The sequence below is a fragment of the Balearica regulorum genome, chromosome 5, assembly GCF_011004875.1.
Source record: "Balearica regulorum gibbericeps isolate bBalReg1 chromosome 5, bBalReg1.pri, whole genome shotgun sequence".
Classification (NCBI taxonomy): Eukaryota; Metazoa; Chordata; class Aves; order Gruiformes; family Gruidae; genus Balearica; species Balearica regulorum.
Genome location: NC_046188.1, coordinates 19,773,961 through 20,017,753, shown reverse-complemented (window position 1 = coordinate 20,017,753; position 243,793 = coordinate 19,773,961). Strand labels below are relative to the sequence as shown.

The 243,793-nt window shown below is 38.1% G+C and overlaps 2 protein-coding genes and 1 long non-coding RNA gene across 9 annotated transcripts; 2 read left to right on the top strand and 1 right to left on the bottom strand.

The window, feature by feature from the left end:
- Positions 1 to 1,940: 1,940 nt before the first annotated feature.
- Positions 1,941 to 110,418, bottom strand: EML5 (EMAP like 5). 3 transcript variants are annotated; one of them, XM_075753732.1, is made up of 43 exons: positions 109,945 to 110,418; positions 88,669 to 88,828; positions 84,954 to 85,052; positions 84,315 to 84,383; positions 81,505 to 81,690; positions 73,798 to 73,933; positions 72,497 to 72,698; positions 71,279 to 71,416; positions 70,284 to 70,540; positions 67,392 to 67,604; positions 65,969 to 66,136; positions 64,070 to 64,176; positions 63,563 to 63,681; positions 56,728 to 56,914; positions 55,229 to 55,334; positions 53,917 to 54,010; positions 51,903 to 52,003; positions 49,835 to 50,037; positions 48,482 to 48,593; positions 47,321 to 47,448; positions 44,854 to 44,995; positions 42,884 to 43,036; positions 41,857 to 41,988; positions 40,758 to 40,846; positions 39,793 to 39,969; positions 38,649 to 38,850; positions 36,588 to 36,714; positions 34,908 to 34,922; positions 23,138 to 23,216; positions 21,946 to 22,075; positions 21,156 to 21,254; positions 19,001 to 19,021; positions 15,973 to 16,146; positions 14,335 to 14,543; positions 13,037 to 13,194; positions 11,934 to 12,048; positions 11,214 to 11,402; positions 10,819 to 10,991; positions 9,376 to 9,538; positions 8,340 to 8,443; positions 6,606 to 6,759; positions 5,716 to 5,816; positions 1,941 to 5,388 (listed from the first exon to the last, which is right to left on the bottom strand). In XM_075753732.1, the coding sequence occupies exons 1-43, from the start codon at positions 110,139 to 110,141 to the stop codon at positions 5,352 to 5,354; spliced, it is 5,925 nt and encodes a 1,974-aa protein (XP_075609847.1). In that variant the 5' UTR covers positions 110,142 to 110,418; the 3' UTR covers positions 1,941 to 5,351. The 3 variants fall into 3 exon arrangements, with proteins under 3 accessions (XP_075609847.1, XP_075609848.1, XP_075609849.1); XM_075753733.1 differs by lacking the exon at positions 34,908 to 34,922; XM_075753734.1 differs by lacking the exons at positions 19,001 to 19,021; positions 34,908 to 34,922.
- Positions 110,419 to 111,663: 1,245 nt separating this feature from the next.
- On the top strand, positions 111,664 to 118,025 carry LOC142602000 (uncharacterized). Its single transcript, XR_012835601.1, has 3 exons — positions 111,664 to 111,775; positions 113,543 to 113,753; positions 117,919 to 118,025. It is a non-coding gene; the product is annotated as an uncharacterized LOC142602000 (long non-coding RNA).
- Positions 118,026 to 122,131: 4,106 nt separating this feature from the next.
- On the top strand, positions 122,132 to 171,341 carry TTC8 (tetratricopeptide repeat domain 8). Of its 5 annotated transcripts, XM_075753721.1 has the most exons (15): positions 122,134 to 122,390; positions 130,710 to 130,742; positions 134,937 to 135,057; positions 139,507 to 139,570; positions 139,717 to 139,876; positions 145,697 to 145,786; positions 149,515 to 149,559; positions 155,488 to 155,573; positions 158,616 to 158,703; positions 162,498 to 162,608; positions 164,639 to 164,778; positions 166,054 to 166,228; positions 167,558 to 167,680; positions 169,434 to 169,517; positions 171,207 to 171,341. In XM_075753721.1, the coding sequence occupies exons 1-15, from the start codon at positions 122,277 to 122,279 to the stop codon at positions 171,321 to 171,323; spliced, it is 1,551 nt and encodes a 516-aa protein (XP_075609836.1). In that variant the 5' UTR covers positions 122,134 to 122,276; the 3' UTR covers positions 171,324 to 171,341. The 5 variants fall into 5 exon arrangements, with proteins under 5 accessions (XP_075609838.1, XP_075609837.1, XP_075609836.1 ...); XM_075753723.1 differs by lacking the exon at positions 167,558 to 167,680 and having other exon boundaries at positions 122,132 to 122,390; XM_075753722.1 differs by lacking the exon at positions 149,515 to 149,559 and having other exon boundaries at positions 122,133 to 122,390.
- The last annotated feature ends 72,452 nt before the right edge of the window (positions 171,342 to 243,793 follow it).

Below are 243,793 nucleotides of genomic sequence, written 5' to 3'. Positions count from 1 at the left end.
TTCCTGAAGCACCCTGTGGCTCCCCCCAACACTTCCCCTCTGAAACAAGAGGTTTGCCAGAAAGCGGCAGGATGCCCCAGCCACCACCACCAGGTCGGATCTTTGGTCCTGCCTTCACCTATTTATAAGCATTCCTTCCTCTCTTCTCTTTGTTTTCCTTCTTTTCTCCTTTTCTCCGGGTTTAACTGGTTTCCTGTTACTGTTTCTTCCATCCTACATTCCATAATTTCAAAAAGCAGTGGAAATTATGAGAATTGCCTATTGTCACCATGCTCAGACCTTATGCTTTTTGTTGTTGTTTTGTTTTACACTGGGGGGGGGAAGAGAAGACATGTTCCATGCCTTTTTTTTTTAAATTATTTTTCTTTTTTTTTTTTTCTCCAAAGAAACAGTGAATTGCTTGGATTGCTAGAATAACAGTTGACAAAAACCAGATCAAGTTTTTGACTGGTATGCTGTTGGTAATCTGAGCAGGGGATGGCAAGTGGTTACCTGTTCTAGCATCAAGTAGACTGGAGAACACCCCTCAAAGCCACCTACTTGCTTTTAGTTATGAATGATTTTGGCAAGGAAACCTATTGTAGCTTGTATGCATATTATACACCTAAAACTAATTTTTTTTAATTTTCTGAAATGAGATATGCAGAGTTTAAGTCTGAAGTCAAAGTTTGAAGAGCAGAAGCTGGAGATCAAGCAAAGAAACAGGCTTGGTCTAACCACACCACACTGATTGGTATCAAGAACGCACAGCAGGCTTTGGCAAGCTCATGTATCAATACACATGAGCAAAAATCGAGGAGTGCTACAAACTTTAGGAAAGCAGAGCAGATTGCAAGGAAGCATAAGAAAAGCATGAGAACACAAGAGTATGCAAATGCAATACAGCTTGTGATGTTAAAATCACTGATGTGGCAATTTATTTTGTGACTTGCAATCTTACTTCCTTTTCTGTAGAGTCCACAGGATGATTCACTTTGTCCAAAGACATTTGTCTATAGCTTATGGTAATAGAACTAAAAAAAAAAAAATCTTTAAAGATTAAGGCTTGTCACATCTGTGATGCTGACAACAAAACAGGGAAACATGTCACCTTGTCCATGTAAGAACTGTATTTGAAGCCAAAATCCTTCGCTTGTCACACTACTACCAAGTCCCCCCAACTAGGGACTCCAGTGCGTAGATCTTGAGTGAAATCCACGTGCAAGCGGAGACTTGAGCAGTGCTGGGCGCAATCCAGAAAGTGCAGGCAGACGCTCAGGGCTGGCTGAAGAAGGGCACTGTTTGCCCTGTCAAACTCGCAGGTGACAGAGCGGGGTTTAGGCAGCTGCTGAGAGAAGTGGATCACAGTTTTAAACTATGCCACTCCTGACTGCTCTCAGTCTGCTCTTGGTACTGAAGTCCTTTATTTTGATCTGGTCTCCAGATTGTCTGCAACACCTCTGCTTTTTGATGGTACAATTCCAGGTCAGCATTAACCCAACTTGTATGAAGTTCAGAGTTATTCTGAAATGAATCTTGCTAATATTGAAACCTTGACATTGAGCGAAGTCAGTTCTCTGTGTGCTCTCCTTCAGCAGTCAACAAGAAGTGATAAAGCAGCCTTAATTTTCTGAAATTCTTCCTTTATCTTTAGTTTTATACCATCTCTTGCCTTCCCTATCAAAATCAGAAAGTCATATACCATGACTGCCTCCTTAGGAATAAAAAAATTAAAGATTTCAAGTCTAAATGATTCAATACATTTGGCTAATTTGTTCTCCCTGACCTAATCTCAACTGTGTTCCTCAGTTCCTTCTCTATGGCAATTCTCAGTTCTAAATGTGTTTACTTTTAATTTTTGTTTGCTCCTAGGAGCTGGATTTTCCTTCTCTCATTCTCTTTTTTCTAAGCACCCTTCAATAGCTTTCAAGGGCACATTTATTTTTTTAAGTGAAATGTCATTTTGCTTTTATTGAATCAGTTCTCTAGTTTATTTATTTTATTACAAAAAATATTGCTGACTTTAAAGATCCTAAGGATGTATGTTTGCTGCTAGCCAGAAAAAGAGTTAGAAAGACAATCAAGCTAGAGAATGAAATCACCCACTATGAACAAGCAAATTATACAAAGATCTTTTGCCTCCCCTTCCTTGGTGCTGTATAATCATGCAAAAGGCTTTCTCCAACTTCAGACAGAGCCCTCCTGCACACATTTCTTCTCTCTGATGCTTCCAAACAAAGGGCTGTCACTAGTCCCTCCACATTATTCCCTGACCTAGCCCATCCTCTGACTTCTGCCAAGCAACCAGTCATGAGCTCCCACTGCCCACTGACATGGGCAGCCTGTTCCCATATACATGTGCTTCAAGCACGGGTGGCAACAATTAGCAAGTTACTACAGTAGCATTTAACGTAAACAGCAAATGAGGCACAGTAACAAGCACCATCACAGACAAAAAGACCAAAAAACCCACAAAGCTGCCACCTTTAACCATGCTTACAGCCAGCTCTTCCCTTCAGCAGAGAATCGCAGCTTGTCCTACAAAACAGACTCCAGAGTGTCCTCAGGAAGAAAGCTGCAACTGAGCCTCTACTTGCTCCTCTCCTCAACATTCATGACCGTTCCCAGCTGGCTGACCCCATCTTACCTGGCAAACCACTGAGCGGTCTGCCAGGGAAAACACTAGCTACCAGTCCTGGCTGCCACAGGAGAAACAAGGCTGGTAGTTTTGAAGAGCTCCTCAGCTTCCAGCTCCCATCCCAGCCCTTGACAGTACTGGCGAGGTTTGGAAGAGAGCAAAGCTGCAGGGAGATGTGGAGGCTCAGACCTTCACACTGCAGCTATCAGCCCAGCACGGCCGAGGGCAGCCCTGCTGCAACTCGCCTGTCAGCTTCTCACTGGTACCTCACTGCTGGCGTGGCGCTTGAAATTCCTCAGGGCAAAAGCACCAATGGACAAATTATCAGTGGAGAGGCACAGCATTAATGAAGGGGGTAGGAGAGGGAGGAGAAGAGGACATGACCAGTGACGGGGATCCAAGGAACAAACCTCTTGACAGTCCACATACCTCCTTCACTGGCTGAAGGCCAACAGAAGATCATGAGGCTGGAGGACACTGAGCCTAGGATTTGGAAGGGAAAACTCAGAGAGGCAGAAAAATTTGGACTTTGATATGGCAGTCTGAGCAGGACAGACTATGAAGGAGCTCTTAGCAGCCATCTAACTTCAACTGATGAAAGGCAACTGTAAAATAATCACAGGACAAATCTTACTTCAAGTCAAGAAGTCCTGCACAGATGTGTTTAATAAGGGACAGAATCACAGCTATAGAATAACATACTGCAACTGATTTCCATGGCATAGATAAGATTTAAATGCCAGATAACTGATTTTCATATATAACAGGCAGGCAGGCAACAAGGTTATGACACAGATCAGGTCTAATCTCAATTCTCATGTGCAATTCCCCTAAAGTCAAAAACGTTACTGGCAAGATCTCCCTGTATGCTCAAGACCAAATCCGCAGTTTTTGCTCCTGTAGAACAGCAGTTGCCTGACTGGCAAGACTCTGCTAAGAACCATCATGCTGAGAAACCTGATAATTGTTTAGTTCATCAATTTCTTTGACATAAATATTTGTTATAGCTTGATATATAAAATATATCTATCTAAGTAGCTTTGTGTAGCACCTAACAAGCATTTTTGGACCTAGGAGAGCATGAAGTCTGGCTCATTAACTCTTCTCCCCCTTCTCCTCTATGTGCAAGCCCTCCCATTCCCTCTATGACCACCATGCTCACAAGATGCTTACAAGAAGAGATGAGGTTTATTTCTTTTTTACTTTTATCTGGCATAAGAGAATACAAGAGGTGAATAATTTCAAAGCCTACTGACTGACCTACAAAAATCCCATTGTTAAAGCAATGCCAGCTTACACAGGGAAAAAGAGTTTTACGTTCACAGCGGAATGTCATTGTGAGAATAGTGCTGATAATTAGTGACTTCCCTTCCATGTTGAATGAAAATTAACTGTGCTAATTAAAAAAACAGGTTCAGTCTGTAATGCATCTCTATGACATGATTTAGACAAACAGCAGATGAAATCTTCCTCACTTGTACCCAAAACACAGCTTTGTTCATGTTTTCATTATGACTGAAACGTTTTCTCAGCTTAGAGTCTCAGTTATGTTGCAGGATAGAATAAATGCACTTATGCTAGAGGTGGCAGCAGGTCTGTTTAAAGAAGCATATGATTGGACATTTTTTACAATCAGGAGAGACATCTGAGTAGAGAGCTCTCCCAGCTAGTCCTAACTCTGTTAAAAAGTTCAAATGTACAAAATATAATGATTGGAAAGTTTATACTCTCTCTGAATCCCCCCCATGATGCTGAGAAAATAAAATCAATTCATATTGCTATGAAATTCTATTTTTGCAACTGGTGACATACCAAGCTTTATCAGTTACGAAGACTAAAAAATCCTCACGCTAGTCCACATTTCCAGCATAGAGGCTAACAGCCCAGTCAAGTAACACAGCAATAATCTCTCTTCCACTGAGAATACTTTTATTCACAAGGCAAAAATTGGAGTTAGACTTTTAGGTTGTGGGCAAGGCACTCGCAAAGTGAGCAAATCTATTTTTGCTCACAGAACTAATTTAATGTTTAAGTGCAACAAAAACACTAAATTAGCCATGAAGATCATGCATATCCAACGGCTTTCACCAGACATGACTGTGACCCAGGCCTCTAAATACAGAAATATTTAAGTCCAAAGGAATCAAATCTCTTATTTTCTGCTTCACCAGATGATGTTTCCTTTTGACCAGTCATAGAAATATAATTTCCACTATAATAATTAAACATCTATTAAAATACTATATATTTAAGAGTTAATATATGGTTTCTTTCAGTAATAAAATATGGTATACTCTTTTTTTTCTTTTCGATGATATTCAGACCTCAAAACTTACAGGAAAAACATTCATGCTGAAAATAGATCAATGTACAGCACTAGGTCAGAAATAACATCTCTTGATTAAAACCCCAGGATCTTACTGTGAAACTGTACATTGATTAACAATTCACTTTTTCCTTTTATCCACGTATTTCATTTTCAACATCTGGCAGTGAGTGAAATACAAACCCGGATTAACCAATACTGAAGAAAATCTAACAGCCTCAGCGTATTTGTTACAGTCCATCCCTCTGACAGACTAGATACTGGTCTTTCAGAGCCAGAGTGCTCTGGGTCTTGGATCAGCACCATTTCTTACGCATGCAGGGCACAGTAGAATGTCACATTTCAATCCTGGGTACTTCATGCCTGGTACTTCATGCAGTGTCCTCTGTGCAAGTCTCCATGTTTCGCTCAATGAGGCATATGCACACATTTCCAAACAAACAAGCTGCGTTTTCAAAAAGATATTAAATATGAGACATAAAAGACTACAATATTGTTAAAAGAAATGGCTAATATAGTCAAAAGAAAAGCTTCAGTTAAAAGTATGATGCTCTGAATACAGATGTAAACATATTTTAATTTATTAAATCCTAACTGTTCATATTAACATCTGGGCTATTCATTTTACTGCAAATATCTATTTCTTCATATACAAACAGAAAAGCAAGCACACAGATAAAAAGATGAAGACTCTGAAGCTGAGCTTTATACTCTTATGGACTGTCCATGTCCATGGCTGTGTACTTTTTGACAATAACGGAAGGACACATACCTGCAGTCATCCCCTCCAGCACTGACCACGTATCTATCTCCACTTGTAAATCGAATATTAGTTAAGTGGGCAGAGTGACCTAAAAATCGTTTGTGTTTTGCCTGAAAAAAAAAAACCCCAACAAACCAATAAAATGAGAGAGTCTAAATACTCTGTCTCCTCCTAAATCAAATAAGGCATGCATGTTTTTATCTACCTTTTTATTGCATCACATATTTATATCATTCAGAATGTTACATAGGTTTTCTAATGTGAAAGATCTCCTGAAGGACAACTACTGTTGAGCTGCAATGCAGATTAAATTGTTACCAAATGAGACGGCACCTGCAAATTGGGAACACTGCTCAAGCTAACATAATAATATGAAATGTATCTTGTCACATGATTAACTTCTAAATTTCGTGTAAAATTCATAACATGGAAAAAATTATTTTCATTGTAAGTGCGTAAGTGGTTTACACTGTGCAGCCTCAAATCCTGAAAGTTAACAGTGCTAGTGTTAGGGAAAAATCTGTAAACTTTTCGTCCACGGAAATACACAGATGGAACTAAAATTACCAGCTGTCCTCCTCATCTGTCAAACGGAGATTGGAGATGTGGATAAATAAAACTAAGGGCTTTGAGATTTTCAGTAGGAAGGCACGATGCTAATGCCGACTGGCAGACAATATTAACACCTACAAGAGCTTATAGCAAGAGCCATTGCAGCAAATGGTAGGGAAACTTTGAGGTGAAGCATGCTTATGAGACTACAGAGCTAAAGTTACATATGCATTAAAAAGCTACAAATTCAGAGAAAGAAATATTTCCATCATATGTCTTCTAGAGAAACAATACAAGACCACAAATCAACAGTACTTGCTGTAACAATGAAAAAACCAAGTTCTTACAAATTTTTCAGGACATGGAAAGTCAAACAGTTTGACCATGCCAAAATCATCGCCTGTTACAAGATTGATTCCCGAGTGAGAGACACAGGCACAGTTTACATCAGCTTTTTCAGCGTGTCTAGACCAGATTCCAATTACTTCATCCCCTAGAACACTGAAACAGAAGAGTAAGAGATTCTTTTGAGAACTACAGCAAAACCAATAGAGTAAGGAAATAGTAAGCAGCTCTCATATTGTAACTGGGTTTCTAAAAATATAATTTTTACATTTTATTCCTACACATGCACATCTCACATAGGTTTTACTCTGTAATTAATTTTTCTATCATTCCAAAATTGCTTCTGAAACTGGTTCAGTGATTAAGTCCCAAAATAACGTGATACATGACGATGCTAAGAAGCCGAGGTTAAATCAATAGTACTAATATTGTCCAGTGAGGCATTTGCCAAAGAAAAAAAAAAGAAAAAAAAAAAAAAAAGAACAATGACAATTAAAAATACAATGTTATAGCATAAGCATTAGATAACAAGTTTCAGCTTCTGGAAAATAATAAAAGAGAGAGAGAAATATTGTCCTAAACAGAAAACATATTTATCTTAAGATTCCAAAACAGACATTTATAGAAAATTTCTTTTGCAAGTTGCTTTTTATTCAGCTCTGCTTACAATGCATATGCCTACTTCCAAGAACACACAGAAACAAGCACTATCATTTGTTAACAGGTAAATGATTTGGGAATTTTTCTGTGATTCTTTCCCCCCAGATCAGAGCACAGTACACTACATTCAGAAAGTAATTATTTGCTTCAGACATACTGAATTGGGTCAGAAAACACAAGTTTCTTGTTTTCATATCAAAAGGGTGACAAAAATGGATTACCCAAACAGAAACCAGCAAACTAGCCAAATGAATTTTTCAGAGCCCTCTGAAAAGCTTGCAGTTTTAGTCATGTCTTACAGCAAATATTCAGGATTATTACTGTTCAAAGTGGTTCATATGTAGAAAATTTTCAACTATTTATTCTCATTTTTTGTCTGAGGGTGCTAATCAGAAAGCAAAGGAGCTTGAAATAAGGCACAGGAACTCAGATTTGCATAGAATATAAATTATTTAAATGTGAAATGAAAATAAAATATGGTATCATTCTTCATGTAATTTCTAAGTCTATTTTGAATGAAATATAATAACTTTCAGGTATTTAAGAATACTTTCTTATACCTTTTAATTTGCAAATGTTAATAGCAACTTTAATATACAGATACCGTTAGTTTAATACTGTAAGTAAAACTTGAATTATCACAGTCTTGTATTGTCTTTTTGTTTTGATATGTTTTAATTTTCCCTGTACTCTTATCCCCAAATTGCTATTTTGAAGCAAATAATGCAGTATTCCGGGTAATTTGCACAGCGCAATGAAAAACTACTGAGGCTGCTGGAGATGTATCTCCAAAGGAAGCTAGAGATCCACAGTGAATAGAAAGGCACACATTAGAGAGATTAGTTTTTATCGGATGTCCTCAGTGGTCAAACAGCTCATGTTTTACTGAGGGAATCTGCTATCTACTGTCTTTTCCTGCACTGTACTTACCTTATCTGTTGCCAGAGCAGATGGGTGTGTTAAAAGAAAATATCTGACTGAGTGAAGGGATGAAATGAAATATGCTTTTAAACAGCAGGTACTTTTCCTGGAAGTTACAAGTGTTTTAAACAGGTGTAAATGCGTGAATCATTTACCTTGTCCAAGTAGCCCATGTTATTCTGTCAATCACAGCCTGGTCCACAAGCTGTTTTCCTGAAGGCACTTCATAGACTTGCCTTTTGTAAGACCCAGTAGAGACCTTTGAGATGACCACAGAAAATTTAGAATACATGAACTTGTTTGAAAAGATGAAAACATAGTTCTAAAGGACTTTGAAAAGCATTTTCTTGATAGTTATCTTTTAGTCTTTAAGTCACTTAACTATGAATAAAACTTGCTCGATGAGTTGAAAATTCTCAAAAATCTATGCAAGCATAAAACAACAGCGAGAAAGCATAAGAAAGCTTAAATTTTAAAATGTCTAATTAATAAAAAATAATTGAAACATCTCACATTCTGGACATATTCATTCTCTCTATATATTGTGTTTTAGTATGTATGTGTGTGTATATAAAAAAACAAGGCAAAATAAACTCCTGTCTTTAAAACTGACACAAAGGTATTCCTCGCAGGTTGTAGATGTTGATTTGATAGCGAGAGAAGCTTATTCCTTCAAATAGGCAAATATAGCAAAGAAAATATAAAAAGCAAAGTATGCCTACTTTATTTTGATTTTAAGAAATGTCTTGATCCCTGTGGCTGGCTGGAAGTTGTAACACCATGATTTTGGTGTTGCTCCATGAAGGCTAGCACTGAAACGCTGTGTAATGCTACCGTTCTGGCCAGGGATATGAAGAACTGACAGGTCCCTGGGGCTTACAGAATGATAGACTCTACCGCTTCCCCTTTTAAGATAGCCCAACAGCATCACAGAGGTAAAAAGGCAGGGAGGCACATTACGGCGATTTTGAAATCTTTTTCTCCTTTCTATGCTTATTTCTTGTATTTAATATCCAGGATAACTATTTTCGTCATCCACCTACCACTACAACAAAGTAACACTCTAGTGACAGTAACCTACAACTCCAACATTTCATTACAAAACTTAACAGTTGTCAAAGGAGAATATCGCAGAGTATCTGTCATGAGTATGTTTTCCATTCAGTATCTTGAACAATTAATGACTGATACCTGGAGATAAGAGCTATCTGCAGAGAAGTCCATCTGGATCACAAAACTTGGGATATCTTTGCAATAGCTGACTCGATTTAGTGTGGGACCCAAAGTCAGATCATAAAAATCCACTGCATTCTCACTGGAACCGACTGCTAAGTAACGAGAATCTGGGCTAAACCTGAACAGATAAAAGGGTTTTATGAACACAGGTTGGCTCTTACAATAGATTCTAATATTTGAGAAGCACAGGTAAATTTGCATTTCAAGTATCTGCTATCCAGAACTAAAGAGGGAGGCAGAGTATTTCGTCTGCTAAGCAAATAACTTTTGAAACAAAATTTTCAGGGAACATATATGCAGTAGAAGGTGTCAATAATTTTGGTACGGCTGTCACATATAAGTGAACTAGGAACACCATCTCTGGAATAACTCTTCATTATCTTATCTCAATACCATCTCAACAGTCTAACACCTCTGTGACATGCCCCTGATGGACTGACTCTCTCATGCTATACTTACATGGCTACAAACTAGAAAAAGGAAATGCTGTAAATGAAGAAAAGCCACATTTCTAGATGAAGCGTACTGAATAAAAAGATGTGAAATCAAACCTTTCATCTGCCTGATGCATCTTTGCACAGGGGTTTCTTTCCTCCAGTTTTCCTTTCTAGTCTTGAAACTCAGTATCTTCCTGAGCTGAACAAATTCCTTGCAGCCCCTTTTGTGTTACTAGGGAAGTTTCTTTATTTCTGTTATCTCTGAGACATACCTTGGGACAGCTTGTTGATTCCAGCAACCCCTTAACTCTAGCAAGGCTCTCCTGCCTTCCTGCAGCAAGGTCCCTGTTTGCTCGTATTTCTCCCACTCATCCCACTTTGCTCTCCAGAAGCTTCCCTTAGCTGATCACCATCAATTTATCTCACAGAAAGAAAAGTCTTATCCTCCACTCAGGAAAAAGAAGCAAAACTTTGTTTCTGCTAACTCCTTTCTAACAAAACACAACAAAGAGCAAACCAACAGACAGGCATTTCAATTGTCTCTCACAATCCAGTCTTCATCTGTAAACTTCTGAGCCCATTTTACCTCTTAGACATCATCTCACCCTGCTCCTTTTTACACCTCATCTGCCACCTGATTAGGACGGTCTCTTCCCAGTGTCTATTTGCTTTCCCATTCATCCTTCATTTTAACTAATCCTTGGCACTCTCATCTGACACTCCCCCTTTACAGTACTGCCTGCTTTTTGAATGATTGCTATCTCTTATCTTCATGTACCTCCTCCTTCCTTTTTATTCCTGGTATCAGAGTAATCACACAAACTCCACAATTCACTCACTGATTCCAGCTCTCTGAAATATCACTGCAATGCTCCTTAGAACATAAAATTGTATTTTTAAAAATCAAAATAATACAGATTTCTAGAATACTACAATAGACAAAGGCATTATATTTTCTGACCTGATATCTTGAATTGCTGATCTTCTATCCCTTTTTTTCCCCCAAATTTTTAGAGACGTCACAAGCAAGATAATAAATTCTCCATTTTTCATGCCAATAGCTACCATATCACCTTCTGGGCTGTAACAAACAGTACGAGCTGCGTGTCCCAAGCTGACTTTGTTCAGCATCTTCTGTAAAGAAATAAAAACCCAGAAGAGTAAATGTTTCTGTTTGCTCATATTTCAGAAGTACTTCATATTTCAAAAGTACCTTATGCTAACAGTTTGCCACTATCAGGTGGATTATTCTCAGAATACATTAAGCAACAAGTTTCAAGTCCTCAACACCACTGCAAGTCTAGGATTTTTACTTTTTTTTTCCCCCCTAAACAACAACTATTCTCCAACACCTACCTTTTCAGCAATGTCCCAGAGTCTTACTGTGCCATCTTCTGCAGCAGAAAGGAAAAAATCTCTGGAAGGATGTGTCGCTAGGCCCCAGATTGGTCCATCCATATGACCATTAATGAGAATGTTACATGCAGCATTTTTCTCTCCAACTTCAATTATTTCGGCATTTCGTGTCCCAACAAGAATTTTCCCCTTGAACAACAGTGAAAGAATTATCTCTGATATAATACTTTAACTATTCGTGATGAATAGCAATAAAGATATAATCCAAAACTATAGTTCTCTGAAGAAGGTTTCCTGAAACCAAGTAATCAATAAACAAAGATAATTTATTTTTTAAACTCCTCTGATTTCTTAAGTACAAAGCTGTATATAAACCATGACACTAGTTGAGTTATTGCTTCTAAGTCAGACATTTGAAGTGTGAAAAGAAAAGAAAATCAGAGAAAAAAGGGAGCGGGGGAAGAAAAGGAGGGGGAAAGAAAAAAAAAATTAAAAAAATTCCTTAGTCTTTAATAAAAATATATATAGAATAGTAACTTAAGTAAGACTAAGATCTCTCGAAGTAGATTTTTTTTCTGCTGTAAAATCAGTTCTAGACACCATCTAGCTTAACCTTTATTTTCAAATACTAATTAGAAAGAGGAAGCAATTTTATATTTAATGCTAAAGATCAATCCACAATTTACAAGCTTTATTTTAAAGACATGATGGTTTCTTTACCTTGCCTCTACAAACAGAGCGAACACAGTCCGTCATTTGCCCTGTCTCTAGTCTGAAGGCACGACATCGTTTCAGCTCTTGATCCCATAGCTTAACTGCTCCTCCTTCCTTTGAGCTACAGAGAAATCAGGAACAACCATGAGTATAATGGCTGGCACAAAAAAAGACAACTAATGTATGAAAGAACTATATTATTTAATGTAATGTATTGTAAATAAGGCATTTTAATATGTTTTAAATCATTAAAGATCCCATTTGTTTTTATTGAACAGGTGATGGTGATATGCTAAGCCTCCTAGCTAAGCAAGAAATACTGATTCAAAGTCCTCATACTACTTTACAGAACAAATTGAAAGATGATTGCTGCTCTGCTTAGTCCAAATTAGTAGCTCTTGGCGAATTTGCCCAGTCAAAGGAACAGTTAAGTGTGTGAGCAAACTGCCATCTTAATAATAAGACAGTCAGAGATTATCAAAATATAGTTGAGAGAAAAAGGAAAAATATGTATTTTACTAGTGTGAAATAAATGACAAAAGATTTTCAGCTTAAGGAGGGAGAACTGTATCATCTCTTTTATAATTGTGTATTTGTACTTGGAGAAACATTACCTGACTGATGTAATGCAGTATAATTGATAATGCAATACAATTGATAATCCATTCCATGATTTATTTTACACTTGCCTATTACTTTTAACCAAAATAATGTAAAGTCATCATAAAATGCCTGAGCTTGCACGTGTGCTTTAGGGACATGACTGTTATCTAGAAGTTAAAATTAAGAAGATCTACTTGTACAGCATTTAAATTCTGATTCATTTCCCTTTGACTTCAGGTACTCAAGCAAGGTACCCAGGTCAGGATCCCAGCGACTCTTGGCTTTCTCTTGTAATCAATGGAAAAAAATAGGTACTTGAAGCTCATGTAGGCTTACCTGCACTTTGGAGGTGGTGGCTACTTTTTTTTCCTACCACCTATTCAGGGATCCAAAAGCGACTGCTCTTCTAGCTTTGATGTCTCAACTGCCTAGTGTTAGATGGGATGAATCCAAACCATTTTTAAAGAATACATGTGCATGCAGAAACAAGAAAATAGAAGACTCACGGCCTTTCTTTGCCTCCTGTAACGATCAAACCATCTCTTAATGTGGTATACATTGTGAAAACAGGTCCATTGTGAGCTTTGGCCACAATTCGTATCAACACATGATCTTTCCAAACACAAACATCTCCACTGATCGTACCTGTAAATGTCAAGTTATTCTGAAAAGGGGAAAAATATACTCATCATCTGATTCTGAGTAAGGCACGAAGAAAAAAAATCCAGAAATAAAGATCATCACCATTTGCTTTTAGGCTAGATTACTTTTATTTGCTGCTGTAAAAGAGCAAATTGTAGAAGGGGTAACAACCCATAGGGACAAAACAATGAGCTACTATATTCTTTTTGAAGTCTGAAACATGCTTTCTTGTAGCTAACAGGGTCTGCACTGCAAGAATAAATGCAATGACTTAAGCTTCAGCCATAGGGTTATCTATGTTTTCAGCCTATCAGGTGTGCAAATGTGGTAAAAAAGTAGAAAACCAAGAACAGTTTTGACATTTCACATGAACAGGCAGTTTTTAAATCAGACATATCAGAGTGAGAGACACCACTCTGGAAAAGAGATAGTCTCATGAAAAATGAAACCACAGGCCAGTTATAGTTTCAAAAATCAAAATCAATAGTATAAATTCAGTCTGGACTCAACAGGCAGATCAGCAAGCAGGACAGTAACACATGCCATAAAAGAGAAGCACCACTTCACAAAAAAAAAAAAATCTATGGCTATCTGCCCAGCTGAAGAGATGAGTGCTGCTCACACAGAGCAACTCCTGAAATGGCAAAGCTGTGGAACTTAGCAACAAGGCCTACATCTGTCAAAAATAACCCCAAAGCAAAACAAAACCCTACTGCGGTTATCTAACAGTCATAGATGTTAATGAATGCCCCAGGACAAGGCTGCTCTCAGATCACCCATGAGTAGTAATGCATACAAATTATAAGTCAATCACCCCCAGGTGGGCATAAAATTAGCCTCATTTCTACTGTTTGGTTCCTGCAGTCCAGAGTCAGCTTTGTTTTACCTGGATGAAATACCAAGCAGCATATTATCAGACCAAAGCACCTATGTTTGTTTCTTTTCAAAACATACAAATCCATAATCTTTTTTCTTCTTTGTTCTAAAGAAAGCTGGCATTAGTTCTAACTAGATGGCAAGTATTAGAAACACTCAATGGAGTTTAATAAAACAACTGACATACTCATTAGCAGGTTAGAGAAGTCTCATTGAACTGAATAAAGGCAGAAGAGTTAAAAAAAATGTTTGTATGCATTTTAGAAGAGTTTGTTAAGGTACGTACCGCTCCAAAAGCTACAGATAGCATCGTTTGCATTCGGGCATCTTCTATAGAGCTCAGCAGCCCTTTTTTACTGAGAAGAGCTCTTCCAGCCAGTGTCCAGAACCTCACATGTTTTACTCCAACAGAAACAAACTGAGTATCCGAATCTGGTCTGAACTCTGCTACAAATATACGCTGGTTATGGCCAGCTCGGCTGGCAATTTTGGCACCTGACAGAAGGAAAATGGACATTTTGAATTCTCTAAGAAAAATATAAGAAAAAGATGCATTTATGGTTAAAGAAATATAAAAAGTGTGGAGAATGATGAGTCATCCAGGACCACAGAGGCGATGAAGAAAAGCACAAACTGCTCTCAAATTAAAACTAAATTAAGATGCAAATAAAAATAAAATAATTTCATAAGACCCAGTAGCAAAGTGTAGCACCTAATGAAGGTGTCATCTACTCATAATTTTCCATTTCCTCAGGGGTATAAAAAAGAGCTCAGATCCAAGTAAGTTTCCATCTTCTCTTAAATTCCTATGACTTCTCTGAAAATCCCAAACTCTGGACAAATTACAAAAGACTAATGAATGACCTCTCTACAAATTTTGTCCAAACTTTCTTCTTGCTGCAGAAAATGCAGAAACTGACTTTGTTACATATGGTCTTAGATTCAAAGATAATGCTTTTCCAGTCTCTTCGGAGGTGTTAAAATCAAACATTTTGACCCATATGAAGATTACTCCATCCAGATCCTTAGCTGCCATGTTGAATCTGTATCAACTCTTAAGAATGAGCACAGGCACGTTCTGACTGAAACGGCACTGAATTGCTGCATGGGCTTTTACCACACATCCTTCAGACTATCTGAGATTGTATAAATACACGTTTGACATTGCGTCCAGCTCCACAGGATCTAGCAGACAAGCTATGAAGAATCACTTTTCATTAACTTGATAGCTGATCTTTAAATTTCTGAGAGATACTAGTTGATCAACAGAAATCTCCAAAGAGAGAGGAAATAAACCCCTAAGACTAGAGAATCAGTTTCATAATCTGGGCATGGCTTTGCCAGACAGAAAGGAGATGAGGAAAGGAGCTGACCAAATCGCTTTAGCCTAAATCCTGAACTCAGATCAAAGCCAATCTGAAGACACGTAGTACAGTTTAAGACACTAATTACATAGCTGCATACAGGAGCTGTACTGGCATCACATTTCTGCAATTTGCAATTTTGAGAGGATAATTTTAGGAGTACAACCACCTAGTCAGTAATCAGACTTTAGAGAAGAATAAGAACAGAGAAGAATTAAAAATTTCTTCTGGGAGCAAAAAAGATTTTATAAAGAGTTTTTACTGAGCAGCAAATAAGTGACTGAAAAAAAAAAATGAAGACCACAATTTTCTTTAATTATTCTAACTGGAAATCAGTGAACTATCTTGATCTTTACACAAGAGTTCCAAAGGAGATATATTTAGCAATTACTAAAAGGAGTAGTACATTTATTTTACCTCTTCTTGTACAGTCCATAGTGCACAGCATTTATTGTAATAATTTTTGATCTGCTGATAGTTTTATGCTCCAATTGCTCTTGTCTCAAGCCAACATACCTCTACCAATATAAACACATTCTACAAAAGCAATCACTTCCTACCTTCCTGCCACTTCCAAATGGTAATGGTATGTTCAGGATCCAGCCCTACAGAGAGCAGCAGTTTGCCAGTGGCACTGAAACTGACTGAGCAAACGCCCTTTGAATGGTAGCACCGCAGTACCGACAGCGTCTGTTTGTTCATTGCATCCCACACATGAATAGAAGGAGCTGTAGCTACACAAATATAAAAAGAGGTAATTAGTATACATTTTGAAAATGTCTAATGATTTGCTTATTGAAGCAGTTAATATTTTTTAATAAGACAAATAAAATTGTTCTGGTCAGATGGGGGGGGAAGAAAGAAGAGAAAGGAGATTTTGGCCTCCCTTTGGAAATGAATTTACGGCAAATAGGATCATTAAGTAGGACTAAGAAGATGGCCTCATTACACTACTGGAGATGAAAACGTTGCTTCACCTGTTACTAGACTTCTGAAGCACAGCAGAAGCTCTGAAAGCAAGCTGTCTTCTACTTTTTTCTTCCCTAGTAAAACGTAGCTCAGCACGCTAACTCAAAAACCTTCATAAATACTGAGTAGATCATCAAGAATGTAATTTCTACATGGGGCTTTTGGACAACTGATAGCTACAGAGAAATTAGTTTACAGTGCAAGGCCAAAATCTCCTTTTCTACAAAATGGCCATCTGTCTGAAATGCATGCTCTCTTAGGAGAATGTCAGCTGAATAATCAGCTTGCTTACTGATGTAGAAGAACTAGGGTATTTAATTTAGTTTGCATTGTTTAGACTGCAAGCTCTTTGCAGTAAGAACCGTCTTTCCATGCTACTAATGTATGTGATTATTTCTATTATGATAACTAGTTTTTTTTCCAAATGCAATGCCTTCTCCAAAGATCGTGCAATTCATCTGTAGTTTGCAATCTCCAAATAGCATCTAGGACATTTCCAGGTCAGTAAGATTCTCTCTTAAACTTCTTTACTTCTGATCTCTAGTAAATCTGACTGCAGAGTCTGGAGGTCACTGATTATTGTCGTAGACCCAGATTCACATAAACTAAATTCTATTTCAGCTCCATGCTTTGTGTTTCTAATCAGCCAGTTCCTCAAAGGCACACATATGATGGGCAACAGTGGGCACAGGGAGCTAGGTAAAATTTTAGCCACATGAAACCAAGTTTTTGAGCACAATTCCACAGCTGTTCCAAAACAGTCTTTAGACCAATCTTTCTAATTTCTTCTGTTTTCCATTGGAACATCCTCTCATGGCACCAACATGCTGAGAAGTACTAAAGCATAATGCTATTAAACAGAAAGGGCAAGGGTTGGCAACAACTGGTTCATTCCAACATTTTCATCAAACTCTTTGCTGTCCTCATGGGAAGTTGAGGGAAGGGAAAGCTTTTTTATGGCTCTAAACTGTTTTTCCCTCTTCAGCACTCCCCTTGGTAAACTCTGTATTGCCCTTGACCTGTGCACCTCTTCTAGAATCTTGGCCAGAATTTTTTTTTGGGTGGCAGACAGAAAATTTCACTTTGATTTCATGAATAAGAACTGACAAAATCTTTGAGAGTGAGATTTGCAGGGCAGGGAACATGGACTCTTGAGTCCTCCTACTTGATGGTGTTCTGAATGTCTCTGTCCTGATATTGTGTCGTGGAGTGCTTGTGGAGTACTCCACCTGCTCTGCTCTCACAGGAGAGATTTTTCTAAGGTGTCAGCTCCTTCTGAGAGAAGTTAGATAAAGCTACCATGGGCTGGTAGGACAAAAAATATCTTCAGTAAGATGAAACAAGTCTATACCAAGCCATTATGAAACTTAATTTGCCGTTCCAGCCTACTACAAACATTACTGCTTCAAGAACCCCTTCATCATTGTAGACAACAGAAAATTGGAACTAGAAAAGCAAAAGTTGCCAGTAAGAAAGTTGCCAAATAGCCATCGATAAATTTTAAGTGAAACTATGCAACTTTCTAATGAAGGCAGGCAGCAGCTTGGATTCCAGACTAATGGTTCCATACAGAAGAAAAAAAAAGTAAGAGTGCTGGTTTCAGGCAGTGACAACAGAATTTAGTAATATACACAAGCTCAAACTAAAGTTGCAGTAGGAAGAAGGCAAGTGAGAGAGGGAAAGTCTCCAGGCATTATACGCAGGACTAGAGATGTTCTTTCATATAAACAACCATATCATCACTGCTTCTTTAAATAGTTTAAAAGTGTGGGAAAAGGTACCTATATTCTTCCTCCCATCCTTAGAGCAAGCACAATTTGGCATATTTAAAAGAAGTCAACACACATTAAAAATGCCATTGTATATTTGTTCTTCACAGAACAAGCTTTAGATCCACACAAGGACTATTACACTTTCTAGGTACACATGAACACACATTTATGCATCTCTGAAGATGTGTCACAAGACAATTATGGCTGCTTAACAATGAACTCACTCACACATGATGGTGATTATTTTTTAAGATTACAATTGAAAAAACAACTTATTAATAAAAAATAGCTCAGTCAAGACTGTCAAACTGTCAAAGACCCAAAATGATAAAGAAAAAAATAAATTGACATCAGAACAAGCATTTTGGATCAGTGGTAATAACTGCATGACAATCATACATAAATGTGAAAGGTGATTTGTTTTTTCACTCAGTCACCTAGGCCTCCTCAATGGAATTTACTTTAGAAATGCATATTTAAAATTATACTCAAGTAAGTGTCTAAAACAAACATTAATTGTCAGCCCCAACATGTCCATAAAACCTGGAAGCATACATAGGAATGCTACAGTAGCACTATGTATTAGAACTCACTAGTCACTGGGCCACAAGAAGGGAATATGTTACAACAAAAGTAGTTTTTAAGTATGTTCTAACATTTTAATTGTTTCTATATTTACCATTTGCTGAGCTGTTGTGGTTTATATTCAGTGCTGACAGTAATATGACTGATACAGGGTTTTAATAAACTAAAAATGAAGTCACGTCACTTACTGCTCTATAAAGCTGTAGACAGCTACTAGATAGGCTAACTACACCTGAAGATGTTAAAATTTTATTTCCCTTACCTGACATATCTGCTGAGTCTCCTGTAATGGAAAAGCAGCAGAAAAATAATTAGACCAGAAATAAGATAAGTGCTAAAGAAAATATATGCCACATTTAGTGTAATTTCTTAACACACACCTTGATGTCATCTCTTTGCATTGCAGCAGCACCAATACTGCTTTCAGTGTTAAAGATGAACAATTACTGATAAAAGGCGGTCACATCAGAAACAAAAATTCGTAGAATGAATATATTTTGATTTCCATTTTGAGTTACAACACAAAAATCTAGTTTTGGTGTATGTTAGGTTTCTCTCTGCCAAACTAAATGAAAAACATATTTTACATATTACTGATATTTTAACAAAGTAAGTAATTGGGGGAAAAAATGCGGATTGCTGTTCTGCTAAGAAGTAATGTTTGAGTCTATTCTTGACAGGTGGCAAATACATCCAAATGTCTTCTATAGGAGCATTAAGAAATCGGGACTATAAAGGTTCAGGTACTGGGAAGTATCACCAAGACTCTGCATGACAGCACTACAGTTTAAAAATACTTGAAATAATGTTTCTGTAAATCTTTTGAAGATTTAAATCATGATGGTGAAGCTATGTTTGCGCCAGTTGCATCAGCAGGAAAAGTAGCAGTTAAGTATGTTCTTTATGGAGTATGTAGTCCTTAACATCTGTTCATAATCTAAAAATGTGTTGTTTGAAGATATTTTGCTTCCAGCTCATTTTTCAGATTTAATTCTCTCCTTAAAAATGTGTTTTGTAGTTTAATTTTTAAGTGTCATCTGCTCCCGATTTGTATGCCTTAATCCACATTACAAAACGGTTAAAGTTGTTCTACTGCTAGTTGATGTAGAAATGATTATGAAGTAAAAAAAAAAAAAAAAAGCATTAAAGGGTCCTGTGTTTCTTCTTGGGTACGACAAACACTGAAGAAAATCCAAGAACAGATTTTCCATTATGCCCACATTCTTCCCATATATTCTATCATATGGAAACACAAACAGGGCTAGATTAGGAAATATGCTCAAAAAGCAAACTCTTAAAGACAAGAAAAGGTCTGTAATTCCTGTAAATGTTCTTTGCAATCAAACCATAGGCAAAAGTCTGCTGATAATTTTTTCAATTTAAATAATTTTCATTAATGATTTCTTTAAATTGATGTGAGGCAATAAACTCACCACGAAATGAAGCTATTTTAGCTAAGCAGTCACTAGTATAAATGAGTCAATTTTAATGAGACATGCTCCTAAAAATCCAAAAGACAGAGGGAAGCAGGTAATAAACTCTGACAAACCAACCATATTTAGATGAAACATCTAAATGAAACCTATGGGGGAGGATGGGGGTAGGGATTCTATTCTGGCTAAAATAATGTTTGGTGGTGTTTTTTTTTATTCTATGCACTAAGGAAAACAATGTGGGTTTGAATCTGCTGAGAAACGACTGAAAGTATGAAAACTGCAGTTGGGTTGTAGAACTAAAAAATTACAGTATTTGCAAAATTTAGAAACAGCAGTATTCAGCTATGCAGATGAACAGTGGTTTGGGGTTGGTTTTTTTTTTTTTAATTATTTTAAATCTGGTTAGTACATAGATCAATTTTAATGTTACTATGAAACATATATATTTTCTCTCTAAATCTAAATTTATCTGTAGGGAAACACCACTAGGGTTTTGGTTCTGCCTAGAATATTACAGCTATGTATTATCAAAACACCAAGTGGATATTATTAATCTGCCTGATGAGATAAAACCTACATAAAGTGACATCTATTTTAAGAATTCTGGGTTTAGTCCATATAGAAATGAAGGATAGTTCAATTAAGCTTCTTTGGAAGGGCTATGACTCTTTGGAAGGCCTAACAGAAGCTGATAGTTAAATAAAACCAGACTAATTTCATGGGGCTTAAGATTTCTAGAAAAATATTTTTGATAACACTCCAAAGATAAGATAAGCTTAATCTTCTTTCATGCCTCAAGTGTTTTTTTGTTCAATTTTATTCAATTACACTCAAAGGAACATATAAAGAGGACAGGTAACTGAGTAACACTCATACAAACGGAGATAGCATAATCAAGTATTTTTGTGATTTATTGTGAACTCACAAGGCCCTAATTGCATGCTCTTATGTTAATTTCTTTTTACAAAAATAGAAACATACCTACTTGGCCAGTTGCCACTATGTTGGTAAACTTGGGGTGCTGATTTACAGTGAGGCACAAAATATCATCGTTGTGTTCTTGGTAAAAAGACTGAGAGCCTAAAAAAAATAATAATAAAGCCTAACTTTAATTAAAACATTTATACACACATAGACATTGTTAATGTTTGAAAATTTTATACTATTTGTTACAAAATAGCATTATGAGGATGTTGCATTTTGGTGCTTAAAACCAGGAAACAGAAACTCCTAATTTTTTAATCTTAATTTTAACACATAGCACTCAGTAACTATGAATTATTCCCTAAAGTTTTCTACATCAAGTTGCTTAAATATCACAGAAACAAATGGCATTGTGTTACTCTTTAAAAGGTGTAAGTTATCTAAACTAAACTGGTTATTGGGAATGAACGCATGTGATATGGAGGACTGAAAAGTAAAGCAAATAAAAAATTATTAACTTAGTCTTAGAAAAAACATTAAACAACTATGATGAGCCCATTGTTCTTCTGTTTTAGTTCCTGTGATCATTTTAACAAGCAAATTTCAGAAAGCTAATACCAAAATAATAAAATCTTTACGTCCTTCGAAATTCAGTCACCAGAAACATTTCAATATATTTAGTTTGCTTAGGCAGCTAATATGAATCATCTCTACAGACTGAATTTTCAACAACAAATAATAGTTTTCCCACATATTTTTATAAGATGTAAAGCACGGCAGTTATTTCATAAACTGTAACTCCATGTGTGTGAAGAAACATTTTTTCCTCAAGTGGATTTTCTCCTACCTGTTGCCACGTTATACAAGATCCCAATAGATGCAGTATGATATATTACATCAGCACCATCATTCAAATAGTGCACATTGTTTCTGCAGTCCTTGCCTCGATACCCAAATACTAGCTCCAAAATTAGGTCCTAAAAAAAAAAAAGATATTTACATGTATTAGATACTCAAAACCTTAAAGGAATTATGAACTTTACAATGTTTTCCAGGATTTGGTTTTTCAAATATGTCCTTATGCAGTAAAGGAAACGAAGTTGAACAATGTCTCAAACCAACAGAAACTGAGATCCCGTTTTCTCTGTCAGCTTACATTGCTGCTCATTCTTGTCATACACAGTCATGTCATCCTATCATCTCTGCTGCATGTTGTAGAATATTTATGTGTGTGTATACACAGACACGCAGAAAGAGATAAACATACATACAAATAAATTAGCCAAGAAGAACACAACTCTTTTGATGCAGAAGATACTAAGAAACAAATAATGATAAACATTGGTCCACAATTTAATTCCAGATGGCAATTAAGAAAGTTGAATTACAGCCTAAAACTTCTAGAACACCGATGGCAAAGGGCTGTTTATTATGCTACACCAAAGACGGTGTTTCACATCACAGAAAATATTTCAGTTGATATGAAGAACTACATTTTGCAAGGTTAGATGAAATTTCCACTTCAGATTAATCAAGACTATATTTATTTACATGGCCATGTAATGAAAAAAAAAAAAAAAAAAAGAAAAAAAGGTGCCCAAGCTAAAGGCATCATTAATAGATTTTTAAAAAATACTTTATTTTTAAAATTGTTAATGATGAATTTTGAACAGTTTTAAAATAAATTTAAAAAAATCTTGCAGTAAGAGAAGTTTAGTTTTATTAGTGATAATACACCCATTAACAATCCAGTTATTGAAATGGAACATACTGCTTTCTACACAGTGCATTTAAAAGGTTTTATTGTTACCAAGAATTAACTTGTGTGCCATTTCATTTGCAAGAAAAAGTGATATCAGGCTTTTTTGGATTTACAAAATAAATTCTCTCCCACTTTTTCTGCTATTTACTCAGTATTCAGTATTTCCATCTTTGATACATTTAAAATGAAGCAATCATTTAGTGTGTTCACAAATTTGTCAATTTCTGGAAAACAAAATCCTAAAAGGAAAGGAAGAGGAGAACAATGTTTTTCTTACCTCTATAGGTCTCTTTTTTTTCCCAACATTATTTGTCTGAAGTTTCTCCGGCTGTGGCAATGCCCTACTAACTGGTGGTCTGAAATAAAGAACTGTGAATAAGAGAAGGCTGTCCGTCACCCATTCCATACTAACACAGTACCTTCCAACCTGCTACTGCATATGGAAAACTTAGAGCCCTATCCTGCTTAACTGATATTTGTATTCATCTTTACAAGAAACAGCTCTGTCAAAGGGAAAAACCAACAAACCACCTTTGTTTAACATGCTAGGTTTTCCAACAATTCTTCAACAATCCCTAAGGTCAATGCAAAAGCTTGTTTTACAATGAACAACGAGTGATACAATATTCTTAGCTTTTTCATGCTATATTCTTAAGGTACTTCTGTCTTCTCTGCAGCAATTTTTATTGGATAAACTTTAAAGGCTTACCTGATTAATCTAAATACTTGTGATAATCATTCCTGTTCCCACATGCCTTCAGCAGGCCCTAACTTTTCCTACGCTTGTAGTAGTTTGTAAAGAACTCCAGGTACACCTGCCCATTCACTCTTACATCAACAGAAACAAGTTATCGATCAATGCTTAGTTGGAAGTAAACCATCCTCATGCAAAGGCACGAGTATCAGTCATAACTTATGTTCCACTGTTCTGAATAGCCCAGATTTAATTAAGAAATCTCAACTAGGTATGTTTGATAAGTATCTGAAAGATATGTTACAGATTATATTCAACTGTTCATATACAAAGAAACATACAAACAAGTTTTATTTATCAAAATTATGCAATTATTTCTAGCCAATTGCAGGAGCATTGGTTATTGATTCTACATATACAGCATATGTGGCCATGAAAAGAAACCTCGAAGTTTGACCCTTAAGAGGAACAAGGTCTCCTTGCTCAGAGACAAATATTAAAAGACAGTAGCATTTAAATACACTCTTTCAGCCCTGCTTGAAATATGTCTTGTAGGAATACACCACCAGGTCCTCAGTTACAGATTTTTTTTTTCCCCTCTGAGGTCTCCAGTTAGAAGGAATTCACATACACCTCAAGAAAGAAAAGGAAGGCATTTGAATTTCATTTACAGCTATAGCATGGACCTAGGTCACAGCCATAGCATCCTGTTCCTTAGTTAGTGAAGCTGAAAAAGTATTCTCCTAACTTTTGGAAAAGAGGAGGAAAAGCAAACCAAGCACGGGCTGGGCTGCCCTCATCATCTACGCAAGCATGGTGGCCAGTAGAGGAAGCAAGGAATACATCTGATTTCTGTCAGCAATCCCAATATCCACTTTCATGACCACTCTTGAACCGCTGCTGTCTCTCAAACAGCTCTTTCCAGGTCTTGATGTGAAATTCCTAGCCTCCCCAGCTATTTTCCAGGTCCTTTCTTCTCTTCTGTCTTCTTGCCACTGACTCCTACTATCCTCTTATCTAGCCTGTCATTTACAACAATAGTATCACTAAGAACGATTAAAATTTTCATTTTTTAATTTTAAAACATAAAGAAATTACACTCTTATTTAGACGTTTCTACATTATCAACAGAAAACACTCCCAATAGCTCACAAATTTTATCATATTAAATATATATGGAGAGATGTCATCTAAAGTTTTGCAGAGGAAAATATCTTTGACCATATTTGTTCCCCACTTTCACAGTAGATGAGTAGTTTCAGTTACAAATACACTAACCAAGAGCTAACAGGTATCTCTCAGTGCCATAGAAGCCTCCTTATCACTGTGTGCTACTCAAATTGAATCAAATCCAATCAAGTAAAACTACTGAAATGCATGAACAAAAATTGAAAGGCACAGATTCTGTGTGGGGAATGGGCTTTCTGAAAGCACTTCAGTGATACAGAGAATAAAAACCTGCCCTTATTCATTCAAGTAAATAAAGAGATGGAGAGAAACTAATACAGCCCAAGTGCAATTAAAATTTGCTGGGAGGGAGAGGGATATCAGACAGCCTCATCAAACATCTGAGGTAAGTTTACATTAAGATTCCCTCTTCTCTTGTAAAGAACAACTTTTTTTCCCTGTATCTTTTTTGAAATGGTCACACTGACCTCCCAATATATTAACAAATAAAGCTTTGTTCGGGTTTTGGAGTGTTGGGTTTTTTTTCCATATGAATATAAGTACTGCTTAAACCTGAACAAATTCTAATGCTTACAATCTCTGAAGCTAAATGGCAAAATAATAACCAGTTCTCTGCCTGTGCAATCAAGTCTTTGAAAAAAGAACAGGCTTAACAAATTAAATGAATTGCACAAACCCATGATTATACATATCCTGTCGTTATTTTATGGCTAAGAATTACAGTTATTGAAATATACCTAATACCTGATTTGTGTAACAGGCTAATGATATTAAGAGCAGCTAACTGATTTTTGTCCTACAATTTATTACTTGGAATTACAATAAAAATTCCTTAATTCCTTTGATACCTCTATAATTGCTGCTCATTTATTAGGTAACTAGGAACACACTTATAAATGCAAGAAGTTCCTTAAAAAACACTTATATAAAAGTGGTTCTTTAAAAACCACTTACATAATGTTGACTTTAAATCCTTTTCTAATTAAACAAACAACATGTACCTTTCTCTTTTTAAACAGGGAAATCAGGAACAACACTGAAGTCCTGAAAATTGGAAGACTGTATACCGGTGATTCTGTTGGTGCTAACCAACAGAAGATTAGCACCTGGGGAGGAAGAGGAACCTATAAACAAACAGTATCAATGTTCACTAGTTTTCCACTGTCATATTACCTCTTCTCTCATCCCATGCAGCAGCTATAAAATCAAATAGCAAGTACAGAAGGGAGTATTGCAGAAATGTAAGACTGGCATGCTGTTTGTTGTGCATGCTGCTTCTGCTGGCATGTTGTAGAACTCAAAAAGGCTTCTGGAGAAAAAGAAATTGAGTTGTCAATGACATATTTGGGACTCAAAAGAATATCACAATGCCACCTTACTCAGCTGTGAAGCACCAACACCTAAGATATAACTGCCAGCCTACACATACACCAGCAGAAAAAAAAAATCCAAACCTTCTTGATGAAAGTAGAAGATACTCTTACAGTTCCCGAGAGCCTTCCTAGCTGAGAGACAAGAACAATTTCTGATGCTTTTCAGACAGCAAGGAAATCTTTAAATGTAGCTTCCTTCAGATTACATTGCAGCCAGCACATGGAACAGGAACATCAGATTCTAGATCTACGAATCTTGCATAGATTTTTCTATTACTTTGAACAACAGACTAAAAAGTGTATCAGTAACTAATGCCACTTTTTAAAAAAATAAAATCTATGAAAAGTAGCACAAGAACAAATGAAGATTTGAGATCAAAGACAGGAGACTACTGTGCATTACCATCAAAAAACTCCACCTGATCTGAAACAAGAAGTCCAAACTGTAGGGAAATGAGTCCAATTCTCTTAGGACAATTCCTGTCAATCTATCCATAAAAATACTTTTATGCCCATCTCAATTTAGAAGAAAAAAAGGCATTCCTAGAAACGCTATTATTTAGGAGGAACAGTGTACATTTATCAGTTGTCAGAGACTAGCGTTGTTTGCTGTGGCAAAGAAAAATACAGAGACTGAGGGAGCACTGCATAGGTCAGGGGAGATTCAAGGAAATAAAAAGGATACATCTCAAAACAGCAGAGAAAATCCCTGTAATTACATATTTGAGGTAAAGAAAATGAAAAGTAGGCTCAACAAGCTTTTCCCTGAAAAAAACACAAAACCTAAACCCAAGGAAAACCAAACCACCAAACCCAAGCTTAATAGCATTAGGAAACTTGATGACTATAGGTCATCCAGACAGCTCTGGAGTAGAAGTGTCAATGCCAGCTGAGCAGGCAGGCAGCATGCAAGGACCATAGGGTCCATCACTGGAGGTCAGTCCTGCTTTACAGATGAGGGTAGGGGAAGATTGAGCAAAACTGCCCAATCCACCTCCTGCTCACTCCAGAATGTTTACAAATATTTTATATTTTTAATTTCTGATTTGTCACGGACAATCCAGCAGCAGTCTTATTACTGTTGCTCTAGAAATTGATAAAACACAGCATAAGGAGCCCTTCTTCCACTTGTCACCCTCACATTTGACACAGAGCACTCAAGCTTTGTTTCTTTCCCTCCCCTCCTGCCTCTATTCTGATTTATGTCCCTGAAAGAGAGGAAAAAAAACCAGAAAAACTAAACAGAGCAGGAAAGCATATCTGAAGTTTCATGAAAGCAGTAAAAACTGAAAGGACATGGTTTTGGCACAGGTTTGTGTTACTGGAATTTAACTGACTGGAGCTGAAGATTTCTCTGCTGCTTGGGTCTAGAATGTGGCATTTTTATAACATCTGCTACCTGCTAATCCCTTGTGATAGAATGGGAGAAGAGGTAAAACAATCTCACATTATACAACTGCTTGAAAAGACCATCTATACTTAAAGGTGTACAGATAAACAAATACAAATACAGGTTGATATCCATTCTTAGCCATTCATTAGAGTACATTTACATTTGTACATTATTTTACAAAAGAATAGTGACTGGACGTTGGTCAATAAAACTTGATTTGACAATTTATACTCAGCTATATTATCTCACAGGTCACCTAACAATGTATAAAGCACTCATCTATGAAAAACTCTATACTGATTCAGAGCAGTGGAACTGGAACACAAATTACAAGCACGTAAGTATTTTTTTTCTCCATTAAGTTTCAAGATGACAACTTGTGCATTTAAAAGCAGGAATGTTGAAGGACACGGGAATACATTTTCCAAGTGCTTTTTTTAAAGGTGCAAAAGCTGCAGATATTTTTCATTTCCTATTTAATGTGCAGGGAAGTGACTCATGGCATATACAACACACAGTGGTCATACACCTGCACATATAACTGGCTGCATGCTCAAAAACTGTGTATAAAAGATGGGAAGGAGAGCATGAATGACATTCTGGGGTGAATGCATATACGGATGGGGTCAGTTTGAACATGTGGAAGGAGAGTTCCAGCCATCTATCATAGGGGAAATAAATACCTTAATATTGGCACTTTGTTTTCAACATGAAATTAGAATATATATTTTAATATTTCTTGTTATGAGACCACAAAATTGAACACAAGCATTTTGAAGTAGTTTGTGATACAAAGAAATCCCTTTTTCATGGTTTTAGACATAGTTTCAATATTAATGATATTGCTACCCATGTTGTCTTGCATGATGATATTGTATTTCACTCTATTTTTATTACTGATAGTGAGTAATAATACTGAATTATTCATAGGAATAATTATTTCTGGCTCTCTGGTTTGTTTACTTCTAAAGTTATTCACAGAAGAAGGGGTGGTCTTCTGTGGTTAATATAAACTGCCATCAATTCTTTGAGTTCCATGGTAACTTATGACAATGCCAATTACAACATTTATTTCTGTTTTAAAACTCCAAGCATTACTTTGGGCATGATTTCATAAAGCAAATTACAGCTGTTGGTACAAAAGAAAATGTCCCTTCCTGTGAGGGTCACCATAGCTGCACCTCATGCTTTGCAGGTCTTGCAGAGACCTCATCAATTGATTTTGCACTAGCCTTCAGCATGAAGTGACTTTTATTGCCCTCCCCAAAAAGTGTTGGTAAGTATGAAGTACAGAATTAATTTTAAAAGTAAGGAGTTCTTTCAATTTACTCTTGGTAAGGTTTTCAAAGTCACTTGTGAAACTGTAGAGGTCTGATTTCCACTAGAAGATAATGAAACCTGGTAGTTTTTAAATACTGCTTCTTGACCACAATTAGTCATAATTATTACTCACACGACATACGTAAGTAAGTGCCATTTTGTATGCACTAATGCAGATATAGGTAATCTAATACTTAAAGAATCTAGCAACTTATACACCTTGACTTGTCAGGTGCTGCTGTCCCATTAAATGTAAAACAATCCACTTTTGAGGTGGATAGCTGTCCACTAGGGACTGGAGAGAATGCTGATCTCTATATTTTAATAAATATTATTGAAAAATACTATTTGTAAAACATAGGTAAGTGTAATGGTCCATGTCATCAATAAATATCTAGCTTATTGTATGGAACAGAACTACAATGAATAGATAAACATTTAAAATTTATAATACAGCAATATTCTGAAGAGTGATAGGTGCGTGGTATAGCACCCAACATGACAGATGGCTTTTTAAGGAAAATGGGAGATGACAGTAAAATACGGACTAGATAGCAAAATAAAAGCATTACCTGGAACCTCTTTTCAGCAGCAGGTGGGAAAGAGAAAAGGATTACTTATACAAGTTTGGCTGAAAGCTAGGTGTCAGTGAATTATTCATAGGAATAATTATTGCTGACTCTCTGGTTTGTTTACTTCTTTTTACAACAAGGGGATTATTCACAACTTCATGGGTTATGTAAGTTATTATTTGTACAGAAAACCCCCATTCACTTAAATAGGAATTATGAACATATGTTGGCATAAGAATGTAATTCTGAGGAATGATTCCTATTGTTAACAGGGATAGAAAGCAGAAGCAGACCCACAAACCTCTGAAGTATATCAAGTGTTTAAAGAGTTGGCAAAGAACACCTGAACTACTCAAAGAAAGGTTATGCAGATTTAACTTTCCAAAATGAGCTGATGGATAGAACAGTCAACTCACTATTAAAGACAGATGTTCAAAGTTCACTCATAAAAATACATTCAGTTATACTAAAATACAATTATCTCAGCTAGTCAAAAGGTGTGGGGTACTGAGCACTGATGATATATACTGGTTTTTCATGATTATTTAATTCAGTTTACATTGACAGAAGATATCTTGGCATCCATTTCACAAATTTGTTGCACTGGATGGGTTTTCTCAGTCACGTATGACGCATATTCCTATGCTTTGATTAGCAAAAAATCATTATGAACCATCAGAATATATGGGCATGTACAGATTATTTCCTAATATTTGTACTATGCATGGACACTTTTCATTAGTCTGATTAGCAGGTACACTTCCTTTGTTTTGATTTGCTTTTCTTTTAAGAACTACTAAGCAATTCAAGTGCAGCGAGGATGACACTAGTTCTCTTTTTCACTTACAGGTGAGGCAAAAATAATTTCTCTCTCATCTGTTAGGGAAAACTTCCCAGAAAAGTAAGAAAACAGTGTTAACAACTTACAAATAGATTCCCCACCCCCCCACCCCCAATGAAAATAATCCATTTTACTGAATCTCTTCTAATTAGTTGCAACTTTATTCTGCATGCAAGACTGATGCACTGTTTCTTCATAGAGGAAACAGCTACAACTTTTCTTTGAATAAAATTCAAATGTATCTTGAACAGGTTTTATAGTCAATAACATGCAATTCTTCAAAGACTACAGAATTCAAATACCTACAGTTATTTTTCAGAATAAGCACTACACAGGGGAAACGAGTTTCTCCAAGAATGGAGCACAGTTTTCTCTTACAATTTTCCTGAGTCCACTGAACCAAGCGTTCATATAGTCAGAGGAACATTTTTAGCTTTCATTTGACAGTTTCAATTTTTTAATCTCCAATTCCAAGTGTTTCAATTATCCTTTTCTAAAGGTCTTCAATAAACACATATTGTTCACACAACTTCTTAGGTTCTGTTGATAAAGTCAGTCTACATAGGTCATAAACCAAATACAAATCTTCCAACCCTCATCACTGGGTCATGTAATTGTTCCTCTAGACATTTCTTTTCTGGTCACATCTGATTATTTTAATTGCAAATGAGTAGGGTTTTTTCCTTGCATTATCTGGTAAACCTTGATACTTTGGTAACTGGCTTTTTGATTTCCTCAAAGACATCAGTTTTAGCTCAGCTTTGGGTGGAAAAAATAATTACCTCAAACTGGTAAAGGGAGATCATTCCTTTCCACAATGTTGTTCTAGTCTATCACTAGTGCTCAGAGACACAGTAATACAAGTAATTAATCATAATGAAACTCTTGCTTGTGAGGAATGAAATCTCCAGACATTTCAGGGTTTTCAATCTCAAGGTTAATGCCCTGCAGTAATGTACATTCCAATGTGCAGAAACTGATTCACAGAAAGGTGAGCTTCAAAAAGCCCTGCTTTCTATAAGTCAACTTTAAATTTAAACTTTCCTGTAATCAAATTTATTCTGCAAAAAGAGTGAACAGAGAGAGGGAAGAAGCTGCTAATAGAAAGTCCCTTGCTATAATTTTTCATTTTGATTCCTGGCTTCTCCCCTCTCCCAAATCACACTAGTTGACAGAGCAAAAGGAGACTGTAAAGGTGACTTTTTACAAAAAGAACTCTAGAATTTGTGTTATTTACATTCATATCACAAGCCAGTAGACTGGCAAGCAGAAAAATCTAATAGCATTCTGTTAATTTATCCAAAACAAATTAAGATGTTTGTATAAAGTCTCTGAATTTCTCTTTCAGTGGCAATTACAAGGTAATAACTGTGAGGTTCAGATAAAGGAAGCTTCATTTCAGTAGCTTCCTTTCACTCTCACCCCCTTGGAAGTACAATTTAGGTTTATTTGCTGTCTGTATCAGTTAAAAAACCATCTTCACTTCTGGATCAGTAAAGGCCTAGTTTGTAAATAGTTTATTAGTTTCCTTCCCATTATGAATACACAAGCATCTAAAATAGGTTATGTATTTTTGCATATGTTCTTACACACACACAAAAAAAATCCTCAAGCCAAACTAAATAAATAAATAAATATTTTTTCCCACAATGCCTGGTTTTGAGTTGCATCTGGGAGTGGATGTAGAGCATCTAAAGAATTTTCAAATGATATAAAACACTGAGATCTTCCCATACAAGAGATCTAGCGTGTGGACTGAGTAACAGTATGTATTAAGACAACACAACAGTGATGACTATGAGACACAAACTCTTTCAGAGGTTTTAGCTGCTTGTAGATTTTTAGTATGGTAAATTTATGGTGAAAAATTAAACCAGAATTCCTGGTTGTTTAGTTTTGAGATCTCTTGGTACAGCCATTCTTATCTAAGGTACATTAATCACAGCATCGTCCCTTTGACAGTGACAAATAGTGAACTCTTCAGGGAGTATAAGAACAGAATAAGAATGGAGTGATATTCTACAGATTCTTCTCCCAACCTCCAGTGATTTGGAGTTCAGGGAGTAGCTGAGCCAGAATTGTTTTTAAAATTAACCATCTATGATGGATCTTTTTTCTGTGCAATTTACCTAGCACAAAAACATACTGGGAAAGAACTTTTAGTAAAGGATAGAAACAGTTTTCCAATTTATTTTGTGCTGCTGAATATCCATAAAGCTATTACACAATGACATTGGACACACAGTAGACATCTTTTCACATAAAAATATTATCTTTTAATATTATTATTATTCAGAAATTATAATTCAAATTATAGACATAAATGCTGCCTTACAGCCAATGCTCTTTTGTGTCTTCAATACAAGTTAAAATAAGTTTTCCAATGTCAATGACACATCACGTTAATTTTACTAGAAGCGAATGGTATATCATCAGTAGGGATGGCCTTAAACTACACTGCAAGCAGACCTTAAACCTATTGAATCTGAATGAAATCTCGAGTTCTAGCATCCATGAGTTTTTCAAAAAACGTGCCTGAAATTTAAGGTTTCAAAATATTTCTATTCAGCATATAAACATTTAGACCACTAACATCTCTTATTTTCAAAAAAATATCTGTCTCATTTTCTTTCAAATACTGAACTGCTTAGACAAGATGTTACAAAAAAAAAAAAAAAAAAAAGGTCCCAGAAAATGTGAGGAAAATCACGTTTGTCCTGAAGGAAAAAATAAAGGCAGTGCTGCCTTGAAGTATGAGTTGATGCAACTCACACCTCAAGTTAATGTATTAGCCATAAAAATGATTAAGAGATAGAAATTTCCACTGCTTCTGTGCTGTTGTGAAGGGGAAAATTTTATTTTTTTTTTAACTGCTGTCATTGCAGGGGAAAAAATGATAATTTATGAGCAAAACCAGAAAATTGAGAACAGGACACTAACTCTGTTGGAGAGCAAAAATAATCCTTTGTTCAGATTCATGTTCTGGGAATTGCATTTACATTTTGAATTAAGGGTCACTGGAAGAAAATTATTACGCTACACCAAAAGCAGAATCCCATGATCCATACACTTCACAGAGAAGTTACCTACCCACCGGACCATAGTGTTTTGCAGCCTCTTTTGCTTATTCTCCCTTTCTGACCCTAGGGATTCTTTCATTCCTTTCTGCAGAGCTTTAGCAAAAAGGAGTGACACTGTTTTGACCCACCTAGTGATGCATGAAATTTTAATACATTAAGTGGCCTCTGATTACCTATGTCATCCTACTACTTATAACATAAAAGGTGAGATCAAAATTTTAGTGAATCAAAGTCAAAATTACTTGAAAGACATTCTCAGAAGCACATTCTACACTGGTATGTACCTGTCATCCTGAGACTACAAGGATTCCAGTAAAGTGTTACTACAAGAAACAGATCTCTTCTAATGTTTGCCAGTCAATATAACAAACCTACGCATAACATGGAATGGCACAGATGTACTACCCACACTCTGAGTAGTATACCCAAATACCCTGTAAATGAATGAACACAGAAGGTAAATCTGTGTAAGTTATACACGCTCTGTGTAACTTATACAGAAACACTGATTTTACAGATACACATTTTTTTTAAAGGCTTAAAACGGGAATTAATTTGATAAAGGTTGCTAGTGGTATGACCTAAAATTTAGATGAAGACAGTCATTTTCTTGATTATGACAAGTTGTCTGCAGAAGGATACACAGAGATTAACACAATTCTATCATCTTTCTCTGGAGATATTAAAAACCCGCCTGGACGCCATCCCGTGCAACGTACTCTAGGTGATCCTGCGCTAGCGGGGGGGTGGGACTAGGTGATCTCCATACATTCCTTCCAACCTCTATTGGTCTGTGAATCTGTCACCACAGGGATGTGATCTCCTTGGGGAAACAGGGTCCAGGTAGGTATGAGTGGTGTTCTCCTTTCTTAACGGGTGTAGGTCAAGTGTCCTGGCAGCTCAGACTACAGGTCTGAAGGGTGGCCTAAGGATTTGTCGTGCTCAAATGTAAAAGCATGGTTTTGAGTATGTGTATATTCTAAATAAAGTATGTGCAAAACCTCATTACCTAATGCAGGCACCTAAGCTAGTGATTTTGTATGTCATATGAATCTTATGTGGACCTAGAAGCTCAAAGTATAGGTACATTGGTAAAATGCTGCAGCCAAGTCAGTAAGGCTCCTCTCATCCCTGAAGCTTTATTAGCTTCACAGTGGTGCAAACATGGTGATACTGCTTTGTACAGCTACTTCAGGCATCTCTGCAATGTGCTTCCTGCACTTTTTATTCCATGTTGGACCTCTACACCAACACTGTGATATGGTCTTAGAGAAGTCCACAAGAAGTTAAGCTCTGACGATAAGGTACTTAAGTCAAGCTGTTCCTTAGCCGCTCTAAAGTATTGAGGAAAAGAGGATGAGTTTTGATGACCTCCTCCCAAATACTGTATTTAGCACCCACTCAAGTCTACTCAGACTGAGAACTGGGCTTATTCTTTGTCCCTGATCCCTTTTCTACCCATTAACAGGCTACTATTTAACAGTAAAGAGTTAGTCTTCACTTCTATTTCAAAGTATAACTACTTTCTCAAGCAGCTTAAGTTATTAAAATGCATTTGATCCTGGACTTTGTGTAAATGAACTTACCTCACTACCCCCTGCCTTCATAGGAAGCAAAAGGAAAGGGAAATAAAAAGAAAATAAAAATTAGTATCTGTGAAAGCAGACTTACTAAAACACTTACCAATCTTACACAGTATTAACTTCAACAGAACAGAAGTTAAAATGCATACAGTAACCATATTCTGGTTTTATTCTTCATAAAAACTTTTTTTTTGAAGTTTTAGGGTGCCAAATGTTTCAACAATGCAGGAAATTTAATTCTTCCATGATCTTTTATGCATTCTGAATCAGAACCTAGTTACCTTACTACAGAATTAATTTTCTTTAATATTTTATTTGAAACTGAAAAACACAACTCAGCTTCCAGAAACAATTATTGAAAGAAATGAGAGGTTTACAATTTAAAGAAAAATAATCTTAATCACAGCTTTCATTAACAAGAGTAAATATAAATCCAAAATGTTGATACCATGCACATCATTATTTCTTTTTTGATTTCCACATCAAAGACATCTAATTAGTAAATAGACCATTTCTCATTTTAAATGACCATTTCTCATTTTAAATGCAAGACAGGGAGCCACATTCTCATAAAATGACCATTTCTCATTTTAAATGCAAGACAGGGAGCCACAGCTTTATACACTGGCATACTTTCTCTCCTTCAGCAACATGACTTAAAACCAAAAGATGACACCAAAACTCCCACTACCGTCAGGCTGCATTTCTCAACAAGTGCATCACAGATCTGTCAGCTTCACTGTGGAAAGAGGCATGTGCATCATAACAGGAGTCCTCACATTACCGCAGGAAGTTTCTGATCTCCTATTCCCCCATATCCTTACACCTAATTATACTGTGTTGTGTTTTCCTACTTCCCTCTCTTTAATACTAGCATTCCTCAACTGCCACCAGATTGTGTTAGGAATCCCTCTTTCCTTTTCCCTCACATACACTGTCCACATCTATTTTGCTGACAACAAACAACAACTTTCAGGGTCCTGTGCTCGGTTGCAGATTCTATAACAGTTTATGTTCTAGTGGTTACAACTTCTTTTTCTTATTTCACATCTACCTTACCTGCTGCTCTTAGTTTGCTCTGCTGCCCACCCCTTTCTCTTCTAAAGCATACAGTAGTGAACCAAGCAGTACAACTAACACTGCAAAGCAATCAGCTTCATTTTCCAAGACTCATTAATACAAACTGCAGAACCACTGTGTACAGAATTTTTCAAAGAAAGGTAGAAGTTTTCTGGAGAAGAAACAATGCAAGAAGCAATTACAGCTGAATTAATCAGTCTGTTGGCAAAAACAAAAAATTGAGAGCTGTCAATAAAACAATTGTATGGGTACATGCCTATAATGCCATCACTAGATAGCACTTTGTATTTAAGTTTTAAAAAGGACATATTATTAAACACCAGCAAATAACATAATTATCTCAAGTAGCTCCCCAAACATAATAATATACATTTATCATTTGCAGTCTTTTGTGCTAACTGAAAAAGAAATACAACCTAGTCCTTAGGCATGACTTTTCTTAAGTTGTATTGTTTTTTTTTTTTGTTCCAGAGAAATATTTCCACTCTTTTTATACATATCCTCTTAAGTTGTATATATGTACACCAATATAATTACGTTTTACTATTAATTAACCATCTTTTCAGATTGCCTTCTTGGCTAGAATTGTAATTTAGCAATTACCTTTCATCTAAGGTTGGCTCCTTTTGTTGCAGATGAGGCTTAATTCCAAACATTGGTCTAATGTTTGTTGATAAGGCTTTGATGGTGTAATTAATTTCATTTTCCCTTGTCACATCACTGTCATAACCTACCGAAATCAGAGTGAACAGTATCAAAACAAAATAAGATACCAGGAAAAAAAATTAAACCATAATTCGCGCAGGTTTCAACAATGTACTGGACTACAAGAACAATTACACCATGTATTATTAGTAACATAAACACACAACAGAAAGCAAGTAGCTGGGAATCACGAACATTGTTAATAAAAGACATTCTACGAAAAAAATTCTGTACAATATCTTTGTGGAAAAAATGGTTAACAAAGATTCAAGGGACATTCAGAGCTACCCCATTTCTGCTTGGTTGGCCTTAACTCAGGGTCACTAAGAAATGACCTCACTACATGACACCTGCTGTTAAATTCTGGAAGATTTAGTGTCAGGTTGTTCTCAATTTCAGGATCCATCCATTAGGATGGAATCTATAGGTCTGCACACAGTTCTTACACAATGCTTAGAGACAGTCAGGTACACCAAGATGATGTTTACTATAGTAAATGTGGCAAAAAAGCTAAATAGTGACAAGGTTGTTACTTACCCTCCCCCTTTTCTATTTTTTTCCTCCATAGATTGAGACTACTAATGCCAACTTTATGAACAGACCTTAACTGAAATTAATAGGACTTGATGAAGAGAAACTTTTGTGGAAAAAGATGTCAGTGTCTTTTCTGGTAAAGCTTAACAGACCTCTCTTTCTTTTAGAGTATTTTTGAACACATAGCTTAAGAGGATTCTGTGTAAATCACCAGAGGTTAGGGAAGGTTATTCGGCAAAGATGTGCTAACAGGTCACAGGCAGGAGCTGAACAAAAACTGTGAAGATTGCAATTTTTGATTCAGAAAGCTAAAGTTGACCAAGTCCCTCTTTAGGCAACTAAATTATTTTGCGGATGTAGTCTTCAATAATTTTAAGCACAAAGACAGTGCATAAAAATTCTCCTCCAATGAACGTTTAATATGCCTTGAATATTTAAAGTGTCTCTTTGGTCATTTAGAGGATTTTAGTGAAAAGTGAAGTTAATTTGTTACACAGAACTATTTAAAGAGCAGCAGCAATAGTTTAAAAATGCTGGAAGACGGAGGAATTTATAAGGAGGAAAAATTGCACTTGGGAGCAGAGAGGACAAGTTTGGAGGCTCATGAACCCTTGAAATTGCACCATGAAAAGGAAAACATCAAGTATGGCAAAACCAACAGAATCTACGAAATGTAATTAACACTTTATAACTATTAATATTATGATCTTGCAATAGATTGTTCTAAATATGAACATCAGTCTACCTCAGTCTACTAGCTTTCATATTATGGAAACAGATGCTATAACGTCAAGATAACTATGACCTGATGTACAGATTTCAACACAATTCCATTAGAATTAGTGCCCAAATCTAAACTGTGATGAATCTATTTTTCTATATAGATTTTTGGAAGTTATCTATAATTGGCACTTAGTATTTTTTTATACTCTTACTCAAAGCAGTAAGTCAAACACTTCATTATTGTTTTCTTCACAACAGTTTATCAATCTCTTCCCCCAAAAGAAATTTTACTTAACATTTCTGAAGCATCTTCACTAGTTAAGATTGTTTTAATCCTATATAAAACTTGATTATTTCTAAATTATCATAGAATCACAGAATGGTTTGAGTTGGAAGAGACCTCAAAGATCATCTAGTTCCATGGGCAGGAACACCCACCACTAGACCAGGTTGCCAAAAGCCCCATCCAACCTGGCCTTGAACACTTCTGGGGAGGGGGCATCCACAACTTCTCTGGGCAACCTGTTCCAGTGCCTTACCACCCTCATAGTGAAGAATTTCTTCCTAACATCTAATCTAAATCTACTTTCCTTCAGCTTAAGGTCATTACCCCTTGTCCTGTAACTAGGAGTGAGCAGTTCTCCATTAGTGAAGTCTTCTTGAGATAAAATAATCCAGCTAGTTTTATAAATTATTACTGACCTCCATCTTCTTCAGAATCTAGATCAGACTCTTCACTGTCGCATTGCCTGCTATCCCGATGTCCTTCCATCTCGTAAGTCCACAGCATTAAAGAGGTGTCTGCTCCTCCAACAGTGACCAACAAACTGTCGTCACAGGTCCAACGGACATTTGTTACATGGGTACTGTGAGCAACATACCTCTTAAATTTTCCAAACTTTCCCTGTGAAGGGAGAGGAAGAGGCACAGATCAAATTTAACCAGTCTGCTAGATAAAACTGAAATGAGTTGCCAGTGTACAACACCACATTCATAACTTCTTTATAGTTCATGCTTTAGCCGTTTTGCATTTGTATGTGTTACATGATTTGCAAAGTTCCTCTGCTATAGCAGCTTCATGAAATGTTAACCATATTTCCATAGCAAGCATGCAAGAACTTATTTATAAACAGATTGCAGCAATAAACACTGGATCATTTTTCCTAAGAGAGAAAATATTCTAACAGATTAAGAATAAAATGCACACAGAATATTTTGAGTCAATACTTGTGCATTGTTACCATCCCTAGCATGGCAAAATATTCAAAATTGAAGACATATTTACTGATAAATATACAGGAAAACTAGAAAGGTTCTAGAAGAGCAGTAAAAGTATAATGTGCTTCTGGAATGGCTTTTCTATGATGCATGATTAAATAATATTAAAGCTTTTCATCTTAGAGAAAAATGAGTGAGGTTGGACAGAATGAAGGTCTATAAAATCATGAGTGGAATGAAGGTCAGGAAGAAATGCTCATTGTTTTCCACAACAAGAGCTTAAGGGGCTAAACCTGACACAATTAAAAACCACACTGAGGATATTAATGCCTAAGATATTATTAGACAGTGCCTGGCCCATTCCCATTCTTAAAGCTTTTCCTATGCAATTGCCACTGTCAGTGATAGGACACTACATGAGATGGCTCTTTAGTCTGACCTGGAATGGTCATTCTTACTAACTGAAAGTTTAATGCATTGGAAATTGCAGTCTAATATCGAATGCCTTCTTTGATCATAAGGACAAAAGTATAAAGGCACTATTTTCTTCTGAGTGATAAATTATTACAGTTTCGAAACTGCAGTTTTCTTAAGCAATCTTCTCCATTAACAGCTGAAAATTACTTACTTTAGCAGGGTATCGAAACAGTTTCACAAATCCAAAATCATCTCCTGTGGCTAATACTTTACTATCACTAGTGAGGCATGAAGCAGTTACGTCTGTGACTTCACCAATTATTGGCCAGATGCCTTCACAGCAAGAGCCCAAAACACTTGTCCATGATGCCCAGCCAATCTTTTCTACCTACAAAAACAACCTGTTTGAGACAGAGCATGCTTCTTCCCAGGCAGTTTTCTTCCATATCTGATTTCAAGAAAAAGTTCTTGCACTGAAAGATAAGTCACATCTAAAAGATAATATTTTAACATATCAACCACTTTCTGACTATTCAGAATTTCATTCGAGACCCTTAATTTTACCTCTGTTAAGTTCCAGTTTCAAAACCTCTAGCAGTATTTTACAAAATTTGACGTCACCTGCCCTTCCAGGCTGGAGAAAACAAATTACATTTTTCAACACTGCCTTTCAATCTCATAGAAAATATGATTTGAAAATTATCCACTTTCACTCTCTGCCCTATGACAATGCTGTGTAAGAGAAAACAAATCCATATTATAGCTACAATATACTACACTTGCCTATGTATATTATGTATACTATATTGCATTGTTATGTAAAAATGGACATGAGTCTTCCACAGCAAGGGTAGGGCTAAGTAATCTGCAATAGGTTTCCAAAGGTGTTTAGGTACCAAAAGAGGCATACACAAGTCCAGAGAGATTTTCATGAGCGGGCAAATAAGCCAAATATCCGTTTCTTAACAGAAGAGATAAATGTGATATCCCCTATGTATTTTATCATTCTTATTAAATATCTAATTGAACAGGCTGCAAAAAAGGAGACAGCAAAGGCCTAAACAGAAGCTTTTTCAATAGACCAGTTAAAATTATAGTTTTATACATCATTCCCTCTTAAGTGATTGTATTGTAACTAATTCGCAAACAAGTTAAGAAGGCAGTCTATTTCCTTACCTCCAAACTAGGAATTGTCTGTTTTTTCCCACGAGGAGCTTCAAAAAACAACTGCTCTTTAGCACCAGTGTTGACTTGCAAGAGCTTCCCTATAAAACATATTGTATATTAACATTAAATAAAAGATTCCATTTTACAAGAAAAGGAAAAAAAAAAAAGGTTATTTTGAAATTTTTGTTCCTAACAGCACTGCACAAATTATTTGATTCCATTGGAAAAAGTTGCATACATAAACAGTGGATCTGGAAGTATGGGCTTCTGAAGATCCAAGTCCTCTGACTCCTTAAATTCACAGTCCTCCCCCTCCTCTCTTTGAAAACTGTAATAACGCATCACTTTTCTCTCCCATTTATGGTCATTTCATCAGATGGTAGACAAAATGTACTCTAATTCAGAGCTTGTTTGTGACAACTGGCTGCCCAGTATGCATGTGCTCTTGGGATTGAGAAGCACGTATGCTGCCTGGCCAATGGCCGCTTCCAAGCAGCTGACTTCTGCTTGCCTTTATACTACCTTTTTTCTGAGGGAAATTCTCATTAGTGCTTCTGTCCTCTTCTCGTTTTCAAAATCCTCAGAAGAAGCTAACTTATAACACTTTTTCAAATTAAATTGGACTGTTTCAAAAGTGATTATGTAGAGGAATAAGAGCAGGAACTAACAGATTGCACAGTTGCACTGTCTTGGTTTTGTATGAAACAGGACTGTAGTTAATGTTTAAATTAATCACGTACTAAGACCCAGGAAGACAGGAAATCCAGTCTTTCTGCTATTTTTGACAACAAGGATATATATTCCTGAACTACAGATGCAACTGAATTATGCAGTATATAATTCAAGAAGTCACACAATAAACACAGGAGATGTAAAAAACCAAACCCCAAACCAATCCATAGAGATAATCTATTTTACTTCGAATTACACAACTTCTAAATATATAAACAGTAGCAAAAATTATGGGTTTATATTTATTCAGATGCTGTGAGCATATTCATAAACTGAAGAAACAAATCTGTCAGTGATACCATAAATTCATACTGTAGATGTACTGTATTTAGTCTATCAATCTTCCAGTAGGTTTTTTGAAATGAATGCTACTTACCTCTTATGTCCCAGTCCATATGTGTGATATAGCTGGAGGCTCCCTTGCAGATTCCTACTCGTTTACTGCTCATTACATTGTAAATATCTACGAAGTTGTCACAGGATGCCACAGCTAAGTACTTTCCAGCCCCTAAAACACATCAGTAGAAACACAAGACATTTTCAAAAATTGTAGAGCTCTGTATATTAAACACAAGTACATTCTGGATCTTACTTATATGCAACCCAGATTTCTTTGTAATGACCTTGCTAATGTATACAGTCCCTGACAGGGTAATGTTCATATCACATAATCAAAATCAGTATAAAATACACAATCATTACATCTTCAAACAATAAAAACTACTTTATGACATTTTAAAAATTTATTGCACTCAGAGTGGTAAGGCTTAGGTAACCAGAAAGTAATGTTGCGTGAGAACTGGTACCACTAATTTGCATCAAATTTCTCCTACAGAAGATTATTTTCACTGAAGTAGTATTATTACTTTAGGCCATATATTTGAGTTCCTAAACAAGAGCTGTACTGTTTGAAGAAAAAAAAAAAAAAAAAACAAACCAAAAAAAAACCCCAGAACAACAACAACAACAAACCCCACTAGCCTCACTGGGAGTGCTAAGCACTGTAGAGAGAAACAGAAGAAAAAAAAGAAGACACCAGAACTTTCTGACACATCAGTTTCAAGCATTTTCATTAGCTAACAGTAACCTCAGTGAAGAGCCAAACTTATGCAGCTCAAAAAGTGGAACCCTAGGGACCTAGGGAGGCTACTGGATGCTTATGATTTAAAATTGACTGTTGCACTTGGGTGGTTACTATGAGAAAACCTATTCCAATAATCTCATCCTTAAATGAGCAACATAGGACAACACATCCAATATTTTTCAAAATGTTAGTATTAGTCTTGCTGACTTATTTGTTACATGTAAAAGAGTACTACAAATCTCTGCTTCATTTATCTTTAAAGGTTATAAAGCTTGCTTGAACAACCTTGATATAAAAATCTTCATTTTAAATCACTTACCAGGAGAAAATCGGATCTCTGAAATAACATCTTTCCTGTGCTGGAAAGAGACTAGATCCTCCAGGGTATCTGCATTAACTATCAAAAAACTTCCATCATTGAGACCAACGGCTAATGCTTTTCCATCAGGAGAAAAGCAGCAACATCTACCTCCTATAAGGAATACAGAAACGGCCTTCAGGTACATTTACAGTGCATAGTCTCTCTTTTAGATTTATTTTTTCAGTAGTAAAGGAAAGCTATTCTTATAGTTTATAGTCTAATGAAATTTGTTAGATGCTGCCAAGATCATTTCCAAGCTCTACATCTGTGATAGCACACAGAACCTACTGGCAAATCAGCAAGTACACAACCCCAGAATCTTAGATTATGTTTATTTGCATATTAATTGACATACATTCTACATTAGTAATACAAATTAATCACTATTGTCTATATATTTTTAATTTGGTCTCCTTAGTATCTGGTGCCAGTTGTTTGTTACCATTTACTCTGGTAAGGAAAACACAGCTGAAAAGACCTTCTGGACTCCCAGAATCCAGTCATTTGCTATCATGGTCACTATGTCATAATCCTTTTAATAAACATGTCAAGTTTCATTTGAAAAACAGTTTAAATTCCAATCTAAATTTATTTGTGGTCAGCTTATATAGTTCTGTTTCCATGCCAGAATTTTCCATTAGCTTAAATATTTTTCCCTATTACTTGTTCCTCTGATTAACTTGTAGACAGTAATCCTTTATTTAGCTGACTCCACCACAAAGCTTCTCATTCATTATTCTGTAGCACTCTTTCTCCATACTCAACTTTCAGTTTAATTTTGTTCATCTGAACACAGATGAGAATTGCACACCAAAAATATTCTGATTAGTCTCTTCTAAATTACAGGAATATTTCAGTATGTCCTGGCAAAAATACCTCACTATCACATGTAATTGTCATCCTGTGATAAGCCAGAAGATCCTGAGCCTTCTGCTCCTCAGTTACTCCTTGGCTACACAGACATTTTTCTTACAGTCATCGAGTCTTGCCTTTTTCAATTACAAAGTATCTCCTTGCCACTACTGCCATCTGCAGAAGTACCCAGCTCTTTCTGTACAGTACAAAGGTGCTTTTTAAGATCATCAAAGCACCTCAAAATGGGTCTCATCAGCAAATTAAATCATCACAGTCCTTATTTTTCTGCCAAAACTACTCTTAAAAATATTAAGAAACATCAGCTTTAAGACTTAAATATCAGGCTTCACTGACTTGAAACTTTCTTGTTCAATCCTTGCTTGTGCAAGCTCGTAACTCTTCTTACATTTACTTTAGCAATCCAAATCATCTTCAACTAAGCTTCCTGTAAGGTTGGGATCAAAATGCTTTACTGAATGGCAAACAGATAAAGCCTATTATATATATGCTTTACTAGACAAAGGAATACCATTAAAAGCTTGTTAAGGCCAGTCTAGTCTAAGTCTAAAAAAAGTCTTCTTATATGATATCACTTACAACAGATTTTCCATCTGTCAAAATAGAATTTACTTATATAGTGTAAAATGATTAAGAATTTTACAACGGTTCTCTTTCTTTGATATTCCAGATTCTTCTAACATTCACAAATAAGAGAAATCCAACATTACTTCTAAGATTTCTTCCAAAAATTTCTGGATTCCAAGTTTTCCATTGTTTAAAAAAACCTTACAATACTATAAGCAAAATGGCAGATTTATGTAATTGGCTCAGCTTTTATTGTAAATTCACTGACTTAAATATGTTACTATTGCAAATAATCTTAAAAATAGTATTAAATAGAAATCTTTCTTACAGATTCATTAGCTTAAGGCCTACATTACTCATGAACGTAGCATCAATAAAATAATTTGAGCAAAGAAAGGAATTTATCCAGTCTTGTTTCTGAAAGATTCATAATGCTAGTAAATGTCAACTGAATTCAGTTAAATATTTTTTCATACTAAGCATCTTACCCTTCTTCAGTTTGCGAACAGCTAACATACAATGGCTAGGAGATAAATCCCATATTCTTAAGGTTTTGTCATCACTTACAGTGGCACAAATAGGTAAATGAGGATGAGTAGCTAGACCCCAAACTTCACCCTCCATGTGACCCTGAAAAAACACAATGAATCAGATGACTTCATATTTTAACCTCAAATATGAAATAACACATTTAAGGAAGTTAAAAAAAAACCCAACAGAAAGAACAAGCATATCTTTAGAGGACAATAAAGAAATATCTGAATAGAAACACTGAACACCTGAAAAAACCCTCAGCCTGCTAATTACGGTAAAAGTGCAAATTATAGTAATTAGTACTAGGGAAAACTTTTCCCTGCGAAAGAATCCTCACATATATCTGTCAATGACATAGACAGTGGGATGGAGTGCACCCTCAGCAAATTTGCCAATGACACCAAGCTGTGTGGTGTGGTCGACATGCCTGAGGGATGGGATGCCAAGACAAGCTTGAGAAGTGGGTCTATGTGAACCTCATGAGGTTCAACAAGGCAAAGTGCAAGGTCCTGCACATGGGTCAGGGCAACCCCCGGTACCAATACAGGCTGGGGTATGAAGGGATCGAAAGCAGCCCCAGGGAGAAGGACTTGGGGGTGTTGGTGGATGAAAAGCTCATTAAGAGCCAACCGTGTGTGCTCACAGCCCAGAAAGCCAATCATATCCTGGGCTGCATCAAAAGAAGTGTGACCAGCAGGTCAAGGGAGGTGATTCTTGCCCTCTACTCTGATGTGCTCTCATGAGACACCACCTGGGCTACTGCATCCAGCTCTGAGGCCCCAACATAAGAATGGACCTGTTGGAACGAGTCCAGAGGGCCACGAAGATGATGAGAGGGCTAGAACATCTTGCCTATGAGGACAGGCTGAGAGAGTTGGCGTTGTCCAGCCTGGAGAAGAGAAGGTTCCAGGAAGACCTTATTGCAGCCTTCCAGTACTGAAGGGAGCCTACAAGAAAGCTGGAGAGGGACTGTTTACAAGGGCGTGGAGAGATAGGATGAGGGGTTATGGCGTTAAGATGAAGGAGGGTAGATTCAGACTAATAAGGAAAAAAATTTTTACTATGAGGGTGGTGAGACACTGGCACAGGTTGCCCAGAGAGGTGGTAGATGCTCCATTCAAGGTCAGGTTTGACAAGACTCCGAGCAACTTGATCTAGTTGAAGATGTCCCTGCTCATTACAGGGGAGTTGGACTAAATGATCTTTGGAGGTCCTTTCCAACCCAAACTATTCTATGGTTCTATGATCTAGATTTTTTATTTATTTACCTTAGATTCTAATATATTCTTTTTAAAAAAATCTAGCTCTTTACATATTGCATTGGCCACTCAGGAGCGTGAATTAAAGATCCACAGATTTGTATTTAATTATGAAAGAAAATCACATGACGATACAATGTAAAAACAATCTGTTTTGTAGTCAGGCTTAGGAAATGCAGTCTGTTTGGTATGGCGAAGAAAACTAAAATGTTTTTTACATAACTACCAATAAAAACTAAAAATAAACATCAAGGAGAACTTTTGAAAATAGTAAGAGTAATTAGTACTCAGAAAAAGTTAATAGGAATTTGGTGGAGGATCCACTGTTTCACACACTTTTTTTTTTTTTTTTTTAAACAGAAATATGATCTTGGTCTGTTTGAAAGGATGAACTTGTTGAACAAATTAGTACATTAAATTCTGTGATCTGTTTTGCTCAAAGAGTCATAATGGTCTAGCCTAGCATTAAAAAAATCTATGAAGTGATAGTAACTCGCTGTCCTGGTTTTGGCTGAGATGGAGTTAATCTTCTTCCTAGTGGCTGGTATAGTGCTGTGTTTTGGATTTAGTATGAGAACAATGTTGATAACACACCAGTGTTTTCAGTTGTTGCTAGGTAGTTGTAGTGTTTGCACCAAGTCAAGGAATTTTCAGCTTCCCACGCCCTGCCAGGTGCACAAGAAGCTGGGAGAGCACAGCCTGGCCCAGACTGGCCAAAGGGATATTCCATTCCATACCATATAATGCCATGCTCCGGATATAACTGGGGAAGCTAGCAGGGAGGCAGGATCATTGTTTGGAAACAGACTAGACATTGGATGGTTATTTTTTTCCTTCTGCATGTGGTAAGCAACTGCATTGGTCTATCACTTGTGGTTTTTTATTATTATTACTATTATTATTGCTACTCTCTTCCTTTGTTATCCTATTAAACTGTCTTTATCTCAACCCACAAGTTTGTTTTTTCCATCCTTCTCCCCATCCCACTGGGGGGAGAGGGGGTGTGAGCAAGCGGCTGTGTGGTGCTTAGTTATCCGCTGGGGTTAAACCACAACACTCACTAACTTCACTAGTAATTAAAATGCTTGTTATTTCACAACAGTCTTTGAAAAATAAAATAGTGTTTGTGGTATGGAACATTTGACTGATATTTAACATGTACCTGAACCAGCAGAGTTATTGGTCCACTTTTATCCACCTCCAATATTTCACCATTCTTTGTACCCACTAAAATATGACCATGTCCTAAAGATATGGCACGTATAGAAGGATTATCTTCTAAGAGGAGACCTAGAACATGAAAATGTTAGAAGACAGAAGATTCTCAAGTATGCCTTAAAGAGGATTTTTCACACATATGCACATTACACTCTCACTGTAGAAAAAGATACTCAGCAGTAAATGAGTAAAAACATATTCCTGCATGGAGGAATTTACATATTTGGATTCATTTGAGAGTATTTAGCAATTACCCAACTGGCACCAAGCTTTTTTCTCAACTGAGTATCTCTGAAGTTTAATCAGCCTGACTCGTTGGCAATCTTATTGAAGAAATGTGCATGTGAAGTATCAATTACACTACTACATTGAAGGTACCAAAACTAAACTAGCTTTGTATTAAACAGATACAGAATGAGATACTCTGTAGTAGAATGTTTTAGTTAATGGGTGTTTCCATTCATGATTTTTGAAAATCAAACCATAGACATTAGAACACAGCAAATGTAATTTTAAGGGGCAGAGGTGGGGAGAAAAGGCTATCCAGAATGTCAAATAGGAAAAACCAAAAAACAGCACTAAGATCAAGAATAAACAGTAGAAATAGGAATAATAGGAATGAAAATGTTCTTAAATCATTTCAAAAGACATATGCATTTACAGAAAATTAAGTAATAAAATGTACTAATGCCTTTCAAAACTAACCACAATTCTGAATTCCATTTCTCCTCCAAACAAAAAAGATCAGACAAGTTACTTCATGATTAGAAATACAATAGGCTTTTTGGCTGCCACTTTGGGGAAAAAAAAAAAAAAAAAATCACCTGGGTGGTAACAGACTCAAGGTTAAATCAATAAATTCAGGGAGATCTTATGGTAAATATTACGATCTGCACTCACCAAATGTGCAGACACTACAACATACCATTCTCCTCCCAACAGAAAGATTATTTATTTAGAATCAATAAACCCTTAAAAAAGTAATTTTTAATATTCATTATGTCAAATGTGGATTTTCTCCTATTGGGGAAAGCTATTCCACATAAAGAGTTTTCTAAAGAAAGTATTTTAAATAGAATAAAAAATAGGATAAAGTCTGTGTTACCTTTAGACCCAGGGGCCAAAGCAGCCCTTTTGATGGCATAGGTTTTGAGACAACGTTCAAAGGTATCATCCCAGAGAGCTACTACTCCATCCTTTCCTCCAGTGACAAATCCCTGGGGAAGAAAAACAAAAAACAAACATGCATAGGTTTTGAGACAACGTTCAAAGGTATCATCCCAGAGAGCTACTACTCCATCCTTTCCTCCAGTGACAAATCCCTGGGGAAGAAAAACAAAAAACAAACAAACAAACAAGACAAAGACAAAAATCACAAGTTATAATCAATTATTATCTTTTCTTAACTTTTCGGTGATTTCTGTCAATACTGACAATACACAACACTGTAATGCACAAAACTACAGATGTCAGAGATGAAAGGATCAGGAGCAACAAAATGATTGAATTCTCCTCCTGACAAAGGCAGCACAGTTGTGTACAGCCCATATACACAGGCTGGATTTAAAAGTTCTAAGCAATAAGCTACTACCACACTAGAAAAATAATTCAACTGGCATACTAAGATGCTTTTCTTCATATTTAGCCTCAATATCCTTTTGACATTTTACCTCATTACTCCAAGCCAAACTTAGTACCACTCAAAAAAATTTATTAGTGCTTAATATTTTCAAATATATGCATATTTGTGCTATTTGGTCTTCAAAAATTATTTATAGCTATTTAATGAAGCAACAGGTACACTTAATACTGAAATCATTAGTACTTTCCTTTGGAGAACTTAGTTCTTGCAATACGAGTAACACATGCTTTGTCCAAAGCTACTATACTGAAACTCAAATATGAGAAGGTGGAGTAATTTGGTCTAACCTAGCAAAACACATATACATAACCTCAAACATTCAAGTAATCTAACTGGAACACCCATTCACATTTAAGCACATGCTTAAAGGCTTTCCTGAGTCAAAAAGAAGTGAAGAATCAGGAGAGAGTACTTAGTGATCTACAGATTGAATGCTTCTTACTTGTAGACGGTAATTACAGCACAAAATAGTAAGAGTACTATCTTCCTCTCTCACAATATTCCATATTCTCACATATTCCATTAAAGCTATGGATGCTTAAATTAAAAAGAACTTTTACTTATCATAAGTTACTATTATTTCTTTTGTAAGAGGTCATGAAAATTACTGAATAAAATGTCACGGGACCACAAAGGTTTGAAAAACAGCATGCTACATAACAAGAATTAGAGACATGCATAAAACTATTTTGAATCTCGACCTCGTAAGGCTTTTCTGTAATGGAAATAAAGTCATGGATTCCTGAGTTTGGGAAAGGCCTAATTTCATAGACTTTTTTTGTCCAGACATCAAAAAACAATGAGCAGTTTATTTACTTTTTCCAATGCGTGCATGCTGAACACAGGACCATCATGTGCTTTGACAGTTTTTATGAGAAACACATCTCTCCAAATACACACATCCCCCGTGGAAGTTCCAGAGAACGCCATCTCTTCAGTCCAGCCATACACTGCACACATCATTGTATCAGTTCTTCCCAAAGCACCTATGCAGCCCTTTCGGCCAATTAGGCCTCCGCCTGTTCAAACAAAAAAAAAGTCGGATGTTTGCTTAGAATTATTTTCCAAAAACTATACAGCCTTACCCAGAGCCACAAGTGCTTTTCTTCTGGTTCACCAACGCTCCCCAAAAACTTGAGGCCAAGAAGAGTTCTCACAAAGTAGATTTCTGTACTATTTTGCATCTTTCAAGAAAAAAACCTTACTTTTAACTTACTACTTGAATCTGGATTTAATTATGTACATATATCCACACAGACATACAAAGCACATTTGTAAACTTGCATCTAAACAAAAAACTTAACATCTACCACACATTTCACAGAAACTCCTAATGAAATTAACTTGAAAGAAAAAAAAAGTTAAAAACTTGACATCTCATCCTTTTGACGACATGTTTTCTGTGAGAGGATTTCTAATTGTATTTTAGAAATTTATTTTAGAGGCTTGCTATATCAGCCTCTGGATAACAGAAATATCACAGCTATATAAATTTTAAAATTATTTAAAATACCATATCTAAAATCATTTGACAGGTAAAACACATAGTAACTTCTGTCTAGGACATCACAGAAACTTCATGTGGAATAACACAGAAGCCCCTCAGGATCTGACACTTCATACTGTTCTCGTACTTACAGAGGCAAGGTCTCTCAACCTCTCTGCCATCACGTGGCACTGACGAAAATTTAGTCCAAAGCATATACTGAGGTGCCACTTCTTCTATCAAGTGCACCTGCTCTAGTACAGATTTCAGAGACTTGGCTTTTGTTAAGGTGTACCAATACTTCACTCCTCGCATGAACACTGCTAAGTGTGTTTCACGGTGACTGCCCTGCTAGCATGCCACTGCAGTTTTGCACAGATGGGCTGTAGCGTTAGAGAAATTTGATTCCTGCTGACTGAGCAATGCCAGAGGGAAGAGAGGCATTTTTAAACTATATCATTTCTTTATTCAAAATCACCATCTCCAGGCTTTTATCATAATTAAGATTTCTTTCTAAAGAGTTTATAGTGATTTATTCAGTAAATATTTCGATACACTTTGTTCTTTCTATAGATAGCAAGCACAATTGTTAAAATTAATAATTTATATAGATTTCATCAGCTTGCTCTCAGGCAATCTTGATTAATTTCTGTTGGAGCCAGAACTGAGAAAACTAGTGTCCTTTTTTTCATCACAGACTTTTGTCTCCATAATTAATCTTTACCAGGGACTCACGTGAGTTGATGTGCATAAATTCTGCATGAATAATTAGAACATTCTTAGCAGATCAGCTAGTCTTCTCTAGCACATATGTCTTTATATACATTTTGAGGTTTGAAACAATGAAGTTCACACTAATATCAGGGAATGGATTTTTCACCCTTCAAAATTTTTCAAGCAGACAAAGTAAGCTGATTTATCTTGGGTTTTAATTGCTAAGTTCAGAGGTGCCTAAACAAACAGGTCTCAACTGGCACATGTATCCTCTTCAGGTACTTTGAATTTTTCTATGTGGATTTTTATAAACTTAAATTTATTTATATTTGTGCCTGTTTATAACATACACGTTCTAAAGGTCCTTCTTCCAAAAACTGTTCTATGATTTTAAAGTAGCTCTGTAACATTTTCAGATGTGCTATATTATTATTAGGTAGAAAAACAGGTAGGAGGAAATCCAGAGTCCTTTCTACTTGTGTAGCTCTAGCTCACAAGTAAATTGATCTTAAAAAGAAATTCCACTACTACCATAATGCCAATTAACATTATTTCCACTGAGGCAAAGCTAACTTACATATACAGAGAAAACATTTGCCTTTAATGCATGAAACATACTATAACAGATGTAATATTTATACTTTAAGTAACAGGAAATGCTGTAATTCTGAGAAGTTTCCTTACCTGCTCTACGCCAGAATTTCATGTGTTTAATTCCAACTGTAATCAATTTATCAGGCATATAAGGATTAATCTTAACAACAAAAATCTTATCTTTGCTTCCCCTGAAACACAAAGCAAAATATTTGAAATAAAAATATAACTATTCATATATTTAAATAGGTTTTGATTTGTAATTTTTTTTGCTAATGTACACCTTTTCTATCTTGCTAACAATTACTTCCAAATCATTAACATAATTTCTAATGAGGAGGAAGAAAGCCTAGGAACTAACATGCTGAGTCCTGGTCTATTTTCATTACCCTTCAGTTTAAGTAATAATGTTACTTCAGAAATCCAGCAGGTGGCATTTTCTTTGCAAAAGAATATATATTTGCATTAAGTTTACAACTTTAAAGTGTAATTTAAAGTGTAATTTTTCTATTGTTCTTGTTAGAATAAAATACATGCTGCTATATCAATTTTAAATGGAAATTGCAGTTGTTTCTAAAACCATTAAAACTTTTTGTTGATTTCTTACTATGCTTCTATAAAACCAAGGCCTTGCTTCAGTCTTATAGTTTGAAAAACAGCTTTCAACTTTGTTTGCTACCTATGCAAGGAAAGAAATGCTTACTAGACGGATTTTCTTCTTTTAAATGTAGAAAAGCCTCTAATCCCTAATTTTTGCCCCCTGTTCAAGAATGGCAATAATATTTTACCTCTGTCATTTTAAGACCACTAAATGAACTAGTAGCAAGAAGCATGAACTAATTTCTTTCCAAACTCACACTGTTATCTTCAAAGTATAGATGCTGCTCTCAAAAATTCTATTCAATTCCTCTGAGTAGGTAGGAGGAAAAACACTCCATTATAATCTGGTTAAATTGGGATTAAAAAAAGAATTAAGTGAGGTTGGTGGGTTCAGAGAGAAGGGGGTTAAAAAAAAAAAAAAAAAAGAAAAACCCACCCAAAAAAAGGCTAAAAAAAAAAAAAATCACGTGAAAAGCAGATAAATGAAAGGCCCAAACCAGTATCTTCAAAGAAATCAAGCTAACTACTAACTGGGCTTCTAACAAATAACTGGGAAGGGAGTACTCTTTATCTACATCATCTATTTGGGATTTTCATTCCTCAGTAGATAAGAAACTCAAAGCGTGTTTAAAAAGAAAATGAGATTAAATGTCATTGAAGAGCAATAATGAACTTAATGGATAGAAAGGAAGTTGATACTTTTTAAATTGTATCCTTAGAGAATAATAAATCCCTTTCAAACCTACCTAGATCAATATTTAGAGTATACATACTGAATCCCAACAGAGTGGGGAAAAACCCACTCTCATTACTGCTCTATTTAAAGCAATAGATCCTTAGAAACAACAAAATCAAAGGTCTCAAAAACATTCCTCAGCGTTAGAAATAAGATTCTATCATCTTGTAGATTAAAAATCTATTTAATAAACATATATGAAAATCTGCACAGATTTTCAAAGAAACTTCCAAAATATTTAACCTTTGGAGGTTATTTAGTCCAACTTCCTGTTCAAAGCAGAGCTAACTTCAAAGTTAGATCAGGCTGCTCAGGACTCAGAAAGGAAAAGGAAAGAACCCTGAAGAAAAGGGAACTGAGGAAAACAACTGCAAACCACTATCCCCAGACAGATATGACCTGGGATGAAAAAGATCTGAAAAGCAGAGCATACATCACTATCTCTGGGAGGGCCAACAGAAGTGCATGGAGTAAGTTTTAAAGAAATTACTTCAGTACACATCAAATAAATGTAAATAAACTTTGTCTTCTATGTCTTCTTTCTTCACCAGTTGAGCTGTCACTGTAATAATTCTTGCTGACTCTATCACAGCTTCAGTTTTTTCTTCCAAAGAAAGTTTTAAGGCTGTGCTAAATGTTATTGCCTGTATCACTTAAGTGATAGAAACTGCTAATTTATTAGAGAACTGTTATTCTTTAATAAATACATTGTGCTTACTGTCAGTTCAGAGTAAATCTAGGTACAAATTTTAAAATAAAAATTCCTACCTTACTGCTGAAAGCTTTTCTCCTTTCTTCCAATCCCAGAGTACAATAGTGTGATTGTCATCTATTCCAACAGAAGCCAATCGTTTTCCATCCGCTAGAAAAGAAATTTATGATTAAGAGAGTAGACAGATAACATTATGTTGCAATAATAACAAACCACATTAAAGAATACTATAACTTCACAAATATGGTAAGAAGAATGTACAAACAGGTAAATAATCATATGACGTGTGCTTAGAGGCACGTCTGTCGATGTTTGCTTTTAAACTTGATGGCCAGTTGGATGGAGTTTAGGACTTTAAATTACCCTCTGTGTTTGTACCAAATCCTTTGTTCAGCTAGTTGATGACACAATTGCACAAAAAACTTCATCACAGGTTGTACTGTGAGAATTTTCTGTTCACTTTGAAAATCCCTGTTCATTTCTAAACAGGAAAGCATTGAAGCAATACCATGAAGCTAATGAAATATCCTTAAACTTAGTAATAGTGTGAAGTCTTTGAGAAGCTCTGACATGTATCCCATATTAACCTCCAAGAAAGAAGTTATTTGTGCTTGTGATCAATGACTTTCTGACATGCATCCATCTTTGAAATTGCTATGCATCCATGCCAGAATTTGGGAAATGAGATTCTCGTCTTGAAAAAGGAGAACCAAAAAAAGGTAAGAAACATCAAAGACCCCACATCTTTGTGATTGCACATCTTCACTATGAGGTCAGAGATTCTATCTAGTACAACCAAAATATTAAAGAATCAAAAGAAGCCAGTGGAGAAGAGGAAATTTAACATTATTACAGGAATTCAACGTATGGGGTGGAAAAACCTCAACAGATTTAACTGACAGTCTCTTATGTCAGTATAAGGTGGAGAGAGAGGCTGGGTTTCTGCCCAGAACAACTCCATAACAGGACTTTTTGAATTTATCACTATGCTACCCAACTGGCTTGCAGGATTTAATTTTTTTTAAAAAGTGCACACCTAATAAATTTGCTTACACAGTTGTAATGGAGACACAACACTCAAGATCTGTGCGTCTGCCTCATACAACCCAAAGAAATTCCAAAGTGATCAGCTCAGCTACTGAACAGCACAGAACCTTTTCTTGCACTTCCTGATGTGCAAGGCTACACAGGAGCTCTTTTTAACAAATGATCACTTTCAGACAGCCTCTCTCATATGACATTGATCACTGGAGAATATTTTAAATACAAAATCCTCAGTGTAAAGGAATTCCCAATCGCTCATTAGAACTGAAAAGCTGTATTTTCATACAGAAAAGAATTGTAAATAAATAAATAAATACTTATTACCTGAAAAATCAACAGCACAAACACCGTACTGGTGATAGCCCTTTAATACTGAGAGTGGTTTTATTGTTTCTGTATCCCAAATGTGTATTGAGGAATCTCGGCCAACCTGAAAGTATACATATTTATAACTTTTTTTTTCCCCTCAGTTACTTCACACAGTTGTTTAAAAGTATAATATTGACAAATACTTTAAAAAGTATTTGAAAAATTTTACAACGATAAAATTTTCCTCATATTAGTTCTGTCTGGCCAGCAGTATATTCCTCCTTCTCCTGCTTCACCAATACCACTCCCCAGCTGTCTCTTTCTTCTCTCCAAAGAATTAGTCACAGTAATCACAATTACTAGAGTTCTTGCGGGGGGGGGAGCAGGGCAAAGCCCTTAATTGATTGCACTGTGGCATCAATTCTCTATCAATCATTCCCCGTCTAAAAATAAAAGGGTATTTTTATTGCTAGTATATGTAAGCTATTCTGTGTTTACGAAATCAAGGTGACTTCTGTTGGTTTCTGGTGTCACTACAAGTGCCTGCAAGTCAGATTATAATGCACTAATACCTGTGGAGTAATCTCCACTAGAATAACACTGATGTAGGTAACTAGAACTTGGTAAGAAATGGAAAATAGCTTATTCTTTTCAACTATGTACAAGCATTATTAGTCAATATTTACAAGTTTATTTGCTATTCCAAAGATTTTGCACCTCAGCACCCAAAAAAGGGCTGCAAAACCAGAAGAACACTCTCCTGCGTTTAAGACCGGGGGTAGGACTCAAGAAAACTAGAATCTATTTCTGGTTTATTTCTATTAAAAAAAAAAAAAAATCTCTGTTCGTATGTTCTCCAATTTATTATATAGTAATAATAATAAAAACACCACCACCACCCTGAAACATCAAATCAAACCTTCAGGACCTGGTGTACGAACATTTATGGGACGATACGTTTGTCAGAAAACACAAGTGAAAAAAAATTACCTAAAATTACTGTCTGGCAAAAGATAATATGGACTATTATAAATACTTTAGCAATATACATATCTGTGTTGCATGTACAAACTGTAAATACTTTGGCTGTAGGTGATAACGAAAAACACAATGCATGAAACTGAAATGCCAGACTAATAACTGCTAACTTCATGTTATGTAATAATACATGAATGTAATAAGAACATAGCTAACTTTACAACTAAGATACTAAAAAAAATAAATAAATATAATTTAATTGCACATTTCCTCCACTTATTATCATGAAGAAGCAACATAATGCTGCATATAAAATATGAATCTCTTCTTAAATAAAAAAAGACTTATCAGAATTAATATAAAGAACTGGAAAAAACCACTTGTGTTGCAGTTTTTTTAACATGATTCCATCTGCAACAGAAATACAGTCCTTCACCAGAATAAATGTAGACTGCACTTCTTTCCTCCAAAATAGTCTTTTCTAAATTCAGGAGTAACAACTTCAGATTCTTATTGCAGATAAACATACATCCTACCTGGCCTGTTGCCACATAGTCCTTTAAGGGATGAATAGCAAGGCAAAGAATGTCATCATCATGACCTAGATAAAAGCGCTGGGTGTTCTGCTGTCGATTGTACACCACTCCCACTGCTGCAACATGGTATACAATTTCACCCGTCTGAGTGTAAAATAAATTGCTTCGACAGTCGTAACCTCTGTAACTAATTAAAGAAAAAAAAAGTTTGTTCATCAAGGTCATAACCAGATATACTGAAACTTTGAGATAAAATTATGCAAGATGCATTTTGCACATGTGACAACTCAGATTACTTACCAATTACTGTCTTGGTGTTTTAAGATTCTTAACATATCTTCTCAAAGGAACACCAATTTATCAATTGCATTTACTATTCAGGCATTATTGCATTATTACATTATTACATTATTCAGCATTACATTACTACATTATTACATTATTTAGCACTAGTTTGAAAGTGGCTACTATTTAATAGTTACTCTCCACAATTAGTTTAGAAGAGGAAGTAATAGTAATTTTTCCAGACTACATGGAGAATTTGGGCATGCGACATGCAATTAAATAAAATAGCCAAAACTAATACTTTGGACATTTTCTTTTACTGTTCAAAAATCAGGCAGCAAATGTTTCCACAAGAATGTGGACAACACAGGTATCATAAAACTGAAAATTTCTGGAAAATTGCTAACAGAAAATAAATGCCCAAATGTTCTCCCAGATCAATTTCTTTTCTGAAGGAAAACCTGTCTCCTTGCTGTACTGATAGAGCAACTGGCATGAGTAGGCCAATTCCCAACTGAGGTCTGTATGCACTATCACAGTATACACATTTCTTCCTAGATGCGATTAAGATTCAGCACCCCATAAAAAACAAAGGTGGCATTTTAAAAAAGGCTAGGGTTCTACTTTCAGAAGTAATTTAAGGGCTCAGAAACCTAAAAAACATTGAACAAGCAAGCAAGTTTTATATTAGTGTTTTTAATAATGCCATCCTTGGCAGTCAAGGGAGGTAACATTTAAAAATGCATAACTTAAATTCATTCCTTCCTTTCTTCTGATATAAGCAATACTCCATATACTCCTGACACATCCTGTTTCTATGGTATTAATTCCCTAGCTAACCTCTTTCTGTTCCTTCTTCTGTTCTCACAGATCTTCACTAAATCAACTTTTTAATTATTTTACAAAGATGCAGGCAAAACCTGTTTACATTCCTAAAGATATAGTTAAATTTACAGGAAGCGAATGACACTTGAATGTGTATGAATTGGCCATGACTTCTCTTTATTTATGGATCATAAGGTTCTACCTAAGTGGTTTTGCACCCAACTTCTAATTGAACTAGCTGAAAAAAAGCCCTGAAGATGATCAGCAAGTCACTCTTGGCAAACAAAACAACTAAACTTTCCCCATCAGAAACTGCAAACTAACATAAATCTCTAATGTCTATGTTACACTTCTCATTATATTAATTCCTTTGCTTAAATAAAAGCCTGTATCATCAGAACAAATTACATTATTTTTAAGAAGAAAACAAATGCAGGATCTTTTTGCAACAGTGCAGGTCTTTCAATTATCAAGTAAGACAAAGATGCATCTGTACACATACCACTAAGTGTCATACACAAAATGAATGGAATAGCATTAAGACAATTACTGCATATGAGACACTTAAAAGGTTTAAGTAACACAGAAATTATGCAGTCCAGGTAGGAAAAAAAAATTCATAAAATTATATATAGCTTTCCTTGCATACACAGTGCAACCATATGCACTGGTCAAGTAAAGAAACTTTAAGGCAGTTGACCAACTTTAGTTTAATGAATACTATTCTGAAAACTCCAGCCATGGGTCCACGTTCACAAATACTAGAACTATGCATTACTGGAAACCACCATAGCACGTACCTGAAGCAGGTTTGAACACGCTGTATTTCCTTGGGCTCATCTACACTACACGCAATGGTACTTATGTCAGATCATATGTGATTAGAGAAAAATTGCTAAAATCATCTCACAAAGTTTTTAAACAGACCAGCAGATGGTCCAGGTCCATTCCTCCCCAGATGCAGAACGCTGCATTTCCCCTTTCTGAAGTTCACGAGATTCCTCCTGGCCCAGTTCTCTAGCCTGTCCAGGTCCCTCTTGATGGCAGCACAGCCATCAGGTGTACCAGCCACTCCTCCCAGTTTTGTACTGTCTGCGATACTGTACTGTGATACTGATACCCAAAGCTGGGTCTCATTAGATTATGACAAGCAAAGTGAACTTCTTAAACCAGCAAAAATTGTGACAGCATAGAAATAAAAGCTTTTCAATAAGTCTCCCTCCAATCCACTGTTTAGATTGGTACTCACAGGCAGGTTCTTAACTTCAGGTTTGGTCCCAACCCAGCAACTTTTCTGTGTCTCCTGAGTTACTGTCCCTTCAAGGTCTCTAGAAAAATCTCTCTTTACGTTAGGTCTGAGGCTCAGCTACACATCTGCTCCCTGCTCTTTTCAAAGTGACCAACAATTTAGATTCACAGTACAGGTGCAGACTCTTCAGTCATGCTTCACTCCCTATACCCTTATCCTTCACTAACAACTTCCCCCAGCAGCAACATCAGCAGATGTTTTGAAGCGGATTTCTGCCTGACTCAAAGTGCTGCCTGCTTGCCCTGCCTGGCCGCACCCTTCTTTGATGTCCAGCCACTACTGTTACCTACAGTAAAGAAAAGAAAAATAACCTATCACGGTATGCAACATCGACAGTTTAACGACAACATTCAGCGAGAGGCAGGGATTATAAAGGCAGGCGCAGTGCCAAAGGAGGTATCTGGACCTATCGTTGCTCAGACATCATTTTCCTGTGCTTCACTCTGCACTGTGCTCTGTTAAAAATACTGAATTTCCTTTGCAAGCACAGAATAATAAAAGAAATATTGACTATGCACCCTAAATGACAATATTTTTAAAAGCAGCTATGAAAATACCTATGCTGAAAGAAATAATGATTTAGAAATACTGGACATTGAGCAATTTCTTACAAGCTTAGTAGTCACCTATAAAAGTGAAAAGCATTAATACAGCAAAAGGGACCCAGATCTTTCCACCTGCAACCCAGAAATTCAGAATTTTCCCAGCTCTTGACAATTGCCTATATAGCCTAAGCATAGTGAAACTGAGTACATTAATGCCATATATCACAGGACTACCCAAAACATCCAAAACGTATCTAGGATTCAGGAAAATAGTTCTTATTACTCATATCTATAACTTTTTATGATCAGAAGATTGGATTTTAGTTCACTTCCTCCAGTTATTTAAAAAAGTGTACAACCAGTTGTTTACTATTAAAATAAAACATATTTTCCCAAAGCATTAAGGAGTGCAATGAAAGACATTTTGTAACCCAGATAAACACAAGTGGTCTTTCCCATTTGCCAGTTTATTAACTCCCTGACTATATAGGAAATTTTCACCAGAAGGATCAAGCTTAGACAGTCTAAGCAGAGATGAAAAGAAGCATGTTTCAGTGTAGAAGATCATTCCCTGAGAATATGCTACACAGTTCCAAAATACTTATATCTCTGTAGTGTTAAACCAATTTAGAACTGAGATTATTAGCTAATCTCAGAAAAAGCATGAAGAGAAACAATTTCTTCACATGCAGAAAACAAACCACACAAATAATTTATAAGGCATCTTGATTAGCAACCAGAAACTAAATAATAACGAAAGCAAGCTCTGCATCACAGTTTCTGGGTAATATATAAAAAGGCACAATAAATATAACACTGCATTCTGCAGTAGCCGATGTTTTCAAGTGGTCTTCAGCAACAGCTAATCAAACCATCAATGCAAGACTGATTCAAATTAACATGACAGTAACTTTCAGAAGAAAAGATAGCTACACCTCAACACTATGTAAGCAAAAAAATTTGCCATTACCAAGGTCACGAAGAGCAGGAACTGGATTCAGTTTGAGATTAAGACATGTAAACGTAGGTGTTCACATGTGTGTTAGATACATTAATACCTATATTTTAATCAACAGTGTTTTACTCAATACAGTCAATGGAACCTGCAGGGCTACTCAGCTGACTCACCAGTCAGCATTTAATTTTACTCGAGCCAAATCATTCCTTATGGTCCACTGACTGGATCTCCATTGACTGTGACGGAAGTTTAAATATACACATAAACCCACCTACTTTTAGGCACACAATTGTAAATTCTTTAACCTGAACCTGGATCCCACCCACAGTTGCAAGTTACACATCTATAGCCAACAAAGTGGCAAAATTACAAGTAGTGTCCGCTCTGGGAAAGGAGTCAATGGCCATAGTTTGTCCGAATCTGTGAGTGTTTCAAAATTTGTATGTTACTCTTCAAAGTACGTATAGGAAATTTCCAAATGTAGTGCAACCCTCCCCCAAAAATCTCCAGAAGAACCAAATATCAAAATAAACATGGTTGAGGTCAGAGTCTTTAGCAGAAAGGTAGAGTTTGGGGGTTGGGGTTTTTTTTAATAGTTTCACATAGCAATAGTGTTTTCTCAACAGGACTCACTCATAGTCTACTCCCTTCAGATGCTATTTGTAGGTATTTGTAGCCCTCTGGTAGGAATCCATGCAAGGTGTCATAAGAGTCTCATTTAAGAGCATGAGAAATCCCATGTCATCTTGAAACTGTAACTAAATTTCATCTTTTGATAAGCTCAGTTCAATGAATATCCTGGAACTCAAACTAGATTTTGCTTAAATCCTTTGAATATTAAAAAAAAGAAACCCAAAAATAAAATAAAATAAATTAAAAAAATCATTCTTGTGAGACTAGCAGTATAGCTTTGTGAGAATACAGGACATAAGTATATTTGCATCCTTATTCCCTGCCAGCAAAAAGAACGTATTATAAGCATTGAGTCTGAGAAATATCTTAAAAGATGTATCCTTTTTATGTTTCTGAACCACCACCACTGTCAAAGACATGGCAGAAAGAAAATGCAGAAATAGTCAAAAAGAGGCCAAACTAGTACATCACTTCAATAACATGTTTCTGATAATGACTGTATCAGATCTCTTAGAGAAAGATATACTTGAAGATTAACCTGTTAATAGAAGTTGCTTTTTCATTCGTAATAGTCAGTGGCTGGTTCATATACTCAGCATTATGGTTGTTATCTCCTTCCAAAACAGGAAGTAAACAGAGATTAAAAGATTTCTTACAGGATATGAAGAGATTTTTAAAAGTTCATCTTTCAAGGCAGTTGACAAATTCAAAACACAAAACCAACGTGCTCAAAAACAAAGAAAGGAAAAAGAGCTTCCTATTCCCCTAGTTCAAAAAAGCACCACTTTTTACACTTTCAAGGAACATCCAAGACATTTCCATTGCAGCTAAAGAAAGATGAAGCAAAGCAGACTTCCTGAATCAGAGAATATGCCTATTACTCACTTGGATGTGGGTCACTTTAAAGTTAACAGCCTGGACATTGAGAAAAATCTGTTGTTCAGCATGGATTCTTCATTAGTTTCCTTGATGCCCACTGGGTAACCAGACAGAACTCAACTGGACATTCTACTTCTGGTCATTCCTGGATATTCTGGTCAAGCTTCACTTCTGTTGTGAAGGAAATAACAATAATCCCAAAGATCCAGGGCCCTTGCTTGTGCTACATCTTCTTCAGGATCATTTGGTTTGATTCTTAGACCAAGTTTTAAAGACTATATACAGCTACCCATCTTAATGCATTTTCTACACAGATATAAAAATCTTCAACTGAGAATGCTGGAGTGTCAAAATTAGAAATAAAAAACCAACTCTGTACCAAGCTTCCCAGTTGTCATTATTTCCAAAGCTATTCCTCAGACTCCATGTCTTCTAGAGACAAAATTGCCAAGTTGAATGATTAACTATTCTTAGCCAGTTAATTTATTAAGCATTCCACGTGGAGCCCTTCTAAAATTATTTGTGTCATTATAAAGATAGACAGTATCAGTAACTTAGCTCTGTATTTAGTTATCTCTAAAAAGAAGTTGTATTCCTGCAAAGAGGTAGCTTTTGAAAGGAAAAGACAATATTACCTGATTTCCAATTAATTTAATAAAGGCTTTGCTTTTTCTTTGTATCAAGAGAATTTATATTTTGGATTATTTTTCTAATGTAGTAACATCTACTGCCAGTTTGCTTTAAAACATCACATCTTTGTCCTGATGAAAAAGTCTTCACTTATGAAGAGTTATGTGAGACTACCAATCCTAAAGATGAAACCATAAGATTTCAGATGCATCTGAGTTTTGTTACTCAAATTAAGACCAAAAAGAGAATGAAACTGAATTTTAACACACTTACAGGACCTATTAAGAATTAAATTTGATTCCTAAACTAACAGAGGATCATGTAAATTGTTTCAGATTAGGTACAAACAGTTTATTTATTTTTTTTTTATAAAACACTGATAGAAACACCACTTAGAACAGAACCCACTCATCTTCAACTATACCAAGTTTCTGTTGTAGCTTCCAAAATACTAAAAAGAGAACTATTACTTTCCAGATACTGAAAAATATGGGTGATAGCCAAATATTATATTTAGTCACCTCTATTCAAATAATGAGTATCAGCTAAAGTTTCAGTGCAAATTCACTTCACAATTCATGTTCAGAATTAGTCTAGCTTGGCATTAAAGCTTTCTATTAATTTAGGGTAAATTTATTTTTACAGAAATAAATAAAAACAGTAAATTACAAATTACTGACCTAAAATTCTTTTATCAGATTATTAAATTGTAAGCAACAATCTACAAAACACACTCTGCTTGTATATTTTAAAGAATCCTAGTTTTCATACCCATGAACAAAATGTAATCTTATACTGTTCCCTGGAGCTCGCTCTCGTCTCTTAGAAGCTGCACTTTTTCTTTTTTCTTTGCATTGCTCTTTAAGTTGAGGTAGATCTTCTTTGTAAACCTTTAAGAAAGAGCACACTTCTAAGTTAAGAGATTCATAAGAAAAGCATGTTTCTGAGAATTCAGCCACATTTATCACCCACAAAAATGTTATACTGACATAATTGAAAAAAATCTCCAATAACTGTAGCTGGTTATTGTATAGTGTAACCTGTTTTTTAATTACAATCAAAACTCCAATAGAACATGCTGGGAATACCTGTAATCACTTTTTTTTTCCCTATTGTATCTTAATATTTTGCATGCATCAGATAATAACAATTCTAAAGGTTTTGGTCAGTTTCTGCTCAGCTCTGTCTCCCCAGTTTTCAGATTCCAACAGGTCTTCATAAAAGACCAACTTAAACCCTGGGAAGCATTCCAACTGCCATTAAAACTAAAATTTTTACCTGTCGACGATAGGTGATTTGTGTCTCCTGTTCAATTTCAGAGTCCAGCTCTGGAACATCAGACTGATCTGAATCTGATTCATCACTATTAGAATCAACTAGACTCTCTGCCATCAAGAAAACAGAAAAAGAAAATGAAGCAACCCAAATTACAAACCAGTAAGTATTTTAAGTAACTACTTAATGTTTCTGATTTGATAATCAATGCTGATATTAACTACAATATAAACTGCTAATAATTGACAGGCTCACAGGCTCAATTCTGCTGATACAGTAGAAATAAGCCAACTTGTAAGTATGATCATTTTTTTGGTTTTGGGAACAAGTTAGTTTTCATTCATTAAAATAATTTCATGAACATTAATGTTAGGAGAAAAGGAAGAAAGAAGAGAATGAAGTAATGAGTATAAAGCAGAAAGTAAGACTTGCAGAAAACTAACAAGAGAAGTGAAGAGCTCCAAAGAGAAACTTATGGTTAAGTGAGCCATTGAGGTAAGTAGCAATTCTTCAGGTAGATTAGGGAAAGAAAAAAAAAAATCATATATGGGAAGGAAGTGGTAAAATTTTTGGTGACTGTGGAGAAAAGAGTAGTCGTTTAATTTTTCTGGTTTACACCTGGGGAAAGCCAGACAATGTTGTAGCACAGTTTCATTCCAACAGAAACTGAAAAGAATGTCCTGGCTGATCTTTCTGCAACCTTTGATTGAATGTTGCACATTTTTTGATTAAGAAACCAGACACAAAATCAGTCTAGAAAATAAGTGGATTTTAAAAGATCTCAAAATGTAACTGCAAAGAGAATCACCACTCAGTAAGAAATGTTTCTAGAAACATCAACAAAGTGCAATCTTTGGAGCTATACTCCTTAACATTTTTCTCAATGATCTAGAGAAAAACAATACTGATATTGATAAAGGTAGCAGATTATGGAGTTAGAAAATCCATTGACAGGACAATTACTAATAGTGTGACAAAACAGATGAATGTCGCACATGCTGTCAGATAGCTAGAAGTAAGGTTATACATCCAGGAACAAGGAATCTAAACAACACTTAATATATAGAAATTTTATCTTAGGAAGCAGTAGCTAATGATAAATTTGGGTCATAGGAAATAAGTTGTTGAAAATTAATTCATATTATGAAGGATCAAACCAGTTAAAGGCTTTTTGGAGGCTTCATCAAGGAGATGAACTGTTGCTTCTTTCCGTATTTGGCACTGACAAGGCCAGCACTGAATCAGCATTCATTTACCTATTAGCTGGGTCTGCACTGATACATCTTAATTTGATCTGAACAATTAAAGGGTGAAACAGCCTATTTCATTGTAACTCTATGTATTTATTTCCCCAAAGGACTCTCTAAATTCCTTTAGGAATTTCCAAGTGAGGCATTCAGTTAATTGTTTGATTTTGGGAAACTCAGTCATGAGAATAATTGCTGTATTAGTCACTGGTGGAAAAAAATATTAAACACCTATAGTCTGCTTTAAAAAAATAATTTAAAAAATCAATTACAATGCTTAAATTATCATCTAAATATACATCTTTTTTTTCCAGTGACATGTGGGCATCCAGTTGTTGAGAATTTAGTAAAAGAGGATACGTACAGAATTCATAAATTCCTATCTATGATCCAAATTTTTAAATTTTCCTTTTAACACAGTGGTGATTTTTTTCCCCACAATCTTGCTAGACTGAGCATACAGGGTATGAACAAGCATTAGGCAATGCTATCAGGTACTTCAGGCAGCTGCAAAGTGAAGAACAACAATTTTGTACAGACTGACAATTTTGAATATTTATTTCTATACTTGCATAGAATTTTACTTCACTTTTAGCCTCCCCTCCTCGCACCCCCTTTTTTTTTTTTTTTTTTTTTTTTTTTAAAAGTTACTTACCTTGGGGTGCTATATGAAGAGAATCCTTCAACTTCCGGTCAGGGACAAATTTCCACTGAAAAACAGAATGATCAGCTCCCCCAATGGAAACAACCCACTGGTGATCATGTGACCATCTGACATTTGTCACATGAGCAGAATGACCAAGATATTTTTTAAACTTTGCTCCTAGAACAAGAATAAAAATCTCTTTGAATATATGTGGAATAAATGTTTCAGAAGCACCTTAGGAAAACCTATTGAGCAACCCTTATAAAAGTAATAGTTTAATTAAGATATTACTGATAAAAGCCTTATCACTTTAAAAACAAAAATTGAAAGATTGAAATGAAATGTTTTTTTAATATCACCTTTTACAAAAAGAGTTGAAAAAGGTATGGAGGAATATCGTCCATTTTAAAAACAAAAAAATTCTTTAAGCACACATTGCTTGAAGACATATCCTAAGATCCATCATGAAGATCATGCAGTTGAAGCCAGCATCAAACATGCAATGCTGCAAACTGCAATGATGCCACAGTGCAACTTCTTGTTTCCTCTTTCAAAACTTACAGATTTTATCTAGTCCCCAGGCAAACCTTCTAGTTAAGAGGATTCTTCTTAAAAACTAGGGAACATTTCACAGATTTCCCTGATTACCATCATGTTACCAGCTTGAAGACAGAGATCTCTGCTATTGACAATTTGTTACAGTTTATTAACTTGAATGGTGTCTAGAACGGAGGTCTTCAAACAGCTCTGAAAAAATGAAGCCTTTCTCATCTAAAAAGATAAACATCTCTTCTCTGTTCACTCCGTCCTGAACAGTAAACTTGAAAATTATATACCTTGCTTTAGGCTTCAGTTTTAAAAATTTCACATAACATTTGTCCTTATTGCTAGTAAAATTTTGAGGAAAAATGTGTTCAAAGTTTTTAAACTTGAAGTGCCATTCAGTGGCATACTCTGATTACAGGACCAATTTGCTCTTCACTTATTTATTGCCTCTAATCATTTAGTAGAGTTATTTTTTCTACTTCCTAGCCCAAATCTCCATCACAGGTCCAGAGGAAGGAAGGAAAACTACTTGAAGACCAAGGTGAAATACTTGAAGATACATATCTTATAAAAGGGTAGATATTGTATCATCTCAGAAAATTCTGGAAATTCTCTTTAAAATTTTTTTTAAAAAAGAACTATTTTACAAATTAAATAAATATAAAACTTTGGGCTATTGTACTCCAAAGGCAAATAAAATACTGTTACTATTACAGTTGTCAATACACCAGCCTATTATTGTTTTCCACCTTTGAGCTCAAACTAAACTTCTAAGAATAAATATTGAAAATCATATAAGTGTCCAAAAATGCACTTTTCTAAAACCTTTTTCTTGAATAAGCAAAATTCAAAAAGAAATGTTTATAATTGAACTTAAAGGTACTACCTTTTCTTAGACATGGGTATCGAAAGAGCTTTACTATTCCATAATCATCAGCTGTAACCATAACTTGCCCAATAAAATTTGCATCCACAGAATTTATATCATTTATATCTGAATATTTGGGCCAGATGCCATTAACTTCAAGGCCAGAAACACAGGTCCACGATGCCCACTGAACACCTTTTAATTCCTCCTTGTTTGTTACTTCTTTTCCACCTAAGAACAAAAATAAAGAGCTATTTTTCAATATTCACTTATGCAATTTTAAATAATGTATTTTTTTTTAATATTCTCCAGAAATCAAACCCAAGTGTGACAGAATTAAGAACTGACTTCTGAAACTGTCCTGATCTAGTATTTTCTATTATGCCCAACAGTATCAGTAGGAAGGCTTCTCAAGACTACTTAATTCAAGACCACCCAAGATCATGGGTTCAGTACATTACAGTTTTTATTATTTCTTGATATCCGATTGAGACTGCGTTATTTTTAAATGTTTATAAAAAAATACATGTAGCCATTCTAAGAAAAAGTTTGGAAAAATTCTGTTGCCGAACTATTCTAGAAACCTGGATTATGTAAAGCAAAAACTGAAAAACTCACTTAGATCTGGCCACTGTAAATTACTAAAAATACAAGTTTTATGCTTAGATCCTTGTCACATTAGTTCACACGAGCTCTGTCTGTAATAAGATTGTTCCAATCCCACAAAGTTTCATGTAAGAGCTTAAGTACTGAGTCTAACTGAAGGCCCATTTAATAAATACTGCGTCTTCAGGAATGGCCAGAAGCAGAATGCAGGAGTAACACAAGCAAACATAAAAGTTGTGAGTCAGATTGAGAACACAGCTGCAGAACCTGAGCAGGACATCATCAACAATTCACCTCTCAGTCTTCAGTGGTAACAAAACTGAAGGCAAACAGGCTGGGTTTTTTCCTGATTTCTTATTGTTAATAGGATTCTGATCAGCAGGAGAGGATGGGATGGAATCTAGTGGGGAGCAGTCTCAGGTACTGTAAGGAGGTAAGTTTTCAACAGAGGGTTAAGGCAAGGGAGAACTCAAGCGGACTGGAATAAAGGGAGTAAAGAACAGCCATATCAAAGAGATAAAGCAAAATGGCAAATAAATCAGAAAAGAAGACTAAGGAAAAAAAAAAAAACACCGAAAACCCACACTCAAGGAAAAGTTTCACTACTATATACCCCTCCAAAAACTGGAAAGGAACTCAAGTGCTCTGTTTGAAGATCCTTCAGCTCTGATGAAATAACTGCACCCTTTGACAAGTTTTACCTCGTAATCTCTTTCAATCACCAATCAATGTGAACGATGACTACTAATACTGGGTATATCCACAACTAAGTCCTACAGATCTTGTATTAGGCAACTATAAGTTCCTTACTCATTTATAGTGGAATTTCAAGTGTGATAGGATTCTGATAATTATTTTAAATTATTTAGAAGATTTCTCTAACTTCACTGACTTTGCAAAACTTTTTTCATAAACAAGCTTTCACAATCCCACATTCTAATATATCAAGAAACTCCAGGCTGAAAGCTGCCTATATAACTTCAAATTGTTCCTCCTGTGTACGTATTTGTTATAGTCTAATTAAATTCTCACTATCTTTTCTTGTGTATCTTCTGTCTCATTCAGTGCACAAAATCAAACTTGTGCATGAAAGGAATTAGATGCTTCAGCAAAGAGTCACAAAAAGCTCAATGGAACTATGAATAATGTACAGTGCAAGGCATAAATACTGTATAACAAATGAAGAGACAATATAGTAAGTGGTAATGATAAGAAGTACTTTCTACAAATACAGTGAGTGGGAAAAAATATGGAATGGTATTATGTAGAGGGTATACACACAGAAGAACCAAGTCAAACCTTGCAACAAACACTGCCCTTGACATATTATAATCAGGACTAAAATCTGAAGCTGTAAGATGTATATACTATGTGCACATGTCCTCTGCAGAGGGAATTGTCTTAATGAAAACTGTTTCAAGAGTATGGGACAGTTCAGTCAAGTTTTCAAGACAGTGCTGTCTTAAAAATATTTACAATAATGGGGCTGTAACAAACTTTGAATCTGAAAACTGTATTTTAATATTATGTAATATACTCATTTTCTTTAACAGTCCCATCACAAAAAAAGACACATTTGAACTTACGTTATCTGCCCAGCTAAATTTCATTTTTAAATTTTTATTCATTTGGAAGGTTGCATGATTGAATCATATATGTATCACACCTTCAATATTTCGTCTGTTTCTAGTGGCATCCTTATACTCTTATCTTCTCTACAGTTACCTAATCCCATTATACTTCCAAATTTATTTGCATTCCAATTGTTTCTATCTATTACAAATTTCTCACTGTAAAAGCTCTTGTAACTTAAAATTTCTCAGTTCTGCTGCAAGCATAGTTCCAGAAAACCAGATGACTATTTTGAGACACAATAAATTGATTTTTCCCCACACAGTTTAAAAAACATACAGTGCAAGCAAATGATAATCCATTTAATATCCAACCTCAATAAGTACAAAGCTATTGCAAAATTGAATTTGAATACAATTTTTTTCTTTTTCTAAAGAAGTGGGAGCAAAGATCTAGTTTTGAGAAATAAAACAAATTATAAGCCATCATCTCTACCATGACAAGATGCATTATAAAGAAGAGTAAACATATAAGGATAAAAATATTTGAGTAACTTCACCAGAAAATGCTGTACTTATTCAAATATAGCAAATATTTATACGAACTTAGAAAAAAATTTCTCTGTAACTCAGTGCTTTGAACCAGGATCTATATTTGGCTGTTTTTAGAAAACTACAATACATTCTTTCTGTAATAAGTAACAAGTATCATAAAGGCAACTCAGAGTCTTACTTGGCATCCTGTAAAAAAGTCTCTTTCCATTGCCATCATTGGTCTGTAAGTATTTACTGTCCGAAGACCAATCCATATGGGTGATGAAACTTAAAGATCCAATACATTCCCCAACTTTCTTGTATCGCTGAACAACACCATATATATCCACAGAGCTGTCATTGGAACCAACAGCTAGGAAATTCCCATCTGGTGAATATTTCAGTTCATGAATAGCTTCTTTCCTGTCTTTGATATGAACAACCTCAGTCATATCTCTGTAGTATGAAAGAAAGCATGTCATAAGTATAGAAGAGCATTATCATATTGTCAAGTTCCCAGTTTTAAAAAATAGATGAAATTGTGAAACGATGAAGTGAACTTTACTATCATATTTGCAAACACAACACTGCTATTTCTAGAGTTGGGCAGGGCTTCATGGTCAAAAAAAGAGAAGGGAACAGTGGTACAAGAAGGTGCTGCATTGGACTGAAGGACAGCGAACAAAAGGAACTGTTCAAGCTGGGTCCACAAAAAAAAATTATTCAGATAGATTACCAGATCTTTATTCACTCAGGGAAGAAAAATTCACTGACATGAGACACAGATCTCATTTTCCCTTTAAAACTGTGGGATCACAGCAACAAGGCAGCACTGGTTTTGTGTGCGTGCTATGCTGGCAGAAGCATTCCAACACATGTAAACAATTTAGGAAGTAAGGAAAATTTATTTCTTAATAATTCAAGAATAATTAATAAAGCTAAAACCTATAGTAAAATACTTCCTAGAATACTGCCATTCTTTGCAAATAGATGTACATACTTTTTCAAATGTGTTGTTATGGAACAACATGAACGCACATTTAAAAAATATGAGCACCCTAAAAATCAGCAATTTAAACCAGAAATGTAAATGATCTCATGTACGGTCACTACAGTGTCAACATACATACAATTTCTAAAAGCAATAAGATAACATATCTAATAACACATCTATTTTCAATTTTTGTAACATACCTGACTCGAAGCACAGTGAAAGAGCCATCCTTCATTCCAAGAGCGAGATGGATTCCATCAGTACTAACCGCAGCACAGCGAATGGGTTCCTCCATATTGCACCGGGCAATCAGAGCATGGTCTATTAAACTCCAAATTCTAAAATAAAGTAATAATTACAAATGTAAGGAATGGTTTGTAGCTGTATCATGGATAGTATGAAGCCTGCAATCTCTGCAGAACACTGGACATAGTAGTGTCCTATTTTAAAATAATTTTCCACAAGGAAATCTAAGACAAAAGTGTGAATTTTGCATACAGCAAAGAATATTCTTACATTTAAAATAATGAGAAAGTATCTAATGAGAAAGGGGCAGATTAACTTTGACTTTCTGAATATAAAAAGAATCACAACATATGACAACATATACTTTTAGACCACTCTGTGAAAATTCCACTATTTTGATAATCATTTTAGCCAAGAAGAACATTAAACAACAATTAAAGACTTCACTCAGTAAACATATCCTTTTTTATTAACAAGTCATTATTCATAATTCCTTATATATAATTAGATAATATTATAAGTTTTTACTACAAGATACATTGCATCATCTATCATTTATAAGATATATCTGGAATTCTAGAGCATTATTTCAATATTCATAATTCAACTAGTATTTTGCTTAACCACATTATGCTTAAGACATTTAACAAAAAAGCCAACACATTTAATTTCTAAGAAAGAAGAGAAAAGGTGTTTTTGACAAAAAAAAAAGATGAACTTGTAAAAGAGAGTAATTTATTGGGTTTTCTCAGAGTATAGATTCTATTTACTACATATGCGTTAAGGTTGATGAAGCTCCCAAGCTAAAAGTTAATTTGCAGTATGTGAAAAAAGTGAGTAAGAGTAAAAATTTAAAATTTTTCATTGTAACCTGTGAACGCCTAGTATAACTCCTGAAAAGGAAACACTTTCAGGATACTTGTGTATGAGTGCTTAATGTTAGCCTAAATGAAACTTGTTTCAATTTTGTACATTTAATTTTTCTGCAATACACATTTCCACTATATTTTATTACTGGAGAACACTAATTTCATGTGTAACTTAACTGTTTCAGAAGCACTTCAATGCCACATTTTAGTATGTTTTAAATGTATACATTTCAGTTAGATTATCTACAAAATGAGCTGTTTGTGTAAGACTGTATGCAGTTAAACAAACAAACAAGATTTAACCTGACTGATCGATCATCACTTCCAGTCATTGCTAGCGGTTTTGTAGGATGAACAGCCAAAGCCCACAGCTCTCCTTCACAGTGCCCCTGCATTATCAGGAAAGGCTTATTACGCTCATGCACCACAATTTCAAAAATTTCACTATCTTGTGTCCCGACGAGTATATGGTCTCCTCTCCAGCAAACACTTCTTACAGACAGACCTGTAGAAGAGATTGTTGCTGAGAGATACATCCCCTGAATTTGTGAAACAAAGGTAGCAAGGCACATGATAAAACATAAAAAGCAAGAAAATGTCAAGAAGCATTCATAGACTTCCCCATGTTACTCCATTTACTCCTTTTATCTATTCCATATAACACATACTGCCCTTGCAGCATTAACTTTTCAAGCTTAGTATTACAAAAATTCTAAAATAAAATGTGAGCCTTATTTTGATAAAGGACACATAGCCAATTCTTGTATTACAAGATCTCTGACAGAGAAAGATATACTGGCATTTGCATCTGAAATTATGCATTCAATGTCTTTAAATTTCAACAAAGGTAGCAGAGAATACAAATTACAATTTCTGATCAAACCATGGACCTTAGCACTAGCTACATGAACCTAAATCGTGTAAGCGACAGAAGCATCAGTGGAACATGCATTATACGTAAGACAGTCAAAAAGCCCAATTCTCCCCAGCTTGTTTCTGAGACGCTTCCCGGAAAGTAAAACTTTGTAACATCTTAATAATATCTGGAATTATTTTTCCCACTAAAAAGAATATAAAAATAAATCAAACTGAAACAACATATAAAGAGATGAAAAGGGTTTATGATGGAATTTAACAAGCATTTCTAACAAATGAATTAGTTTCCAGGCTTACTGTAGAGGTGAGCGCTCACAGGCTGCACTTGTTTGTAGATAAAGTTAGGAAAATAAAATGGAAGCTAGGACAGTTGTACGCTAAGAACCCAGTCTTAGATGCCCAATTATAGGAATATGCACCTTTTAAAACACATTGTATTTATTACATTCTGATAGTGCAACTCAATTTTGCCAATTTCAGGTGTTGAGAACCAGATGGAAGCAATGCCTAATTTAATTCACTTTGCCTAAACACTGACTTTTGTGGAGAGTAGCTCAAGAATGATCTTTGAAAAACTACTCTGGATTAATCTGAGAGACAAAATTATATCTATCAGATGACAGAAAGGAATATTGTAATGGTATGAGCTTATGTTTTTCTGAAAAATATTTTTAACTAGTAAATCTCCTACCTTATTGGTATATCAAAAGTGACAAAATTCTTTTTACCTTTATATCCTTGATCTGTTTCCCTGAGATCAATCACAGTAATTGGTTTGAAATTTAAGTCCCACAAGCGAACACAGCCATCCCTGCCACCAGTGGCGAACCCCTCTTCACATGCATTCATGCTGAAAATTCCTGCCTAAAGAGAGAAAAAAGTTATTTTTAACAATATACACCAATTAGAGATATCAATACGGAAAGCAGAATTCTTGTCCATGCTGGTATTGATTGTCTTCCTGTCTTCCTACCTGTTACGCTGTTGAAAATAGCATAAACATATGCAACTAATACAAGCTTTAAATATGAAATGAGTCAGAAATGCAGACAAACTCAAAACGTGCAGAATTCACATTCAGTGACAAACAGTAAGATAAGAGAATTGTTGCAATACTGCTTTCATCCTGACAATGACGATCATAGTGATGCTGCTTCTTATCCCTAGAGTTTAGTTTCATACCCTCTTGCCTTAGGGCCTGCTCTAACTCTCACAAATGTCAGCAGGAAGATTTCCACTGATCTCTGTTAGGGCCTTTGTTGCTATTACTCAACTTCTATGTGACCAGGCAAAAAACATCTGGGATTTTTTTACATTTTAAGCCAAGGAAGATTGATTTAAAATTTAAGTTCAGAAGCAAAATATAAGAAAAACAGTGATCACTTTATACCATTTAAAAATACATAATATAAGCTCTCATTTATAAGGTGGACATCAGGAAATAAAACCTAATACATTTTCTTTAACTCACTTGACACATGTTTTCTTCAGGATAACAAAGAGGAAAAGATGATATATCTATTATTAAAATAAAGATACTGTATCCACATAGCCACTACATTTGATATAAACATGATACATTATCTAAATAGCATACACACTTTTTTTTTAGAGTACCTACATAATTTATTAGTCTAATTTTCAGAAGTAGCTCACACATTTCAGTAAGCAAAGCTACTGAAAGGGTAACTTTGGCTAATAAGCCTATGAGATGTTAAAAAAATTTTCTGTATTTATTGAAAATATTTAATATTCCACTATGACAAAAGAAAACAGGACAGGATTAAAAACGATGGGAGGGAAAATCTGTCTCTCTAAATCCTGTCCAAAAGAAGGTAGAACAGTCAGTAACAGACATATCTTCTATAATACTGTTCTGAAATTTCAATTTTGTAAAGGAGTAAATGTAAAGTTCCTATAGTTTCTTTGATTGGGGGTCTGGATTTTACAGCAATGAAGCACATTAATCCCAAAAGTGAAAACTATTTGCAAAGGAGAGATTGGCTTTGGGGGAAAATGAAGCTGTACACTTACAGAACAAATTAGCATCCGGTGTTGTGGCTTGTGAGAATTCCCAGGTGACTAGTCTCTCTTATCAAATTGGGTTTTCTTCTTAAATTATAACTAAGGAAAATATCATAATGGACTAATGACAATGAAATATGGACTGTGTTTGCTTCAGGTAACAAGGATATAATTTTTCAAGGTGAGAAAAAAGAAATCTCTCAGCTTTGACAAAAAAAAAAAAAGGGCGGATTATTACTAGAATGACACATGGCAATCAAAACTGAAAGACTAGGGTGACAGAACTTAAAATTTTTGACGTGTCATGTCCATCCGCAGGATACAGACTTTTAAGAGAAGCCATATTTTCAGGAGTAGTACGTGCTTAAATGGAAATATAGTGGAATTTGTAAGTCATAAGCAGATTAGATAGCTAACTCCCATTATCTCTACTGTCCTGAAAATCCTCCTTCTGCTTCTTTAGGGGCCTAGAGATCTTTGAAAATACAACCCAAACTGTGTTTGTTTCTGTATGTGTGTGTGTCTGTTTGACTACATTAACCTTTTAGCATCATTGAGCAAATAAAAGGCTAGAGGAATTTTGGCTCATTTTGTACCATATACTGAATTCTGCCCAAGTTCTGGCATATTGAAATCTTTTAAAGCTCTTTTTGGAATGCAACCTTGATAACAGAATTACTCTCTTTTCTCTAATTAACTCCTTCCGAAATCCATGATTTAATTAGTCAGTATTAAAAAAAGAATCAGACATTTGGCAATGTGGGAAGCTGGCTGAATGTTCTGAAGATAAGATCAAGTGGATCCAGGATTAATCTGTTTTCCATTTCACAGAATATCCTTATCTTGAAAAGGACATACTGGTTGCCAAGGAGATTTGGCAGATGTTGTGCTTGCTCAATCTCTTCAAATGCAATAAGACATTCTTGTTTCAGTCTATGTGCCACTGGAATAGAAGAATTAGATGAAAACTTGAAAAAATGTCCCTTATTAATGAGGACTGTAAGTAGCTAATGGAAGAAGCTGAGCTTAGCTACTCTTCATTTAATTGTTAGGCCCACACTAAATAGGGAAAAGAGATTATTTACTCAGGTAGCTTGGCCAGTCATAATACTTCCACTAAATCTTTTCTTTTAGACACTGTCAAGATTGTTAATGCAAATCAACTTCATGCTTCTCTTAATCCTTCAGCCTGACATTGTCATTAACATAATTTGATTCTTGTTGGTCAATAACCCTCTAGCAGTAATAAGAAGCAAACTATTGCATTGACTTTGATCCAACTGAATAATGGGAGCAACAAAGATTGACTGTGTTCCTGAATCAAAATAAAACATGTAGATCAAAGTCTTCCATCTTAAAAGTTACAGAGTTTGACATACGGACTCTGTATTCTTCTGTTACAAATTTTTCATTACATTCCCTAATGAACAGGAAAATTCTGGAAATAACATCTCAAATTGATCAGCAGTTTTCTCAGAATACAGAGTATTTCCTATTTTCCAATATAACCAGCTGGTATCACATCTCTGTTCCCTCAAATTTGAAAAAAAGAGTTGAATGAGAGCAAACAAAGAAATACATGCCCAGATCTACCAGAAATCACAGTTGAAAGCTGGAGAAGTACAAGAACAACTTGACAAAAGATGGTCTCTACTGCATGAATACTTTGCTACTGCTTGTATCCAAGAAGCTTCCAATAGTGAGGTAGTCTCAGGTTTTCTATTACTGCTGGACCTATCCTGCCTCCCATGGACAAAAATCAAATATTAATTTATCCAAATGCAGGCATTTAGATAAAATCCACCACACTAACCCTGACCATGCAATTTCTAAAACACATGACTGCAGTTAGCTATAACTAGAACCAAGCTTGAAAGATCATATGAAAACTTCAGAAGCAACTGACTACTACTGAGCAATATGGAAAATAGAGACATTATATCAGTTCAGTAAAAAGTCCAGTGCCTCCTTTTTGCTCCTAGATATAATTCAGAACATAGATGCTAACATGGAGAAGAGTGGAGAAGAGAAGGCTCCAGGGAGATCTAATTGTGGCCTTCTGGTACCTAAAGGGGGCCTACAGGAAAGATGGAGAGGGACTGTTTGTCAGGGAGTGTAGTGACAGGACAAGGGGTAATGGATTTAAGCTGAAGAAGGGTCGATTTAGATTAGATATTGGGAAGAAATTCTTCACTATGAGGATGGTGAGGCACTGGAACAGGTTGCCCAGAGAAGCTGTGGATGCCCCCTCCTTGGAAGTGTTCAAGGCCAGGTTGGATGGGGCTTTGGGCAACATGGTCTACTGGAAGGTGTCCCTGCCCATGGCAGGGGGGTTGGAACTAGATGATCTTTAAGGTCCCTTCCAACCCAAACCAGTCTATGATTCTATGTAAAGCAACACATATGTTGGGCACTTACTCTAAGATATTGTCTCTCCCAATATATACTGCACAGCAAGGAAATGGATTGCAAACATTTAAGGCTGGTGTCAGTAAGTTTATGGTGGAGAGCCACTATTGTGAAATTTAATCTTCTGATCTAACAAATCACCCATAAAACAGTTAAAAAATGGGCATATTACTATAAAAACCAAGTTTAAATAGTTGCCTGTATACCTCCTAATGGCTGAAATAAGCAGGCAGTTATCTTTCAAATCCATGACTAATCTAAGTAGTTGGAGGAAAATACTGCATGACTTAATGTGTTGGTACACCATACCAGCTTAAAAACACTTAAAGTTCATTATATTGTTTCCATCTATATTTAATTAGCATTCAGCCAACTGACATAGGTGTGCAATAGTTTTAACAGAGTGCTTGTTATTTAACCTCGAGCGTGTTATTTAACCTCAGTTTCTGACATCAATCCACACAACTTTAATGTGTACCTCTGAAAGACTACCTCAAAATAAATTATTCAGCTGCTGAGAAAGCATCTTATGTACATTTACTATGCAAGGCAAAGGCATAGCACACAAGAATCTTTAAAACGTACAGTTTTTAAATAAGCATACTATTTTATCTTAATACCCAAGTAACATCTTGCATATATATGTTAATAGTCATGGACTACCTGGAATTTAGAACATGTAAGATAATAAAATAAATATAAGAATCTACAGTATGTTCTTTGCACTGTTACAAAAACGAGACATCTAATAAAAGATTTTATTTTTTTTTTTAGTCAAGGTCTATATGAACTATAAGATGAGGCTTTGGGCAACGTGGTCTAGTGGAGGGTGTCCCTGCCCACCTCAGGGGGGTTGGAACTAAATGATCTTTAAGGTCCCTTCCAACCCAAACCATTCTATTATGCTGATTCTATAACCTTCTAGAATCAGATGCACTGCCTACAAATAACCTCCTGAAGTACTTCCAGTGCCAATGAACTTACCTATGCTTTCATGATGCTCTGTTTTCTTTCCCCCTTTTAAAAACTGTCATTATTAGTATTATTATTTAGGAGAGATTAGCAAAACTAGAATTTGAGTTTCGCATTGCCATCCAGTGTTCCCTGTACATGAACTCCGTGCCTTTACTCTTAACCCCTGCTCTTTTCCAACTTTTCATTCCTACTTCTACATTAAGTGAACTCTCCAGTCCTCTTCCAACTAATTTTCCAGTCATCCCAACCTATTTGCTTTCAACTTTTTGTTACTACTCAACCTCAGATAGGAATCTGCCAGAAACCCCTCTTTCTTTAGTGTACAGTTCTTAGTATTGCTGTGACAGAAGACAGATAATCTGGCTTAGCTACAAATTCTTATTTTGCGTGCTAGTCTTAAAGGTGCTGTTTCCTTGGTTGCTTATACTGGGACAGCATGGTTTATTTTTCACATCGAATTACTCTTAAAATAAAAAATGTCTTTTCAGCTAGGGTAACTGTAACAAAGATAGCCAACCTTTGAAAAGAACCCATTTTCTATATTAATGCAGACCACTGCCAATTGGATGAACTACATCTCCACACCACTAATGTGCTTTAGAAAATGTTTTCCCGCATCTCAGATGCCTACTGCTTATGCTGCAAGAAAGGAATACATGGTACTTCATGCAAATAATGAGTTGTTTTCCTTGAATAAATTTTCAGTTTAATTCAAGCCTGTTGAGGAGTAATGATGCAGGATGATAAACAGGATGACAATTCCAATGCTAGAATACTGAACAGAAATTTACACGAATTCCCTACTATGCACATACTGTGCTTTTAACAACATACGCAGAAACATCCGTTACACTTGCATTTTCTTTTCAAAGGATGGACAAGAAGGACATGATTTATAAAATTAAGTACAAAATAACTGTAAAATATGATGGCAATAGTTTAGTTTGGCTCAAGAGGCACTCTTATTCCAAGCTGCTATATTTAGTGCTTACAATAGTCTGACAATACTATCCTTTAAGGTAATATTTTATTGAAAAACAAGGTTTCATTTTGTTGGAAAGTAAGCTTCCCGGAGAGATTTTATTGTGGGGTTTTTTTCCCCCTGAAATTGGTGAGATTTGTAGTGACTAATCTCTTGTGAAAATGAATTCTAAAGCCACAGACTAGTGCCCCTACTTAATTTTCAGTACTGCAAAGTACAATTCCATCGAGCCTAGAGGACAGAGCCAAAAATAGAAGGCTAGATGAGTACTACTCCAAGGTCACCTGAGCTCCGTCCACTGATGCTACTGAAGATAAGGAGCAAAGCACTTCAAATTTGATCTTGTGGTCAACAAAGAACTGACTGACACAGCACATAAGGTATAGAGCAACAAGCTCTCATCATCCTAATTTATCTGTTAGGTCATTTCACACTGACACAGCTGAAAAGCACTGCGTTATTCTGAGAAATAAACTGCTGCAATTCCAAATACTCCAAGTAACAAATATATGAATATACAGGGCAGGTGTCTTCTATATCTGATCCAGTCCAGTACTGCCAGTTAAAACAAATGCATTCTTATAAGAAAGAATAATAAATTGTTACTGTTTTTTACCTAGAATTTCGAAGCTGCAATATAGGAACTCATATGCTTGTATTTTCACAGTATTTTAAATTGTTAATAAGGGAACTTTAAATATTATCTAGAAAGTACAATGCTTTCCGAAACAAGAGTTAACCTTCAACCAGCAAATAATATAGCTTCATACAGTTACCGTTGCTCCTCCTTTAACAGTTACCATAGCAGTTTCATGTATCATGGGTTAAAACAACCAGAAATTGATTAGCTTTGTTTTTAAAGTGATACTTGGACAAATTAGTTGAATCTTGCATTATATTACTGTATATGACTTACTACCATGGGAGGAAATGAGGACTCATAGTTTGGCATGCACAAATTAGATTGCAAACCACTGTTTATTTACTGCCTACTTTAATCACAAAACCATATGCTTTGAAAGAATATGGAAAATATAATGAAAACCTAGGTAGCAAAAATATAATCGCTTCATAGTCGCATTAAAAATTTTGATTAAAAGAAAATCTTACAAAGCACTTTTGAAAAATTTTATTAAGCTTTCACTGATATGTCTTCAATTTTCAAAGCTGTATACTGTTCTAAAAAGCTGAATGAATACAGTAAAATGCAGCAACACAGGACAAGGAAGACTGATTGAGTCAAGCTAAAAGGACTAAACATATGTGTCTACAAACGAGCTATGTGTTTGGGCTTACATTACAGTTCATAAAATCAATGAGATTTTAGCTATTAGACCACCTCCCAATAGGACTCAATTCATGGAATGACAGAATAGCTGATGTTGGGGAAAAATTCTGGAGAGCTTCTACTCCAAATCCCTGCTCAAAGCAGGGTCAGATAACAGCAGGTTGCTCAGGGCTGTGTCCAGCCCTGTTGTAAGTATCTCCAAACGGACAGATATGTGGATGGAGACTCCACAGCCTCTCTGGGGACCTGTTTCTTTGTTTCAACACCAATTGCCTAAATACAGGAGGTCCAGGACTTCTGAGATGCTTTAGGATTAATCAGACATCCACAAAAGAAAGTCAGATAAAGTAAATCTATATTCTTTGGGGAAGGCAGCTGTATATGCAACTCTGGTATGTAAAATGTCACTATATATGCCCACACATGGGTAATTGAACAGAGTAATACATGTCTACTTAAGGGTAAACTTAAATGCATGCCAGGTTCTATTGATTACTAAGTCCCTCATCAATGATAATGGGAAACAGTACATAAATAGACACCTAAATTTATTTCTCAATCTAGCAGTCACTTTCTACCACAACAGCGATCTCAAGCAACAGAAAGGAGAGAAAAAAATAAATATTCAAATTAGATATACTGAGTCTCTATCATCAAAACTGTTTAGCAACACAGACCAGGTGATCTTGCACTGCCCTTTCCAGCTCTCCAGAAATCTGTTTAATATTTTATATTAATTTAAAGAGATATACTTACAGCATGTGCTCCCTGTATTGTCCGTACAAGGTTGATTCCTTTCCATACATATATATCTCCATTCAGTGCACCAGAATACGTCACTTCATCCCTCGCACAGGCTAGGCACAATATAGTTTGGAGATCACCAGTTTTGCCAAAAACACCACGTTTTGGTGTCAATGAATTGCCACACAAGCTCCAGAACTGCAACATAAAGTGATTTAGAAAGATGGATATTTTGCTAATATCCTGTAATTTAATATCTACATCTGAAAGAGAAGTACCTTACCGCCAAGAAACATCATCATTCATATCCTTTTCCCTGCTTTATTTCTCCACTTGGTTAACAACTTTTGATGTTATTAACCAACTTTATCTTTCCACAAAATCAGCATAGCAGACTAGTTGGGAAGGAGTTTGAGGGTATCAGTGTTAAATCAAACTGAAATTCTTTCAAATTATAGTTTGAGAGTTGTATTTTCAGTCATTTTTGAAAAACGTTTCATAATAGAACTACCTGATCTTTCTTTGATGCGAGACTTCCACTTTGCAAATGCTGGATCTGTAGTTTATATTATGTTAGGCATTTCAAGATGTAATCTAAGCATGTAAATTTCTGACAAGGATGCCATTTGCTCTGTTTGAAAGCAGCTGGTTTTATTATAGACTTGCCACTTCTCATCAAAACCAGTGATCATACAAAGCAGCCATCTAAGGCAGACATTTTTGAGAACTTTCTAATAAACCATTAGCATGTGATTACGGCAATCACATGTGAGTGAATTTTCTCCTAGGTGATCCAACATGTACTAATGACTCCTAAAGACAAAGTCTCTTGTCAGAGCACAATGCTTGCCAGCCAAGTCTCCAGCTACACTCTAGTTTCTGAGATCTCTGCAGACAAGCAGCACTTGCATGTTCCCCCTCAAACCTTCCTGTCCAAACACGTAAATGTACACTTGAAAGTCAACAAGCTGCTGGAGTAATCCAGTGCAAAATGTGAAAGCATTTATTTCATCACTGCTGACAGGTTACTCGCGTTGTCTCAGCATGTTCCCTGTATACCTGTTTATGAAACTGTATTTCACAGGAAATCTGTTACCAATAATCTATTCAAAATTCTGAGCAGAGACTTCAATTAGTACAGGATAATATAAGCAGTTACAATGAACAGATTTTTGTACCAGCAATACTGTAATTAAGAAATAATTGTATACTGATAAGATACAGAGTTTTGTCTAAACTAGTATTTCTTTAACCGAAGTACACAGGTCATAGACTATGTTGTTGCTTGAGAAGTAACTGCACAATCACTGCATAAATCAAACACCTAGCTCCAATATAGAAGTAGGTAGCATATCTAAGAAAAGTAATTCCTCAATATCAGTTCACTTGGAATTATATACATGACTTGATTACGTAGTATTACAATTTGCATAAAACATCATGTGAGGAAAAAATGATAGTATTGCAAACATGACAGTAATTATTTATATCTGAAAGAACAAGAAGAAAGGATGGTTTAAGAAAAATACACATCAACAAAAATCTCTTGTCTGATCCAAATGCCTATAAATCTCTAGGATTCAGATTTTTAAAGTTTTCTCAAAGGAAACACCAATTATTTTTGAAATGCTATTGTTATTTTAAAAGGCTTCATAGAGCTTTTAAAAGTTGCTCAAATAAACTTTTGCTTATCTAAATAGATATGTTTTGACTTCATAAAGCCACCTGAAATATACTAAATCACTGCTGACAAATATTAGCTCACTATTGGCATAACAGTCCTTTTAGATCTTCAAGTAGGAAAAAAAGATCATTTTTAATCAAGATCATGGAAATCTGTAAATTACATGCTAAACACTATGCTAATTCAAAAATGTATGCAATCTAGCCAACACATTGAACACTTTTTCCAATAAACCATTAATACATATTAATCTAAACATTCATTGTATAAAAAGCAACACATTTTCCCACCTCAGGAACCTACGCATAAGAGCAATACAGAACTTTCAAGCTGCCATCTACTGCTGTTATGTGGTAACACAGAAGACAGCGCATGGGAGAAGGCAGTGACTTTAGGATATATATTTGATGACCGTCAAGCACTGATAATCCTGCTGACAGAGTTAAACCTGAAAAAGAAGCTGCTTCTGCACAGCAGTTGGTACGCGGATCAAAGCAGAGCATTTCATAGAAATGTTCTGCTTGAAAAAGACAAACTGTCCAAATTATGAATCCTGTAACAGGTACAGAGTGTTCAAAATGACAAAGGTAGGAATAACAGCAGGGAAAAGAATTAAAAGAAACATCAAGCATTTTCCTTTCTCTTTCTACTGTATCCCCATACTCTCTCAAACTGTAAGAAAAGTTTTTTCAACTCATTTCACCTCTGCAGTGTAACAATTCATTAATTGTTCAAGAATCAGAAACTTGAGTACCTGCACTCACCTTAAACCTGTGCATCCTGTCTTATGCTACTTGAGATTTCAAACAGCATGCTTTAGACAACCTAAATTTTAAATTTTATTATGATCATTACATACGACGTTACTGACAACTGTTTTATTCCTTCTGCATTCCTTCTGTCAGGGCATGAACTCTTTTCAGCAGAGATGGTCTGTTTTCCACTATATATATCTTGTAAAATGTCTAGTGTAGTCAGGTGTGATCCATGATTACAGTTCCTAAGAAGTAATATTATTCTTATACAGGACCTTTCATATTATAATTATATAGTCCTTTTAGATTCTATTTTTATATATTTTATAGAATATAAACTACTGCAGCTTACATATTTTATGAATTAACATTTATTTCATTACCTTGATGTGTTTTACACCACAGCTGACGAGCTTGTTTGGCTGGTACAGATCCCAAGAAATATCAAATATCTGCATTAAAAAAAAAACCAACAAGGATGTCAGCAGAGATGGCCTTTCTAGCATGGGACAGTTAAAACAGGAAAAAATTGTAGCAAATTAACAGACAGTCTGAAATGCTTTAAATGGAACTACTGGAATGACTTTTTTATCCCCTCATTCAATACTGAAATTGCAGTGTATAGCTCTTATTAGTTCTGTTTGGGGTTTTTTCCTAAATAATTACAACACATGATAAAACAACATAAAGGTTCATTTACAGACTAGAAAAATTGAAGAGATTATTTGCATTTAGATTTCCCATATGGGGATTAGGGTCTTGGAAGTGCATTAATTTTGCACTTCCCCTGCATGCTTACAGTCTCAAAAAACCATACACAAATAAATGGTTACACATTTTTAGAAAGAAACGTACATATCTTAAATATATTCACATATCTTAATACATATCCAAGCTTTATGCAAATTCAATTTCTAAAACACAAAATGCTTTTTGTTCAGATATATTTCTAGTATTTGTACACAGACATGGTTTAACAAACTAAAATTACATTGACACTCAAATTCTTTAGTTATACTTACTCTGTCTGTATGACCAGGAGCCATTGATAACAATTTTCCTTTTCTCCAGTCCCATACACAAACTGTGTTTTTCGAATCCAAACCAACTGAAACCAAACGCTAAAAATGTCCAAATAAAATAAATAACGCAATATATTAATGAAAGCTAAAGTCATCATTTTGAATAACATATTCATAACGTATTTGAGTTAGAAGCAATAGCTACATTTCAATATAGAAGAAAACTAAAGATACAACATCTTATGTCAAAGCTTCCATAGATGCATCTCTTCAGCTACAACACAGTGATCATAAAGAAATAAGATCTTCTTGGATAAAAATATATTTCTGATTTATAATGTTTAATATATATAATTATATATAGCACACATGGCAAGCAGCAGTCAGGAGACATTTGGAAAAAGGAATAATCTCACTGAAGTTAATGAAACTACAGGTGTTTACCTTTAATTACATATAACTTGTAAAATAAATACTTAAATTCTGCAAGTTCAGGAGATATAAAGAAAAAAATATTTTCTTCAATCTTCTTGGAAGCAAGCAAAAGATTAAAAACAGTTAAAAGCTTTAAGAGTCTTTTGCTTGATTCTTCAAAACATGTATGAGCAACTGTTTCTTTCTGAATCCTTTCTCAAACCAGAATCCAACAAGATCCCAAACGTACAAATTTCACCAAGCCTTTAATATTCAGAAAGAGTCTGAAGCTAGTTAAACCATAAAACCAGGAATGACAAAAAGATTGTTCCAAGAAAATATAGAAAAATAAGTTCGAGATCTTCCTATGCTCTGCAGCCTGTCTTGTCTTCAACTGTGAAGATATTTTGCACAGATTTCTTGACACAAATCATTGACCATATTAGCCAACAGTCCACTTTTACTATATCTATGAACTAGTCAAAATGTTATTTTTCCTATAGAAATTCTCAACAGAAAGATTAACAGTATTAAAGGTCAGATAAAAAGGAATTGAGTGATTTTGAGTTTTGTTTTTAAAGCAAATTAAGTCTTTGTTCAGTTTATACATGAATTGTGACATCTTAATTTTGATAAATGAAAGCTTTGCAAATCTTTAGGACAAAGGGTTTTTTTCACTGTGCAACAGTTAATACCGACACACATTAAAGACAAATTTAGTTTCAATTTCTATGTAGATTATCAAAGTGAGTTTGTAAAAGCAAAAGTAAACCCCAAACATAAGTAATGTTTTTCTCAAAGACAGAAACCTGTTCCCAAAAACATCATTTATTTTTTTTTTTACTATCTGAAAAGCTCCAAGACTACGAGAAGAAAAAGAAACAAGTTAAATAATACAATTGCTATGCATGTTCCCTATTTATTAATGCCAACTTCAATTTTTCAGATATTGGAAAGTCCAACCTTTCTATTCCATCTTTGTAAGCATTCTTGGAAGGAACATCAGTTTCAATTCCAGCTACGCTTCCAAGCACTTCAATTCCAGTCCTACTGCAGAATGACAGGTGTAAATCCAGACTAGTTTTACAATTACTGCATACACATCACAAAAAATTTGGGTGATGCCTTTCCAGACATAAGCCAATACAATGACTTCTTAAAAAGGGAGGTTAAATGATGTTCTCGGTTCTCCTAAGAACTAGAAAATCTTGTTACCAACCAGCATGCCGCCCCAGTGGAGCAGGGCTCAGAGAACAGTGTACCATAGAGTAAGCTGAACTTCTCTCAACACCAGAGAAACTGGAGGGTAACTTTGGTGTTATCTAACACAGCTGCACCAGTGAATCATCAGGTTCCCCAAGACAATTAACAAAGAATAATAAAAAAAGAATAGATAATGTCTTCCTGAGCTAGCCAGACCAGTCGGGGATGGGGATGAGAGTGTGCGTGTGGCACAACCCAACATGAAGTATAAAAACTGAACAACTAATAAAACAAACTTTGAAGAGGGCTATGGGCTTGACCTCACTTCAACGCACATATTCCTTCCCGGTGACTGGAGATGCCCAGCATTGTGACAGTAATCATACACAGACCAGTAATAGGAACCACATTTTTCTTGTGATTCATCTGTATATTGCAATTGCTTGTGTTGTGATTTCAGTATGTTGCTGTATTGCTCTACTAAATTAAAATCCCATATAATGCCAAATATATCAAATAAGTATGTTTAATATCCAACATTAAAGCCTGTAAAAGAACCTGGTCAGGGACTGTGACAAATTTGGATTTAAAAGGATAGACAAGATGTAAACAAACATATTTTGTAGATCTTTCTGAGCTGGATTTGTGTTTTACTGTATTTCTATATGGAGACAATTCTGGAGACACAGATCTTAAAAAAACCTATATCCCGCTTTCTTTTGGGACCACAAAATTCTAACAAATGCCACAAAAAAGGCGATCTTATGGAAATGCTGAGAAAAGCAGACAGCCTAAATTCTGACTACTTATGTCTTTAAACATAAGAATCAGTACTGAAACATAAGAATCAGTACTGGGTACTCCTAGAACAAATTACAGATCTACATTCAAATTTCTCCAATACACACAGGGGATGCATTAACTGCATTCTAAAAAAGAGTTAGGGGATTGCAATCCTAATTAGATACATTTTGACCTTAAATTATTAAGGCTGTTAAAGTTAGGAAGTGGCATGAATTTACAGACAACATAGAGAAAAGATATCACTGTCAAGTAGAAATGATGTTCTAGAAAGAAGCTGACTCTGGAAGTTGACTCTCTAAACAATGAGAAACCTAAATGATAAAATCTGTAGATCATTCCAACAAACTCAAAATCTCCCTACAACAATTACAACCTATTTTAACAGAAACAAGTTACAGCTAGGCTGTCCTCTATTTGTGTTCAATAGAGCTCCATTTCATGTTGTCTTAATAAGGAGAGCAATTGGTCACTACAATACATTCTCACTTGAGAAAGCTGTACTAAGTAAGAGATTGACCTTCTTCGCAAGCAAGAGGAACTGAGAATGTAGTTAAATCTAAGTATCACTTTGTAAGGCTAAGTGGGAGGGGAAAAAGTGCTGCATAAGACCAGAGGAGCAAAACTGCAGAAAGGACTTTCATGGATAATACCTCTTCAGCTGCTACCTAATGTGTATTTTCCATTCTTAATACATCAATCAAGAAAGCTTCTTTATTCATTGGAGCAAGCATCTGGTAAAAATTATCTCCCTTATAAGTAGCAGCTCTGAGAACCAATTTACTACTCAGAAAATGTTTTAAAGTAACAAAATCATAATCCAATAGAACCTTTTTACTGACTCTTAGATCCAGGATACATGAGTCTGAACAAACAACCAAAATGTGGAGAGCCACCAATGCATGCAAAATGCATGACAGAGAAGGGGAGACTGCCTGAAGACATTCAGAGTCCAAGACAAGTAAAACAACGGGATTGCCATCACTTTGTGCACGAGGCATGTCCCTGAACAGGGAAGGTCTACTACCTCCAACCATTTGGTGTAATCCTGAACCCACAGACCACAAGAATCTGCCTACTACCTCATCGTTCAAAACTCTTTTGAAGTTACACTTTTCTTGCCAAATGTGAATATTTGTGAGTCACTACTAATGCCAACTTTTTTTTTTTCTTCAACTTGAGAATAAATAGATAAAATCCAAGTCAATACACTTCCTTAAAAAAACCAGAAAAAGCTACATAACGAGATTTCTGACAGATAATTTAAGTGTTTGAAAAAAGAGTATTAATTACATACCTGACCATCTAAATCAAAAGCCAAGCAAGCTATACCATGTGTGTGAACATCTTTCAGAACAGATACAGTTTGCACAGTGTACGAGTCCCACACGCAGATATATGGTTCTTTTCCAACTTGACCTGTTGCCACCAACACACGTTCAGGATGCAAAGCAAGGCTGCCAAAGAAAAAGATATAAAAATTTTTGCATGAAACTTTTACATTTGCCTAGTTGGTTGAATTAATATTTTTTCCTTAAAAATGATTTTACAATATTTCCCTATTGATAGTGGATATTAACAAGTCATTTTGTATCACAGATTCCACAATAGCTGTAAAATTCCCTAATACAGTACATGCCACCACCCTTCCTGAACTTGAACCTTCAAGTTTTCACCAATTAAACTAATTGCAGAGTAGTCATTAATCCTCTGTTCCAAAATACAGTTTATTAAACTAGGTCAGTTTTTAATGAACTAAAAAAATACCTTATTTTCCCTTTCTACTTCTTACCATTTAAAAACACAAACAAAAAGTTAGTGTTTAACTATCTACACATCTGTTACCAATGGAGATATGCATCTCCAGCAATACTTTATTCCACTTACTATTTGACGTCCTTTTTATGAGAGGATTGAATAGCCTTCTGAAGCTATCTCTCTGCTGATCATACAGCAAGCCAAAGCATGACTAGCTTAGACTAGATGTTATGACCAGACTTCAGATAATCTTCATCTTGCTTCAGTTTAGTTATCTTAAATGTCTTAATTTCAATACAGAATAATTGGGAATAGTTGATTTTGAATAATTATTAAGTTTTCACATTTCTAACATTGCAAAGAATTCTCTAATAGTTGGTATTTCAGATTCTTTCAAAGTCTGCAGATGATCATCACAACTGTTTTGTCAAATCTAGGACATAGAAAGCATGCTAGTCAGCAAGATTGTTTTGTTTTGTTTTATCAAGCAAGCTGTGAGGACACAAGGTCTGAAGATTCATATTTCATAATACAGAAAAGTAAGTAAGAATGTATTTCTAATAGGAACCCAAACAAGCTACTTGATGATGTTCTACACAGACTAGGTACAACAGTCCAAAATTATGTGAGAAATACACATGTGAGTCAGGAAGATAAAATGTCAAAAGTTGGCTATTTAATTTGGCTAAAAAATTTCCTCCCCTAATCACAGAGTAATGATCTTGAGAGACCTGTGGACAGATCCACTAAAAACATATACTAAATGTATTTATCTTCTCAACATCACTTGGAAAGGAGAAAGGTTGAGTACTTTGCAGTGGTAAGACAATCTTATGCCTGAACACAGATTTTGATAAATAAAGTTCAAAGTGTGGAGACAAGGGGAATCTATAAACATAGAAGAAATAACCAGGATAAAGCTAATCAGGAAATGACCAGGAAAAAAAATCTAATTCAAAATATGTATACATTTTCTATATACAAAAAAAGAGAAAACCATGTTAGAAGTTGCTTCATATTTCATGAAGTCATACTACACTATACAATACACTTTTATATTTTTTCTATTTTAATATAGCATTTCAATTGGTTGATATTGCTTGACAAATTCATGCGCAACTCAGAGGAGCATCTACCTTCAAAGTTTCTACAAAAGGTAAAAGGCCTCTGGACCTTTCAACTGTTCTGTGGGAATTCCTCCTCTTTACCTCTGCATTATCCTCAGCACCAGGATCAAGCAACCAACATTTCCCCACTTTGCTTCTCTTCAATTCCAGGGTTATTTCTCTGGTTATTCCCTTCCTTCTTTATTTGACAAAGCAACATCATAATTAATAAACAATGCAGAAAGGAGCTGGCAGGCAAAACTTATCACATTTCACTTCAGTTCCGCCACCTAATCCTAAACACCTGCACATCTCCCAGAGCATGCACAGGCAGATCGTGTACGCATGGGGAAAAAGGAAAAGCATCTGGAAGGGGAGAAAATGCTGCATTTGAAATGATCCGATTTTTACAATGACACGACAGAGAGATAAGACCACATCGACAATGAAGAAATTTAGGAAGAGAAAGGAAGTATAAGAAAGAAAGAAAAAAAAAAACCACAACAAAGACGACAAAGCAATCTGTCTAAAACTAAGAAAAAGTCTTACGACTGCTTTATGACTTCTTCAATCCCTTACTTAGCTCTGCTACTAGTGCATTGTGCAGTTTCAGGCAAGTGAAAACCACTCCACAACTGCAACTTGCTCAGGCACCACCCTGGACACACACACGTGCAAAAGCACCCCCACGCCACACCTAACAAAACACTTTCCAGCAATCAAAAATTAGCTTAGCATGGTTTTAACTAAAGACCAGAAGCAACAAATGCAATGCACTAGAGATAGAAGAACAATGGTAAAGGCACTACCAAGGGCCAGGAAAACATTGTCCTAGCCCAGGTGTGCCAACTAATTCAACTCCAGGTGTATTAGGTGAATATAGAGACTGTTTTCTCTTTTCTCATTAATAAATGGCAAATAACTAATAGCAATATCATAGTATTAGTTCTTTCTTTATCATTATATAAAATACTGACTTAAACAACCAAGCTCAAATTCTGCCTTGATATGGAATAATGCAGCACAAATTAACATTCAAAGCCTGTATTTTAATCACAACAGGCAACACTGTAGAATTACCAATGTCCTTCCCTTATCACTTCAATCTCTATAGTAAATTGCTAAGAACCTTTCTAGACAGTCACTGAAAGTAGAATAAATATACAACAAATATTTTAAAACAGCAGGCTTTTTAAAAAAATGACAATACACAGGAATTTCAGGGAAACTAAACAGCAGAGCTGTTGGCCGTGGATGAAGAAATACTTACCTGAAAACACCTTCCCTCAACATTTCTTCCAGATCAAGGAGTGAAGGATAGGTTAAAGTACTACTTGCAAGCATTTTAATCTCACTGACTATCACGATAGATGGAAAAGGGAAGCATGGAAAGAGTTAAGGGACTGCTATTTCTATTATCAACACTAAGAAAAGGATATGCCACACTTATTTACATGATTTTCATATGAACCGTGAATGACAAGAAAATGCTTTTCCTTAAAATTCAAGTCTTGGCTGTTATTACACCCATGGGGCACCACATAGAATTCCCGGTCTGGTATTTTGAGTCCTGATCAAAACTCAAGGATTAGACTCCAGTTTTAAGCAATATGGAGATCCTTTTCAGTTCCTTCATTGGACAATGAGTGATTAAGCAATCCTTACAGGCATAGCAATTAACACAAAAATACAGTATCTTGGTCTAACCTCTAGAGTAAAAGCATTGATACAACTCACATATTCAGGAACTTTCAGTATTAAAAGAGTCCTGAGCAATGCACTGTTAATAGCTTCTTAGTGCAGAAAGAAAAAAATGTAACTACAATGGGTACCTAGAAATGGATAACCATAAACATTTGCTATACAGGGCCTACGTTGACTCACAAGTATGATGCAGTTAATAGGATCAAACAATAACAGGATCAAACAATGAGTGTGAGTTGTGTCTGGATACCCCAGGTAAGACCTCTGAGACACCTCTACAGAGGTGTTAATAGTGTACAACAATTGGGATGGCATTTGAAGTAGTTGCTTACTGACCATTCAGTCAGTCCCTGAGGATGGGCAGAGAAGTATGAGTGTGGCTCAGCTCTTAAGACAGCTTCCAAATCTGTTGGTGGGCTCTGTGGACTTAAGTACACTGACACCCTCACATGGATTTTCTTGCATTTTTTCTCCTAGGGAGAAGGAGGAGATCACTTAGTGGAATGAGAAGCTCTGCACTCAGAGAGAACTCATTCCTTTTACTGCCAGGGTAATGAAAGCTAGGATGACCTATCCAGGTTAGACTGCTGAAACTGTGCTTGCATCCAGCCCACACAGCTAGACTGTAAACTTGTGCCTGATTTCTCTCCTCTTCCTTGAAGGATGACTAAGCTGATGAATGACACATCATTGCTTGTCCAAAAATGGAAACAAATATTCTTAACGGGACAAGTTCTTCAGGCCTCCTTGCTTGCCTCTGGCCTTTCTGACCTGTGCTTTTCAAGAACAGATGCTAGATATAACGTAGTGCCTCTGAAGAGGCAGATATGAAGGAAAATGTCCAAAAGGCAAATGTGACCACAAAACAAAGCAGGAATTAGGCTAACAAACTGCTAAGTCAAACTAATTTTTAAATTGGCTATAAAACTTGATACTTCTCAGAGGAATTCAGAAGTAGAAAATTTGAAAAATCTGCCTGTCACTATTGCAACAAAACCAAATAGCTGGACATGTAGAGAACTGAGATTTCCACTGATATCTCTGACTGACAGGTCTTTTCCTAGATAGATATTCAAAGCATGCTGAAATATAGTATTACAATTTTAACAATATACTAAAAAGGGGTATGTTTCTCAATTTAGTGCATTCAAGCTCCTCTTTTATACTTCATCATACAGAAAAGGTTCTTTCTCCCTTTTAGACCAGCATGTAAACATTCCCACCATTTTTATGAGATCCATGCACTGTACAATACCTATGTTAGTTTAATTATATTAAATATCAATGGCAGTCTATGAAAAAAAACCCATAAAAACTGTCCTTACTGTGTCTGTTTGGGATGAGACCAGAAACATGGACATGACCATCCAATTTGTGTGAGGTTTGTAGTGGCAGGGGATCCTGAAGGAGAATAGCCTATAATAAACTACTTTATTATAAAAAGAAATTAAGATTTTTCTATCTTTACTGGGTTTGTGTTGAGCATTAACAGGCATTGATTAATACAGACAAGCTGCAGGCAAGGATACAGTATTAAAGATGATGTTTCCTTAGCAACAATATTGGACTAAAATCCAAGAATATATTCATGTGACTACTCCTGAGCTTCATAAAACTAGGGCATCAGTAAAAATGCACAAAAGAATACTGCAGTAAAATAACAGCATCTCAGATATCTATTAATTAAGAGCTAATTTCAAGTGTGAAATTGTTTCTATGAGTAAATACATAAAAATATTTTCATTGTATGTTTACAAACATTTTACTTACAGTTGTGGATATTTTCTTATTTGTTGCCATTTATCCATATTTCCCCAGAAGGAATAAGAGGAGAAACTACAAACCATTTCTGTCATACTATTTAAGTTGTTAAAGCAGAAAGACCTGTAATCAGCAAACATCTCTCATCAAAGTTTAAACAGATCAAGTCAGAGCACGCTTACTTCCCATAGACAAAACAAAGCAGTACTCATCACAGAGCATCACTACTGTATCTTCCATAGAGTTAGTCATAGCACCTATAATGTCAAATACAGCTTTCTGAAGATTCCTAAAATTGTACAAGCATCCAACTTCAAAGTAAGAGAATCTGAACTAGTAACAGAGAGGGTGGACAAAAACTGTACATTGATTATTCCCAGCTACAGTTTCTCATTACCATTCCATATTCTCCCCTCTTGGATCTGAATGTTTTATCAACCTAGAGAATCCTAAAAATCACGTTGGGCTCCTATCTGTTCCAAAACTCAGCAGAAAGGGGAAAAAACCCAAACAAACCAACAAAGACAAGATGAACTTTAAAGAGAAGGAAAGAGTTAGTACAGCAGCACTGATGCAAGGTTCCCAACTCATCAAATGAAAATTGAGGAGAAAGATTCTAGGAACTATATGCCATTTTACGCAGATGCCCATTTTTCCCTTGCATAGTCACATTCTCCACTGCTAAGGAAGGGATTGACTTAAGCTTTCTAGTAAAAGAGTTACCATCTCTAGAAAATAGATTAAAAATATATTCCTCTTTTCAAATATGAATTATTTTGCCAGTGCCAATAGAAGAACTCATGTTTTGACTGAGTGGTGGGTGTGTGTGTGTACTGTTTTTTTTCCAAATTCTACATGATCTTGACACTTTCATCACCAGGGTTTCACTGAGGAAAGTTTCTTTTCTAACATGCCCCTTGAAAAGGAAGGCAGCAAAATTACTTGCATTTTCCTAGCAAAAAACTCTTCTCACAGAAAAGACAGAAATATCTCATACTCCAAATTGATTTGGAGATAAGTTTGCTAAGACAATGTCCTGTTATCTTTTACTAGCTATTCATATGAAAGAAGCAATTCTGCTTATGAATGATAACTGGTGGTACAATAATGTGACATACTAAAAGCCTGAAGGTAACTAAGGAATGGAATCCCACCTAAAAACACATCCAACTTCCTTCTTTCCTCATGAGACAATGTAAGGACTTAGGATTCATTCTTTAAACCATTTTAGATATAAACTGTCAAACATAACCCCCCCAGTACCAGCAACAAAAAAAGGAGAAAAAAAAAATAATACAGAGGAGCAAGATCTGCAGAAGGAAGAGGTACTGCAATCAGTTGTCAATAACTTAAGAGGGAGGCAGTCCAGCTATTTGGCTCCTTTGGGTCACTACATTTGATGACCCAAAAAGAGATCTCTTAGCAAATCAACAAGCACTATTAAATGATTTGGTTAGGATCTGTCAGTCACAAAGTTAGAAACCAGTTCTTCACTCATGAATACAAGTAGTAAAAAGTATACAAACCTACAAAATGATCACAGATTAAAAAAAATGAGTCAGCCTAAAATTAAAGTGGAAATACTGATTTCCCATTCTAACCAGTTTACAAGCTAAGAAACTACTTAATTAGCTTAAGTAAAGATTATCATGCTGTAACCACTTAATTATGTGGACACTGAGACAAGTATGGCTATAAAATCAGAACAGATTTAATTTCAAATAAAATTTGCAATGAAATACAGGCTGGAAAGGGAAACTGAATGACAAAAAAATCTTATTACAGTTACAGTCACTTTCATTTTTCAGTGCACAAAACCTCATTGCACTGTTTGTTGAATTAGAAATATACAGAATAAATTATTTAAGGTCAAAGAAGCATTTACTCCCAATATTTTAGCAAGGTGAATTTCAAAAATTTCTTTCCAGAAAAAGGTTATTTTGGATGCTTCTGACCTCACAAGTTAACTAAATAAACTTGCTTGAGGTACAAAGTTTTCTTGTTTCTAAATCTCACACTTTCATGGTAAAACCCTTCAAACAATCCTTCATCCAGTCATTATTGGTTGCTTCTTTTCCAGAAGAGATTTACAGCAGTTTTTAACTACTAGATTAATCTTCCTTCTATTATTTTTGAAATTTTATACTAGATCTTCTAGTATTACATAGGAAAAAAAATAATCACACATTGTACAATTTTCTTTCATATTTCTGACCACGTAGATTAAATAGCAATTCAGTCTTCTCTCCTATGGGATATATTACAAAAAACCTATCTGAATATCTGATAACTTATCTGGATATTCAAGAGTGGAATCACAGAATAATTAGTGACAACTTTTGAAAGGTTTTTCTTTTATACAGAAAGGTCACCCTGATAAAATTAGCAATTGGCTTAAAATAAGGAATGGTGGGGAAAAGGCAGTGGCAGAGCTGCTAGTGAAATAAGCTGAGATAAGCACAATATTCAGTGCTTCAATGGACTGTATTTCATTACCAACCAAAGAAGGTTTAGAGTAGAAGAGAGCATGCAGACAATCGTTATCTTTCCAACCCTGGAGATTGCAGATACACTAGATTTCTTCCCAAGCTCTTGAGAACACTAGGCCTACAATGTTCTGCAGGTGTTAGAGGTGTTTTCCTACAGAAAAGGAAAGTCAAGGACGTCTATAACATGTCTCAAATTTACCATCTCAGCATCTAACTTCATGCCCAGAAAGGTGAAATGAGCCAGGATACCACTTAATATTGGGACAACATCTGAACCATTCTTTAGAAGAACTATAAAAATGTGATGAAGGCCACAAAACAGAAGTATTTACATGAAAGACTGTCTGCTAAAACAAACAAAACCCCTACACCTAGCAGAACCATAAACAAAACAGGAAAGAAGCATGGGAAAATGCAAGAATACTAAAGGGACTCCAAGGTCAATGTGTATTTGGTAGGCAAGGTTGCACATGTAGGCTCACAAACTTAATTACTAAAAACCACTAAAAAAGAGAAGATGGATAAAGAGCATTCCTGAGCAACACTTTGAAGAAAATACAACTCTTCTGTTCTAAAATTATGTTTATCTCAAGAATAATGATCCAGTTGACTATTCCCAATGAGGTAATGCAATGTATACTTATTATGATAAGCATATGCTGTAACTCGCAAAAGATAAAATCACAATTATTTATAAATTAATTTATTATTGAATAATGTTCCAAAGGCTATTTATTTGTATGGTATTAAATTCTATAGTAGAAGAAACAGCAATTGATAAAGCAATAAGTAAAATAGGAATCTGTAACTAAAAATGCAAATATTGTCTAAAGTGCAACCTTTATCTAAAAACCACCAAACCAAACATTTAAGTGCTCTTCAAATTTTCCTGTTATTTCCCTAAGTACTCTGGAAGACTATTTAGCTTAAAATGTCACACTCACCACAATAAATCTTCAGGTAATTTCCAAATGCTGTCAAATGCCTTGTCTTGATCTAACTTAAAGCATCATTCACCTTGCGTGCTCTTGTAGAGGGATTATAAGCAAGGAACAAGGATTAACACAGTTCTAAAAGTCAGGAGAAGGTTTATACAGCTGTCAGCTAACCAAAACACAGAATTAATCCAGTCATTCTGAGTGCATGCTGTCTTGATAAAATGGAAACATCTCACCACCACTCACCTTAAATGACTAAAATGCATAAACGTTTTGAAGTGACTTCTATCCTTAAGTATGTTTTGGAGTTTTTTTCCCAATTGTATGTATTTATAATGTTTGCATGCACCTGTATCACAATCTGACATTTTCAGGAGCTTTATCATTAAAATGAGTCACCCTATAATTCAGAAAATTGAAGGGTTACTGTTATTTTTAACACTCTATCCAACTAAATTTAGTCATAAGAAATGCATCACATAAATAGAAAGAAGAAAAGCTGTAAAACAATTCTTTTCCATCTAGTCTTTTAGAATATTGTTATAAAACTATGTCATATCTACGAATTTTATTCTCCAATGCTGGTAAAGAAAAAAATACAGTACATAATGAGGAGTGAAAAGTGTGAGCTAGAGGTGAGAACACAATGATTTTACTACAACTATGAGCACTTTATAAACATGATTTTCAGATTGGATGCATTTACTTTATTAGGTCTGGTCCTTTGCCTCAGGACCTTGTTTCTCTTCTGTTCAGTTGAATTCTTCACCTGAATCAAACATTTTATTTACATATAATTTTATGTCAGATATCTAATCAATATAACTTTTAGGAAGCCAAAGGAAATTTAAATTCTAATACAATCTATAGCCAACACAATATAAAAGCAAATGAAAAATTTCCCTTTGTGTCATCTGCCGCAGATCTGGCTAAACCATCAGTGGAATACCACTTGTGGTACCTATAAAGCTGATCAAAATGTTTGGAATGACATTCTCCTCTCCAAAGTTATGTGTCCAAACTAACTGTTTGGACACATTTCTCTTGACTCTTGAATTCAAATCCCCAAGAAACATCCACTCCAAGTCACAGCAATCCCTGTGAAGAGGCAAGTTCAAATCTGAACAGAATGTCAGGGTCTGCTCAGGTGTCCTCCTGTGCCAGCCACAAATCCTACCCACTATCCACTGATTAGGCACAGGTTGTTCTAAAAGGATGTGTACGTGAGGATTTTCTGAAGACAGGGTCCTGGTTCTAAGACTGGATATCCATCCCAGTAGTTTGTTAGCTGAATCAAATGCAAAGAAATCTCTTGGAACTAAAGTAAAGCATATGTTTATTTCCACATACCTATCTTAAAACCTAGTAATTCTGTTTCTATTTGGATGGTCTAAGGTAAAAAAATTTGCGTGAACAAACTGGCTTACCTCAGCTCAGAAAAAAAGACATTTCAATTCACAGGTCAAGAGAAGTTACTACTCTCATCATATGACTCCACTGCTTTTCAGCATAGGAACATCATTCTGATGCAAAACAATGCAAATCCACAAATAATACCAAGATACCTCCAAAAAAGTGAGCCCCCAAAAATATTTGTCAAAGAGGACCCCCATGAATATTTAAGCAATAAGAAATTGGACATCACTGTTAGGATGGGAGTTAAAATAAGGGAATTTTTTTTGCTAAAATCAGAGGAAGTAATACGTGTTTTTAAAGTAAAAGAACCAGAGCGATCTGGGCATACAGATATAGGTCTTGATCCATCCTGTCTGCAGGCCAAAGCAATAGGCACTATAAAGAAAACTCCCTTGAAAAAGCTTCGAAGGTCATGCGGTGACATGAAATTAGAAAACTGAAAAACGGCTGGAAGGACTGTCCACTGTATCTCCTGAAGTAATATCTGAGTACCTAGGGCTTTCACAGAAGGATAAGCATCAGGCACCATCTTACAGATCCTATTCAAAAGAAAAGGAGTCTACCAGGAAGCCTCTCAACAGTAATGAGGATTCCCAGTTAAAGGACAGTCTTTTTCAACTAGGCTGAAGAAAATTATTCTGAAGAGATATAATATTTCTCTAGAGATTTAATAATACAGGTATCCTCTAGCAGCTAGGTAAAGTAACAAGAAAAACTGCTTTTCTAACAGAAATGGTCACACAAAGACTTCCTGATTTAAATGCAGCGTAGAAGTGGAATATCTCACTCATCACCAAAGTAATAGGTATGTCAGGATGGGGCCTTCAAAGAACAGTTTTTCTTCATATTCACAGGCTGAAGAAGTTGTCTCCAAGAGAGATTTCGCTCAACTCATATATCAACTACTAATGAATATCAAAGTTTGTCCTCTTTCTTATTAATGCTGACATCAATTTTGCCATTTTCACGACCAAAATTGAAGCAGAAAGACAAAAAACTTGAAATGAAAGTAAGGTGGTCAACACTAAAAATGTTGCAGGGATTTGTTACCACATGGTACACACACAGGAATTGTTTGTGGTTTCTATCTTTTGCAATATATAACCGATAGGTATCCTAAGCCTGGCTTAAAAATTCAATCATATTTCTTGCAATCAAGAGTTAAGGCAATCTTGGCTGATTCTGACCTTTGTTGTGCAAATCAAGCACTGCATTTTGAAAGGCTATTACTATTGTAATAACTACAATAGAAATACAAATAATGATATTGGTTATTTCTTACAGAAATTAAAATCTTTTGTAGCCACTGGAGTAATCAGAGCAAACTGTGCCCTCATGCAAGTAACATATATGTATGTATAACATTCTGTAAGGTGCTTAACTGATGCACCAGGGGAAATTCATACTGCACCAGAAGGCACTCACACCAGAATCTCACCACGTAGAAAATCTTGACTACATGTACTTTGAAGAGAACATTCAATAGCATTTAGGTTAAACATTCAGCTGAATTATTAAGATAGCCAGGGAAACTTTCACACTGTGCCACATAAGTTCAAGGAATACTGTAACTTCATTTTTCTTTTCAAGTTATTTCAAGTGCTCAGTAACTTTGTCTACCATTTGAAAGTACTAAAAGCAACAGATTATTCCAAGTCAAATAAACATATTGTGAGCAAACCACTTTCCTTGATAATACTTTTAACAGCACTATAATTCTGTGTATCTTAAGAAATCTAAGTTTTAAATTGAGCATGACTGGTCCTTACCAATACAGATTAGACAGCTTTGCCACTTTTATGAGTAATAAATTATTTTTCTTTTAAAGTCCTTGATGCTAGACAAAAGTGCTGTCCTATATTACAAACTTAACTCTAAGTGATATAACAACATTTTGAAAAACTGGGTAAGCTATATTTTGAAGTAAAAAAAACCCTTGACATATTATAAAATGTAAAGCTAAATTCTCCAGTTTTTTTAGCTTTATGTCAACGTCAGCTTAAACTTTAAAAGCTTTAAACTTTAAATTGTAAATGATCTAAAACTAGAAATAACTTTTATTTGGGGGGAGGTTTTATAATTATTTCAGGGTTTGTTTCAAGCAGTGTATGTTTTTTAAGCCTACAGTGCTTGCGTTAATAATTACAGTAAATCTAAACTCATTTTTTGATATGTCAGACAGAACTAGCATACTATTTTTTTTCAATCTAAAATATTTAGAGGGGGAAAAATAGATCAACTCTTAAATAATTAACTTTTAAACCTGAAGTTTATTTTATGTCTTAACTGAAACTTTAAATTTTGCATTAAAAAGCCCCAAGCATCTGACTTCAGACAAAACCTTCAAAAGAATTATTTTATTGAAACATGCAAAGCTACTGCCTATCACTATCATAATAACATTGTAAACACAATAATAAGTTAACTGCATAATGCTGTTAAAAAAATCAGCCAGGAACATAATCTACTTTCCTACCTATATCAAGAGGATGACTAACAAATTAAAACATCGAACACACAGGTAAATAGAAACATAATTGCTTTGAGTGTAATTTGCAAAATCTAAAAGATTATGGCAGACCTCAAAATTGCTGCAGAACATCCTTTAATTTTTTTAATGATCGAACATTATTAAGCCTTTGGTTATATTTCCTGTTCTCTGATGTTATCCTAGAGCCTCACATTGTCGCATTATTTCTGAGAAAAAGAGTCAACTACCAAATCAAGAAAAGCATTTTCTACAGCACCAAGATGTTTTCTCATTTAAGTATTGACCTGATCTGACCCTGCCTGTAAGCGCTGACAGAATCAGATCAGAAGGTGATATGACTGCTGGCTATGGAAAGCATGATGCATGAAGGCAAGCTCATAAGCCTGTAGCTCCTTGCTGCGTCGATCTACTTTAATCAACTTCTACTATGTTTTAGATATTCAGTTCTGGCTGGATATTTTTGGTGTATTTCTTCATGTAGTTTTAATTAGGAAAAATAAAGTTTTCAATAGTATGCAGGCATATTAAACAACAAGCACATCCTAGTCCCATTTCAAAACTGAATCCAAGAAATATTTAATTCTGTATTCCTTAAAATATTTTCATTTTAGCAAACCAAATCCAAGCAAAACAGATTTTAAAAAGACAATGCACAAAGCTCTCGGTAAAAAAAAACAAAAAAACACAAAAACAACAACAAAAACTTGTAATGAAGATTCAACAATAAATCCCCCAAAGAACATCTTCTAGCCTGTTACAACCCATTCCAGAACAGCTCTAGAACTACCCAGAAAACTTGGTTTTCCTCAAGGAAAAAGCAGATCATTCTCTCTCCTCTCTCCGTCTGATCTGTTGAAAATATGAACACAAATCTTCCCTCCAGACTTTTACACATTTTGAGATCACTTAACATGAAAGCTGGACAGACCTTAACTGGGACTTTGTCCTTGTGAACCACAGCATAAAATGAAGTGGTCGGCACAAGAATTATCTCACTCCTTGTCCTAGCAATTACTTCTGCTGTAAGAAATGCCATTTTGACTGATAGTCAAAAGATACTTGAGCTAGAGGCTCATAGGAGGACTAATTAGTTTAATTATGACATAATTTAGGTGCCATTAAGTCATGAGTTCTTTAATGGGGGAAATAAACTGATTATGCCCTTAAAAAACATCTGGAGATGACAAAGTGAGAGTAGAAGGATTTATCTTTAGTATAAATAAAACAAACGTGGCACCACATAAGCCTAAGAATAAGCTAAGGAGAAGACTTTATTTTCAAGTTGCAAATCTAAACTTTTGGGGGAAAACAAACAATCGGTCCTTCAAAATATTTTATTCAGAAAAGGAAAACTGCTTATTCACAAAGAAGTACATTAGCTTGGTGAATTAATCTATTCAAGTGGTTTGGGTTACTGTAATAAACCTCTCAGAATGGTACACATTACATAATTTCAGCGTTACATTGTTTTCATCCTTTGAAGCAAGAGCACGGTTTCTTCATTAAGTGCAAATGGAGAACGAACTCCAGTTGTCACATTTGAGCAGGGACGCACCAGCACACGCTCCAAAGTCTGCTGCTCTTTGCGGAAAACGAACTATTAAAGCGATTAGGTTTCACAGTAAACATTCCATTATGTATCAAAAAACCACAATCTATTCCCAATGTCTAATTTTCTTCAAGAAAAAACAGTTTCAAAAATAGCTTCTTTAACTATAGACTTATACGAGATGATTTTTATTTGAATTTGCATGTGGGGAGAATATCATGAATGGATGTTTGTAGTCAAAAATCCTGAAGCTTTGAAACTGAACTTCCAATTCTAGAAACCCCAACTGTTCAGCTTGGGGCTCCAATTTTGATTTTTGGTTGGAAAGTCACTTGACCTGTCACTGGGCACCACTGAAAAGAGCCTGGATCCATCTTCTTTACACTTTCTCTTCAGGTATTTATACACATTGATAAGATCCCCTCTGAGCTTTCTCTTCTCTAGGCTAAATGGTCTCAGCTCTCTCAGCCTCTCCTGGTCCAGTTCCTTAAATCATCTTCGTGGCCCTTCATTGCACTCTCTCTAGTAGCAACCCTATCTCTCTAGTACTGGGGAGCCCAGAACTGGACACAGTACTCCAGGTGTGGCCTCACCAGCACTGAGTAAAGAAGAAGGATTCCTACCAAAGACTTTCTTTGGGAGTTAAGAACAAATACTGTTTTCCCAGGACTATCCCTAATAATCAAGAATGTATGCACCTTGCAGGTTTCCTAAGTATTTTGAGGTGTTTCTATGCATGACCCATTTCACATTTGAGGCATAACTGTAAGATGGATTTTACTCCTGTTTTCCTCCAGTAAAGTTATTAGAGGATCTAAAGGGGAATGACTGGCCTCCTTCAAAGGCTATGGTTGTTGAAATAATTTGAGAGATTACATTTCTGCAAACAAACAGAGTTCTCTTCTACAGAGAAAGATCTGGACTGCATAGAATGCAAGGACATACAAAGAATTCCTCGCCAGAACATGTTGAAGCTTGTTTTTCCTCTATCACGTTAGTAATTCAAAAGACAGAAAAGGTTGCACATGTAATAGATAATCAAGAAATGTCTCCTCATGTGGCAACTGTGATATTCATTCAGTTACATTCCCTGGAATCCAAAATATACAACTAATCATGAAAGGCCTGGTGAAAAATCATAGATCTGCTGCCAAACCAATTGATAGAATTCTATCTGATAAAATTGTGTAGCCGTACGTATTATCTATTGCTTAACATTTGTGCTTGACTGTCATCTGGAGTTAGGTCAGAGACATATGCCATTTATTTCAGACAAGAACAAGACAATAAACCTGACAGCAGATACCCTAACTTTCAATTACTTGAATTATTTGTTGAGTTTTTTGAGAACTAGGATGGATCTTAGGGTGTCTCAGGAGGAATAGAAAAGACAGAAATAAAATAATTTCCCTCTACATTCTTGTGAAACCTTCTGTTTGGCTCTTTTTCTGAGAGAAGATATTCTGATCTTTCATAAGGTTTTCTCATGACACGGATCTAATGAAAAGGGAAAAAAGAGAGGCTGAATGATACAATGAGGTGGTAGAAATGCACAGCATCTTTACAGAAAAAGGTCCAACTGCTAGTCATCCAAAGTCATAACAATGCATAGTTAACAAAAAGAAAGGATGAGGAAAAGACTAGAGTCGTCATTAAAAACTAGGATGTGACTAATCACTGCACTGCTAGAATTTCTGTTTGCAAACCACAGCTGATAGCCACACAGAGGAAGCCTGGACCTGCCTCTTGGAGAGCATTATCTATTAGTAGTCTTAGAAAGCAGCTGACAGAGTCCAACAATTTCTTAGATGCTGATGGTTAGACTAACATGGAGGGTGCAACAACAGGTAGAAAAATGTCCTTAAAACAGAGTTGGCGGACAGCACTAACATCAGGGAGCAAACATGATTTTAGTGATTTTGAGTTTCACTAGAAACTCAGAAACATTGACACTAGAAAGAAATTGTTTATTTTGCCTTGGAATATAGGAGCAAGATTACACAACCTCAGGCAGGGCAATGACTTGTAGATTGAGTCAAATTCTGAAATTTAAAAAGATGACAGTCTTAAATAAAGTGCCCAGAAAGACCACAGTTCAGAATGGCTAGAGTCTTGGCTGCTGCTTTTTGTTCCTTGGGAAACAAAGTCCAAGATGACTCCTACAGAGTTCACAGCCACGAGTAAGAAAAACCATCTTAACAAAAGCTGTGATTTAGACAAGTAAATTATTTTGCTGAAAATAGCCAAACCTGTCTCTGTCAGAATACAGAGAAATACTTTGTCATTCTGTCTGCCTGTCTTGTATATACCTCTGCTTTCTGTAAGCATGCAATTTACCTTTACGGTCTCGGATACAGAGGGGCACAAAGAAGGTAAGAACCAGATGTTTTTAACCAAACTGAAAGAATTTCTTTCTCCTCTGTCCTTGTAGCAGGGGATTTGTTAGTTTCTGGTACTAGAATTCGTAATAGTAAAGAATTTTAATGCTTTCTGAATATTTTTTAAGTTATATCTGCCCTAAAAACAGAACTCTGCATGACTCTTAGGGCAGATGATGCATGATTTCTTTCCCCCAACTTAGTGTGAGAAGAAAAAATACAGATTTCTAGACAAGTAGAGAAATGAACTTATTAGACAGAGTCCATAGTTGCTCTACAGCAGAGGTAGAGATGGCATTATCAGCAGAAATTCAAGCACTTTTTTCTAGCATAAGATGCACCAGGTACTGCCTTTAGCAACAAAACCTAAATGTATCACAGACATCTTAATCGAGTAGTCGCAGTTTACTGGTGATAAAAGTTCTAGGCAGATTATACAACAGCTCTATTATTTGCCAGCTCACTCACATGAAGGATATTAAAAAAGTAGGAGAGGCGTAACAACTCTGCCTAATTTGTCTCCCTTTGACCAAGAAATGTAGTTTCTCTTCTTTCTTTGACCTGCATCATTGTGCAGTTGTTTTGTGCCAGCATAGAGATAATGGTGCACAAGGACAGACTTATGAATAAGTGCTGAAGTTTGAACTGAAGAACAGATGCAAACAGAAAGCAAAATATGCATTTTTGCCAAGTCTACTAAAGACCTCAAAAAGATGCACTGTTTTGATCTTAGGCTTTGCTTTTCAATAGCATCATCAATGTCAGGTGAAAAGATAATTCTCAGAAAAATTCCAATACTCTGAAGGTCAAAAAAAAAAAAAAAAAATGGTTGTAGGACGAGTATTGGGTGGGGGAAGAATTAAAAAAAAAAAAGGAAAAAAAGCATCAAAAAAAAGGAAAAAAAGCATCAAAAGGAAAAATTATTATAAAAGTCTTGGAGAATGTCAGCATAAAGAATAGTCCTGGTAACATCAAAGGCTTTTGCCAGCAGCCAGCCATTGAAAAAGGTGGATGAGTTCAGGGTTTCCAATCTTCTCACCATCCATCCGAGTACAAGTAAAGTACATAAACATGCTTTAGCTAGCCCAGAAGAATCAGGAGCCTCAACATGAGCATCAGTTTCCAGTATGACAAGTTAATACTCTGAGGGGGGAACCTTCTAAAATCTTTATATACAAATCAGGATTAAATATGAACCCCCTAAGGTCTCTCAGACAAGGGAAGGACAGCCTACATTAAATAACCCATGCTCCTCTAAACCACTGAAATTATGAAGAGATAACAAAGGAAACACAGCAAGACATTGTTTCTTCCTCCTCTACCATAAAGCAAACCAATCTATACCTCACCAGTTAGTTTGGCAATTCATGAAATCCTACAGAAACCAGAGTTTAAGTCAGTAACTTTGCAGGAATAATTCACATGTTCATTCAGAATTACTGTCTCCTACATATACACAGCCCAGGCTGGGTAGGGGATCTTTTCTTCTGCAAACACAGTGGATGTCCAAGTTGTGCTGCTGGCAAGGGACAGCACTATCAAAGCAAGTCACCTGAGATCTCACGTACAAGATTTTCCTCCTTATTTACACCTAAAAATGCAAGAAAAAAATCTCAGTTATCAGCACTTCCAAGATGCAAATTTCCAAAGCACTTCTGTATCTGAGTGACATGTTCTACAAGTGTTCGCACACTCCCAGGACCTCAACAATAAAAATGTGCAAACGCATAAGAAATGGGAGGTAAGTAACATTGAAAACATGATACTCTCTATTCTCCAGAATAGTGGGTTGATTTCTGGAAAGTAATTATCAGAAGAGATAAAAAACAAAAGATGAAAAAACAAAAGCTCACCAGAAAGCAATAGAAGTCCTTTTAGAGACAGGCTGGAGCTGAGTGACTGAGATTGTTCAATTCAAAAACCAAACTAATAAAAGAGTGATCCTAATTACCCTCTTCCATTCCAAAAGACTATTCAATAGAACTGACGGACAAAACACTGAAAGAGAGCTCTCATATTTTCAGTACACAAGTGAGGTTGTGGGGGGTGGGAGGGGTGGACACTGTGATTAAAATTGAGATTAGACATTTATAGTGGAAATAAATTATGCTAAAATATCTACTCATTAAAAAAAAAATCTTACAGCCGGTTTCTAGGGTTTTGTTTAATAAAAGGAGGTAAAACTTCACAGCAAAAGACAAACTAACTGCTAGTGCTAGAAAGAAATTTTCCAAAGGAAAATATCCTGTAGCTGTCCATTAATCTAATAGTGTTTTCTATTATTAAAGATAAATAACTAGTCTCTGACTCAAGAATTGCAATTCCTCTCTTCCTGACTGATGCTTAAAATTAGAATGTCATCCAAGGCATGCCAATGATATAGAAGTTCTCATAATGAAGAGTACTAATAATATCACCATGTAGCATGCAATATATACTGCTTCGGCTTTGTAGCTATGGAGCTGTGCTCATGGAAGTATATTATTTGAATTTATAAGATTTTCAGACACCAGACCGGCTTTCATAAATGAGATCCCATACTTGTAAAAAGACACTCAATCCTCCCATTGCTTTCGCTAAAACATCACAAATGCCTCAGCATTTGGACAGTACTTGCTGAGCCTATTAAAACACAAAACGTGAATTTTTTTTTGCAATACAAAATTGAGTTTGCTATCTTCAGAGAGAAAATTAAGTAACACTGATTACTGTATTATGTAATCTCATTTTTGCACCTGTTTTCTGGTATTTTAAAAATCAATTTTTTAATAGTTGACCTTCCTACTATAACTGCTTTAATTTTTGAGAACTAACATGTACAGGTACTCAAGTTTAGTCAGGAAAAGCACGGTATGATGACATTTAAATGGTACCATGTTGCTTTTAGAAAAAGCAGCAAGTGAAACACTGGTCACTGCAAGTCTAATCTTACTATTAGAAATAGCCATGCTGCTTCTAAATCAAGCATTCTTCTTTAAGCATACTAACATTTCTGTATAGCTTTTGCATTTAAGAAGCATGCTAAATTCTAACTGCATAAACTGTAATGCTTTAACATATTTAAAATTATATTCTCTCAACATCAGTATAATTCAAAGCAGGAGAAACTCCAGTATGCCAGGTCATGGTACCATACAAATCAAAGTACATCCCCACACAAATCAGATAAAGTCATTATATTCTTTCTTGCTGGTTTGCTGACTTTTGACAGATTTGTTTGTTTTAGTACTATTCTGAATAATGAGTTCTGTCACATTTTGGCCAAATGTAGCACAATGTACCAAAACTGAGAGAGTGTGAGCAAAAAACTGTTACCACAGGAAAACATAAACAACTTCCCCAGTTGTAGCTCAAACCATGTAATTCTTATACTATAAGAAGTCGTACTGAAACAAATGGTGTCATTGGGAAGCATGCACGACTACATAGTGTTAGATGTGTAACATTACACTATGGCAACCTTGGACCTTAGATTAGAACAAGTAATGAGCAACCGCTTCCTTAGCACAACGGGAAGTTGCAGACCTGGATTTCCCGCAACACCTGACATCAAAGACAGCTAGCAGTTCTTAAGAAACACTTTTTCCTTGATTAAAATGAGAATGTCAAAGCATTAAATGATGCAAATAACAGTGATTCAAACTTCTGATTCAACACCCCTAGTACAACAGTCTATAATGGTACATTGTCTGCCTACTTTTTGCTTCACATTTTTAGCACCAAGGAGAAATATACTATAGACGTGACACCCTTCTAAGGGACATTCACAGACATATGTCAAAACTACTTAAATTTCTTCACAAAGAAGATTTAAACAAAGGGGGGAAAACTGGCCATTATGACCAAGTTTTCTGGAGTGCCTAAAAGCTTAAATGAAAGATGTAACATCTATTCTGGTCTCCACAGGCAATACCTGTTACTTGTATAAGTAACACATACAGAAGGTATGCCTTGGAGCACTAAGCATCATAAAAACAAATTCTGTGCTGTAAATTACCTACAAAATTGTCTACTGCTAGCTCTTACCCCAACAGGAAGAGCAAAGGAAACCAGAATTTAAAATCCATCCGCAATGACACCTACTGGAAGGGAAAGGATTGATGACTCAGGCTCACATCTGCCCTTCATACTCCTCAAATTCTCTCATTGATCTCACAACACCACTAGGCTTATAAAAGCATCCTTAGAGTGAAAACACATTTAAGAAATAACACCAGCACGTTTCTCCTGCAACATCAGTTTGTAATTATTTGTTTTATGAACTTCAGCAGCTGATAACATTCACTGCCAAGTGAACTACTGAGCTATAGGAGAAGCTTCAATTTTGCAACAAAGGCTGATCTTTTAAGATTACCCTAAAAGTTGCATGAGTTACCGGCAGGGCGCTAATTCCCCACGTAATCGCCGCCTTTTAAACGTGAGCCAAAGGTCTACCTGCTGCAGATTAACCTCCTCCGCAGCCCAAGTACTTTAGGGCACACACGAGATTACTCCTGCTCCTCCCGCCGGTCTTTTGACATTCAGAGGCGACCGAGGACCGAGCAGCGACCCTCAGGCTGCCGTGCCGTGCGGGTACCCCGGCGCACAAGCGCCTGTTCAAGTTTCGGCACCGCGCACCGGTGGCGGGGAGGGAAGGGAGGCTACAACAGGGCCCGTTAAACCCGACAGCCAAAAGCCATTTCCAGACTGTTTCTACCCACGGCGAAGCCCGGGGGGGGGGGGGGGGGGCCGGAGGGGATGAGGAAGCGCTGACTGTCCTTGATGTATTTCGATCCGCTTCCCGGATCGCCACGGCGCTGACTGGACGGGGATTGCCGGCGCAAGCCCGGGACAGCACCTGGGGCAGGCTGCGGCGGGGGGATACTCGCGCCCCGCTCCAGGGGGACGGGAGGAGCGGGCGGGGGACGAACCGGGGCGTGGGGCAGGGGCGCCCGAAAGGGGCCGAGGCCCGCGGCGGGATGCGGCCCGCGGTGGCGGCGGTACCTGATGATGTCGTCTTGGTGCCCCAGGTAGAATTTCTGCCGGTGCTCCCGGGGGCTATAGACCACGCCGACCCCCGCCACGAAGTAGACGATCTCCTTGGCCGCCGTGTAGTAGAGGTTGTTGCGGCACTGGTGACCCCGGTAACCGTAGACCCACTCCAGCCGCAGGTGGCAGCTCGGCGCGCTCCGGTCAGCCATGTCCCCCCGCCCCCGCCAGCCGGGTACAGGCTCTCTCCCGCCGGAGACCCCGCGGGAAGGGGGCGACGGGTCGGTCGCCCCCTCCGCTCGGCTCGGTGTCCGCCGCGTTAATCCCTGGCCGCCGACATGAATGCCCGCCGCCGCCGCTCGTCCGCCGCCGCCGCCTCACAGAGGGCGCCGCCGACCGAGCCCGCCTCGCCGCCTCGCGCCGCCAGACATGGCTGCACTGAGACACCGCCCGGGACGCGGAGCGAGGGCGCGGCGCCGCTCCGGCCCCCCCGCGCCCCGGCCTGCGCCTGCGCCGAGGGCAGCGCCGTCAGGCGGCGAGGCGGGCCTGTGCGGCCGGCGGCGGGAAGCGCGCGCGCGGCGGCCGCCGCTGAGCGGCAGGAGGCGCGGGCCGGTGCGCCCGGTGAGGAGATGGCGGCGCGGTGAGGGGGCAGGAGATAACGGGCTTCACCATCGCGCCTTCCTGGGGCTTGGAGGGGGAGGGCGGCTTTTTTATTTAGTTTTGTCTTTTTTTTTTTCTTTTTTTTTTTAAGCGAGGCTGTGTCTTCTCCCCCTTCCCCAAGTTTAGCTTTCTATTTTTACTGCCCCTTCGGGGAATATAGCGGTTTCCGTCGACCCACCGCCGCCCGGCTCTCGGCAGCCGCTGGAGTGGGCGAGTCCCTCCTCAGCCGTGTGTGGAAACCACCCGCCACCCCGCTCTCTCTCATTGAGGGCCCAGCGGCACACCAGCTCCATTTGATCCAAGAAGAAAATGTCAATTGTAATTTTTAATGACTAATACGTGACCCTTTAACCCCACCGCCTGCCTCGTACACCACACAAAAGTCACTTCCCCATCCATGCCTTAATTTCCCCATGATGCAACTTTTCATCCTTAAATTTCAAAGCGTTTTACATGGGAAAGTCACTGGTTTCCGATCTCACAGTCGGGGAAGGAACTTCTCTGTGCTGCATGAGGTAGTTGTGCAGAGGAACCCCCTCGCCACGTCCAAGATTTTGGTCAGGAGAACATGCCCCTTCCCAGATTTGTCACACTATAGAGTACGTAGCAGGCTAAACAAATGTACATCACATGATGCAAACATGCAAACAGTTTTGCACTATAAACTTGAATACTTGTTCTAAAAGCTCCTGAATAACTAACCTGGTTTGACAATTGAAAATAAACCCAATCATTTTCCTGTTACTTTCAGCACTGATTTGGCTTTCCAAGCATATGTGTTTTGTCAGGATTTATTTTTAAATCTCCATCTCTTTAACCTCTATTTCTCTTCTACTATTTCATTAGTCATATTGACATTTCTTCCACAAAACATCTACTTCTAACTTGTTAGTTCATACTGGAGACATTTTTCCATGCTACTCTATTTACATTTTAACTAGTGGGATTTTTTCCTCTTAAATCTTTCCTGAGCAAACATATTTTTCCTTTCATTGTTTTAGAAAAAGAAGTCTTTTGTAAAAACATGCATTTAAGCAGTCTCATCAATTAGCTTTATGTTAGCTTATTTTCACAGTCTAGAACACCGAGAGACAGTATTTTTCTCAAGCTCTGACAGTAAGGATTTTTATGACATCAGGATCATATGCAGCTTTCAGTTCCACGTGTTTATTGAAAACAGCACAAGGTACGTAACATAACTCTGCAGAGAGATTAAAGCAGCCTGAAACTTGACTCAAATATACAGCCAAGGAAACTTCCCCTCCCATGAAAAAATTAAATTGGAAGGAAGGAAGCAAGCTTTTATCCCTAATCAAGACAAAAAGTCATATGTAATCCCCAACAGATAAAGCAAACGTTACTTCCACAAAAATCATAAGCAGTCTTCTTCCTTTGTATTTACTTCCTAAACAGCCAGAGCACCTCAGAACTTGGGTAGCCGCAAGTTCTCAGGAGTCCCCAAGATGGAGGACTTGCCAGGGAAACAGGCTGGAAAATTCCCAACTAGCTCATCTTAGAAGTACAAAATGTATTATTCTTTCTAATTGGATGTTAGCTCTGCATGGCTGTTCTGTCTTGTATCCCAGCTCTTTTAATTGGAAAGGTGGTTACAGAAAAAGTCTATAACAATGATACTTAGTCTCATTCTGGAAATAATATGGAAAAGAAGTGAACACTGTCTTCCTTTAAAAAAAAAATTTGCATTTCTGCATTGCTTCCCCTTAAATTCCACAGAATGTTTTGAATGTTGATATACATTTAATCAAACTGCTAGTAAGATTTTGTGCAGTTCCATAACGTTACAAATATATCGAGGCTAGAAATAAGATTACAACTACAAGACTGTTCCCTTCATAAGCTGCAGCTTATGAGAAAGTAGGTTTGAAAAATACTGAATGTACATGATGACTGAAATAACTTGTTTCAATCTTTTAAATGTTAATTGGATTGATTATCAGCAGACATAGGCATTTGATACATATTTGACTTCTGCTGTTGTAAAAGCTCATTTGAAAGTGGGAGTATTTTTCTGGTAAAAATTAAGGATATATTAATTTTCTCTTTACTGCACATTTATTGCATATTTAAACATGAATGTACAAAAATAAATAATTATGGTGTCTCTACTTTCTTCTACTCTATAGATATATACTTTTGTTGGGTTATTACTTACAGTGAAATTCTGGACCTCTTGAGATCAATACTAATGTGTAGTATTGACTTCAATGGAGCTAAAATTTTAATCTTGTGGTTTTATTTGCAACTCAAATTAGAACAAGAGAGTAATTGGTTAGTGAAAGTGAGTAGGCTGTTTTCAGCCACATGTTCCAGATGCACTGTTACCCACCAAAACTGACAAGAGAAAACAACCATCAGGAAGAAACTTTAATATGTAGTGACATTAGTTATTAAGTTGCAGATCATATTTCCTGTAATGAACAGGAGAACCCAAAACTGTAGTCAGAAAAACTATGTATATGTAATGGAAGGAGGATGGGAACAACTGCATGTCATGCACCACACAAACAGCCAATATTTCCTTTTGATTGATTGGGAATTGACCACCATCTCTAAGATTAAGAAATGCCTGAGAGAACATTCCAAGGGGAAAAGTATTCATTGTCACAGTTTGCTAACCTTATACCTACGCATAAGGGGTGCAAGTGAGATTTTACACGCTCGGCACCTATTTCTGCCAGGAATGGAAGCAATGTAGTATCACAACCTCTTCCTCTCCCCTTACTCCATCTAGCATTCCCACTCAGCTCCAACACACATAATTCCTTTGGCCTCTGCAGCCGGGACGTCTCCACCCGGTATTGCTGGTACCTGGCAGTCATTACTTCAGGAGCCACCAGGACCCATGGCATTCCTTCGTCAGCGTTACATTCTTGTATACATTGCACATGTACCCTGTGACTGTGACATCAGTCCCTCTTCGTTCATTTTCCAGGTAGATGTACAAATGGAGCGTAGCCTGTCCTTTTCGAGCTCCGTTCGAAGCCCATGACCCCCTGGTAACCCGCCACCTCCGCGGCCCGCGCCGGCCGAGGACCGTGGGGCCGAGCAGGGCGGAATGGGCACGGCGCTGCCGGCGCTGTCCAGGGTGCTGATCTCGGCAGGCAGATCCGTGAAATCGGGCGTCGTTCGCAGGGAGAGGAAAGGTATGTTTTATTAGACCTATGGTTATAGTGGGAAATAAACGAGCTTTTAGCCAAATAAGACATTTTATGTGCTTTCAGGAAGTCATTTTACAAGTGAAACACGGTGTTTAGCTGTTTTGCCTCAGCTGCCCATGATGGGTTTTATATCTTTCCTGATACATCACTGCAAATTATGTTTTGTTAGCATACAGTGACACAAGTACATCACTTGTCTAAATAAAATCAAATATGTGGCATTTTAATGTCTCACAACACGTACTTATAAGAAGACATACTTCCTAGCATATTGTAAATGTATTTACAATGTATCTCATGTTCTGCTAAATGGAACAAGGCTTAAAGAAGTGATTTCTTAAACAAATGCTCTTGGAACAGCTAATTCCAGAGCACACAAGATGAGGGATTATTCTCTGTTAAGTCCTAAGTAATACAGAGTAGCTGGTTCAAGTAGTAATTATATAATATGAAACAGATGAGCAACAGTGACAACATTAATTTCAACATCCTTGGCGATAAAAAGGTCTTAGTCTATTATGGGAACACAATGTCTGAAAATAATATTTTGCAAAATTAGGAAACCTATTTGAGAGAGAAAGTAATGACAATTACCTGCTACCATTTAATAGCACTGAGGCGAACACAAAGGATCACAAAGGCCTGTTTACTACTGGATAAACACAAGAACTCAAGGAAAAAAGACACCATCACAAACTCAAACACAATTTGAGTTAATTCTCCTTCAGAAAATGGAAAATTTAACAAGAGATTTTATACCATATCAGCCAACGCATAAGATGCAAGTTATTAAGAAATGTTAAAGGACTAAGATATATTACTAAATTAACAATAGAGATATATTTTTTTAAAAAAGTAACATTAGAAGTAGGAAGCCTTGAAAGTAATCAGTAGGTCTACTGCATCATCAAGAAGCAAAGGAACCAATTAAGGTTAAGAAAATGGCACAAAAGAATAGTTACTGATTTCTTCACATCTCTCCTCAACACAGAAGAGTCTGGAAAATACAAGATGGGAGCACGTACAGGGTACGGTCACAGAAAGATATATCTTTATACCAAGGTGCTGGAAAATGATGAGCTAAAGAGCAACAAGCCACAAGTACATTGTACTGTACCTCCAAAAATTCTGACAATTTCAAAATGTTGTAGTTGACATGCTCTGAAGAGAAAAATGCAATTGTTCTGTAAAATTATGTCCTATGTTGAAGCATCATCTAATACTGTAGCCATTTTAAAAGCAAGTTCTATTATAAACTTGGTAACTACAAATCCATATATTTTCTTTTGGTACTGACTGATAAACTAGATACTATGGTTGAACTGAAAATAAAACAATTATATGTGTATGAAGTTAAATATTACAGACATTAATTTGTCCTGCTTCTGCAAGATAAATTACACCTTAATAATCATAGGAATTGTATTCATTTGGTAAACTTTCATTCTGGGCACTGGAAGAAATAGGCACCCTCCTGAAAAGACAATGAACATGTAATTTTCAAAATGCAGACCGCAACTAGGGCTGCAATACATTTATTCACAGAAATTTGATTTAGAAATGTCCTCACGTAATGGTTTCCTAACACAGGGCTGGTAAAAGGATGGACAAGATACAAGCATTATTGAAATTAAATTCATCCATCATTAGTATAGAAAGCAACAACTCCTTCTGGACATTCTAAAGCAGAAATTGATATGTTTAGGAAAGGAAGTGATGCAAGTACATCAGTAAACAATATCAGCTGAAACTGCAGAGGGAACACAATTAGTGAAAACCATATACTGGCTTCCTTAGCTGTTACATTTTTATCAGAACATGTTATTTTAGGGTGTCTCCAGTAATCCAAAGTTCAAATCCTTTTGAAACTGAGAGAAGGGTTTCTACCACGATTTCAATGGCAAAAATCTCGGTCTAAGAATTTCCATTACAACACACTTTTTTTTTCCCCAAATAAATGCAAAAGAACTTCTACATTTAATTCCAGATTTGAAGCTGCTGTCGTAAAATGATGTTTAATATTAGTTTCAGATGTTAGGCACCAATATTTGTATTCTTTCTTAAAATGTCTATCACAAACTTTAAAAATAGGCCCTAAAATCTGCGTTAGCACATGGAAACAGTTCACTAAAAAAAATAAAATTCTTTTCAGTCTACAAACAATGAAAAAACTACTGTGTTTCAGACTGCCAACAATCTGACACCAGAATGCATTTTGAAGCCACTCAATGGAGCACTTTTAGTTTCTTTCACCAATGACATTGTGTTTACACAACATGGCTCTAGTCACTACACACACACTTGGTTCTAAACAGCATTTTTCAGCTTGCATTTTATGCACAATTATATGTGTACCAAAGTCATTCATCTAGGTGATTTGAAGAACTTGTATCAAGCACCAGCACTTGATATAACAAATGACAACCTAAACGAGCTTAAATGAGGTGCATAAAGAGAAGCTGATTAAATCCCAATGCATTTTCTGTCAATAGACTTATGATGAGAATCTGATTCTGAACTCTCAAAATCAATGGATTTCAACTGTTGACTAAACTATATATAGAATGCAATTTATTTTAAATTCTACTTATGTGACAACTATCTCTGGCTCCATCTTATGATATAATCAAAAACAATGTGAAGCAACACCTTGTTTGCATGGCGTAGTAATTTTTCTACATGTTTTCAATTTTTTCTTTACAAGCAGGATAGTGTAGGATGATCAGCCTCAAATCATGTTCGTAGTATTTTTGGGGGAATGAATTAATATGTTAGCTGACTGATGCTAAATAATAGATTAAAAATTGTCAGGTCAAGATGACATCTTTTTTACACAGTAGTTGACAAGGTTTTCAAAATGTAATGCACAGTACTGACTTTGCAAAAGCTCTCAAAAAGCTTAGCTGTCAAAAGGAATCATGAAAGACCTTAGCTATAAGTCATTACATAGAATCAACATACAATAATGCATGTTTAAAAAATATTATATCATTTACCAGTGATAACATAAATATTCAGAAGAACTGATGGAAATAAAATATTTAAACATTAAAAAAAGTAACAGTATAACTCTTATAATACTGAGAAACTTAAATTAATAGTGCTATTAATCCAGCAGTGGAACGCAAACCTTGAATTAATTCATTTCATTGTATGACCCCATGCTATCAGATTGGACTAAGCACTGGAACAGATTGGTTTAGGAGTGGAATAGGTGGCCCAAAGAGGCTGTGGATTCCCCATCCTCAGAGATTCTCTAATCTCAGCTGGTCAAGACCTTGAGCACTCTCATCCAACTTTGAAGTTAACCCTGTTTTGAGCGGGAGGTTGAATTAGCCTCCAAAGATCCCTTCCAACTTAGATAATTCTCTGATTTAGATACTCAGTTCTGTAGGCTGGTTCCCTGCAGTCCTGCTGCACTTAAGTCAGTCTACTGACTGAAGTAAAGTAAGCCTACTTTAAGGATAGCAAATGCTTCATTTTAAGTGATTGCAGTTGTAAAAGAAAATATGGGCAAGAGACTGCTACATGATACAACTTTTTATTGTAACTTACTGTGCACAGTATAAAATTCCCACTCTTCACAGTAGGAAAATAGATCTTTTTCCCACATTTTTGCTGTAAAAATGATAAATTAATAACAAAGCAGACTAATACTCCTAAAAGGAAGAAAGTAGATTTGTAGGGCACCTACATAATTTTTTTGTGAGAACTAACAGGTATATAACAAATGATGATGCTGGAGTGGCTTTGTAATTAATACAGCAGACTGAGTACCAGGAGATCTGTATTCGCTCTCCACTGCGTGCGCGCATGTGTGTGCGTGTATACTGTATTGGGTCTGAGTGAGCTGGAGTTAATTTTCCCCATAGCAGGCCTCACAGCGCTGTGCTGTGCTGTGTATTGATAGGGAGCAAGGTGTTGACAACACCCCAGAGTTTTGGCTACTGGCACACACCAAGGCTGTCTCTCCAACACTCACTTCCTCACCGGTAGGCTGGGGGTGGGCAAGATCTTGGGAGGGGATAGAGCCAGGACAGCTGACCCAAACTGACCAAAGGGATATTCCATACCATATGACGTCTGCTCAGCAATACAAGAGAAAGGAGGAAGAGGGGGGGCATTCATTATTACAACATTTGTCTTCCAGAACAACTGCTATCCATACTGAAGCCCTGCTTCCCAGGATGTGGCTGGACATCACCTACTGATGGGAAGTAGACAATAAATCTTTTGGGTTTTCTTTGCTTCTGTGCGCAGCCTTTTGGTTTATTAAACTGCCTCTATCTTGATGCATGAAGTTTTTTCCAACCTATTTTCTTCCCCGCATCTTGCTGAGGAGGGGAGCGTCTTGGTGGACACCCGGCATCCAGCCAAGGTCAACCCACCACATATATATGTGAGCAAACTCACTTACACCAAGCTTTTCAGATATGACTGTTAACTTAGTATTATCACCAGGGTTCCTACTTCGATATTTAGGATCCACTGCAAATAACTGTGCTAGTCTAGCTACTCTACACTTGAAAGGAAAGAAAAAGAGCCAAGCCCAGTTTTTTTTAAGCTGAGCATCCAGTCATCAGTGGATCCTTTGCAATTTTTTGCAGCCTATCTTTAAATGGTAATAACATACCAACCTTTTTCTTAGGCCACCATTTTTTATAGCTGCATTGATTCCTGCTAGTGTGATAAACACCAATCTATGTTCAGCGCAGCATACAGAGCATCTGCATCAAACAAGAAATAGTGTCACATATGAAACACTAAAGATAAAAACGAAGGTAACAATCTCACTTGAAAAACATCCTGTTCATCCTGCACACTGAAGGAGGTGTGGATCTGATCACAAAGATTGTATTCAGTCCATGCATAAACAGAACAGGGCAGACCTAAAGTCATACGAAGGTTAATGGCTTGGGATCTGAACAGTATTGCCACCTAAGTTCTGTTACCAACTGCTGGATGATCCCTTTTCAGCTAGACCATGATTAGGATATCATGTACAATCAGCAAAAAGCAGCAGTATTCTTATTTATGATAGCAATAGTTTCTATTTGATCTATTGATGCATATTGTTGTCTTGGCTAGTAACAGAATGAAACCTGCAGCTGTTACTACAAATTACTTTCCCCAGTGCTGAATCTAAGCCTCAGCACAAAACTCTGCTCTTAATGCAATTTCATTTGCATGACCTCTCCTAATTTTCTACAGTCAGTAAGAAATGGGTTCTACAAGCAAATATTATGTTAGCTCAACATCAGATGGCAGAGTCCTTGCTGAAAATGGCATGTGAAGAGGAAACTTCTTCTTTGTGCTCTTCTGCCACAACTACCTGCCTTCGCAAAAATCGGGCACTTGGCACGGCCTGATCTGTAGTCCCGTTCAGGTTCATTCAAAGCACACAAAACAAAGTTCACTCTATGCTCTGTTGCTCTCAATTCTCCCAGCAACAAATGTATCTGAATCATTAGAATGAACCCTTTTTGCATGTCATCTTTCATGATGACAACTCTTGTTCAAAGGCAAGCCAGATGTCTCTAGGTGAGGCAATCTGTAGGTAGACATGTGGTACCATAATTTTCAAGCCCTTGTTAATTGTATTGAGCAGCAAATTACATCTTTCTTCTGTATTCTTAGATCTTGAGAGAAATGAGTAACTGGCAGAAGCAGTAGTCTGCATCCGAATGCCTTAGCTACTGAGGGATACAGGACATTTTTCTACAGAGTTACATAAGAAATTTTAAGTCACCAACATAATTTTAGGAACTACTTTAGGTTCTATTCCTACTTTTATCATAAGAATGTGAGTTCATGATGAGAGATAAGGCCTGAGAATTAGCATTCCTAGTTTGAGAAACAAGTATGATTGCTTGGTGCACAGGAGACCCCCGTGGGAGACTTACAGAGAAAGGCAAAGTCAGCCTATAGTGTCTATGTTTTTAAAATGAGAATTGGAAGACTGAAAGTGAGAAAAATCATGGGTTGAGATAAAGACAGTTTAATAGGTAAAGCAAAAGCCACACTACCAACCATCCCTACGGTTAGTCCTAAGCCATGAGCAAGATTTGTTTATATCCCAAGTCAGCCAGGGAGCTTACATTTTCCTGTCATTCTCATCACTGTAAAATCTCCTCATTGTAAAAAAGCTGAAGATACACCTTGATCTAATTGCTACCAGAGGACAACATTACTTCAGCTTGATCACTAAGTGCAATGAATACCTTTCCCAACAGTGTAACAAATAAAAATTGCTCTGGGACTATCTACCCCCTTTCTTTTGCCGAGAAGCCATATGGCAGTATCTAACAAGCTAACTTTGGAAGACTCAGAGTTTTCTTGTTACAGATATAATCTTGGTGCTATAAAACTATGGCTGAAGTCCAGTAATATGTGTATTACTGATTAAACATACAGCAGTTCTTTTATATGAAAAGCATTCATTTTCCACCTCTCCTCCCAAGAAAGCTATTAGAAATGCTTATTGTTTTGCTTGCTTTCAGGGGTATCCTCCCATGGCAGGGACTAAATACTGGTAGCTCACGTGACTCACAATTTATTCCCATTGGTTTCTAGTCACATAGCCTCATCTCATTTATTTCTTCTGAAAAGTCATCAGCTTTCATCAGAAGAACTGCAAGTTCATCCCCCATATAAAGCATACAGCTTCATGCCTCTTTCTGGGTCTCTACTGCTTTCTGCTGGAAAGCCAAGTCACCTTGAAGATCTATTCTTTTCACTAGGAAACAGAAAACAGTTTTCTTGTCAAGCCAAACACCCTCAGGTGAGCCAGAGTACAGAGTAGTCGATGATACCTGTGACTAATCCACTACTTGCTCACCTGAATGCAGAGCTCCCAGGTTGACAGAGTACTTGGAAACCTTAATCCGCTGTGTCTGCCCACAACCACCACTTCATTGTGTTTTGTTTTGATTCACTATCTCAAAATGGAAATCATTAAACAGACAGTTATAATCAAACATTCTCAGCATCCTTAGACATTTAATTTGCTTTGTAGTCTGGAAGTAGTCATTAAGATATTAAGGCTTAAAATAAGTGTTCACAAAGACAGAAAAATTACATGTAGCACTTTAATTATGAGCTTTTTAAGATGGTAGTGTCAAAATCAATAAAACTTAGGAGCTATTGGTCTCCTCTGTTTTCCTGTGCAGATAAATGGTGCATTTAACTGATGTGGTGGGCTGTTCACAAAATAAAACTGCCTTTTAAAAACAGCAAGTATAAACATTCTGGCATTATTTGTCTCTAGTAAACTAACACCAGTTTGGCATTTTAACAACTTTGGAACTAATGTACTGACCTCAAAATGTGGCTCTACAAACCAAAAATGCCATTGACATTACATTCTATAAAAAAACAGCCCAGATGTGCTGAGTTACCTAACATGGTAAGAGCAAGCATTTAAAAAAAGATCATCTCATAAATGCACACAGAGGTGGAAGAACTTCAAGTTAGTATTTTTAATAAATCTAGATTTTGACCAATATTCACAATCTCTCTGAACAGCACATCCTGCTCATCGTGCTAAGCCTTACCATAAAACACATGCTGAAGGATTTGCCATTTAAAAGAATTTGTAAACAAAATGGGATAATATCATACAGCTTAATAGTTACTCAGCCACAGCAGTACAACTGCATAGCCTATCACAGCAGATGGTCCTACAGAGCATCAGGAATACTGCTCACCCCTCTGACCAACCTGAGGTATACAGTGAGTCTCCTTGTGCAAGTCTCCTACCTTTTGTGGGAATGCAGCACATACGGACTTCCACAATGACTTAAATCCAGATAAGGAACAGAAACCATTGTACCATTTCCTTTCACACCCTTCCTAACTAGGGATGGCATGGGTCCAGAAAAAAGACTTCACTCAGATCACTGTTTACCTGTTGTGGTGGGTTGACCGTGGCTAGAGGCCAGGTGCCCACTAAACCCTTTTGGTGAAGAAATTTTTCCTAATACCCAATCTAAACCTCCCCTGGCACAACTTGAGGCCGTTTCCTCTCATCCTATCACTTGTTACAAGAGACCAACACCCACCTGACTACAACCTCCTTTCAGGTAATTGTAGAGAGCAACAAGATCTTGTTTTGATATATATTCCAATCTGAAGTGGCTCTTGATAATAGGACACAGTTAAAAATAGTGGAGTTACTTGAAATCTACTATCTCGATATTACAGATTAAACTCTGCTTTCAGTCATCAACGTATCAGCCTGCGAAAGGCTCTTGCAGGGAGGGGCTCGGCGCAAGAGCGGGGCCGCAGCTCGCTGGTACGGGCCGCAGGACCCCGCGGAAGCCGCCCACAGCGGCCGCCCGCCCGCCCTCCTCCTCCGAAGCCTCGCGGCGCGCAGGCCCCGCCTCGGCCTAGGGGGGCCTGCTGTTTCCGCGGCAGCACCTCGGCCGCCCGCTCTCCGCTCCGGGCCCCGCTCGGCAGGGAGCGGGCCGGGGGCCTAGTCGGAGCTGCTGCGGTGGTCCCGCCGGTGCGATGGGGCTGGAGCTGGAGCCGCTGTTCCAGGCCTGGAGCTACTTCAGGCGGAGGAAGTTCCGGCAGTGCTCGGATCTCTGCTCGCAGCTGCTGGAGAGGCCGTCCGACGAGCAGGTAGTGGGGACCGCGCCGGGGGCGCCGGCTGGCCGGGGCGGGAGGCGGTGGTGTCGGTCGGCAGCGAGCCGCGGCCCCGCGTCCTCAGCTGCCCGGACGCCTGACAGGCCGAGCAGCACAGAACTCCCTCGCTACCTGTTGTAGCCGCCAGAGAGGCCCGGTGTGACCTCCCGTTAGCGGGCCGAGCTGGGCCGGGCCGTGCTCCGCGAGGAGGAGGGGTGCCAGGCAGCGTCTTCTCACCGAGCTCCCCAAGTCTGTCCTGAAACTGGAGGCGGTGAGTGCGGGGCTGCCGGCTCCTCCTCAGACACGCCCTGGTAGTAGCCCTCCAGCACCGGCCGAGGAAGGAGAGGGGCGTAGTGCAACAGGTACGCTGTGCTGCTGGGAATGAAACCGTGACCGTAGTGGGGTCCCAGGACTCCCCTCAGCGAGAACTGTGACTCAAGATTTTGCGGAGTTGAAGGAAAAAAAGTCAAGACTAAAAATCAGGTCTGCTTAAGGATATTGCTGTTGATGTTACACAGATGTTCAGATGTAACAGTTGCTGTATGGACAAAACCTGATAAGGTTAAGAGACACCCATTTTAGCTCTGCTTATGTACAACCATTACCATGGGACAGAAGATGTTTCCATTCCTCTCTGCTCTTTCTCCAGCTGCAAAGTCTGTGGAAATGTTGGGCATGTGTTGTTCAATACCTACATATTTTTTTACCCTTCTGTAAGAAGGAAGGATTTGAGAATCTTGTTTCTGGATTAATATTTGTATGCATGTAAACATTTTTACTGCATACATACTGCATAATATTTGGAAAATAGTAATTGAATGGACTTTATCTTCAGTATAAATATTTTACAGTAGATAAGTCTCTCAAAATATCCTATAGCTACATATTTTAAGAATCTTGAAAGCAGTTCTTTTCATCACAAAGGAAAAGTCTTTAAAGAAAGCTGCACAATCACACAATTGTGTGAATATAAAGCACAATAATTGTTTAAACTGGTTTAGGATAGATATTTAAAATATTATTTTATTTATGTTATATACTGTAAGTCAGCAGCAAGGAGCCATCAGCAGAAAAATTTTTAGCAGAGAAGACATTACCAGAAAATTGGTCCTGAACACTAAATGGGATTATTAGTTCTGTGCAAGTCCCGTATCATTTATGTGTATTTACATTATTGGGTCTTGATACCTATAATCTTTGCATATGGAAGTACAGCACTTGATTTGTGGTAGAAACTCTTGAGACAGTACAGATAAAAACAGTAAATAAGAGTTGTAAAGATCATAGCGCTTCTGTTGCTATTCATTTATAATTTTTTTTAATTAGTAAAATGTTTTCCAGTCTGCGATCTCAACCTGGAAGTATAAAGACAGCTGTATTTCTACTGTGTGCTGAAGCTCAAGTATAAAATTGTTTTGTTACACCTGGCAGCTCCAGACTTCTGCTGGGCTGTTTCCAGTAGCGCTGGGGAACTTGTTGAAGACAGCAGCAGCTGACAGAAGTGGTGTAAGGAATAGAAGGTGCACATGGCTGGGAAAAATGTTTAGGAGGAAAATAGCAAAACAGCAATGAGAGGATGTAGGTCCCATTTAATTTTCTTTCTTTCTTCCAGATATTGATCACACATGCAGCAAACATTTAAGTATATAAATGAAATTGTTTTCTTAGATAAAGCTACACATTCTCCTTGGAGAACCAGGACCTTACATACCAGCAATATGAGTGTTTTTCCAAATACTATATAAAGTTGGGACAAACAATCGATCACTTAATTTAATCTTTGAAATGATCGCACCGGCCTATAAGCTTCATCTAATGAAAGTGGAAACATTTAAGATATTATGCTTTGAGAAACAGTGGAGGACTGGGATATGAATGGTGTCTATGCTACATAAAATTACAAGCTCTTAGAAGAGGTCCTATGAAGTCTTTGAATTTTAAGATCGAGTTTCATCAGTGTTTTCAAAAGACTTCCAGGTCATGGTTGCCTGCAAAGGACTGGACTTTATAACTTCAGTATGTTTGTTTCAGAACAGTTCTATGTGAAAAAGGTACTCTTCATCAGCAACATATTTCAAACCTACCTGAAAGTTTAGATAGAAATGTCTTTGCTTTGTGTAGAGGCAAACTTGAAATATAGTTAGTTTGGCTCCTGCCCCACATAATCTTCTTGAGGAATCCTTATTAGGAGCTCTTCTTAAGCAGGAATTAATGACTTCTAAAAATATTTAAAAACGTGTCTACTTTAGCTTGGAAAGTATCAGTCTTCCTCTTTAACATTTTAAAAGTGCATGGAACAATGTTTCAGTCTTTCTCTGAAAAGAGATTTTGTGGAGCAGTGTTTGAGTAAAGCACATCGCAAATTTAGAGACACCAGGAAGTGGATTTTGCTCTATATAAGTACTTTATGTAAGTGGAATAACAGTGTAGAATTTTTTTTTTTAATAAAATAAATGGAGAGGTGGTTATTAAGTGGCAATTCAGCATGTTTCTTCAGAAGGATCATGGAGTATACAGTACTTCATGGTGTATAATGTAATGGCTACACAGCTTTCTTCTGTCATTCCTCTCTGTTAGTCCATAAAAAGAGCACAGCTCCTGACAGGAGAGGATGTAGCATTATTTATACCACCTGTTTATTTTGGTACAGCAGGTTGGAGAAACTAGAATATCAGTTAAATAACTTTATAGAGTGCAAATTGAACCAAACTCAAAGCAATTCAACATACAAAATCTTACACTTGAAATATCTTAAAGTAAAACATTTTCCAATTATCTAGTTAAAATAGAGCTTTAACATTCATAGCAGACTTATCATGGAATGGCATTTCTATTCTTCAGTCAACTGTGCTCATGATGGTTTAGATTTTACACTTTTTATTGTAATCAACACAAAATCTTAATATTTACTTGTTATCTGTCCAAGTCAGTCTATATTTTATTATTATACTTCTTATTTGTAAGGACCTTGCAGGTGTTTTCCCTACTTATGTTGTTGTGCTTTCAACAAGTGTCATTACTTTCTGACACTGCTTTCAGGAGCCAATCTGTCACATTTGCCCTGCTAGATTTCAGGCATAGAGTAAAGGAAATAGTAAGGTGCCTCAAGAATGTGGTTTATATGTAGTTGAAACCTTACAAACTATTTTGAACCTACTTAATACAACAGAATGAAAAAGCAAGTCACGTTTATGTACTGCAGCATGTATACTTTGCATTTAATAGAACCATTCTTTTTATAAAACCTTTTAAAGATACTAAACTCCAAGGCTGAACACTGAGGTAATTAGAACTCAAATAAATGACATACATTACTTAATTCTCCTGGCTTGCCTAGTCTAATACTATTTTACATCATTCTGTATTTATTCTAATAGTAGCATATCAGTTAAGCTGCTGTAGTTGTGAATACTAGAAAAGTGATCTAAGATTACTTTTTGGTTTTTTACATTAATTAAGAATCCAAGATCATTCTCAGGCAGATTGACTGTTGATTCCTGAAATCTGTGTTACTTTTGAAGGTGGCATATTAATGAAATCAGTAGTTCTTAAATCTTTTGATGCAACTTTATTTCTGTCTTCTTCAGCCACCTATCAGAAAATGGTTCTGTCTTCCATCTGTGTGAATTACATTAGTAGTATTTTAGTATAACCTGGAGAAATATCTAAAATTAATTATGTATAATTTTTGGTACCTAACCCAATATATGTAATTTATTATGCTTAAAAGACACATAGCAATTCTAAAACATTTAATAGTCAAACTCTTAATGGGAGCACTTCTGGCCCACGATATGTCATGTTGGGCACCAGGAAAGCGAAAAGACAAATACCAACACTTAGGGAAAGTTTGGATTAAGTGAGCTGCTGTGCAGCACAAGGGAATACTCCACTACTGTAATCACTGTGCCATCTGTTGTCATCCTCTTGTCCCCTATTCTGCTAAGCATGTACCTCCAAACCTCTGCAGCCAGGGAAAGAAGGATCTTAGAAGAACAGCAGCCTCAGTCGCTGTTCAGGGATTCACGTCTTTGAAGAGCATGAGTTAGGATATGATATAAACCAGCCACAGGAGATGGTGTCCTTTCAAGAGATGCTGTTAAACTGTGACTGTTACAGGTCAGAACTTTTTCACGCTCAGGCAACTAGCCTTCTCCCTTCTAAGACATGTAATGTAACAATAAGTAAGTAAAGGAACAGACTAACAGTGCATATCTGGGAGTGTTTTCATGCCTGAAAGAGATGACCTTGCTTGTCTAAAAGCCTGTCCATTCTACCCAGCTGTCAGCTGGTCTGCTAAATGATCACACCACTCCTGCTCTATTGCACCCACAACACTGTCACAAAAATATAGGCAGCTGAAATCAGCTTTCTACAATAACCTTAGAAGTAGGAATTTTTGCCAGTCACACTTCTAAATGTAATAAGAAATTTTCCTAATACATCTTGATATATTTCTTAATTTGCCACTTCCTGTACGTACAGCTTAATATTCAGAATATGTTTTCATCACAAGTATAATAATGTTTAAGAGGTTCGCCTTTAAGAACATGGTAAAAGATGATGTGAAGGTCTCAAAAGTAAGTTTACTGATGATCCAATCAGTAGTTACATGTACATACATTTAGAAGCTATCTTAATAAGTGTAGTTCTCTTTGAACTCTGTCACCAGATGTGGTAAGTTCTCCAAGGTTTTTAAGGTATAGTGTTGACCTGGCATGAGTCAGGAATTTTCTTACATGGCAGTATCAAATGCTATGCCATTATACGCTTGAATTCTTAACACATCAGTGAAATCAAAATATTTTAAAATCAATTATGTTTTCCTGAAGAGTTCTTAATTAATAAAATGTGCTGAACGTTTTGATAGAAGAATAATTAGATGTTACAGAGTTAAATTTTAGGGAAGACTGAAGTATTTTTTTCTATAAAAAGTCCTGTGTATTTCTTCATTTAAGAATTAGGAATATAAATTTTGTTGATGGAATTTACTTCTGTGCTGACACTCTTAGGATAAATAAAAGCTATATTTTCTATGACTAGCATTTGGACATACAAACACAAAGAGCACTGATGTTCAGTTTAATTATTTCCTATTTTAAGCAAACAGGGTTGTCTTCTATGTTTATAGTAATAACATGACCTAGAGGAAATACAATCCAGGGCTGTCTCTGTTGATCATCCTGATTAGTTACCTAATCTGATTACTCTTCTTTGTGTTCCATATGTCAGATTCAAGGCAACCAGCACTGATGTATGAGGCCTGCTGTAGTTTAACAATAAATAAAATAAAATAGCCTAATGTAATTACTAGACATACAGTGGATGTCCTCCCTTTAACTTGATTAATGGTCTGCTATGAGGATTTGCTTTTGTTCATTTGTCCTTTCTTCTCCCACGATGAACTTTCAGCTACTATTACTTGCATACTGTTTTCATAAGGTCATAATAAAGTTATCATGGATATTTTTATGTACACGGAACTTGATTTGAAAAAGCGTCTTCAACTGAAGTCAGTTATCGGTTCAAGAGACTGTAATTATTAAGTTTATGCATAAAATTAGTGATGCATACAGTGAAGTCATTGTTCCTGGATAATGTTTTTTCTGTGTTTCTACTCTTAATCATTTGAAGAGCATTTTAAGAATATACTAATTTTAATATCCTCAATATATTAAATCATACTCACCTGACATTAATGGTAGAATGAAGCTTTATTAGAATATTAGAATTGTTTCATTCCCTCTTCTAGGCTATAAGCATCAGAAGACTTAATTTTTCTAAATATTTTTGGTCTTCAGATAAACTGACTTTACACATTAACTTTAATTTTAAAATGCCCTCAGTGTGTTTAGAGATCTGGGTTAAATCCTTCCTTCATTGGTTTTACAATCTTATTAATTTCAAAGGAGCTCTATATGTGTAAATGAAGAATAAATTTGACCTTTTGTTTTGAGATACAAGCTTACAGGGCAATGCTATTTGTTAATCCTCTCAAATAAATCTTTATTCAGAATCTAGTTCCAGTGGATTACTTTCATGAGTAGCAACTGCTGGATCCACCCATATTAAAATATATTATATTTTAATACTAGTTTTTGTTGTTCCAGACTTGTGTTTAATGGGAGAGTTCTATCACCTGCTCGAGGGTTATTTAAAATCTTAAGTTACTTCTAGTGAAAAACTGAAATAATATATTAGGATGTATGAATAATGCATACTGTCACCTACCATTACGAGAGCGCAGTGTTTTTAGTATTATTGGTCAACTCTACTTTTTTTTCAACGTGATGAGGGATGTAACTTCTGATATTTTTTTTTTTAGTAATATGAATGGTCCTACATTTGTTTTATTCTAAAATTATTTTTTAAACTAATGAACAGTGCCTAAAGTAAGATACACATCTGTAACATCAAGGCATATTTGAGTTAGTGTTGATGTAATGTTAACCTTGTCCTCATTAGTTACTGTAGCACATATGGTATGGAAGATCACCTACTGCTCTTAAACCATTTTCTAGTACACCATATGTGCTGTAACACTGGGAAACAATGGGGTGAATAAAACACAAGCTCAAATATCTCAATGTCCTTTTCTTTATTACTTAGAAAGCTACAACAGTTTATTTTTTAGAAGTTGGATACTATAAATAAAACAACATATTAAAAGAACTGGGAGTTCATTTAATCATACCAGTTTCGGCACCTTAGTCAAGCCCAAGTACATCACAGACAGCTGAGATTAATCCCTCGATTAACATTTAGTTCCACAGATTACTCAATTTATAAGCCATGTTATGCATTCTAAGACCGGTGAATGCATTGTGATTCCAAATATGATCCTTAAAAGACCACAGAATTTCCAGTACACTACAGAAGGAAAATGTGAGAGCATCACCAGTCTTCCAGGTCCCTGCTGTCGTGGAATTTACTGAGTGACAACGCTCACATGGAAAGGAGTAGACCACGTCTCATACTAGAGAGGAAAAGAGCGAGCTTGACCTTGCCATTCTTTCGGTGAAACATGAGCCAGTAGTGTGCCCTGGCTGCAAGGGAAGCTAACAGCATCCTGGGAAGTGCTTCACCTTGGAGAAGACATGGGTGTGATCTAATAGCAACCTTCTAATGCATACAAGGAGGTTTATCAAGAAGACGGAGCTAGGCCCCTCACAGTGGTGCACGTAGTGAGATACAGCAAACATAAATTGAAATGAAGGAGGCGTTGCCTTGATATAAGGAAAACCATTTCTCCGTGAGGACAGTCAGGCAGTGGAGCAGGTTGCACAGGGGCATTGTGCAGTCTCCACCCTTGGAAGTTTTCAAGACCCACCTGGACAGAGCTCTGAGCAACCTCAGCTGATCTCATAGCTGATGTCGCTTTGAGCAGGGGTTTGGACTAGAGGCTTCCTGAAGTCTCTTTCTAGTCTGAATTACTCTAAATTTCTATATTCAGGCTAATATAGCTGGCTTAACTGTGATTTACACAAGGTCATATAGGTAAGAAATTTTCCACTGCCTCTAGGGGCAGAAAGGATCTGACTCTACAAAATACTAATAGCAATTTAGAGAAAGTAACATCTATCTCCCACCTTCCTTGCCTTTCCCCCTAAAGCTAAGTAATACATTAGAGAGGAAAAATTCTTTCCTAGTCCCTGGAAGTGAGTAGCAGAAGCCCTGAAGGACGGTTTAAATATTATACGAACATGATAATTACACAATAACTGATGATAGACTTACATTTGTTAGTATTTACTTACTTTTACCTCAAGTTTTCAAGCAGATGACAGTTGCTGCTTTTTGGCTTGGAGTAAACTTCATCTGGTAGTTTTTCTTTTGTTTATTGGGTGGTGCAATAAGCCATTAGTTTGACTTTTATTGCACTTCCAGCATTACTGTCCAGAATATAATACATCATTTCCAACATAAAGGTACAAAAAAAAAAAATTATACCTGCAGAAATTTTTGAGAGATTTGTTTACATCTCCTAAGTTTTTCTTTTTTTTTTTTAATGTACCATTTTTCAGTTTAATAATTCTGTAATGTTACTCTAAGATTTGGCCAATATGATCTAACAGAAGCAAGAAAGCAAAAAGTATTTGAAAAATGTACTTACTGCAAATCTGCTTTCATTGTGTAAAACATTGATTAGCTCTATAATGTAAGTTGAGATAATGTAATAAAATGGAAATTTGGATATATGTGTCAGAGAAAATGTTTGCGCAACATGAGGTGGTCATAGAGTATAATTCCATTTTTGATGGTTCTTTTTATTGTTTGGCATTTCCTATTTTTAATTTCTATTTCCTCTCTTTTCAGGAGCAGCCTGATTCTGAATACACTGTGTTTCAGGTAAAATTCTTTTCATAAATACAATTATTAGATACAATCATTAGGGAGAATTTCTAATACACTGAATAATACTTGTTTTGTTGTTAAATCCTTAATGGCATTGATTTGCTTTTCATTGTTGGTAAGGCAGTATATTTCATGAGGGATATTTTAAATAGGCTGCTTTTACATTTGATAGAAGTTTATTTCTCTCATATATTTCCTATAGGTACATTTAGCAGTTCAGTAGCTTAGTGCCTTCTAAAAGCCAAATTGAATTTATCTTTAAGTGAATGACCTTCATCTACTGATGAGATTAGGAAAAAGCCAGTGTGTATTTCACAGACAGAACAATGTTCATGCTCTTAGGCTCACTTTCATGTTTCATTTAGTGGAGTGTAATGGTGGGCTGTTACCCATGCCCTTCCTGCTCCTACAGCTCATTCTCACCGCCTACCTTGTGTAAAGTCTGGTAGTCTTGAAGCTGCATGGTGATGGAAGACTGAGAGTAATTGCTTAGTTTTCACTCTGTCCACATTAGCACTAGATTACTGCAGTGTGCTGGTGGTATCATCTTTTGGCTCCAGCTCACGGTCAGAAGAGATTAAATGCAACGTGAAACCTCATCCTTAAATACAGCTCAGTAACATATTTTACAAGTCTCTGATTACATTCCAATGAAGTCGTGCAAGTTGTTTGCATACAAAATGGTTTCAGTGAAATACTGCCACATATCTTCTTGACTTTAAAGATTATGCTTCACAAGGTAGTTGTTGTGTTCTAGGGTTTTCATTGTGTATGGAATAAATTTTATGATAATGGGAAGGATTATTGCAGAATGAAACCTCTTAGAAATGTGCATTACGAGATTCAGAAAATAGATTTAGATTTTAAGTTTATCTTTTTTTAGTTTGCTTTTTGGACTTCTCAGGAACAAGAGGAAGATACTCATTTCAGTGACAAACCAGTTCTCAGGAACCGAGTGAAAAATGCTTTGTTACTTTTCTTTCTGTAGTTTAGACTTCTAAAGAAATACTGTATCACATTTCTGTACTTACAGTACTTAAGATATTGCTTCCTTCTTTAATTACTATTAGTTAATGTAAGGTTCTGTTCTGATTATGTTGTGAATATGTGGGTTGTCTGAAATGAGCTGTCCCTTTCTTAAGTGCCCATTTCATAAAAATGCAAGTTGTCTTCATAAACACCAGACATGTTGCTTGTCACAAAACAAAATTGTCGATCCCACAAAGAGAGAGCAGATAGTATAAATGGAATCTGAGGCAACAGTTTGAGTAGACAAACTTGTGGTAAGTCGAAGCGTGAATAATATTGTCATGTGGTTACTCAGAAATGTGTGCATTTATTTTTATGGCTTTTTGTGATTATAAGTGGCCTCACTGTTGGCAATGTGATTCTTCCAGTTTTGTGCTGCTATTTTAACGAAGTTTTTCAGCTGGAGTTCTGCATTAGTTTCAGATTAAACCCTTACAGGTTTTCACTGAGTGAAAAATCTGTGCATTATACTTTAGTAAATTACTAGCACTGTGTACTTTCTTACGAACAGAATTGTTAACATTTTTCTGGATAACTAAAAACTGCAACACAGAAAGTAGGCTTCATACAAGGATAAAGCAGCTATAGGAAATACCGGGACTACTGGTACAAATTCTTTGTAGAAAGTCAGCAAAAAATCTTTGAACCTTGCATGAGTTTTACATCTCATGTGATAAAAGGCACCTTTATGAAAAAAAAACAGAATTTTTTTTTGGGAGGTTCTGTTTTAAAAGAGAAATGTACATCTCTCAGGTTTTCTTTTAAAAAGTAAGACAATAAACATATGCTGTAGTTCTTACGAAGTCCTATGTGACTTTATGAATAAGTAGCAAAATTTTTATGAATGGAAAGGGTATCAGAAATGTCATTTAATTCTTTTGAAAAGATCTTTTTCCTACATCTCGCTTTGTGTTTGTGTGTCAGTATACATTTCTAATTCCTTTTCCCACGCCTTGATTTTTCAGATCTTCAGCATAACTGCATTCATGCATAGAAATGATACTGTTGTTTCATACGGGTCTTATAGTTAGGAATTTTGAATTGTCTTCTTGCCTCCCAAGGTAAAGGTCATCTTTCTATAGTTTAAGTAATGAATTTGACATTTTTCTCTCTTGCTGTTTTGATCAGAAGTCCTGTAACAAACGTTGCTGCAGGCAGTACTCTAATCTACAGTCTGATGTTTAATTAAGGAGTAACATGCAATATTTGAATTTTTTTGTTGGCTGTGAAGCCTCAGACTAGGAGCTTAAGACTGGAAGAACAACGTAAGGAATCTATTTTTTATGACAGATATTTGTCCAATAACGACGAAGAGACATGTTGCTTTTAAAAACACATTATCTCATGTTTGTTATTGGAAAAATCACAATGATATACTTATGTCTATGTTAAGAACTGGCCCCAGTTTTAGCAATTAGTGTAGAGAAGTTGCTACTTTCAATTCCCAGGAAAAGATCATTACTATGGGCAGCTTTTCTTATCTCTACTAGGATATTAGCCTGGTTTTAGCTACGCTGAGAGCTCTAATTTCAGCATATTCCTAATGTAGACATTGTTATGTTGACTTCAGACATACATGTCTTTGAAAAAAGCAGACTACCATCAAGGTGTTAAAAATTCAACAAACTAAATACTTCTATAGAATAATGAAAAACAGTTAAGGGTGTTGAACATCTAACTGCAAATCTCAATGCTAATTAAAGGTTGTCACCCTACTACATAAGAAGAAAGTAAAAGATAATAAAGCAGATCTGGATTATGTCTGTCTGGCCTAGATTCAAATCATCCTGCCCTGTTCCTCTCTCTTCGTACTTGAACAAAGGTTTCTAATTGTGGTTGAATTGGCTGGTTAAATCCCTCCTTCTGCTTGGAAGAAAGCACTTTTAAAAAGTAGAGTTAAATATTTCAATGTTTTCAGATATACTTTCTTTTTGATAGAAAGTAATAAAGTTGCATAGAATTATGAGAGGAGGGTAGAGGAAGCGATGGTCTGAGACATGATGAATGATAAGCGTCCCATTAAATGATTACTTAAAGTATTAAATAAGCCTGAGGTCCAGATCTTCTCCTACCTTTTATTTAAAGAGCAAACGTTTCCAGGTGTTTGACCTTTAGTTCCATTAAGGTAGCAACAGTCTGTTTCTATTTTGAAGTGTCTCCTTAGCAAATATTAAACATGCTTTTCCACCAGACTGCTGTACCCCGTGTCAGAAAAGAAACAAATCTAATTGTTTTGGCAGTGATTTTTATTCTGGAAAATTTAAGATGATCTGTTCACTATCTGAAGGAAGATCAGGGATTGGTCTTGAGGCTCCCTTTATCATGCTGGCTCTATGAGTACATTACAGGCATATTAAGTTATCAAAGGGGTTGGATCTGCACTTATTTTGTTGGTACTTCTGTATGGCTGCCACTGTTTTTTCTCTATTGATTTGGTGTCTCTACGGTCTACACAAAGCTTGTCACATAGGCTAGAATTATGCTTGCTTTTCCACACTGCTCATAAAATCCTCCAAGACATTTAATGTAGTAAGTTGTCAGTTCAGTTCTCTAACCAGTACTCCAGTAATCTCACAATCTTGAGATGCTTCATTGAGATTGCACATTTTTTACAGCTGATGCTTTGAACAAAGGAGTTTTAGATTATCTTTCTAAAGACTGTCACTTGTGGATAGTAGTGTACTGTACTGTAACTGCTGGTTGAAACATTTTCCTTCTTTCTCTGCAGATGCCTGGGAAGGGCATTACTTTGCATTACAGTGGTTTATTTACCTTCCTCTCCCATCCCAGTTTAAATAAGGTGTCTGTCAGCAGTGGGTTTTGAATGGCACTGGTAGTTGCAGATTTGTTCAAAAGCACAAGCTCTCAGAGAGCTGCCGGTGACCTAAATTAGTCATAACTTCTCATGAGGCATGAAATTCTGTGCTCCAAACTCAGTGACTGTAGCTGTTCCACTCCAAAAGAGTCGCCAGAAGTCTTGGTGCCCTTTCCACCTCCATCAGGCAACTGATGGATATACCCAGCTGTTTAAGTTAATACCTTATTCAAGCCTACTAAAACTGTGACTGGACTAATAATTAAAAAAATAGTAAAATTGCTGATTAGATTATTTACTTGGTGTCTTTAAGATATTTTACTTTTTACTTTATCCTTATGCAGGCTGCCTGGAGCCTGAAAACACGAGCTTTGACAGAAATGGTGTATGTGGATGAAATCGATATAGATCAAGAAGGAATCGCAGAGATGATGCTGGATGAAAATGCCATTGCTCAAGTCGCACGTAAGAATGATTTTCACTTAAATACATGGAAGCAACAAGAGGTCTTTTGGTCAGTATTGTCATCTAGCATAAAATAGTACATACTGAGGTGACCTGATACAGCTTTTAGCTATTGCTACAAGAAGAGTTTTCGATTGTTTCATGGTTGCCTGGCACTTTTGAGATACACCACATGATCTTGATGTACTGCTCAGGCCTGTCAGATGGGAGTTCAGACAAATGGTATTTTGTCAGCTCTTCCTCTACATGTCTGTACTCAGTAGCACTTTTCCATCAGTGCATTGATTACTTTTACTCCTTTCTGGCTTCTTTAGGCACTGTGGGAAACTAGAGAAAAATATATGCCCGTGATGTACTGTGAATCTCCTCCATATGTCTGTACTGTAGGCAACAGTCTGGCCAAATCTGACATCACCTTTTTGTATCATTTCCCGCAAACATTTTCTGAACTGATTTTCTCTCTTCTGCTTTTCTTTACTTTTTGGTCTCTTCCTTCCCAGGGCAGTCCTTCAGCCCTGTCATTGTTTCTTGTATGCAGCTCTTTTCAGCTTCATCAGTTCCCTTCTAAGTGGGCAGTAATTAGTAGTCTTCCACTACTTTTTTGCATTATTTCTATTTTTCTCTGTTTCTTTAATACAGTCCACATGTGAATTGTTGTGCATCTTCTTAGATGTGGCTCTCAACCACCTACCATGTCAAGGAATTCATGGAAAGAACTGGACGTAGGCCAAAACTAATATTTGAAGCATTAAAAGCTTTTCTCATCTGGGTAGAAGTAGACAAGTACATATCTATGTGATTACTTTTTTAAAAATTCTCATTTCATGCTTAGTCACATATAAACAGTCAAGCAGTGCTCAAGTTGTGTTTATACATTATGATAATCTAATTACATGTATCTGTCTTAAAACAGCATAATAATTTAGACTTTTACTTGATTTTATGCCCCCTGTGGTAGAGACCATCTGCCAAGAAAAATCATTTGATGAATATTGTTGAGAAGTAAGGCATTCTGAAAAAATACATTCGTACTATATTTAAACTGAAAAAAGGTGACTTTCTGGATACCGTGTCACAGATTTCAAAGCAAAGATAATCATTGTGATAGTGTAGCCTGCACTCCTGAATCACTGAGATAAGACTTTGCTATTCATGCTTCAAATCCACTAGATGTGCCTGAGCTAGTATATAGTTTTTCAGAAAGTATAAGAACTTTCCAGAGAAAAAGAACCTCCTGCAGTCTTTACTAAATTACTAAATTTGCTAGCTTTTATCAGTGTATGCCATATCTGTAGTGGGAATTATCAACTATAGCTCCAGCTGTTGCTTCTTTGTGTACATTTTATGCCTGATATGAAGTTTTTTATTTTCAAAGCTATATTTCCAAAGTAAATAGTTAAAGCTGTGATTAAGTAATCCAGTGATCTTTTCTTTGGTAACTTAATCTTCTCATTCTAAGGTATATCTTTGAATTTTTGAGTTGAGTCTTGAAACTCTCTTCTTAACCCTTTCCAAGCCTGCTATTTTAGTTGCAGTCACCAAACCAGACAGTGGTCCACTGACACATTGAAAATACATTATTCTTCTACAGCTTGATTTTACTTTCTTTATACATCTGAAGTGTTTTTCTGTTACACTTTTTATATAAAGATTAGCACAGATATCACTAGGGAGGGTGCAAAGAGGACGGAGCCAGTCTTTGTGGTGGTGCCCAGTGACAGGACCAGAGGCAGTGGGCACAAACTGAAACACAGGAGGCTCTGTCTGAGCATCAGGAAATATTTATTTTTTTTTTACTGTGAAGGTGACTGAGCACTGACACAGGTTGCCCAGGCAGGTTGTGGAGTCTCCCTCCTTAGAGATATTCAGAAACTGTCTAGACAGGGTCCTGGATAACTGACTGTAGATGGCCCTGCTTGAACCTGGTTGGACCAGGCGACCTCCAGAGGTCCCTTCCAACCTCAGCCATTCTGTGATTCTGTGATCATTTCCACTTTTACACAATAAAAACGGGTGCTTGCTGACTGTGGACTTTTTCTTTTGATGTTACAGTGTTTTAGTTGGTCTTGACTCAGGGTTTTTTACTGTGGTAAATCTTCGAGGATATCCTGCCCCACTATAATTATAGCTTACAAACTTAAAAATGTGTAGTCATAGCTCCCATATTACAACTGGTATTGTCTGTACTTCGCTTACTAAGCAGTTCAAATCCTTTTGCATCAGTTACATGTCAATTTCAATTTTGCATCTGTCCTTATTTTAGTTTCCAGGTTAAACTGTCTTAATAATGATTTTGCTCTCGGTCTTGCATTATTAAATAATTACTAAATTGTCTAGGGTCCACTGGAAACAACTACTTTTCTGTGGTTCCTTTTCACACATATATAATGAAATCTGTCTTCCACCAGTTTTTAAATTTTTATAATTTTGCTGTGTTAATTTTCTATCAGTCTTGTTTATTAGTAAAAATGTCCTATAGCTTCATTTTACAGAAAATTCCCTGTATGTTACCTGTGGACTCTTAACACCATCAATTTTATCAGCTAAGGTTGTAAACTTGTTTAAAAATGATACCTTGACAACATATTTTTCAGAAACACATACTAATTGGCATTATGGATAATCACAGCTATTTAATTAACTAGGGAGTTAAAGGAGTCATCTGCAATCATCACTAACTGCTGAAATTATGGTCTTAAATTCTGTCGCTGTTAGTGGCCACGTGCACTGCTGTGGCCACTTGATACCTATTCATAGCTAGTTCAGTTGGGATTCTCAGAGTAAGGACTGAGTTGCCTGGAGTGAGATCAAGGGAACTAAATCCTGTAAGCATTCTCCCAGTGCACCAAAAGTTCAAAACAATAGTAGTTATTAAAAAACATGTCTGGAAAAGGGATTTTAATGCCGTACCTTTTTAATATTATTCCGATAGTTAAAAAAGGGGCTCAGAAAGTGGAAGACTAATTCATTGTCTGCTAGCCTGAAAAGTTGTAAGCCACTTTATTTCTCAGAAGACCGCCTTAGTTACCATGTTAGAAACTGCTGGGTGGACTGTCTAGCCTTCCTGTTGTGGAGTAAAAAATTAAAGATTCATAGCACTATAAAGAGCAACTAAGCAACAGAGATCCTAAGCGCAGCTAGCCAGAAGAGAGAGAATCCTGAGTTGTGGTCCTTATTTTAACAACACTTCCATATTTAGTTGGTTTTACCAAGGAGATCATGGTTAATACCTTTTTTGTATTATTTAACTTTAAATACAGCTGTAGCCAGGTGGCTACTAAATACTGGAGTCAGAGATACTTGGTATCAGCATGGATTAAAAAAGCTAGAAGGTATTTAGATTGAGTTAGAAGTTACCAATTTGGACAAGTCTACTAACTTGATTAAACAGTAGACTGGTAGTATCACAGAGGTAATTACAGCTTGAGGGCAGGAGAAAGAGAAGACTGAAAAAGAACAAACTTGGGGTTTATCTTGGGGAAAAAAAGAAGGAAGGAAACTACCTGTCAGTTTAACTTCAGTTCTTGGAAACATTTGGAATAAAAGCAGTTCATAAGTGTCTAGAAGGTAAGTAGATGAGTAACAGTGACTTGTAAAGAACTGGCTGTGTCAAATCTCATTTCTTTCTGTTCACGGTAACAAGCACCGGACACCCCAGAAGGCATAGATGTCATGTCTTGCTTTTAACCAAGTTTTCAAAACCATCTGTTAGACATTCACTTAGGAGGTTGGAAAAACTGACTGTACTCAAATGTCAGTGAAGGTGATGGAAAATCTAAATGCAGGAACTAGTAATTCTTAATGATCCACTGTCAAAATAGAAATATGTGAAAAGGGTGACCGTTCACCTGGGCTAAAGCCAATTCAGTATTTTCATTGACGACCTTTGGATATTGATGAGTTTGAACTTTACTGTGCCTTAAATTGTGGGTGGGGTTCCTACATGGGTCTCATGACATGAGATACCATTCTCCATCTGCTCTGTAGCTGAAGGTTTTGGGTTACTTACTCCATTATGGGTGCTATTTTAGTCCTAGATTGAAAATACACCATTTCAAATTAGCATGATCTCATTGTTACAGTTACCTTTCTTACTTCAATGCTATCTGTTGCTTCTAAGACATTCTTGAGAATTGTTGTGGGTTAACCCCAGTAGGTAGCTAAGTCTCACACAGCCGCTCACTCACGCCTCCCACTAAGTGGGATGAGGGAGAGAATAGGAAGGGTAAAAGTAATGTCATATTCATTGTGGCAGGTTTTTGCAATAGTCTGACAATTTATCAGTAATACAGTGTAATGTTTGGGTTTTGTCTTCTTTGTCTAGTGCTATGTCCCCTCAATTTTAACAAAGAAATTTCCAGTGTATTGTAAGACACAATCATTTTTTAAAGTCCCCTGGACAAGGGTGTAGTATCTTAATGTGAAGTGAGAAATGCTCTTATTTTATAGGACCAGGAACATCTTTGAAACTCCCTGGAACTAGCCAAGGTGCAGGCCCCAGTCCAGCTGTTAGGTATGTGACTCTTTATTTTTTAAAAATATGACAAATGAGCAAATCCTAAATTTAACTTCTGAAAATGAAATGCTTCATATATAAGTGTTTAAATTCTCTGTTAATAATACCACTCAACATAAGGATAATGTGCTTAACATCTTCAGGCCAGTAACTCAATCAGGAAGACCTATTACAGGATTTGTGAGACCCAGCACACAAAGTGGGCGGCCAAGTACTATGGAACAGGCTATAAAAACACCTCGAACAGCTCTCACAGCTCGTCCCATTACTAGTGCTTCTGGGAGATATGTCAGGCTAGGAACGGTAAGTTGTTTGGCGCTGCTCTCAGAACAATGGCTTTCTTGGTCATAATATCTGGTACAGTGACATTGTAGTTGACTTAAAAGCTGTATCTAAACTCAAGTTTGAAGGAGGTGAGCATTTTTAATTTTTTGTGTAAATTGTTTTCAAAGTAGAGTTTGTCCTGGATTTCAGTGACGATAGAGTTAATTTTCACAAGAAGCTGAGATGGGACACAGCCAGGACAGCTGACCCAAACTAACCAAAGGAATATTCAATACCATGATGTCATGCTCTGCATATAAGGGGCTATAAAGGGGAGGCTGGCTGGGGACAAGCAGTTGTTTCTTGGGGAGGGTCTGGGCATCTGGCTCTGGGCGGTGAACAAATTGCATTGTGTATCACCCACTTTGTATATTCATTTATAAGTACTGTTGTTTTTATAAGTACTTTCTTTTTCCTTTGCTGTCCCAGTAAACTGTCCTTATCCCAACTCATCGGTTTTACGTTTTCTTCTGATTCTTCTCCTCATCCCATTGAGGGAGGAGGAGTGAGCAAGCAGTTGCATGGTGTTCAGCTGCCAGCTGGGGCTAAACCACAACAATCCTTTTCAGCATCCAACATGGGGCATGAAGGGTTGAGATAACAACAGATCTGACCAGAGTGTGTTAAAACAAAGTTTTTATAAGCATTTATTATATTAGGTAAGTAGTTGCTGGTCACAATGGTGTTTTGTTTGTTCACATGGTTGTGTTATGTAAACTCATACTTGCTCTGTATTCCCTGCGGTGCTGTTTATCACTTCTGGGAGAGGGGTCAGGATTCTCGTTTTGCTATAGTGTGTAATATTGACTTATGATCTGATAACATCACTGGTCATGAGGTTAAGCTGGTATTTGTATGTGGCATTGCTGTCATGTCCGTACCTCTGATGATGTCTCTCAGAATTGATTAATAATCGCACCCAATTGATGGGGAAGACAGCAGTGGATTTCTCCCATTCTTTCACCTCCTTTTTCCTTCAGGCTGGTTACAGCAGCCTTTGAGAATTTTTAATACCCTTGGGATGTTCAAGCCAGCATGCTCTTGTTGCCATGTCTCCTGAATGTGTTCCAGGTCTTGTTTAGGGTTACAAAAAAATTGCTGTAAGAATACCAACAAGAGATCTGCTCTGACGCTGGGTAGTCATGGGTGACATGGCATGTGGGAGAATATGGGCAGGTATCTAGAGAACTTCTCACCTCCAATGGTTTGGAACTTCACTCCTGAACAACTACAGAACCCTGACAAAGTCATAAAATATTTGTAAGGAAAATGCTGTAGCTGTTCCCAAGAGGCACAATTTGCTGCACTGTGCTGGGCCCTGGCCAGTATCTACCAAACACTGCTCGATAGTAGGCAGCACCCTCAGGGGAAGGAGATGGAAAACATTGACAGGCACTGTGGCTACTCCAACCTTGGTGACAGGTGCTGATGCTACTCAAACCCCAATGACAAGCACTGCAGCTGAACCAAAAAACAACCTATGCCGGTGTCAGTCACCCCTATACAGAAGAAGAAATACACAAAGAAATCAGTTCACTTAGTAAGGGACGACAATGAACCAGGACCATCCCAAGAACAGATGGAAGAGGCAGAACCAAAGGTAATCACCCAATCCCTGTCCCTGAGTGAGATGCAAGATATGTGAAAAGATTTCAGCCGCCATCTAGGCAACTACATTGTTGCCTGGTTGCTCCATTGATGGGATAGCGGGGCCAGTAGCCTGGAATTACAGGGTAGGGAAGCCAAGCAGCTGGGATCCCTGTCTAGGGAAGGGGGCATTGACAAGGCAATTGGGAAAAAGACACAAGCCCTCGGCCTCTGGAGGCGACTTCTGTGACGTGTGAGGGAAAGGTATCCCTTCAGTGAAGATGATGTGGACCATCACAGAGAGAGGTATCCAGTACCCGAGGAAATTAGCCGTGCAGGACATGGTTTATTATGATCCGGACAACACGCAGTTACCCACAGATCCTGATGAAGTCCAGTGTGCCCAGTCCATGTGGTGGAAGTTTGTACGGAGCACACCATTGTTGTACACCAACTCATTGGCAGTAATGGACTGGAAAGGCAAAGAGGCACCAGCTGTGGAGAAACTGTCCCAGATGGTCCAGCAACTTGAAAAGAATATGTCCTATTCCCCACCTGTATGAACCAGTATCTCAGCTGTTAGGAGTAAGCATTTCTCTGCTCAAGAGAGATGATACAGAGGGTACACACCACGTATGTGATTTTACTTGTATGACCACGGAGAGGATATGAGGAAGTGGGATGGAAAACCTACCTCGACCTTACAGGCACAAGTACATGAGTTCAAGGAAAAACAATCACAAAAGGGGATTCTTCCAGGAAAAACGCCACTCCAGTTCCTCAGACTGAGTGGAAAGCCTGATCTTACTTGTGATCCTCTGGAAGGACTTCTAAATCATTTTCACAAGAAATTAGTAGTGAATATGATGACCAGGATTAGAGGGGCCTTGCCTCCAGCCAGGTGGAGGAACAGGACAACCGGGTTTATTGCAGTGTGTGGATTCGATGGCCTGGCATGCCAGATCCACAAGAGTACAAGGCTTTAGTGGACACTGGTGCACAGTGTACTTTAATGCCATCAAACTGTGAAGGGACAGAACCCATCTCTATTTCTGGAGTGACACGGGGATCCTAGTTGACTGTACTGGAGGCCAAAGTGAGTCTAACTGGGAATGAGTGGCAACAGCACCCCATTGTGACTGGCCCAGAGTCTCCATGCATCCTTGGCATAGACTACCTCAGTAGAGGGTATTTCAAGGACCCAGAAGGGTACCGGTGGGCTTTTGGCATAGCTGCCTTGGAGACAGAGGAAACTGAACAACTGTCTACCTTGCCTGGTCTCTCAAAGGATCCTTCTGCTGTGGGATTGCTGAGGGTCGAAAAACAACAGGTGCCGATTGTTACCACAACAGTGCACTGGTGACAATATTGCATCAACCAAGACTCCCTGGTTCCCATCCATAAGCTGATCTCAGTAAGCAAGACTCGATCACCCTTTAACAGGACCTGCACAGGAGAACCTGTTTTTATGAATAAAATGGTCAGATGGACACCATCAGATCCCAATGGATGTGATCCACAAAATAGCAGCTGTGTCTCCACCAATTAGCGAAAAAGAAACTCAAGCTTTCTTAGGCATTGTGGGTTTTTGGAGGATGCATATTCCAAATTACAGTCGGATTTTAAGCCCTCTCTATCAGGTGGCCTGGAAGAAGAACGATTTCAAATGCAGCCCTGAGCAACAACAAGCCTTTGAACAAATTAAAAAGGAAATAGTTCGTGCAGTAGCCCTTGGGCCAATCTGGGCAGGACTGAAATGTGCTCTACACCGCAGCTGGGGAGAATGACTCTACGTGAAGTCTCTGGCAGAAAGCACCAGGGGAAACTCAAGGTCAGCCCCTGGGGTTTTGGAGTCTGGGATACGGAGGATCCAAGGCCTGCTATACTCCATCTGAAAAAGAGATATTGGCAGCATATGAAGGGGATCGGGCTGCTTTGAAGATGGTTGGTTCTGGAGCACAGCTCCTCCTTGGCACCCTGATTGCCAGTGTTGGGCTGGATGTCCAAAAGGAGGATCCCCTCTACACATCATGCAACTGATGCTATGTGGAGTAAGTAGGTCGTGCTGATCACACAGTGGGCTCAAATAGGAAACCTCAGTCACCCAGGAATTCTGGAAGTGACCACGGACTGGCCAGAAGGCAAAGATTTTGGAATGTCGCCAGAGGAGGAGGTGATGTGTGCTGAAGGTACCCCACTAATAGAATAATACCAGAATAAATAAACTACCAGAAAATGAGAAGCAGTATGCCCTGTTCACTGATGGGTCCTGTTGCATTGCAGAAACACATCGAAGGTGGAAGGCTACTGTGCAGAGTCCTACACGATGAGTCGCAGAAGCTGCTGAAGAAGATGAATCGAGTCAGTTTGCAGAGGTGAAAGCCATCCAGCTGGCTTTAGACTTTGCTGAGGGAGAAAAGTGGCCAGTGCTCTATCTGTACACTGACTCATGGATGGTGGCCAATGCCCTGTGGGGTTGTTACAGCAGTGGAAGCAGAGCAACTGACAGCACAGAGGCAAACCCATCTGGGCTGCTGAATTATGGCAAGATATTGCTGCCCGGCTAACGAACTTAATTGTAAAAGTACGTCACATAGATGCCCACATACCCGAGAGCTAGGCCACTGAGGAACATCAAAACAAGCAACGGGTGGATCAGGGTGCTAAGACTGAAGTGGCTGAGGTGGATTCGAACTGGCAGCATAAGGGTGACTTAATTGTAGCTTGGTGGGCACATGACACCTCAGGCCATCAAGGAAGAGATGCAACATGTAGATGGGCTCAGGATTGAGGCATGACTTGACCATGGATGCTATTTCACAGGTTATCCATGAATGTGAAACACGCACTGCAATCAAGCAAACCAAGTCGTTAAAGTCTCTGTGGTATGGAGGACAATGGCTGAAATACAAATATGGGGAGGCCTGGCAGATTGATTATATCATACTCCCACAAACCCACCAAGGAACGCACCATGTGCTTACAATGGTGGAAGCAACCACTGGGTGGCTGGAAACATATCCCATGCCCCATGCCACCACCTGGAATGCTGTCCTGGGCCAGGAAGAACAAGTCCTGTGGCAACATGGCACCCTAGAAAGAATTGAGTCAGACAACAGGACTCATTTCTGGAACAACCTCATAGACACCTGGGCCAAAGAGCATGGCATTGAGTGGGGGTATCACATCCCCTGTCATGCACCAGCCTCCGGGAAAATCGAACAATACAATGGACTGCTAAAAACTACACTGAGGGCAATGAGTGGTGGGACCTTCAAACATTGGGAGACACATTTAGCAAAGCCCACCTGGTTAGTTAACACTAGGGTGTCTGTCAATTGAGCTGGCCCTGCCCTGTCAAAACTTTTACGTACTGTAGGACGAGATAAAGTCCCTGTAGTGCACATGAGGAATATGTTGGGCAAGACAGTCTGGGTTAGCCCTACTTGAGGCAAAAGCTGAATCCATGGGACTGCTTTTGCTCAGGGACCTGGGTGCACTTGGTGGGTGATGCGGAAGGATGGGCAAGTCTGATGTGTACCTCAAGGGGAATTGATTTTGGGTGAGAATAACCAGTGATTTAAATTGTATAATGTTAATTGCTAAATAACCCTGCCATTGTATGTCATCACTACTCTAATTGCTATATGCTGTATCAATGGTATTACAGTAAGAATCACCCAAATTAACGAAGGATGCAACCTTCAGAAGATAAGGAAAATAAACTATACTAGTTTTACCCTGTTCTATTGACAAAATTAATAAACTGCAATTGGCATGAATATGTAATACAGATTAATATCATGTTAATGGCAAAATGTGATAGCTTCTCACTATTGCATGTATGGACTGATCTTTCTTGAAGATTTTTTTTGTTATGAATCCCAACTACCTTCAGTCCTTCTAACAGTCCAAGCTACATGCTTAGACACATTATGGCAATAGTGGAGAGAGGGAAGAAAAAGGTAGTTCTGGAAGGTAATTCATGCAGCCTCTTTCAGGGACTGTATGGGAGCAGGACAAACTCCTGGCTTTCAGAGGAGATGAAATTCAGTAAGAAGAGTCTGTACTGCAGTGTAGAGCAATGCATCTACAAATGCTTTGTTTGGGTTTTGGTTTGGTTTCGGTTTTTTGTATACTACTAATATTTTGAAAATTTTCAGGAAAAGTGTAGGGGATCTTCCCACTTAAAAACTTATTTCTCCCCTTCAGGCTTCAATGCTGACAAATCCAGATGGCCCTTTCATAAATCTGTCTCGACTGAATTTAGCAAAATATGCTCAAAAACCCAAACTGGCAAAGGTATGTAAATATTTTGGTTAATGTTGTGATATCTTTTTCTTATTTTCTGGCATCATTCTAATGTACATGGGATTGGGGATACAAACAATGATGAACTGTGTTGTAGATGGAAAGTTCAGAAAAATATTGTGTTACTTATCTTTTGACAGTGGTTACCAGACCTGAAATTGAAAATATGCCTGAAGAGGTTATGTTGAAAGTATAACCTAGGAAAAACATGTGCATAGAATAAAATATTCCATTGGTAAATAACATTGAACTGCGCATATAGGAGTAATGAAGAGCAACTAGAGAAAAAAAAAAAAGCCAGGAGGAAAAACAACCAGCAGAACCCTCCTTAGTGTGCGGAAATGCGGTTCTGTGTACAAATAGATGGCAATCATGGCCTAAAAATGGTCAAATGGTTTGGACTTTTCCCTTTGATTTTATGGCATGAATTAACAATTTTTATATTAAAACATTTTGGTTTTTTGTTCGGAATTCTTCATTTTCAGTTAAGATCTTATGATTGACAGCCACTGAAACTTGAGACTATCTGCTGATAGAACAGGTTTATCCAGGTTATCTGTCCAGCTTCTGGGTTTCAGCTCTGAGTGGAAGGAACCTAAAAGTTGTGTAATGATTTATCATACTGTGGCCTTTCAGTTGAATCTTTCTCCAGCACAACAGTTAGTTGCGTAAATGATGATGTTTTGTGTGCATACTTTGTTCACAAAAAACAACTGTTGGACTGACACCAACAGCTCATTTTGCACAAGGTATCAAACGACTTTCAGACACACTCTGAGGAGTTATATTTGGCTAGTCACCCAGAATTGAAAGAACCCACATGTATTCAGTCTATTGTGAGAAAGATAATGGTGAACACTGTTGGAAGACTAGCAGTACTTAATAATCTGCTGGTGGAAATTAGTTCCTCCAGTCCAAACCTTTAGTTAATAATTTTTCATAAAGCATTAGCAAATTCCTTTGCTTTTTAAAACCTGATGTAAACTGTTGTAGGGCATTGCTTTTCAATGTGGTTTTCAGAGGAAATAAATTTTGTGTGATTGCACTGTGTTCTTCACCTGCTCCTTATATCTCTGTCCCTTTGCCTCTTAAACTAGGCAGAAGAATAGATATTAAATATACTAAGTTCTAGTCTGACAAGATAATGAAAGTTTTCCAAACTATCATCTGAGGGTAGTTCTGAGTCAGTTCTTTTTCCAATTCTGAAAAATTGTCAGGCCTTTTGGCCAATTATGTCCAATTTTGTCCATATTTCTGAATCCATGAAAGTCTGTAAAATAGGCAGAAGAGAGGGAAGGATTAAGAAACACAAAACACATCCATGAGAAACTAGGCTTAGTTCTTCTCCTTGAAGACATCTAGCTTTTAATTGTGTTTGGTAACGCTATATACTATTTAATTAGGTAGGTTATTTTTCAAATGAAATATTTATTCTTAGCAAGAACTCTCAGGCATGAGAAATACATATTTTTAACAATTTTGGATTTTAATTAGCATTTTCTGGGACAATGGGGTAGCTCTGTTTTCCTTTCCTTCAGTTTCATAAGAAAAGAGACTTAAGCCAAAAAATGTAAAGCAACAGTCATGGAAACATCCATAGGCAGCAAGCGTACTTGTCAGTATTATCAGGATAATACATTGTGACATTAACATTTTACACAGAATGTAAGATCTAAGTTTAAATTTGGAGCTACATGGATTTATAACTTTTTTTTAAAACAAGACAGCATTAAGCCTAAAGCCAAAGCAGGAGGTGAGACCGCAGACTACATTCTGTGTTAAGAATCGTTGATTAAAGTTTTAAAACTCTTTGAGCTGTCACCTCTTCCAGGTGCAAAAAGATGATAAATCTTGCAACTATTAAATTCACATAATTACCCTGTGTATTCATGTTGGTACATATTCCTCCTACATATTTCTTCTTTATGTGTTTGCACAGTATATTCATTGCATTTTTTTTAAGTTAGATTATCTACCTTTTCATTGTATGATTAGGTCTTCTGATGTTTTGAAGTACACAGGAATGTGGCTTCTCTCTGACTAGCATCAGCCATGTTAAGGACTATTGCAGGAAACCCCCCCATAGTAGACATATGAGGTATCACCTGTCACCAGAGAGAGCCTCTGTTAAATCTCAGTTAGCAACTGGTTTATGGCATGAAACAGGAATTTTTATCTTTTTTAGCTTGTGGATTTTTAATAGAGTTATTAAGATAACTCTAGATAGTTTTATGCAAGTGAATGTTCAGTCATTTAAATCCTTTTGAAGGTCAGGGCTTACAGATAACAGCAGTAAATTCCTCATGCCAGCCATGCAAGAAAATATCTTTTTATCACTTTAGATTTACTCACTTCTACTGAATGCTTCCCTGTTATTGAACTAGAGGAGGAAATGTTCCACTGCTGCTTTATTTTCTATTCTTTTGTTATCCACCTATTCTAATCTCCCTATAAATGTGGTTTTATTTATAATGCTTTAATGTCTTTCAGTCATCTGTTCAGAGTCTTTTCTGACCAAAAGTAGAAGAAAAGTAGATTGTGGTTTATTTTCCTCACCAGACATGACAATTCATTAGTAATTCTCTAGTTTCCTTAAGGTAAATTTTCTAAGAACTTTGTCTAAGAAAAGCTGGCAGAAGAGTCATGGAAGCCCTTAGAAGACTATTGTCTTGTTCTTTCTTTCCTCATGGGGCAATATTTTCTTTTAGCTTTTTGTAATGAATAATAAGAATTTAGAAAAACATTCTATTCTTTTGAAGCAATTAAAACTGAGAATTGGATGCAGAAAAAGATCAAGGTTCAACTCAATTGAACTTTGTGTCACTAGCACCCATACTACATTTCTGGGAATGGAGGCTTCCAGTCTCCATTTAGTTATCTAGTATCTTTAAACATCATTTTATTCACTTAAAATGCCACCCCCATTACCTGTTAAATACATTTTTATATTCTAGTGCAGAACAGCTACAAGGCAGTATGACTTGCTTAGCTTTATACAGGAGTAAACAAAGATGCAGTTATATTGCTGTGCAGGTTTTGTGGGCTTAGCAGCAGTTACCGCAGCACAGTTGATGCATGTTACTTCTTTAAACGTTGGTATTATGATGGTGTGTTTGAGTTCCATAAGTGCGATATTGTTAGCATTTGTCACTTACAAATAAAAAAGTTTTTCCTTTACAGATCCCAAAATTCTGTAGGATTTAGAAATTTTTGTCCGTAAGGCAAAATTTGCTCAGTTTACATTCTTAATAAACCTATGCTTAATTTAAGTAGATTTTGCACTACATAACTACCTAACTATACATTGCAAAAAGTCTTCGTTAGATCACTTGCTGATTTTACAGTTAAAAAGTCATGAAAATGGTACTGGGTTTTCAAATCTACATTCACTTTCAAATTACAGCTGCCTTTTTTTTCTTCTTCTTTTTTTTTTTTTTAAGTGACTTTAAGGACCAAAGATAAGAGAGAATTCCACTAATCTCTTACAACAAATTAAGAATTAAAATGCTTTCCTGTAATGACAATGTAGTGCATCTATACTTTTTGTCTATTCAAGTCTTAATTAAGTGTAAATGTCAGCAATTGTGATGCGTGAATGTGATTGCTTTCACAAAGAATTAATTTCTGCCTAGCATAATCAAGATTCTGTATTCGTCTAAAATAATATTATCAATTTTAATCTTCAAATATGACAATGTTTTTAAATATTCTTCTGACAGGCATTGTTCGAATATATTTTTCACCATGAAAATGACGTAAAAAATGTAAGTCATATGCTCCATTTTCAGTTTTTATTAAGTGTCATTCAGTTATTTCTGTCAGTATTCTGCTAAACTAAGGATCCAGGTAATACATCAAATCTAAGTACAGAAGTGAAGCATTAAAAGTTGTTTAAGAGAGAAATCCTTTCTTACAGGAGTGGTAATCAGGGATGATAATTTGTAAATACCAGGATATGGATTGCGCTCTCTAATGAGAAGCAAAACATTCTAATGCTTAAAACCAGGTTTGTCATCTAGCAACATAAGATCCCTGTATCTAATGATTCCCTGTTAACAGCATTTACTGGAGCCTGAGCAGTAGCTGAAACTACACATCAGGTAGCTGAGCTGCCTAGAAAGTTCAGAGTTCCTGGAGTTTGAGAGTAAGGAATATGTTAGAAGACTGTCTAATTAACAGAAGGTGAAAGTATCTGACAGAAGAGTTAATGATTGAATTGCACAGCATTTGACCCCTTAAAGTACTAAGATGGTTGTTCATGCATTTAGGTGAATAGGAAGGAAAGGTATTTGTTGAAACTGTGGAAAAATAAAAAAATCAATAGGACTTTGGACACTTTTTCTAGAAATTTAATTTCATAGTGCTGAGGTGTTTTGTGGCCTCAGGAGAAAGATTATATTGTCCATATGATTGTTTATAACATTTATTCTCCAAAAGTTTTCCTAATTATACAGTTTCCCTCTTACCCTTTCCAAATTTTTTCTTCTGTGGTTCCTCTTATGTTGCTGCACTGAATGGCTAAGATCAAGTTTGAGTACATATTTTTTAAACTTTCAGAAATAGATAAAGGTTGCAGAACTTTTTTGGCAGTTCACCCAGGGAAATAATTAATTTATTCAATGAATAAAGTGTCAAAATATTTCATTATTATGTTAGATATGTGCACCCAGTTGAAATGAAATCAGAATTTCTGCTTGAAGTTTGTTTGAAAGAGCTGTTTGTGTCAATAATACATAGCTTACTAAACAGTCGTTGAATTTTCTGCAATACTACTAACTGGTGTCTGTTAGATCTGAAGTTAAACTCTCTAGTTAATAACACACAAAAAATATTTTGTTATTGTTGACATAGATCAGAACCATTTCCAAATGCACTGCTATGTGAAGCTTTTTAATCTAGTATCAAATGATTATAGTTGTACACTGTCAATTTATGGCATAGCATTCTTTAAGAGGATTGAATTGCAATACACGATTAATCCAAAATATGGTTGAAACAGTAAGTGCAAGTGTCAGAAATGTCAGCGAGAAATAGCAATTAACATTTACATATTCTGATTCTGAATATGAACAAAATGCCTGGGTTTTATGCCACTAATAATTAAAATTTGTGGTGTTTGTTACTGAGAACTCAGTTCACTAAGAATAAAAGGGTCACTTGACAAGATGCCACATGTGCCTGTGGCACTTTAAGGACATGCACAATCCCTAGGCTAGGCAGAAAATTTCATATAATGCAAGGAATTTTCCAGACACCTCAGAATAAATTTGTAAGATGTTTTTACACTGTAGTGTATGTATTTTGAAATCCTTGCTGAGAATCCTATAGCACTGTCTTGCAGGGAAAGTTTTGCCTATGTTTTTTTATGTACCCTAGCCATTTGAATAAATATCCTTAAGCAAAGAACTGTCAGCTTAGTCACCACTGTTTATTGTGTAATGAGGGAGATCAACATTTTTGGTTAATGATAGCATCTTGTAGGAAAAAAAAATTGTATCACACTTCACTGTACCAGTTCCTGCAGTTTTGCAAATAAAACACAAAAGTAGTAGTGCTGATATCCTTCCTTTGTGACTGTGCTGATCTGGAACAGTCTGTACTGTTCTCAACTGTATTATTATTTAAGAAGCAAAGGCAGTTTTATTATTTATCTTCTCTTTACTATTCATCCACTATATAAGAAAAAAAAAAAGCCTTGGCAATTTCAGTTGAGCAGTATCATTAATCAGCGTGCACTCAACTGGACAAATAATGCTAGGAACTTGGTTCAAACTAAAAGTAAATACATCTGTAATCTATCAATTATCAGAAATGTGGGGATGCAAGAAGAAGAGAGAAGCACTGAGCTTTTTCAGCACTTGAAAATGTATTCAAAAGTCTTTCATCTAATTTAATGCAAAATTAAACACTTCTCTGAAGAAATGACTATTGCTCTGTCCATTGTTGTTCTTGATTTGTTTCCTTTTGAACACATATACTTAATAACTGACTTTCTGTACCCCTTGAGCTATTTCTAAAAGCCATTTTATGAGCTGTAAGAGAAGGGCGGTTTAAAAGACTTGTCCAGAAATAGTTCAGCTGCTACTTTTTTCAGCAGTAGACTGTGACATCCTATTCTGCCATTATTCACAGGTGGTTAATGATGACAAGACACTTAGTCATGAGGAAGAACAATGAGTGTACAATATATACTTGAGGCCAGAAGTCATGACCTCTGATATTTCCTTAATTCTTCCTAATACTCTGAAGTTTATACTCTCTGATAGAAATCTATTTATAATGGAATTATGTCAGATTCACAAACTACAGAAATCCAGAAGACACTCACCAAAAGAAATTGTGTTAAATTGACTATGGCTCATGTCATTTACTCAGCTATCTTACAGACTATCGTCTGTTGATTTGTCCACAAATAAGACTTTAGTCAATAACTGTTGCTGAGAGAATTACTGCCATTCAACAGCTCATGAAAGAAGCAGCAGACGCTTGCTATCGTTTCCATCTATCTAATTTCTTGGTGCATATAATACTATGTATGAAATTACTAAGTTTCAAACAAATGTACATTTACCAATTTAATTTTGCAATACATTGGTAAATTGCCATAGCACTACAAGGTGTTTTATGCTGAGTTACAGCTGGTAGACAATTTGGAAGTCTTAGTTATAATACAGTATAGCTAAGGAAAGTAATGATAAAAAAATTAATCTCAGAATCGTGCTATATACAGTTACAAATAAAGAATCTGTATTCTTTTTCATTTAAAAACAGCTTTGATTCATTCTTTAAGGAAAACACTTTTTTTTTTTTTTAAACAGAAAACCCACTAAATGTTAGGGGATTTTATTATTTTTATTTGCACAAATATAAGAACTGAGAGTAAAATAAACTTGTTCTGAAAGGCTTCCCATGGCTGAGACTGCTATTGAAGTGGACTCCTGCATACATGAGTACCTATGCTAAGTGTTCTAGAGAGTAACAGTTTCAGCTGACCAGCATTTCCAGATGATGAGTTATATCCTAAAGTTAGTTAAAACTTCTGGGACAGTCACTGTGGGCTTTTTTCTGATATGTGCATTAGAAGCAAAAATCCTTAAAAGGAGATTCCAGTATCTGCCAATCCACAATCCGTGCTGGTTTTCCCTTCTAGTTATTAATACAACTGCACCAACATTCAGCAATGCACAGGAGTGCAGGAGAGGCATAACACTACTGCTATTATAGATTGGTTTTAAATTAACGTGTTGTGCAGATTGAACATTGATTTGTACCTAAACTGCACAATTAAAAGAAAAAAGTTTGCAGCAAACTGAAATTGAAATATGGTAGCAGTATTGACATGGCAAGGTGAAGGCTTTGACATTTAAAAGTGTATTTTAATCAATTTGCTAACATTTCAAAGGCTACATTGTCAAAAGATTTTGTTGTAATACCAGCAGAAAGTCTAACTACTAGCCTGCAAAAAGCTGCCATTGATATGCACAAAGCTTTTTCAGGCAAACACTTTTTAGAAATATTGGTAACATTTGTAGTATTGGATTAAAGTTTTTGTGAGTGCTTGTAAAGTATTAGAAACCGGATTTTCCTATTCCTTTCCTACTTCTTTAATAGAAAAGTATGAAAATAGGGCTTAATTTCAGAAACTAACTTCAAAATAAAGTCATGCTTTGTTCTTTGATGTTAGTAATAAGATCCCAGTAAGAGCGCAGGATCTGCACCGACAGATAAACTGCTGATGTTAGTGTCTGCTGAGCCTGAAGCAGTCTTAGTTCCCACTTTCCAGTAGCAGCCAGAATTGTTAGCCTTGCATAAAATAGTTATCAGAAATCATTAGGGTACCAGAAAGAAAGCTGCATGTATAGCTACAGAAGGGATTGTTTTTTTGAAATTCAGCCTTTCTCCTTGAATACTTGTCATCAGAGCACTTTAAGGAAAGCACTTTAAGGAAAGCTCTTTGAAGCACGTTATTTGCAGTATGATCCTTACTTGTTTTAAGTGGCTGCTCATGCTGCATTAGAAGCAGGTGTGGTATTTGAGAGACACACGCATTGTTTATACATTTGTAAACGCAACAAAAGTAACCCAGGTTTTTAGCATCAACTACTTTCCCAAATTTTCCCGGTACTAGGACAAAATTGCTTATATACCTGCAGATGAAAGAAAGTATTTGTCTGGAAGGGAAACTGATAATTTCTGTCTTGAAGCAAACTTCTTCCCCATTATAGCTGTAGTATGGAGAGGCCCTGTTTTGCAATTTGCAAAGCCATTAAGAATCAAAGGGCAACCCAGATAAGAGCTGCCATCTGAGGTCTTCAGGGATTCCACTCAACTGGAAAAAACAGTGACTTCAGTTTACAGCTTTCCTCAGTTTTCTCTCTCCTGTTGCAGAGGCAAGGGATGACAGCTGTGTCTTTGAGGACAGCATCAGCGCAACTCCTTAGCGTGAACTGCTACAGAAAACAACTTCTTTCTCACAGAGCCAAAAGAGAGCAACTTGTCTAAGTTGTCATAGCTCCGCTTACTTTGCTGTGCTATGTCAACTCTACACCCATTGATTATTTGCAGCCTCATTTTCCTAGCAGGAAGAACGGGAATTAAACCCAGAGGTAGATGTCTCTAAATTAGGCCTTTTCTAGTATTTCGAGTATTCAGATTATTTTTTTCCTGGAAATTACTGGTTCCTCTGCTACTGAGTGGCCGGTGCACAGAATTTTTCCATATTGTTCCTACTAGGTAGCTAGTTTCTGATTTCTGTGGTCTGCAAAATGTTTATGAAAACCAAAAAAAAGATCAGGTCTTTGTTATAAAAATGCTGAGATAAAGCTTTTTAGACTATTTCTGATGATATCCCTAAAATATAAGTAACAAACGTAACATGGCTTTGGTATATTCTGGGAAAAAATGGAATTTAAAAAAAAAGGAACACTAGCAATTGCTGCTTTGGTAGGTTTTGGTACAGAACACACATCTATTTAACAGAAATGTCGAAATTATAGCTAAAACATGAAAACCCCTAGATTCTGTCTGTGGTGGCTGATGGTAGCACATTGATTAGCATACCTACTTTTCCAATATACCAGATAAGACAGATTTTAGACCTCCACCCTCTTCAATAGCCGTTTCTTAGAGTATGTGTCTATTTTTCCTGTCTGTCATAAAATAATTATTTACATCATAGACTTTTTAAAGGAAGAAATATTTCTTACTGCACACATCTCAGAGTTCCCAGAAGTGGAGGCAGCCTGATATTAGCAATGAGATGACAATTTCTACAGTATTTCAAACTGGCTGAACTGATTTCTTTATTTTAGTATATTTTTACTTGTTTTTAACAAGTTTTAGTGAACAAGGATGGGAAACTTGGGAAAAGTGTGTCAGCTTATGCAAATATTCTACATATTCTGAAGCAGTACTTCAGGAGTCTGATCAAATTAATGTTATATTTTCTCTTTGAATTACTAGAAGCTATTTGGATTACATATTCTTATAGGCACAAATTATCCTTTCAGCTTCTTTATGCACTAAGGTATAAAAATTGTAAACATAAAGCAGTGCCCCCACCTCAAATCTACCAGGACTTTTTGTTCAAAATTGTATCTTTGCAAAAACCTTTACATTGTTTGCTTCATGTTCTTTTTCTTTGTGTAAACATTGAAGGTATTAATGTTAAGATGATGGGTTTGTTTTGGAAGGCTCTAGATTTGGCAGCCCTTGCCACTGAGCACGCACAATTCAAGGACTGGTGGTGGAAAGTCCAAATCGGGAAGTGCTACTATAGGTAAGCCCTGCTTCATTTCTTCTGCAATCAGTAAGTACGAGTGCGGGACCTGAACTGCTGGGTGTATTGCACAATGCTGAACGCTGAGAAATAGTTCAGTAAGTAGTTGGAGAGCACTGTGCTTACAATTAAATCTTCTTTAGTATACAAGGAGATGATGGTCAACTGCTTGAGGTAAAGGCATCAACATTGAGGACTTTTAAGTAACTGAGTTAGTTGCATCTTCACATTTGTTAATGTGTAGCAAAGTCATTTGAAAAGTCAGTAAATGCAAAGAACTATTGTTAAAACAGACCACACAAAATGAATCTTACAATATTAGCGTGAGAAGTTACCTGTCAATGAGGGCTTCAGATTGATGAAATAATAAAAAATGAAATATTCACTTTAGGCACATTCTGCCAGAGGTACATTGCCCAAGAAGTACCAGGTCCAAAGATGCCAAGGCCTCAGGGCTGGCACGCTGTACCCAGGCATCTGATAGAAATTACTTAGGAGTAGTACCCCAACACTGTGCAGCGATATGCCTCTCTGAGGAAAGAGTGGCAACAGCGGGGAGGAGAGCTTATTGCAAGCAGTTTAGAGTAGTTGCTGAGGATCTAGCTATGATTTTAACAGCCAGTTCTACCAAACTAGGTGAAACTCCTGATAACAACCCTGCTTCCCATAATTCAAACAAGTACTGGGGCAGCTCCCCCTTTCATTCTTTACACTGTGTTTGTCCCATGAATGTAAAGCATGGATACCTTATTGGTTGTTAAAAAACTGAAGCATCACTTGCAGTCTTTGCAATTCTGTAAGCCATTCTTGCATGAACAGGCTGATAATACAAAGCAGCTAGACCTTTAAAATTTCATGTTGTATCTTGGCTTGAAACTATTGCTTCTTTTTAGATGCCCAAACTAATGATATTTTTCACTATCCTTAACCTTTATTTGACATTCTTTAGAAAAATTAGACTGATTTTTTTTTGAGCTTAGAGGTCATTCGTCACTTTCAGGATTTTTATGAATAGTGTTATAGAGACTAAAGCATCCAAGCAGGCACATGTACTTCCAGTATCCCAAATTATCTTATCTCTCCATTGGCTGTGTTTCTTTGTTTTGGCTGGCTTGTTCTGGCTGTTTTTTGTGTTTCTTCACCAAGTATATGTGCTCTTTGGCTGAAGAAAAGAAAAGACAATTTGCATATGAGAAAGTGTTCCTTTTTGCTGGTGTTGAATTGGTACAATCCTCTTAATTTTGTAGTCAATTTAGCATTTAAAGAAAACTGCAAAATATTCTACAGCAATACTGCAAAACAAATGCTTCTGAGATGAAACAGACTTCCATGAGATTCATGTGCCATATACTGCCCCCTCCCAAGCAATCTGCTTGGATGATCTTAAGCTGTGGTGCCATTCGCCATTGTGTTGGTTTTGCGTGGCAAGGTTTTGGTAGCGGGAGGGCTACAGGGGTGGCTTCTGTGAGAAGCTGCTAGAAGCTTCCCCTGTGTCTGATAGAGCCAATGCCAGCCGGCTCCAAGACGGACCCGCCGCTGGCCAAGGCCAAGCCAATCAGCGCCTCTGTGATAACATATTTAAGAAAGAGAAAAACAGTTAGAGAGGGCTTTTGCAGCCAGAGAGAGGAGTGAGAAGATGTAAGAACATCTGCAGACACCAAGGTCAGTGCAGAAGGAGGGGGAGGAGGTGCTCCAGGCGCCAGAGCAAGATTCCCCTGCAGCCCGTGGTGAAGGCCATGGTGAAGCAGGCTGTCCCCCTGCAGCCCATGGAGGGAGGATGAGGGGGTGTAGCGATTCCACCTGCAGCCCATGGAGGACCCCACGCCGGAGCAGGTGGAGACACCTGAAGGAGGCTGTGACCCCGTTGGGAAGCCCGTGCTGGAGCAAGCTCCTGGCAGGACCTGTGGATCCGTGGAGAGAGGAGCCCACGCCAGAGCAGGTTTGCTGACAGGACTTGTGACCCCGTGGGGGACCCACGCTGGAGCAGTTTGCTCCTGAAGGTCTGCACCCCGTGGAGGAGACTCACGTTGGAGAAGGTCGTGAAGGACTGTCTCCCGTGAGAGGGACCCCATGCTGGAGCAGGGGAACGATGAGAGGAGTCCTCCCCCTGAGGATGAAGAAGCGGCAGAAACACCGTGTGATGAACTGACCGTAACCCCCACTCCCCGTCCCCCTGTGCCGCTGAGGGGGGCGGAGGTTGAAGCCGGGAGTGAAGTTGAGCCCAGGAAGATGGGAGGGGTGGGGGGAGGTGTTTTTAAGATTTGGTTTTATTTCTCATTCCTCTACTCTGTTTTGCTTAGTAATAAATTAGATGAATTCCCTCTCTAAGTTCAGTCTGTTTTGCTCATGATGATAATTAGAGAATGATCTCTCCCTGTCCTTATCTCGACCTGTAAGTTTTTTTTTTATTGTACCTTTTCTCCCCTGTCTAATGAAGGAGGGGAGTGATAGAGCGGCTCTGGTGGGCACCTGGCCCTCAGCCAGGGTCAACCCACCACAGCCATACAGCATGTTTTCAACAGACAGTTAAAGATTTTTAGTATCAGCAATAGAAGTTTCACCACTTCCTATAGGAGGCTAGGAGAAAGTGTTTTATAGATGATTAAGCATTCCTTGAACTTTACAGTGGAGAATATCTACATAATTTTTGCCATGAGTAAGGAAATTCTGATCCAAAACCACGTGGGTAGAGGTTCAGGCATGACTTTAATTGCTCATTTTCTCCTGTCCATTCTGTGCAAAGAGCAGGAAGGAGTCCGATGAAAATGAGTACGTCATGATTCAGTTAGCACCAGAAGGCTCCATTTACAAAACAGGGCCAAATTTTATTAATTTGCTGTTTTCATAGTTTTGAATGGGTGTCTTTGTAACCTTATATATTTAACAGCATGGGTTTTGTTAACATGCACACAAATACATCACCTTAAGGTATGCTTTTGGGCAGTCCATGTTCGGTTTAGTATGCACTGCTTCATTATTTAATAAGCTTTGAAAAAAAAACCCCTAACAAATAAATACCTTCTCTATCTGTTGTCTCTTTAGGTTAGGATTATATCGTGAAGCCGAAAAACAATTTAAGTCAGCTCTCAAGCAACAGGACATGGTTGATACAATCTTGTATTTGGCAAAAGTAAGTCATAGATTTGCTTAAGAATGAAGTGAAATTCCAGACTATCCCTGAGAAGTCCATACACCAGAATAGCTGAGTGTTGAGCTTTGATACACCATTAAGTTTAATAGTGTGTGATCTCCATATAGACCTGAGGCAATACATGCTAACAGTTGAAATTGAAGTTTATAGTTTGCAAAAAGATTTTGGAGCTTCCAGATTTAAAAAAAAACCCTAACCCCCCTCCCAGAAAAAAACCCAACAAAAAACCCCAAAAAACCCCAAAATCCCTCTCCTACATTACTGTATTCTTTGCTGTAAACTCCAGTGAGGATTATATCACTAAAGAATTACTGGAGTTCCAGTGTGAAGACAAATGTAGCTATATATGGTCTCCTAGGAAACTAATGCAATAAATCAGTAAGTGAAGAGTGAAGCTCAAAATCCTAGTTTCACAAGAAAAATCAAAACAAAGTGAGCTTAAAGGAAGCAATCAGAGACCTTGAAACAGAGAATGTTCTGTCAAAATAAAGGCATTAAAAGCTTTAAAAAACCAAGTGGCACAGCTAAGCCTCAGAATTACTTGTTTACCAGGGTACACATTAGCTTCTAAACATTTTCGAAGACATTCAAGAAAAGGTGGCCTGTGAGAAACTAAAACTGCATTTTTCTTCCTCTTGTCCTAGAAAGAGATGAAATCATTTGCTCTTTATCAGCTCCCTTTAAGCCAGTTGTCACAGGCCTATCCAAAAGTCATCACTACTAGTGGAAAATTCAGATATTCATATTATGATACTTGCTTTACCTTTAAATTTCTTGAGCAATTTACATTTTGTATTTAAATGATCATCATTGCTATCTGAAGACTTGCCTTCAATACAGCAATGGGAGTTAGTTTACTCAATTGAGCTTAGTAATTTTCGATTTTTATCACTACCAGGAGTCATTCTGCAAAACACATGAGCTACACAGAGTGATTAAATTGGCAGAGTAATTTGATTAACAAACAGTGATTTGTTATGGGAGATATGCTTCTCCCTACATCTTTACTAGCTCAAATAGGAGCTGCATTTGAACTTCCACCTCCCACTCCATAGACCAGTTCGCTCAAGTATGAAGCATCGCACAACATGATTTAGTGACTGTGGGTGGACAGGCAATAGAGTAGGGCACTGAGATGTAGCTCAATCTGACAGTACTGGAAAGATAAGACTTGACTTAAACAGCCATTAAAAAGGTAATAGGATTGCATCAAGTTCTGTGCAAACAGACCGATACTATGGTACCAATTAGTTTTCTGTTTATATTCATTATTAAAACAGCTATCTGGGTTTTTAAAAATGTTTTCCTGAAAGCTAACTCTCCCTTGAAATGTAATTTATGAAAAGATAAAAGACCAAAAGAAAACTAAAAAAATAAAGTGTCTTTAAAGAAGTCGAGGCTGCTGAGAAGTTACAAGTATTTCATGACCCAGAAGAGCTGGAAATGGGATATTTTTACCAGAGGTAAGAGAGATACTGAAAAGAAAATGGAACCATTTTGCGTTTAGCATCTAAAACTTAATGACTGTAGCTGTAGTACTCCTAAAGAGGAGATTTCCCCAAAGCAGCTGCGACTAGGTGGAAGTTGTCCTGCCTGTCTTTTAATTTCTTTTGCCACTCATCTGGACAGCAGCTCTACACTCTGCAGAGATGTTGGACAATGTGATATGGGCATTACATAGTAGAGCACTGTGGCTGTGTTATCTTAGCATAATATTTGCACAGAGGATCTGTAGCAAGTGCATCTTTGGAGTGAACCTCCAGATGAAGCAATAGAGCAGACTTGAGTCATAATGCTCAGAAAACACACTTCATAAACAAACAGAAAAAGATAAAAAAAGAGCAGATCTAATGGAATTTCCTGTCCTCCATTTTTTTACTTTTTTTGCCCGAAGACTACGAAGATAGCTGTGCTCCATAGCTAGATGAGGTCAAAAAACAAGTAAACAAACAAAAAAACCAGCTAATTAAAATTTTGTCTCATTTCAAACAAAATATGGAATTATTTGTAGGTAGGGCAATGTGCACTGGCTTACTGCACATATTTTGGATAAATTGTACAAGTCACTTACATAGGTGATACTTAGGAGTAAAACACCCAGCCAAGGTTCTTCTTAATTAAGCAGTCATACCCAGCTATCGTGTATTCTCTTTCATCTGTGTGCTTTCCACTCAAACTCTTCACAGAGTAATTTAGGTGTAGGAAACTGTTGCTAGAAGAAAGTAAGGAGCATGACAGTCACAACGGAGACAATTATTTGCAGTTTAAAATTTAATGCAGACAGAAAATACATCAGAAACTGCTGCATGGTTTAGAAATGAAAAGCTATAGCAAAAGACTTGAAGTCTGGTTTAGATACAGCAACATGCCCAGATAAAGTGCATTAGGAATAAATTGTTGATTGAAAATATATTCATTGATGGTGTCATTAGTGCAGTCCTGGTCTACCAAGAACCACACCCCCCAAAAACCCAAACCCCTTACTCTTTTATTACTTTTCAGAAGAAGGAATACATTTTCTAGCTTAATACAGGAAACACAAGTGACATTGGCAAAATGACTGGAAAACATTGCCTCTCTTCTTTTTCTTTTTGCCAGTGACCAACTTGAAATGGCAGTCCCTTTACTAGGAAGGCACTCGCAGTTGACAGCTCTCTGACAATTAAGAATGTCTTTTGAGTGGTCATAGGAAAGAATTCTTTGCAAATGTCTACAGCAGTATATATCTAAAGGGATGCAAATAAAGAACTTGGGACTTTAACTAGCATTTTGATTGTTGGCACTGAAAAGTCCATGAAGCTCAAGGCAGAAGCAGAAAATGTGTTTGGAGGTTTCTCAGGTGTCCAGTTAATGTTGATATTTTTCTTACATTGCATCACAAAATGTTTGTGTCAGGATACCAGTCACAGATTCTTTCCCTTTTTCAGTCATACCAAGTATTAGCACTGTTTAATGTAATATTTCTCCAACAGGAGCACTCAAAACACTTTTCCACTCAGTGGGAGACAGATTAATCACTCTAGCCATCTAGTTTCCCAAAGTAGGTGTGTGGGGTATTTTTCCTTTGCTGTAGCTGTATTTACCATACCTCACAACAGGAGGGCTTTACAGTTTTACGCTCAGAGGTGGTCTCTGTCCACACATTGATGTCCTCTATCCAATTCTCACACAACGTTATCCACATCACACATTGTTATAATCAACACAGAAGCCAAAATCACGTAGACGGAACTGCCCTCTTTCTGTGCTGGAATTTTACTGTTTGTGACAGGGAAGGTTGGCAGAGCAGTAAGGAAATTCAAAAGTGTCACTGCTCTGTGCAGTGCAGTCTTATTTGACTAAGTAAAATATTCTGATAATCCAGCACTATCAACCTGAAGATCCAGTTCTTCCAAGCCTAAACATAAGTTTTAAAAAATATATTAAACAGGAAAATATTCAAGGTGATACCTTCACCTCAGTGTCAAAGTATGTTATTTTGATATGGTAATAAATAACAAGATACTTATTTAGTTTATTAGTAATGTCCAGATTAATTAATAATTTCTAGATGATATGCATGCAAATTTAATTATCTTAATTAGCCTATTTTATCTTCATTACAGAGATTTATTCAGTATTCACTCCATTATTTTCCCAATATTCACCATCTCTACTAATGGTTTACTGCATAAAGAGAGGTGTCATCTCTTTTATTTATCTCCCTTGTTAAACAGCAGTACAAGTATAAAAGTCAGACGTTTGACATTTATATACACCTTTTATTTGCTTAGGTGTATTTGCGCTTGGATCAGCCTGTAACAGCTTTGAACCTTTTCAAGCAAGGGTTAGATCGATTTCCTGGAGAAGTGACTCTTATTTGTGGAATTGCCAGGATCTACGAGGTATGCACCCACTATGCAATCCTTATTGTGGCCAAGGTTAGCTGCCGGAGCAAGAAAAAAGAGCCAACAGTTGAATATAACTGTAAGGTCATAAAAAATTAACTACGCTGATTTTCATTATCACGAATGCAAAACAGGTAACATTACACAAAGATACCAAAGTAATGTCAGGGGAGCCTTGCAGACTTATTTGTTTAAATGGTTAATTACACTACTGAGATCCTATTTGCCCTTGACACACAGAAGCAAGTCCATGTTAAGTGGTCCAGATGTTGTCTATGTAGCTAGGTCTAGTTTATATATGTTTCATCGCACTAAAACTGCTCAAGTTAGTTACCAAGAGTCTGCTAGCAGGATTCAACAGCAAAATAGTCTACTCGTCAACATTGTCTTCATTAGCACTATGTGTTACCGTTAGTTTCTTAAGCCAGTGAGGACAGTCGGAATGTGAATGTTTCTTAGTTTAGGAAGTAGATGTTATTTTAAGTAGGATTAGATTAAAAGTAGTTTCATTTTATCTTGGTAACCATGTATTTTTTATTTTTAAAAGTGTTCATTTTCATGTCAAACAGTGGACTTAATATTGTTTTACACTGAAAGTTGGTAATGATGCTATTCCAGAGCAAATGTTTTAAACAAAGTCATGGATTTTTTTGTGTGTCTGTATTCATACTTGGCATTCTTTCCTGTTCTCATCATTCTCATCTAACCCCTAAGCATTAATCCATTTTCATATTAAATCCTTTTTGTCCTTCAGCAAGGAAGAAAACAGCTGCATAATTTTTGGAGGCTTTTCTTTCTGAATTGTTAAACAGTTTTTAATATGGATATTATTTTGCAGAACTATACATAACACTGCATAACCCTTTAAGGAATTACTGAAGAGCAGTATATAGTTGACAGGATCTAGTTTTGCACTGACACCTGAGTGCAGGATTATACCTTCATTAGCAAAGATTTGTACTGCAGCACAGGGCTGTTCTCATTACATAGACTCACAAGTGGAATATATTCATCAGGCATCTTAATCAGAGCTTTTCTCCTCTGTCACTAGCTTTTGACAGTAAGAAGAGTTGTAGACCTTTTTGGTTTTTAAAAAAACATTTTTAAAGGGAGTGCTTTAGCACTATTTCCTTTAATCACAGGAAATACATCCTTTCATAGCTAAATACACTGCTGAGGTTAAACAAAAGCTTATTTTTTAGTCACATTGAGAGTACAGTGTATGTACAGCACACAGGTAGAAATTATTCCTCTCTAATCACAGAAGTGTATTTTGATCTTTTAATTTATTTTCTTCTGATATGGGGTAGAGTCCTCTGGTGACTTGCACTCTGCAGAAACAGTGTGACATTGTTTACAGCAATGAGTTCACCCTAATTCATCTTCCAATTAGCATACATCCAAGAATATTTTTTTATACAATATAGTTCTCTTAACTGGCATACTGTAGCTAGTACAAGTTTTGGTAATAAATCCATGATTCCTGTTTTCAAAGGCACATAATAATTCTTCATATGTAATTATATTCTCATTTGTGTTCAGAGCAATTAATGAGTTGGCTTACAAAGCATTGAAAATAATTGAGACATTGACTGGGGACATACATCTACTGTATGTTACCGTATTGGGAAACCGACTGCACAGTACTGTGTATCACGAGGCATTGTGCAAAAAGTAGCTAATGCCTATTGCACGTGCTAAGCTTCTGACCAATCTCTTTTTCTGAAAAATAAAATTAAAAAAAATCTCTTTTTGTAGCTATGGCATAGAGTTAATGATAGGTACAGCTAGCACTAATAAATTAATGTGCATTCTTCTCATGGATGTGTGTGTCGCTTGTGAAGATGCCAATCAGTGATGTTGCTTTGTACAATCAGAGAACTCTAAGAGCATACATAATTAATCTCAGTTAAGTACTGTACAGGGCATAGATAAAGCATTCAGTCGATTGACATTTTAATAAGTTTTATGATAAAAATCGGTAATAAAAAGGAGAATTAACGTGATTTTTTTCCCCAATTATATAGGAAATGAACAATATCTCCTCAGCTGCAGAGTACTATAAAGACGTCTTAAAACAAGACAATACTCACGTGGAAGCCATTGCATGCATTGGCAGTAACCACTTTTATTCAGACCAGCCTGAGATAGCTTTGCGGTTTTATAGGTATCTGCGCTTGTGGGGAGGGAGCGGGAACTGAACGGATGGGAGGGTAATATAAAGGGTTGATTTCTGTAATGCTGATAGCAAAAAAAGAACATTAGGAGATTGGCATGGGAGGATGATTGAGCATTTGGACAAATATCACCATAAAATCAGCATACCAATTTACTTATCTTCTTGGCCACTGAAAATTACATCTTTCTCTTAAAAAGTTGTCATCATTACATGCGGAATATTTAGAAGTATCAACAAAGATTATCAAAACAGTTATTATCTGATTAATTAACAAGAAATGATCTTTCACACCATGAGGCAGTTTGAGAACACTGGACCTTACTCTCAACTTCAGTTGCATTCAGAAGGCACATGGACATCCTATTTAGCCATTTGAAAGAGTAGTCTTTGAAAAACTCCACCTGAAGTCACAAGCAGTTGTGACCACAAAATCCCTTACTTGAACATGGGCTGGGGTTCCCCCATGTTTTACTGAGAGCAATAAAAATATAGTGTTAAACAATGCTGCTTTCATCTTTGCTGCTTTATTGCAATGTAGTCAGAGTGCAAAGGAGCCTGACTCCTGTTCTTAAGTCTAAGGGCAGATTAAGTCAATATAAACCCTACTGTCTCATTTCTGTTGGACCGGAGCTCTTTTATGCTTTAGGTTCAGAAACTCACAGTCATGCTGCAGACAGCAGCCCTCTTTTTCCCTGGCCCTCTTAGCATATCTGTTTTTCCTGTAAGTATTAATAAAGAGATTTTTTATAAACCATCTCCATTCTAAAGGCACATTAAAGAACATCAGTGTAAATCAAATTCTGAGTTATGCTTCAAATGTAAGATTAATGTAGATTTACATACTAGATGCACTAGCACTGATCAAAGCAGTGCTAAAGGACAGGAATCAAGAAAAAAATTGAAGTCTGAAGAGTTATAAAAAGTAACTACAACAAATTACAGCTTGATTGAGGTTGAGGGATTGGAAAGAAGAAATGGAGAAAGTCTGCTGCAGCTCTGTCTTACAGTAAAGTCAGATCATATGGTACTGTCAAAAAGACAGAAGTTATCTAACTTACATGAAGACTTTTGCACAGCTTTGATTCTATTAATCAAAAATGCCCTGCACTGCCCTTCATGAAACCTTTAGCAAGTGTAATCCTACAACACTTGGTGTTACACCCTCTTAGAATAGGGAAAAAGGAGGAGAGAACTTTATCATTTAGACTAGAACTCTGATTTTAAATTAATCTAAAAAAATATTATTTTTTTTTTCCAATCTAGACGGCTCCTGCAAATGGGTGTTTATAACTGCCAACTTTTTAACAATCTGGGCCTCTGTTGCTTCTATGCCCAGCAATATGATATGACACTATCTTCTTTTGAACGTGCACTGTTTTTGGCTGAAAATGAGGAGGAGACAGCAGATGTGTGGTACAACTTGGGACACGTGGCTGTGGTATGAAAAATATTAACAACCTTTCTGAGTAAATATAATTTTACAAAAACTAGAAAAAGAATAACTAGGAAGGAGTCATTGCCCTGCTTTGAAATCTGAAACCCAGTAGTGCACAGCATAAAGTGCAGTACAGATTAAAGGTTTATTTGCACTTCAGTAAAGAGGTAGAGGCAAAAGAAAAAAGTTCTTTACATCTTCACAGAACATTGCTTACTCCTGCTAAAAGATGCTCCCTCCCCATCATCTTTAACCTTCCCTTCTTTCTAAAAGAATTGCAACACGTACCAGCCCTTGAAGGCCTTTGCTGCAATACAAGCTAATCCGACAAAAAACCTGAATTCGAGATACTGTTCTCTGACCTGTTATTTGTGTTACATGAAGCATTAGACTGATTCTCTTGTCATAAAAATAAGTATTCAGCAGCATGTAGCAGACACTAAAGCACTATGTATGTCATAGTTGAGAAGGCATATTCCTCCATCTTACAGGCAGCTGTAGAAACATTGTGTAATTGTGTGATAAAGTTTGTTAAATTTCTACACTAATTTGCATTCATTGCCCATTTTTGCAGATGTTCTTCCAGAAGTTGTGTTAGATTTCTGTTTGGCTGGGTGCCCAGAATAAGGTTACGGAATAAAGTTTTTGAGAGCTTTCTAATATAAGATGTCTTCAAATGCTCCTGATGATTTAACTTAAGTCAGAGAGAAACTCAGCTGTTCATCTTGATTTTACTGCAATTGGGATAAACACATTAATTTATACTGCCTAAAATACTGAAATTTGAACTGATGTGCCTGTATTTTTCAGCATTTTTCACTTTCAATGTTTAACCTGATGCTGTATCAGTGTTGGTCATAACACTAGAGCATTAAAGAGTAGTCAGCTGCTCCATACAAAGAAATTCATCTCCCTTCATTTTCATCTTCTAAAAACTAGGCTTATGTGTGATTTCTTTAAATCCGTGTAGAGACAGAGAGGCAAGATGACTTCCACTCTGGAGACATCTCTGTTTTTCTTACCCTACTATAGACGGTAGCAGATAGCATAGTCTTTAGATAACACTTTAGTCATCTAAAAGTTAAATTAGATGAAGTGAATATCACTTGGAGCATGGAAGTTTGTGTTGGAGAGAAACGATTCTGTCTGGAGGAAGAATATGAAGCAAATGAGAGAGTCTGGAAAGAAAGCACATATGGTAGTGATCAGCGTGTTTTTATTGTAATTTGTGTCCCATGGTAGTACATATGGGTGAAAAGACACTCCAGACAACAAAGCAGATGTATGTGGTTTCCAGTATTTTCACAAATTAAGATACAATCTTACTTTCAGGGGATAGGAGACCTGAATCTGGCTTACCAGTGTTTCAAGCTAACGTTAGTCAACAATAACAACTATGCGGAAGCTTACAACAACTTGGCTGTGCTGGAAATGCGAAAAGGTCACATTGAACAGGTTGGTGTTGAATCTCAGCCTAAGCAGAATGCTTCCTTTGGCCCTTTTGTACTTAAGAAATGTGCCATTTCCCTGAGGTGGAGGCATCATATGAACATCTGGCTTATTATTACAGGCAGAAAACATGGGTAACTTTTCTGCATGTTTCAGTGTAACCTCCACATTGTCATGCCATCTCCCATTAGACTGCTCATTCTTAGGCATATCCAAATGGTTCATTGAAGACAAACAAGGTTCACAGTGGCTTCGCAGTTCTTGATATGTTTTTTCTAAACTGATACCCAAAACAAAACCCATAACTCTGTGATTGTCACTTAAATTACAACATTGACTATATGTTCTGTTTATAAATGTAGATAATATACTTTTGTTGAGTGGCAGAAAACAGCAATCAGGTCAGCTCTTAAAAGATTTTTTTTCAGCAAAGAGATTGCTGTAGAGTTTTGTCCCAAATCAGCAGGTTCTGGATAAATACTTTTGCATCAGTAAGCTTGGTGGTTCGTCTTACCTAATGTGAGTATATCGAGTTGTATTGCGCTTAGATGTATAATTGACATGCGCAGTGGATTAAATGTGTTCATTTTTTATGGGAGCAAACCTATTTTGATAGAGTCATATATACATCAGAGAACTACAGTACAATATAAAGACTTGTAAATACCTTTTTTTAAGAGCAAATTCTCAAAGTTAACTTTATTCAGATAAACCAGCAATTGCCATGGAAACACTGAAATGAACCCAGCACTGGATGTTTCCAGTGACAAATAAACTTTGGGTTTAGTTTCAGTTTCATAATCAGTAAATTTACAGACATTTAATTCCCAGGTGGAACTTACGTCCAGTTGTGGAGGTTGTAATTGCTAATAATTAGCACTGCAGAGACTTTCCATTATAATCATTTCCTGTCTATTTTAGTTTTTAGCTTAAAATTTTCTATTTTCTTCATGTGTCACATATATAATTAAAAACCAGGATCATTGTGGCAGTAAAATTATACAGTGAAGAATGAAAAATGTGAAGATATTTTGCTTATCTTGGATTTTATTTTATTTTACAATGTTCTTTCATAAGTACTGTTGCATGTACTCAGAGTTGTCAGATTTAGGGAGTTTTAATAAGTTCTTAACTCTGCCCTCCCAAACAGTTTACAGATACTTTTGTTTTTAAAAGATCAGGTTTTTTCCCCAAAAGTTCTCCATTTTTTACTAAAAGCATTCACAAGTTGAACTTAATTTTGTATTGGATTTACAGCATGAAAAGGCACACTGTGATACTTAATTTTTCATTAGTTTTTAATGTTACTATTTTGCTAGTCAGAAAAAAAGATAATTTTATTAAATTTTTTTAGTGTGAAAACTGTCATTTTTATGGTAAAATTTAGGTTTTCAGGGATGCTTAAGACAGTGCTGTCACAGACAACAGGTAAATACGGTGGAGTGGGACTTTAAATACTTTTTTTTTAAATTAATATATTTTGTTCAGTGTTTAGAACTGAATTGCTTAATTGAATAAGTCCCAACATGTTTTTTCTAACTCAACCAAGAATCTTATTCATTTCAATGCTATTAAACTGTATTATGCCTCAATGTACTATTGGTGTAACTCATACATAGTTAAGGATGGCTTCCTTAGTAAAGGCTTAGTAAAGAAAACACAGGATGATTTCTTTTAGGAATGATAAAAATTGCATTAGATTCTTGTTACCCTCCCTCCCTCACAGATTTCACTATCTATTTTTTCTTTCTCTACATAGGCAAGAGCTTTGCTGCAGACAGCTTCATCTTTAGCACCTCATATGTATGAGCCCCATTTCAATTTTGCAGTACTCTCAGAGAAGGTAATACAATTGTAATCTAAAAATTGAGCCTCGGTAAGGCAGCTGGGTTTTTATTGTTATCGCTGAGAATTCCAAATAAGTAAGACAAAAGAGTACAGAGGGCATAAACTCAAGGAAAACAAGTTACATTTTCATTTTAATACCCAGAAGCTTTGTGTGTAAAAGTAATCATTCAATTGTTTGTCTTTGAGAATGTGAGGCCAACTAGCTGTAAAATAACTGTAATTTTCCAAATGCCCAAAAGATGAACAATCCATTAACAATCCCAACAATCCATTAACAATTTCATCTACAGTCTGTACGGTCATTGGCTTTTTCAGGATGGGAAGTGAAATAGTAGGATTTATCCTACTTATAGAAAGAATATCAGTTACTCATCCCATGGTCTTGCTGATCTCAAAAGGAAAGTCTGTTCTTCAGCTTTACAACCTTTGAATTTTGTGTCTTAATAATTTCTTTCATACAGAGTGTCTCAGACACTGAATTAACAGTGTGTCCAACATTCCTGTTAATAAGGAGAAACTTGTACAAGTCCTTACATTTTTCACAAGAAAAAACTGCTCCTTTGCTTGTGCCTACACCTTCAAGATTCTGTTATGAGTCTGCGTTGTGTGGGCAGCCCAACTCCTACAGATACTAAAGTACATGCGTCAAGGAGAGAACAACCCATTAATTTGTAAGCATATCCTCTCCATTGTGAAACATAAGAAGGTTTTGAATAATTGCGTTCTGTACTTACCGATTAAGGAGTAAATCCTAGTCTGCAAATGTCTTGTTACATAGCTTTTGCACAAAGAACCTGCATAGGTTGTGGGAGAAGACAGATGGCCAGATCAGCTAGCTGTTGATGCAGCATGGTAATGCAATCCTTAATTCGGTGTAAGGCCATGGTTTACAAAACATAACTTCTCTGGCCAGGACCCTGGTTTCTTCCTCTTCAGAGAATTCTTGCTGCACTGAAGCTCTGTGTTGACTGATGCACAGGCAACAGAGGCCTTCTACTGACGTTTTCCATAGCTTCTTCCTTTCCACCCAGGAGCTATCGCTTTTACTAGATGTGTTCCCAAACATTTGGGTTCTTTTTTGCTGAACCCACTTTCTGAGATGCTTCCCTTACATACACTTCCTCCTTCCAAAAAATGATGGCTATTTAGGAAAAAATAAAGTTCCCTAAGTTGGGAACAATGTGGAAACATACTTGTAAAAGCAGCAGAGGAGCAACATCAGCTCTCCAACACTGTTGTGCCTCTCTGTGAGGAAGCAAGAAGTCACGTGGAGTTGTGGCTTTTACAGAGGCCTGATTGGTTGTGTTTTGCCTGTATATACAACAGCACTTCTATGGAGTTTAAAAACAAATCTTCCATTTTTTATTCCTCCTCACTCCAAGCACTGGATATGATGTACCTTGTTGTCCGTTCTCCAAGAAGTCAGGTGGAATGGGATATAAAGTTACTCTCTTGAAGCATTCTTTCCATTAAAATCACATTTGTCTTTTTCTTCTCATCCCTTGGTGTAAGGGGGACATAACCCTGAGTTCAAAAGCCTCCATACTGACTCTGTTTTATTTGTTCAGTCTTAGGACTATCTATGTTTAAACATTTCTGAGCATCAGAAAGGTACTACACAGAATACATGGTGCAAATACTGCAGTGCTTGGATTTACAAAATTAGTTTCTGTGTTTCTCACAGGTTGGAGATCTTCAGAGGAGTTACACAGCTGCTCAGAAGTCAGAAGAAGCATTTCCAGGCCATGTTGATACACAACAGCTCATCAAACAGTTAAAACAGCACTTTGCTATGCTCTAATGAGCATATTTTTTATTATGTAAAAACAATTAGCCAGACCAAATGGGCCATACATCTTTTTGAAAATACTAGCTCAGAGTAGATAAACTATACCTAGTGCATTCCTGTGGCAAAGCCTGTCTTACTTTGAGTAGCAGGAAAGTTTTAGTTTCTGTCATCTTAAAACATATCACTTATTAAAATGCAGCTGGAACACATGTTGCAACTACATACACAAGAGATTACAGGGGTGGAAGAATACTGCCAGTATGACAACTTTGAAGTAGTTGTCTGGTATATGAGCAAATCTCCATTTCATAGTAATGACCATTTTAAAAGAGTTTTTTTCTGACTTTTCTACAGAAAAAAGTGTTTTTAAATGTTCCTGTGTGACAATCTGTCAAGTAACACAGACTAAGAGTACTTCCTAACTGGTCTTACTGAATGTCAAGTTTTAAAACTAAAATACCTAAAAAGAATTTCAAATACATTGTAAAGCAGAAGTTCTTATATTCCTTGTTGTACTATATGAATTAAATAAATTCCATTTTACATGTTTTGTCTTGTTTGTTTATGTAAGTTAAAATTACATCCTTATTGCCGTGAAAGTTAGAGTCAGCAATCTTAATATATTTTGAAAGACTCTGCAGAACTGGTACTAAATAGGATAAATATGTGTGTTCCTCTCTACCCAGGAGAGAGTTTATTCTTGATCTCAGTGAGGGAAAAGAAGTTTGCAGAATTAAGTACTAATAATTGAGAAGGCGGCATTTATTGGATGGTTACCTGTGCTACCACATAAGCACTGTTGCTAAATAAATATTTGGATCATCCTAACTGCAAGAATACTACTGATAGCAATGAACAAAGACTTTCTCTCTGTCACATATCTTTGTGTTCTAACTAAAAGGGATAAATTTGCATGATTTCTCAACTTGACTTTTTTACAAGACCTTTAAGAAATGTGGGAAGTTAAGGCATTCTGAAATGGCGTGTCCTGAAACAGGCCTTTAAGATCTTTTCATGTTTCTCTGCTATATCCAGAGATTGTCTTGGCTTAGGGACCAACACTAAACATGTTTATGAATATTATGTCTTCCTTTTTACTATTCGTTACTTCCCAACCCTCATCTTTGTATGACTGTTGTAGCCGGTGAAGGCAGATGCTGGGGAGCTTGGAGAAGTGTACCCAGAGGCTCCTCCACTGAGCGGTCTGTAGGTGCCAGTTAGAAACACTGTCATTAGCTGGTGGCGCATCGTGTAGTGAAATGGAAAAGCATTGTGGGCTGAATAGATGCAGCATCTTTAATGGAAATTTTATTTTTTCCATGTTGCTTTTTATATTGTTGGAAATTTGTCACAAACGAATTAAGAGAGAACTGTAGCTATCAGTAATTTTCAGTACCTAAAAATTTACTTTCTGCTAAAAAGGAAGAATTTATGCGGAAGTTCCATCCTTTGATCTACTGTACTTATGTTTTTCCAGTTGACAGTGCTGAACGTAGGAAGCTACCAGAAAAGAAAACGTTTGTCTTAGCAGTTTAAACACAACTGTTGAGAATTTTTGAACGTCGTATTATTAACTCAAAGTAGTTTTAACATTGCATAGTAAATAAGATTATTTCTACATGAACTGTAACAGAAACTAGTAATACAGCTGCAGTTTTTAAACCAGTGTGGCAGCTCAATACTTCCTCATAGGTGCTTATAAGATCCCACTTACTGTGATCACTGTTCAAGTTAATGATCTGAGTAACTCTTCTTTTTAGAGGAGCTCTTTTTAGCAAACAGTGCTCCTTAGAACATAGATCTGACGTGATTATTCTTTTAATACTGGGGGATGTGTGGAGATTGAAAGGGAAGAGGCTCACAAGGAATCCTTTACACAAGATGCTTGTGCAAATTAATTATAAAAAAAACCCACCCCACACAAAACCACACAAAGTTCTAAATAAGGATTAAAACCTTTTTAGCTCCCTAATGTGCAGCATCTGCAAGCCATTCCAAATTTATCTTACATGGTGTATTTTGATTGCCCCAAAAGGCGGCAGCTATTTGCTTTGTTGACCTTTCATGCCCCAAAGCAAGGGTACGACAATATTTTTTTCCCGACTAGCACATGTACAAATTAAATGTGGTAATGAGAACAGCACCACAATGAAACAACAGATGAATGAGCAGGCTGTTAGTTGTGGAAGAATCTTTTGATTTTGTTGTATGTTAATTCAGTGCAAGCTCCAACGAACAGATGAATCGGCAGGCCCTGGGGCAAACCGCCTTCAGTTGATTGAGGACGACGTAGCACAACACAATGCATCAGAATCTGTATTCATCTCTGTGGTAGGATCATGTTAGGACGGTGTGACCTTAATATTGCAAGCAGCATTTCTGTACCATAGAAATCGTTTTTCCTCTAACCTGTAGCACAGCTCCAGCTATGTCCAGCCAGCATTTATAAAGCCCCTTGGGAGTAGAAAATGAAAAAATAACACAATTTTTTAATCTATAGGGGAGATGGTGTCCACATGCTGCCTGGAGGGAAGCTCAAAGCAGATTGCTGGGAGGTCTTGAAGTTTCTGTGTCCCTGCAGAAAAGGTCTGTACAGCTCAAGGCTGTTACCACCAATTCCAGGCAGCCTTTTGACCAGCCCTCTTGCTGGGGTCTTTCTGATGGATGAAGCCATTTAAAAGTTGGTAATGAAGGGTTAGGTTATTAATGGATTTTGATTGCTTTGCAAGATGTTATAGCCACAGCACTAGCCACAAAACTGTGGCTGAAATGAATCAGAATTCACAGTTAAGGGTTGTGGATCATTTTAGCTGCAAAAAGTATCCTCAGAAGTCGTTGGGCAGGACAGGAACAGTTTGCCATTAGGTGCCAGTTCAATCGCTAAGACTTTGGATAATATCCCATTTTGTTGTTGTTGCTGGTGGGTTTTTTCTTTGATTGCTTCCTATTTTTGTAGGCTAGAGGGAGAGATTTTTGGGTCATTGAGTCTCTGATATGACATAGGCCAAACATTTTAAGCCAGGAGCTCTTTTTAATGAACCCAGTTTGTGCTTGACTAGCAATTACCTGCCAGAGCAGCAGCAAGTTTTAGTACAAAAAAGCTACAGCACCTTCCATGAAAGATTTTATATGTAGTCACTCTTGCTACCATATGTTTTTCTTCTTTCTGATGGATGATTTCAAGCTCATTCGTGCCCCCCCCAGTGGGTACTCATACCCCAGCACCTGGCCCATCACTGGGAGCTCCCACAGCTGAATAGGGCCACGGCCATTTTGCTTCCTTTAGGCAATACCCACTTTGCCTCTGTCACCAGAGCTGGCACTGGCATCTGCGATGGTTGTTTTTGACCAAATACACCGTTTCCCTACCCTAGAGAGCATGAATTGGAGAGCTTAGAAGAACCCTTTGCGCCAACCAATTTCTCTGAACTAGGACATGCTGGTTTACTCCACAGAGCAAGCAGCGGTCGCTGTGAAAACGTGCTGGCAGGTATCAGCTCTGCCCCTTCAGCAAGGATGGGACCGGACAGTCTGAAATGCAGGTCGAAAATCAGTTCAAGATGAGTGCAGGGGGAAAGCAGCTGCCTACCAGGAAACTAAATAAGCTGAGTAAAAGGCTTTGTGAGATCCCACCCTGTTCCTCACCCACTCCAGAGGACATCTCAGAATTGCCGTTTTAGCATGTTTCCAGATGAGAAACATTGTATATTGCACACAGTGATATAAAACGTGGGGCACAAAGCCGCTGTGGAATCAGACTGAGAGAAGGGGTGAGCTTTCAACAGAGGGCCAGGACAACAGGCAGCTCACACAATTTTCTCTGCTGCTTGGAATTTATTTAAGGTCTAGGGCTGCTGCAGACTTCCAGTGCCCAGCAGATGCCTTTGTGTACACACATTGTAATTTTGCACCGCCAAGCTCTGTGGGCCACAAAATACCATTTTACTGATATCCCCATCACTGAGAACACCCGAGCAGATGGTGGATGTAGAATGCAAAATGCCCCTTTCTCTATAAATAAAAACAAAACTAGGTTTCTCTTTCTGCTTTAGTAGATGAATGAAGCAAAAGCCAAGAGACCCTGCTATTCAAGTCATAGACAGACTTTTGTCTCCAGTCACTCTCCAATAGTATTTGAATTCCTGTGCTGGTAAGTTAGTTGTGTTACATTTCCCTATTCAGGTTTCCAGAGTTTAAGAGTACCGAAGGAGCTGCAAATGCTCAGAAGCATCTGTAAGCAGGTTAAATCTGGGAGAGATGTCACCAGAGAAGCAGTTTTTATTGCTAAACTATCAAGTAAACATACCCTGAATTATGCTGAATAGCTGATTGATCTGGATGAGTACTATATTTACCTCCTCCTTTCTGTTGGTTAGTTACAGCAATTGCTTGGTACACAGCCTTCTCCCTTCTTGTGTTTAGTTTACAAAAGGGTCATAAAGGTTAAGCTGAAAAAGACTTCCTAGTTAGATACTAGATCCATATAGAATATGTGTAAAAATAAAAAAAAAAAAAATCAAATCAATATGTTTACAGTAAAAAGCTCGCTTCCGAAAACATAATGCATTACGTTTAATTGTGTATGTGAATATATCAGCACATACAAATATGAGGCTTTTCCCCATTTCCTGTTTGGTTTTTGACAGGGATTGCCAGTGAAACCAATTATATTGCTTCAAAGATAAGTCTTCAAGCCATTAGAAATGAGATGCAAGAAGAAACAGCAGGATGCAAACCGTGCTCAGCGCTATGGAAAGGGCAAACTCATTAAGAGCCAGGAAAGTTGGTTCCAGCAAGCAGACCACCCCAGCAATTTCATCTCATTTTCAGCTTATTCAGTTTACATAGCCATAAAGTAATTGCCAAGATTTTATACTACTATCAGTTCCATATTTTGCCAAGTCTATATCCTATAATAATGCCAAACACCTTTAAAGCTATTACACGTTAGCTAATTAATCATTACATACCATAAATTTAGATCATCCTAACCAAGGGTCATAAAACCTTCGATCAAGAGACTCTGGTCTATTTGTGTACGAGATACCACACAAAAGCTAATTTAGGAACATAACCCAAGATTATTTTTTCCTGTGAATTACAATAAGCCAACAGTTCAGGGTTCATATAAAACCACGGTTCAAATATAAACCACGTTTCATATAAAACCAGAGTTCAAATATATGTTCACTGATTTATTTTTTTAATTGGTAGAACAAAACCAGATACGTGATTCTGTCCTAGCTTTTAAGGATGTAATTGTTGGTTCTTCCAGAGATATCAATGTGGGAGACCCAGTAGAAAAATTTAAAAAGCTTCTGACGTCTGCCTGCAATCCTGCAATGTCTAAGGGATAGGCTTAAAATGCTGCATCATTACCAAGCATTTTTTCAAGCTGAAGGAGGGTCGTCAAGCTGAAGGAGGGTTGATTTAGATTAGATATTAGAAAGAAACTCTTTACTGTGAGAGTGGTGAGGCACTGGAACAGGTTGCCCAGAGAGGCTGTGGAGGCCCCATCCCTGGAAGTGTTGAAGACCAGGTTGGATGGGGCTTTGGGCAACGTGGTCTAGTGGAAGGTGTCCCTGCCCGCAGCAAGGGGGTTGGAACTCAATGATCTTTCAGGTCCCTTCCAACCCTAACCATTCTATGATTCTATGATTCTATGATTTATTTATTATGGTATTAAATGGTAGCTACTTGGAAGAATGCAAGATTTGAAATTCAACATAAATCCTGGGAAGGCAGGCTAATAAGCAGAGGGCCAGAAGCCATGCCAAGGTCATATACCAAAAATCACTGCAGTATCATTACTACATATGTGCAAGACATCCACAAATAGCCTGTATCTTCAAATCAGGCAGCAGCTGTAGACAGTGAAGGAAATAACTCCCCAAGAGTTCCCCAGACCCCAGTTTAACTGAACACTGGGAAAGGTGGAAATGGGAGATCCTGTTTTGCAGGGGTACATATATATATATATTTGCAAAATATAGAAAAGTAATGGTAAATAATGTAGCTACTTATAAATTATTGAGGTCATTTATACTTTGCAGCCACACCTATGATAATCTTTATTATATTTATTAGCAGATGTGTATCTATTTATTAGATTCATTTTTAAGCAATTATGAGCAAAGCTCAGAAACTTTCAAACCCCTGGCACTGTGTGGGAAGTCCTCTACTGTCTACCTGAATACAACATCATCTTTAAAGAAAAAGTTAGATATACTCAGTAATCTCAGAAACCACTTCTAATTGAGCTGAACCTTCAGATGCTCCAATGCCTCTAAAACCAAAAAACTACCACCACCAGAACACGTGCCTTTCCTGTTAGATCAAAACTTTAAAAAAACCCAACTTGAAACAAAGCCTGAGTAATGACAGATGCTTGATTTTTGAAGGGGATATTTGGTTTCTTGGAGTAGCCCATGGCTCATGTCACATCATCAGCTGTAACTTCATATCATGTTACCGTGGTGGACCCTACTGTTCTGCAATATAAGCCAATGACACGATGTAAAGTAACATACATTGTAAACAAGTTCCTTTCTGGCTACATACCTGTCATTTCTGGGCAAACAAGATAATTCAGGCACTAATCTCTTGAACAAGGAAGAATAAAAGAAAACCTGCAAAGTATTATTTGGATAGGAAACAATATTCTCGTGTTATACAAGAGGCATCTCTGGTCTTTTGGAGATTTTCACTGAGAAACATAGCCGACTTGTCCAAGATTAAGTTTGGTTGCAGCACAACAACACTTAGAACCATGTGCAAGCAGACAGACTCTACCCGTACAATTCTATTCAAGCATGCTGATGCAAAATAAACGCTCTTGTTACATGGGACTCTAAGATGTACATACTGTAAAGAAATTCTCCTTCCTCCTCTGGAAGTCCCACTTTAGCTCAGGTTTAAAACAGCACCGCAGGTAGTTTAAGAGGCCTCGAATCGTTTGTGGTTTACCATAAATCTATTGGTCTTTAAGGGGTCTCCAGAGCACAGGGGAACGCCATGCTGCCACACTCGTGGGAGCAGTGCCGTCCTTGTCTTTGTGACCATGCACATTTGAAAGCCGGTGCTAGGCATGGTCATGACATTTTTCTGCCCCTTCAGGACTTCCTATCACCAGAAACGCCGAGTATAACAATTTTGTTCTACCAATAGCAAAGGAGCTAGAAACAAGAAAGATGAGTGCTTTTTTTCAACCTCTTTTTTCCACACATATTCACAGCAGGGAGTCGGTGATGACCTTCCCATCAGTTGATTATACCTGTAGTAGAACAAACTTCTTTCATCAATCCTGATTTCAGGGGTTTGTACCAATGCTTTCATCTCTACTTAGGTGATGAAACTGCCTACAGCAGAGAAACATTAGGTAGGATAGCCCCTCATTGCAGCTAAGAAATGAGAGCACTCTCAGGCTGAGTACATCTCACCTGGCGAGAAGAAACCAACCACCCTGCGATGCTCCCAACCACAGTCAGAGCTGCTCTCTTACATGGATAAGCTTCAGCATGAATATAGCATTTCCAGTCAGGTTTTGATTAAGCTTTAAGCAGCTAAAGATACACTTGATAAAAAAACGCAACAGACAGCGCAGGACGTTGTTTTAAGGCTTGTCTTACCTTTAAAAGAAAGCTGTTGAGAAGACATGGGTGCCCCAGGGCTTTGCATAGCTCCCAAAGGCTCAGAGGCTGCTTGCCACTTCCCTTGCCTGGCACAGCGCTGCCAGCGAGAGAAGGAAAGGGAGCTGTAACCCTTTCCTGGGAGTTGCAGCCCGGCTGGGTGGCTGGAGTGGGCTGGCACACGACAGCTGATGTAAGAAATACCTTTAGTTTCTGGAATAAGACTTGCAAAATTTAAGTTTTGTTATTAAAAATGAGTTGAAAACAGGAATCATTCTGATCACTGTGAAATCTATCTCTGGATCAGACACCTGATCTGAGCTACCAAGCAACCTAGGAGTCACTGATGAATAACAAGTGTGGTTTCTCCTCTTTTCTCAGTTTTTATGACCTAGTTTTATCTTTTCTCTCAGGATGCGTTCATCCTGCCACGCTGCACTTGTACTCTCTGTGACTTCATGTTCTGTTTCCAGGCAGTTTGATCTATATGACCCCAAAAGCATTCTTTTCCTCCTCCAGCTGCTGACTGCGTACGCCTGGCTTTTCCCAAAGAAATGCATACCTCAGAGAAGCTTCAGCTCCATCCGCTTGAGCTGTCACCATGTCAGGCCAGCTCTGCCACACGGCCACCAATAACTCTGGAAGTGGTTCAGATTTGCCGTTTGCTTGAAGGGAAATGCAGAACAGTCTGTTTCGGTTGGGCTTGTCAGCTGGATGCTTTGGGTTTGTCCTGTGCACACATTTGGAAAGCAAATTAAATTTCACTTAATTGATCATCCTGACTAACAGGAATTTCATCCTTTCTTCAGCCTGATATAACCTATATTTAATCTAAAGTCCTTTTCCTATGTTCTGGAGGTTTAAGAGAAGATCGCAACAGTAGACATGAGCAGTATTTACTTTTATCTATGTCCACTGCCTCCTGCTCTAACACATTGGAAACTCCAGAACATTTTAAATCTCTGCAACTACTAAAATGTATGGTGACAATAAAGATTGCCTAGAATAATCTTCCCTGAGATGTTCACAGCAGCCCTGTCAAATCGCCCCTGCTAAGCATGAGACACGCTATTTGAATACCTTCCAGACCCATCTCCTCTGCCTTGCATCTTCACGGTGCATGTACAGCACTATACCATAGCTTTCCACTTTGTCACCCTACATCTCACGAAGGGAAAGCTGAACCTGTTGCTGGCCAGCCGGCCAGCTTCGAATGGCATGGGAGGTCCCTGAGCAAGCACAAGGTTGTGTATCTGTATCCCACAGGGGACCTTATGTTGGCCCAGGGTATCCTGTGCTCCTGTTGCACGAGCTTACACTAGCATCATGGGTCCTGCCATGCTGGTCCCAGCACGAAGGGACCCAGACAAGGTGAAGGTCTGCACCAGTAGCAAGGAGTTGGCTTATGTAGCCCTGTGTGACAGCAGGCAGTCAAACACAAGCCAGCTGGCAGCCAGGGAGCATGTCACACCAAGTGGCTAAGAACCATGGAGGAAGCCATGCTGGGGAGAAAGGATCTTAACATGGCACCATGCTGCAGAGGTGCTGGGGGACAGAGATCATAAACAGTATCAGAAAGGTCTGAGAGAGTAAAGGAAGGAAAGGATTGCACTCAAACTAGAACATAGGCCTGCCAAGTTCACAGATAGTGTCTTGATGACCATGTTAGGTGTCATCCCCACGAGTCATTTCCATATTCTATCAACTATTCATTTGACTAACGGAAGTTGCAGACACACAGACAGGTACTTTGGGTCCTGCTGAAGCAACAAGACTTGCTGGAGGCCACATGGCAATGAGTTCCTTCTGGCAGGAGGGAACAGGATTGAGCATGAAAGGGATGGAGAATGAAAGGGATGGAGTGTCCTTTGAGCAGTTACACATGGGCCGTGTTCCTAGCATAGGGTCCGCACAGACAGGTGAGAAGAAACTGTGGTGACTAAACTCCTGGATAATGTTGGAGGAAGGTAAAACAGTGGGCAGATCTGAACAGAAGTCAGCTGATAATAACATTACTCCACCAAATATGTCCTGGATCAGAGAGTGGACCTGAAAGTTTCTTTCTGATTTTAAATATTGAAGAGTATGCGCTAAATAATACTGAAGTGGTGCTTGTGTAAGTACTTCTGCCAGAAGCGTGCCCTTCAAGAGCATTAATGAGGACACAGTAAACACAAGACTCCTTCCAGATCTACTTAAAACTCAGCACCCTCACCTCCCCATCACCTGCACATCCCTTTTAGCTGGCAAAAGGCAAAGGGGAATCAGAAGCCCTGAAGAGATTATTGAAAACAAATTGTCATGGTGAATATTCCTCTCCCGCCGCACGCACGCTCCATCTGGCTGCTGTAGTCAGCCCTTTCCCTGCCAGCAGCAGCTCCTGCGCTGGCTGTCCCCTGGCACAGGGCAGAGAGGGAGGACTGATGGAGCAGCTGCCTGGCCAGGGAGCCCCCACAACCCGGACGAGCTCTGGAAGCTGGAGCTTCAACGTGTTGTTCAGCTTTTACAGCCATGGGGTAGTGTTTTTCACAGAGCATATTTGTATGTATGATTTAAATAAAACCATAGGGTTCCTCAGGCTTCTTCCACGGCTGGTGAAGCAACAGTGTCCGTTCCACTTTCTCTTTGACAGCTCTCATGTCTCCTTACATTGTGCCAGCCAAGGAGCATGGATTTGTCTGAGCTCATTATCAGGTTCATCCTGGTGAGTGCTTAGTGGCAGCTGGGAGAAGCTGAGTGTCTCTGCTCCTGCTGAGGGCAACAGATGCAGGAGATGCTCAGCACTTTTTCTGATACTCTTAGCACCTTCAACCTTAAAATAACTACCATCTTTTAGTATCCAACACAGCGGCATGGCATATTGTCCCTAAGATTTTGTCCTTTTCAGCTCCTTCCTCCCTAGACATAGACTGTCTCAAAAGAATGCGAGCTAAAACATTGGCACAGGGTCCAGTTAGCATGGTAGCCTTCAAACATGTTAGTGGGATGTAAAAAAGGGCTTGGGTGAGCTAGATCATACAAACACAGCCGCTGAGCTGCCAGTTGAGGAACATTCATCCAAACTGCCTGCTTGCTCCCCAAGAGGCAGCACAAATGTGACTGAGGGTCAGTGAGGATACCTGAACCCCAAAGAGCTGTGTGAGGCTCTCCCAACAAGTTACAGTCACGCTTAATAAAGAATATCGGGTAGCAATTGCATGTTGGGATCACGCAATTTGGTGTAGTTGTTAGAAGAGGGACCTGGAGAGGGGAGCACCTGCGTCCCAGCCCCAGCTGGTGCTCCTAGCTTCAGCACACTGTGCTTTTCCATGCCTCCATTTCCATATGTGTAAAATAAGGCTTACTATTATAAATTAATGCATTTTCTGTCAGCTGACCCCCCTTTTTCATGCTTGCACCCGGTGAGCACTGCGGTTTTTGCATGAATAGTCCTCCTTAAGCGATGATGAGAGGCAGTGTGCGGGGGGGCGGGGGGAGGCAGTGACAGGACTGAACTCTTAAAGGATTTTATCTTTGATTTCCCTCAGTAACACTCACAAGCACTGGGAGAATAAAAGCTGTGCAGGAAGCCGGAGTGCTGCAGGCACGCTGGGCTCACAGTGCTTCTTCTCCTCTTGGACAAAGGCAGCATCTTCCCTCACCCGCCGTCACCTCCCATTAATGTCAGGAAAGTTCACTTGCTGCAGCTTTTGCAAGTGAAGAGCTAATACGTTTGTGAGGAGGGAGAAGAGGCCATTTGTTTGTCTAAGTAAGATAATGCTAACAGCGCAAATGGCAAGTCAGGATTCAGAAAATAGCATTTTTTTTAAATCATGCAGGAGGTCCTCTTCATTTTATTTATTCACAGGGCCTGAATCAACAGCTGCCCAGACAAAGATATTTAGAGAGAGCAAACAAAAAGGAGGCTGTTCACCCTGGGCTCCAGATACAAATAGAGAAGAAGAAAGAAGAAAATGTCAAATCTGCATAAACCCTAGATGGTTCCCTGATGGGTATAAAAATATCTCTTTTGAATACCATCTTGTAACTACAAAAAAGTTGAGGTAACCTTTTCTTATTTTCAGCAAATACTTTCCTTCTAATCCTAATGCCATTTTCCACTTGGTAAAAATGCAATCAAATTCCAAACCTGTACATCATTCTGTTATTCAGATCTTACATCCATTCTGTTTATTCACAAAAACATAAATATTTTCTTGCCGTATGTTTATTACAAAATGTAGAATTTATAGTCTATTGTTCACTCTGGAAATGTGTAGTGCAGAATGGCAAAATAATTGCTGGTCGAATCAGAAAACTCCTGACAAGTGATTATTAATGATGAATTCTCATAGAGTAAATAAGGTTGTTGCTAGAATACGAGAAATGAAGATAAGAAAGAAGCATATTGCCCTAGAGGCAAACTGCGCTGCCTCAGGAACTTCTGCTTTCATAGGGATACAAGATTTTTGTCAAGATACAAAATAGTTTCATCAAATAAATTATTCATATGTCCATTACTCGTCACAGATTTCCTCTCTTCATGCTTTTCCACACACACACAGAGATAAGAGTCAACTATTCACCAGATTATTAAGAATATAGTTATATTCATTAAACCTTCACATAATCCATTTTATGGGCAGTTTTTGTAGCATATTTAACTCCTGAGTCAGTAGAAGGCTGCAGGACAAGAGCTAACAAAATACTTCCAATTAAAAGGATGGTGCTTTGAGGAAGGAAACCATATGTTTAGTGCAGCTAAAACTCACGGTCACAAAATACACAAACCCTTGTGAAAACGAGAGTTCATCCATCAGCAGCTGGAGTCCTGACAGCCTTCCTACTGCTATTGGAATAGCAAATCACCTGTTTTGACCGTCAGGATCTCCTGGAGGAAGCCCACTGGGCCCTGGGAGAAGGTGGGCATTCATCATGATCATCCTCTTCCCTGACACTCCCTGGGTCCTTCACAGCCCAACACTGGAGGCAACTTCCATGCGCCTCTTGCCTGATAGAGGCACAAGACTCTGGAACAGCTTAAGTAAAAGCAAAATGAGAAGGAAGCAATGGTAATTTGTCAGGATCTTTATTCTGAGAGATTTGAAATGGAACAGGTTCTTCCTACCTGTCTCTTTATCAAGAAAGCCCACCACTTTCTGAGGAAGTGTTTTAAATGCAGAAATTCATTGCCTCATTGAAACATGTCTAGATAATAAACACAATTTTAGGAGGAGGGAAAAAAGATACACATTTAAAGTACAGAACAAAAAATAGCATTTTCTGCCTCCAGGCTCTCACTGCTGGTCCCTGCACAACACAGTCAGCAGGTGCAGAAGGTACCGACCGTGGCATACCTTCATCTGGGCATGGATGATGATGTAAGGAAATATTTAGATGGGTTCACAGAAAGATTGCCATTGCCCCATAAGGAACACAGTCATAGGATACCACATGTACAGTGCAATTTGTCTCAATTGCCAATGAGAAATAAAATGAGACTGAAAGCTGGGAAAAAGAAATATCTGCCATTTGCAAACCCAAGCATTGCAGGGGAAAGGTGGGCAAGTCACGTTCTCCTGGGTTCACGGGGCTTAGATTCTCTAACCGTGCCATTTCCCGAAATACTGCTTCCCACAGCACTCTCTGCAATGCAGTCTACAAAAGTGGAAGTAATCTGGGCTGCACAGTTGACTTCAGCTCTGACAGAATACTCAGTTGTGTTACATGTAACATTCATGTTATTCTCAGTATGCCAGTAAATGTCATTGCTTTTTTTTTTTTTTTTTTTTTGGAATGTACCATGTTAGAAAATCATTTGGGGTAGGATTTTAATTTTCTCCTTGGGTTCAGCAGCAGATGAATGCTTTCCTCACTGCACATCAGCAGATCGGGCAAGTACTGCCCTGCTGCCTCCCGTCAGCATGTGGTACAACAGCTTCCAGCCTCGGCAGTCCCCATCCATGAGTTAAACCAGCATTTCTGCATTGTGGCCTTTTTTTTCCCTCTTCTGTGCAGCATTACAATTTTACAGACTTTGACAATAGTGACAGGAGCCCTCAGCGCCCTGTCACAGTGTTGCACTGTGAGACATCTTTCTGGCAACTCCGGGTTTCGGGATGCTGAGTGGAACAGCCTGTATCCCACAGAGTTAGGGATGCTGGGTCAGTGCCTCACTGGGCAAATCTGAAGACTTCCTTGGGCCAGACTCCAGTCAAATCCAGGGCAGACAGACGGTCCCAACTCCAGGAGCTTAAAACCTGGAAAACCAACCGGGATGCCTGTCCACCTGGTGGAGTTCCCTTTGGGGAAAACTCCCCGGTGCTATTCAAGGTGTGTGTGTGGTCTACATGACTTTAAACACTTCTCGATGTCTCAGCTCTTTGCTCATAAAAACAACATGGCATAGTCCCTTCACCTACATGGAGTTGTGAAATTAATTATAAATGGCTTTGAGTTCATTATCTGAGAGGAGCTATAGAAGTGTGACTGTTATTTTTAATAATGCATAAGTAATAATTTATTTAACATTTCTCAGTATTCCTCATCAGGTTCCTGAACCTGACTGCACTTTCCTGCTCTGTCTGCAAGTTCTCTCATGAAAGCCGACAATAAGCTGCAAACTTTTTTGTTGGGTTTGGTTTTTTCTTCAGGATAATGAGATACCGTGTCTTAGTCATTAAAGTTGTGGCACCTGTTCTGTTAAAAAATAGGATATCAAGTTTAAATGGAATAGGATATGACAAGAAATGAAAAGAATCAAACAAACAGCTCCTTTGTAAACATAATCTGATAAATCCAGTAACTAGAGTTAGTCTTATTTCTCCACAGTGAGTTTATGCTGTGGTGTGACACACACCTCAAGGCCATGGTGTCTGGATGATGGAGCTGGATAGACAGTTTAAACATCGAATGCTGTGTGCTGCACTGTCTGCAGAATCAACTTGTGTTTCAAAATGACACAAAAAGACAGTATCTGTTTATTTAGATGACATTGAACTATACAAAAGGAAAATATTTTTCCAGGTAGAAAAGAAACAAATGACAATGTGTCCTACCTATAATCTGCACTGCAGAGATACGTGTCTGGAGTGAAGCAGACAAATATTCAGAGGCTGAGGCATGAGGCACAGACTGGCTGGTGGACTTTGCCAAGTCAAGCACAGAAAGTCCTGAGTCAGCCTCACCTCCAAAGTCAAGCAACAGTAAATATAAAGCACTTTGGTTCTATGTTATTCTAGATATCCTGGAGTTTTCGGTCTTTTCTGTAACAACAAGAAACATCCTGTGGATTTGGTTTCAAACGAAATCTGAGCTTGTTCTCTTGACGAGGGCAAACGGCAGTCCTACGGGAAGACCAAGGTACCATTGGGCTTGTGGGCACTGTGGCTTGCTGTGCCTGGCACAAGAATAGGGGAGGCTGATGGCCACCCGGGCTTTAAACCCAGGTAAGGAGAACCATGTGTGTCCTTCCTTGGGTTTAGCCTTCCTCACAACGATGCGCTCACTAAGGGCATTCCTGGAAAAAATGCTGCAGTATGCTTGTTGCTGTTACCCTTCCTCCATCCAGGGCGCGCATACAGAGGAGCAATGCTGTAGGTACAGATAGAAAACAGGGTTATCAAGGCATCAACCCTCAGCACCACCTGAAGGGGGTGGCTCTGCAGCCTGGTGCAGCCCCAGGGCTGCCAGGTGACTGACTGCAAGGGTAACAGGAGGGAGGCAATGTGCAAGGGGCCTGTTGGTCTCTCCAAGGCTTTTGCCTGGCAGCATCTACAGCAGCTAAGAAGCAATGGGGTTTAGGGGATGCAGTGTCAGAGCCGAAGAAAGAAGCAAGTAAAAAAGGTTTGTTATTAGAAGACATGTATTCAAACAGACGCTTGCAGGAAGGATGTATGTTGGAGAGGAAGAAACCACAAGCTCTGTCTCACTGTCAGTTTGGTCTACATCAAGGGCTTTGATGCAGAGAGGCACCTTACTGGGGCTTCAGTCTCCCCATGAATGCACAGGTTTAACAGGGAGAGGGAACAGGGGGAGGAGGATAAAGGGGTGCAGCAAAACTTCAGGAGTTTGCTCAAGATGGTGTGAGGAGCAGTTCAAACAAATCGCTTATGAGTAAACCCAAAACAAAATAAAACAACTATAGAAATAGCTGTCCAATTTTTATTTCCTAAATGAGACAGGTGTAGATAAGGAAAGTAATGGTTGAGGGGTGGTAAAGAAGCCACCTGAGTATGCACAGGCTACCAGTCTCAAAGAACTGATCTAAATTATTATAAGTGACTATAACATATACAATACACACACACACGCACACAAACTATACATACATATACAATGTGCATATATATACACAGATATGCCACATGAACCATATGCCCTTCCAGGTTCCCACAACTCCCAGGACACGTGGCCAGTGGACTGGTGAACTCTTGTTAACAGCGACCATGTAACTGAGCACTGTGGTATAAGTAACCAGCAAGATACTTTCTGTTAGAGAGCAGGCTGCACCCTTATTTGTTGACTGCTCAGTTGTCATCTGCTCAGATTAATCATTTGGATGACATCAGTATCAGAGAGAGATCTCCCATCTTTTCCAGATCCTAACATTAGCTCATACCGAGACCAGGACCCTCCAAGCCAGGCAATGCCGCAGCTTGTCTCCCACTCCAAGATGTTGCCCACCAACGCAGCTGGTCTGACCGGGGAGAAGGCAAACCAGACACGTGAGCTCACACAGTGATGGAAACCTCAGTGCAGCATGTGTGAGGCCAGCCACACGGACAGCAGAGACTGGGGCCAAAGGAGCAAAGCTCATGCCAAAGATGTGAGACATGACTATTCTATACAGAAGGGACCTCTCAGACTGAGGGATCTATTTCCTTCTAAAGAACCATCCAGTGAAACCAGGGTCTCAGAGAAGTCCTGCAGATTACCAGATATAGATCTAAACATATCTTCACTAGCTAATTTCACCTGGAAGAATGATGCTATTGACTTTTTAACTGCCATTTAACCAATCTTTCTGCAGTATGACTACGCCCAATGCAATGTCTTTTAGAGCACATCATCCGTTCCTTAACTATTTTTCACTGAAATAACATGGTCTTTGTAAAAGGATGGAAGGAATGGTGGAACATACAGTTAAGAGCTGGAACTGAGAAGGAAAGTCGAGGCTGATATAATAAGGTGACAGGAGCTGAAGAGAAAACAAGTTAGAGAAGAGAAAATAGTATTACAAATAAATTATGTGAAAGAATAACACTTTTGAAAATGTTTTCTAAGCAAGGCTTTGAAGTTTATAACTTGTTTAGAGCACAACTGCAGTGGGAGAGTGATGTGCTGAAAATAAGAAAAACAAAGCACTGATTAGAGCACTGAATTTGCACTGGAGTTCATTGGAAAATCATATTTATTTATTTACTAGTATGGAAAAAAGCAATGGACAGTATCCTGTGCAGCTTTTCATTGGGGAGGGATTTTTTTCTTCTGCTGCCTGGAATCAGGGAAGGTGTCATTTCTTTCATTAAGTCCCCGGTTTAGACACATGGACTTGCTGCTTCTGCCTCCTCCCCACTCTCCCAAAAGGACTGCAGCCACCCCTCTCCGTTTCTGTGCTCTTCCTTGCCTCCACCCGTAACAGAGACTTCTTACGCAGCTCAGGGAGCACTATGCTGTACCACTACAAGGGATGCAGCCTGTCACAGCTGGCTCCTGAGCAGCAATGTAAAGACAAATAATAGAAAAAAAAGGAAGAAAAAAAAAAGAAAACACACTTCAAAGAAAAGAAAAACCAGCCTAGAAAACAAATGCAAACAAAAAGAGAATGGCAGCTGCTGCCTTAAGAGTGTTTTCCTTCCGTGTAAGTGTAATCAGAGCTGCAACACCGTGCTCCCTGGCAGTCTCCAGCCCCTGGTAACTAAACCCAGGCGTATAACCCTGCCATTGTTTCTGCCAGGGAATGGCAGAGGCCTAAGCAAGGGTCAAAAGTTTATGAGAGGCTGTGGCTGTGCCAACACGCGGAGGGGAGCGTGTTTTCGCGGCACACACGGCACTACACGCGCTTTAAAGGTCACCGCAGTCGGCAGGCCGAGCGCCAGTCAGGGTGGAAAAGGGGCTGAGCGGGAGCTGTGCCGGGAAGGGGAGAGCGGGGGCACGGCGTGCAGAGACCGGCCGGGCTCGTGTGGGGAAAGGAGCCACAGAGAAGGGCAAAGAAGAGAAAAGGAGGTAATACTGGCAGAGCAGCATCACAGGCTGGGGTGACCAGAGACTGGTCTCGCACAGGCAGATGTTGCGTTTGGGCAGGGCTGAGCAGGAGACAAAAGGTCTGTTTGGTCTCCCAGGACTGGGAAAAGATCAGTAGCACAGAGATCGTCCTACCAACAATATTGCTTAAGTAATTGCTTTCTATTTGCAATTATTTTAGAAAGGAAGAAAGAGAGTACGATGCAAGGAAGCAAGCTGCACGCTAGCTGCTGTGCCACGAGGAGGGGAGCACTGCTATCTGCTGTGTTTGTGTGCAGAGAGAAGCACCCCACACCAAACAGAGTATCTGTTTAAAAGTGAAGAAAAAACCCAGCACAGGGCCTAGGCTGTCTGCAGCAACCCACAGGCTGTGACCTCCAGGAGGCATCCGCAGTTGTGCTGCCTGCCACGGTGGCTGCAGATGCTGCTCCAGCCGCCAGACGCTCTCTTTGCACATAAAAACTTGACAACAAAAGCTTTTGACACCAATGCCTGCTATGGTGGGATGAAGACAAGATGCATTTGGGACTGCATGCCCCTCTCCTGTGAAGACAGAGCAGAGAAATGCCCTGTTTTCTTCCATCCTTGGTTTTTATACTCCCTTACCTCCAAGCAAATGTGGTGCAAGCTAGAACTGCCAGCCTGTGACACTGACTTCACCCTTTCTTTGTGTATTAGGTCTCCGGTATGAGACTTAAAAAAGAATCAAAATCTCCACTGTGTTGGAATGAGTTTCAGTCTTGTCTTCATTTTTTTCATTTCCTGTGGTGATAAATAATTCTTCTTACTAATACCAGAGGAGTAATGAAAGGCAGAATCTCCATTATCTGTATCTAAGAGAAGAAAAGGAAGATTAGTGATCAACCTGATTGATCTGAGTATTATTGTTTCATAGCAAGCAGGTTCCATCAGTGCATAATTGCCTTTGCTGTGGAAGAGCCCTTGACTCAGCTGAGTACTCACTGTGCTAGGTACGGACGACTATTAAGAGATAGTCCTTGTCCCCATGAGTCATCTAAGTGGATAAAATATTTCAAAAGGCAGGGAACAAGCAGATCCTTGAGCACCAGAACTAGGCAGACCTGATTTCCCAAGGATATTTTTTCTGAGATGACTGTTTCTGTATAGAAGAAGGTATAAATTCTTGAGTTTTATCTATGATTGGCATATATAAAAAGACTTTATCACTTGAATCCTCTGCTGTCTACTAGTGTGTGAGATTCCCACCCTGGCTCCTTCCCAGTCAATGCACTTAGCCTTGGCCTCCTGCACAGAACCACCTGTGTTTATGAGAATTATGGAAACATCGTCTCCTTCAGATCATTACCTCTCTGCCAAATGTCACTGAAATTGGAAGGCATACCGAGAGACATACAGATAGACAGCACAATTATGCCAAAACTCATTCCCACTGGAAAACAGTGATAAATTTCAGGTAGGACAGAAAACAGGATGGCAGGAAATATCACAAGGTTTCCTTGTTTTACTTTTTTTTTTCTTGCCTGTTTGTTTACTTATTTACATCCTTCTGTGATTTGATTTTGCATTGCTTGTTTTTCTCTTAGTAGAAACTGCCAGTCAAACTTGTGAAAGGCAGGACGTCCAATCTGTATAAGGTCATTACAAAAAAAAAAACCAAAAACCCTTTAAAATGCCTGACGTGTCATTGCATAGATATCAAAGCAGCCTTTGCAGATCAGGGGTCCAGAAACAGAAGGCAGGGTACTAAACTCTTTCAGGTACAAATCACTAAATTTGAAGGAAAAATTAAAAAAAACGACCCCAAAACCCCACAAACCAAACAAAACAACAAACTCTTCAGCTCTGAAGGAAACTATCATCCACTGGAAAGTAATCTTTTAATCTTTACTTTGTCCAAGTCCAGAAGAATAATTGTGGAGTTGCTGGAGGTGCAGAAAATGCAATACCAGACTAAGCCAGAAGCACGGGAAGTTGGGGCCAGTGATAACTAATTGCACGCTTGGTCGTTTCCACGGGCTTCCTTTGCAGGAAGGATGTAGGCTGCACTGGAAAACAGAACCACATCCATGACATATTTTGCAATTTGTTGTAAATGCTCCATGCTAGGCTGTCTAGCATTAAGTAGCATGTAGTCTAATACTTGAAAACAGATTTCAAGTTTGTGTTATCACTAGATATCACTTCTAGGTGCTAGACATTTCAAGTCTGAGATCAAGTTTGGTATTTAAATGATTCTCCAGTACCACAGTGAAGACCACTGTACAAATGCTTAAAATAAGTCCAGGGATCTAGATGAAAAAAAGAGAGAAAGAAAAGTCTTTGGCTTAATTACAGCGGCACAACAGTGCAGCATTGGGGCTGGAGTGCGAGGACAGGCTTCAGCACCCACCAGCAATGCTGCACAGGGTCTCCAATGGCAAACTCAGCTGAGAGGAGAGATGAGAAAAACTTTTTAAGAAGCTTTGAGAAATTAATGATGAAACCCCCAGAAACAGTAGCGTGTATCCCACACAGCAGAGAAAGCCATCTGGGGTCTTCCATGCTTGTAGCATTCGTGGTGAGACTTAGGGTGGAATATAAGATATACCACAATGAGTGCATGGTAAATTTTCTTGGCCATTTTTAAATAGCTAAACCCAAAGAACATCTGCCTTCTGATATTTTTAAACCAGGAAGGTACCTTTCTTTTCATGAGACCATTTTGAGGTTTTTGCATGATGAGAATGATTAAATATCTCTTCCTGTATCTTTGTACTGACCAGAGGTGCAGCCTTTAGTTCACAGATGCCATGACGTTAAAGTCTCAGTGACCTTTTGCATACCTTAATTACTCTACCCGTGAAACAGAGCTAATATATTTGCCTCTGTTTGGAGACTTAATGACTTAAAACTGAAAGTATTTGGAGATTTTTCAAGCAAGCCTTACCAGTATGAAATTTTAATAAAATAAAATGAAATAAAATAAACCAAATCCTCAGCTTCCTTTTGTCAACACGTCAAGTTTAAGCATGAAGCATCAGAAGCATTTTACCATACTTAACATAACAATGTGTTTATTAATTTATCCAGCGGGCTAGCTCATGTTCCCACCGAGGAATACATAATCCTTAGCTATTATTTAGAACCTTTCATCCAGAGATGTCAAAATACATTACAAATGCTGCAGTGCCTTTTGTCAATGCAAAACTTTCATTAACATCAGTGGAAGAAGTATTAAGCCCAATATGTTTCCTTGAAATAAATATTTATTAAGAAATTACCTCGTTTGTTCCACCTCACTGTCTTTCAATCGTGAGTGTCACCATAGCATTCACTGTTTACCCAGGGGCAGTGACTCATCCTTGCTCTGAAGGAGACAGCTCTCAGAGGCCAGCAGTCATCTTTGTCAGAGGACAGCAAGCACCGTAGGAGTGACTGACCATATTACGCCGCCCGTCTCCACCGAACGCAGCCTTCAAAGCAACCAAAAGCACAGACGTAAATTAATCGCACAATTGCATTAGTGCCCTCTGAACCAGCACACTCAGCTAGTCCTCCACCGAACTCTGCTGTACTGAAAAGACCTTCAGCTGGATTATGCTTAACCGAAAGCATTAGCACCGAGTGCAGATCAGTACCCTGCTCCCTCCCACACAGACTCTCGCTAACGGAACATTGCCACAACGCTTTTGCTGTGAGGGAGCACCTGCGAACGCTTGGCCAAAAATAGTTCGCGTTACATATGTCTTCTTTTAAATCAGTATTCGATAGCCTAAAGGCAGCCCGGTGTCGTGGCTCAGAGGACAGGTAAATGCGGAGCAGCTAACCCAGTGCCATGAACCCTCTGCTCCAGAGCATCGCCGCTCTGCAGTCACTTGGTGCTGCTACTTCTGCCCAGCAGGTGAAAATACACCTCGTAGCCTCATGCAGCACAGAGGACTATCCTCCTGCCCTGCCTCGGTGCCAGGATGAGGGCAGCTGGCCCTTAGGGACCCTGTTGGGAATTCCCACCTGGTATTTTTTGCTGCCATATTCCCCATCCTCTGGACACAGGACCTGACTGGCTTTACGTAGACAGGCTCTGCTGAGGTGCGCTGGGGCTGTGAACCACCTCCAAATTGGATTCCTGCCAGAGAGCAGGCTGAGGAGGGAGTCCTCTAAGGCAAAAATGTTGAGAAGAGGTGTCAGAAATCCTGTTTTCACCCCTGAATGCAGGCATGCAGAGCCTATCTACATAGCTATTTAGCTATGCTGGACTATGCTTGGATGGTGCATGGAGGATTACGCTGAAGAGATTCTGATTTCTAATCGAAGTGCAGATATGAGATAAGCATGGAGACATCCAGCAATAAGGAAGCTATTTCAGGCATGGTGAGCTGCAGAACACCAAGAACTTTAGCAGCAAGAGCTTAGGGGCTTGTGACTTTTGAGTGTGTAGGGCATAGGCAATAGTTGTGGGGCTGTGCTCTTGAACTTGAATGCTTCCCTTCATTCTTGCGAGAACATGGGCCTCGGGCTGTAGCTCAGCAGTGCAGACTTGAGAAGTTCAGCTTGGGTGTGAAGCACAGAGTTGCCACTCTGAGCCCAGCTGAAGATGCTCTGTAGACTTATTTGATGGAGCAAGAATTCTGTTTAAAGATAGATTTTTTTACAACATCTCTAGTGTGAACGAAAGACTAATCTCTTCAGTCCTCATGTCACGGGGGTGTCTGGTGTCAGTCACAGAAGAATGAAATTTCATTCAATTCTAAAACTTTGTTTGCACTGCAGATGTTGAAGATGCAATATAGAAACTGCAACGCAAGTGGATGTTCTGTCAGTCCATTTATTCAAATGCTTTCAACCCCCATTTCGGTGCAGTTTCAGCTTAAATCAATATTGACCTAAGAAAGGTGGTTTATTTCAGCAGCAGGTTTATCTATTTAATAGATAAACTGACAATTGGGGCAAGCAAACATAACTCCAGTGAGACCAGCACAGTCGATTCTACTCATGATAGTAAATGTGGCCTTTGAAAGATTTTAAAGCAATCTGTGTAACTGGGCCTCTGGAGCTTGCCAGCTCTTATTAACCTTGATCAGCAGGCAGGCAGGCAGGCAGAACAAAGAGGCCCTCATGATTCAACGTGGCAGAGTCTGACGTCTGTGTTTGCCTCCTGTGCAAATTCATGCAGAACAAGTTAATGCTTAAATGCTGCATCTCCACCAGAGACATGGAAATCCAAATACAGCCAGTTCTCTCCAAGCTGATCCCAGAGTCCAAAGCCCAGTCCAGGACCATGCACACCAAAACCGAAAAGCCCACCTGAGCTAGAAGCCACGGATCTGTCGGAAACTTGAGGTCAATGGGCATTGACTGATTCCACCAGGAAAGCCTGTATGGATCTGGAAGCAAGAGGGATCTCTCGTGCTGCCCACAGTGCTGCAGGTGAGAAGCTGCTCCCCCTCCGCAGGCCAGCAGAGGTGCTTGGCAGTAGCTGCAAGACAGCAGAGAAGGGCGTGCGTGGGGTGTCGGGGGTTTTGCAAAGGGCAGAAGGGTGGCCGCAGGAGGGAAGGGTGAGGAGAGATGGAAAGCACTGCAGCAAGCGCCAGCTCCTTGCCTCCTCACTTTGCAGGGAGGGCAGAGGGACACGCGCAGGGACGCAGCCCGCATCAACGCCACTGCCGCAAGATGCCCAGAGGAGTCACTTGAAATGGCTGGTGCCAGGAAGCGAGGACTCGTGGCATTTAAGCATCATGAATTATTTAGGAGGTCCAATGAAACCGGCTGCTCTCCACCAACTGCTACGGCGGGTGATACCTTATACCGCAAGGCTGGGACCAGGTTGTGCAACAAGGGGAAACGAGCAGCGAGGAGCGCTGGCCAGAAAACGGGAGTTCTGCAGGTCCTGGCATCCGTCCAGAGAGAAGTGAAGTAAAATAAAATAAAAAGTGACTCTCTGTGATTCAGTCCTTGACTTGTCCTAAAATAAACAGTCCTCCGAGGCTCCCAAATCATACATTACAAAAGGTGCCCCCCCACCCCCCAAACCCCCGTATTTGTCTCCCTTGAATTCTCCATGGTGCTTTTAACAGCTAAAAGCTGAATATATTTTCACAGCTTTTCTTTTGTGAACAATAAATCCCTCTCTAAAATATGTATAAACATGAAACAGACAGCACTTTTTAGAAAAGGATTTTGATTTTTTTATTATTAATGTTTTTCTGCATTGTATTTCATGTTATTATCATATTAAATTCAGTCCTGTATGAAACTGTGGCATTTCATGTTTACCTCTAGGGTGAGCCTGCTTATTTTAAATCAACATACTGTTTTTTTAGGTTTTAATGTTAAGCTGGGAGCTAAGGTTTGCTTTGATCAACTGAATTTTCTGATGGGGCATATTAGTGCTCCAGATTGACCTGCAGATTAAGAAAGAATATGTAAATGTAAGTATTTCTGGAACTGTGAAATATCTTTGTTCTTTGCACATTTTTTTATGTTTTGTACAGAAATGCATAAAAATATAATTTTTTTTCTAATTAATCATTGCTTCTGCTATATATATTTTAATTATCCAAAATGTCAGAAATATGATCTCAGGATATAAACAGAGAGAAATATTCTCATTTCTTATAAATCAAGAACATTTTTAAAGCATTTATACAATGGCAATGCCAAGAGTTCCACACTTGTAGTTGATAATACCAGATGCTGTACAAATAACAAGGAAAAATCAGCCCCTGGAGAGAAAGATTTTTAAAAAAGAGGTCTTATAAAAAGCAAGAGGGACAGGGAGTTGTTTTTGAAACCGTGACCTTCCCCCTGTCTAACATGCCTCACTTTTTCCATCACTGTGTGACTGTAACTCCCGATCAACTTGGGTTTTGGGGAGAGTAACACCTGTACTGGGAGCTGCTGCAAAGGGAGGAATACGTGTAGAAAACATACCCAGTCAAAGCTAAAAAAATGGGACAAGCCGGGTAATGTGTTCACCATCTGTGGTACAAATAGAAAACACTGAAGACCACATCTAAATTTTCTGCCTGAAAATGACCGTGGGTGAACATTTGGCGAGCATTTAAATGCAATAACATGTGCTTTCTTCCTCCTCCTCCTCCTTAGGTGGAAGCTATCAGCCAGTGCTGCCGGTTATCATTTGTGCTGCCTGCACATCTCTATCAGTGACCTCCGTGTTGTCAGGCTGTCCGTCACTTTTCATCATGGGCTAGCATTTCAGCCCTCTTGGCTCCTCCTCTGGGGCCAGGAGGTGGTGCCAGTGGGATGGAGATGGGGAGACCTGAGGCTCGGCATCATGGTGGGGCTGGAGGACCACTGCTCCCGTTGCAGCCCACTCGCCCCAGCTGAAGAAGAGGGACAACAACACAGAAAAACCCCAACCTCAGGGAGACCTTCTCAAGACAAATCCAGCTTTGAAGGGAAAGGGACCTTGTGTTTACAAAACAGGCACAGACACATGGGTGATGGTGGCAGCTGCAAAGGGTGCGTGATGTGGCTATAGAAGAAAGGCAGGCGAAGGCAGCTTGGAGTGCTGAGATGTGTTCCTGCCACCTGCACTGCCGCCGGTGAAGGTGGAGCAGTCTCTTACTCTTGTACAGAGCTTGAACACACAGATTTCTCCTGGTGCTCTCTGAGCTACCAGAGTGATAGTGGTGGAGCACCGTTCCGACCTGCAGTGAGCACCTGAGAGCTGAATGAGACTGACAAGCCAAAGGAGTGACTGCATGCAAACCAGCAGGACTCTGGGTGCAACGGGAAGATACTTGACCAAAAAACGGCATTTAGCTTTGCTCAGTGTATGCTGACTGTGCATACATGTTCAGGGCAGTTGAAGCATCTGCACAGGGCCAGCAGATATAACATGGGACCTCTGGGACACCAGGAGGGATCCTCTCAAGCATCACGGCTGGCACTGGGTTCCTGACTTTGTGCAATGAGTCTTACACTGTCTTCAAACTTGTGTAATTTCCTGCTTTGGGTGCCATGTTTTATCCAGAGACAGCTGCAGCCTCATACTGGGTGGACTGAATCCCAGTACCTCATACAGACAAGCCAAACCCTCCTTCCTCATTTAATTGCAAGTGTTACAATGCATCACTTTGCAATGGGCCTCATCCTACGAGCACCGACTGCATTGGCAAGGAGCAGTGAGGGCTCAGCAGATCTTTGGCTCAGGCCCAGCACCTGAGTCACTGAATTGGTATCTCCGTTTGATAATCAGAGTCTCCAGTTTCCACAGAAACAGTTGTTAGAAATATTTGTTTATTGATTATTCTCTTATTTATCTGACATTCTCAGCACCTTGTAATTATCTCATGCTCTATTTATTTATTTCATTTTGCTTCGATTGTAAATGTAATTAGCAGCAAAGCTGCTAGCAACACCTGAACATTTCTGTGAATATTGGAAAGAATAAAATACTCTCATTTTCTGAAGAAACACTGGCTGTGATGTATATGCTACTACAGATGACAATATATAACTTGCCAAAAGCACAAGTAACTTTTTTTTTTTTTAATTAGTAATTCTAGCATGGGTCAGAGCTGTCATGCCTGCCTGGCAGATTGTAGCCCATTGCTTTCCATCAGAGGATAAGAGTGGGCTTCTGGTGTTTGTAGGGAACACCACTTTATGTCTTTCCAAAACTTTTCTCATCTGGGCTTCAAAGCATCCAATCTGCAAGAGCAGTCCGGGCTTCAGATATCCAAGTGGCCTGGTCTACAATGATTAAGTGAATATTTCAGAATTAATAGCAACTGTATATAGAGTTACACCACAACTGCAAATATCTTCAAAATGAGTTACAGCTCTTTGCATAATAATTACATTTGCATATTGAGGAATAAGGGCATGTTTTCCACAGATAACTTTTCAGCAGCTCCCATAAGATTATTGTGAATTTCCCTGACAGAGGATAAAGTCAGGTGGAGACACAGATCACAACCCATCTTCATTAGAACACATTTTCTCAATTAAGCTGTTATTCTGAATGGAATCCAGCTGCTATTTTGGAGACAAGAGAACCATCAGTTCCATCAGTACATCACATCATTCCAAAACCATCAGAACCAGAGTATATTCAATTACTCCCTTGAGGGTGCACACATGTTCCCAGTTACCTGCTTGGAGTAACAGCTTGGGGGGCCGACCCCAGCTGGTTCCTAAGCCATGGAGGCTCGTACTGACACACTAGTGGGTTCAGCAGAGAACTTAGGGTCCCTTGCTTCACTAGGTGTGTATTTAAACCTGTAGCTTTGGTCTGCATATAGCAGTCACCACCTTCTTGGATGTGGTCTGAGTTATACACCGTGGTGGACACTGGTGTGCGCTGGTGGTGTCAGACAGATTCAGCAGTCTTTTTGTGTCCTGAGTTTATCAGCTTTTGTGGATTCAACAGTACCATAAGTCTCCAGTCCCTATCAGCTCTTGGGAGGCTTTCACCCGTTACCTCTCTGTGTGAACTTGCCTCTTTTCAGCCTCCTGTTTTCTGGTAACTATTTCTCCATCCATATGCATGGGCACCCACAGAGACCACCCCCATAAACTCATGCAGAAATGGCTTCTAGAACATGGTAAGGAAAGCAAGGACCAGAAAATGCTAGTTCCTCCCTCTTGTATATACACTGAAGTCTAGAGCCAGACATCCTCAGCTGGAGGAGGAAATTTGGCTAATCCAGCCTGGAAGGGTACCTAGCTCAGACAGAAAGTCAAGCTATTGCAGTTACAGAGCTTTGGGGCTGGAGCCGACCACCTCGGGGGCTAGGTGGGGTCCATTTGCACATCTCCATCTGTCAGAGAGCAACATGGAGACAGCAGGACTGGGTGAAACTCTTGGAGAGTCTTGGTCTGAAAGCTCGTTACAATGCTTGGGAAACTTATCTCACAAGATGCTTATATGGTGTCTTGTTCAGTTTTGACAAATAAGCTAATTTAAATTTGTCAGTGGCTGTAAAGGGCAGTGCTGAGAGCCTCTGAGTGAAAGTTTATTAAAGGAACTTAATGCTTCACTCTAACCTGGGCCATTGTATATACGTTTCCCTTTCTTTCATAACTGTAGTTGATCTATAGTGTAGCTAGTCATGGTAAGAACCATGCCTGTGTACATGCCTACAAAGCCCTAGTGTTTTCAGATGCTGAGCAAATGAAGGCTGCCATAATCCAGACGTATGAAGTAGAGATCACGTTCCTCCCCTAATCTCTATATGTCCTTGTTTTTGCCTGCCTAAAATCAAAATCCTCCTGTTCTCCTAATTGAAGGAGTGTGTTTTGGCAGGGAATATAAATTGCATTTTTAGGCCTTTGGTTAGACGGTCTTAAAATAACTGTCAGCCTTAGTTCTTTCAGAGACTGGATAGTGTGGATATTTATAGTAAAACTGATTTGATGGGTTAAGACTGAAAAATTAGAATTTATATTACATTTCAAAATATTACTGTGCAATTTTGAGATGCTGCCATGGCGACTGCAGCATTACCCTGCTTTACATGCGTGTTCAGTCACCAGGTCTCCCCAGGCTTTCCAAGCAATTCAGTATCCTGGGTTTTTTTTCCCTTCTTGTTGCAACTTGTCTGTCTGATGGTTCAAATATTTGCAAGTCCCTGTCAGGGGAGCAGAGACCTTGATGCTTACTTAGCCGTGGCACTACCAGTTTGATCCCAAGTGCTCCTTTTGTAGCTGCTTCTAAACGTGGCAAGAAAGAAACAGGTCTGGACTCACACATCCCTTCTGACTCCAGTACAGATCATGGGCACTCAGTTACTTAAACAACACAGATAAGAAGAGCCAGTTTAAAAATTTAGTAGAGGAAATATTGCAAGTGAGGCTTCACCTTAATCTTCCTTTTAAACCCTCTGACTTGCCTATCAGTGACCACATCAGAAGGATGTGCATACCCAGCTGTCAGCTCGTAACCTCCAGGCCAGACATCTCAGTTCACTTCTGTCTCTCTCTGGCCACAATCCCCTTCCAGCTTCCAACTCTGATGCTCCAATTCATTCTTCAATGCAAAATAGTTGCCATAGCCATTACAGTAGCCTAACACTAGCTCTCCAGTGGCTTCCTGGCTTGGTCCTCACTGCTCTGGATCTGGTGCTCATGAATAGGAAAATATTGACAACTTATCCTGACCCCCAGAGCACAAAACCAGGGCTGGCAGCAGGGATCTGCACCGCAAGCCATGCACACTGCCTAGAGAGGCACATGCTCAGGGCCTGAGAACAGCAGGAGCTTATTTTTTTGTATTTGCCAGTCTAGCCCATTTTTAGCCAAGTCACAACTCCGTCCCCTAGCCTGCACCCACCTGGCAAGATGTTTGGTCTTTCTCAGGGGATGTGATGGAGTTAGGACACAAAAGCGGACCTTTTCTAACAAAGGGTTAAATATGATGAGGAAATAGGCAATCCTATGGCCCAGTATAAGATGTGTTTGTGCTATCCACCTTGAATTTCATTTGACTCCTGTAATGTGCAGTGTGGTACCTCTTGTTCTTTTATTGCCTGAGCTTTCATTATAGCAGAATATTATTGATGCAGTTATTCATCAAGTGCTCTCATAAAATATCTGTCCTGTTATCATGCTGGTCCCAGTGGGCTGCAGCCATACAATCTCCTCTCCAATATACTTCCAAGCAGCTCAAAGCATACAAAGCAAGACTTGCAATTGAAGCTGTCAGGCAACTACACTGATCAGACACTGTTTGAGTTGAGACGACAACATCAAGGGTTTTGAAAAAAGTAAAGGAATAAAAATGTCTGAACCAAGTAACTAGGGGTTTAAATTCAGAGGACAGGTTTGGGGAGACCACTAGCCTGACCACATAAGACTCATAACAATACCTGACATTACTTACTCCTCACATACTTTCTTCTTGTGTACCTAAAATAGACATCCATAAAATATCTAAATTGAGGCACGTTTTTGTTCTTAAATAAAATAATACATTGACTGCATTTGCACTCTAGTATCTTCACTTGAAGATACTAACATCACTAACATCAATGAAGTCAAAAAGGATTTGGATCAGGCCCTGATATTTTTTCCACTTCAATACCCATATTATCATCAGAGAATAATAAATTTTACAGAGTCTGAAAATAGCTTCATAATGGTCAGGGCAGGTACAATCTTCTCTGTTACTTATTTGAACAACATTTACCCTTGATTTCTAGCAAGGTCTTACACACCATCCAACAAGAATAAGACATAACAAAAAACGTACAACCTGAAAGTTATTGAACTACAAAACTATACAATAATCTAAATCAATGGGAGTAGGGCTGTAATACCACTGGTGATCTCCAAGGTGATTGAGTTAATCACCTAGGGTTCATTATCTCAAAGCGTTTCCCAAACTTTTTCTTTTTGAAAGGTGCCCTCTTAGCACAATTTTCACAAAAATTATGTCCTGCAATGGTTTAACATTATGTTTTATGAAGTCAGTGTAGAACTCTCAATACCTGGATAGCCATGAGGCTTCTGGTTTTATACTTGCCATTTGAATATTGCTGCGGAGGAACGGAACTGCATGATTCAGTGGGAATAGCCTGGCACACGCTGAAGTATGCTCAGGCTTCTCATACTCACTGCTGCGTTGTCTCAAGCACTCCTCTGAGTGTCAACCACCAACAGACAGCACAGCACGAGTTCCTAATGCAATGGCAGTGGACGTGCCCTGTAAGAAAACCCTTTCCCCGAGCTGGCACAAAGACAATTTGCTGTTAAATGCAAATACTTCAGAGCATGGGTCACTTGCCTAACTGCAAACAACACAGAGGATTTAATAACTGCAGCAGTTGCTGCCCAACCATCCAACATGCCTCTCTGCGGTGGGGAGAAGCAATGCTGCGTCAGTTGCTCTCAAGCTACATCACATCATGTCGTGCAGCACACGCTGATGTGACCTAATGTGGTAGGTAATAGGATCTGTGCCAAGTTACTGAATAGAGGGAAAATATTTTTTTTCATGCAGACTATTTTAACACGCTGAATACTGTTGTCATGTTGGGCATGTTTCTGAATGCTTGTGTTGCTGTATAAAGCATTTATGCCTTGTCTATATGGGTGCTTTGTTTCAAAGAAAGAGAAGCAGCTGGCAATTACTGTCATCGCAATAGACATTACTATCTGCATCCATAGGGTCAGTTGTCCAAAGGCCAGTATTTACAGTTTTGTCTGGAACCCCTACATTAGGACTGTGCCACCAGGAGAGACCTCGTGAATCACCACAAGTGAAATGCAAGGCAGTCAGAGCTGCAATGAGCAATCACATAATAATCTCATCTTTCCTCATCCCTAGCCTGTGGATCTATTGGGGACATGAGAAAGGAATCCCAGTATTTTGTGGATGAAAATCCCAAAGGAACCATCTGCTACAGCACAGCCAGGAGATGGAAGCTCTCGCTGTCTGGGTGTCCCACGCATATATGTTGCTTTTGAACTGGGACTGCAGAACAGGCACCTGTAATATCCTTGAAAAGAGAAGTTATGTCATGTCCTATTTCTACACTAACACTTTCTTCAGTATAGTAATCTGGAGTACAGTTAAATTCTGGAGAGCATGGAGTACCTGGGCTTCCAGCTTTTGAGGATGTTGTTCCACTGCTGAACCATGGCTGCACTGTATACATATTATCTCACTGACACAGAACAACTTAATTGCCCCACTGCAATGGGATTTAATAAACCATTTTCAGTAACTGTCCACGTAACTTTACCATCGTAAACAAAACTAATAACTGAGGAAAAAGAGTACTTCTAGCTGGTTCTAGGCAGAAGGAGGAGAGCACCAGGGAGTATTCAGAGCGTGAATGTAATGTGGTCATGTTCCAAATGCAACCACATGCACCCCGAGTGCTCAACATGCAGTGCAGTTTCCAGTCTTTTGGCTTTGACCCACTTTTAACACAGACAGAAAAGGCTGAGCAGCTCCCATCCCCAAACACACACAAGAAAAAGAACAACTTCTGCTTAGATGAAGTTCATTGAAGTGATGAACTCATTGCTTCCAGCACAGTAACTTGGGGAGGTGGGGGTGTCCCTCGACTGCTAAGACATTCTTAGCACTTTAAACAGTTGAGGGACTCAGCAAATTTCACAAGAAATCATCTCCAGAGCAGCTGGGAGGAAATCCTCCCAGAAGACTGTAGCCCAACATCCTTCCTGGCTGACTAGATGCATTAATTTGTTCTGAAACCCCAGAGGCCAGAGTGGGAAGGCATCAAAGTGGACAGTGCTGCTTCAGCGCTGACCCAACAGCACACGCACTCTGCCTCACCCTGATGCAAATGCCATCAAATCAACTCAAGTAAAATGCATAACTTTTTGTACTTTCAGAGAAGGTACAAGACCCATCCCACGTTCTGAAGATCAGTCACTGTCTGCAGATACTTCCAGAAATTATGCCTGTTTACTTAGGCAAAAGAATGATTGCAGAATCACCGGGATACAGCATTACTACTGATAAATATCAGAAAAGTTTGCATCCCAGATATGCCATTGGTGAAAAATTATACCTGGTATTTCCTTAAATGCTATCTTGCAGATGGACACCACTGATATTTCTTCCCTTGGACTATGTTGCAAGGTCAGGGAAATCACCAAATGCAGAGAGCTCAGGACATGACACCTTTCTTGATTTCCTGCTCAAAAGAAAGCTCCAGGGCATCTAGAGCTCCTGCTCCTGCTGAGCTTTTGCTACTGTTCTCAGAGAGTCTAAAAAAACTCTTTGTAGCTTTGAATTATTATCATAAGGAATAAAGTACTGCCGAGAGCTGCAGTTTTATGATGATGGGTACTGGTGATGTACTGAAGTGCTTTCCGCATACTTCAAGAAATACATTAAAACACCTTCTTTTCTGGGCAAGGTATAAAGAACATTCAATATTTATTGCTGGAACTTCCGTCTACATCAGTGCTTTTTTTCCACTGTCACCAAAGAGATACAAAGAGGCTGTCAAAACATGTGGAAAGCCTTGATCTTTTAGGTGGCGGAGTCAATAATATATATTGTTACTTCCTTTTACTATGCCAGAGACACACTAAGGAACCTGACAACAGCTTCAGTCAATGACTTAAAACTGAGACTCTCAAAAATCATATGTCTAGAAAATTTCAATAATACAACTACTGCCTGGCATATATCTGCGATCATATTTACCACCAGAAGTGCATTCAAACTACATATGTTTTCAACATCAGTTATCTGTAATGCACATCAGAAAGACAAATGCAATTACTCAGCGTATTTTTTGTATCAACTTTGGAGACAGCTCTACGTGCTGGTGGAAGCAGGTTCAGCCATGTTAAGCATTGACCCGCAGGGAGGAGACAAATAATTTCCAGATTATCATTTTCTGATTCCTTTACCCATGCTAAATAGCACCATACTTCATCTGGCTTGCAAAGGGAACATAAAGTTTTTGTGTAGCACCCACAGAACTGCCCAACATGTGCATGTTACTGTGCATGTTCATATATTCAGGATGGGCAAGACATTTTCTCCATGACTTCTAGACCTCAGGCAACCTGGTCAAAATTTCCTGGCGAAAACGAAGACCTCTCTGAAGCATACATACAAGCTGGTATGGCTTCTCCGGGTTGCCACATCATGCTCACTGTCCCTGCAGAGCAGAGCAAAGCCACAGTCCCCACTGCCAATTGCTCCACATTGAGAGAGAGAGGAACGGGGCTGCAAGGTGAGTGCAGCCAGCTACTAGTGCAGCTAACTCCTTGCTTCTTCCTTCTTTCAGGTATAGTTTCCCTTATAACAGCACAGGCAGGATTCTACAATTTATCATCCTCACGAGTCAGCCTTTGAAATAGGAACAATATTTTTCTTAATGTGATTGTATAACATTGTCATGACTTTAATATTTTTGACAGTGAATTAAGCTTAGCTATTACAGTGGGTGCTGTGTTGACTCTTCTTTCCTCCTTTCCCCAAAGGCAGGAGTGTGCACAGTACAGAGGGAAGAAGGTATTTGCTGCTCTTCCTGGTCTTCAGAAATACAGTGCTTAAAAAGACCTATCTGCTCATGTAGTCTCATTTTTCTCCTCCTACAGATAACCACAACATACCAGCTTATTCAGTGTTGCAAGGGTGGCAGGCAAGGCAAGCTCAAAGAAATGAATTCAGTACTTGCAGTTTTCAGGGTGAAGTCTGATACCTGGCAGAATTCATCCCTTACCACCAGGACTGACATTTAGAAATGTGCGTATGAAATAGAGGCTAATTGGGGCATTAGGATTCTTAGGCAATGCCCATGGGCATCAAAATACTGCCAGAAAGCACTAGCCACCAAGTTTCCATGATGTTTAGCTCTCTATCCTGGAACAAGGGTGTAGTCATGAAGACCTAAGTTAATGCCAGTTTTTCCCTAGTTTCTTTTCTTACCTTTTTGACAAGTCATTTTGATGTCATCTACTCAAATAGCAGTAATAACTGAATTTGAAGAACCTAGACACATGGCCTAGCTTTCATAATCCTACCATAGGTTCTGATTTGCTAAAGGAAGCTTAGGCAGGGGTGGTTTCAGGCATACTTTTAAATATTTTAAACATTTTTATCTATGATTCATCCTACTTGCCTTGGAAAGTTGGGGTTTTGCCAGAGGGCATGGTTTTAAGTTTGTTGCATTATTCATCCATAACGTCAATTGATACTGCTTCAGGACAGGTAAGGAAAGTATAAGAACTAACTGGCATATGAACCATAATGCTTAAGCAGGATCATTTGGGTATGGGGAAGAGCCAGAGATGACATAAGCAGTAAATAGTATGTCTGAATGTCCCTCACTTACAAGAACCTGAATGACAGTCTCAGCGTGTCCCGTGTTTAAGCAAAAAAAAAAAAAAAGAGTATTTTATATGTTTATATATTATTCATTTTCCACCTGTCATTTAGTAACTATTCATGGTTCCATAGTTCCCTCCATGATACCTCAGCATGACAAACACACCAGGAAATGTGATTTTCAAGGTGTGCAGTTCTGGTTGTGATGAATAAGCACTTTCTGAGAGAGAAAGCCAGGCTCCAGAGAGCACATACCTGTACATGAAACACAAAATCAGCAGTTTGGGTTTCCCAGTCAGTCTCTTACAAAGCAGCATTTGTATTTCTCCTAAATAAAATCACAGCTACACCCAGAACAGGGATTAAGTCAATTCAGACCCTGTTTACTACCTATAATTTGAAAGAATAAAAATTATACAGGGTGGTATCACATTTCCTTTCTCCTTCTTGGTACCTTAGGAAAAGGTGCTCCCTGTAGGAAACAAGGGAAAAGCTATCAGTCCTCCGACTGAGAGGTCAACACTCTTGCTGTCATTGGACAACTGCATGGCAGGAAGGTAAGTCCTTCAGAATCAGGGGCAGGAACAGCACACAGGGTGATTTTGCTAACTAGAACAGTTTCATCCAGGGTTACCTGATCTGTACTACTCCTAATTTCATAATTGGCCTCACATCCCTACGGTTGCAGGTGTGGTTCCAGTAGGACCGCTTTACTTGTCCTTCATTAACATAATAACTTCATAAGATGCTCCTCCAAACTTTTTTTTTTTTTTAACCATACCTTCATCAGTGCCCATCCCTCATGGTCTCTAGCATGAATAACACTTCTTCATGTACTGTATCTGAAACATTGGATTCAGTTCCCTAACCATCTGCAGACCCTGGGAAACATGCACCACGTCTGCAGTGCCAAATAGAGGCCAGGCAGCATACCCTAGGAAATGTAAAATGGTATTAGGAATCCAAGTCTAGAGAACTGAATCCTACCCACAGGCATGTAGATACCAACAAGGTATTTGCTGTAAAGCTTCCACTATTTATCTGCAACAGTTAAGCTGTACCACCTCTTTGGCAGTAGTTAGAGCTTGAAAAGACAGGAAGCCAATAAGAAAGTCTTTTAATAGATTAGCAATTTATAGATTAAATGGATGGCCTCACATTTCTACCTAATTTATTTCCATTTATGCAATGTCTTATAGGAACATGTAATTGAATAATGAGACTGAAATCACCACAAGAACATTCTTCCTTATAAAATGTTGACATTTCCTTTATAGCTGTTTTTAAACAAGCAAGATATTTCCTAAATCCAAATTATGGGGTTTGGTTTTGTGGTTTGTTTGGGTTTGTTTTTTTTTTTTTTTTTTCTGTTGGGAGTTGACTTTTCATTTCTAAAAAAACCCAAACAAACATTTTGTTAAAAAACAGTGGGATCATCAGAGGATGGGATAAAGCTGAAGGTGGTATCAAGTGGATATGGTGTGAGTTTGTGTGAGATAAGCCTGTCTCAGGTGTGATTCTGCCCAAAGACAAGCAATGATACATAGATCCAATTAAGTGATTTTATTTTTTTTAATAACAGGATAACTTAATATACTTTGGTTTAAGTGATAATAGAGATGAACACTCATTGACAGGACTAATCTCAAAGTTAACCTTGCATAAACTAGCTGAGAATTTGGTCCTTGATCTGGATCTATTTGAATGAAATATTCTCAAGTTCTAATTTTATATTCAATCCTATGAATGTAACTGCCATTAATTTCCAGTTATCTGTAGAAAAAGAAATCTTGGCCCAGACATACTCCGCAGTACAACACTTGGCAACAATATGTATATTGCCAGTCACACAGTGAGTGGGAAAATCACCTGCCTGAATGTTGATTTTTTTTTCCATGGAAGGTTTCTATATTTCATAAGTATTGGATCAGCAGGTGTCCTTTTAATGACAGTATAGTCATAACAAGTCTCCACGGGTGAGAAACCCACCTCAATGGAACCACCTCTGCAGGAATCCTTCTGGAGCAGCGATGACCTTATCAGCATCATTTAGGCTGCAGTTTCTACTTGTTTGGAGTGCAATCCAAATGCCAAGCACATGATTCTTAACATAGGCTCCAGCTCCAGGGCTTGAAGTGCAGATGGCTTGATCCTTCACACCTTCCACTTACTTTAGTAGGAAATCTGGATAATTAAGAGGAAAGCGTTAAAAAGAGCAGTAGGTGCAATCAGGGGAATCTGTGCTTGGCCTCTAGCCCAGGGTGGTGAGGCTTGATTGCAGTCGATGCTGCCCAGAAATCCTGGGGAAGGCTGCTGGCAGGCGACCGGGAAAGATCACCCTGAGACGGTGCTAAGACACAGTCAGGCTGCACACCCAGACATGGCAGCTTGGAAACACTCATGAGTCCATCCACTGAGAAAAAGCAGCAGAATTTCAGCCTCATGTTGAGTTGTTATTTACCCTAGCAAATTTCTGGTGATCATTTAGTGATGTACAGAGTGGGTAACAGATACGACCCCATGATCTGACCTGTTTAGCAGGCTTGCCTTCTTCCCAAACATACCAGTCTGGAGTCTTCAGTGGAGCATGGGTGCTGCCCTGGCTCCATCCTACTGGAAAACTATTGCTTAGAAAACCAGGTCAGGATAAAGGTAATCCTTTGATAACAGAGCTATGCACTTACATGCCTCTTCATTTCTTTCACTTCCTCACCCATCAACATTGCAAGGGTAAAATGGCATGGCCACTTCAGAGGGCTAGGACTGTGAGTTATCAGCACAAGGCAGAGAAGGTTTCACCTGCTCTAGAGTGAGGATCACAAGTGGTCTAGGAGCTGACCCACAAGTGCTTCACAAGTTTTCAGCTACGAGTAAACCTGGGAAGTGAATTTCCACGCCCTAACTTATACCTCCTGGACCTGTGCGACAGGTCATGGCTTTAATGCTAGTGGGGCATATCACAAACAGTAATTCTTTAAAGTTTCTGGAATTGCATGTGGTCAAAGGACAAGGCTGGCAAGTAGAAGGGCTGGCTTTCTCTTCAGGCTTTAGCAAATGAGCAAGTGGCATGGCCCCCTTGCTCCTCAGTTGCCCTCCTTTCAGAGTAACTGACAATATCAGCCTATTTTGCAGATCTTTTATGAAGATTCAATATTTCCTTTCCATAAAGCAATTTGAAATCCTGTGCTGACAGATACTAACAAGCTCTCATACATGAAAATACACTTAATTTTAAATCAGAAGACATTTTATGCCTTTCCAGAACTCTCATAGCAACATGATTCATTAGACTAGCTAATAAATGGCATGCATTTTTTATTATTCCAAGTTTCTGAAGTACATTTTTTTCAGTTACATTCATTTACACAGTGAAATAGTCAACAACTGTTACTGCACCCTCATTTTCAATTTAGGATAGGTTTGTAGAGGGATGCAGGGAATAGAAATTCCTCATCATTAACAACTTTGAGACTAATAAGTCTTAACTACTTTTCTCAGTATTCCCTTAACTGTTAGGATGGGCATTCTCAAGTGCCTTCCCAAAAGTGTGCCTTGCCTATTAGATGATTCCTATTAGAAGAGAATACAGATGTTTCCATATCAGAACACTTAGAGTTCACTGGGTGGGAAACAACTGGTGAACCCGAATTGGCATCACAGTATACATTGCAAATGGTGTTAAAAATGAAAATGATTGGTCAGGGTCAAATTGCCCTAAACTTGGAGAATGAGTCATAAGGTGTGGCTTCACTTCTCCTCCAGTTATTTAGATATGGGTGGGGGGTTCCAACATCAGAAGGAATCACACCTACAGCTTTTCAAAATTAAAGGACTTTTAAAACACAGTCCTCAAAGTACAGGTGGACAAATACCACTTTGCACCCTCACAACTAAAACTCTGTCCTTGCAGGCTTAGCTTTCCAATGACACATTTCAACCTCTAGCAATTTTTCACCGCTGAGGTATGAAAGGCCAGGAAGACCTGGCAGAACCTTCTCTGTGCAGTAGCACAAGTGCTGCCAACCACAATCCATTTATTAGGGCTCCCCTTCCTCTGCCCTTCTATTAGCTCCGAAAGTGGAACTGGGAAACGGTCTGAGAAGCAGAGCTGCTGAGCCCATTTGCGCTCTTTGGTTTTTTTTCCAGGTTTAGGGTGCGGAGCAGCAGGGAAGAGGGCTGACAAGCAGAAGTGTGGTCCTGAGCTGCTATGCCTGCAGGCTGGCAAACTGACATGACCGTCTCCTGCCTTAGAGTGAATTCTCACAGCTAAGTATATGGCTTAGTGAAATGTATCATTTTTGAGAATTCCTCTGAAACCTGGGTTCTGGCTGTGGTCATAGGCAATGTATTTTCACTTTTCCTTGCATTGTCCTGAGGATGTTGAAACAGTATATCACAGAACAGTTCTAGTAGTAAGTTTCCGTCCCTGAGAAGCACAGCAGAGACATACCACAAGCTCTTGGTTTGCGCCTGTCACTACTGTGACCTTGGGACATAAGGCTCTCAAGATAGCATATCCCATGTTGGGAGAACAGCAGTAGAGCTGGCTACTGCAGTATGGAGAGGGCAATGTCAGCAAGGCAGGGTGAATGGTAGATGTTACGAAGACTCTTCCCTATCTCTGCAAATGTCCTGGCAGTCTCACCTTTCTCATCCCGTCCCCATGCTCCAAGGATGCTGGCTGTCATTCAGAGGATTGTCCAATGTAGCAGTTTATCTGATGGGAAGGATTTTTGTTGATAAGTTATACTGTAATTCTTTTATATCTATTTTACAGAGACTTGAAGGAGCCCAAGGCATAAAGGGTATGTAATGCAACTAAGATAAAAAGAACAAGTCAGAAAACTTAAAAAAAAAAAAAAAAAGAAAAAAAAAGAGAGAGAGAAAATAGCTAAGACTTTTGACTCTTTGTGTTCCCCTGCAATCAGAAGTCCATTGGCACAGAGGGGTTCCTTAATTTCTGTTTAACAGGAAAGACAACTAATGGCTCATTATTCCTTTCTATTGTCTTAGAACAGAGAAGATATTTTGATTTCCTGACATATACACCAGTCACCTTCCATACCTAGACAGTACCTGAAATTTAATTATACAAAATGAATTATTCCTGTAATGGCAGGACAATTAATATGTGCAGCTAAGATAGCAAGACAGAAAGAGTGGTCTCTTAGAAACCAGTGCTTTATTGTCAGCCACCATCCTGTTGAGCAGCCTTAGGGCTCACTGAGGCTTGAAAGACAGTGTGCTGAGACAAGCATGTGACAGTATCTCCACCAAAGCAAGCTCTCCCTGTTCAGAAGTACATCAGGTTTATCCAGAAACAGCAGTTCCCTCTAGCCTCTAGCCTACAACCTCTGTATTGTTAATATGGCCAAGAGTGATACATGCACCACTTGACAAGTTGGAGAGATTACTTCATTATTGATGCACAGCTACATCCTAATCCTACAGACATCAGTACTGCATTTAGGTACAGCCTTCTTACAGAATAGCACCTTGAAGATGTACTTACTGCCTTTGATTCATGATACACACAGTTAATTTGGAAAAAAAAAAAAACAACAAACCTTTGCATATTCAGTCTGTCTCACTGCCTATTACTCCATGCATTGCCCAGTCCTACTTGGCTGGATCAGTATGAAGTTTGATCTCAGAAAATATTTCTACCAAGCTAGCAAAAAAAAGCTGTGGTTCTCTGAACTCCCTGTAGGCTTCTGTGCAGTGCGACAACACACAGTGGATATTCAGCAGCCTATTGTTTGTAGTTGTTTTCCCCACCTCTCATCTTCTGACACAAGAATTTCACCAGAAAAGACATCTCATAGTGAATATAAATGTTTCCCTTGTTCTTGCTGCAGACTCAGAATGTGATAATTCTCACAGAAAATGAAGACTTTCCAGAAAAAAAAAAAAAAAAAAGATACTTTCCATCTAAAGCAGACACAGCAATAGAAGCAGCTGAGAAATGGCATCTTTGCAATGAAAAACTCTCTGTCAACTCAGATAAAGAAAGCAGAAGATGCAAAGCCACTAGTAATATTGGGTTTTGTGCAGATTCCTCGCTAATCCCAAGACATTTTGCTTATTACAACTGTCACTCCAATTACAAGGAAAGGGTCAGACTTCATACTCCAAGTTCTATACTCTTGGTTATTTATCACTCTGAGAACTGATGAGTTTTGAATATAAATACTAGATATTAGTCTAGGGGCAGGTACTTTTGATTAAGATTACTGAAGTCAAAAGTCTTTGGGGGAAACTGTATAAACAGTGAACACATGTGGACGTGATTGATAATTCTATAGCATACACCTTCTATGCAAATATCACACTTTTCTGCCACACCCTATTAAGGCTCCATGTGATGGAATCCACAGCCCAAATGCTCCATAGTGGTCTGAGGTCTCTTATTCCTCAAAACATCTCCATATGTTGTTCATTTTTAACTGTAACTGAAGATGAGGGGCAGAAATATTTCAGTTTAAGTTTTTTTATTATTATTTTTGTAAGCCAAAATTAGGCTGTCGCTCATTCAAATCCATCTGGTAATTTGAATATTTGCATTCATTACAAGAAGGAGTGATTATGATTTGTTCCAAATAACTTCTGTTTGAATTAACTGAGATCACAGATAAATGCAGATTTCCTCTACTTCGTAGGCCCTAGGAGAGGTTTAAAGTACAGAGGCTGTTTTTGGAGTTACTTCCTCTGCACTTAGCAGAGAAGGCGCAGTCCTCTGATGGGTACACGCCACAAATACTTATTGCTAATTCAGCATCAACCAAAGGGTGTATCTACACTGGTGTTTAAGTTCAGATCAGGATGGCACTCTGGAAGTGAACTCCTAGTAATGCTCACTTTATTGTGCTTTGGTCGCACCAGAAAGCTGTCTTGGTACACACAACTTGGATTCTTTGCAAATTAAACTGAACTGGAAGATCATTAGATGGGAATTAATGGGAACTCGGTTCTCAAGACCAATCTAGAAATAGTCTGGAATCCGTGTGAACCACATGAAGTTCAACAAGGCCAAGTGCAAGATCCTGCACGTGAGTCAGTGCAATCCCAAGCACAACTATAGGCTGGATGGAGAATGGATTGAGAGCAGCCCCGAGGAGAAGGACTTGGGGGTATTGATTGATGAGAAGCCCAACATGAGCCGGCAGTGTGCGCTTGCAGCCCAGGAAGCCAACCGTGTCCTGGGCTGCATCAAAAGAAGCATGACCAGCAGGTCGAGGGAGGTGATCCTGCCCCTCTACTCCGCTCTTGTGAGACCCCACCTGGAGTACTGCCTCCAGCTCTGGGGGCCCCAGTACAGGAGAGACATGGAGCTGTTGGAGCGAGTCCAGAGGAGGGCCACGAAGCTGATCAGAGGGATGGAGCACCTCTCCTATTAGGACAGGCTGAGAGAGTTGAGGTTGTTCAGCCTCGAGAAGAGAAGGCTCCAGGGAGATCTAATTGTGGCTTACCAGTATCTGAAGGGGCCCTACAGGAAAGCTGGTGAGGGACTGTTTATCAGGGAGTGTAGTGACAGGACAAGGGGTAATGGGTTTAAGCTGAAGGAGGGTCAATTTAGATTAGATGTTAGAAAGAAATTCTTCACTATGAGGATGGTGAGGCACTGGCACAGGTTGCCCAGAGAGGTTGTGGATGCCCCCTCCCTGGAAGTGTTTAAGACCAGGCTAGATGAGGCTTTGGGTAATGTGATCTAGTGGAGGGTGTCCCTGCCCGTAGCAAGGGGGTTGGAACTAGGTGATCTTTGAGGTCCCTTCCAACCCAAACCATTCTATGATTCTATGAAATCCCCTGACAGGTGTATAGTGTGGAGAACTGATCCGAGGCATCGGCAGTTTTGTTCTAGTCATCCATCCTCATCATGCTGCACTATTTGGTAAGGCAATCATTTTCTAAAATGCAAGGTTACTGTCATTTCAAAAAGTTTTCACAGAAAAGGCACTAGATAAATCTGGTAGCTGATGTGCTTACCTACTCCTGTTTCTCCCTGCCATGAGCTCCAAGATAAATTCTAGCTATGGAAGTTACAGATAGAAGTTATTATGCTATCATAGAGGGAAAAGATCTGCTCAGTTACAGGGTTTCAAAATATTTTTCTCTCACATTTTCTCTTAAAGAACAGCTAGAACATTAAACAGAACATAATATGAAGGCTATTTTAAAACACAAAGTTCATTAGATTTCTTCATTAGGCATGTTGTTGGAGTAAAGAACCAGTTCTTGTTTTGAGTAAAGCTGATTCTCAATGATTTCCAAGAAGCTATACCATATTCTGCCCTGATTCACAGGATGATAATTATTATGAATAACCTGAAGCGTTCAGTGGGTGCGTTGCTCGCCATCACATGTGAAGCCAGTGGCTAAAGCCAGCAACGGAACAGAGGGATTCTGACCACAGTAGTTCTTGATTGCTTTAACCATAAATGTTACTTTATAAAGCCACTGGCTAATGACAAAATTATGTCATGCTTTAAAACCTTTATTCAAATTATTCAGCAATTAGTGGGGGAAAGCAGAGGAGTGATCACATTCAGGCCCAAATCATTCTCTGCCCCATTAGTTTTCTTCCTCTACCCTACAGAGTCATATGAGCATTTAGCAGGATTCACCTTTGTCTCCGCCAACGCTAGACCTTAATTAGCCAGATGGTTTCTCTGGCTCCAGTCTTGCAGCATATATTGCTTGACAGAGTTCCCTGCCTCCACAGCACAGGCAGTGTGGCATTGAGCATGAAGCAAGGCGGGTGTGGTAGGACAGTTCCTCCATTCTCCCAAAGGGGAAAAAAATGAATTCTTGCACCATAAAGTACTATTTGTATGGCTAGTGGGATTTATTAAAGGACTCCTTCTCCGGAAAGCGTTTGTAACCTGAACAAGCAGCTCCCTGTTCAAAGACACTGCTGTGTCACTATCGATTACCTGTGAAGCACCACCAGGACAGGCAAAAGCACTTGAGGTGCTAAAAGTGGCTAGGTTTTATATGATCTCCCATTATCTCATTACAAAGAATTAATAAACCAATAACTTGAACCAAGCAAGGTGCTATATCGGTAATTGGTCTTGATACACTCTTCTTGCATGTGTATGGAATGTGACGGTCCAGGTTACAGGCAGGCTTCAGAAAAGGAATTGCAGCATGATTCATTGCAGCAGAAACATTGCCTCCAAATTATTATGACGTGTACAATGAGTTTTACATTCAGATGTCTGGGCACGAATCCTTTACTGCCTAGAACCTAGGCTTGGCCCCTTTAAACTCAAGAGATAATTTGCCAGAGTCCAAGAAAAATATTACGGGATTTCTGATTGCTTTCTCTCTTGTTACTTTGCTATTTCTCTCAATTTGTTTTCTTGCCCTTCAAAGAGCTTTGATTTAGCTGCAGAAAGACAAATGACCACCTTGGAAAGTGTGTATGTGGGAGAGGGTTTGTCCATGCAATGCTAAGTGTTGCTGCAGGAGCTGGTTCTGACACCGAGCTACTGCAACCTCTGAGACCTGGCCTTGAAAAACTCAACCTCACACTCTGATGGAGACATAATTTGTATCACTTAAACAACCTTATCCTTCACTGTTTCCACTGCAGGGTCTGAGACAAGCGTTTCCATGGTGCAGAACAGCACTGCGCATGCCTCAGAGAAATCAGAAACAAACTCCTCTTCTCTCTGTTGGTTAAGTCCCACTATGCAGCTGTAGCTGCTGGTCCCTTAGAATATTGCTTCAGATCTTCAGCGATTACTCTTCAGGTGCATATCTTTTTCTTTTTTTTTTTCCCTGAAGAACAGTTGGTAACATAAATATGTTTAACATGTAACTTAGTATAACCAATTATATTGCAATTAGTATAATTAATTATACTGATGGGGAAAGCAACAATGATACAGAGATAAATGAAATATGTTTCTATCCATGGAAAATTTTCCTATTAACAAACATCATAGGTTCCCACAATTGAAACAAGGAAAGCACAAGCTTCCTGGGTAGTAGTAAAGAATCCACTATCACCTCTGTTTCCACAAGCCCTTAGCAACAGCTTCTACACTATGTCCACAGGGACTAAACAGAAAAAGAAAAACCACCCCAAAGGGCCACTGAATCAATGCAACCCATTCCTGGTGTTTCAGAAAAAGGAAATTAAAAACCGAAAACCGATAGTTTGATCAAGTGAGCATGAGTAAACAATTTTTTCACCATAGCAAACAAACAGCTGCTATCTTAAAAGATTAAAGCTTATCATATTTTTTTCTGCTTCTTATAAAAGACATGAAATATTGTTGCTTTGAATACCTTTAAACTTTATAAAGAGGATTTCTTTACTCTCATACCCTACCAAGATTATATATTGTATAGAACGAAGACTTTTTATCACTTTGAAATGCTCTACAAGTTAACATAATCCATTTTGTTATGTTCTATTATGCCCAATCAAGATTTTATTAGCTATAATTGGTTTAATTGGGCAGATATTTTCCTTCTAGTTTGAGCCAAAATTAGCACAAAATAAACTTTTATCAGCAACTTCCCAAATTTTAATGATATTCTGGACCAGCAAACCCAGAAAAAATAGACTTTAAAGTATACTTAAGTTTTACAAAATAACCTCAGTGTTTATAACGGATAAAGAGAAGTTTTGGAATCTTAGCAGCTAAAGGGTGTTTGAAAACCCAAATTTAACTTTTGTGGTTTGACCCAATCTCCTATTTTAATATAAATTGTGTAGGCCTCTTTATTCACCATGCTCAACCTAGGGAGCAGGGCCTTGCCTTGGATGGTGAACACAACAGAATTGTGAACACCTGTAGATCTATCCATGCACCTGCTCAGGTACAACCCTAGAGAAAGGGTTAGCAACAGTCATCCTTAATGACACACAAGCTGGGAAGAAAATCCTGGAATGACAGGAACTGGGGAAAAAAAGGCACATAAAGAGTAGCCAAAAAGAGCACGGCTAGCACATTTGACCAATTTAAGTCCTAATAAATTTGCCGTCTGTCATTTAATTTTATAAACATATCTTATAAACTAAAGAATGTAAAAAAGAGGAAAGCAATAAGAATCTACAGATTTTGAGAGTCCTACCACCAAGACTTGGCAACCTCTTTTCCAAAGCACCCTATGTCACTGCTGTGACATACTCAGCCATAAAAGGGCATTCCTATAAGGTGCTTGTTGATTGTCCTGGTACACTTAACATGGTATACCCATATTGTAACATAATATTTCCCATAGCCTAATACCAACAGTGAATGTTTTCTGCTCAAACACACCTCAAATAGGACAGAGTTCAATCACACATTCGTTGTTTCTGCATGAGCTCCTCAAAAAGCCTAAAATCGCATTGGAGACACCTGCACAACTCTGTAATAACTGAGCAATTGGCAGGATGATACTTCACAAAATCACCTAGCATTTGATTCTGGAAACCCATCAGTTGATTAAACTCTGCCCAAGACTACTTTGACAGCTCTACATAAAGGCCCAAGTATTGCAGAACATGGCACTTCCATAGGTTTATAGAGACAGACCATGGAGATAAAAAGGAAATTATTTAGCAAGAAACCTTAGAGGACAAGGTTGCTGTGCTCCTTAAGAAACAGTCTGTTAAAAAAAAAAAAAAAAAAGAATTTAAGGAGCAGAATGGTGCATCAGGCTGTAGGTGGATGTGGTTTTTCTAGACCTGTTCTGTGCAATACTAGCTTACCAAGTAGTAAATTAGAGTCCTGTCTACATAACACCCATGCTATCATCACTGCACGTGAATATGCCCCTCTGGGAGATTCTTTTTTTTTTTTTCAAGAATTGCCAGCAAAGATGCAGCTTTAAGACACTCAAGTCCATCACTGTGCAAGGGAGAAATCATTGCACGAGAGGACATTTTACTGTGAATCATACTCTTTGGGTTGGAGAGTCAAGTAAAGTTTAAATAAAGGTTTGTGCCATTTTTCTCCACAGTATTGCACCTGGCAAATTTCCAGAGACAAATAAACCCTGAGATCTAGGAGGCAGATTGAAAGCTTCTCAAAGACAAAATGAAAAGCTACATTTGGCTGCATTAAAAAAATTATACCATTTTAGAAGAAATGCAGAAAATAAATCTAGTCGGAGTGAAGTTAGGGCCTGACTAAAAGCTAAATTTCTCTTGTAGATTTTGTGGCTTTGTATTTCCATCACCATATTTCATCTACAGCATAAACATAGAAAATACAGCCTTTAATGCCAGGCCTAAAAAAGATTTAAAGTTATTCCCTTTTTGAGCAATGCTTTTCCAGCACTCTAGATATACAGCATTTGCAGAAGATTTTAAACACTGTCCATTAGATATACAGTTCCCCAAAGTGTTCTTGTTTTTCAGACAGACTAATACTTCAGCTTCCCTACAAAACCTTCTCTTTTAGGATTTCTAGTTGAAAGATTTCCTTTTTTATCACAATGATGTCACAGATTAGTGAGGGCGGCCACTTCCTCCCCACCCCCATTATCCAAGATTTTGTTCTATGTGGTTAGTTTCATTTTTCATCCTCTGCTTTCAAAATTAACTCAGCTGTGGATGAAGATATATATCCTATTAGCACAATCCCTTTGGGGAATGCCTACAACAGCTGCAGCTGCCATTTCATTTCTCCTTAATACCCTTGTGTCCTAGAATACAAATAAAACAAATGTTGGTATCTTGTCCACTGCACACCCCACACTGTATTATTTTAAACATACTGTACAGCTACATAAAATGCCCCTGATAAGACATTGTTAGTCGGTTGCAAAAAAGCAATTAGAATAACAGTTTGTGCCTCCTAATCCACCCTGGAATAATGAAACTCCACACTGAATACCGATAAATGATCCAAGATCTCATAAGCCTTCTTAACTCTGAACAGTGAAATATTAAAATACTGTAGAAACCATGACAGCTGACAGGTGGAGTCATTAGAAAAATGTATGCAAATCCAGCAGCAAATGACGCTGCATAAAGTAAAGGAGTTTACAGCTAATGACTTGAACTGATGCGCAGTCCCATATCCTGAAAAGAAAACGTCTAACATTTATATTGATGACAAGTAAAACTGTAACACATTTAAATTCAGATATCTTTTGTCCTGCACTGAACTCTAAACTTGGGAAATAGACTTAAAAACCTAATAATAGAGATCTCAGATCTTGCTTATGCTTACATTTTGACATGTCAGCTTATGTATTTAAAATTCAGCTAAGGATAAGAACCCAACATATCATCAGCACTGAATTCTATCTGCAAGTAAAGATACTGTGGCTGACTAAAACAAGACTGTGTCTTGTTCCTGTGCAGTCAAGTAGCAAAGAACTCAAAGAATTTTACAGTCTTTGGCAGATATTGTCTCATATATTTGCTACTTCCCTTCTCCAGTAGTGGTATGATATACCAAAGGAGGAGCTGATGATAATTGGTATATTGTTGTTTAGACATGTGACTGTAGCAATGAAGTTCATGATGCTCCATGTCTGCTGCTGCAAATGGGGATATAGGCTGGGACCTCAGACTGGGATTCACAACCAAGCACTCCAGAAGGAAAAGAATGAGGAGGAAGAACAGCTAAGCCCAGCTGAGAGGCCAGGTCTTGAACCACGGCCTGCCTAAGACTGCCCAAACCCCATCATGTACAGTACCAAGTACCATCCAACCCTTAGCCTGACTGTGGCAAGGGTTGCATTTCCATAGCACCTTCAGCCCAAGCGCAGTGAATGTTAATGAGTTTATCTTTGTAACACTGAAGTAAAGGAATGTTATCATCCCCAAACTACAACTAAGGACACCCTGACAAGGAAAAGTGCTGTTCTGTCTAAAGTGCACATATTTAGCCTCAGACAAAACCGGGAGTGGGGGTAGTTGTTTGAATTTCCAGTTTTAAAGGTTCAGCAAATATATTGTGCCTATTCCAAAGTATAGCACAGTGGCTTAAAAAGAAGAGAGAACCAGAGGTCTATTCAATTATCATCCTACTAGAAGAGAGTTGTAGTCGGATTATATAGGATTTCAGGATCAAAGTAAAACACTTTTAATTGCTTTGAGACTGTATTTTTAATTATAACACTCTTTCTCCAAATATATCTGCATTTTCCTTGAACCTGATTGTAAAAGCACACAGGATAGTTTTAGTAGACAGGGATTATAAAGTCAATATTTTGATTAATATAAAGTCCATTCAAAACTGCAAAGTAAAACTCCATTAAGATTTATTTCATCCATTCAATAACTTGTACCATGCAAACTGGCAGCATCTGCAGCATCACTAACAATTTCAAACACAGGTACCTCCCCACACTCACCAAATCTGTAGAAATTACTTACTAAGGAGAGTTCATTGTAAGCTAAGATACCCAAATGCTTAAAAAAAAAATAATCCAAGGAACTTTTCTCCCTCATATTCTATTAATAGTCTTGTAAAAAAAAATTATATCTAATAAAGTAACTGTAATAATCACTTTTCTTTAGGGTTGTATGGCTTGGGAACTTTTACTAGTCATCTCAAACTAATCTGCAAACAGTGGTACCAGAAGTGGTGCTGGTTTCTGCAAGGACTACACCTGCTCATCAGGTAATAAATGGTGCGTATTTCCAGGGGTCACTGCCAGCCCTTGGCAATGGCATTCGCTTACGGCTGACCAGGGAGCTGTGACCAAGGACGGGAAGGCTGGTGACTGAGAGGGGAAACCAGGACAGCGTGTCATGCCCATGGCAGGGCCCTACAGAATATGGGAGAAGAACCAAACTGGATTCTTTTTCCCACTCTTGCCACTGTGCCTCTGCTATTCTCAAAGCGTGAAGAAGCTACGCAATCTCATGATAACCAGCATCTCTTGCTTCTCCTCATTTATCTTTCTTCAGAGCTCGTCCTCCTCTGTATCTGTTAGCAACTCTTCTCAAAATTCAGATGACCGAGTCCTTCACACAGAAAAAGATGTAAAGAAAATGCCACACAGGAGGTGTGCAACCATATTGATGATAGTTTGGGGCCTTCCAGCTGTCCTCATTTTATTTGTGTCTTTTAGATTACAAGCTGTTCAAGGCAAAGATTATTGAAAGTGAATAACACAGTTTCAGTCATTCCCCAGACTATCTGTACATCTGCAGTGAATTTGCTAGATAGTTTTGGCCAGATTTCTATGGCTAGATCCACAGCACTAACAGGAAGGCAGTGCTGGTGATGATAGAAGATTTTCTAGCCATGGAGCCAGACCATGAGAATCACATTCTAGCCTGGACGCAGCACCGGACTCCCAGTCCAGGAACTTGTTAATTATTTATGCAAAGAGAAACGGGTCACCCAGAAACAGACACCAGTTCTCCCTAGAAGCTTTACCAGCACAGAGAGGAGGAAAAGCAGAAAACACTGGATTAATCCTGCTGAGGAGGACAGAACTGAATCTGAGTTTCCTGTGTCATGAGAGAAAATCTTCACCACGCAGTTAGTGACTAAAGGACTTCTGCTTCCAAGACTGCAACTCTAACTCCCCCCCTTTCACTCTCACATACCCACAAAGTGTTTTATTGCAGAGCCAGTGGAACACCCCATGCAGAAATACAACTCTGATTTCAATGTGAAACAGTTCCATTTTAAAATACATTTGTCCTCATATAGTACTATTTGGTCCATTTTCAAGGATTTATTTGGTGACTGAGAAGTCAATAATCACTTGGTCATTCATAATGTAATAAACCTACAAATAAACTCAAAAGGTTTCTTAAAGAGGAATTTTGCAAGAGGAATAAATAGGCAGATAAACCAGAACTGTTATCTCCTTATAGCTTACAGAAGATACCAGACACCTGCAAGTAGAATCCAGAGAAAAAATTTACCCTCTTCAGTAACTGCTTCTAGTGTTATTCTTTTTAATCTGTAATGAAGGAGCTGTATTGTTCCTTGGTTTTGCAGAGTTCCTCTGGGCATCTAATGACAGATCAATCTCACAAATATAACCTTCAATTTTACATGAAATGAGGATATGGCATCATTTCCGCTCTTAGTTGTGCTGATAGTATCCATAACCAGCAAAGTGATTTCCAAAGAGAACAGAAGGCAGAGAGCTTGCAATGAGAAACATGCAAAATCCACAGATAAAAACAAGAAAAGGATGGGCAATGTGTGTGGTAAAATATGCTCAAGTCTCAAGCAATGATGTATCATGTACTTGAGAAATGACATATGGCACTTGCCTACAACCCTGGCTGGCTAAACGCCCAGTGCAATGTGGATTATACATAATTGCTTCACACCAGTGAAAAGCCCCTTCTGCATATTATAAACATATTCATATTGACTCCTTACTTACGAGACAGGAGATAGTGATAAGGAAAAATCATTTTAGAGAGAAATGCAGTCGGTTGCAGTACAATTGGTGTAACGTTTTATGCAATATATTATATTGTCTATCTACACAGCATAACTTGAGACATATCCAAATATTAACAGTTTCTAATTTCATGATCTCCATATAAATATGTATTATCGAAGAAACAAAATTCCCTTCAATACATAGTGCAGGAGGGAGTGATTGTTAAAATATTTCTTTTTCCTGGATACAAGACAAGCACCTGGGTAGGCCCACAGATCAGCCTTCCTCAAATTTTCTGCAGTGTCAAAAGAAAAACATAGAGCCCAGTATAGCTATCTTATTAATTTAAACCAGACCTGCTGCAGCAAAAAAAGAAAAACTCTGTTGCTCCCTACTTCTTACTGAATTTTATTTCATTTTCAAAGTAATCTATTCAGAACTACTTACATGGCTGCAGCCATCTGCCAGCCTTGAGCTCAGATCAGAAGACTCCTGTCCATATCTGCTGAGCTAATTATGGGCCAGGCACAACTGAACTCCATTTTATGCTACATGCTTTTGTTTAGGATACGCTCATTGTATGTTCTTACGTTTCGAAGATTTCCTTCAGTGACTTCTGGGAACACTGTGGTGCTTCAGCAGCAGCAGGATACAAGCACCCAGCTCTGCCTGTTTGCTGAAAAGCCCTTCCACCATCTCCTCCCAACACCACCACTTCCTTACCTATAATTATGCTATTTGGTTCTTACTACCAAGTGCTAGAATTATAGAAACCGCTCATTTGAAATGTGAACACTGCTTGCTTGTAAAACACTTGGCTCTGCCCTTGCAGGAATAAAGCTGTTTTATGCTGTAAATAAGGAGTAGGTTGCAATGCCACATGGCTGCTCATTACCACTACATGAAACTAGCTATAAAAAACCCTACATGCCCCATGAGTTCACTCCTAAATGAATTGGGCTCAATTTCCCTGACTCTTCCATTTCCACAGCCCAACATGTGTGATTGTGAGACACCCATCAAGATGGCAGGAGGGGTAGGACAGATGTCTGACACTTGACTGCAGGAACCAATAGCAGGAAGGTCACTGGATTTTCATCCAAATTTCTTCAATTGCTTTCATGAGCTGTATCCTCTGATGTACATTATGTATTCACTTACAGCCTTTGCTGCTTGTCTGCTGCTCCTAGTATACATCTGGGTGTTGTCAGGGTCCATAAATCTGTCTGAGTACTGCCAACTGTTACCCATATGAATTCCAAACACGACATCATTAGATTTAGATGTATCAGAAAAAGAATCTGATCCTATTTCCAGAAAAGTCTACGTGGCTCCTGCCATGGTTATCAATGGGAATACATCACCTGGAGAATCTTTTTGTAAACATGCATTGGAAACCACTTTTTTTGATTAAGTCTCAGTTCCTTAGTTCTACCTTATTGTGGCTTAAAAAAACAACAACAAAGCAATGATTAGTAATTTACCTCTTCGACACACTGGGTAGCTATGACTGAATTGAGTTCTCGCTGCTTTGTTGGGAAGCCATTAGTTTTCTTAATCTCCTTCAGACAGAGAAACTGAGGCACAAAACTGGTCAGCTATATCATCTGTATTTAATTTGTTAAATTTATCAAGATTTGTTCATTCATAACATTCTTGAGACTTTAGTCCTTTGTTAAATCTTATGTTATTTTTTCTTTCAACATCTTCAGAAATATGTCGAGTTTTTCTAACTAGTTCTTTAACTGACATAATCTCACAAATGCACCAGTGCATCTCCATCTGATGAATCCATTTCCCAAATGCCCACAAGCAGCAGGTACTGAACAAGAGATGATAAATAAAACTTTCCATTGATGCACCAAATTTAGGTGATGTCTTAAAACACTTTACAAATATGGACACATGAAGTGTTCCTCTCTTTAGAGATGGGAAAACCAAGGCACAAACAGATTAAAAAAATTAGACAAGCAGCAGAATGGGGAAGAAAGCCCAGATTTCCTGATTTTCATCCCATTAGTGATTCAGTGCACTAAATCAGAACAGCCAGACTGAATTCTGATCTGGCTTTTAAGTGCTTATGCATATGCAGTGGCATTTTAAATTTTCAGGCCTTTTTAATACATTTGAATAAACAAGTAGCATATAAAAAGCCACCTATTATAGTGATACGACTAATACTGCTCGCTATTACAGATCACATTTGAGAATTTCTATCAGTATTATATAAAATGAACAAACAGTGAGAGGACCTTTTCAAGCAGTGCATGCTATGCTGTGAAGCTTTTAAACCATGATTTTCCTCTTTCTTCTTCATGGTCCCAAACTAATAATCTCAGCATTGATACATGTTGGCAAATGCTTAATCATCTGCACATATAACATATTGCAGATTCAATGCACACACATGCAAAATCGAGAACCATGCCAGTTTCCAGAAGAAGAACTATCAGTTCAACGAAGACTCCCACTAATACAAAAGCTGCATGTGCCTTGGATGCTTCCGCGTACCTGAGTTCAATAAATGTTAACCAGGTCTTTTACAATGCCATTTTATTTTTCCTTTCCCACTGAATGGAGAACAGATGGTTCAGGCGAGTGACTGCTGCTGATTCTAGCTTCGCTTGTCATTGAAAGACCCAGCTATCTGAACTTCATGCAAGGACTGTGAGAAACATGGACGGCTGCTTCCTTGAGTGATGGGCTTATTGATCCCAGTTTGTATCAGACCAATGGATGTTTGCTGTTTGTTTGCTTTCTTTTTATTACTTCTGTGAACCTCTGCCGTTTTGAGAAACAGAACATAATATACAAGACAATATTGAGAGATTTTAATCACAGACACTACAAATGTCTAGCTTTCAAATGGATTAAAGATAAACACAAAAACCACTTATTGTATCTTGCACATAGGCACCGCATATTCTAAAAATCTTGGCTAAATGGTAATAAATATAGGAAATCTAAGAGGCCTTTTTGCAAGCCTGCCAGTTGTTGCAAGTGTATATAAAATTTTACTTCCTTATGGCCAATTAATGTTTGCTGTGCAAACAGCATAGCATAGATGAATGTAGGCCCTATTCATCCTTTCTAACACTAGATTTGTTTTTATTGCTGTATGAAAAGCATTTAAGTTCTGTGGTTTTAAAATTCTGTTAACACAACTCTGGAACACTGTGACAAATTCTAGGAAAAAGACAAATCTCAACTAATAATAATATGTGATAAAATGTCACCAAAAGAATTGTCAAAAAATATGTCAGTTTTGGAAGAAGGGGCCTTCCAAAATCAAATCATGAAACCTGAAGCATAACAGAAATATCTGGAAATTCATTACTTTCAGTCCAAAGAAGCAAAATAGAGCAATTTTTTCTATTTTTTTTAAACTTGAATATTGCTGACCTCATTTATACATAATTGCTATGATGTAATAGTCATGCTTATTCAAGATGTGACAGGAAGTCCTCATGGAGAGACATCCTGGACCATCACATTTATATCAACAAGGTTTAGCGTGACTTGGGACAGAGAAGAGAGTGGCACACACTGCACAAAGCGAGGCAGTCGTCTGGAGTACCAGCTTAGCTGCATGAACCATCTGGGCCATCTTGGGAAGAGTGAAAGAAAGACCTAGGAAACCCACACAACCATTTCATCTCCACTTCTGCATTGACCAGAAATGTGATACACAACTTCAAGTGCATGCCAGCCAAATCCAATCTTTTCTTCACTGTCTCTTATGAAGAAATTACTTTCCTGCTAGTGACTACTGCTCTGAGTAACTCTTGACATTGTCAAAGCTCTTGGTTAAATCTGTTCATCGCAGAAAGGGAGAAAGAAGAAAAGTTGTAGCTGGTCCACAAACAGCATCAGTGATATGATCCAGTGTTTAAGCCATTTGTTCCTCACCTTGTTTAGTGCCATTTCAGGCTGTGTCTGTGTATGAAATTGTGCTAGATTTACACAAATTAAAAAAAAAAACTACCTTCAGTATTTTAACAGAGGTGGTAGGATGTTAGATTATGTATGTATGTATGTATGTATATAAAAATACCCACCATTGTTTGTGTCTAAGCATCACTGAAAATTAGTAGAGAAAATTCAGCCAAATCAGGTGAGGTTTTTTCCTCTGTGTCCTTGTGATTACCAGAGTATGACTATTTGAGTAGGAGGTGTCTTCTGACTACTGATTTTTTTACATTTAAAGCCGAATACCATCAAAATACACAATCCAAACAGAAATATCATTGCTGTACTTTACCCACAAGACTTTGGGGTGTTCAAGACCAAGACTCAGATATTGCGAATGCAGATTCACCTCTGTAGGAGGCTCAAACCTGCCTAGCAGGAGAGCTGCATTCTCAGGTCCTACCTTTCTGACTTCAGAGAAGCCGAAAAATCTCATTAAAAATTTTCTGTGCAGCAAAAGTTGCTCTCTTCTGTCAACTTGACAGCTATCTAGCAGGCATGGGTGGCCTCCCAAATGACCAGCCAAAGATCAAGACAGTCAATAACTCCAGCTGTTTCCTGGCTGTCAGCAACAGCCGTCGTGTCTCACTCCAGGATGCCCCTTGGGCATTAAAAGCTCAAACTTTTGTGGATGGCATAAATTAATTTATGCCAAGTTTTTCCTTAAAGAGCACTGAAGTGAAAAGTATGTGGAGGAACCAGCTGAGCTGGGGTGCCAGCATATGGATGAACTGAGAGAGAATTTTTAAATGAGCCGTTGGATACTTTTATGCGGATAGGCAAGACTGGGCCCAGTCCTGCAGGACAAACTGTTTTTCCATCCTATAGGGATCTCTCTGCACATAAGGCATGAAAGAGCATTCCCAAATGAGCTTTATGTTGATCTTTCTGGCAAAAAGAAATACCAGGTTGCATTTCACGTTTTATGACGAAAACCCAATCTGGTGTGAGCTGGAAACAGAACTGAAAGGAAGCACCAGGGTGCAGCAATGGCCGGCAGCTGCCTGTGGCGTGGCGTGGAGTGCCGCAGGGTGGCAGGGGCTGTAAGGCCTACTAGCGCCCTGGCACAGAGCTCCTCGTCCCTGTCCGCCTGTTGCTAAATCCAGCGGTCAGTGTTGGGGAGCAGGAAATGCGGGGCAGTGTGTGTTTAACTGAGGAGTTCAGACATCGGGACCCTGAATCTGGGTCCTTCAGAGCTTCAGCCAACCAGTTCCTGCATCAGGCAAACATGCAGTTCAAGTTCAAATCGTGGCAATGGTGAAAGCGACTGAGTTGGGATGTTAAAAAGGCCACCAAAATATCCAAAACAAGATTTAAGGAGTGGATACTAAATATGTAGTTATTACGTAATGTCTATCATGTATATTGCTTCCTTCCTCACGGCAAGGAGATTTCCACCTCGCCATTACCCTTGTCCAAGGCCAGGACAAACCTACCGTGCTGTAGCTAGTGGGTAATTTCAAATTCCTTGACTTTAAAATTTAACAAACCTACTCTTTCGCAACAGTAATTGTTTTCCACATATTGCTTATTCATAAAATATGTATCTAATCCTGACTCTTCACTTCCTATTTACTATAGTGAATAGATCCTCTGTTCTGCACAGGCAGCCCTGTCACCATGCTTTAAGTCCGGGGACATGTGCAGAAACCTTTGTACAATAATTATGGAAAGTTAGTGGGGTAGAAGGAAATGTTATCAGCCATTATCTTGCTCCAGAGGATGTGAGGCGAATATAAATAAATCCAGACACTGCAAATGCTTTGCTGCAAGCTAGGCGATTAAAGTATTTCAGATTCCTACAAGTCTATTTAAAGCAACTTAAATCTTTTTGATGGCCAGTAGTTCACTGCAGCCTAGCTGCCTGCACAGGCTAAGCTTCCCTAACACGCTGCACAAAGTCCACAGGAAAATGGCTTCAGCTCCTGAAAAATATTAATACAGATGAGATGATAGGTTACAGATAGGTCTTTGAAAAATGTTTTAGGCTACTTTTATTTACTTTAGAGATATACAAGCTCCCTTACAAGGCTTAGTACTGTTTCTTAGGCTCACATACTTCAGCCTTCATTCACACTGGTAAGACTTCCACTTTCAGAGCAGTGGCAGGTCAGAAGTTGGCTTTGCAACAGCTTGTAGAGCTGGGCAACAATTTAGCTCTCTCAGTCAAGAAGTACTGCCCAGCATTTGCTGACAATATTGAAAACACCGGCTCTACCACGGCTTGATCGGCCAGTATATGTGCAGGCTGTTCGGAAGGCTATGCAGTGCTTTCACTGTCTGAGTGCCTGAAAGTGCTCACAGCCGCTGAGAAAGGACCTCAGCTTACACACTGCTGAGGAAGAAGCCTAGTGTTAGTAAGGGAGGGGAGAGGAAAGGGGATGGGAGTGGATGGAAGGGAAGAATGTTGCTTACTTGCATCAGTTTAGCCATATCTAAGAAACCAGTAGAGAAAAAAATTAGTATCTTGCATTTTACAGCATATTTCTCTCCCTTCCCCCTCACCAGGATACAGTACAGACTATAACTACTGTCAAGAAAAATGAGAAATATAAGAGTCATACATCATTTGGGATAAATCTAAGGAAAAAATTACTATCTTAAAACAAAAACAAACAAAAAAACCCCCAGACACATCATTGCCTGAAGAAGTCTGGTCAGTAATTAGAGTTATGCAGGAGAACAGCTTTTGCATACTGCTTTAGCAGAGACTGGAGAAGTAGAGGAATTCAAGAGGAGGAACAACAACAGTGTAAGAGAATGCAGCAGAGGAACAAACTGATGAGATATCACCCTGGGAAAAGCCTAGAAAGTCTAGAAATAAAGTTTTGGGACAAAGTGCTATTTGAATATTTGCAACTAAGAGCAAAGACTAATTCAGAGAAATACGGTTTTGTAGATGTCTTTTGTAAATAAACATAATTGCATCAAAGATGTCAGACTCCAATAAGCTGCAAAAATATGGATAATGCTTAAGAGCTTTGCACTCCCAAGTTTTTCCAGTGCCCTTTATAAATTCAGAAGTAACTTCATCTAACCAGCATGTTACTCCCACAGAGATGGAAGGCAACAGCCCGTTTAATAGCTCACAGTGCCACTCCACAAGGCATTACATGGTAGGGAAAACGACACTGTGATCCATTGAAATAGCGGGAACTGGAGATAAGTAGGACAGAATTACACAAATTATAAATGGGCCCACACATCGAGCTGATGGCTCTGTTCTTAGAGAAGGAGGGGTAGAGTTTTGTGCTTACCTGGAGCCTGCCGTTACTGACCTCACCTAGCTTCTATTGGTATTCTGAATTGATACTACACTGATTAGAGAAAAAAATTACAACATTAGTAAAGTTTTAGTAGTATCCTACATTTTCTTTAAGTATATCTTAATCAAATGCTAAACATACCTGACCTTGTTTACCTAGAGATATCTAACAAGAATCAGGCCCAGCCAGCATACTTCAGTCCACTGAATGCATGCTGAAAGAGGGTAGGAAAAGCCAGGTAAACAGTTGTAATTTTGATACAGATAATGCAGGCTTTTTATACTGATTTCCAAAGAGAAAAAAAGTTATTTGATTCCTTTTTAAAATATGTAAGGAAAGCATGAAAGACAGAATACTGGGGAGTAACATTTTCCCACAACAAACAAAAATAAGGTATTATATGAAGATCTCAGGTACTATCTGTCCCCACTGGGGGAGATTTTTCAGCATTTCCTTCACGGGGAGGAATGGTGGGTCTTTAACAGTGAAAACAATGATCAGACCTTTTTCCCCCAACTACCTGTTTATGTATTTGAGAGAATACGTTGCAAGAACAGACAACACAAAAAACAAAGTGTTTTAAAACAGGACAAGCAAGTCCTCCCCTTTCAGTTGCTCAGCATTATTTCCCTGATATTTTTGATTAAAAACCAGGAAAAGCATAGTAGAAAAAAACTTGAATTTCTAACACATAAACAAGTTTTCTTCCTCATTTTTGCATTTGTGTCAAAAAGAACTTGAGGACAAAATATTTTCTACATTCATATTTCATGTCTCTAAGTGCTCTGTCAAAATTATTTCAGCTTGTGCTGCAAAGAGAATCTAAAGAACAAATTTTTATTCTACACTCATCATTTTCCTTCCTTCCAACTGCAGTGCTTATCAGCTTGCGTTATACATAAAAAAGAACCAAAAACTTGAAGACATGCTCTGTGGTGAAAAATCTCACACTGCTTTCCATCTAACCATGTCCAAACCCCTTGCCTTCATTTTGCTAACCTCCAGTCACAGCCCAGGGATATCAGAGTACCACCACAATTAGCCTAAAGTGCCCAGCCACTGGAGACTGGAGACTGTTTGGAGCCTGGGAAGAGCATTTCACTGTCAGCACAAGGCAGTTTTTGACAGGGGCACACAAATAAGTTGACAGCATTTCACTAAACAGTATTAGCAGCCATAGCTAAGCTCTCCTAGAAAATAAGCAAGCATAACTACAAGCGAAGTCAACAATCTACAAAAGCAGAAATTTATCAAGAGCAGTGAGATCTTAAATTACTTAAATCAAGACTGAGCATTACTCACAGAACCAGATGACTCTGATCAGCTTCAGCATAAGCTCTAGATATTGAGCTAAAACAAAGCTTGGGCACAAAGAATGTTTCCATTAATGTACTATTTTTAAAGTTCATGTAAACCTCCTTCTCCTTTCCTTCAATACCTTAATCTTTATGCCCACACTTCTCTCACATTAACCCCCAACTTAGCTTTGCTTCCACAATGTGTAACCCTCTCAACCAGACAGAATCTTTCAGCATGCAGCCGTGGTATTTGTCTTAAACCCTTACAATGTAATAACTTTTATATCTTCTACACTAGCTAAATATTTTAACACTTAGTAGGGTTGGGGTGCAGTATAATAAAAAAAGGCCAGACAATCTGAGGTAGCTCAGAAAAGCAAATACACTTCAGTCAGAGAAATGCAAAAGGCTTCAGATTTCTTCCTGTATTTATTTTTTTATTTGATCTTTCAAGCTTTTTCTGATTAGCTGCAAGAATTATTTCAATTGAGATGCCAGCTGTTCTAAGAAACTCAGCTGAGTCTCATCTGGCCTAAACTATACAGCAGTCTGATATTATCAGCTGCTTTGAGCAGTGAGCTAAGACACAGCTGGTTTGAAATACAGAGTTAAGACACACCAGACCATGAGCTGTGTCGAATGTCAGTCTGCCTCAAGTGCATTTGCAAAGCACGAGGCGAAGCTGAGTGTCTGAATAAAAAAACAAATGCCCTCAGAAGTGACAATATCTATCATAACATGAGTCCTGGAATGCCTTGGTATAATTGCAAGAAGCTGTGTACCGATCACCACATCAATGCAATTTGCTATGTACCGATCACCACATCGGGCTGGTTGAGAACATCTCTACTACTTCTGTATTTTCACAGATACAAGCCACAACACATAAACTCATCTGAAAATTAGCAAAGTTGGGCATCATTAACACTTACTGCTCATATCTCAGTCATACAAGTATTTTCAGTTGCTAAGAATGGTTCATTCTAACTAACGCTAGCAACATAATATATTCCTTGTGAGGTGTATTGTGCACTTTGGAAGTATAGACTTCTGATTCACCACAGAAAAATATCCTTTGCTTTGTGTCAGTCATACAGTGTTCCCCTGACAGTTTGAGCTATGTGTATAAACCAATTACTCAGTCGGACTTTATCAACTCTCCATATGGCTATAACTTTACTTACATTTGTTACTCTATACTTCCAATTACATCAGAAGAGCTCAGCCTTTGGCTCATGGACTGTCTACAGCCTGTAAGGAGAACTAACCCAACCAAGATTTCTCAGGGTGATCTGCTCTCCATTGCCATCACTTTCCAGAGCACCCTGCCCTGTGCCCTTGACACCATCCTGTCCTACCAAGCTGCACAGCACAAATGCACGTCTATATTTCATTTTCTTCTGTCACCTCTAGGACTGAGACAGTGTCAGCAGAGTGAGTCGCTGGCATTCACTTCTCCTCAGCCACCAGAATGAGCCATTGAGCCCGCTCTTCCAAGAAGACTGGATCCAGCTGGATCACATAATTCATTTAGAAGAGCTGAACACCATGCCTCCGTGTCTGCTGTGAAATCTGAGAAGACTGATGGCAGCATAACTCTGCCCTAGCAGGTGAAAGAAGACAGCCTGCCAAACACCGCTGATTTGCTAATGATGCTTATCTGCTGTAACCATCATGGAGAACTGGAAGTGGCAGAGTGGAGAGAAGAAAAACCTCAGGGAAATCAGTCTGAAACAAACTTCTGGAGTTGGCCAAAGGAGTACAAAGACTCTAATTTGTGGAAGACACTTATTATGGTGAGAAGATCTCTCAAATAAGACACCAAAACTTACAGGTGATTTTGCAGGTTTTGGCCATGGACTGTCCTTAGAGCTGTACATCTCATGCACGGTATCTACTAGCAAAATGGTTTGAATTTAAAAGAGCTTTTACAAAGATATGCAAAACTTAATGAAACTTTTGTAGTCTTTGAAAGATGCAATTATTAATCAGAGTATCTACAAAGGTGGAGGTGGTCTGCAGGAAGATGTCCTTAACCTAGCTGGAGTCAGCAAAGCTCTTGGGGCTGAGGACAGCTGGACTATGGGGCTCCACCTAACCAGAGGAAAGCAAATGAGTGAATGCTCTGCCATGCCAAATTAAGACACAGAGCTCCTTGTGGGTCAGATTCTGTGACTGCTTCATTGCTGTGGTTGAGTTCAGCAGTAAAGTGAACCTCCAGAACAGGGATCTAACATAGATTGTTATAACAAGTTACAGTTACAGTCTATTCAAGTTAAGAAATAAAGAACAGCAGGACAGATTTCCAAAGATAATTCATATGTAAAAATCAGATATATACCCATTGGGCCTAAGCTCTAGGGTATGTGTGTTTCCAAAGCTCTGTGTTTCCAACACAGCATTTTCCACTGTTTTGACAGTTTTCACTGACCGATTTGTTCTTAGTTGGGCTTTCTTCACCCAACAAAATTCACCATTCAGCTAGAAACAAAAAAACCCAAGTTGTCCAGGGAAAGGGTACACAGTTCACCTATAAACCAGGCCTGGCAGATGATCAGGGATAACTAGGGCATATAGAAATGTTTTACAGTTCTGCCATCTGGCACCACAGTCCTAATGATCTGCATTCCCCATGGAAATGGCCTCAGGGCACCATGCTTCTTCCTTGATACGGATCTCCTACATGCACTTTTACCCTGCTGAAGGCCAGAAGGGCTTTCTTTGCCAGATCTCTATTGCCAGTAAGCCTTCAATAGCACTCCTGTAATGGAGCATTATCTGATGTTCTTGCCATGTTAGATATAGTCAGAACTTTTTTTATTTTCTCTTTTTTTCTCCTGTTCCCACAGACGTTGTCCATTTTTGAAACACTATTACTAAAATAGCAGTTGGCTGCAAAAAGTTTGATGAAATCTTATTTTAGTCTTATATGCAGTCTGTCAAAATCCACATTCTTCTGAAATGAGATTGATTTGCTATGATTTCTTTTTTATAGAATAAAACTGGAAAAAAGTTCAGCCAGTGCTGAAATATCCTTTTGACATTTTTGGAATAGAATACAGCAGTGTTCTCTATGGAAACAATAGCAGGTTATCCCTCTGCAGACGAGGGATAAGAAGTATTGTAAATGCTCAATATCAAGAACATCACAAGCTTGCTAATGACCTAAAAATCAAAAATTAATTGCTTAAAAATGGAAGCACGGGTGCTCACCGAACATAACTTAAAGTGATTTGCAGATAACATCAGAAAATCTGAAGCATAAAATGAGCTGCAACCAGCAAAGGACATAAAAGGCAGTGAGAAAAGCTTTTATAAATACATTCAGGGTAAAAGATGGAGAGCATTGCACCAGTCTTAAGCAGGAATGGTGAAGAATGCATGACGGAATGTAAAAGCACAAAGTGTTCAGTGCCTGAGCCTTCATAAAAAGGGTAGCTGTGACCAGATTCCTAACACATTTCAGTGGTCTGGAACACCAGGTAGAATTAGGAGAGAACAGACAGCAAATATTTAGCTGAGACGTGTGTGCACGATAACAGAGCCTGCTGAAATTCACCTTAGAAGACTAAGAAATAATTGAAACAATCTGAACTACTTTGGGGACACACAGAGGACTGACGAGAACAACTATAGTGCTCTTCCACAGAAAGGGAAAAGGAGAAGCTGGGAAATTGTAGGCTAGCCAGCTTAAGTTTAATACCTGGAAAGATACCACAACAAAATGTGAAACAATCTGTGTATAAGCATCTGGAGACATAAACATGATAAGAAACAGCCAGCTTGTATTTATCAGAATAAAGTGTGTTCAAGCAAGCTAACTTCTTTCCAAGTGAATAATTTGACTTTTCAGAATAACTTGCCCTTTTGGGTGGAGGAAGGTAATAAAGGAAATGGATGTTCAGTTTAGTGAACTTGTTGCAGTCTCAGACAATCTTCTTTCTCCACAAGCAAGGGGATGTGGCCTCTGTTATATCACCATAAAATAAGCCTGTCAGCTTGGAAAAGGCCTGTTCAAAGAATAGTCAATAGTTTTCTCATTCCAGTTTGAAATTGCACCAGCTTTTGAAATACTGAAATCCTTCAGTACAGTGTGGAGCTTCTGTTCTCAGCACATCTGTAATGGGAAGGGGTGATTTCTAGCCAGCAGCGAGAGCAGCCCTGTGCCAGACCATACCTGCGCTTGATGGAGCTCGAGGCAGACAGTAAGTCTGGAAGCGCTACCACATCTCTGCAGGAGAGCCACCACTAAACCAGTTCTCTGCCTATGCAGGGTGACAGGGGCTTTCAGGGCACAGGGAAGGAGCCAAGACTGAGTTCCAGTGACCCTGACTGTCAGTGACTGTCAATGCAATTAGCAGTTTTATCTCCATCTATAAACCAAAGTATTCCTAGGAAATATTGGTTAGTATTGCGCTACATCACTGTGGCATCTGGCTATGTGTGAGTTTCTCTTCCCTGGTACCTGGGATGATCCTATGACTTTGGCAGGTGGAAAAAATGCCTCTCTCAGAGGGCACTTCAAAATGCACCTTGTTCAGGATGTCCATAGACAGGAAGGAGACAAATACCTGTCTCACATCCTTTGTATAGCAAATAAATTCAATCCAGTTGTACCGGCCTCGTGATGAATGTCTGGTAACATTTTCCCAGATGGGAAAGGCACATGCCCATATAAATTCATCCAGCTGGTCTTTACTGTTTATAATTTAAAGTATCTACAACTTTGTCAAAATATTCACTGACTCACAGATTGTACAATAATATATTTATACTAATTCACAGTGACTGAATCAATACTTTCAGGTCATTAACTACAAGTCCCAAATTTTGATATATATATGAAATTCCCATAGAATAGATAATTTGGGAAGAATGAAGGGATTTTTTGAATACACAGCATGCATTATTTTGCACATGTACATTTGTTTACAAAGTGATGTACATTTCTTTACAAGGAGTATCAAGAAGTTACTTATATTCCTAAGTTACTTATCTTCACCAACCGAGATACCTCAACTCAGCAATTAACTGGGCAATTGAGGCACACATGCAGTCCCCTATAGTAACTTTAGCTGACAGGCTGCCATCATTAATTTGATCACATTGGATTGGATCACATGTGCCAAAGCCCTGTATTACATCTGAATGTAGTTCACTATATTTTTATACATCTTTCCTAAACTCTTCTAGGCCTCTTTATTAATATATAATAATGGTCCTTTACTAATAAAAGCAGTTAAGACTGTTCCTTTTCTTGTCTTTAAAAACAGATCAAGTAATAGATTCTATTCTTACCATGAATAAAAATACATCCTTAATAATAAATATTCTGTGACTAAAATGCTTCTTTTTCTATCAGCTTTCCTATGGATCATTTTCTTTCAATAAGCAAGGTCAGGGACAGCTACTAGACCATGCAAGACTAATCTGTCCCTCAGGAGGGTTTTAAATTATAACTTACCTTATCTGATTGAAGTTCAAGTAGAAACTGATCTATAAGTTCTGCTTGTGGCCCTTGTGGTGTCACAGAAATGAGGTTATTAGCAAGAGCCACCTAAGGGCTTGTCTACAGGGGACACTCAAAAAAAGGGGTAAGATTCCATCCAAAGGCAAACAGTGCAACAGCAGAATGCCTGTAATTAACAACCAGTGAAGACAAAGGTGTAATGGCAGATGACCACCCCATGTCAAACAGCAAATTTTATGACATCTTTGGCTTCATAGATGCCTGCTCTCAGCTTGCTGAGCGTGGAGAGCAGGGAAGGGAGGAATCTTCATCACAAGACCAAACTACAGCCCTTACTCATTGCCTTTGAGTCAACAGCTAGGCATTTTACCAAATTTGCTTCTGCATCCCCCATCAAAGCAGTACCACCTACATTAGCAAAACAACTTTACATGAAGTATCATTTGTTCTGTGGGGCTTGGAGAGGAAGAAGAGTAACAACAGGAGTCTAAAATTGCCGTGTCAAGTAATGATCCAGCCAAAGCCATTCTTAGCTAGAAAGGAACTGCAGTAGAAGAGGCAGTAGCTCGGCAGAAAGATATTAGAAAGCAGTCAAGAGGTTAAAGGGGAAAGGGAAAAAGAAGCCTCTGGTTTTGTCCACTTACAGGATTCTGAAGACGTCTTCTTCAATGTCTTCTCCCTCCTTCATTGGTAGCAATGACAGAAATTCTAATGTAAAATGAGTCTGTGAGTGTTTGTACTAAAGGTTGAGTTGATAAAGGGGATGAGTAGCTTTTTTTCCACCACGCTGTGTACTGACTGAATGTCAAGGTAATAGAGAGATGCTGCCCCTGAGGCATTGCAGAGTTACACTATTGTTGATAGCACTGCTGAGACCTCATTAGGGATGACTTGCAGCTCAGAAATTTGCTAGTGTGAATGTGTGTCTGATCTCTGGATTCAACAGACTCATCAGGTTCCTCTGTAGCACTAATTTATCTTTGGCTACCCAGCCTCAGCTGCCTCTTGTGACTGACTAAAATTTCAATGAATTCTTTCATCAACTTTAGGACAAGAGGGCCTGTGGTCTACTCTTTACAATATTGCAAAGTCCTGGCATTTGCCAATTTGTGTGGAGCAAGCTACACTAGAATTTAAGTTTGAAATATAGGAGATATATATGGAATTTAATTATAATAACCTCAAGGACAGTGTTTTGAATAGTTCTCCTGAACTAATTAGTTGACAATAATATTATTGTTACAGATAATAACTTGGAATGCAGCTAACAATCAGTGTAATTATATCCTTCACTAATTTTTCAATAGGTAAGCCTTATCAAGATAATAGGTCTGATCATCCTTTGCATTAGCTGGCATGTTGCATTGTTATTGTGCTTTGAAAGCCTCAGAAAAAAGTGAAACCTGATTTGGCCAAACATCTCTCAGTGTCTGCAAGGTTTCCTCTTCCCTGTTTTCTCACCATCACTCTCTGCTATCACAAAACTCTTCGGTGCTAACTCAAATATATCAGAAACCTTCTCATGCTTCTTTCAGGGAAAAAACCTACCAGCTAGTATTAGAAAACACAATTTTGCATTGTAGGATCAGAAAAGGTGGCAAATAAATGTTCTGAAGGATTTTTGTGGGTTTTTTGAGACACCTAAAAATTAGAGAAAGTTGAAAGGCAATATTAAGTGAAGCAGGAATGATTGTGTGTGGGAAGGTAATGAATTAATTAAGAATCATACAATAACCTTGGTTTACCCAGAAAACAACAGTTTAACTGATTAAATAATTTTTATTTGAGATCTTTAGGAATCCAAACAATTTTAGAAGTTGTCTGCAGCTTTGACAAAACCACATCTCAGAAATTCAGGGCATGTGATAATCAAAGATGAGCACTCTGTATAGAACAGCACTTAGAAACTTCCAACTCTGATGATACAGGCTAAAAAGCAGTAACTTTTAACTTATCGTTAAAAATCAAGCTTGTGCAGAACATATAGTTAATTCCCGCTCTTAGTCTTGCACTTCACTGACACTCAGTGTCAATACAGTTCCTTCCATCCATACATTTTTTTACATATGGACTGATGGTCTTGTCATCCATGAGAGCCAAATGCTGAAGTCCTTACTTAGCATCTAGCCAACATTTCCTCAGGATGAAGCCTGTGCAAGTTCTGAGGTAGGTATGAGTAAAATGCTGACTGATGATGCTGCCACAGAGCATGAAGTATAAGTGAATTGACATTGCTTTCATTCGAATGAAATACACTGAACCAAGAGGCACAGCTGAACTAAGTAGGTCTCAAATTCTGGTAATTTAGTCCCACTGGACTTTAATTTCACACTGACTTACATGACTTTAATTCAATTGCCAGTAAATGATTGGTGTCCTTTTGACTTAAGTAAATATGGCATAAAATTTATGAGACAAAACAATATAGATGCCAACATAATCTTACTTTAGGATTTTATTTCTAACTTAAACTCTGTAGGCCATGGTGGGCAACTGTATTTACAAGTTTGGGGATTGTTGATAGCAGGAGGATATAGTTGGTTCAGGAAGGTTTATTAAAAAGCAGCCTTGGTAAATAGTTTAGTGGAGCATTGAGGATTAAGCAAATTATTCAGCCTGAATCCACATCGTCTGCAAATCTGATGTTTATAGAGACCTCTGTATTGCCCAGACCTTTAGCAAACTATTTTTAGTGGCTAATTGTCCAGCTGCATTACATCTTCACCTAGATTCTCTTTCATAGCCAAAAGGAAATTGAACCACTGAGGAAGCAGAAAAACCAAGCTGAATATTAAATGACATTGGAAATGCTGGAATAGTGGGATAGAAATGTCTTACAAAAAAACGAAACTGAAAAATAATCACAGGAAATCTATTTTTAGGGGGGACATTTTTTTAAAAAAAGATTGAACTTGCCTGTGAGAGTGTGTTGAAAAAGCATATCTAAGGGCTTCTGTGGTGGGATAAAACAACAAAGAGATAGAAATTAAAGACCAGCTTTTAAAAAGCAGATTAGAACAGTAAGAGATAAATGCAAATGAAGGGTCAAAGCAGCATGAAGCCAAGAGAGCAAGGATGTGTGGAAAGCCCAGGGGAGGATGGAGGAATGGATAAATGACATGCTGGATCAGAGGCTTGAGCTGTTACAGCAGCATCACTGAGGGCTGGATGAGATATGGGCTCCTGTCAGTGGTGGTTTAGGAGTAGTAGGTTTGGCTGCACCAGCCTGACGTTTTCTCAGATGCGTTTATCAACTCTGTTTGAGGGCAGCTGGCCCTTGGCACTTTGCAGCTCTGAGGGGAGGAGCAAGAATTGATTCTTCATGACCAATGTTGCTGTGCTTGAATGCAGTCACTAATTCCTCTGCACAGCTGCACACCAAGTTCCCCTCATCCCTGCAGCACAGCTGGAACACAGCCTGTCTGCGCTGTATGGGGCTGTGTACTGTAACAGCCCCAGTTTATGAGGGACACCTGTAATACTTCAGCAGTCTGCTTTTTCATCAGCTGGCCGGAGGGGAATTGAGCAGACACGCTGTCGTGCTAAGCAAGCTATGCAGAATGGGGCAGAGAGATGAAAATCACAGTGAAAAGTAGGCATTAAAAATCTCTGCTTCTAATGTCAAGGGTTTATCTGCACAGCTTCTATCAGGTCCAGACTCAGCCCTGTGTTGACATTTTTTTCTCTGCTGCTCAGAACTTGGAATGTGGGCTATTTGTGTTAGCATTTTAATTGTAATAACCTCAAAGGCAATGTTTTGAAAAGCTTCATTGAACTAATTGGCTGACTGACATTTTTAAGCTAAACAAGCAGCAGTGGTGTTGCAGCATGTCACAGCTAGCACACTGTCTCCAGTTACATCTTTGTCACTGTGCTCATTCAGGACGCAAGCTCTCCATCAAATGCTAACTCCTTTATCATCCACGTTTTGGGTTTCTCCCTGGCTCAAATCTGGAACACACAAACTGCTTCACCAAGTGGGAAGCATGAGCCCAGAAGGACCAGCTCGGGCTCACAGGCTGTGCATTGGACTCAGTGAGCTCAAGCTTCCAAAACCAGCCATAAGGGACAGTTGGAGCAAAGCGTAAGAGGCTCAGTCTGGGCTGAAAAAGCCAACCTGTGGTGTTGGACACTGACTCGGATGTCAAGCTCCTGAACTCCAGATTGCTGTGTTTTCTCTGCTATTGGTACCTAACGTGGACAAGTTACAGCTCACTCAGGTATTTCACCACTTCTAAGAATCACATCAATGGCAACACAAAAGTTGCCACAGAGCCTTTGAAATAGGGTCTGATTTTTGAAAAAAAGCAGACATGTTTCCCCTCTGAGTACACAGAGCAGGCAGCAGAGACACACTGCTCAGGCCAGCACCCAGCAGAAATGTTTTCAAGGGGTAACCAGCTGATTTTAGAACAGTCATGATGACAGCGCTTTCTAGTTTTATTCCTGCTGTTCTGCTGGTAAGGAGTCTGCAGTTATTAAGCAGTTAATTATAACATCTGAACACGCTTTTTTTTCCCAATAAATCCAGCCTGGGTAGTTAAAAAAAATCAAGTAGACTCAAATGGCCCTTCTTTGCAAGGTGAACTGAACACTCTGCTGGCACACACATATCTGATTGCCCTGGAGATCTGCTGCACACGCACTGTGATTGTAATTTTTCAAGTTTTACACTGAATAACAGCTGCTATTATTCATTGAAAGAGGACCCAAATATACTAGCATTTCCATCAGCCTCATGGGAGAATACATCTGCAGAGCCCAGGAAACTCATTAAATATAAGGAAAAATATAAAAATCATAGGAAAACTCCCTTCTGTTCAAAACATAAAAGAAGCAGGGAGAGCTTTCTCATACCTCTTCTTAGTAGCCTGCTGACTGGAAGGGTATGTTACCAAAGGCTGGGCTCTCTGCACCAGAAAGGAAAACTCTTTCTGATTCACTAAAAACATTTACAGTTTAACTGAGTAATGATCAAAAATCAGTGAACAATCTACAATACAATAACACCCAGAATGATACCTGGATGTAAATACTATTGTTTCGTTGCAAATCCAAGATTTAAAAAAACCTGGCATATTGAAGGTCATCTGGTTTTACTCTTGCAACTATCAGTAGTCTTCATGGAAGCCCACTTCTGCAAGTACGGCAGATACTCTTCACGTAGTCAGTTCCTGGGGATTTTTCTCACCTGGCGTCTAGAATAAAACAAGTTACAAGTAGTAACGGCAAGTACCTTGCTACAAATTAAAGATGCACTTCCCAAGTTCTTACACAGATCATTCTAAAATGACAAGTCCAAACAAAATGTAATACTCGCATTACTCAATGCTTAAAAAGTTAAATAGCTGAGGAATTTCTAATCTACAGGGAAGGTCTCTCATGGATTACACTTCAGTGTCTTAAATTTAAGCTTTCTCTTGTTATTTACTTTGTTTTAAAAAACACAACAGTGCTTTCAATGTAAATTAAACATAGAAATTCTACATCCTTGTCTTGAGGAAGCCTCTACAGAAGGATGTGGTGGTGTTGAAGTTACAATCTCTTTGTTGCATAGTTCAACTGTATGGCTTTTCAATGCTGTGTTTTATCAATAAAAAAAAAAAAAAAAGCATTTGTAGAGACAGCTGTCTCTATACAACTGCTACATGCAGTGAGAAATACTCATCCTTGTGGGTTTGCTCTTAATTTCTATTACAAATGGCTTTTGGTATGGATTAAAGTTCTTGCTGTGGTGATGCGATCGACAGTACCAGTCCTCTGAAGGGAATGAGCAGACACACTCATAACCTCTTCTCAGGAGGGAATGTATCGTGATTTGAGACTGTTTACACGTACAGGCACCATGGTCATTAGCAAGTCTCACAGATACAGCAGGGGGATTGCAAGCAACAGCATTCTTGTCCAAAAATAGTCTGTAACTTGGTGACCCAAAGGAACAACTCCTCTGTTTATCTTCAGAAGGAATGAATGTGCTTTACTTGTGAGAAGCCTATGCACAGGGTCTGTCTGAGAGGTCATCAGATCTGTGCGGATGGGCAGTCAGATACATGCAGCATCAGGCAGTGTTCTGCCTGCTCTGTTGTCAGCAGAGCAGCCTCTGCTTTGAATAGAGGTTGATGCAGTTGATATACTTATTTTATAGTAAAAATTCTCCATTTACAGTCTCAGGGTTAATTTATCTTCACACTAAGGTAAGCTGGAACAGGATAAATTTAGAGAACCAGTCCTAGAGAAGCAGGCAAGAAAACAGAATTATCTTTTTATTTTTCCTAATGCTTTAGGGTCATATTTCTAAATTTTACTTAAGCTTTACCTTGACCCTAAGACTAGTTCTACTCACATACTAATTTCTGGTCATCTGAAAGCCAGAAATATTGTAATATGCTGAAGAGTCCATTGAGTTTAGTGATGTCAGCAGGGATTTTTTTTGTCTATACGTAAGATACATAGAGTCTAAACAAACAGTGCTTTATCCTTTCTAAACTCAAGCTCTCTTGCTCTTTTGCATCCATTCTCAAGTCATAATAAATTACACACACACAAGATTACTGCTCCATACATTTCATTATATTCAGATCTATTGCATTGTGCCTAGATGCCATACTGCCAGGACCTGGTGTTCCCATCACTAGATGACAAACTGCATGGAAAAAAAGCCATGTTTTATCTTAGGCAACATCCCTCTACTGAAGTTCACCATCAAAACCTATAGACAGACACAAATATTAAAGTATAAGCAAGGTTAGTATCACATGTTGCACAGTTAGTTTGTTAAGTATCTTGGGGAGTTGCTATAACATATTCCTGTTTGCTTTATTTCTATTCTTCAAGTGTTAGGAAAGATTCCCTGAAAATATAGAAAACATTATTTTTCTTTAAAACACAACAGTCACTCTCCTGGTGAACACTGAAGGATTTAATTCATCTGCGCTTTCTCATTATCAAAGAGGCCCCTGTTCTTTTTAAGCATCCTTATTCATATGCTAACATCACAGTAAATAACATCCATACTCAAAGCCAAATGAGTTCATTAGTTGTCCCTCCATCCATAGCTAACTGGCTCAGAAATATGGTCTTTTGCCAAGAATACCAGTAAGCACAGATTTATCTACTGTTACTCCCCTGTGAAGATTGCCTTGCATCATCATTCAACGTCCTAATGCATTGAGCTCCCACTTCATCTGGGAATGCATTTGGCCTGCATCTGGTCTTGAACAGCGGTATGATAATTACTTTCCTTTAAAAGGGAGAGATTTCTTGACAGAGGAGGAGGAAAAGAGGCAAGGACACAGCTTGATCTGGAGGTCAGGCTGGGGTTAAACTATGACATGAGGATATACCAGACTGGATCAATATTATAGCTGGTGATTGTGGTGTTCAGACTTCTTTCTACCCACCTTCAAACAGCTCTTGCAAATTTGTTAATGCCACTCCACAAAAGGAACTCTGCACAGGACCACTAAACCTGTAAAAAACCATGGTCAGGCATCAAAGTGTGGAACCTGGAAGAGCCTGACTAGGAACATGATAGCTTGTCAGGCACGAGGAAATTTG

Bases quoted from the DNA above. Each gene is read 5' to 3' on its own strand.
- EML5 (XM_075753732.1), bottom strand. From the start codon at position 110,141: ATGGCTGACCGGAGCGCGCCGAGCTGCCACCTGCGGCTGGAGTGGGTC. The intron at 70,541-71,278 runs GTATGTTACAAA...TTCATACTACAG, and splicing joins TTCACTGTGCTTCGAGTCAG to AGATATGACTGAGGTTGTTC. The intron at 55,335-56,727 runs GTAGGATGTATG...GTATACTTTCAG, and splicing joins ACTATGTGGCAACAGGCCAG to GTTGGCCGAGATTCCTCAAT.
- TTC8 (XM_075753721.1), top strand. From the start codon at position 122,277: ATGGGGCTGGAGCTGGAGCCGCTGTTCCAGGCCTGGAGCTACTTCAGG. The intron at 164,779-166,053 runs GTATCTGCGCTT...TTTCCAATCTAG, and splicing joins ATAGCTTTGCGGTTTTATAG to ACGGCTCCTGCAAATGGGTG. The intron at 166,229-167,557 runs GTATGAAAAATA...TCTTACTTTCAG, and splicing joins ACTTGGGACACGTGGCTGTG to GGGATAGGAGACCTGAATCT.